At 44.2% G+C, this 288,358-nt stretch overlaps 2 protein-coding genes and 1 long non-coding RNA gene across 7 annotated transcripts in view; 2 read left to right on the top strand and 1 right to left on the bottom strand.

Moving 5' to 3' along the window:
- CCDC180 (coiled-coil domain containing 180) overlaps positions 1-109,760 on the top strand; it is a 161,483-nt gene extending 51,723 nt beyond the window's left edge. For both annotated transcript variants that reach the window (XM_033961663.1, XM_033961664.1), the window contains exons 13-35: positions 6,421-6,543; positions 13,180-13,353; positions 13,613-13,728; positions 18,338-18,464; positions 28,368-28,591; positions 31,222-31,397; positions 52,720-52,900; positions 54,386-54,532; positions 61,436-61,580; positions 62,011-62,127; positions 62,755-62,853; positions 64,031-64,117; positions 65,663-65,850; positions 65,935-65,996; positions 67,443-67,596; positions 77,654-77,720; positions 79,538-79,682; positions 87,455-87,615; positions 90,740-90,877; positions 92,351-92,468; positions 92,696-92,813; positions 100,603-100,747; positions 109,440-109,760. In XM_033961663.1, the coding sequence (XP_033817554.1) occupies positions 6,421-6,543; positions 13,180-13,353; positions 13,613-13,728; positions 18,338-18,464; positions 28,368-28,591; positions 31,222-31,397; positions 52,720-52,900; positions 54,386-54,532; positions 61,436-61,580; positions 62,011-62,127; positions 62,755-62,853; positions 64,031-64,117; positions 65,663-65,850; positions 65,935-65,996; positions 67,443-67,596; positions 77,654-77,720; positions 79,538-79,682; positions 87,455-87,615; positions 90,740-90,877; positions 92,351-92,468; positions 92,696-92,813; positions 100,603-100,747; positions 109,440-109,571 (3,144 nt within the window). In that variant the 3' untranslated portion in view covers positions 109,572-109,760. The remainder of the gene's footprint in view (positions 1-6,420; positions 6,544-13,179; positions 13,354-13,612; positions 13,729-18,337; positions 18,465-28,367; positions 28,592-31,221; positions 31,398-52,719; positions 52,901-54,385; positions 54,533-61,435; positions 61,581-62,010; positions 62,128-62,754; positions 62,854-64,030; positions 64,118-65,662; positions 65,851-65,934; positions 65,997-67,442; positions 67,597-77,653; positions 77,721-79,537; positions 79,683-87,454; positions 87,616-90,739; positions 90,878-92,350; positions 92,469-92,695; positions 92,814-100,602; positions 100,748-109,439) is intronic.
- A 15,448-nt stretch (positions 109,761-125,208) lies between these two features.
- Positions 125,209-287,760, top strand: RALGDS (ral guanine nucleotide dissociation stimulator). 4 transcript variants are annotated; one of them, XM_033961119.1, is made up of 18 exons: positions 125,209-125,829; positions 255,751-255,861; positions 260,935-261,128; positions 262,069-262,143; positions 262,333-262,526; positions 264,225-264,346; positions 265,793-266,008; positions 266,789-266,892; positions 267,912-267,996; positions 271,489-271,566; positions 272,179-272,265; positions 272,421-272,453; positions 272,685-272,806; positions 274,157-274,252; positions 274,729-274,978; positions 277,480-277,731; positions 279,638-279,752; positions 284,820-287,760. In XM_033961119.1, exons 1-18 carry the CDS (start codon positions 125,812-125,814, stop codon positions 284,993-284,995), a joined length of 2,328 nt encoding a protein of 775 aa, XP_033817010.1. In that variant the 5' UTR covers positions 125,209-125,811; the 3' UTR covers positions 284,996-287,760. The 4 variants fall into 4 exon arrangements, with proteins under 4 accessions (XP_033817010.1, XP_033817009.1, XP_033817008.1 ...); XM_033961118.1 differs by lacking the exon at positions 125,209-125,829 and adding an exon at positions 157,355-157,969; XM_033961117.1 differs by lacking the exon at positions 125,209-125,829 and adding an exon at positions 223,435-223,676 and having other exon boundaries at positions 274,729-274,930.
- Positions 187,460-223,310, bottom strand: LOC117367969. Its single transcript, XR_004540888.1, has 3 exons — positions 223,228-223,310; positions 221,298-221,483; positions 187,460-188,218 (listed from the first exon to the last, which is right to left on the bottom strand). It is a non-coding gene; the product is annotated as an uncharacterized LOC117367969 (long non-coding RNA).
- Positions 287,761-288,358: the final 598 nt, after the last annotated feature.

The raw sequence follows: 288,358 nt of genomic DNA, 5'->3' as shown, positions 1-288,358 counted from the left end.
ATTTCTCTTAGGTAACACATTTGCAAATTAATTGTTATAATAAGATGCTAGGTATGTCATTGCTTTCAACTTAGTTATTGTACACTTTCTTAAACGAACTATATGAATTGCAATAGTAAGACATAATTGATATAAGAACATCATTGAGTTTTCCTTATTGAACCACTGCAGTCATCAATTTCAGTATGAGGTCCTATATTTTAGCTCTGATGAATTATATGCTTTTCTCAATAGTATTGTCGTAGTCTACTGTCTCTATCTTTCCTTTATTGTATGCCATTAATCACTTCAATTTGTACTTGCAATCACATATCGTGCAGCACGTTTACAAGGCCTCTCTCTCTATTGTTTATTCAGCTGCTTCTCACTTATTCCTCTGACTTCTATACAAGCCCTGAATAATACTGTATAATAACAATACTGTATAATAATCATTATGATAGATATGTTTCACTCATTCATATTGCATATAGTTAGGTATCGTTTAATTTCTAATTCAGTACTTAATAGTACTCAATGACATAGAGCGTCATTCTCAATTGCTGTGACCTTTGTACCTACATTTTAATTAGTAATTTTCTGCCCATAGACCTATAGCACTTATTGATTAACCAGATTAATCATTCATGCTTTATGAATTCTATCTTTACGCTGCTACTCTTCAAGCCTTGTAGAATTTGTTAGTCTGTGACTCAATATGCCTTGTTTCACACCTCATCAGGCTGTCCTGTTAGGCTTTGATTTGGGCTATACCTCCCCCTTTACTTTACATTACTACATTCCTCTGATGGATATCTCTGCACGTTGCTGAACTGATTTACGTGGCTTATCTGCTCTCTCCCAACGCCTCTCCTGCCATTTGCTGACATGATTGATATTATTCTTGTATTATACAATAATATCTTTGTTCTTAGTTCTGTTCAAAATCATTCAGACTGTTGTGAAATGTGTACTTTTATTGCACCACTGTTATGCACTGTTGTTTGCATATAGTTAAACATATGTTACCTGCTTTGCTAATCTAGGCTATGCTCATATATGAATAACTTACTTGCCTTGCTGGTTCACAGTGTACGCCGTCCTTATGCGTTTTCTTCCCATGGGATGTCACTGCTTTTCGTCTTATTCAAGACGAAGCAGTTCACTTGCACATCTGTATGTACTAAAATTTTATTTACATCACTGGTATTGTCACCATCCTTGTTTCAAAAATCATCAGACTATTCGCCTGATAAGCTACTATTACACATTTAATCCTCTATATATGCAATGGTAAAAATCATATCTTTAAATGTCAAGGGATTTAATAACCCTATTAAACGCAAAAAAAATTCTAGACTACGTCTCCCAAAAAATCCCCTGACATAGTATGCTTCCAAGAAACTCATTTGACTTTGAATGAATCAGCCAAGTTAAAAACCAATTGGTCTCTTCCTGTTATTGCGTCACCTGCAGCAAACAAGAAGAACGGTGTAGCGATTTTACTTAGGAAATGTGATCACATCAAATTAATCTCCCATCACACAGACGCTGACGGCCGGTGGGCCATAATCAAGTTTACCATTCATCAAAAGGAGATGTCAATAATTAATGTATACGCTCCTAATCAAGATAAACCCGAATACTTCGATAGTCTCCTTTCTACAATTTTGGATGATAACTCACAAGCTCATATATTGGTTGGTGATTTCAATCTCGTGTTGGACCCCATAGTTGACAGAAAATCAACTGTTGCCCACAAGCCCACGCGTGCTTGGAAAAGTTTACTCAATGTAATCACACAACTGCGCCTGGTCGATATTTGGAGGCTCATGCATGCTTCGGACAAGCAATATACTTTCTATTCTGCCCCGCATAACTCCTACTCCAGAATAGATTTTTTCTTAATTAGCAACAACCTTATAAATAGTGTAACGCATTCTAATATAAGTGAAATCTCAGTTTCAGACCATGCAGCCATTGAATTATCTTTTGATGACTCCTGTTTAACTAAGAAAGGTTCATCCTGGCATTTCAACAACGCTCTTCTTACAGATTCAGACTTTGTGGAGACAGTACACAAAGTATCAAAGAATACTTTGAGTTTAATACTACTGATGATGTGGATTGGGTGACACTCTGGGATGCGTTCAAGGCCACCATTCGTGGAGTCATTATTTCTTATCAAGCTCGTAAATCAAGTGTCCTGACCAAGCAACTGGCCGACTTTGAGAAGACCATCAAAGATTTAGAGGGACGACATCAAACCAACCCTGCGGATATGGATACCTTGAGGTTATTGCATCAAGAGAGATTACAATATAATTTGTTACTTAGTAAACGTGCGGGGAATGCAAACGGCTCATTACCATTGTGAGGGCAACAAAGCTGGCAGAGCTCTGGCACGATTTTTAAAGGTTCATGAAGAGTGCCTAAACATATCTGCCATTAAGTCTGATGAGGGTTGCCTTACCACTAACCCCTCTCAGATATCACAGGTTTTTCATCAATTCTACGAAAAACTGTACACCTCGGAATTGACAAATACAGACGTATCTGCAATATTATCTGACTCTGACCATCCTACTCTATCCATGGCTGACAACGAGTCGTTGGTGGCAAACATCACTGAGGATGATATTCATTTGGTTCTTCACCAGATGTCCAAACGGAAAGCGCCTGGCCCAGACGGATTTACTTCAGAGTTCTACACCACTTTTCAGGATCTTCTATCCCCTTATTTGGTTTCGCTATTTGATCTCTTCATCAGCACTGGCAAAGTGAGGGGTACATTTACTGAAGCTAGTATAATAGTGCTACCGAAACCTGGCAAAGATCCACTATTGGTCTCCAATTATCGGCCTCTGGACCTTATCAACGTTGATGCCAAAATATACGCAAAGATAATTGCCACCCGACTACAACAGTTATTACCTAAACTGATAGGTCCTGAGCAGAACGGTTTCATGGTTAACAGGCTCTCAAGCGACAACACTCGCATGTTTACAAACATCATACATCATGCCAATACTAACCAATCCCCTCTGCTAGCAACAGCCTTGGACGCTGAGAAAGCATTCGACCGTGTGGAATGGGGTTATTTATTTTCCGCCCTAAAATGGTTTGGTTTCAATGAGTCAGCTATTTCCATGATAAAAGTACTATACTCAGCTCCTAGAACGAATGTTAGAATCAATGGATTTGCTTCTTCTCATTTCCTGCCATCGAGAGGTACAAGACAAGGCTGCCCACTTTCGCCTCTATTGTTTAACTTAGCACTGGAGCCTTTTCTACACTCAATTCGACTTAACAAAAACATACATGGTGTTCGCTGTGGTGATCTTGAAGTCAAACTATCGGCTTACGCAGATGACGTCCTCTTGTATCTTACTCCAGACTCTATTCCTGCTCTACTCAACCTCATTAAAGATTACTCAGAGATATCGGGTTACAAACTCAATACTAGTAAGACGGAAATCATGCCACTAAACTCCTTAGTTCAACAACATATGGTTGTACATCATGGCTTTCAATGGTCTGACTCTAAACTGAAATATTTAGGCATCCGCTTTGGAAACAACATCGACTCAACAATAGAAAATTGCTCGGCTCATTTATTACCGTACAACTTGCTAAGGACCAAATCGCTAAGTGGTCTCCTCTTCATTTGTCCTGGTGGGGTTGTCTGGACTCGATTAAAATGGTTCTTGCTCCTAAACTTCTATACACCTTGAGCATGCTTCCGGTTTTACTACTACCCTCTCTTTACAAGCGATTAGAAACTACCTTGTCCACATTTTTATGGAACAACAAAACTCCTCGGATTGCTCTGCATAAACTGAAGCAAAAGAGACACCAGGGCGGAGTCAATTTCCCCAATTTATTTGATTATCATTGTACTTACCTGCTTCGACAGAGCTCTCGATGGCTGTTCTTAGATACTCCAAGTTCATCCACCAACTCCTGGTTATTCTTTGAAAAAATCAAATATCATCCTATACAGCTACAACTGCTACCATTTATGTGCCCACCGGTGTCAGCGTCTGCACGTGATCATATTTTACTTTCGACAATAACTGCTTTTAAACATGTGGAGCAATTTCTTGACATCAAGTGGTTAGACACCTTACATTCTCCGATTTGGCGCAATAAATTATTTCTTATACAGAATCGACAGATTGACTGGAAACAGTGGCAGAACATTGGTATACATCAGATACGACATTTATTTGATGGTGAAACTGGGTCCTCATATGATCAACTGAAAACTAATTTTGACCTGCCGAACAATCAACAATTTCGCCTCTTACAATTGAAGCATGCTCTGGTCACTCACGTTAAATTCAAGTTTCAAGTTCAAGTTTATTAGGATTTTATATACCGCCTATCAAGGTTATCTATGCGGTCTTTACAATCAGCAGATACGCCTTCAATACTGACAATGGGTTTTTTGATGCTTACTGGGAAGAAAGAGGCGTCTAATTGGTACAAATTCATAAGACACCACAAGGCTACTCAACCAATGGACTTATTAAACAAGTGATCTTCTGAACTTCAGTTGGAGATGGAAGACCAACAATGGGAATACATATGATCCCGTACCTCTACTGCTTGTAAAGTGGCTTCCTTCCTCCAAACTTCTCTATTCCTGCTACATAGAGCATATTGGACACCCAGTCGATTAGCCAAATTCACTCCAGGCATGAATGATAACTGCTGGTCATGTGGCTCAACACAGGGTACATTACGACACATGCTATTCGAGTGTCCGCTACTACAGACCTTCTGGAGCACAGTGTGGGCGGACATCAGCTCAATGTTAAAATTACCTACACTAGTTTCACTATCGTTCAACTTAGTTATTATTGGTGACAATGGCTCTAATCTATCTTTAACCAAAGAACAAGACTGTTTACTGCACCTGCTAATCCTCATAGCCATTAAACATATTCTTTCTAACTGGAAAACATTAGAGAATGTGAATTATCAAACATGGTAGAACACTGTATGCTTAACTGCTAAGTTTGAACGTATATACACTGAAAGAACTGGATCCCTGGTTCGTTTTGAACGGATGTGGGCTCCTCTTATTGACTCCACTGACCTGTCACTTGGCACAAACCAATGAGTTTCTTGCATACACCATGTCCATGTATTATTATATGACCCTTTGCATATTATAGCTATCAGGCTACACTCACTGTTACTGACTGTCCTATCTGTAATCATCTATTGTGTCACGTAACATAGCATACAGATGTTGCTTTAACTTTAATTAGCGTATCAGGTTTTGATCATTTCTCCATATTTCTTTACCCTACTGACCTTTTGATTGTCATATCACTGTGTAACAAATTTGTACTGAATATTTTATTTTTTATGTTTTGTAAAACTTTCAATAAAAACTTTTTGAACTTAAAAAAAGAAATGAATCAAAAACTAAACTTAGACCAGCTTTTCCCACGCTTACATTTTCCACACTGTTTAGACGCCCTCTATTGCCTGACTAGCGTCTATGTGGTGCCCATCCTTAACCACGCCCATGTTACACCCACGTCAACAAACTTAGACGCGACTATTTCCTAAATCTGCGCCTATCTTGCATCTGTGCTCTAAAGATGCCTAAGTCCGACTAAGTTCCAATTAACGCTTGTTAAGACCCTTAAATCGCTCATTATCCACTTAAATTGGACGCCTAAAGTACGCCTAAAGTTAGGTGCACTTTACAGAATCTATGCCACTGTGCACAAACACATTTAAGAAATGGCTATTTTTGAAACAAAAGATAGATATTTTCATGTTTTGAAATACCTGGGACAGTTGTGAAAGACCGTGGTAAGATAGTGTTGATTTAAGGCAAGCAATGACAGAATAGGTGCTATCTCCCACTGAATATCAGCAGTTAGCTGGTTTAACAGTACTTAGCTCCACTCAATCTAATCTATTTTAACAGTATGTAGTAGGTCCTTTCAGCTAGCTTGAAGGGGGTGTTCCTAGGGCCAGGCAGAAGAAGCAGGTGCAAAGCCTCAGGTCATTTTTACTAGTGTAGTGTCAAACGGAGAGTCCTTGCATCCTATTCTTTTGAAAATTAGATACAAAATTTGTGTGGATTTTGCACCTAGGAAAACTTGTCCCCTGTAAAGTACACAATCGTTGTTCAAATTTTATTTCTACTGCTCAGAACTGAACAGTGCCTGAGAAGAGTCGATCAGGCAGGCACCATTATATATTCTATTAATGTAACATATCAATGCTATGTTTTACATGTAAATGCTATCTTCTGATAATTCTAATTTTGGCTGCTCTTTTATAACATGGAGAGCAGAAAAATGAATTATTAGCTTCTTTCTTCTCCATAAGCCACATATTGATCCATATTAAATACTCTAATGCTTAAATGGCAACATCTCTAGATCATTAACTTGTTAATTTGGTCATTAGAAGCAGCTGGTGGAAATGAAAATTTATTGCCTTGAAGAGAGTCAGACGTTCGTGATCACATATCTCTTCCCAATAGTTGGAAAACTCCAAAGAAAGTTTGAAGAAGAGCTGGAGCTCATTGATGCAAGTATCTTAAAGCAACTTTTGTGGTTATGTTGGAAGCAGCGGTGCCTGCAGGATAGTAATGAGCCTATCTGAGGAACATAAGCAGATTATAAAGTAATGAACATTACTGATTTAGACCTGCAAGTTTTATCAGGCCTTCTTAGTCCACTGCCACCCCTGCTGGTAGGATAAGCCAATGGGTCCTGCAGGTGCGTTTTTGTTGGTTGAAGATAGTTGGATCTGTCAAACTTCGCGCTCTCCTTTAACTATAAGACAGGTATCCAAAGAGTACCTTTAAAACAGTAGTCTTAATTCCATGCACCTTGAAATACTAGGGAGGGAATCAGAACATTGAAAGTCTATATTCAAAAATGATAGTGGCTCTTTATCAAAGATTCCCAGTTAAAAAAAAAAAGTACATTTTAACTTTACCAGCTCTCTGTATCAGGCTAGTGCCCAAATGCACAGTCTTTTCTTCTGGATGCCTTTGTCAGCTCTCTTCTCCAGGGAAAAGAGCCCCAGTTTCTCCAGTCTGTCAATGTATGAAAGGTTTTCCATACCCTTTATCAAACGTGTCGCTCTCCTCTGAACCCTCTCGAGTATCGTCATATCCTTCTTAAGGTACGGTGACCAATACTGGACCCAGTACTCCAGATACAGACGCACCATCGCCCGATACAATGGCAGGATAACTTTTTTTGTTCTGGTTGTAATACCCTTCTTAATTATACCCAACATTCTATTTGCTCTCCTAGTGGCCGCCGCGCACTGTACCGACAGCTTCATTGTCTTGTCCACTGTTACCCTCAAGTCCCATTCTTGGGTACTCTCAGTCAATAGCATCCCTCCTATCGTATAGCTGTACCTCGGGTTTCTGCTTCCCACATGCAATACTTTACATTTCTCTACCTTGAACTTCATCTGCCATCTCATCTCCCACTCCCCTAGCTTGTTCAGGTCCCTTTGTAATTCTTCGCAGTCCTCTTTAGTCCGAGCAGCACTAAATGGTTTGGTATCGTCTGCAAATTTTATTATTTCACACTTCGTCTCTGTTTCTATATCATTTATAAATATATTGAATAGCAGCGGTCCGAGCACCGACCCCTGCGGAACACCAGTCGTGACCCTCCTCCAGTCTGAGTAGTGGCCTTTCACTCCTACCCTCTGCTTCCTCCCCGCCAACCAATTTCTGATCCATCTGTGTACGTCTCCTTCCACCCCATGGTTCTTCAGTTTCTGAAGTAGGCGTTCATGGGATACCTTGTCAAAGGCTTTCTGGAAATCTAAGTATACGATGTCTATGGGGTCCCCTTTGTCCATCCATTTGTTAATTCCTTTGAAGAAGTGCAGTAAGTTCATTAGGCACAATCTCTCTTTGCAGAAGCCATGGCTTATGGTTAGAAGTTTATTTCTTTCAAAATGCTCTTCGATGCTGTCTTTTATCAGCGTTTCCACCATTTTCCCCGGAACCGAGGTCAGACTCACCAGTCTGTAGTTCCCTGGGTCACCTCTTGATCCCATTAATATTGTCTTCTGTGGTAACATTTTGTTCTTCCAAAAGTGCAGAGCGTTGCATTAAAATTGCCATCTGCTCTTCTGTATATCCAAAAAAATATTTGTAAGGTTGTACCATGATGAATCTAAATAGAGCTTAAGGCACTCACTATTTATATTCAGTTTCAAATAAGCAAAAAATTATAGTATATATATACACAAACTTTGCTTATGTAAATCGATGATAGACAATGGTAAAGTTTATCAAATACATTTAGTTCAGATATTTTAGGACTTCAGAGGTGACATTCGTTGGACCAAATTGGTTAGATTGATTTCCCACTGTGTCTCTTCACTAGTCCCATTTTTTTATATGCAGTGGTATACTTTCAGAACGTGAACTCGCAGGCTTTGAGCATGCGCAGATACTCAAGGCCCAACAGAAGAGGCCGATCTTCGGGCACCGGCACCAAGCACAGGACGTGCCGGTGCCCAGATGAGGGTAAGAAGCGGCGGGGGGGGTGCCCAATTGCGGTGGGGGCGGGGGGTGCCCAATCGCGGCAGGGGGGGTGCCGGATCGTGGCGGGGGGTGCCGAATCGCAGGGGGGGTGCCGGATCACAGGGGGGGCCTTCGGGGGAAGCAATGCCGGTTCTCGGGGGGGGGGGGGGGGGGAAATGCATCAAAGCGAGTTTCCATTATTTCCTATGGGGAAACTCGTTTTGATAAACGAGCATTTTGGATTACGAGCATGCTCCTGGAATGGATTATGCTCGTAATCCAAGGTACCACTGAATATGAATATCTTTTTCAAAAACCACTCTATTTAAAGTTCAATCAAGTGCTTAAGTGCTCATAATATTTCAAGTAGTTTGTTGCTTTGTAACCACAATGTCAACTGACAAAGTAACTTATTAAACTTAGTAGCATAATCGCTAACTGTAGTCATGTTGGGAAGGGAATGTTACAAAGAACAGATGTGAATCTTTAAACTCAACTCTGTTGAACCTTTTGTTTTAAACAGAGAAGTAGAGTGGATGACATTGGTCTGATTCTCTGACTATTTAAAAAAATTCCTTTGAAGTCACATGACCGCGATGTCTGTCAGTTATAAACGCTGTGACCATTTAAAAATCTTTCTGAGTCTTTAACACATAGTACAGTCAAACCTCGGTTTGCGAGTGTTTTGCAAGACGAGCAAAACATTCTCGCAAAACGTGTCTCGCAAACCGAGTGTTGACTCGATTTGCGAGCACCCCCCGATAACCGGCATCACTCCCCCCACTCGCAAAGGGCCCCCTCCCGTTTGAATCGGCCCCCGCCCGACCAACTTTAACTCACCCCCCCTTTGGCACCGGCACGCAGCCCACAAGTGCCGGTGCCGCTTGAAGATCTTCTTCTTCCCAGTCTCTGCCGACTTTGAGCATGCATCGCCGAGGCGAGAGGGAGAATTAGAAGGGCTTGAGCATGCGCAGATGCATGCTCAAAGCCGGCAGAGACTGAGAAGAAGAAGATCTTCAAGCGGCACCGGCACTTGTGGGCTGCGTGCCGGTGCCAAAGGGGGGGTGAGTTAAAGTTGGTCGGGTGGGGGGTTCCTGTTCTCGCGGGGGGGGGGATTCGAGCGGGGGGGGGGAGCGGTTCTTGTGACGGTGCCAGACGGGGGGGTGAGTTAAAGTTGGTCGAGCGGGGGGTGCCTATTCTCAAGAGGGGGTTCCGGATCACACGGGAGGGGGAACTTTGCGAGTGGGTGGGGGAGCAGCGCCCTGGCCTGGGGGGGTGGGAACGTATCAAAGCGAGTTTCCATTATTTCCTATGGTGAAACTCGCTTTGATAAACGAGCATTTTGGATTACGAGCATGCTCCTGGAACGGATTATGCTCGTAATCCAAGGTACCACTGTATATTGAAAAGTCTTTTTTCTTGACTGACAATTTGGACCTAACAAGCTTTATGTACTTTTCACTCTTCCCTTTTTGAAAAAGCTGCTTTGATGTATTCTATTGTGTATTTCTAGGGGGAGTGTGCCTTGAAACAGCCTTCTCGGCGAAATATGATCGTGTCAGCAGTAACATTCCCTCCCCGATACGACTACAGCTAAATCTCTTAAGCAATTTTGCTACTAAGTTTAATAAGTTACTTTGTTACTTGACAATAAATATGTGGTTACAAAGTAACAAACTACTTGAAATATTATGAGCACTTAAGCACTTGATTGCACTTTAAATAGAGTGGTTTTTGAAAAAGATATTTATATATTAAAAAATGGGACTAGTGAAAAGACACGGTGGGAAATCACTCTAACCAATTTGGTCCAAGTGTCACCTCTGAAGTCCTAAAATATCTAAACTAAATGTACTTGATAAACTTTACCATTGTCTATCATTGATTTACATAAGCAAAGTTTGTGTATATACACCTCATGTTAAATACATTTTAACTTAGTCCCTCATTCAAAATTAAATCACACATTTCAGTTCTAGTCACTTATCTGAATTAGAGCCAGCACTAGCCAAATGTGATGCCTTGTAGCTGGAAGCCATTTTAATCTCTAATAAAAGAGTCATTCTAAGCTTCAGCAAAGATGTCTCCTTCCCCCACCCCCCTATTCATTAAACACCCGATGCTATGGGTTTCATTATCAAAACTTCCTTAGGGACTAGAGTGGAGAATGAAAATTAAATTTGTATGATGGTTCCCAAAAATGTTGGTGACTCTCAAAATGGCTTTTCAACAATATTTTATTGCTCCTGGTGGCTCGGACCTCATGTTTTGGATACCAATAGTTAATTGCCATTCAACCTTAAACTTGGACAAGTTTTCTCACAAACAGAAGGACTGAGTTGGGATCCACTTTCCATTCAAAACAAAGTCACCATGAAATTTTGCTTTAATTTTTCTAGCATTTGTGATTCCCTTTGCATACCTTTACCTCATATAATTTTAGATTTATTAGAAACATAGAAAGATGACGGCAGAAAAGGGCTACAGCCCATCAAGTCTGCCCACTCTACTGACCCACCCCATTAAGTCTGAGTGCTGATGACTTAGTTCCTTAGCTCGACCTTCGTAGGGATCCCACGTGGATGTCCCATTTATTCTTAAAGTCGGGCACGCTGGTGGCCTTGATCACCTGCACCGGAAGTTTGTTCCAATGATCCACCACCCTTTCTGTGAAGAAGTACTTTCTGGTGTCACCACTAAATTTCCCTCCTCTGAGTTTAAGCGGGTGCCCCCTTGTGACCGAGGGTCCCTTGGGAACGAATATGTCGTCTTCCAGCTCGACACGACCTGTGACGTATTTAAATGTCTCAATCATGTCATCCCTTTCCCTGCGTTCCTCTAGAGTATAGAGCTGCAATTTGCCCAGTCTTTCTTCGTATGAGAGACCCTTGAGTCCGGAGACCATTCTAGTGGCCATCCGCTGGACCGACTCGGCTCGAAGCACATCTTTACGGTAATGTGGCCTCCAGAATTGCACACAGTATTCCAGATGAGGTCTCACCATGGCTCTGTAAAGTGGCATTATGACTTCAGGTTTGCGGCTAACGAAGCTTCTCTTGATACATCCCATCATTTGCCTTGCCTTGGATGAGGCCTTCTCTACTTGTTTGGCAGCCTTCATGTCTGCACTGATGATTACTCCCAAGTCCCATTCTTCTGAAGTCCTAGCTAGTGCTTCTCCATTCAAGGTGTATGTTCTGCATGGATTTCTGCTGCCGAGATGCATGACCTTACACTTCTTAGCGTTGAAGCCCAGCTGCCATGTCGAGGACCAGTTTTCCAACGTGATCAGATCCTGCTTCATACTATCCTTGAGATTGCTTTCACTTACTATATTACACAGTTTGGCGTCGTCGGCGAACAGTGCTACTTTACCCTGAAGCCCCCGGGTCAAGTCCCTTATGAATATATTGAAAAGGGATGGTCCCAGGACTGATCCCTGCGGCACTCCGCTAGTCACCTCCGATGTCTCAGAGAGGGTGCCGTTGACCACCACCCTCTGAAGTCTTCCACTCAGCCAATCATTGACCCATGCAGTTAGTTTCTCACCCAACCCCATCGATTTCATCTTGAAGAGATTCACCTGAAGCTGTTTACAATTAATTAAATAGCAATCAGGTATTCTTCCTACTCGTCCCAGCAGGCTCACAATCTAACTGTGGTACCTGGGGCAATGGAGAGTTAAGTGATTTGCCCAGAATCACAGGGAGCAGACAGGCATCAAACTCCCAACCGTAGGGTGCTGAGGCAGCAGGTTTTACTACTAGGCCACCTCCTCTACTTCTTTTCCTCTTGGGAGAAAAGAAGGTGGAGGTTCTGCCTGCTCAGCATCTCAGACTAGAATACTGAGATGAGGGAAATTTTTTCCAACTCTAAATATGATAGAATCGCACCATTTTTCATTAAATTACATTGGTTGCCAGTAAATGCAAGGATTTCTTTTAAGCTTTGTATTATGGTTTTTAACATTCTATATGGCCAGGTGCCATATTATTTAGTGGAATTGATTTCATTACTAGCAGGAAGACCAGGTTATATTGTACAGAAGCAATTCTATCTTCAGTTTCCCTTACCAAAGACAATTAGATCATTTGTTCAATAGAAGGCATCCTTCTTTTATCAGACTCCTTTAATTTGGAATGATCCCCCTGTTTTAATAAGATTAGTAGGTCAATATACCGTTTTTAGAAAACTTTTAAAGACATTCTTAAGAAAAATTTATCTTGAAATGTATCATCTTCCACTGTTAATGTTTTATTTGTCATTGCGTTATGTTTAACTGGGTTTGATCCCAGTAATAGTAATATATTGCTATCCGCCGTGAATTCATAAGGGCTTTGGCGGAATATAAATCAGAATGTAATGTAATGTAATCCTCCCTCTCTGACATTTCCCAAAAATAAGAAATAAAACAAAGTTCAAGTAGAGACAAACAATTCTCACACATTTTCTTTTAGACCCAATGTCCAACTCATCCTTTGCTTTAAGTTCAGAAAAAGTCTCTTTTTCCATCAGGAGCTCCTGCCTATCTTCTTGCTGCTCTGATGAATGCTATTTATGGTGTGTAGTAGATGTCTGTATTTAATATCAGTACTTGCTAACCATACTGATAAGATCTCTTTTTTTGTATCAATTATTTTCCTTTTCTCTTGCTGCTCTAGAGAGCCCTGAAGAAATTGACTAGGCATACCGAAGACAACTGTAAAGACTTATTCAACTATTCCCGGGAAGCTGCCAATCTCTGGGATGTTCTGGAAACTGGCCTCCTCCAACAAGAAAAAGAGCTTCAGAAGAAGCTAGAAGAATGTCGGCAGCAATACGATTCAGAAAATCATGTACAGATGAAAGCCAGAATTGCCTTCTTCTCTCTTTCTGCCTCCCCTTCTCCTTCCTCTCCTCACTTTCTCTGCCCTTCTCCTTGTCTCATGTCTTTTGAATCCATTTCTCCTTTAATCCTTTTCATCTCACTACCTTTCTGTTTCCTTTTTGGCCTCCCTTTCATTCCTTTTTCCTTCCCTGTCTTTCAAAGCTGTCGCTCTCCTCAGGAACAACATTAGTTCTTTAGAGAAATAGAGGTCCTTGTTTATATCATAGGTAAAAGAAGCTCTTCTTGACATCATGTTGGACAAGCTAAGGCAGGAGAGTTTTCAGCAGGAACTAGATAACAACATGCAAAAGACCCTGCAAATTCTTGAAGACAGTCAAAATGGGTATGTACCCAATTGTTCAGTTCACACGTTATTGGGGGTCTAAAGCAAGCATGTTCTGCAGAGCTCCGGTGGACAACTGGCTAAGCTACATGGTTTAAGGACAATCGGTACTAATGTAAAAATTAGTTTTCTCAGAGAAATGCTATATACTGTAATTACGCTTTTGGCTTGTGTGTAAAGGTTTACAAAAGCGCATCCAATATACTTACCAGTCAATATTCAGCCAGTGATGATCAGGCTACCACAGGCTGATTTAATTTAATTTAACATAGACATTTCCATTCTGCTTTACCTCACAGATCAAGGTGGATTAGAACACTGTTCTTCAACCGCCGGTCCGCAGACCGGTGGCGGTCTGCAGAAAATTTCTGCCGGTCCGCACAGGGCAGGCGAAATTGAGTCGGCAGTTCAAGTTCCTGCCGACTGCCGTTCCTCCCAGCCTCGGGCGATCAAGATAGGCTGCCAACATTGGTCCTTCCTTCTGTGAGTCTCGCCTGTTTGGAAACATGAAGTTGAAACAAAATAGGCGGGACTCAGGGAGGAAAGGTCCTGATGTCGGTAGCCTGTCTTGATCGTCCAAGGCTGGGAGGAACCCTCAAACTATCCCTCAAACTATCCCATTACTGTCCCATCATCCCTAAAACTTCCCAAGCCTTTCAAACTATCCTCACCCCAAACTACTTATTTGCAACTACACCCTCCTACTACACCCAAAGAGCTCCACCCCTAAAACTACCAATGCAACTGCCCCACCACTCCCCCAAACTGTTCAACCCCCCAAATTACTCATCCTGCACCTATCACACTAACCCAAATTGTTCAACCTACAAAACACCCCCAGCAATTTCCCCTCACTCCTATAACTAGCCCTCTAACAGCTCAAACCTCTCTCCCACACCACCATCACCCCAAACTCTATCACCCCACAAATCTACTCTTTGCATTTGGTCTACCATCTGCCCCACCCCTAAACTACCCCCTGCAACTAAACCTAGCCCCCAAAACACAGATACACACACACACATTGACAAATAGGATTTATAAATAATTCCCTGTGAGATACATTTAATTCATTCTACAAAGGGTGCTGAAAAGTTCTCACCCCAACCAAGAAGGGAATGACAAGAATATGGTTCAATCAATGATCTGCAGGGAGAGAATTGCAGGTACAAGGGAGATGGTCAGTGTATGCGGGAGAAAGATCCTGGGGAGCCTTCGACGGTGGCTGTCTCCCCTCCCAGCAGCTCTCCTACTTGCTAGGTAGTGATTCACCGGCAACTTCCTCTTTCCTCAGAGGCGGCAACGGACCCAAGTCTGCCTAAGTAAATCATTGCGTCAAGCAAGTACTGAGAACAATTGGAAGGGGTGGAAGCCACTGTAGGAGGCTGGGAAGCCGCTGGATAAAGGGAGAGCTGCTACTGGAGGGAGGTGGAAGGAGAGATGCTGCTGGGAGGGGAGGAGGGAAAGGGATGGGAAGAGAGTTAATGTTGGATAGGGGGAGGAGGGAAGGGAGATGGAAAAAAGGAAGGAAACAGCTGGCAGGGAGATTACAGGAGGAGAAGGAGGTCAGGGTGGAATGGAGAGATCAGATGAGGGAAAGAGGAGAGAGAGGAATGAGAAAGTAAGAGATTGATGCTGGAAAGACGGTCAGCAGAGAAATGAGAGAGGGATAAAGATGCTAGATCTAATGTAGGAGAGATAAAAATGAAGAAAGCAGTGAAGCTGGAATGAATGATGTAAAAAGGAGAGAGAAGGCACAGGGCAGAGGGGCATAGAAAGAAGTCAGATACATATGGAAGGGGGAGAGGGCATACAGTGGATGGAATGGGCAGATGCTGGATTGAAGAGACAGGGCAGACGCTGGAAGGAAAAGAGTGAAAAGAAGATGAAAGCAGAAACCAGAGACAACAAAAGATAGAAAAAAAAATCATTTTATTTCTATTTTGTCATTAGAATATATCAGATTTGAAATATATATCCTGCTAGAGACATAACTGGGGGCTGCAGTATTCTGTTAGCATGATATTTCTGTGTAGCATTCTATAATAACTTGGCTTGTTCAATTTTCTTGATAGTAGAGGGGATATATGTGAAGGGGAGGAGAGACAGGGGTTTTGTTGGTCCGTGCTCTGTATATTTGTATTTCTAAAATCACAATTGTTCAGAATATTGTTTCTTTTTATACTTTAATAAAATACGTTCAATATAAAATCATAACTGTGGCTTGTGCAGATGGGATCAGATGGTTTGCGGGGACCGAGCTTGCGGAGAAGGGGCAGAAATGTTTTTTTTAAATTTCAGTCTTAATAGTTTGCCGGTCCACAGAATAATTCTTTTATTTCTGCCGGTCCACAGGTGTAAAAAGGTTGAAGAATACTGGATTAGAACAGTGTTCTTCAACCTTTTTACACCTAAGGACAGGCAGAAATAAAAGAATTATTTTGTGGACCGGCATCGGTCCGCGGACCGGCGGTTAAAGAACACTGGGCTAAATCATGGGCAAGACCTTGCCCATCTCTACCCAATTTCTACCCCAGACCCCCCATAATAGTACTAATTGTAACGCTATTTATTCCATTCATTTTTCTTAGATACACACAATATAATTTTATTAACAACACATAATGGTTAACCACAAAATTAAACTACACAAAACACACTGATAGAAGATGTAAATTCTCAAAATTGACATAATTCAATCACAAAATTCAAAAATAAAATCATTCCCCCTACCTTTGTTGTCTCCCTCCCTCCATGCTATGCCTTACCTTCTGGCTGCTCCCGCCTGGCCATTTTATGCCGCTCCCGGTGTTATCTTCAGGCCGGCTCCCTCTTCCTCACTGATGCAGTGCACAAAGCTGCGGGCAGCGGCTCCTTGCGTGTCCCTTGCCTCATCTGGAAGCTTTCCCTCTGACGTTGTGATGTCAGAGAGAAGGCTTCCGGTTCAGGCACAGGACGCGCGTAGGAGCCATTGCCCGTGGCTTTATGCACTGAATCAGTGAGGAAAAGGGAGCTGGCTCAAAGATAACTCTGCATTGATTGCACCGTGGACTAGCGGTTGAAGAACACTGTTTTGAGCCTGATGCACGTGCCGGCCCTGTGGACTGGCAGGAAATTTCTGTGGACCAGCACCAGTCCATGGACCGGTGGTTGAAAAACACTGGATTAGAAGACACTGTTAATACAAATCACAATATAGAGAAATCAAGCAGAACAAATTGCAAAATACAAAGATCAGGTATCACAAATCACAAACTGTGCTTTACGGTATCCTGCCTTACCTGAGGAAGGAGATTTGGACTCCGAAAGTTAGTAAAAAATGTATTAAAATTAGTCCAATAAAAAGATTACTTAATTTCCATTTTTTTGTTTATAAACATTTATCAATACAACTACAATACTACATGTATTTTATTGTAAAACAACAAAAAAATCTTTTTCTACCTTTTTGTCATTTCTGCTTTAATTATCTTCTCTTCACTCTCTTCTTCCTATCCAGTGTCTGTCCTCTCGCTCCCTTCCATGCAGCATCTGCCCTCTATTTCTGCCCTTTCTATCCAGCCTCTGCCCCTTCCATCCACTGTCTGCCCTCTGCCATCTCCTCTCCTTCCTTTCCCTTTGTTCAGGCATCTGTCTCTTTCCCTTCCCACCCCCATGCCCTGACATCTCTATCTTCTCCTCTCCTTCCCTTCCATCTCTCCCTGCCCGCATGCTCTGGCATCTCCTCTCCTTCCTTTCCCCTTGATTTGGCATCTCTGTCTTCTTCCCTTCCCTCCATGCCCTGGCATCTCTCCCTCCCCTTCCATGGTCTGGCATCTCCTTTCCTTCCTTCCCTTCCTTCCCCTGCCTCCCTTCTTCTCCTCTCCCTTCCCTGGTATTCCTTCTCCCGCCCTCTTCCCAGTCAGGTACAGCAATTCTCTCCCCCTCCACTTCTCTCTCTCTTTGTCACCCCTCCTAGGTCAGCTGTGCAGTGTTCACAGCTCACTGCTCTTAACAGCTTCGGGCCTTCCTCAATGCCAGGTCCTGCCTTCATGAAAACAGGAAGTAGGTGGGACCTGGCAGAGAGGAAGGCCCGAAGCAGACAAGATCAGCGAATTGTGAACACTGCAGCTGCCGGAAGAAGTTCATAATGCCATCCCTCAGATCACCCCCCTTATGGGCTTCACCTAGGGTGGGACTGCTCTCCCCCTCCCCCCTTGGTATGCCACTGCTGTCCAAAATTCTGAATTGGAAAGGGAGAATTCTGTGTGACTGTGGTATTCTGTGCAAATTCTGTGTTGCGCAGTCATGCAGAATTTCACCAGGAGTAGTTTCAGTTATGTACATTAGGACTTTTAGTTTGTGGCCCTGAATTTGCATAGGGTTCATTGGGTGACCAAGACCAGGTGTTCTGGTAGGAATGAATGTTGAGAAGTGCTATCAGCATCATAGCCCTGAGAAGGAAGATATTTTTTTTGGGGGGGGAGGACACTGTAGGTCTGGGTTGAGAAACCTGGAAAGGAAGGTTATGAAACCTACCATCTAATAAAGTCTGCAGTGCTATAGATGCACCCTAACTTTTATGTCTGTGTATAGTAGTGTTATTTATGTGATACCCTCATGTTTACAGGTATAAGACATTTCACAAAAGGCAGGTGGAGATTGTAGAAACATATCCAGCCTCAGTTCGGCATGAGCTAATTTCTTACAGCTCATCAGTCAGCCAATATTTTGGAGTGAAAGAAGTCTATGGACAGGTATGAATAGGGTTACCATATTTTTTAAATCAAAAAAGAGGACATATGACCCTGACCCTGCCCTGTCCCACCCTGGACCCAACCCCACACAAACCTTGTCTCTTCTCCTTCTCTCCCTCCCCTCCTCCTCTTCCCCCCATGGGATGGATACCTCTCTCTTCCTGTGGGTAGAAGCCATGTCAATCACGGTCCTGCTATACGTACCGGTGGTCCAGCGGTAGGAGCTCCTGTTGTGAGCCACTGGAGGTTCATTTGACCCTGGCTGGAGGTGACAGGAAAGGTCCTGGCTTTGCCTGAGCTCGGGACCTCTTCTGGAGGGCTTCCAAGCATGTGTGGATGCATTGACATCATGTGCATGTGCAGATACCCTCTAGAAGCAGCCCCAAGCTCAGCTAGAGCTGAGGCCTTTGCTGCCATCTCCAGCCAGTGCCAAACAGTGGCTTGCAACATGAGCTCTTGCCCCTGGACCACCAGTACCCATGGCAGAACTGAGATTGATGTGGCTTCCACCTGTGGGTGAACCCTGCTGCCAGCCCAAAGGTAAACAGAAATTTAGGTTGGACTTGGAGAGAATCCAAAACCTGGACAAACTGCTGAGTTTTAGGAAAACGTCTGGACACCTAGACAGTCCTCTAAAACCCTTACAAACTGCCAGGTTTTAGAAAACCGTCCAGACACCTGGACAGTCCTTTAAAAAGAGGACATGTCTGGGTGTATCCAGATGTATGGTATCCCTAAGTATGAGTTATATGTAGTAGACACTGAGAGAGCTGTTAATGAAGACTCACTGGGTATATATGTTTATTTCTTTATAGTGCTACTGTTTCTGTCTAGAAATGCAGCATCCTTATATTCAATACTCTTGGGCCTTAGCTACTGAGCTAGATAACTAAATGAAGTGGAAGTATCCTTCAAATCAGATCTTCCTTTTTAAAGTGGGCTTTAATATGGGCCTTAGGAAAGGAAGATCATGGAAATGAATTCCAGCAGGTGGGGCCTCAGAAATGGAGGAGTGCATAATCTCCCATAAGTCACAAGATGAAATAAGAAACAATTTTTGCAGAGTTAGGAGAAAAACTTAATGTATATACTTGAATATAAGTCGAGACCCCCATTTTCCCCCCAAAATGAGGAAAAACGGTTGGCTCGAATATAAATTGGGCGGCTTAATATTCAAGTACCCTGCCCTGTCAGGCTCTACACCTATTCCCCTCCCTATGCTGGTTGCATTTTGTTTTGTTATTGGTTTATGTGATTTATTGTTTTAGTGCCTATATACAGTAATGTAATTTGTTATCTACCTAGGATTTAGACAAGATAGAAGTGAATAAAATAAATTATTATCTCACAAATCATTTATCTAGCATGAGTCCTGCATACAAACTGAGATATGTGCATATAAATATTAGGAATGGGTTAAAATTGAATCCTGAGAAAACTTAAGTTCTTCTTTGCCACAGCCTCTGATAAGAGGGAGGATAACCTGTGTTGGAAGGGAGTTAGGTATCTTTTGTTATTTACTATTAAAATTTTGGGTATTCAGTTGGCTAGTGGATTAACTATGAAAGGTCAGGTTGCCAATGTAATCTGTAAGGGGTTTAATATGCTTTGGAAGTTCTGCTGCATTTGCTATTATTTTGATAGCCTTGCATTTCAATCTTTGGTTTTAAGCTGTTCTCCTTGAGAATTTTTTTTCCTGAGGTTGAGGTATTGCTATGATTAAGGAGGAATTTGGGCGAGTTTATTTCACATAGCCTTTGTACACAGCTTTATCAAACCCAGAGGGATTGATTCTGGCCAGAAGTGGAAGCAGCGTGCCCCTAAACTTCCTTCTTTTCATCAAGGGAAACCTGAGAATTAGGAATGCTATCATGCAATTCTTTTGTAGAAAGTTAAGGAAAAGTGGTAATTTCATCCTGTTGTCTTCTGCAACTCTCTTTAGAGCTAGGCACTCAGTCAAGGCTGTTCTCTCAGCCAGAATAGCTGCAGATATAAAGGTCAAGCCTCTCCTCCCAAGAACAGAATTGAGTAGAAGCTCTACCCCACCAAAGAACAGATCATTTTCACATGGTGAGATGTCTGCTTTTAAGAAATCTGTTCCCTCTCATCTCTTTTGATGAAATCTCTGATTATAAACAACAAAAAAAGAAACATTAAAGTTTTCTTTCTACAGTGAAAGGGATCTCTCAGAGGAGTCTGACTCCCTTCCTCCCTTTTCGTCCCAGTGCCTTTCCGGACCAATGAAAATGCAGAAAGTTCTCAGCCTCTGTGACATGTAAGGGATACAGACTGAATTCCTCATTTTAAGCTGTCAGCTCCTGACATCACTGGGTAGAGAGGAGAGTATTTTTGCTGTGGTCTGTCTCAGCTAAAGGAGTTTAAGTGAGCAACCATCGGATACTTTTCTGAGGGAGAATCCTTCTAAGCAGGCTGCAGCACCGACACATAAGTCTTGTGAATGGCCGGTGCACCTGACTTAAGTATGGATGAATTCTGAGCAGGTGCCATGGCAGTTAGAATCTATTGCTTTTTGTATGACTAGAATATTTTGAAGTCAGGTGGGGCAACCCTGCCGAAAAGGGAATAGCCCTTGCTGACTGTATGCAGTACTAGGCAACTGCTTCAGTCAGGCCTGTGCGGCTTAGGTTTCCCCATAGCTTCTCCTTTTCTTATGCTTCACATATTCTTTGAGCTCCTTGCTGGCTCGGTGCCTATCAGTAAGAGTTTAGGACTGGGACTCAGGTTTTATATCGCTTCTACTTCCAACAGTAAGCTTAGTGGATACCATATTTATTTATTTCACTGAGAGCAGGAATGCCATTTGGCTTTTAGTGTTGCTTGGTGAGTGCTTCTCTTCAGATGTTCTTGAGGGCTACAAAACAGTTTTCATCATTTTCCTATAGATTCAAATGAGATTTTGGCCTAGATTCACTAAAATCGCCGATCAGATCCGTGGCCAATCTTCCCGAGCGACCGATTCATTACAAATCCTCATGCAAATTAATGCGATTGGAGGCACGCCCTAAAGCGATCCCACGGATTGCTGCAGAACAATCCAGACGCATGTGCAGACCATCTTCTTTGCCTGTAGAAGGGGTCCATGCATGTGCTTGCTCTCCGCACAAGCAAGTTCAAAACAAGGGAGGGGGGGGTTTAATGGAACAGAACACGCTTTAGCCAGAGCTATATGGAAGTGAACCCGCTGCAGCCAGGAACAAAACGCGCTTTTAACCCATGGGTTAAAATCACGGGCTCACACTGCAGGGATAGGACGGCAGAGAGCAGGAGAGTCGGCAGAGCTTGCCTTCATGTTCTTTTTGCACAAAGGAGATGTGCTTAAAAAGTTTTGATACTGGGATTTCAGGGCGGCAGAGAGCAGGACAGTCGGCAAGGACGTGAGCAACTGGTCCTCAGTAATTGCTTCTTTTTGGATCGGCCAGTCCAATCGGTGTTCCTTCTGTTTAGTGAATCACTGCCTTCCTACTTTGCATGCCATTTTCCCTCATTTTCCCTGGATCGGATCGGGTGCGGATCGGATCGGGCAGAAGGTTAATGAGGGGTTGGGGTCGGAGAAGGCTCACAAACTGGTCGAGACACGAACGGTGAGCTTAGTGAATCTAGCCCTTTGTTTTTAGCTCAAATACCAGCTGCCTTGAGTGCTTCTATATTGATGGTGTTACACCTTGAACTATTTCTAAGCAGACCCCCTGCTATTTAGTTCACTTCAGGAGAGCTTGACTATAATCTCTGTGTGTTAATTTGTGATTATGAGCAATATCCTTCTGTTTATGGTATCAATTGCAAGCTCTATATATAGCTCTTTAACGATCAGGAATACTACTCATTATGGATTAAAGCAGATGGATAGGAGAAAGAGGAGCAGAGACATGATTTTCTTCCTACTTTCATTTCTACAATCTTATAGTGTGTGAATTTCATTTCTTAAGCACAGGAGAAAGCTCATAGCTATAGTTAGAGGTTGCTCCAGAGTGAAATAGTCTCAGCAGGCTGAAAAGCAGGAGGTCCTGTTTCAAGTCCCACCGCAGCTCTGGCTGTTCTTTGAGTATTTTTCCATTTGACTGACTTGAAGATAACAATGGCCATGGCGTACTGAGCCACAGCCATTCAATTCTTTTTCTGTGAGGGGGAAAAAGGGTATCTGCTCAGCATTGTTTCTTGTGTGGTAATTGTGTTATTGAGTGTAACCTAGTTCAGTGGAGAACTTCAGCATAGTATCTCACTTTTAAGTAGTGCCCATTCAGGGATTCCGGCTTGTCTTCTTCTTTCGAGGTGGTGGTCAGTATATCTTTCATCGTCTGTATGCCGTCAATGAGGTGAGTATGAGAAAGGAGATGGAGTGAACCCTCCATTGCTCTCAAATGTATGCAGTATGGTTTCGGTTTCTTCTATAGTCAACTTTTCAGATGAAGTATGCTACTGGGAAACTGGAATGACAGGTTAATAATTTTGGAGCTTTAGAGCCCAAGTTACCTGAACTTATCCAATAACTTCTCTTAGTTGTTATATCATGTTTTCAGGTCTGAAGGGTCAGGGGGTTACCACCAGTATAGGTTTTTTCAGCCTTCCTTACCAAGATTCAGAGAAGGTATTAGTGAAAAATCTGAGCCTCAGGAGTTTCAAGTTTCCATGTTGATCACTTAATATACCGCCCATCGTGCACATCTGAGTGGTTTACAAAATCAAAATTAAAAAGAAGATAGTAAGTATTAAATGGGTAAGGAAGTTCTTCTTCACCCAGAGAGTGGTTGAAAACTGGAACGCTCTTCCGGAGGCTGTTATAGGGAAAAACACCTTCCAGGGATTCAAGACAAAGTTAGACAAGTTCCTGCTGAACCAGAACGTACACAGGTAAGGCTAGACTCAGTTAGGGCACTGGTCTTTGACCTAAGGGCCGCCGCATGAACGGACTGCTGGGCACGAAGGACCACTGGTCTGACCAAGCAGCAGCAATTCTTATGTTCTTATGGTAAACTAGAATACGGTAAGAGATGAAGATACAATTATTGATAGAAAAGTAGGAATTAGAGAAAAATTGAATTTGCTGTTCATCCATCATTACAGTCCAACTCTCCTGATCTTAGAGAGCTTAATTTATTTTCAGAGCAGCTGACATCAGTGAGTGCAATGGCTTCCTGTCTGTAATAAGGCAAGGGGGTAAGTAGGAATTTTGTCCTGCATTGGAACCTCCTTCTACTCATGAACTGCTGTACTTTGAATCTACAGTCATCTCTCCAGAAAACCTGCTGCAGTACACAGAAAAGTGTTCCTTCTATTTCCTTGATGGTTCTCTTGATCTTCTTTACTCCAGCTGGTCACTAAAGGGAAGCTTGTTAAATGAATGTTTAAAAATTGAATCCATACCCAGATTTTTAGCTCTGACAGATATTTAGTTGTTTCTGCTATGCTCATGATAAGATTTGAGGTCATTAAACCCCCCTAACACCACCAATGACTGCCCTCCCCGATGCCCCCCCCCCCCGAAGGGACACCGACTCCCTCCTGCCACTGGATGCTCCCCATGCCGTGACGCTCCCCCCATGAAATATCCCCTCCCTTCCCTTTCTTTAAAAAAAAAAAAATCAACAGGAGGGATGCCCCCAGCCCCTTCACACCTCCTGAACCTCTCCCATACCTGTCTCAGAAGACAGTAGGATGAATGCCCAGTCCCTCATACTCCGAAGCCTGCCACTCCAGAATGGCGGGCCTTTCCCTTCCCGGGGATACAGAGGGAGGAGCCTAAGGTTTGATTGGCTCAGACGCCTAAGGCCCTCCCCTTGGCCTTAGTCGTCTGAGCCAATCAGGGTCTGAGCCATTATGCAACAGGAAGGGGAAAGCTCATCATTTTGGAGTGGCAGGCCTCGGAGCAGGAGGGCCAGGGCATCCCTTCTGCTATCAACTTCTGAGACAGGTACGGGAGAAGTTCAGGGGGGATGTGGGGTGGGGCCATGGGGAGCATTGGTGGCAGGAGGGGGTAGGCATCCCTCCTGCCTCAATCCCGGTAAGTTGGGGGGGTCGTCAGGGAGGGCCATCATCAGTAGGGAGGGAGGTGGCACAGCATTTTTTTTTTTTAATGAGGCAAATATTGTATGTGCACAACATCTGTGCTATTAAAAAAAGAAAAAAGCCCCAACAGCTGAGTGGCAGGAGGCTTCTTTGGGGCTTCCCCTGTCACTCAGCTGTTAGGGCAATCCCAGACCAGCTCTGCACATGTGTGAGTCGCTCTTAGAGCAACTGATCAGATGAGACCTCTGTGCAAATAATTTGCATGCAAACTTCTTGGAACATCAATCGCTGTTCAAGAGTCAACCAAAAATCAGCCAACAGTGACCCCTATGGTCTTAATGACTGTGTTTTGTACATCTAGCCCAGCCCAAGTCACTTCAAGTCTATGGATTAGAGATGAGAGAATCTTTTTAACATATGTGTGGCAGTCTTCCTGGTAGTGGCTTTTGAACAGCCTATCTTGGCATCTCTGCCCTCAGAAGCAAAGTTGCAAGTGCTGACTCAGTTTTATTAGAATAACAACAAACATAACTGTTTCTATAGGCAATCACAAAACATTTTGTTCCCATAAATTCAGCACAGAAGATACTTCTTCCTTGTTCAGCATGTTCAATCAAGGATATTGAAGTCCCACCCATATTGAGGAATGCTTTGCTACACCCCACTCTTGGACTGGTCTGGTGAGGACACTAAGGAAGGAGAAAGTAGATCTTACCTGCTAATTTTCTTTCCTTTAGTCTTACCAGACCAGTCCAGATGCCCTCCATGGAATGTCAGTGATGCAGAATGGTACAAAACTGCTTTTGTCAGTGGAAATTGGGCCCACATAGCTTTATAGAGGCCTCCCTAGGCATCCACGGCTTTATTTTTTGGTCTCATATCTGTGTTTCTTATCTGACATGCCCATGTTTACACTGCTTTGTCTTTGAGCCCCCTGCCACAGCTAAAGACCTTCACATTCCCTTATCAATTAATAACTGAGGGAGAGAAACATTCCTTTTTCTGTGCATATTTGATTGTAGTCCATGAGTTACATTATTGAGATCTGTTTTTCTCCACGATTTACCAGTGAATGTGATTACTGCATATTTGTCCCAGTGGTCCTTCTGAAGCAGAATGTTGTTTTTGACATTTTGGGATATTTATAACATCTGTGTCCAAATTAAAGTAGTGAGATGCATATTTGATTGGTCAACCAGGTCAGGTCCTGCCAGACTTGAGCTGGGCAGAACAGTATAACTGCACTAGTATTTTATAGGAGAACTTCTTAGGAGCTTTGGAGCTCTTTTTTTCTTTGGCTTGTTCCTAATATTCCACCTCTGTGAACTGTGATATTCCATTTCTGCAAGCCAGACCCTTCAATGTGTCCTCTCTCCATGCACAGGAGGTTAGAGACTGCCATGAGTACTGTCCATTGCATCATCATCTACTATAATAAAACACTAAGTGCGCATGCGCACTCTTACCTGCGTGATCCATGATCCCTGATCCCTGATCTGTAGGTCCGTGGCCAGCAGGAGTGTGCTTGCGCGCATACAACAGTCCCTCTCTCGCAGACCCCAAGGTGATGTGCGGTCTTGCCGGCTCTCTTACACTTCACGCCCGAAGTTTATTTTTAAGTTCAAAGCTGCCGCCGCGGCTCCTCTCACAAGCCGCACCTGTGTCAGAGAAGGCTTCAGATGCAGGCGGGGATCGTGAGAGGAGCCGCCGCGGCAACTTTAAACTTAAGAGTAAGAGTAAAAAAAAAAAAAAAAGATCAGAAAGGGATAGAAGAAGAGAAGGGAAGGGGAGACATTCAAAAAGAAGGAGTGACTCTCTCTGTTTCTCTGGACAAGCAGGGCAAGTCTCACCACCCAGCCAATCAGAGCAGAGCAAACAGATATCAAAGAAGGGGGTTGGGTGGGCATGCTCCTTCCTCACTCCAAGTGCCACCTGCCAGACCGAGGCTCGCAGAGCTGTCTAAGCTGTTAGAACCGCTGCGTGAGAAGGGAGAGCAAGGGCTGCACGCCGGGGCAGAAGCACAAGCTGGTACGCGAAACTGCAGAGAGCCCACGGCAAAAAATTTTCTTCTTTTTTTCTTCCCAGTTTATGAGGGAAGCAACTGCACGTGCTGCTGCTTTTGGGGAGTTTTGTCCCATTTCCCTTCACTGCGGGGGCGGGAGAAACTGATAGCAGCAGGTGGTGGGAGGAGGAGGAGGAGGCAGCAGAGGGGGAAGCAGTGCCACTTGCTGGACCTGCTGGGAGTTGACAATGGGGATGTATAAGAGAATGAGGCTGGGGGTAGAAAAGGGGACATGTGTGAGAAGGAGGCTGCAAAAGGGACATGCGAGAAAAAGGGGGCTGGGGCTGGAAACTGAAAGGGAAAAGATGGGAGAAGGGGGCTGGGGGAGCTAAAAAGGGGTTTGGATCTAGGGTTGAAAAAAGGGGACATATGAGGGAAGGAGGCTTTAAAGTGTGTGTGTGTGGGGGGGGGGGTTCTTGGGAAAAGAGACCTGGTATAGGAGGCTGTTAAAAGAAGGCAGTTCGGAGAAGAGGGCTGGAGCTTGGGACTGCAAAAGGTGAGTTGTGAGAGAAGGGGCTGAAAAGGAAGACAGGTGTGATAAGGAGGCTGGGCCTAGAACTGAGGGCTGGAAGAATAGGTATGAGAAGGGGGTTAGGTTTGGGGGCTATAAAGGAATGTGTGAGAGAAGGGAGCTGAGGATGAAAAAAGGGGGAGATGGGAGAAGGGGGCTACAAAAGGGGGCATGTGAGAGAAAGGGGCTGAAGATAGGAGCTGGAAGAATAAGTGAAGGGGGAATGGAGATGAGTTCTATGGAGGTGAAGAACAGAGAAAGGGGACAAATTTTTAAGTTGGTGAAAAAAGGTGGAAATAAAGAAGTTAAAAGGGGAAATTGGAGCCTGAATATGGGGGTAAGGCATAAGAAGAATAACCATACTGGATCAGACTAATCTATTCTAGCACCCGTTAATGTAACGGGCTGAAACACTAGTATTAAAGATATTTATCATTTCCTATTTCCTGGATAAATGTTTGAGTTTGTAGGCTATGCACATTTGTCATCTGAAAATGAAACTACAGGTGCAATCAAGATCAGCCAGTCTTACATGTCTTATATAAGTCTAACAGACTGAATGAGTTCTTAAACCAGGGGTCTTTGGTTAATTTACACTTTATCTTCTTCTCAGCATGCAAGGAAATGGTCGCAAGAGGCAAGCAAATGGTAGGGAATACTTTGGAGTCCAAGTCCATTCCCTTTTACTCTTCCTCAATTTTCTCCCCTTATGGGTTTAATTGGGTTTAACATGTGTACCAGGAAAGATTGGGAGAAATACTTGAGTACCTGAATGTAAACCACTTAGGCTATAAACAGTAGATAAATACTAAAAATTAATAAATAACTGATGAGTTATTAGAAAAAAGAAAGCATGTGCTCCATTGCTTTGTCAGTTGAAATACAGATGGTCTCACACTGCACAGTGCACTTATAGAGCAGAGCAAGCAGAGCTTTTTAATTCTCTGTCTCCATCCTCTGGTCGATGGCCACAGCCCCCCTGTTATGGATTGGACTGGTCTGATCGGCTAAAGAAAATAAAATTATCAGGTAAGATCTAATTTCTCCATATTGCACCGCACTTGGGAAGCAAAATTAAACAAAAATTTTAGGCTGCCCATCCCTAATAAATATATTACTTCAGGTCTTGTACATTCAGATCGTAATATTATGGATTACTTCTGTGTATAACCAAAATCAATTTGTTGCATTTTTCTCTCGCTGCATTGAAACCTGATATCGTATCACCACAAGATCTTCAGCTGTGCACATATGATTGCACATGTCCCAAAAACAGGCTGACCTTACCTATTTTATGTCTTTACAGGAGCAAACAGAGGAAGATCTTACTTCAGTACCTTACAGTAACATTTCAGTAGAAGTCTTCACCACTTCTAAGAGGAGCACATACTCTCTCATTTCTTCTCAAGAATTAGCTGGGCCTCCGAAAGAAGAGCTGTTCATAACAGAAGTGACTGTAGAGGAGGACCTCCCTGAGTACCTGCAGCAGATTGTGATTCCTGAAAATATATTTGCTGATATAAAGAAAGAGTTAGTATCCAAATATTTTGGGTCTTAGCAACAGCTGCATTGTGTTATTGCTGAGGAAGTAGTCCCAGAATCTATTTGCATATATTTCAATTGGAGATGACCGTTTTATCCAAAGGAGTATTTCTACATTTGAGATGATCATCATTACAAATTGAGCTCAAGCTGTATGAAGAAAATGAAATAATTTTTGTAAATCTGTTGAAGAAACATGTTGTCTTGCATGTTGCACAATAGTAATACTTTTTTTTTTTAAATAATTTTTGTTGAAATTTTTTTCATACTACTTTTCAATATAGGGCTCCTTTTACGAAGCCTAGCGACTTCAGCGCGCATGACTTTTCATCACGTGCTAACCCCCGCGCTAGCCAAAAAACTACCGCCTGCTCAAGAAGAGGCGGTAGCGGCTAGCGGTTTAGCGCACGCTTTTACGCACGTTAAACCGCTAGTGCTCCTTCGTAAAAGGAGCCCATAGTGTACATTTTACAGTAATGAGAACTTAAATGTTTCTTTAACAAATATAATAAAATAATTTTAAATAGAAACTACTGCTATCAAGAATGTTGGCAAGCAAACAGTTAACAATCATCAAAACTAGGCTTCCCTTTGGTGTCAACTGTTTTTGATGATAAAGCTTCATTATTTGATTTCTTAATATCACTGACTTTGAAGTTGATAGCTCAGCATTGGAAAGATAATTCACAATTATCGATTTTATTTTTTTTTTTAATGTGGTGGAACACATTTTTGTTTTACAGGAAGTATGAAGACATTTGTTTTCAAATCTTTACCTTTAACATGTAAGCATTGAAGGAATATATGTGCCCCTCCTTCAAGCATCACCATAAATAGCAGCAACTACTTATCACAACACCCTCTATGCTTATATCTAATTATATATTATCATAGTAATACTATTTAGACATAATATTGTATCATCAATGGAGTTGATAGTCAAAAGAATTTACTGTTAAAATTGGACTTTAGCCAGTTAAATCTACTAGGTTAAAAATATGCTCCCACTTGTAAATAAATTTCTACTATATAAATGGCAAGGGATATTAACTAACAACCGCCCTCCTTATTAAACTGTGCTATAGGTTTTTAGCATGGGCTAGTGAGATAAGTGCTGTGACACTCACTATGAACATTAGAGCATTTACCGTGCCAGCCCATGCTAAAAACCTCTAGTGCAGCTTGATAAAAGGGGCTGTAAGTGAAAAGATAGCAAGGCAGTTGTTTGCTACCCTGGTGCTGGGAATATATGGTTTTAACTGAGGCAGGTTAATTAACAGGAAGTGGTGGGAGTGGGCTTGGTCTATTACCTGATGTGAAGCCAGTAGATAGAGCTTCTTGCCATATTGATTCACCCCAAACAGCCTATTAGAAGCCAAGGAAGTTTATTTATTTATTCAATTTTCTATACCATTCTCCCAAGGGAGCTCAGAACAGTTTACATGAATTTATTCAGGTACTCAAACATTTTTCCCTGTCTGTCCCGACGGGCTCACAATCTACCTAATGTACCTGGGGCAATGGGGGATTAAGTGACTTGCCCAGGGTCACAAGGAGCAGCCTGGGTTTGAACCCACAACCCCAGGGTGCTGAGGCTGTAGCTTTAACCACTGCGCCATACACTCCCCATTGTTAACTGTTTCATTGTCATGTCTATATTGTAAATTGTCATCTCTGTCCTGTATCGATTATATTGTGGATGTACTTTGTAACCCGTTCTGGGCTCCTTTAGGAGGACGGGCTAAATAATTGAGCAAATAAATAAATAAATAAAAAACATAGTAACATAGTAGATGACGGCAGATAAAGACCCGAATGGTCCATCCAGTCTGCCCAACCTGATTCAATTTAAAAATTTTTTTTTTTTTTTTTCTTCTTAGCTATTTCTGGGCGAGAATCCAAAGCTTTACCCGGTACTGTGCTTGGGTTCCAACTGCCGAAATCTCTGTTAAGACTTACTCCAGCCCATCTACACCCTCCCAGCCATTGAAGCCCTCCCCTGCCCATCCTCCTCCAAACGGCCATACACAGACACAGACCGTACAAGTCTGCCCAGTAACTGGCCTAGTTCAATCTTTAATATTATTTTCTGATTCTAAATCTTCTGTGTTCATCCCACGCTTCTTTGAACTCAGTCACAGTTTTACTCTCCACCACCTCTCTCGGGAGCGCATTCCAGGCATCCACCACCCTCTCCGTAAAGTAGAATTTCCTAACATTGCCCCTGAAAAAAATCGACAAGAGACTGCACCAATCAAAGACTGTGTTGATTGTATCAAGATGGCAGCAATGTGAGGAAACTGCTTCAGCATTGTCATTTAACGCCTACTCCTGTTAATTAAACTTCCTTGGTTCTAACTAACAAAGAAATTATCCAAACTGAATGGTATATGAACTTTGAAGACTATAAAGGCCCCTTCTTCAGTCAACATTTGCGATATGATTTGTCTCAATAATTTTTGTGTTAGTCCTACAAAAAAATGACATCGCTAAAAAGAATAAACATGCAATAAAATTCCCACCTTGGCATTGAAACATTCTAGAACTGTTTGTCTATCTCATTTATGTAATCATTTCTCTCTTTTATTTTTCTGACCTAGTTGTATTATCTATTTCAGCATCCGCCTTGGTTTTTTTGAGCACTTGAAACCGTGGTTTGACCAGACTGTGATTGACTCCCAAAGCATTGTGGTTTCTAAGACTGATGAGCTCACAGCAGAACTCAAGCTGTTTTGCCACTTGCAGGAGCCAAGGGCCCAGCGCATTCAAAAGGATGTGTACCATGTCAGAGCTGGTAACTGGTTGAATTTATCTAACTATAGTACACAATGCCTGCCTTATCAGTACAGCTGAGAGGGTTACAGAAAATAAGAACACTAAAGGAATTAGATACCTAAATCTACACAAATGAAAAATGTTCCCTACTGAGCTTCTAAATTTAGAATTCAAAAAATTGGGCAGGGCCAGGGCATGGAACATAAGTTAGGTGCTTGTTGCTGAATTATACTGCTAAGCAACTACATTTTTGGAAATCTAGATTTAGGAACCTCTGTTTTAGACACTGTAATGCCACGTATCTATTTAACAAGGGTGTGCAATAGTAACATCCAAAGAAAGCATCAGAGGAATATGACATTTTATTGCATAAACATCAGATAAACACCAGATAAAACAGAAACAGATTATATATAAAACAGAAACAGATTATATATATATATATATATATTGAAAACATCACCATGTCTGCCATATCTGTCCCCTCACAGTTGGGAATCTGGTCAATTGATGGATCAGAGACAGTTCACAGGGCTTCCCTTGGCTGCAGCTGGATTATAAATTCTAAGATGTGACTTTCAGTCTTAAATAGCACAGGAAGTGCTGAATTTTGCAAATCTGTCTCACACACACACACACACACGGCTGTTCCTGCAGTAAACAACAGGTGTCCTACCTATCTCGGAGCTCTCAGAGCTGGATTGTTATTCCTTATCACAGTACCATGAGGATCCTTCCTCAGTAGACATGAAACAGTACAGGATGCGCCCACGTATGTTCTCGTTAACAGAGTTGAAACAAAGTTAAAATCAGAGTTGAAGCAGGCATGAAGATTCACACAAATTGTTACGTACACTATACCCTGGCCATAGGCACAACAGACACCCTGAGGCCAACATTCAGCACCATTTAGCCACCAGGAGCAGCTCCCAGATGGCTAAATAGCACATAGCCGGTTATCCCACAATATTCAGCAGGAGATAGACGGCCATCTACTACTTCTTATCATTTCTATAGCGCTGCCAGATGTACACAGCACTGTACATTAACATGTAAGAGACAATCATGTATATGCTCACCAGCCAGCCAGAGTTGCTTAAAAGTCTATCTTTGGCCCTTGAGACTTAGCCAGCTAGATTCTGAATATTGGCCTAGCCAGCTATGTCTCGGCCAGTCAAAAATAGATTGGAAATTCAATACCGGTTGCCAGATATGGCAGATACAGCGCCAGCATTGAATTTCCATGTTTGCTGTATGAATATCGGGTGGCCTTTGTTTATCAAAGTTTTTCAGGCTAAATCTTAATGTAGGAAGCTAACTACAGTTGCTATATTGGGACAGACCGAAGGTCCATCAAGCCCAGTATCCTGTTTCCAACAATGGCCAACCCAGATCACAACTACCTGGCAAGATTCCAAGGAGTAAAATAGATTTTTTTTATTAATTTTTTCAGAATAATAAAAAGAACACATTCAACCGCCCCCCCACGGGGCAATATCAACACTGTCTCAGGTGCACCACAAAAGAAAAATTATATACAGATCAAACAAGTCCATTCCCTTCCCCCCTCTCCAAGCATACAACTTATACATAATCACCTAATGTCCTCTCTCCCTCAATCCCATCCCCCAAGCAAATTCTACACAGTTCAGTACAGGTCAGTAATAACTCTTCATAACATATTTGCTCACAAGTCACCAAATATGGAAAAACATGCCCTTATCTAGCAGGCATCGCCAGCAAACATCAGTAGCAGACAGTAGAAATATAGCCTGAAGATGATCAGGAGTGTAATACCAACGAGTATGAATTTTATATGCATTTTCCTTAATCAGCACACATCTAGATGATTTTGAAACGTCAAGAAACACACTTTTCCATTCGGACCTACACTCATATCATTTTCCCAGGAAACCATACATTTATATTTAGTAAATATACATTTTTTTTTAACCTGTATAACAGAGAAATGGGGCCCTTCAACTTACCCAGTGCCATACATAAATTTTTCAGTTTTTCTGTATCATCAGGGTCATCCCTTAACCACCCTTGGTTAAATATGAAATGCTTAACTTGCAGATATGGGAACATATCCCTTGGAAGCAGCTGATAAAACTCCCTCAATTCCTCAAAGGGAATCATCTCTCCGATATCCAAAAAATGTCAAAACAAATGAGACTTCTTTGCTCCCATCTGGAGAATACCCCACTTCCCACCCAAAAAGTAGGTTCAAATCTAATAGAGGAAAGTGATAAAATTCCCTGAGACCCTCCAAGTTTCTGTTACACCTTATATCAGATTCCCACCAGATGAGAAATATAAGGATTGGCACTCTTCACAGAAGAGTCCCAAGGTGTGAAGCCCAAATAAGATGATGCAAGGGAAACGCAGGGGCACAAGCCTGCTGGAACTATACACTTAGCTTATCTAGAGAGAGCTCCCAATCAAATAATTGCCTTGTTTGTGCCGCCCAATAATACCAGGTCAGATTTGGCATCCCCCTGCCTCCCCACTCAGGGCCCTGCCATAGGTGAGATTTAGCCAATCTGGGAGATCCAGGGCCCCATACAAATCTAGAAGGTTCTCTTGAAAGATCTCCAATGTACCCGTAGAAACTGAAATAGGGAGATATTAAAAAAGAAAAAGTAATCGGGGTAGCACATTCATCTTAAGCACTGCAATTCTCCCACACCAAGACAACCACAGTGAACGCCAGGCATTCAAATCCTTTCTTTTTTCTTTAATTTTTATTCATTTTTATAACTTACATCAAGTGCATCAAATAGTAACCATATTTAAACTTAAATACATCACTTGAAATTCTACAGTTCTACATTCAAATCCTTTCTAATCTGACCTAGTAGGACCTCATAATTGCAAGAATACAACTTGGCTGGATCTTTAGTAGTTTGGACACCAAGATATTTAACCTGGACTGGAAGCCCATTTAAACGGGAAGGCACACCGGAGATCTTCTTCAAGAGACAAGAGTGTAATACCCAGAATTTTTGATTTATCATAATTTACTTAAATCCTACCACTTAGCCATAAAGCTGTAATTCCCACATTATCAACGGAAGAGACTGATGAGGTTGGTGAACATGAAACAAAATATCATCTGCGAACAGAGCCAGCTTATGATTCTGAGTCCCTATTTGATAACCCTGTATATCAACATTATCCCGTATGCTCTGGGCCAAATGCTCGATAGACAAAGCAAAGAGAAGTAGTAAGAGTGAACAACCTTGCCTAGTCCCCCGCTGAATGGAGAAGGCTGATGAGTAACCTCTATTCTCTGGAGTGTGACAGACCCAGCCCCTGCGCTGGTTTGCCCCTAGAGCTGACAAGAAGATCCTGTGCAGAAGAGCTGACCAGATCAGCTCTAGTGAGCAGCTTGAGACTGACCTCCCTTGCACATGCTGTAGGAAGAGTAATAAACATGATCAGGTTTGAAAAGGCACTGCTAACCTTTCCAAAAGAAGTTAGAATGACCTCACATCGACAACCCAATTACTGTATATAATATAGATTTATTAGTAATAAACAAAAGTCAGCTTCTATAAAAAAAAAAAATAGCAGTATCCAAATAGGATATAATATCAGCAAGTTAGGCTAACGGAGGAGCTTACACAGAGTACCAGTATGTCATGTGTTGCCCAATCCATTCTGAAGCATAAGTCACCCAGTATGCTACTTTTATACCCTAGTTTAGTAGCCTCTGGTCAAGAGTGCTACCTAGTTACAAATTAGTGGAATGGATCAGTGGAATTTCTATTGGATTGTCACATTTGTCATTTTTGTTGATTGGATGGTATACATACTGGTCATTGAGTCATATTGAAGCATGATGTCACTTGGTGTCAAATATGACTTCTCTATTTCCCCTGACAATGCATTCTTAATACTAAGATCAATAATTCCTGAGAGTGCCCCCCCCCAGACTTGATTGTAGATCTGTCAGCTCTTTTCACATGTGGCTAGTATGACTTCTGGTAAATCATTTTTACCTAGATTCATGTGGTTTGGTTTTCTTGTGACCGAAGCACTTTCTTGGAAAGTCCCAGAACATCTAATGCGGTCAGTCAGCAGGTGTTTTCTAGCTTCTAGGGCAGAGATGAAGTCCTCTTGCAGTATTATTTGTGCTGATAGGAAAATATGCACTTTTTGCATTGTTCATAAGGCTTGGGTAAGTTCAATTCAGCAACACAGTATCTGTATTAAACATTTCCTCTGGGGTCTCATGGGGGTCTTCACCTTCATTCTCATGAAGGTCTTCCTCCTTATTCACCCTTAGGTTGTTTATGAGCAAACAGAAACACAGCCGCTTTACCCTGTCAGTACATCAGCTAGGACAGCTAAAGCCAAGGTAGCTGTTCCTTTGAGAATAAGGCAGAACAAGCAGGGCAAGCCTGAACTGACATAGCCTACTGTGGAGCCAAAGCCCGTCCCCCTCTATAGGCTGAAGGGGAATGGCTTTAGTCTGGTTAAAGGCAGGCTGAAGGAAGCAGTAAGGAGAGTGGAGAGTGATGTGGCAGATGTACTCAAGCAGGATGAGGAAAGGCAGGAGTCTTGCCCAGACCAGGGATATTCTGGAGTCTCAGACTAGCCCATGGAAGAAGTGGAAGAAAGTTTCGTCACCTAACTTCCAGGTTCCAGAGGTTTTGAAGGGAATGGAAATCCAGGAAGCCTGCCCTAAATCAGAAAACCAAGCAGAGCAAATGGAGATTAGCTAAAGCCGTGAGTAACTGTGAGGCAGCTGGTGATTTTTTTTCCCCAAACAAAGTATGCTTTATGCTTTGTTTCTTGATTTTGAGGTGGGCATTATTTCTGGCTAAGAAGTTTACTTACCTGGATTTTTGCAGTCTGCTAACTTCATGTTTAGTTTGTGCCAAAGAGCACTGGGGCAAAGTGAATGTTTTGAATGCTCGATAAAAACACACTGTGTTTGCCATTTCTGAGAGCAATCACAGAATCTCGTTCAGCTGTGCTGCCTACCAATGTGTGCTACAGTGACTAGAGAGCCTTATATAGAGCTTACCTACTACTACTACAGCATATCTCTTGGTGCCTCAGAGACTGGACAAACTGTCAGCTGCTGAATTATTAAAAACTCTTGTATGCATTATTCTGTGAATATCTTTTTCTGCCTTGAAATTACTGCCATAGAGAAGTAGCTCTGTTTCTTGAGAGCAGCTTTAATTTGAATGCTGAGAACATAAGAACATAAGAAATGCCTCTGCTGGGTCAGACCCGAGGTCCATCGTGCCCAGCAGTCCGCTCACGCGGTGGCCCAGCAGGTCCAGGACCTGTGCAGTAATCTTCTATCTATACCCCTCTATCCTCTTTTCCAGTAGGAATTTGTCTAATCCTTTCTTGAATCCCAGTACCGTACTCTGCCCAATCACGTCCTCTGGAAGCGCATTCCAGGTGTCCACCACACGTTGGGTAAAAAAGAACTTCCTAGTATTTGTTTTGAATCTGTCTCCTATCAACTTTTCCGAGTGCCCTCTTGTTCTTTTATTATTCGAAAGTTTGAAGAATCTGTCCCTCTCTACTCTCTCTATGCCCTTCATGATCTTGTAAGTCTCTATCATATCCCCTCTAAGTCTCCTCTTCTCCAGGGAAAAGAGACCCAGCTTCTCCAATCTCTCAGCATATGACAGGTTTTCCATCCCTTTTATCAGACGCGTCGCTCTCCTCTGAACCCTCTCGACTAACGCCATATCCTTCTTAAGGTACGGCGACCAATATTGGACGCAGTACTCCAAATGCGGGCGCACCATTGCCCGATACAACGGCAGGATAACCTCTTTCGTTCTGGCTGTAATACCCTTTTTGATTATACCAAGCATTCTATTCGCTCTCTTAGCGGCCCCTACACACTGTGCCGTCGGCTTCATTGTCATGTCCACCAATACCCCCAAGTCCCTTTCCTGGGTACTCTTATTCAATAATATCCCTCCCATTGTATAGTTGTACCTCAAGTTTCTGCTCCCCACATGTAATACGTTACATTTCTCAACGTTGAACTTCATCTGCCATCTCGTCGCCCAATCTTCTAGTTTGTTCAAGTCCCTTTGCAATTCTTCACATTCCTCTGTAGTCCGAGCTCCATTAAATAGTTTAGTGTCGTCCGCAAATTTTATTATCTCGCACTTCGTCCCTGTTTCTAGATCATTTATGAAGATATTAAATAGTAGCGGCCCGAGCATCGAGCCCTGCGGGACACCACTCGTGACCCTCCTCCAGTCGGAGTAGTGGCCCTTCACTCCTAACCTTTGTTTTCTACCCTCCAACCAGTTTCTGATCCATCTATGTACGTCTCCTTCCACCCCATGGTTCTTTAGTTTCCGGAATAGACGTTCATGGGGCACCTTGTCAAAGGCTTTTTGGAAATCTAGATATATGATGTCAATGGGGCAGTCAGGGAAGCCAAACTTCAAACAGAGGAAGATCTAGCACGGAACATTAAAAAAGGGGACAAATCCTTCTTTAGGTACATTAGCGACAGGAAGAGAAACAAAAATGGAATAGAACGCCTTAGGCAATCAGATGGAAACTACGCAGAATCTGATACTACCAAGGCAGAACTGCTAAACGAATACTTCTGCTCAGTATTCACCTGTGAAGCGCCAGGAGATGGTCCACAACTACAAATAAGAGACAGCCAAAATGACCTGTTTCGCGATTACGAATTTACACCTAGTAGCGTCTACCACGAACTTTCAAGACTCAAAGTTGACAAAGCCATGGGGCCAGACAATCTACACCCCAGGGTACTCAGAGAGCTGAGTGAAGTTCTGGCTGAACCACTATCTGTACTCTTCAATCTTTCCATGCGCACGGGAAAAGTACCCCTAGACTGGAAAACAGCTAACGTAATTCCACTCCACAAAAAGGGATGCAGAACAGAGACAGGAAATTACAGACCGGTGAGTCTTACATCCATAGTGTGCAAACTCATGGAAACACTGATCAAACAGGAACTTGACAAAATTCTAGACGGAGAAAGTTTACGTGATCCACATCAACACGGATTTACCAGGGGAAGGTCCTGCCAATCTAATCTGATTGACTTCTTTGATTGGGTGACCAGACATCTGGATGCCGGTGAGTCCCTTGACGTGATATATTTGGACTTCAGCAAAGCTTTTGATAGCGTCCCACACCGCAGGCTGTTGAACAAACTAAAATCAATGGGATTAGGGGATACATTCACTACATGGGTAAAGGATTGGCTAGATGGTAGGCTTCAAAGGGTGATGGTAAACGGTACCCCCTCCAAAACGTCAGCAGTGATGAGTGGAGTACCTCAGGGCTCCGTCTTAGGGCCGATTCTATTTAATTTATTCATAGGAGATTTAACCCAAGGACTTAGAGGAAAAGTATCACTGTTTGCCGACGATGCCAAACTATGCAACATAGTTGGCAAAAGCAGTGTGCCTGACTTTATGACGCAGGACCTAAGACAGCTCGAGCAGTGGTCATCAACTTGGCAGCTAAGCTTCAATGCTAAAAAATGTAAAATAATGCATCTAGGCAAAAAAAATCCACACAGAACTTACACACTAAATGGTGAAACCTTGTCCAGGACCACGATGGAACGTGATTTAGGAGTGATCATTAGCGACGATATGAAGGCTGCCAATCAAGTAGAGAAGGCTTCGTCCAAGGCAAGACAAATGATGGGCTGTATCCGTAGGGGTTTTGTCAGCAGAAAACCTGAAGTAATAATGCCACTGTACAGATCCATGGTGAGACCTCATCTCGAGTATTGTGTTCAATTCTGGAGACCACACTACCGAAAAGATGTGTTGAGAATTGAGTCGGTTCAGCGAATGGCTACCAGGATGGTTTTGGGGCTCAGGGATCTCACGTATGAAGAAAGGTTAAAAAAACTGCGGATGTACTCATTGGAGGAGCGAAGACAGAGAGGAGACATGATTGAAACCTTCAAGTATATTACTGGGCGTATAGTGGTGAAAGATGATATCTTCAGTCTTACAGGGCCCTCGGTAACCAGAGGACATTCGCTGAAAATCAGAGGAGGGAAATTTCAGGGTGATGCTAGGAAGTACTTCTTCACCGAGAGGGTGGTCGATCATTGGAACGAGCTGCCTCAGCGGGTGATTGAGGCCAGCAGCGTGTTAGATTTCAAGAGGAAATGGGATATTCATGTGGGATCTCTAGGAGAGTAAGAATCAGGGAGTGGGTCACTGGTATGGGCAGACTCGATGGGCTATGGCCCTTTTCTGCCGTCAATTTCTATGTTTCTATGTTTCCTTTGTCCATCTGTTTGTTAATCCCTTCGAAGAATTACAATAAGTTTGTTTGGCACGATCGTCCCTTGCAGAAACCATGCTGGCTGGCTGGCTATCAGAAGTTCGTGCTTTTCAAAATGTTGATCAATGCTTTCTTTTATCAGTGCTTCTGCCATTTTCCCAGGAACTGAAGTCAGGCTCACTGGCCTATAGTTTCCCGGATCACCTCTTGATCCCTTTTTAAAGATGGGCGTAACAACGTTGGCTATCTTCCAATCCTTCGAGATCTCGCCTGAGCCAGACAGAGTGTATGGTCTCATGCAGGACAAGTTCATTGGTCTTTTGTTTTTCTTCAAAATACTCTTTGTTATAATTACTGCAGCACTGGACTAGTGCTAGCTAAATCTCATAACCACATTTGGGCTGGTTGCCAGAAGTATCTGTTTTCTTTTGCCTTTATTTGTAAAAAACTGATTTTGCATACCGAATGCTATTTTCTTTATGCTATCCATTTTTGACCGCTGGGGTAAAAATAAAAGCCATTCTGATTCATGACTTTATGATTGAGCTTGCATTTGTGAATAAAGCAAATACTTACCTGTGCTCCCATGACCCAGTCAGGCACCTAGGGCCAAGTGAAAATCCTGGAGATACCCCTGGTTGTAGGGGACAGGTCAGATCAGTGGAATTTTATCACTGTTCTTCCCCGCTCTGAGGGGTGTTTGTGACAGGAGACAAGCAGGGGAAATGCAGCCACACTTGCTGGTGAAGTCCCTGGACTGAGCCTGCATGGCAGAACTCTCCCCTAGATGCAGTAGTATTATTATTATTTACTACTGGGCATGTGTGGCCACCTTGCCTCTGGTGCTCCACCCCATAGCCAATCAGTTTTTTCTCTGACTGGGCTCCTGGCAGGTCGCAACTCTCCCTTTCTCCTTGCCTCTTGACAGAAAAAAAAATCCAGAAAGATCTCTAATTTTATTGCAACGGTGTTTCCCTTCATTTAGGAAAAAAAAACAAACCGACTTCTCCTGACTAAAACGTAAAAAAAAGAAATAATAATAAAATAACAAAGCATTAACAAGATCGGCAAAGTTTTCTCAAACAAAGCACTGTGACGTTTTTCTTCTTAATCCAGGACCATGAAGACTGTATGGACGGCGGCTCTACTCTGGCGTTGCTTCGCGCCAACAGTGCTGCAAGCTTGCCGAGGTCGCTCACGTCCTCAACTCCTCCTCCCACTCATGACCCACGAACAGTTCCGCCAGGGGCAGGCACATCTTCCTGCCTACAGCCGTCAGAGAAGAAAAATCAGCTTCAGGGGGAAATCTGTGAAGATCTGCAACGTGACATAATCAAGCTTGAGAAATGGGCATCGACATGGCAAATGAGGTTCAAGGTGGATAAGTGTAAAATGATGCATGTCGGGAACAAAAATCTCATGCACGAATACAGGATGTCCGGGGTGGTACTTAGAGAGACCTCCCAGGAAAGAGACTTTGGAGTTCTGATCGACAAGTCGATGAAGCCGTCTGCACAATGCGCGGCAGCAGCAAAAAGGGCAAACAGAATGCTAGGAATCATTAAGAAGGGGATCACAAACAGATCGGAGAGGGTTATCATGCCGCTGTACCAGGCCATGGTACGCCCTCACCTGGAATACTATGTCCAGCACTGGTCGCAGTACATGAAGAAGGACGCGGTACTACTCGAGAGGGTCCAGAGAAGAGCAACTAAAATGGTTAAGGGGCAGGAGGAGTTGCCGTACAGTGAGAGATTGGAGAAACCGGGCCTCTTCTCCCTTGAAAAGAGGAGACTGAGGGGGGACTTGATCGAAACGTTCAAAATACTGAAGGAAATAGACTTAGTAGAGAAAGACAGACTGTTCACCCTCTCCAAGGTAGGGAGAACGAGAGGGCACTCTCTAAAGTTGAAAGGGGATAGATTCCATACAAACGTAAGGAAATTCTTCACCCAGAGAGTGGTGGAAAGCTGTAACGCTCTTCCAGAGTCTGTTATAGGGGAAAACACCCTCCAGGGTTTCAAGACAAAGTTGGACAAGTTCCTGCTAAACTGGAACGTACGCAGGTGAGGCTGGACTCATTTAGAGAACTGGTCTTTGACCTGAGGGCCGCCGTGTGAGCAAACTGCTGGGCAGGATGGACCACTGGTCTGACCCAGCAGCGGCATTTCTTATGTTCTTATGAAACAGCTGGTGAAGACTGTAATCAGCGCTTCTCCTTCATTGGTTTCCACAGCAGTTCACGGCTCACAAAAACAGCCTGCATCTGCTTCTTTCTGGGGTGAAACGTCAGTGAAACCTCCTTTGGGCTTGGGCTTGGGCTCTGCCTGTGCCCCCAGTCTTTTCATGCCACAAACCGGCTAGTGAGGAGCAGGCAGAAGGCGGAAAGGAAGTAAGGAGACTTCAGGAGCGAGGCAGGAGGCAAAAGGCAGGAGATAGAAGGGAGCCAGAGCAGGGGCAGTGGCGAGAGTTAGCTCTGAACTCCCCCTTGAAAGGGACGGAGCCAACGGCACGCAGCTGTTCGGCGCACAGCGAAGACGAGCAGCAAAGGCGCTCGCCTTAGCGAGAGCACCTTTGCGAGAGCGCCTTTGCGGAGGGCCTCAAGAAGGGCCAGGTCGCTACACCCAGGGACACCAGGGAAGGACAACAAGAGGGCAGAGAGAGAGAGGTCACCAGCAGCAGATAGAAAGAGAGAGAGAGGACACCAGCAGCAGGCAGAGAGAAACAGAGAGAGTTCACTAGCAGCAGATAGAAAGAGAGAGAGAGGACACCAGCAGCAGGCAGAGAGAAAGAGAGGACACCAGCAGCAGGCAGAGAGAAAGAGATAGAGAGGACACCAGCAACGGACAGAAAGAGAGAGAGAGGACACCAGCAGCAGGCAGAGAGAGAGAGAGGACACCAACAGCAGGCAGAGAGAGAGAGAGAGGACACCAGCAGCAGGCAGAGAGAGAGAGAGAGGACACCAGCAGCGGGCAGAGAGAGAGGACACAAAGGGCACTTACAGGTCACAGTTATAAAGGGCACTTACAGGTCACATGTAATCTGTTAACTGTTATCTTAAAGTAGGAACGACAATGGAAGTAGAGGGAAACCAGAAGATGAGCTTTCCAGTGTTCTGCACAGACTGTCATATGTATGCGGTCGGTGTCAGGAGCTGAAAAGTTTGAAGAAAGAAGTCAAGCAACTTGAGGACAAGATACAGGAGCTAGAAGGACTTTACACCACCAAGGATCCAACCGGGACAGCTGAGGACTTCATGAGTGAGAGACACATTGAGGAGGAAGTCAAGGAACTCGAGAAATTCATTGAGGAAGCATACAGGAGAAGGGTGGAAGAGAACGACCTTCAGATGAAAGAAGGAGTTACACCAACACCAAAATGGAAGGGAGAACAAGAAGCAGATGACTTCAAAGAAGACACCCACAGAGGAATACCACATGAGAAGGAGGAACTGGCTAGTCGATGCCCAGAAGAAAGAGCGAAGCACACCGAGGACATTGACCTGAGACCGAAGCGAAAAATGAAGAAGGGAGAGTCAGCGATCCTAGTGGGAGGCTCGATCCTGAGGCATGTGGACAGCCACATAGCTGGAGAAAGAGAGGATCGACTGGTGTCCTGCCTCCCGGGAGCAAGAACAAAGGACATTGTGGACAAAATTGGGAAGATCCTGGAAGGAGCGGAGACAGAAGAGACCGCAGTAATGATCCACATCGGGACGAATGATGTCAGCAGGAGAGACTACAGGAGAAGCACGCTGATAGAACAGTTCAAGATCCTGGGAAGGAAGCTGAAGATGAGAACCCAGAAAATAGCGTTCTCAGAGATCCTACCGGTACCGAGGGCAGATGTGAAAAGGCAGGAGGAACTACAATCAATAAATGCGTGGATGAGGAAATGGTGTGAGGAAGAAGGGTTCCACTTTGTGAGGAACTGGACAACGTTCTGGGGCAAGAGCAAGCTCTATAGGAGAGATGGACTGCACTTGAGCACGGCGGGAACTAGACTTCTAGCAAACAACGTCAGGAGAGGAATAGAACAGACTTTAAACTAAGAAGAAGGGGAAAGCCGACAGTCGACCAAGCGTCGACGATTCGGAAGAAGGTATCCTGTGAAGATACTGAGGGGAAAAAAGACTGGGAAGAAACAAGGGACAAATTACAGGAGTCGACTAACCCAGAAGAGGAGGTTAGGAAGATTGTAACAAAAGAAAAGAAACCAAGGACCGAAACACAGAGAAAGGAAATAAAAATAAGGAAATACCAGGATCTAAATTGCGTATATACTAATGCAAGGAGCCTAAGAAATAAAATGGGGGAATTAGAAGCCATGGCCAATGCAGAGGACATAGACATCATTGGAGTCGCTGAAACATGGTGGAATGAGGAAAACAAATGGGATACAGCACTGCCAGGGTACAAGCTCTATCACCAGGACAGGTCAGGACAGAAAGGAGGTGGAATAGCCCTATACATAAAAGAAAGCATACAATCGACAAGAATGGACACAGCAGAGATGACCAACAAGCTGGAATCACTATGGGTTAAAATACCGGGAAGGAAAGGGCCTGAAATAAAGCTGGGCCTATACTATCGTCCACCCGGGCAAACTGGAGATATCGATGAAGAAATGGAAGCCGAGATAAAGCGAGAATGTAATAGTGGTAACACGGTTATTATGGGAGATTTCAACTACCCCGGGATAGACTGGAGTCTTGGAAGCTCAAGATGCGCTAGGGAGACAGAATTTCTGGAGGCTACACAAGATTGCTTCATGGAGCAGCTTGTTAGAGAACCTACGAGAGGAAATGCCACTCTGGATTTAATCCTAAATGGGTTAAGAGGACCTGCAAAGGAAGTAAAAGTAGTGGGACCGTTGGGAAACAGTGATCACAATATGATCAAGTTCAAGGTTGAGGTTGGAATACCGAAAGGAAAGAGAACCATAGCGACAACCTTTAACTTCAGGAAAGGAAACTACTAAGCAATGAGGGAAATAGTAAGGAAGAAATTTAGGAACACTTCCAGGAACTGGAAAATGGTAGAACATGCCTGGTCTTTTTTCAGGGACACGATGAGCGAGGCGCAAAATCTGTATATCCCCAGATTTAGAAAGGGGTGCAAAAAGAGTCGAACAAAAGACCCAGCGTGGATAACTAAAATAGTGAAGGAAGCAATAGGAAATAAGAAAAATTCATTAAAGAAATGGAAAAAGGACAAAACTGAGGAGAACTGAAAAGAGCACAGGAAGTATCAAAAAGAATGTCACCGTATGGTTCGAAAAGCCAAAAGAGAGTATGAAGAGAGGCTAGCCAGGGAAGCACGAAATTTCAAACCGTTCTTTAGATATGTTAAAGGGAAGCAGCTGGCTAGGGAGGAGGTGGGACCGCTGGACGACGGAGACAGGAAGGGTGTGGTGAAGGAGGAGAAAGAAGTAGCAGAAAGATTTAACATGTTCTTTTCATCTGTATTTACAAATGAAGACACATCCAACATACCGGAACCCGATCAATTCTTCAATGGAGATCAAACAGAAAAGTTAACATCCATGGAAGTGAGCCTTGATGATGTACGCAGTCAGATAGAAAAATTAAAAACTGACAAATCCCCGGGTCCGGATGGAATCCATCCAAGGGTTCTGAAGGAACTAAAGGAGGAAATAGTGGAAGTACTGCAGCAAATTTACAATCTATCCCTGAAAATGGGCGTGATCCCGGAAGAGTGGAAGATAACCAACATTACACCCATCTTTAAAAAGGGATCAAGAGGTGTCCCGGGAAACTACAGACCGGTGAGTCTGACCTCTGTTCCGGGGAAAATGGTGGAAGCACTGATAAAAGAAAACATCGATAAACATTTTGAAAGAAACAAACTTCTGATAACCAGCCAACATGGTTTCTGCAAGGGGAGATTGTGCCTAACGAACTTATTGCACTTCTTCGAAGGAATTAACAAACAGATGGACAAAGGAGACCCCATAGACATCATATATCTAGATTTCCAAAAAGCCTTTGACAAGGTGCCCCATGAACACCTACTCCGGAAACTGAGGAACCATGGGGTGGAAGGAGACGTAAATAGATGGATCAGAAACTGGTTGGCGGGTAGGAAACAGAGGGTAGGAGTGAAGGGCCACTACTCGGACTGGAGCAGGGTAACGAGTGGGGTCCCGCAGGGCTCAGTGCTCAGGCCGCTGCTATTTAATATATTCATAAATGATCTAGAATCAGGGACGAAGTGTGAGATAATAAAATTTGCGGACGACACCAAACTATTTAGTGGAGCTCGGACTAAAGAGGACTACGAAGAATTGCAAAGGGACTTGAACAAACTAGGAGAATGGGCGACGAGATGGCAGATGAAGTTCAATGTTGAGAAATGTAAAGTATTACATGTGGGAAGCAGAAACCCGAGGTACAACTATACGATGGGAGGGATGTTAGTGAAAGAGAGTACCCAAGAAAGGGACTTGGGGGTAATGGTGGACATGACAATGAAGCCGACGGCACAGTGCACAGCGGCTGCTAAGAGAGCGAATAGATTGCTAGGTATAATCAAGAAGGGCATCACTACCAGAACGAAAGAAGTTATCCTGCCGTTGTATCGGGCGATGGTGCGCCCGCATCTTGAGTACTGCGTCCAATATTGGTCGCCATACCTTAAGAAAGACATGGCATTACTAGAGAGGGTTCAGAGGAGAGCGACACGTCTGATAAAAGGGATGGAAAACCTTTCATACGCTGAGAGATTGGAGAAACTGGGACTCTTTTCCCTGGAGAAGAGGAGACTTAGAGGGGATATGATAGAGACTTACAAGATCTTGAAGGGCATAGAGAGAGTAGAGAGGGACAGATTCTTCAAACTTTCAAAAAATAAAAGAACAAGAGGGCATTCGGAGAAGTTGAAAGGGGACAGATTCAAAACAAATGCTAGGAAGTTCTTCTTTACCCAACGTGTGGTAGACACCTGGAATGCGCTTCCAGTGGACGTAATAGGGCAGAGTACGGTACTGGGGTTCAAGAAAAGATTGGATAATTTCCTGCTGGAAAAGGGATAGAAGTGTATAGATAGAAGATTACTGATCAGGTCCTGGACCTGTTGGGCCACCACGTGAGCGGACTGTTGGGCGGATGGACCTCAGGTCTGACCCAGCGGAGGCAGTGCTTATGTTCTTATGTTCAAAATCTCATTCCTCTTCAGCTGCTAGAAAGAGGGGCAATTTCTTCCACTACTCTAGCTGAGGGAATTTATCCCCCTAAACAGGCAGTTCTGCCTCAGATGGTGCCAGTAGGTACTTCTCAACCCCCTAAGAGGACTCTTTTGGATTTCTTCTCACTACTGCAATATTTTATGAGACAGTTCTACTCTTCTTCAGCAAAGCATTCCTTTTCCTGCTCTTTCAGTGGCACTCCAACAATCTCCTCTTCAGATTGACCAGTGTGCTTCCTCAGAAGTTTTTTGTACAGACCTTCTGTCTGACCCATCAAATCTTCTCTGGTCCCCTCGAACATCGCTCTGCCCTTCTCCTCAACAACAGTCTTCTCCTACACATGATTAGGTTGATTCTCCTCATACTGCACCTATAGCTGCAGATCCTGACTCTCCAACTCACTCTACATTACAACCAGATCAGGCGGAGGGATATTCTTATCCAAAGTTTCTCCAAAAGATCTCCAACCTTCTACGCCTTTCTCAGGTGGTCACACCAGCTGATAAAAAGGATTTCCATGTGATCCTACAATCTTGCAAAACTCCTTCAAAAGACATTGCTGCACTTCCAGTGCATCAAATCCTTCAAGACCTACAATTGGCTAATTCGCAAAAACCCCATTCCGTCTCTACTTCCTCCAGACATCTTGATGCGAAATACTGGGTTGAAAAAGCAACTGGACACAACCTACAACAGCTACCGCATCACTCCCTTGGTCACAGAATTGGCCATTCATAAGTCCAAATCTTCAAAAGTCCAATTCAATTCACTCCAGGGAAGGATCACCATTTCCTAGATTCGATTGGATGTAAAGTTTACCAGGGGTCCATCAATTGCAGATTTTACATTTTCAACACTCCATTTTGCAGAAATTCAGAATCTACACCTGGCACTACAAGATTCTACTTATCTAATTAAAACAAATTATGATGCCTATGGCATGAGTTCCAGAACAGCAGCAGTGGCTTTAGCGGCTCACCGGTCAACCTGGCTTAAAGCTTCAGACCTTAGGCTGGATCTTCATGACAGATTAGCAGATGCTCCGTGTTTAGATAATAGTCTGTTTGGTGAGTAGGTTAAGGCTGTGGTCTCGCAGTTCAAAGAGATTTCTACAGCCATGCGAGAACTATCAGCACATGCTCAAGATCACCTTCAACCATATTGCAAGTCTTCCTCTTCTTTGGCATTCCGAAGATCATACCACCAACAATATTACCCTGGGAGGCGTTTTACTCCCTATTCTTGACCTCCTCCTTTGAGGTCTCAATATTTTTCAATCCCACAGAAACAGCGTTCATGGGACCATAAGCAACAACCAACCACCCAGCAACCTTCACTCAAAACTACTCCTAGTTTTTGACCTCTTACCAATAGGGGGGGCGACTAATCCATTTTGTTCTCAACATGGCAAGAAATCACTACAGACAATTGAGTCCTAACTAGACAAGCCTCAAATAGTTTTATACTAAACTTATTTTATTAAAGTATAACAAGAGACCAATATTCTGTACAATTGTCATTTTATAAATCAAAGTTCTGGCTGCTGAACTAGAGAAAGAGATGTTCAGCTTTGTTTATAAATGTTTATCAACACAACTAATATACTACTTTATCCTAAAGCAAAAAAAAGAAAATAAATAGAATTTTTTTTTCTATCTTTGTTATCTGGTTTCTGCTTTCCTCATCTTCTCCTCATTTAATTCTTTCCATCCACTGTCTGCCTTGTCTCTCTCCCTTCCATCTTTCCCTCCACCCCCACCCCCACATTGGTATGGCACTCATCTTCTTCCCTCTGCTTCCCCCATAGTCTGGCATCTCTCTCTTCCCCAGTTCCCTTCAGTGTCTTCTCCCCTCTCTCTCTTTCCCCAGTTCTTTGCGCAATCCAGCAGCTCCCTCCCACCAGCCGGGCATCTCCCTCCCTCCTTTCCCCTTACCTTCGTGGCGATTTCTACAAGGCCATTCTTTCTATTGCAGCCAGAGCCTTGAAGTCACGTTGCATGTGGCTGCCGGAAAGTTCTCCTCTGACACAACCGGAAACAGGAATTTGCATCAGAGGAGAACTTTCCAGCAGCCACACACAACAGGACTTCAAGGCTCCGGCTGCAATAGAAAGAATGGCCTTGTAGAAATCGCCACGAAGGTAAGGGGAAGGGAGGGAGGGAGATGCCCGGACAGCGGGAGGGAGGGAGCTGTTGGACCATGCGCTTGGTGACCGCTCGTGCCCTCTCCCTTAACTGCGGAGACAAGGCCATTCACCGCTCCACGGGGTGGTGAATGGCCTTATCCCCATACTCATGGTGACCTTTTTTTGTTTTTGTTACCGTTTCGGCTAGCCACGGGTTTCGACCACTGTGTCATTTTCTAGTCTTAACAATCATTTCTCAAAGCTATTCACGCAATTTCCTTTCTCGTCATCTCTACTCATCTTCCTCTACCGTTCAACATCCCGCATCATCACATTCCCCAACTTACAGAGGAAATCACTTCATTACCACAGAACAACGCAGTCGAAGTTCCCCAACAAGAACAGTTCCAAGGTTTCTATTCCAAGTTCTTTCTCATTCCCAAGAAAACGCAAGGTCTTCAACCTTTCCTTTTCCTTCATCCATTGAACAACCTTCTCACATCAGAAAAGTTTTGGATTGTTTCTCTTTCAGCAATCCTTCCACTTCTCAGCCAAAATGATTGGTTAGCCACCTTAGATCTCAAAGATGCACATATTCACATCCCAATTAATCCTGCCCACTGGAAATTCCTCATATTCTTGTGTCTCAACAAACATTACCAGTACAAAATCCTGCCTTTCGGCCTATCATCAGCTCCATGTGTGTTCACAAAGTGTTTGGCTGTGGTAGCAGCCGACCTCAGAAAAAGACATTGCATGGTATTTCCTTACCTGGACGACTGGTTCCTAATAGCTCCAAGGAGCAGCTGTTGCTTACCACCTACCTAAAGAAGGATATAACCCTGCTGGAGAGGGTGCAAAGACGAGCCATGAAGCTAGTTAAAGGTATCAAGAACTTGAGCTACAAAGAACGCCTCGGAAAACTGGGATTGTTCACCCTCGAGAAGAGAAGACTGCGAGGGGACATGATAGAGACTTTTAAAATACTAAAAGGATTCGACAAAATAGAACAAGAAACATCGTTATTCACATTGTCCAATGTGACTCGGACAAGAGGCCATGGATTGAAGCTGAGGGGCACCAGGCCCAGGACAAATATCAGGAAATTCTGCTTCGCACAACGAGTGGTGGATGCTTGGAACGCACTCCCAGAGGAGGTCGTGATGGAGACCACCATTCCGGGATTCAAGGGCAAGTTGGATGCACACTTTCTCGCAAATCACATACGAGTAAACAAGGTTTCTCATCAGGGAACACCTGGCTTGGCCTCCGCGGGTGCGTTTCGCCGGACTGGATGGACCTAGGGTCTGATCCGGCGAACCCATTTCTTATGTTCTTATGTTCTTATGTACCATTCAAGCCACAGTGCACTTCCTCCAAGCACTGGGCTTTCTAATCAATTTCGATAACCTGCAGCCTGTGGGTTGCCTCATGTATATAGGTGCACGGCTCGACACTATCACTGCAAGGGCTTATCTACCAGAAGAACGTCATCAGGCAATTATTACTCTGGCAAATTGGATGCAACATTCTTCCGCTCTCCCAGTACGCGAAGTGTTGCGCCTCCTAGGTCACATGGTTGCATCCCTTCCTCTAGTGCCACATGCCAGACTATACATGTGTCCTCTGCAATGGCATCTCAAGCTAAATTGGAATGAGCATTTTCAGTCTCTGGCCACCTTGATTTCTCTTTCAGACAAAGTCAAAGTTCCCCTGTCTTGGTGGATTCACTCTCTGGCCCTCAAACAAGAATGCCCATTCCAGCCTTCCACTACCTCTTCTCACCATTACCACAGATGCCTCCAACAAAGGCTAGGGTGCGTATCTCAATCACCTTCAGACTCAGGGTCTTTGGTCAGCAAGAGAACTCCATTTTCACATCAATCTGCTGGAACTTCATGTAATTTATTATGCGTTCAGAGCATTCAGTCAGTATGTGCGCAACATGCAGGTTCTGATTCAAACAGACAACCAAGTAGCGATGTTCTATATGAACAAACAAGGGGGTTCAGGGTCCTTACCCCTTTGCAGAGAGGCCCATCATCTATGGACTTTTGCTCTCTCTCTCTCTCCACGGATATGCAAGCAGTATATAATCTAGGGAAAATGAATGTCATTGCAGATTCCCTCAGCTGAAAGTGCGATCCTCACGAGTGGACCTTAAACACAGAAGTACTGCAATCCAGGTTTCACCAATGGGGCACTCCCGTGATGGATCTATTTGCTTCCGCAAACAATGCTCAGTGTGGCCATTATTGCTCCCTAAGACCTGCTCCTCATGTAGTGGCCAGGGATGCTTTCTCAATTCCATGGACCTCCAATCTGTTCTACACTTTTCCGCCGAACCCACTGATCTCCAAAGTTCTTCAAAAGACCATCAGAGACAGAGCTCAACTGATTCTCATAGCGCCTCATTGGCCCAGACAGATTTGGTATCCCATCCTTCTGGACCTTCTGGATGCTCATACAATCTCATTGGAGAATCATCCATCTCTTCTTTTCCAGCAGGATACTCACCTACTACGTTCACTAAGCATTATTATTTAGACAAGAGTTCAGGACATTCTGTTCTTTGCAATTTGTTTCCACTTTAAATTTAAAAAAAAAAAAATTATTTTGCCTCCTCCATTTTCTTATTCAAGCTAGGGACTCACCAGCAAGCGTGGTTGCATTTCCCCTGCTTGTCTCTGGAGAAAGCAAAGTTAAGAACATAAGAATTGCCGCTGCTGGGTCAGACCAGTGGTCCATCGTGCCCAGCAGTCCGCTCCCGCGGCGGCCCTTAGGTCAAAGACCAGGCCCTAACTGAGACTAGCCTTACTTGCGGATGTTCTGGTTCAGCAGGAACTTGTCTAACTTTGTCTTGAATCCCTGGAGGGTGTTTTCCCCTATAACAGCCTCCAGAAGAGCGTTCCAGTTTTCTACCACTCTCTGCCCAAGCCTGTTAAGTTGCTCACCTGTAACAGATGTTCTCCGTAGACAGCAGGTGAATGCCCGCTCTCCATCCCCTCTAACCAACTTACTTCCTAAGCTAGAGACATACTGATTAGCTAAGGGGTGGAGCTCCAGAGGCAATGTGGCCACACATGCCCAGTAGTAAAATGAATAAATAAATAATACTACTGTATCTAGGGGAGAGTTTCGCCTTGCAGGCTCAGTCCAGGGACTTACCAACAAGTTTGGCTGCATTCCCCTGCTGTTTACGGAGAATACTTTGCTTTCAACTTCACCTGCACCTGAGGTGCCTCATAAAGTTTTTGAAGCCAAGTAGAGAACCCTCCCTCCTTACTCACCCTCTGCAACACCTGCCAAAGATAGCTAGTCCCAGCGGACCCTATCAAACGTCTTCTCCGCATCTTTAGATAGCAGCAAAAATAAAATATGCACCCCACAATACTTGAAGCGTCCTGAAGTAAAACAGATTTTATACTGCTTATCCTAGGCATAAGCAGTGGATTTCCCCAATCCATCAATAATGGCTTATGGACTTTTGTTTAGGAAATTACATTACATTACATTAAAACCTGCTAAGCTAACTGCTTTCACCACATTCTCCAGCAATGAATTCCAGAGACTAATTACATGTTGAGTGAAGAAATATTTTCTCCAGTTTGTTTTAAATCTATTACTTAGTAACTTCATTGCATGCTCTAGTATTTTTGGAAAGTATAAACAAGTGATTCACATCTGCTTAAAGCTGAAACAGAACCCTCTTTTCTGCTTGTTTCAGCGGAGCTCCTCCTTCACCAGCAGCGGGTGGAATCTCATTCTGCAGGTGTAAAAGAATCTCTGAAAAGGATGAAAAGTGACTTTAACCTGGTGAAGAATAAAATAAAGAATGAGTCCAAGAACTTTGAGCAAACAATTTCTAACATGGAGCCCATCTTCATGAATGCCACTAGATCTGATAAGTAAGAAAGCCAAGCAATCTGACTATGAAATATACATAGTAACATAAGTGCACGCAGTACTCAAGGAGTGCTCTTTAGTATTTGAAAAATTAGTAAATGGTGCACAGATTTCAAACCTAAACATGTTGTACTATTCAAAAAAAAAGAAAATGATTCTATATATTTAAGAAATCAATAAAAAGTCATCAGGTTTTAAAAATCCCATGCTGTTACCATCTGTCCAGCTGATGTCCAGCTAATACCAGCTTCATTTTCTGACTTTCAGGCACTGAGTGGAAGATTCTTAAAACCCACAATGCCTTTAGCGATGGTTGCTAAAACGGTTTCAGCCAGTTTAGCGTGGAAGTAGGGCTCACTCTGGTCTTTTCTGAGCTTCCTGGCAAAATCCAACTCTGCCATGCAAATGTATTAACAATGAGGTCATTAATATTTAAATGAGCACTCTGGGCAATTCTCTATTATCACTGGGTGATTCCATAACCTCGCTATCCTACATTTGTGGGCAAAATTTTCCGGCAGTTCTGAGCTGTCATAGCCTTACTTTCTGATCAGTGCCTGAGCGCTGTGGCTCAAGCATTGACAGGAAAGTAAGGCTTGATAGCTCAGACCTGCCAAAAAATTTTGCCCCGTTCTTCCTGACAACTCCCCCCCCCCAGCAGGAGATATGTCAACTGGTGATTCCCACCCTTGACCTCCCCCCCCCCCCGGCAAGAGGGATGCCCACTCCCTACTGCCGCCAGTGATGTCCACCATCCCACACCCCATTGGCAGGAGGGATGCCCACTCCCTCCTGCCACTGGTGATGCCCCTACCAACACCTCTATACCTTTCAGTCCATGGCTGGCTAGAGGGATGCCTACTGCCTCCGGCCAGCAGACCCACCTCTTCAAAATGGCGGGCCTTCCCCTCCCCGGTTCATCCTGGGATGTGCCAGGAAGGGGCCTAAGGCTCTGTGCCAATCAGAGCCTTAGGCCCCTCCCCAGCACATCCCAGGATGCACCAGGTAGCGTAAGGCCCACCATTTTGAAGAGGTGGGCAAGCCAGAACGAGTAGGCATCCCTCTGGCCGGCCGTGGACTGAAAGATAGGGGGATGTTTTGGAGGGGTGTGGGCATCACTGGCGGCAGGGGGGATACTTGGCATCACCGGGGGTGGGAGGGAGTGGGCATCCTTCTTGCTGTCCTTTAATTTGGGGGTCTTTTTTTATAATGTGCAGGTGTTTTCTGCGCGTGAGCCGATCGCTATCACCAGCGAACCTTATTTGCATGTGTGGGTTTTTAAGAATGACTTGTCTTTTGGAAATCATTATATTTACAGCCATGACAGCAACCTGTTGGATTTTACAGCAAAGTTTTGAGAATCTTCCTTTAAGCTTGTAATCTCAAGATGTAAACTCAAGTTGCTGCCTTTCATTAATGGAGTCATAGCCCTGGCTGAACTAATTGGAGATTCTTTTGTGACTCTGTCCTCTTCCTTCCTTTATTAGACTGGTTTCCCTCTGCAGTTCTTTGTACCCTAGACTGGAAGGTCACATGGAAACGGTCCAAATTGCTATACGCAGTTACCGCCAGCACTTGGAGAACACTCTGGGATTAGTGCGAGATGCTAATGCAGACTGTATCAAATCTTTCAGGTAGTGTGTAAAGCATTATATTTTAATATTCACTTGATAGTTTCTCTTTGAGTCGCTCTCATACCCTTGCATGCTGATCTCTTTGTAAAATCCATTTCTGTTTATCTTACTTTAATACTCTTACAGTACATTTGATTTTTTTTAGAATAATGTTCATCAAATATGATCCAAATGTACTTTGTAAGCATAAGTTCTGAGAAATGTATCTGCAGCCAACTGGATGATTAAAGGCTATACTCCCTAGGTCACTTTCTAGCAGCTTTGATCTGCTCTAGTTCAGTGAGTCACAAATGTTTTACAATGGCAGAACCCATAAACTATTTTTTATTACAATGAGGGGGACCCCCCCAAATCCCATCCAGCTTTTGTTGCCTTTCCTTTCCCCTGCCCTTGATTCCCATCCGTCTTCTCGTCCTTCCCTGTAGTCCAGCATTTAGGGTCTCTCTCTCCTCCCTTCACTCTTGGGTCCAGTGTTTCTCCCTCCCACCACCTCACCCTTGATTTAGCATCTCCTCTTCTCTCTCAGACCGCCCCCATCATACTCTTGATCCAACATCTCCCCCCCTCCCCTGACTACCTTCTGATGCTTTGAAGAGACCAACCTTTGATTCAGTTTAGCTGAATAGGTTTGTGCCCATGCTGCCTGAGCAGTGAGAAAGTTGGCAGGGTGCTTTGGCAGTGGCACTCCTACACATGCTCAGTTCATATTGCTGAGTTGAGCACATGCAGAAGTACTAGTGTTGGCAGCTAAAGCACCCCCATCAACTTCCTCAGTTGTGGAACCCCCCCAATAGAGCTCGTGAAACCCTAGGGATCTGCAGAACCCAGTTTGTAGATCACTGCTCTAGTTAGTAGTTTGCTGCAGTCTTTGCATTTCTAACAGGGAAGGCAGAAGCAGTCCTGGAGTACAGTGGCCATTAGCTCTGTTCGGGGTGCTTCTGTGAATGTTGGTTTGCCACCCTAAATTATAGTGAATTGCCTTGAAGCCAATGATATGATATACGAGATATAGTTTCTTAGCATGAAAAATATGCAAGTGTGTGGGGGTTAATTTTACAACAGAGCATATATGTCAAAGTAGGAAAAGGGTGCCTGTTTTATAAAGGCTAATACAAAAAGTCTCTGATGGAACAGCAATCATAAATCTAAGATTTCTGCTTAATAAAGGCAGTTTAAGTAACTGTATGCTTTAAAAAGATAAACTTGGAGCCAGCCCCAGTAGCACACAGATCCTCACATATAAATGTGTACCTGTTCTAAAGAAGGCATAGATTTGTGCATATGCTTAGGCATACATTGTTTTCTAAAACATGTGCATACATCTCAACTCTACTCCAGGGAATGCCTATTCATGGTCAACATAGAAATAGGTGCTATATGTTGGCAATAAAGATGGTGATGTTTTATGGTTAGTAGTAGTCTATTTTATGATAGATAGGTAGGAGTGATATGGTGAAGTAGGTAGAAGTTTTATTATGGTATCTCCTGCATTTTTGTGTCATTTGTATGTTTTACATATGTTTATGACTGTATGCCACTTTGGTGGGATGTCAGGAAGCATAATTTAAAAAAAAACGAAACCATTTAGATCAGGGATCTCAAAGTCCCTCCTTGAGGGCTGCAATCCAGTTGGGTTTTCAGGATTTCCCCAATGAATATGCATTGAAAGCAGTGCATGCCCATAGATCTCATGCATATTCATTGGGGAAATCCTGAAAACCCGACTGGATTGCGGCCCTCAAGGAGGGACTTTGAGATCCCTGATTTAGATAATTTGTTATTCTACTCTCCATTGATTCTTGCTTTTTGGAAATCAATATGGGGTAAAATAAATTGTTTGTTGGAAAATCCGGTGGCATTATCGTATGACATGTCAATGAGGGCTAAGAGCCAAATATCATCTAATAATAACAGGCTTTTACTTATTATGACTGGGGTTGCCATGCAACAGATTACGAATAACTGGAAAAACTGGGAGAGACTGAATTACAGTTTCTGGTGGAACTCTTTATGTCACATTTATAAAATGGAAAGGACAATAGCCACACAGCAGGGAAATTTTAAAAAAATTCAGGAAATTTGGGAGCCATTAACAAAATATTGTAATGATTGAATATTATTTTTCCCCTTAAATATGTATGTCCAAGGGGAGGAGGGGGTAAGGGTATTTTGGTTTGATTATTAAAGTAAGGTATATAGAAATGGGGATTATTATATGTTTTCTTGAATTTAAAGATTGTTATTGATTAGGGGGTTAAATTCTGATATGAATTTTAACAGAATATTAAGTGTTGTGTCAGAGCCTAAAATGTTATATATGCTGTTACATTTATTGTAAGTTTTTAAAAATGAATAAAGAATTTTAAAAAAAAAACTAAACCAAATCCATATAAAACTGTTTGACATATTCATGTCATTTATAAAATTATCACATTAGTTTCAGAGTGTGTGGGAACTCTACTAGAACATGTTCATAAAACAAAATAGATTTGTAAACATTTGTGCTAAAAAATTTATTTTGTTTTATGGACAAACAATTTCTATTTTCCCAGACATTTCCAGACAAACTCAGATTAGACGTAAGGCTTTCCTCCAGCTAAAGCCTAAGGGGCTCATAATCGAAAGAGAAAAACGTCCAAAAACCGGCCTAAGTCAGCATTTGGATGATCATCAGTCAAAAACGTCCAAGTGCCGATAATAAAACCGGGTTTTGGACGTATTTAAAAATGACATAGGCCTTCACAGTGCCGCTGAGCAACCATAGCTAAATAGGGTGTTTCAGGAGAAGTGTTGAGGGCGAGATTTGGGCAGGATATGGGCAGGCTTAGACTTAGTCGTACTGCATGTATAACCGAAAGATGGAACTTGGACGTTGTGACTTAGACCTTTTAAAACATGGTCTAAGTCACAAAAACCCACCTAAAGTCACTAGATAAGCACTGCAGACACAAACTACAGACCCCCACACACTACCCCAGTGATCACCGATCCCCCCTAACCCCATAAAAATCGTAATTACACCTTTAAAATTCAGCCTCCAGACCATCATCACCTGGCAGCCTGGCATAGGAAAGCCTAGTTGACTTGCACAGAGGCGGCTTAAGTCATCTTGGGGGTGGGTTAGGGACCCATGGAGAGGAGGACCCATGCCCATAAGCCACTGTAATCACTGCATTGCTGGTTAAACATGTGCACTCCCCTAAAAATACCCAAAACCCTTTTGTACTACCCTATAAGTGGTTTCTGCAGCCATAAGGGCTATTGGGGTGGTAGATAGGTGGGTCTAGGAGATTCTGGAGGTGGTTTGGGGGGCTCACCATGACCTATAAGGGAGATGTAGTGAGATGAAGACATGGCAACCTTTTTGTGAAGTTCACAGCAGTGCCCTGTAAGGTATCCCACTGTTTAGGTGCCATGTCTGGTTGTCCAGTCCATCACTTTGTAGATCCCTCCCACGTCCAAAAGGTTTGTTTCTAGGCGTTTTTGCCTTGGACGAAAAGTTTGACGAAAATATGGTATAAAGATGGATGATTTAGCAGCTTGGACGATCAGATCGGCAGGACGTATAGTTAGACGATTTTTGAAACGGAAAATAATTTTGACGTATTTTTCGAAAATGTGTCCTAAGCTGTTTTTTTTACTTTGGACGACTTGCGACTTAGACGAAAACGGACTTAGACGTTCCTTTCGATTATGCCCCTCCACGGTAATAGATGGAGGAGGAACCTTTTTCTTAAAATTTCCCTGCAAATGTCTTGTAATATGGGAAACAAAATCATATGTGTTTTTGGAACCATTACATTTGGAAACTTTTCTTTCTGACAAAACTGCATTTCAAAGTTAAGTTAAGTTGATTGATTAAGATAATCTTCATTCTGTGAGTTAAAATGGGTTTTTGATTACCGTATTTTCACGCATATAACGCGTGCGTTATACACGATTTTTACAAACCGAGTATAACCATGCACGTTATATTCGTGAGCGCGTTATCCCCCTTTTTTTTTTTTACTTAGTTCCCCCCCCCCGACGTCCGATTCACCCCGCAGGACCGCTCGCACCCCCACCCCGAAGGACCGCTCGAACACGCACCCGCACCCCCACCCCGAAGGACCGCTCGCACCCCCACAGCCTCCCCCCCCATCATGTAGAAGCTGCCTACCGTCGTCCTGCTGCTTCCTCTGCCGGCGGTCCTGCCCCTTCTCTTAGCCCTGCGTCTACGCTGCTTCCTCTTCCGGCGGTCTCGCCCTTTCTCTGACGTCTATTTTGTCTCTCTTTAATATAACTTGCCTGCACAGCCACCAGCGTTAATGCAGTGATTCTCTGTGGCGGCCTCGGGGAGTTTGCTAGGCCAGGCCTGCATGCAACTTCCTCAGAGGTAAGCCCAGCCTAGCAAACACTCTGAGGCTGCCACAAGGAATCGCTGCACTAACGCTGACAACTATGCAGGCAAGTTATAATAAACAGAGATGCTGCTACTAGTCAGGTGGGTGGGGGGAAGGGAGAGGAGGTGCTGCTACTAGTTGGGTTACTGTTAAAGGCTGGTGTATACTTTGTGTTCAAGCATATTTTTGAAGTTGGTCGTAATGCCAGTAACCTGTATGGAACACCCCTGAAATTTATGTTCTCCTGCTATCTTTCTAAGCCTCTCTTCTCCATAAAGGAGAGCATTTCTCCATACAATAAAGCCTTTCCTGGCTATGTCCCGGTGCCAATGAGTGAATTAGGAAATTCAGAGTATAACTTTATGGGTAGATGGATTTAAACCACCATTGTTTTTGTACATGAAGGAGTAGAGACAAATAGGTGAGAAAGTATACAGGGGTCTTGATGCTGTTGCATATTTTTAAGGGGATATGAGATGATTTACGTTGTGCAGATGGGTAAGGATGCAGACGCACGTTTGCAGTCAAGAATCTGACGATGCAGGGGAAATGCAGAGGGGTTACCAGAGGTTGAGGATAGGATAGCGTATGTTGGTGAGAAAAATTAGTTTGTATATTCACAAAAGGTAAACAAATGAAATGAATGTTGACTGAATGATGGGACATGTCCAAGCATACTTGTTTATTGTATGTTGTGAGATAAACCTTTTATCTTTACAGGTCCAAGGGATTGCTATGGGTTTCCCTCATCGCTTTCCCATCCTTTTTTTTCCCGTTATTAATGCAGATTTGTTTTCTAGGGCTCTAGATTGCAGGCTTCTGCCCACAGTGGAATCTGCATTCTTTTTACGACTGTGTTTTGGATCCAGTGCACTTTAGGAAATCACTTATTAACCTTCATTTATGAGTACTCAAGAATAAAGAAACACGGAATGTTGCCCCCAATTTGAAATGTACATTTTATCACCTATCATAGTGCCGTTGCTTCTCAGTAATGTCCCTGCTTGAAATGTAGTACTGTTTTAGTTCCTGGAAACTCTATAACTTTGAGACAGTGCCTTAAACATTTCCCAGTTTAGATGTTAAAAGTAAGATTTATTCGGGTACTTAAGTGTAATAAATTAGCCCAAATGGAACGATTAGCAGCTAAACATTTAGGATTTTTTGAACAGCAAGAGCAAACTTCGCATAAAGTGTTCAGTGCCTTTGAGAGTTAGTGAGAACCTGGTGGGTCTTCTGTAGAGCCTAGGAAGGGGTTACTTTATGGGACAATTCTATGCGTAGGGTTGGGAGGGGGCGGGGAAGTTTTGATGTTTGAATAGTGAGATTTGAGAGGGGAGGTAGGGGTAGGGGGTGGAGTTTTCTATAATGGATTTATTTTGATTCTATGTTGAAATGTTTAGAGGGGCACATCAGGTTTTACTTTGTATGTTGTTCTTGAGTGCTCACACAGAGGTGGAGGTAGACAAAACTTGCTTTGGTGTTTTTCTTGAGATGTTTTACCAATGATTGTATTGTTGTTGTTTTCTTATATAAAAAATTTTTTATAATAAACATTTAAAAATATTTTTAAAAAGTAAGATTTATTCCTCTAACACAAGGATGTCAAAGTCCCTCCTCGAGGGCCGTAATCCAGTCGGGTTTTCAGGATTTCCCCAATGAATATGCATTGAAAGCAGTGCATGCACAAAGATCTCATGCATATTCATTGGGGAAATCCTGAAAACCCGACTGGATTCCGGCCCTCGAGGACCGACTTTGACACCTGTGCTCTAACAACTGGGAGGTTCCCTAGCTAATTTAAAGGTTAGTCCTTTATAGTATAAGTAAAAAGACACCAATATATTGAGTCAGAGAAGTCAGGAATGATTAGAAAGAGCAGTTATTACCTAAAATGCATTTGTGTGAGTTGATCCGTTAGCAAGAACATACACTGGAAGCAAAGAAGATAGTGTTTGCTTTGGAATCTGCACAGATAGGAATGTGTGACTTTAACCCTGTAAATACCACAAATCACGTTTTCTATTTTTGACTTGCCCTGGATCAGTTGCATGGATTATTGCTACTCCTTGGATTTTGGCAAGGAACTAATGACCTGGATTGGCCACCAAGTGAATGGGCTACTGGGCTTGGTCTGATCCAGTAAGGCTATCCTTATGTTCTTATGAATTGTTAATAAACTATCCATAATTGGCATTTCTGGAAAAATCAGATTCCTAACTGACCAATGCTACCATTGTGGGTGTCTCTTTGCTGTTCATTCCCTGCTTTTTGGAAGCTAAATTTGAAGAGAGTGATTGCTTAATGAGATACATTTGTATGGCAAGACAGGTGTGTAGTGCTCCATGTGAGCTACCATTAAGACATATTATTTGACCACTAACTCATGCTTTTTTAGCACAGGTCCCATTTTATTCAATAAGAACTAGTTACTATTTACTAATTAACAGTAAAATAACCCTTCTTAGCAGTAGCTTGCATTGATAAAGTTCCCTCCTAACTATTGCTTTTACATTTCTAGATTGTTCTCTGATGGCGGTAACTTTTCCCCAGAAGAGTTTGGTATCCTCCGGAGTAAGCTGCTGAAGGCAGCAAAAGATATTGATTCTGCTGAACGATCTGTTATGGCTGATCTGGAGAAAATGGAATCTAAGTGTTTAGAAAAGGTAAGGGAGAATATTCACATTCACTGGAGCTGGAAAAAAAAATACAGCCCCGTCTGAGCAATACTGACCAGAACAGGGCTAAGGAAAGCAGAACTAAGGGATGATGAAATGTTGGTAACACATTTTTGGCATTTGGGCTTAGAAAGATGAAGAAGGTGGAACAGAGTTCCAGAGAAAAGTGTGCATGTGAAATGTTTTGCACAAAAGTCCACACATAAAGGGCAAAACAAAGGATGAAACCATTGATAATAAGATTTTGGCAAAGTTTTTTAATTGTTCTTAATCTTTTTAGCATAGGTTCAATGCATAAATCCTATAGAGAGGAATAGTGTTTACTTTACTTGGAGAATAAATTTTGCTAAATATGCCCCTGCCTCAGCAACAACTGCACATTGACTGTTGGTTTTTCTCCCCAATTTTTGCTTCTGAGGGTACTGATGTCATCTATAAATTTGAAGAGAAATTTCAAATACTCAAAACAGATATGATCTTTATGGAGAATATCCAGAAACAGCTGACAAAGTTGCAAGTGAAAATCAAAGGAGAGGTGAGAGAGGGCCCAGAACTGGATTCTTGAAATATTAATGGGTGTATTAAAGAGAAGCCTATCTTTCAGCTGTCAGATTTCATGATAAGCTTTGAGCTTATCTGTAGGAAGTAGCTTTTCACAAATCTCTCATACTTTTTCTATCCCAAAGCTGCTATTTTATGGAATCTTTAAGCTACAGAAACAATTCAAAATATTCTTAAAGACTAGATTCAGAACAGAATGGAAAATGTTGAGATAAGACTGACTATGCAAGAATATCTAGACCAGGGTGACAGGGCTTCAGCATACCCATCATGAATATGCATGAGATAAGTTTGCACACACTACCTCTATTGTATGCAAATTCATTGTGAATATCCTGAAAACTTGATTGGCTATGGGTGTCCCAAGGACTGGGTTGAGAACCCCTGATCTAGACAGATTCTTTAAAGACTGGTAGATTTCCTAAATCTGTTTATTATCTTCCATAACAGTCTTCATGACTTGAAAATGCACTGCAGCTTTTAATTAGGTAGCGCATTTGGGTAGTACAGAAGGCAGTTCCCAGCAGTCCAGAGCATGGAACATATTGGATGTGAGTTTTAATATGATCCTGGAAATCTTAATTCCTGTTTCTTCTTATAGGTAGCAACCAGTAACCTACAGACACAGAAACTGCAAGACAGTCTGGAGCAATTCAGCAAGAAGATTGATGCTTGTGCCCGACCAAATATAGAGAAAGAGGTAAATTTGGTGGAGTGTATATGATTTAGCGGGAGAAGTGCATGCAGAGGGATTCTTGTACATATATAAGAAGGATTTCTCACATTAAGCTCAAGGAAGCAGCCATGTTCTTACTCCTATTTATCACTTCCTGTCTGTTTAGCCCAGTCCTTCTTTAAGGCTTGGACAACTATTAAAACAGCTCTATAAACTAACTGTTTGGCATTTTCTCTATGGTGTGATCATTAACAAAAAAACGATTTTGGTCCTGGAGATTAAGATCTACAAAGTCAGCAACTATGAGTCAAACTTGGTTGTTTTTGTTACATAGAACTTTATGGACCCCTACGCGTTTACAAAAAATAGATAGTACTAGATCTAATAGATGCTGGCATTGCATAGTAGAAGTCGGGACATTAGATTACTTAATTTTTTTTTGTCCCTGTATAAATGCATTTTGGAAACTAATTTGGCCCCAAATTAATGAATTACTAGAAAATCATGTAAGACTCTCATATGATACTATACTATTTGGTACAGCAATGAGAACTCAGAGTTCGATTTCAGCAAACAATAACAAACTATTATTAATATTGACAGGGGTCGCCATGCAACAAATAACTCAAAATTGGAAGGACTACACCAAATTAAATTTTACATTTTGGTGGAATTCAGTCTGTCATATATACAAAATGGAAAAAACAATAGCATTACAACAGGGAAATATTCATAATTTTAAGAAAATTTGGGAACCATTGACTCGATATTCCAATGATCAGGTTTCATAGCACATTAGTAATGGATATATTAGATTGGGGAAGGGTGGGAATGTATATTATATGTATTTAAGAAATGAAGAAAGGGGAGGGTTATATTTTATGTGATAAGATGAATTACTTGTAATCACAATTTTTCATGTATTAATTGAAGTTTATGTAAAATTAAATTATTGTAAGAATGAAAAAAATTATAAATAAAATATTTAAAAAAAAACCAAAAAAAACATGTGTATTCAGTTGTTATAAAATACAATTTCATTGAAGGCTTTCAGTTTACAGTATATTCATACATAAATATATAAAACAACTTCCTCTTAGTCCTCCATCCTGCCCCTCAGTTTGATTGTGAACGTGCCTGGTAGAAAATGAGGCATCATTTTGGCTTCTACAGTAACTGCCTGTCTCTTTGATTGTGGTAGGCCATAACAGCTGAAGAGCTGTACAACTTTGCTAAGTCCATGATGAAAGATATGAGGAAAAGGAGCAAATATCTGCACTGCCTGTTGGTAAGTAAGGGTATCTGAGCATCCCTGTCCATGCCTTTTCTTGTACAAATCATTTTTTTTGCCCAGACATAAGGTTTATAAGACATAAAATCAACTACAATTTCCATTTACCAGGATTTTTCATTAGGGGCCCAATGTTCAAAATGTTTTGAATCACCAGTCTGGGGCTAACTGGGCATTTTCAGTGGCACTTAACCAGAGAGTGCGGATGAAAATGCTTAGCGCCCAAGCTGAAATTGACTACTTTGGGGCAATTTTTTGGGCTGCCAGCACTTAACCAGTTAGCACAATGTTTGACACTTAACTGGTTAAAGTTAACTGCATAAATAGGACCGCATAACCTCCCACCCCCTTTTTTTTGTTTTTATAGTTATTGGAATTATTATTATTTTTTTTTTTACAGTTCTTTTCCAAAGCAGAAAATCCTTCAAGACAAAAATTTGCAGCAGACACTGTACTATTAAATAAAGGTTTATAAGTTTCTAGGTGTACTTCCATATCTTTTATGAAAGAAGAGATTATCAACATCTAGAAAAAAAAAAACAGACTCCATCTTTTAGCACAAGATCCTACACATCAGTTATCTAGAGGAGGAAAACATACAGTTCACCATCTCCTGCATGGAAAAACATCTAAAATTTTATGACTAAAGAGCAAGTCTTCCTCTTGAGGCCTGGTTCTAGCAGCATTATAAGGTGTTTCACTAAGCTGAGCAACAATCAACAGTGTAGGAATCAGATAGCAGCTGAATAAAAAGGCAGCTTGCTTGATCTTGAACAATATGGATGTTTGTATTATTCAAATATGTACTTTGACCAAAAGTTGTTCTTTCAACTGGACTTCTTTCTTCCCACAGATTGAGTCATTGGAGTCCTGATAATTTGTGACTGTATAAGCATATGCTCCCACCCCCTTTTTACTAAGCTGCGGTAGGAATTCTATGAGTGTCGGAGCAGCTTTTCAGCATTTGGTGCTCTGATCTGTGAAAGAAACCTCTACCAGGGCTTAGTAAAAGGTTGGGGGGGGGGGAGGAATGCAGTCCTATCTTTATGCCGTTCTTTATAGTCAATTAAGTGCCGCATATCACACTTAATCAGCTATATTATGCCTGGCTACATATACCTGGAAATTCAGTGCCGGAGTCCAGATATTGAATTTCCGGGTATAATGCCAGCGGCAGTCATCAAAATGCTGACCACCAGCAGCTGATTATCAGACTCTAGTTTTTAATTTTCTGTCCATCTGATAAGGAGACAGCCATTTGTTTGAGTAGTTGCTGGCATCGGTGTGTTTCCTACATCAGTATAAATATTGTGAAGCAGCAGTGTGTTATTTAATTATCATCCTTACATTACATTGTTTTCTTTAGAAAGTAAATTTGTTCTGTTGGTGTGACCCATTGAGCTTATGGTGATACAGGACAAAATATATGCTATGAGTGACGTCACTAATCCACAAATTGGATACTGTTTGGTAGCAAAGAACAAATGACAAAGTTTGGTATGCTTAGCATTTTAATCCCATTATTTCTTCCCTTCCATATAGGAGTCTTATGATGTTTCAACAGAGATTCTATTGCAAGGTCCTATTGCAGCAGCAGCAGCCCGATCTGAAACCTTTCGACAGGAGCATAAAGTGACATTTTTAAGCACTGCTAGTTTGCTGCAGCCATGTGAGACAGGAAAGTCAGTGCTTGAAGATGCAGCTGTGCGCATGATCAAGAATATCCTTGAGTAGGTGTTGTTAGAAGCTGAATGAGAATGAAGATTTATAGTTGGCCTCCCTACACCCTTTGTCCTCTTTCATTCACTTTTCAGGTCTCAGCATCCACAAGAAGAGGATAAGGAGCCTGCAGTGAGCCATGAGGTAGTTGAGCCAGGTAGGAAAACATGGCTGCTTGAGTCATTCTCTTCTCTCATTCATACTAGGAAGTATGGCTGAAAGCATGGTTTAGAGCACTGGTTCCCAACATGTGGTACACATACCTCAGGGGGTACATGAATCACTAAGGGATATGCGGCGCCAAGAAGCCCTCCTGACTACTGCATCTGAGCCAGCACCACCTGGCCAGCGATTTTTATAGGCAGACTTGTAACCTTAGGCTAGGCCACACCCTGCCTCCAAGAAAATCGGAAGTTTCATCTAGGAGGCGGGGCGGGGCCTAGACTAAGGTCACAAGTCTGCCTGTAGGAATTGCTGAGCTGTTACTACCAGCAGTGATCCAGGATGGATGAATAGGAGAGGTGTGCTGGCTCGGGGGCAGAAGTCAGGAGGGCTGCTCATCAGCAATCAGTTGGGGGAAAGAAAGGGATGCTGCTGGACCAGAGAGGATGGTTACTAAATTCGGGATGAGATGAGAGAGAAAGGTGCTGCTAGATTGGGAGGGGGAGATGGGGATGGTGCTGCGCTACTGTCCCTGGGGACAGTAGAGAGAGGGGTGTTGCTGATCCTGGAGGCAGAATGAGAGAGAAAGGTGTTGGTGTGGAGAGGTGCTTTTGGAATTGGAGAAGAGAGGGAGAAGTGCTGCTGGAATGGGTTGGGGAGGTGAGAGGGAAATATGCCATTGGCTCTGGGGACAGGAGAAGGAATGGTGCTTCTGGTCCTGAGGGGAGGTGTGAGGGAGGGGGTGCTGCTACAACTGGAGAAGAGAGAGAGAAGTGCTTCCGGGCTTGGGAGGGGAGGGGATTAGAAGGGGTGTTTCTGGATCTGGGAGGAGTGAGAAGGGGGAATGCTGCTGGACCTGGGGAGGAGAATGAGAGGTGCTGATGGACCTAGGTGGGGGGAGCTGAGAGGGAGAAGTGTTGCTGGACTTGAAGTAGGAGAGATTATGCTGCGTTGAGGGAGGTAGAGGTTGTGCTGCTGGTCCGGAGGTGCTACTGGACTTGGGGGATGGAGAAGGAAAGGTGCTGCTGAACTTGATAGGGGGGCTAGAGAGACTGGATCAAGAGGCAGTGGAGAAGGATAGAGAGACTGGATCAGGGGAAGAGAGGGGAAGGGACAAAGGATTGCAGGGGAGAGAAAAGAATAGAGAGGGAAAGATATTAGCCCTAGGGTGCATATTCATTGGGGAAATCCTGAAAACTCGACTGGATTCAGCCCTCAAGGAGGGACTTTGGGGACCCCTGGTTTAGAGCCTGTGTTTGGCCTCAGGCCTACAAAGGTGACCCAGAAAATACCCCTACAGTATCTTCTTTTATCCCTTTTTAATCTTCTTCCATTATCCTTCTCATTTCCTTCCTATGTGTATACTGTCTTCTGTATCTCCTCCAAATTGTAGTAAAAGAGCCTCTTTCTTTTCTTTTATGTTTCTTTTCATTTTATAAAGACCTTCAACAGCTTTTTCCAGGTCTGCCACCTCGCCCTCCAGGCCAGCCTACTGATGGTATCCGCAGCTCTGCTGCCACAGGAACAAAGAAATCGACTCCTCCTCTCCAGAGTCACAAATCTGAGGTCATACTCCCAAAATTGCCATCAATCAGGTAGAGTTACTGAGAAGCAAAGAAATTCTATAGCTATGTATTAGAGAATGACACGGTGGCGGTTTACCCGCGGCCACCGCATTTAGCCGCGGGTAACCCGCCAAAACGGGGAACGAAAACTAGCAGTCGCTGCGGGGACGGGGACAAGGCCATTCACCGTCTAGTGGAGCGGTGAATGGTCTTGTCCCCGCAGTGAGGCATGAAGGATCGCGCGGTCCCCGCAGCCCACACCCGCCTGCCCAATCGATCCTAGTGATTAGCCAGCTCTCTCCCTTCTCCTCACCTTAGTTTGTAGGTTTTCTTTTTCGGCGACCCGCACGCTATCAAAGAGCCGCGCACCCGCTGCTGCTCAGTTTCGATCTTCTGCTCTGACGCAACCGGAAACAGGAAGTTGCAGCAGAGCAGAAGATTGAACACTGAGCAGCTGCGCGTGCACGGCTCTTTGGGAAAGCGTGCAGGTCGCTGAAAAAGAAAGCCTGCAAACTAAGGTGAGGAAAAGGGAGAGAGCTGGCTAATCACTACGATCGATTGGGCAGGCGGGTGGAGGCTGCGAGGACCGTGCGATCGCCCGTGTTCCCGGCTCAAACTGGAAGGAGGTAGTGAAAGGGAAAAGGATTCTGGGCCAAGGGGATGAAAACGGAAAGAAAAACCCACAGCAGGAAAGAAAGTGAAGGACAGGCAGGTGAGCCAGATGCTAAAAGCAGGGGGGGGGGAAAGAAAGAGGGAAAAAAGCTAGATGGGGTTGAAAAGAAGAGACACACTGGTATGGAAGAGGAAGATAGGGGAAATCTGGACACAGGAAGGTAACAGAAAGAGGGGAAATTATGTGCATGGGGCATAGGGACAGAGACATAAAGGGGACATGCCATGGAGATGGTATATGGACACAGGGGGGGGGGGGCAATGGCAGATACATAGGGGAGATATTAGAAATGGGGAAAATAGGAGCACAGAAGCGAGATGATTTGTGGGGATGGGACAGGGACCGAGCTTGCAGGCTCCAGTGGCTTGCACAAATTACATTGTAACGTGCCATGAAAATAAGAGGGAGGAAGGTAGATAGGAGCTGAAGGGTGGTAGAAAGGAACAGATGGTAAAGGAGGGAGGGAAGGGTGGTGGTGGAAAGGAATAGGACAGACATTGAAGGAGGGTGGAGAGGAACAGACCCTGAAGGGAAATGTGGAAGACAGAATGGGAAGAAGACAGATGCCAGACTATGGGGGAGCGGAGGGAAGAAGATGGGTGCTAGACCAATTGGGGGGGGGGGGGTGAAGGGAGAGGCACAGTAACAGCAAATGGAAGACGCAGAGAGAAGACACACAGTGGATGGAAGGAATTGAATGAGAAGATGTGGAAAGCAGAAACCAGACAACAAAGATAGAAAAAAAATTATATTTATTTATTTTTTGCTTTAGGATAAAGTAGTATATTAGTTGTGTTGATAAAAATTTATAAACAAAGCCCTGCCAGCTGAACATCTCTTTCTCTAGTTCAGCAGCAGGAACTTTGATTTATAAGAAAGGAATAAGCTAAATATTACAGTACTAAGGCTTATATGGATGCAGCGGGGACGGTGACAGGGCGGTGAATGGGATGGCAGTGTCGGTGACGGGGCGGTGAAAGGGATGGCGGTGACGGTGATGGGACGGTGAAGGGAATGGCGGTGACGGGGCGGTGCAGAGGATGGTGAGCTGGGGATGGGGCGGTGGCGGGGACAGATTTTTTCCCCGTGTCATTCCCTACTATGTATAACGTGACCATTTATTTTTTTTCATCAAAATGGGACAGCTACTGATTTTCAGTCCCACCCCCAATCCCGCCCTAGCCCCGCCCCCAATTTGTTCCATTCATTTTTCATGTACACACAATATCTTATTAATTCATAATGGTAACCATAAAATAAAAAAAAAACACAAAGCACACTGTATGCAGAGAAAATGTTAATTATCATTTATATGCAGGGGGGTTTCAAAGAGGTCAAGACAGATGACTTTAAAATATGCAATGTCACCTTAGTAACAACTATAGAAAAATAGACAAAAATAGTACAAAATATAGACAGCAGATATAAATTCTCAAAACTGACACTACTTGCCTTCAAAACAAAACATTCCCACCAACCAGCTTTCATTGATAAACTTCTAATTCTGTATGCATCTTGTAGGACTCTTCGATCTAGTAATCAAAATCTATTCACCATCCCTTCAGTAAGAGAACTCTTCTACAACACTACTCGCAAATCCATCTTCTCTGTTACAGCTCCCACCCTGTGGAATGGCTTTCCTGCCGACCTTCGTTTAGAAAACTTTTTAGATAAATTTCAAATCAAACTCAAAACTTTCCTTTTTAAAGACGCCTGTACCTTGTAAACCCTGATTTCCACAGCTATTGTTCCTCTTTTGTAGAACTTCTTTGACAATCAAAATGCTTCTTTTAAGCGACCCCCCCCTACCCAAATGTACTTCCCTTTCCATTTTCCTCCCTTTATTTTTATTTTCCATTTCGATGTATTTAATAATTTTCCTCTCCCCATTGTTTCCTTTTCGTATCATGTATGTCAGTGCATAAGTGCTTCCCTCCTTTTAGCTTGGCCATGTTTTTATTTTATTTTTATATTTTATTTTTTTGTTAACCGTTTAGATACCTGTATGATAAATGGTATATCAAAAATAAAGAAACTTGAACTTGAAACTTGAAAATAAAATAAAATAAAATAATTTTTCCTACCTTTGTTGTCTGGTGAGTTTCTGGTTGCACTTCCTTATAACTGTGCATCCTTTCTTTCTTTCATTTCTTTCTTTCTGTCTCTTTCTCTCTCCCTGCCCCCCTTCTTTCTTTCTCCCTGCCCCCCTTCTTTCTTTCTGTCTTTCTCTCTCCCTGCCCCCCAAGCCACCGCCGCCACACTCCCCTAACTTTTTCTTTCTTTCTCCCTGCCTTCCCCCATGCCACCGCCGATGGCAACAAGTTCTCCATGCTTCCCCACTGACGCAGCAACAGGGCCAGATGAGGCGAGTGCAGCGACTGCACAACGGCTGCCCCAGAAGCCTTCCCCTGACGTCAATTCTAACGTCGGAGAGGAAGTTCCAGGTCAGCCAATCGCTGCCTGGTTGGCCCGGAGCTTCCTCTCCAATGTCAGAATTGATATCGGGGAGAAGGCTTCTGGGCCGGCCGTTGTGCAGTTGCTGCACTCACCTCACCTGGCCCTGTTGTTGCGTCGGTGTCGGCAGCAGAGAAAACAGGGAGAGAGCCAAGGCTATGCGATCACCTGTCCCATTGTCCCCATGCACAGCTTCGGGACGCTTTCTTTGAAAACGGGACATTCTCCTAGGACAAGCAGGATGAGTCAGCCACATATGGGTGTTGTCCCAACAGCTCCCAATTTACGGATAAGCTCTCCAATAGCTCAGAGAGATTTTTTTTTTTTCTCTGAGCACGTGCAGTGCCCGGGCACCACTGGGCATGCCCGAGCCCTACCCATTTCCCCCCTGCTTCCCCCTAATCCCCAGTCTTTAGTTTCCGTCCGTTCCCATCGGTCGGATTTTTCCACAGCTCTCCATTTTTCTACAATCAAAACTTGTTCTACTTACCATCTTGAAGATGCCAGAAACATCAAAGAAATGTCCGGGCTGCAGGAAAAGGATGAGCACACTGGACCCTCACAACCTGTGCGTTCGCTGCTTGGGCACAGCACACGAGGAACAGTGTTGCATGCACTGCGTCCGTCTGTCTCCACGGGCACGCAAGCTAAGGAAGAGGGCACTGAGAGACTTCTTGAAGAGAAGTGAGGCCCGAGAATCTTCCTCCAGCAGCCATCCTCATCGGAGTGTAGCAGCGGGGGATCCACAGAGGAATCCGGTGAGGAGCCTCCAGGACGTCCTGGCTCAGTCAACCCCCCCGACTGCAACTTGCCTGGTCGAGAAATCTCTCCCGGAGGTCCTGCATGCTGTCGCTAGCCGTCGGCCCCTGCAGGAAGCCGATCGGGGTTCGCCCTCCTGCCCCCCCCCTCCCAAAGTCATCGGGAACACCATCGGCCTCTGCCCGAACGGGCACATCGCTGGGGGCGCCTCCCGGACTCGCACTTACCCCCACGTGTGGACCGGAAGAGAAGCCATCTCCCTGCTCCTCCACAGCCCGATCTAGCGTGAAGCCAAGCCCCCCAGCAACGAGGGAGCAGCAAATGGAAAGGGAGCCCGGGGAGAAACCAGCCTGCAGGCAGCCATGCCTCCCACCAATGGAGGAGCAGCCAGCTACCGGCCTAACACGCCCCCTAGCAACGGAGGAGCCAATCCCCGATCGGCCATGCCTCCAAGCAGCAGAAGATCGCCGCCCAGGTCCGCCCCTCCTGCACAACCAGCCAACCAGCAGCCAGACCCGCCTCCCTGAAGAGAGAACGCGTCGGGGAACCCCTCCTGACATCAGCAGGCAGGGAGATTGCAGGGGCACGCCTCCCCGATCAACTCAAGATGCCGGCTCAGCTACAAGCAGCCTGAGAACGGGGCACAACGAGGCACGCTGCAGGGAGAGGAATCGGCACTCCCCCCACCAGCACACTCGGCATAGGGATGTTTCCCGATCTCCCCGGGGGGAGCCCTATCACCGCCACCACCACCAGCGCAGCCGCAGCAAGGGTGACAGAAGGCACAATCACCACTCCCCTGCAGGACACAGATCCAGAGGGAGAGGCAGCAGGCGAACATACAGCACACCATCTCCCTCCAGCCCTTCTGCATCCTCACCAACGACCAAGCGACGCAAGGACTGCACGGAGGGAATGCCCCACCTGGAGCGTCAGACGACCAGCCAGGGGGTCGAGCGTCAGACGACCGGCCAGGGGGTTGACCATCAACAACTGGTCCAGCTCCTGACCCAGCTTCTCGCTCAGCAGGGGACCCCCCAGACACTGCAGCAGCCCAGCACCCAGATGAGCAGCGCCTAAGCTCTACAAGTTAACAGAACCGCTGACATCGACACGGGGGACGAATCCGACGACAGCTTCTTGAGCGCCTACAACTCGGACCGATCCCCTGCGCCATCTCAAACACAGACAACAGCGAAGCCCCCGGCACAAGCACCGGAGGACCTAGCCTATCCCAAGTTTATCCAGAAACTCGCTGCCCTCCTTGGGATCCATGTGGGGGGACCACCAGAACCCACGCCAGAGGATGATGGCCTCCTGCAATCACTGGACTATCCCAAACAGCCAGTAGCGATCCCAGTTCATACGAACCTCCTTGACTGCAGAGACCAGATTTGGCGGACCCCCTCCTCAGGGCCTCCCACATCTAAGAAACTGAGCGCGAAGTACCAGGTCCTCCCAGTCCCAGGATTTGACAAACCGCAGCTGCCACACAACTCCATCGTGGTAGCCTCAGCGCTCAAGAGACACAAGACGGCGCAATCGGCCTCTAACGGTCCGCCTGTGAAGGACCTGAAAACCCTAGATTCCATGGGGAGAAAGACCTTCGAGGGCGCGATGCTTAACGCACGAATTGCCGCACACCAGTTCCAGATGATGCTGTACCAGGAGGCCATACAAAAAAGATAAAACAGGCTCTACAGCTCGCCTCCCAGCCGGTACAGGACTCTCTCTCATCCCTCCTCCATGACCAAGGGGAATGCAACAAGCACCTCTTCAAGGCGGTTTTTGACATCTTCGAGACATCCAGCCGCATCGGGGGAATGGCTATCCTAGCATGGCGCTTGGCCTGGATCCGTGCATCGGCGCTCCGCGAGGACCTCCACGAGCCCCTTGCGGATGCCCCATGCACAGGAGAACACCTGTTTGGCGACAAGGTCAAAGAGACAGTCGACAGCATTAAAAATGACTGCACCACCCTTCAAACCCTCGCTTCTGACGGCCTAGAACGTTGGGTCCCTCCACGAAGACAGCAAAGGAATCGCAAGCCCTTCACTGCCAACAGACGCCACTCCGCAGCACCACGCTGGCAGCAGTCTGGGAACCTACGCTCCCAGCCATATAGAAACTCCTACGTGGACAAGCGTCACCCAAGGGACAGGGGCAATCAAAGGCAGACTGCCCCCCCAAAGCAAAAGCAGAATCTTTGACTACCCCCCGAACCAGCAGGGGCCAGTGGGGGGCAGGATCAGATTGTTTGTGAGTGCCTGGTCCAGAATCACCACCGACCAGTGGGTCCTCAACATCATCAAACGGGGATACCGCTAACGGTTCGACTCCCGCCCTCCAGAAAAACCACCGCAGCGGGCGGGGCACCCAACTTCAGACGAGCCTGTTCTCCTGCGACTAGCAGAGGACCTGCTTCGGGCAGATGCAATAGAGGCGGTGCCACCAGAGGAGATCAACATGGGGTTTTACTCCAGGTATTTTCTCGTGCCAAAGAAGGGCAAGGGCAAACGCCCAATCCTGGACCTCCATCATCTCAACAAGTGCATACACAAAGAACGCTTCCGGATGCACTCCCTGGGCACAGTCCTGCCCCTGATACAGCCCAACGACTGGCTAGCCTCGCTGGACCTACAGGACGCCTACACTCATGTGCCTATCCATCCAGCTCACAGGAAGTATCTTCGCTTCAAGATCAAAGAGAGACACTTCCAGTACAAAGCCCTACCCTTTGGACTCTCGACAGCCCCAAGAGTGTTCACAAAGTGCGTGGCCATAGCAGTGGCACATCTTCGCCTGCAGGGAATATGCGTCCTTCCCTATCTCGACGACTGGCTGATAGTGGCCCGCTCACCAGGGGAGGTCCATGCAGCCCTGACAACCACCATAACCCTCCTCCAAGAACTGGGGTTCCTCATCAACTACAAAAAATCCCACCTGATACCCACCCAGAGGATATCATTCATCGGGGCAGTCATCGATACCACACAGACCAAGGCCTTTCTACCGGACGGCCGGATCGACACCTTGACATCCCTGGCCCAGCGCATCTCTGCCAGCAGCTCATCATCAGCACGCTCCTTTCTGCGTCTCCTGAGCCACATGGCGGCCGCAGTCTTTGTTGTCCAACACACCAAACTACACATGAGACCCCTGCAATGGCACCTCAAACGTCACTGGAACCAGCATACCCAACCACTGACCACCAAGATTCCCATTCGCCGACCCATACACAAGACGCTGTAGTGGTGGATGTCCCGAGAAAATTTAGCGAAGGGGGAACCATTCAGACCACCACCCCACCAGCTGATGGTCACCACGTATGCCTCCAAACATGGATGGGGGGCACACCTTCTCCATCTTCGCACAGGAGACACATGGTCTGCCCAGGTGTCCTCACTCCATATCAACCTACTGGAGCTCAGGGCCATAGGGAATGCCCTCAAAACCTTCAATCAATGGGTGACAGGCAGGACAGTCCTAATCCAAACAGACAACCAGGTGGCCATGTACTACATCAACAAGCAGGGGGGGCACAGGGTCAGCCTCGCTCTGCAAGGGAAGCCTGCCGCATTTGGGAGTTCGCCATCGCCATTCAGTGCCCCATCCAGGCAACCTACCTCCCGGGGGAGCAGAACGACCTGGCCGACAGTCTCAGCCGCCAGCTGGACCCCTACGAGTGGTCTCTCAACCCAGCGGTGACGAAGAAGATCTTCAGCACCTGGGGCACACCGAGCATCGACCTGTTTGCGACAGAACTGAACACAAAATGCACGATCTTTTGCTCAAAGAGACCGACCCAGCGCCGTCTCAGTCCCGACGGCCTGTCCCTGAGTTGGAACCACGGACTCTTATACGCCTATCCACCAACACCTCTCATACCCAAAGTCCTGCAGAAGATCCTCCAGGACAGAGCAACGGTGATCATGATTGCCCCGTTCTGGCCCCAGCAACCATGGTTCCCGTTCCTGCAACGGATAGCGGTTCACCCACCTCTCCGCCTCCTGATCAGCGCAGATCTCATAACACAACACGGGAGCGCCACCCTCCATCACAACCTGCGCTCCCTAGCCCTGACCGCATGGATGTTGAGAGGATGAACCTACCACAAGACGTGGAGCACATTCTCATGGCAGCCAGAAGACCTTCAACCCGAAAATGCTACGGATTGAAATGGAGAAGGTTCCGCCACTGGTGCACGAACACACAGCGAGACCCTTACAACTGCCCCATACCGGACATCCTGCAGTACCTACTAAGCCTATCTCAGATGGGCCTAAAACCTACTTCCATCAAGGTCCACCTAAGCGCGATCGCTGCGTACCACGCTGGCTTGGACAACTCACCGGTATTCGCAAGATTCATGAAGGGACTGTCCAATCTGCACCCACCGGTCAGACCACCACCGCCCGGATGGGACCTGAACTTTGTGCTGCATCAGCTCACCCTCGATCCCTTCGAACCCTTGGGGGAGGCAGACCCCAGATTCCTGGCTTGGAAAACCCTCTTCCTGACCGCCATTGCATTGGCCAGACGTATCAGCGAGATCCAGGCCCTGGTCCATCACCCCCCCTACACACTGCTCCATGAGGACAGGGTGGTGCTCAGAACCCACCCCCGATTCTTGCCGAAGGTGGCGTCAGCGTTCCACATCAACCAGTCTATCATCCTCCCCGCACTCTACATTCACCCACAGGGGGGCTCGCAGCCACTACAGCGACACCCCTTGGACTGTGTACGGACCCTGACCACCTACATTAACAGGACACAACAGACCAGACAAGCCTCACAACTGTTCGTCTCCTACGACCATAACAGGCCAGGACGGCCGGTCACCAAACGCACGCTCTCGCGCTGGATATCCCAGTGCATCTCTTTCACCTACAGAAGAGCGCAGCGTGAACCGCCAGTGGGAGCCCACGCCCACCAGCTCAGAGCCGTAGCCACCACTCTGGCTCATCTACACCATACACCAATAGAGGACATCTGCAATGCAGCCACTTGGTCCTCCTTGCACACCTTTACCAAGCACTACTGCCTCGACATAGCGTTCCACGCCCCGAATGCATTCGGCCAAACAGTCTTGCAAGCGGCCCTCCCCTCCCGGGAGGGACACCAACCACTACCACTGCCTTGACAAGCACTGATCAAGTAGGGGGGCACAGATACTGATTAAGTGCCAGCCAGTACTACATGTCTAGACTAGAGGTTCAATATGCAAGTACTAATTGTTACACGCAATTACGAATTGTTACCGTTTACATGCTATTACGAATTGTTACTGTTGACCAGTTACTTTTTCTCACTGTTCCTTGACGGTTATTGACCAGTTGCACTGTTCGGCAAGTATTATTGCCCAGTTAACACAGCACTTTATTAAAGAAACCTGTTTGCACAACTGAGCCTGCTTTGCCTGATTACCCTGCCCAGCTCGGCCTCCACAGCCAGGCGAGGGATGCACAGAGCGCTAAATCGCAGGTCCATTCAGTACATCCCTCGGCTAGGGAGTCACCCATATGTGGCTGACTCATCCTGCTTGTTCTAGGAGAAAGTGTAGTTACTTACCTGTAACGTAGGTTCTCCGTGGACAGCAGGATAGTCAGCCACACAACCCACCCGCCTCCCCATATGGCCGACCCGGCCACAGCTAGGAACATCCTGGGGATTAGGGGGAAGCAGGGGGGAAATGGGTAGGGCTCGGGCATGCCCAGTGGTGCCCGGGCACTGCACGTGCTCAGAGAAAAAAAAAAAAATCTCTCTGAGCTATTGGAGAGCTTATCCGTAAATTGGGAGCTGTTGGGACAACACCCATTTGTGGCTGACTATCCTGCTGTCCACGGAGAACCTACGTTACAGGTAAGTAACTACACTTTTCAGTGTCCCAAAGCTGTGCATTGGGGACAATGGGACAGGGGATCTAAAAACAGGATGGTCCTGTTCAAAACAGGACATATGGTCACATCTGAAATAGTCTCCTGGTAGAGGTGGTGGAGACAAATCTGTGTCTGAATTCAAGAAAGCATGGGACAGGCACTTGGGCTGTCTTAGGGAGAAGAAGAGACAGTGGTGCTGTGGATGGGCAGACTGAATGGGCCATTTGGCCTTTATCTGCCATCATGTTTTTATGTTTCTCTGTTTCACTTTGGAAAAGAAAGATAATTAAGTTTAAAATCCAAAATATGTTTGGTGTTTCAGACATTTTAGAGGGAAAATCAGTCACATTCTTTGGGACAGTTACTCCCTGTTGCTGGCTATGGCTGAGGTAGGAATGCTTATTTTAACCCAGATCATATCCAACATTAGCTGGACATTAATTTACATAATATTAACTGTGTAAAGTTGTATAGATGAGATGCTGTGTGAGGCAAGAGGAAATTTTGGTGGTAGAACTTGCTAACATGGTAAGAAAAGGCAGGAGAGGTAGGATGCCCTGAATAGCAGGAAAGATTTTTCTTTTTGTTCTTTTCGTTCTAATTGATGCTTTAGCACCCTCAGGGGTGGGGTGGGGGGTTAATGATTGTTTTGAGTTTAATGTTTATAGGTTACCCTGAGCTTGTTTTCATTGTGGCTATTGCCAAGGCTGTTCAAGCCTTGAAAACTTTAATAAAAATGATAATACAAAATAAAAAAGAACTTGCTAAGAATACAAATACTAATAGAGAATGTAATAAAAAAATAAACTAAAGCACATTTCTTTATTATAAACTAAGACAGCATTGGGAATTCCTACTGGATCTCATGGTTTATTTATTAAACGTTTATATTTCACTGATGTCAGTATCCTCAGCGAATTACAACAAACATCAATATTGGCTAAAAATATAACAATATTACAAATAGTATCCTCTTGAGCAGGCGGTAGTTTTTGGCCAGCGCGGGGGTTAACGCTTGATGAAAAGTCATGCGCGGTAACCCCGCTAGTGCGGCTTGATAAAAGGAGCCCATAGTGTTCCTACATTAAAATTTCAGAAACCACAGGCCCTTAATCCATGACGTCAAACTCATGAGACTCTAATTTCATTGATCAGAAACAGAAATAATTTTATAGAGCTTGAACATACAGTACTACATAAAAATAATGAAGGAGCCCTTTTGCTGACCTTGTTAGCCATTACAGCATCACGCAGTAGCTTTTGAATGTGCAGGCGCTAACCACGCACTAAAGAATATTTGAACAAAATTTTGAGGGGTGTATCAGGGGCAGAGAGTGGCCATTCCTGCACTAACCAGTTAGAGCATCTACATTACCGCACACTAACTAGTTAGTGCATGGATAATGAAGGAGTCCTTACCAGCTATAAAATAACCCCCTCCCCTTTTATAAAAGCATAGTGTGGTTTTTAGCACCATCTGCGGCGGTAACAGCTCCCACACTCATAGGCCAGCACTAAAAATCACGCTACGTTTTTGTAAAAAGGGGAATAAGTGTCAATAAGTGCTCCTGTGGTAATTTTAAAAAAATGACTGCACTAATAGCAATATTAGTACACCACCATTAGTGTATAAAATAGAAAATCGGGGTGGGGGAGGGAGTGGATTTTACAGCTGCAGTGAAAACGGCCTTAATGCATACTAAGGCCTAGTTTTACCGTAGCTTAGTAAAAGGACACCTTGTAATCTCCCTGAGAATGCCCAGGTCAACTCTTGTTGTAAACCACCTAGAACTGAAAGGTATTGACAGGATAGAAGACACCAATGTAATGTAATCTTTTCACAAAAGTTCATGAGATCATATTCACATCTAAGTTGGTAGCATGTTGAATCAGTGGAAAAAATAGTGTTTTGTAAATGTAAAATTTAGATTTTCATTACTAATGGTTGAAAGCTGCAATGTAATTGGCTATTTTAGGTTATGGTTTGATGCCATATCCTTGTGATATGGCAAAAATCCAGCACTGGTGTAATGAATGAAAATTATCCCTCTTATAATAGGATGGAGATACTGAGGCATGGAGTTTGGTGCAAGGGATGAGTGTTTGCTGCCCTGTGCCACAGCAAAACTGAGCTGTGTATGAACTCCATGGAGTGTACAGGCTGGCAGATCGTGAGGTGTGATGCCCGCTCTGATTTTTGTCACAGGAATTTTACAGCAAGAAAGAGAAGCGTAATGTTATCAGGCTGGAGTACCTCAAGGAGACATGCGAACAGTGTGTCAACACATTCCTGCAGAAGCTTATGACCTACCAAAAGCAGACTGAAGAATACTACAGTTCCTGCCTTTTGGGTAAATGCATGCAGCCCAGGATGGGTAACAGCCTGCTGACCCAGGGTTACCATATTTTAGTCCGTAAATTCCCTGACACATGATTCCACCCCATTCTACCCCAGCCCCACCCATTCCATCCCCAGCCCCACCCTCACAAAGCCTCCTCTCTTCCCCATGAGCTCTGGCTGCATCTGGAGGGCCTAGAGCAGGGATGTCAAACTCAAATACACAGTGGACCAAAATTAAAAACTTGGACAAAGTCGCTGGCCAACCAAAACAAGTGTTGTGGTCGTAACCATATTTAAGGGCAAGGTTTGGAAAAAGAAACTAAAAGGGTGTAATCATAAAAGTGGCCAAAGAAGCATCGCGGGCACATAGTAAACTAAAACCCAACCCCCAAAAATATAATATAAATAGTGCAAAATAAATAATAATAAAACTTTGCGTGTGGAAAGTTAAAATGCATAAATAAAAAGTCTCTGCTGCAGAGCGTGGAAAAAGTGTAGCTGTCCTGCACTAACAAACGTCGCAGTGTGGCAGTAGACTATAGAAAACATAAAACCCATCAGCTAATATTTTATGGAAACTTAAGATAACTTAAAATAACTATGGGGGCCTTTTACTAAGGCACGCTAAATCAGCTAGCGCACCTTAGTAAAAGACCCCCCTATGTGCATGTTAAAAATAAAAAGGAAGAATGAAATAAAGCCAAGGTGGCTCTGTAGCGCTCTGAGCTGAGCAAACCAAAAGTAAAACCAGATTTTAAAATGCTGGCAATTTAAAAAGGGAGGGCCACATGACAAGTGCTGTAGTCACAAGTGTAACCATAAGCAAAAAATGGCACGAAACCCCCCCCTTCCCCCCAAAAAAAAGATCTGAATAAAAAGTTTGGACACTAAAGAAATCGACGGTCACATGATGAATTAAAACCTGATTAAAAATAATAAATAAAAGTAAAAGGTCTAAAAATAATTGACACACATCGTGAAGATCGTATAGCTGTCCTACACTGACATATCTGGCGGGCCAGCTCTAGTAGACATTTGGTATTTTCTCACCGGCCAAATATAATTACACTGCAGACCAGATTTGGCCTGCAGACCTGAGTTTGACACCCCTGGCCTAGAGCATGCACGGATGTGTGTGATGCCATCTTTGCCTGCTCAGAGGCCTTCCAGATGCAGCTGGAGCTTGTCGGGGATTTCCAAAACCCAAACAAACTGTCAGTTTTTGGAAAGTCCATCCAGGAACCCAGACAGCCTTTGAGATATAGATATAAAGATTACAAATTTTTATCATTTATATTTTTATTAACCTTTCCTTTGAAATTTTGACTCCAGGACTAAGACTATCTGTATACTCTGAATTTCAATTTTTTTTTTCTTTCTTTAATTTATTTCCTCCTATTTCTACCTCTCATCCCATCTGGTTGTATTATCCATATATGTCTTCTCTGTGCTATAATTATTGTACTTCATCCTCCATTTCCATTTTGTATGTCCGTTTGTTATTATATCTATGTATTGTAATGTTTTCCCCATTTTAGAATTGTAATACGCTTTGAAATATTTGACAATGCATGTGCATCAAATTTTAATAAAAACTTGAACTTGAAACTTAACATGCACAGATGGCAAAACTAACATGGCGAACAACACAAAACAGAGACTGCAGTGATGATGTTCAGGGCGCCAAGATTTTATTGAACAATCGTAAAAACATAAAACAGTTTGTTTCCAAAAGGACTGATAAGATCGGACCCAACACGGTCCATGTTTCGAAGAAACACTCCTTCCTCAGGGGTCCTAATGTGAGCAAATTGAAAATAGTGTGAAGAAATGTGTGTCTGAATAACAACGGTGACGGCAAGAGATTATTGATGCTTTGTGTGTTTGAAAATAGGTGTATAGAAAAGATGATGAGGTGAAACATTAGCTTAATGTAAAGCAATTATGTGCAAAGGTTAGAATGTGACGGTGAACATTATATAAGTTTAGTGATTGTTTCAACTTGATATTAAAATAAATTGAATCAAGTGGAATTGGTGGTATATAAGCATTATAGTGAATTAAAGTGAATCTAGTGAAATGTGCTAAAAATGACTCCAAATACACATGGATATAGGGAAAGTGAGAGCCAGAAACTATGTGTGTGATTCAAAGGTAAAAATCTTTATTAGAATACATACATAACGCTTGTCAAAACAAAATAACCTGATAGATAACAACTGAATGAAGACTAGAAGCAGCAAAAATGAATGTGTGAGTTCATCAACAACAAGGAGAATTAATGTATGATAAAATAAACATTAAAAGCATGGTAGATTAAAAAGCCCATTATGAAGTAAGGCATAAACATAAAAACGTGAAAATGTCCAATGCAAGTGTGATAATAAGCCAGAGTATCAAAATGACGATTATAATGCAATTTAAAAAGGAACGGGACTAAGGTGCAGTGATAAGAACATAAGAAACGCCTTCACCGGATCAGACGGAGGTCCATCTAGTCCGACGATCCGCACACGCGGCGGCCCATTTAGGTACTCCTTTATGGAGACCCGGATTTACCGTATCCCTCAATATGATATGCAAGAAGGTATGCATCCAACTTGCGCTTGAATCCCAGTACAGTAGTCTCCTCCACAACCTCCCCCGGGAGTGCATTCCAAGCATCCACCACGTGCTGTGTGAAAGAAAACTTCCTGACATTTGTCCTGAACCTGCTGCCACTCAGTTTCAGGCTATGACCTCTTGTCCGTGTCACATGTGAAAATGTCAGTAATGCTGCTTCTTGGTCTATTTTATCAAATCCTTTTAATATTTTGAAAGTCTCAATCAAGAAACATTGTGCAAAAAGCACGCAAAAAACATATGAAGGACATTGCTGTGCATTTGGGTCATAAGGTAACAGTGAAAAAACCAGCAGACGACTTGGAAGCAGTGAAGTGTGAATTAATGTATTTTTTACAACCACCATGGCAAAAAAAAAAAACGGTAATTGGCCTTATGAACTCTGGTGCGGTGCATGGAAACAAAAAAGAAAATGAAAGTGCATAATTACATGAGGGAACTAGATGAGGACCTGTGATACCCAGCAGAGTTTGTTTGTTTTTTTCCAATTCTTTATTCATTTTTTCATCTTACATCAAGTGTACAATATTACATCAATTGAATCATAGAAACATAGAAAATGACGGTAGAAAAGGGCTATAGCCCACCAAGTCTGCCCTTTCCAATTAGCCTCCCCCCAGAGTTCACTCCCTTAGAGATCCCACATGAGTATCCCATTTCTTCTTAAAATCCGTCACGCTGCTGGCCTCAACCACCTGCAGTGGGAGTCCATTCCAACGATCCACCACTCTCTCGGTGAAAAAGTACTTTCTGGAGTCGCTATGAAATTTCCCTCCTCTGATTTTCAGCGGATGCCCTCTGGTTGTCGAGGGTCCCATGAGACAGAAGATATTATCTTCCGACTCGATACATCCCGTGATGTATTTGTACGTTTCAATCATGTCTCCCCGTTCTCTTCTTTCCTCAAGTGAGTACAGCCGCAATTTTTTTAGTCTTTCTTCGTACGTGAGATCCTTGAGCCCCAGGACCATCCTGGTCGCCATTCGCTGAACTGACTCGATCCTCAGTATGTCCTTACGGTAGTGTGGTCTCCAGAACTGAACACAGTACTCCAAGTGAGGCCTCACCATGGATCTGTATAACGGCATCATGACTTCAGGTCTCCTGCTGACAAATCCTCTACGGATACAACCAGTCTTGCCCTGGAGGAAGCCTTCTCCACTTGATTGGCAGCCTTCATGTCCTCACTAATAATCACCCCTAGATCGCATTCTGCCTTGGTCTCAACTAAGGTCTCACCATTTAGTACATAAGTTCTACACGGATTTTTCTTTCCCATACACATCACTTGAAAATCTTTCTATTATCATCATAAATACATAAATAAACCCCCCTCCCCCACCCACCCTTTCCACAAATACTGTAATCAAAAATATCATACATATGTTATATTCATAAATATTGATTAAACCTATAATATAACTATATATCACATCCCCCCTCCCATTATTATAATTATACTTTCAGTGTAAAAACATGTTATACTTAAAAACGGGCTCATAGCAATGTAATGACATGGGCAACCTAAGCAAGCAACTATAATGCAAAAAGATAGTTTGTAAAAACATTCTGTCCTAAAGAAATTTAAAGGCCAGCAAGACAATTAAAAGAGGAAGTGAAAATGATGGTTAAAAATTAAAAGAAAACAAGGTATGAAATAATGAATGTGTATGTAAACTTATCAGTGAATACCGTCAGTGGTCTTGTGCAGGAAAATGAAAGGAAGAGACGCTGCGGAAAAACGGCATTTAAATCTATGTGAACGTGAGTGCATGGTGACGTCAATCGGAAAAATACTCGATTACAATATGAGCAACAAAAAATGATAAAAACTGAAGGAACCAAAATGGAGAACTGTGAATTTAAAAAGGCGTTGTGCAAGATTTGTCAAAAAGGGGAAATAGCCGAGGGAGTAAAAGTAAATCTGGAAACCGCCAAGGCAAATAAATAGAACATGGCCGAAGGTATAAAAGTAGCCAGACATTAGGCCATTTTTGCTGTGTTAGGCATATGTTAGCATCTTAACTTAGTAAAAGGGTCCTAAGAAAGCACAGAGACATTAGCTTTACCAAGTCTTGGAGGAGGAGATTTATGGTGGGAGGGGGGAAGTCCTTGAGAAGTATAGGAACCCTTTCATGCTGAAATGAACTGAGGTTCTCTGTCAAGCAGGAATTGTATTTTCGTGGTTAATGTAATGTACAGCACTGCAAGCATCTATCAGTGCTATAGAAATGATAACAGCTGGATCTGGAATGGCCCCTCGGTCTCCCCCCACCCCACCCCCCGACCCCAACCACACACACATATATCCCTCAAAAATCACACAACAACAGTTTGGAAAAAACAAGTCGCAGCTCTGTTTATTAGAATAACAAATAACCAATTATACAACAATCAAGCTACAACACAGTACCATAAATAGCTTTTTGGCCCCATGACCCCATCCCTGTCAGCAAGGGTCATGGGGGTGGCAGGTGCCGCCCTGCCCCTTCGGTCGGGTCACCAGCCCACCTGGGACCTGCTTCCGAACCAGCTGCCCCTCTGCCGCTCATCTCCAGATGAGCCCCGGCTTTTTGTAGCTCAGACCCCGCCTGCAACTCGTGAGCTCCCAACCCGGGAACCAATGAAAAACCCAACAAAGAAGGAGGGAGGGTGGGAAAAGCCCCGCAGCCGCGAACCCAGCAAAACCCCGACCTCCGCAGCTGCTTCTACATTAAAAGACTAATCTCGCCCCGCATCCTATTCCCCACCAATCCCCAACTCACAAACTCGAAGGGACAGCCTAGCCCAATCCTAACAGCTAACGCTAGCCTGTCCCTCCTACTTGCCCTCCCAGAGCCAATCCCGATGGGTCGACACGGGAGCCATCCAGCCCCGTGTTACCCACGCTCATCGAGACTCGCTCTTGGTCTAACTTTTAATAGTAGTAAACAACAAACAGATCTGAATAGAAAGTTGTGATACACAAAGAAATAGTAAATGAAAGAAAATCAGGCCCCGATGCACAAAAGTCTGCTGTGTACATAACTGGTTGTAGCCAATCTTACTTGTATAGCAGCTCAGCCTCTGATGCTCAAAAGGGTTCTCAGGAGCTATTACCCATTTGCTGTATTAAATGAGCTCTGCTTATGATGCTTAAAAGGGAATGCCTATATCTTACCAGACAAAATTTTCTGGGAAGTCTGGAGCTGCCAGTAGCTATTTGTGCATCTGTTATGTCCATGTATGTCCTGTGCCTATGGCTAAAATGTAGCTATTAGGCACAGAAGCAAAACAAGAAAACCAACAGAGCCTGCAGTAAAAACAAGAACTAAACTGCAGGACAATGTGCAGGGTGCAGGAATTTATTACGCAAAAATACTGCAGCGATTTCACACAGGAGTTTCTATGCCATTTTCTCTTAGACCCCTGAGGAAGGAGTGTTTCTTCGAAACACGGACCGTGTTGGGTCTGTTCCATTTGCACATTAGGACCAGTCTTTTGGATATGTTTATTTATGTCATGCTATATATGTTTTTAAGTATTTTTGTGTAATAAATTCCTGCATCCTGCACATTGTCCTGCCGTTTTGTTCTTGTTTTTGCTTCGCTGTTAGGCACAGGACACACAGTCGCATAACAGATGCACAACAGCTGTGTCCATACTGGGTGACTAAACCAACAAAAGAAACCCCACATTTTAAAACTGCTCGGGAGCTCCTGTGATCGGGAGCTGCACCTACCGATTTGCTTTTCTGCACAGGCGCCAAGCCTAGTTCCTCCCACTTTTACCAGGCTACTCAGCATAAATAGTGTGCATGTGATTTGCATGTGATTTGTGCTGAGCATAGCCCACTAAAGTAAAATCACTCCCAACCCAGTATTTTTAACCAGGTTGCCAGAGCTTTAGGCATTGGGCCCTCAGACCTTCAGACTTCTGAGCCAGTGAAGGAACCATCTTGCTTCCTGACGCGCTACATTTCCAGTCTGTGGCCTCTATTTAGTAAAACCAACCAACCTAGGCCCAGACGCTCTAAAATTGCTGTTAAAATCCTGTAGGTCACTGTGGGGCCAGTAAATAGTCTGATTTGAAAACGGCGATTGATGTTCAAACAATTATGCGTGCAAATGAGTTTCCCAGGGGTCCATCTAGGTGCACCAGGAAGGGGCCTAAGGCCGTGATTTGCCCAGGTGTCTAAGGCCATTCCTATGGGAATGTGGAGGATCCGGTGGGTGAGACAGGAATGAGTGGACTTCCCTCCTGCCAATTTTTTTTTTAAGTTCTGGGGGTGTGGTCCATCGTGTGGGAGGCAGCACAACTTCTTTTTTTTATTTTTAATGGGGACAGTTATTTTGCATAGAGAATGACATGGTGACAGAATTCATCACCATTCCTGTTCCTGTGGATCATTGCAGGAAATTCTTTCGTGTCTATCTCAACCTCAGCCTTCTACATCAGCATTCTTCAATGCAAGGCTTGAGGGTCAGTGGCTGTGACCATTTATACTCTGATTCTTCCCTCTCGTCTTAAAGAATGGCATGGAGTTGGTTTTACGTGGTTATCCGTGAAGACGGAACAATTATGAATTTTGTCACCGTGCCATTCTCTATTTTTTTGTATGAGGCCACTACAAACCATGGAAAAGACCGCAATTTGCCATTTTATGCATCAATAGTTCAAATACTTTGACGCTAAACTGGTTAAAACTGGTTTAGCGATGATCATTGAACTCATAGAGTTTTGTGCATCTTCCTCAGGGGTCTAAGAGAAAATGGCATAAAAACTCCTGTGTGAAATTGCTGCAGTATTTTTGCATAATAAATTCCTGCACCCTGCACGTTGTCCTGCAGTTTTGTTCTTGTTTTTACTGCAGGCTCTGTTGGTTTTCTTGTTTTACTTCTATGCCTAACAGCTACATTTTAGCCATAGGCACAGGACATACATGGACATAACAGATGCACAAATTGCTACTGGCAGCTCCAGATTTCCCAGAAAATTTTGTCTGGTAAGATATGGGCATTCCCTTTTGTGAAAATGAGGTCACATAGAATGTATTCAGTTCTGTGTGTGTTACTGTAAATCTGGGATGACCAGCTTCTTCCACTGTTTCAACTTCATTTCTGATGCATGCTGAAAGGTTTTTCTCTCTCTTTCTCCTTCCCTCTCTGGTTCTTGGAACAGAGTTCAGGGAGCAGCTGGAACAGTTTGAAAATTTGATAGTTCTTGTTCTTCCCATGCTCATTGATAATCTGCTGAAGGAACACCTTAACCGGCTGCACAGCTCCAGTAATGAGATCCAGCTTCACCTTAAGCAGCAATTACAAATCTGGGAGCATGCTAAGGTATGCTTCCTTAAAACCTGAAACACCTTTCTGGGTATTAAGAACATACAACTAGCCCTAACACCATACGTAAGAACATAAGTGTTGCCATACTGGAACAGACCACAGGTCCAACAGTGGCTAATCCAGTCTGAAGTCACGTGTGTCTGTGGAAGCTTCTCCTCTGACGGAACTGGAAGTTGCGTCAGAGGAAAAGCTTCCACAGATGCACGTGACTTCAAGCTCGGGCTGCTTGAACAAATTAAATTAAAATGCGACATGAAGGTAAGGGGAAGGGAGGAAGATGCATGGACCACACGAGGGGTGCTGAAGGGGGTGGAGAGAGGGAATGGGGTGGAAAGGAGCAGACGCTGAAGAGAAATGGGGAAGAGAGAGAGGGGAGAAGACACTGAAGGGAAATGGGGAAGAGAGAGAGGGGAAAATACCCTGAAGGGAAATGGGGAAGAGAGAGAGGGGAGAAGACACTGAAGGGAAATGGGGAAGAGAGAGTGGGGTGAAGATGCTGAAGGGAAATGGGGAACAGAGAGTGGGGAGAAGATGCTGGAAGGGAAGAAGACAGAGATTCCAGACTATGGGGGGAGCAGAGGGAAGAAGATGGGTGTCAGACCAATTGGGGGGGGGGGAGATGGAGGGAGAGGCACAGTAACGGAGCAAATGGAAGAGGCAGAGAGTAGGCAGGCAAGGGATGGAAGGAATTGAATGAGGAAAGCAGAAACCAGACAACAAAGGTAGAAAAAAATAATTTATTTTTTTTTCCTTTAGGATAAAGTAGTATATTAGTGGTGTTGATAAAAATTTATACACAAAGTCCTGCAAGCTGAACATCTCTTTCTCTAGTTCAGCAGCCAGAACTTTGATTTATAAAATGACAATTGTACAGAATATTGTTTCTTTTTATACTTTAAGAAAATAAGTTCAGTATAAAACTATTCAAGGCTTGTGTGGATGGGATCAGATGGTTTGCGGGGATGGGGCAGGGACGAGGACCGTGCTCACGGGGATGGGACTGAGTTTGTGGGGATGGGACAGGGATGAGCTCATGAGGACAGGGCGGAGACGGGGACAAATTTTTTCCTCGTGTCATTCTCTACTGCAGACTCCAAATAAAACAGGCATGAGTCATACATGCACAGAGGTTGTGGGTCCTCTCTGGTATGTGGGAAGATGTTTTTAATTGGAAAAAAAAGCAAATACAGTACTAGTACATATACTTTTTATGTCTGAGGAGCGATGTCTTTTGTGACCAAGAAAAACATATTTAACGCAGGAGTACATGTTGGGAAAAATATTTATCTTTCTTCCCATCTTTGTTCCTAACAACATCTGTATTATCTACTACTGATAAGTAGATATACCAGAAACACAGGTTTTCTTGTACCAGTTTGGGAGATTCTTTTTAGCCAATATATGCAGAGAGAAGAAAGAGGAAAACAATAAAACAGTAGCCTAACTTTCACTAAAATCATCATTTTTCCAGTTTGCATCACCAGCATGATTAACTGTCCACAGTGCACAAGGTAACCTGCAGCAGGTGACTGTTCTTTAAGCAAGGCAGTAGCGTGTGAGCTAGATCAATTAAAAATGGTTGTTAAGGCTGTGGAGGTCACTGTGAGCTGATTTTTTTTTTGGCCGATTTCTAAACGGCGATTGATGTTCAAACAGCTTCCCATATGAATGAGTTTTGCAGAGGTATGCCATAATTCCATCCAATCAGTCATTTAGAAACCAGCTCTCACACATGTGCAGAACCAGTTTGGGGAAGCCCAAACAACTGAGCGACAGGAGAAACCCCAAAGCAGCTTCCTGCCACTCAGCTGTTCGGAGCTTTTTTTTTTTTTTTAATGGCACAGATGTGTGTGTGTGTGTGTTACACACGCACAATATCTGCCCCATAAAAAAAAGGCAAGTTGAGCCACTCACCCCCTGATGATGGCCCCCACCCACCCCCAACAACCCTCAGAAGAAAAATAAAGAGAGGCAGGATGCCCACTCCCTCCTGCTGCCGTGAATCCCCCACCCACCCATTGAGCTCCCCCCCTCCTCCAGGAAACCCCTTCCGTTTCCCACCCTACTATCCATTCTTAGAAAAAGATTGGCAGGAGAGATGCCCACTCCCTCCTGCCTCTACCCCCCCCCCAGTTCCCCACACCCATACCCACTGAACCAGCCCCGTACCTCTAAGTAAAGATGACAGCAGGAGCTATGCCCAGTCTCTCCTGCCCGCAGACCCACTACTCCAAAATGGATGGCCATCCCCTTCCCAATACATCCTGGGATGCATGGGGAGGGGCCTAAGGCCCTGATTGGCTCAGACACTTTAGGCTCCTTCCAGTGTATCCCAGATGCACTGGGCAGGGGGCCTAAAGCCCGGATTAGCTCAGATGCCCCCGGGAGGGGCCTTAGGCTCCTCCCCATGCATCCCAGGATGCACCGAGAAGGGGAAGACCCTCCATTTTGGAGTGGCGGGCCTGCGGGCAGGAGGGACTGGGCATCCTCCTTGCTGAGATCTTCTCTCAGAGATATGGGGGTGGTTTGGGGGGGTGTTGGGACTGAGGCAGTAGGGAATGGGCATCCATCCTGCTGATTTTTTTTTCTAAGGACAGGGAGGATAGGGGGTTCCGGGGGGGGGCAGATCTGTAGGGTGTTTCGCAGTGGCTAGAGGGAGTGGGCATCCCTCCTGCCTTATTTTTGTTCCGGGTTGTCTGTGGGAAGGGGGGGGTGGCACAGCATTTTTTTTAATGTGGCAGATATTGTACGTATGTTACACACACACAACATATGTGCCCATAGAAAAGAAAAAACATAGCAGACCTGTCAGTTTTTTGGGGTTGGTATTAGCAGTCGCTTATGGCTTTGCAATCTTAGGCCATCGATCAGATGGCTCATTTTAATATTAATGACCTCATTTTAAGAGTAATAAGGTTGTTTGTATGCCAGAGTCAGAGAATGTATGATTGCACAGAAAACCACATGGTGAGCCATTTTGAACATCAGGTTGGCAAATTTGCTCAGTCGCTAAACCAGTCAAACTGGTTTAGCGACCATTAGTACAAGGTCAGAGAGTTTAGTGCATCTAGGCCTATGTCTCCTAATAAATTACTATTTACTGTTTTTTTAATCCAAGGCTGAGAATGAAAAAATGCTGCGGCCCACCTTGGGACATCCAGACAACCTGAAGCAACTACAGGAGCTATGTAAGCAGGAAGAGAACAGGCAACAAGAACATACTAATGGGATCATTTTAAAAACCCAAAACTTGCAGGTACCAACCAAACAGACTAAAGTAATGCTGGGTCTAAATAATGAATGGAGATTGTTCCATCAAAAAGTGGGGTGCTTGGACTCAAAAGCATCTGGATCCAAGCTGTTAGGAGAGCCAGTTTCATTGGGTGGGGAGGAGAACAAGGCTTGAGGCTGAGCTTGACTTTTGGCCAGGTACTAGTGACCTGGATGGGCCACCGTGAAAACAGCTTGATGGACCATTGGTCTGACCCAGTAAGGCTATTCTTATATACTCTTCTATGATACATTCATGTCACCATCACCCTGACTGAGCCAAAACCTTTTAGATCTTAGCCTGGCCCATATACAGATTGGAAACCAACTGGGAGGAATGGGTGCCATGGGCTACAGAAGGCAATAGAGACCACTGCAGTACCCTGCCAAGAACCTCAAGATCGTATGATGGGCCATGATTGCCCCGGCCTGTAAAAACATAAAGATGCACACCACCACCACCTGATACATGCTGCTGCATGTAGTATTTGTTTTAAATGGGAGGCACAGGACTACGGACACAGATAGCACATTGCACTGGGAAGCAGGTTTGAATGATTGGCTAAAAGTCTCTGAATCTCCTGACAGTTCTGCAAGAAAGGGGTCCAACAGCAGAATTTTCTTCATTGAAATGCCTCTGTGTCAGTCCTGCACCATCATTTTTTTTTTTTAATTTTACATTCATTTGACATAAGAGATATAATACTGTATATTGATACTAGTATCATTGTCATATAGTCTGTTTTGGACACCTAGGTCTTCATTGCGAGCGCACCCATTAGGCTGCTTGTATGTGTGTGGTAGTGGGGAAGCGCTGACATCTTGTGGTGAGCTATGTTAATTACAATTTCACCGCAACTTCAAAAAAAAATCACATGCGGTGTATAATTCTAAAGGTTCCAACAAAAATTAATGATAAAAAAACTGGACTATTATATCCAATGATTAATGGTGTGCTCAGGGCTCCAACATAGAAGTCATGAATTGGTACGACTAATATGGAGAGGAACCATCACAGTGCTACAACAGTTCCTTCAATAATAGCAGATCTGTTCTACTTTACAATATTGCTTAAGCATGACATAGTTCTTAGTTTATTAAGAACTAAATCATGCTTAAGCAACATTGTAATGTCATCTGCAACATAGTTATTCTTAAGCAATATAACGGATAAAGTAGCACAGATCTGCTATTATTATATTACAGTTTTTTTATCATTAATTTTTGTTGGAACCTTTTGAATTATACACTGCATGTGCCTTTTTTTAAGTTATAGCTTTATGGATGCAGTATTTTAGTACTATATTTCCCTTGAATAGTGAGAATTAGAATTTCACTACATGGTGCAAAGCTCTTTAGATGTATTGGTCTTGATGTTGTACATCACCATTTGAGACTACATAGGTTCCTTATCTAGAAGTATCTGATTCAGTAATAATTGTTTTCTGTATCTTTACAGAAGCTCTTTGCTACTTGTGCAGAGGATTTTGTGTCTGCGCTCTCCTCTCTGACAGAGAAGCTGCTTCTGGAGTTAGATGAGAGTATCTGTGTAGATGACATTGTAACTGTAGCACAAGGTAAGTCAGCTACTTTCTCACATTTGCTCTCAGCTTCTTACACCCAGTGTCAGTCACCTGTAAAAATGTAAATGGAATATGGATTGCTGGTAAAACTAGAATAGAAAGCAAATCCTTCATTCCACATGCGTGCATGTCTCTGAAATACTGGACTTGGAAATGTGAAAATCAGTCCTCCAAAAGTAAAACTATTATTATTAATACATTTCCTCTGCATTTTGTTCCAGCAATAGAAATGTTTAAGGGGAAGATGACTAAAAAGAAGCTTAAATTACTGCGCCAAAAGCAAGCTGAGCCCCCTTTGGTAGACCAGAAGTTGCAGCCAATAACTGGGCGTGGGAGCAGGTAAATTTTAACAAGCTATAGTACAGCATATCTGAATCATAAATGCAGCAGAGAAGTGCAAGGTTTTACTTTCAGCTGTATGGATGGGTAATGAGAGTTCCAAGCCAGCCATCTCTCTGTGATTATGCCCAGCCATGACAAAACCTTAGCGATGTCTGCTCCCACCCCATTCTAGGTTCAAATCTATTTTTATTGTGGCAACAACAGCAAAACAGTAGCAAATACAATGGCAAAAGAGCACTAATACAACAGCAGACCTACGCAGAGCAAAACACCATTCCAATCCCTGCCTCCGCCCCACCCCACAAACCAGCACAAAAGTATAAACTGATGGGTTATAACTCACCTCAACCAGCAGGTGGAGATTGAGACACAAACCTTTGGCTGTAGTACAAGTGGGCTGTGCAGTCCCAAGTTCAATCAGTCTGCTCTCAGTCTCCAACAGGTGGAGGTGGTAAGCCTTTGCAGTCTTTCCCTGGTTTAGTCTAGGGCTGTTGGATTTTGGTTAGTTGCCTTCTGGTTCCTGGTTGTGGTGTCATATTGAGCTTGGGAGACCCTTTCAGGGGTCTGTCGACCTTGGAGATGCCACACTCGACTGGTCCCTCCCCGCATTTCCCCCACCTCCCCAAATTTTTTTCTTAAGAGGTACCTCAGTTGTAAGCCTTGCCACCAACTACCGGCAAGGAATTATAGCTTAGAGAGCCAGGTTTCTGCTGGGTCTCCTGCCTTGGCAGTGAGTCCTGTTTTGCCGCCAGGGGGGTTTGCCACAGATTTTATTTTGACCATGTACAGGGCATACTTGCAGGCAGCTGGGGGGTCCTGTTTCTTCCCTGGGGGCTTTGGCCTTCCGCATCTACCCCCCGTTCAGCCCTCCTTAGCATTGGCTTGAGCCCAGTCCCCCCCATCTTTGTCCAAGTGGGCACAGATTTTGTTGGATGAGAATTTTTTGTTTGGAGGTGTGTTTCCTCCTGATGAGGACTTGGAACACTTGTTAGACCTGCAAGATCCTCTTGGAGGGGATGGATGACGCTGACTTGTGTTTGTCGGAGACACCGGCTGGTGAGGATGTATCAGTGGTGCACATTTTTCACTGGGAAGAGCTTCAGGAGCTTATTCTTCAGGTTTTGATGTTTTGTGCTTTGAGGAGTTGAGGAGAATGCAAGAGAGCCCCCCCCCCCCACGTATGGTGGACTCTCGGCTTCGGGGGATCCAGGCAGACTCCTTTTCTTTTCCTATGTATCAAGATATTCGGGATGTGGTGCACGCACAGTGGGAGTCGCCGGACGCGCTCTTTCTTTTGGCACGGTCCATGACTTGGCTTTATCCCATTCATGATGGGGATAGGGATACCTTTAAGTCTGTTGTGGATGAGGTGGTTTTGGCTATTGTATGTAGGTATATGGTGCCGGTTGAAGGCGGTTCGGCCTTGCGGGACTTTCAGGATCATAAGTTGGAGTCTCTTCTTAAGCAAAGTTTTGGCAGTCTGGTAGCACGGGCTTGTTTCCGGTGGTCTGAGCGAGTTCTTGACCGTGAGTCTGATGACTGGTGGATCAGGAGGTGGCTAAGATTGAGCTTGGCGCTTCATATCTTTCGGATGCCATATATGATCTGTTATGAGTTTCAGCCAAGTCTATGGCAGAGTGGATTCTTGCCGTACCCTGTAGCTCCTGTGTTGGTCGGCGGATGCAATGTCTAAAGCCAAGCTAAATTTCCTTTTCGAGGCTCTTTCCTGTTTGGTGAGGAGTTGGACAAGCCGGTTGAGGCCTTGACTGACTCTAGGTTGCCCTGTCTTCCTGAGGACTGTCCTTGCTCACCTTTGCGGAGTGGCGTCATCTGGGGCATTTGCGTGATTTTTATCGATACCACCAGTGTTCCCGCTAAGCTGCGTTGACGTGCGCACGCGCACAAAATATTACCTCGCAGCGCACATGTTTCTCGTCACAGCGCACACAGTGTAGAGCACAGTTCTTCAACCGCCGGTCCGCAAACAAAATCTTGCCGGTCCGCGAAGGATTAGGTCCCGCCGCAACGAAAGGCCGGCGTCAGCTGACTTGCAACTTCCTGTTGCAGTCGCTGTGCCGGGACTCCTGCCTTCGCCGGGACTCCTGCCTTCCACCGCGTTTGCCTCCTGCCTTGTCTCCGCACCTCCAGACCAGCAGCGGCAGCTGTGTATGCTTTTAACTTCGGCACAGAGCTGCCCCTAATCAATAGTTTAGCGCGGTTTCATAAGGCAGCCTCGGGGCCTTTGCTAGGCCGGCCCACATCGCATCATCGAAGCGGGCCGGCTATCAAAGGCCCCGAGGCTGCCTCATGAAACCGCGCTAAACTATTGATTAGGGGCAGCTCTGTGCCGAAGTTAAAAGCATACACAGCTGCCGCTGCTGGTCTGGAGGTGCGGAGACAAGGCAGGAGGCAAACGCGGTGGAAGGCAGGAGTCCCGGCAGTTAAAAGCATACAGAGCTGCCGCTGCTGGTCTGAACTCTTGGGCCGCTGAAGGAGGGCAAAAAGCAGCTGTCCTGGAGGTTTCCCTTCCTCTCGCCTTTACAGGTTCCTTTTTTCCACCTTTTTTTTTTTCCTTCAAACGGCAACGGGCCCCAGCATCGACATCAATCAAGTAAGTTCCACTGTCAATCAAGCGGTTCTGCTCGGCCAAAGCTTCCCCTGTGACATGAGCCACCCTCAGGGGAAAGAAAGTGACCCACAAAGGTGAGGGGAAGGGGGGCAGATGATGGAAGTTGGGGGGGGGGGGGGAGAGAGAGAGAGAGAAGGGGCAGATGATGGAATGGAGGAGATGAGAGAGAGAGAGAAGGGGACAGATGATGGAAGTGAGAAGAAGGGAGAGAGAGCAGAAGGCAGATGGATGTCAGTTGAGAAGGGAGAGCAGATGCTGAATGGAAGTGGGGAAAGAACACATACTGGATGGAAGGAGGAGATAAATAAAGGGGGAAGAAAATAGTAAGATAATGGAGGGGTGAGGGAAAGGGGTGACAAGCTGTGTGTAGACACAGTGAAAAGAGGGAAACGGGACTAAATAGTAAGAAAGAATTTAATTTAGATGGAGGCAGAAAATAGAGAAGGAAGACCAGAGAAGAAAAGGGAAGAGAGAGCAGAGAATGATCAGATCTGAGTGGAGGAAATGAGAAGAGAGATATGCTAAAAACCACAGGGGGGAGGGAAGGATAGAGATGCCAGACCATGAGGGGAACAGAAGGAAGATGATGGATGCTAGACCAAATTGGGGGGTGGGGGGGGGCAGGAGGAGAGATGGCAGGGAAAGACAGACAGTGAATGGAAGGGGCAGATGCTGGACTGAAGAGACAGAGAAGGTTATCATGCTGCTGTACCGGGCCATGGTACGCCCTCACCTGGAGTACTGCGTCCAGCACTGGTACTTTAAGAAGGACACGGTACTACTCGAAAGGATCCAGAGAAGAGCAACTAAAATGGTTAAGGGGCTGGAGGAGTTGCCGTACAGCGAAAGATTAGAGAAACTGGGCCTCTTCTCCCTTGAGCAGAGGAGATTGAGAGGGGACATGATAGAAACATTCAAGGTACTGAAGGGAATAGACTTAGTAGCTAAGGCAGGGAGAACGAGAGGGCACTCTCTAAAGTTGAAAGGGGATAGATTCCATACAAACGTAAGGAAGTTCTGTGGTAGAAAGCAACATATTTATTTGGCTCATAACTTGCTGGCGCCCGATATTTTTAGCTCACAGTGAAAAAAGTTTGCTCACAACACCCGCCCGCTTAGAGGGAACACTGGATACCACCCTGGTCGGGGCGGCGGCTTCTTTTCATTCTAGAGGCTGTTTCTTTCAGCACATGCAGTCCTTTCGGGGTGCCTGCTGGGGGGGTCATACCTCCTCCAGAGGCCCCTCTGCTGCCTGCCCAACCCAATTACTCCTTGCGGGCCCTTCCCTTGATGCCGGTGGGAGCCCATTTGCGGGAGTTTTACCAGGGGTGGGCTGAGATCACAACGGATTAGTGGGTCCTGGAAATGATTTGGGCAGTTATGATCTGGAGTTTTCCACGCCCTTGCCAGATCATTTCCTCACTTCTCCTTGTCAGGCTGCTTGGAAGAAGAGGGCTTTTCATCAAACGCTGCAAAGGTTGCTCAACCTGAAAGCAGTGGTCCCAATGCCCCCTCGGAAGGTTCGCACCAGCAGGTACTCCATTTACTTCATGGTGCCCAAGAAAGAGGGGTCTTTTCAGCCCATTTTGGATCTTAAAGGTGTCAACAGGACATTCCAGGTTCTGTCTTTTCGCATGGAGACCCTGAGATCTGTCATTCTGGCAGTCCAGCCTAGGGAGTTTATGACTTCTCTCAATGTGATGGAGACCTACCTGCATGTTCTGATTCGGGCCTCCCACCAGTGTTTCCTTTGATTTGCAATTTTGGGAAAGCATAATTAGTTTTGTGCGCTTCCTTTTGGTCTGGCCACGGTTCCAAGGACTTTCACCAAGATTAGGTGGTGGTGGTGGTGGCGGCCTTATGCAAGGAGGGCATTCTAGTTCATCCCTATCTGGACAACTGGTTGATTTGAACAAAGTGCTTTCAGGAGAGCTCCCGGATTACAACATGGGTTATAGAGTTCCTGCAGTCGCTGAGATGGGTGGTCAACTTGTCCAAAAGCTGGTGGCTCTGTCTCAGTGCCTAGAATATCTTGGAGTTCTCTTCGACATCTACCTGGGAGAGTCTTCCTTCCAGAACCCTGAGTGTGCAAGTTGCAGTTGCAGATTTGCTTCTTGATGGATTGTCGCAGGATTTCTACAGGTCTTGGGGTCGATGGCAGCTTCCCTGGATGTGATCAGGTGAGCTCGGGCTCTCATGCATATTCATTAGGGATATCTGGAAAACCTGACTGGCTGGGGGTCCCCCAGGACAGGTTTGGGAACCACTGCTCTAGACAGACGTGGACAAGATTGCTCTAGAATTTTCAGAATCTCAAAAAAAATGTATTTTTAAAGTAAATGAAGCAGCTACTGATGGAATTTTTGGAAAATTAATAAAGCATACAGTTTTCATTTGTTTGGTTATAATATATTTTTCACTTTTGTTATTATTGCTATGTCATTGACCGCATATATTTACAATATGTTGTGTAATAATATTAGTAATAGGTCACTCACTGTTTTATTTTCAAAATGCTAATAAAAATGATTGAACTAAAAAAAAGAAAAAGCATAGTTTTCTTACATATTAAAAAAAATGATAAAAATAAATGCTGAAAATCTTTATCATGATGTGCTGCTTGATATGCCAAAGTATGGTCAAGATATTTCTTACTTTTGCATCCTTTAACTGAAGGAAAAATGAACAGAGCGTGTGACTTTCTGCTATTCTTATAAGATGTTATAAGAAATCTATCAACTACATATGATGGAGCTAATCCAAAAGCAACTTTATAACACAGACATCCCAACTTGAAAACAACTCGTGCCTCCACTGGGAGCCAATTCAGCTCACGATAAAGTGGAGTCACGTGGGCGTATTTCTTCAGATCATAAATTAGTCTGACCACGGTATTCTGTATCAGTTTGAGTCTGGCCATATTTTTCTTTCTTCTTTTTTTTAAATTTATATTCTTTTACAAGTTGAATAAACAATACTTGAAAGGAAATACATCAATTTAAGAAGAAAACCAAAAATAAAATTATAAAATAATTCCACACTAGTAACCATAATTAAAGTCCACATTAAGGAGAGAGAAAATCAAGCAAATTCCAAGGGAAGTTGGACTTCAAAAAATAACTGAATTAATCAAATTACAGAGTACAACTGGAGTCAATTATTAGCCTGGTTAGGAGATTCCATGGAAGTCTCTGGGCCTCTTGTAGTTGCTTTACCCTCAAGAAAGAATTGTAACTGATCAGGTTCATAAAAGATATATATATTATTCTGATATGTAATGCAACATTTGCATGGGAAATGTAACTGAAAGGTTGCTCCCAAATTCAAAATTAACTGACGATAAGCCAGAAATTTCTTATGTCTGGCTTGTGTCCATTTCGATACATCAGGAAATATTGAAATCTTGAATCCATGAAATTCCACATTATCAGTCCTATAAAATAGACGAAGAATTTTTCTTATCTTGAAGAAAAACAAAAGTTACCAGCAAAATGGCTGTAACTGAAATTTCCTCTTGGGATGTCTCTAACATACCAGTGATATCTAATTCTCCTGGTGATGTTCCTCCTTTTTTTTTCATGCACTTTTGGAAGATTAAGGTACTATAACCTTTGTAACGGTGGCATGTTATTTTCTGGAAATTTCAACTGACTTCAAAAAGGAATAAAATAAATCTCTAGGTGATTGAAACTTGGAGACAGGAAAATTTAAGAGTCTCAAATTCAGATTCCTATTTGCATTCTCCAAATTTTCTATTTTCCTAGTAAGCAAAACTTTTTCCTTCAAATGTAAATTAGTAGATACTTTAACTTCTGCCACAGTTTTTTCTAATTTGTCCATTCTAATAAACTGGCGTTGGAATTTCTCATCAAGGGTTTTAATTTGAGTATTAGAATTTTGAACTGAGGAAACAAACTGGGAACATACCTTATGCAAAGATTCCAAGGCACTCCAGATTGCTTCCATGTCAATCACCGATGGTCTGATCAGAGGAGATGGGAGAGATATTCCTGGAAACTCCACAAAAGAATCTGCCTCTCCAGTCCCTGCTTTACTCTGAATTTCACGTCCTCCGGGTTCAAATGCTGGCGGTAGGGAAGTCAGCAAGCTATGATCCTCCTCCGGGGTCAAAGGCGAAACCTGACATCAACAGAGACATCAACTCCGGCGCTTCCTGGGCTGCTGTAGGCGTCCCCGACATCGTCCCGGGGCACGGAGGAACTCCAGGTCCCAGCGGGCTGAGCGAGACTTCGCCCTCCAAGACCGAGGTCTGCCCACCTCGGTCAGCGGAAACACCCTGTCCGGCTGAAACAGCAAAAGCTGTTATTGCTGTTTGCCGCATCAAAAAGGTGGAAGAGGAGGCAGGAAGAACACTCCTCTGCTTACCTCTGCGTTTGGGCATGTTACAGAGGGAAAAAAAGGTAAGTTCCCAATAGAAATTGAAGAAGTTGCCAACAAAGTGCAGGAGCCACCCGACAGCGTGACTCACTCCGTCGCCATCTTGATTCCCTCTCGGCCATATTTTTCTTGGTGCTTGACAAGTAGATGATATTGTGATAGTCGAGAAGGCTTAACAGTAAGGACTGAACAAGAATTTTAAAGACAGACATTTTAAAGTATGGTCTGATAACACGTAATTTCCACAGAGCGTAATATCCCTTACGAATCACAGCATCAGTCTGATTCTTCATGGCCAGATGTCAATCAAAAACTACGCCTAATATTTTAATTGTTGAATATATGGTATAAGATGATGCATTTATCTTAATTGGTTTTAAATGACATGATAAATTACTGCTCTGTTTATCACCAATTAAAACAATTGTTAGGTGGCGGTAGGGCCTTACTGACCCACGTTACTATTTTCTCAGTAGCTACTTTCATGATTATTATAGAACATCCTAAACCGGGCACTTTGCAGCAAATCTTATAGAGATCCTGAGTCCCTGCCCCAGAGAATTTCCAATCTCAATGGCTACTAGAGGTATTGGAAATAAAATGGCTCATTTAAGGCCATAGCAAATGGCAGAGACAGGATTTGATCCCGGGGTTACTGGCTCTAGCCTTTTATTGTAAGCATGAAGCCATTCACTATTCTGACAGTCAAATGTCACTTAACAGATAAGAAAAAAATTGCTTTGCCTTTTTGTTCCTAAGGAATTGGCCAGGACTTCCTAGGACTGGACTTATTGAAGCAGCTTATGAGGAGGATGACATCCCGGAAGAAACTGCTACAGTGACCACAGCAAAAAGCACCCTGGGCCATATAACTGCTGTGGAAGCCAGGGATGCTGCTTATACGGTGAGCTCTGGACTGTGAGGGGTAGGGAATTTTATTCTCCATCAGCCAGCTCTGCCCACAGAGATTCTGTGACTTGGCATCCTTTAGCCAGTGTTTGCCCAGTGTTCCAAAATTATTTTATGAGTAAGCAAGAGAAAAGCAAGCCCAATGAAAATTAAGTGTTCAAAACCAAGAAGGCGGGCAATTGAGATGTCAAGTCAAGCTTTTATTTTAAAAAGTATTTAAAAAAATGTTATTCTTAAGACATAAAAAGTCCCAACTGGGATCCGAGTTTTGGCAACAAAGGTTGCCTTCTTCAGGGGACAATTATTATAACATTTGTGACATAAAGAATCATACAGTTAAAGCACAAATATATCAGCCAAACAAAATATACAGCACATCGGAACATACATATAATAGAGAAACAAAAATGGTCTAATTCTATGGGCAGATTAAATTCAAATAAATATGTTCTAATATGCACAAGAAACCAAGATAAAACCAATACAAGCCAAGTTGATAACGTGAGCTATACTGTTAAAAAAAAATTCAAGTGATGTAAAAAATTCAAATGATGGTTTTATTATTTGTACACTTGTTGTAAGATTTAAAAATGAATAAAGAATTTAAAAAAAAACCCAAAACAAAGAAAATGTATCAAGACCAAGTAAAATATGGAACTGTAATTGAATCGAGATAAATCATATTTTTTCACTACTCGAAAGAACATCATATTCTGCAATTTGAGTTAGATTGTGTGATTTGAGTTAAAACCAATGTGCAATAGTAAAATGAATCAAGGTAAAGGATGACTCATGAAATGTAGTCGTGAAAAATAGTCTGCTAAATTTGGGTGAGGAATGAGTGAAAATGTGACTTAGTGAAAAAAAACATGCACCAACCAATTGATTGTAGAACACTTTGAATCTAAACAGACAATAGACACCACTGATGATACAGACATTTAAATACTTGAAAGGTATTAATATAGAACCAAATCTTTTCCAGAGAAGAGAAAATGGTAAAAGTAGAGGGCATAATTTGAGGTTTACAAAGCGGTGAGCCAACGAGGTAAATTCTCAGATGCTCATTGAATTCCTATCAACGTCGGAGCATCTACCTCACCAGCCTGATGTAAAATGCTCTAATGCTGCTTGGTAAAAGCCAGTGTATATTAATTTTCCCCTGAAAAAACTCAGATCTCAGTTGGGACTTTTTATGTCTTAAGAATAAATGTTTTAAATACTTTTTTTTAAATAAAAGCTTGACTTGCCATCTCTCTTGCCCTTTTTCCAAAATTATTTTAGAAATCTAGGGTGAAAATAAAAATGTGAGCAAAAATGGGTTAAAAATTATGATGGTAGGAAATGGTCAATAATAATAAGGAGTGATCAGACTTCTGAGAACATATTTTTCCTCCAGATTGATATTCAGGTCCTTTTAAGACTACAAATCCTAAAATGTCTTGCACAGTAAGAGTTGAATAGTTTGGAACGTGGTTAAGTAGAAAGGCAACTGGATGTTTTTACCATTAATGCACCACTCCTTACTGTGCATGTCAGACTAGTCCAAACCAGAAGAGTAGGTTATGCCTAATGTGACCATTTATTTTTTTTCCTCAAAATGGAACATCTACTAATTTTCAGGCCCACCCCCACCCCCAATCCTGCTCCAGCCCCACCCTCAATTTCTTCCATTCATTTTTCATGTGCACACAATATCTTATTAATTCATAATGATAACCATAAAATTAAAAAATACACAAAGCACACTGTATGCAGAGAAAATGTTAATTATCATTTATATTTCGGGGATTTTCAAATAGGTCAAGGCAGATTATTTTAAAATATGCAATGTAACCTCAGTAACAACTATAGAAAAATAGACAAATACAGTCAAACCTCGGTTTACGAGTGCACCGGTTTGGGAGTGTTTTGCAAGACGAGCAAAACATTCACAAAATTGGCGCCCCGGAAACCGAGTTTGACTCGATTTACGAGTGCCAGCCCCCGCGATCCGGCATCCCCCCCTAGCGATCCGGCATCTCCCCCCCACTCATGTCATTTCCCCCCTCCCCCCCGCGATCCTACATCCCCCCGAGCACCGAAATAACATCCCTTACCCCGATTTGGCACCAGCACCAACGCACAGGACATGCCGGTGCCGGTGCCCGAAGATCCTCCCTCTTGGATGTGCTGGGCTGGGCAGTGCATCGGAGATTCTCCCTCTTGCCTGTGCTGGGCTGGACTGGGCCTTGAGCATTTGCGCATGCTCAGGGCCTTCTGGTCTCGCTCTCTCCGAGATTCTCAGATTCTTAGAATCTTGGAAAGAGCGAGACCAGAAGGCCTTGAGCATGCGCAAATGCTCAAGGCCCAGTCCAGCCCAGCACAGGCAAGAGGGAGGATCTCCTATGCACCGCCCAGCCCAGCACAGCCAATAGGGAGGATCTTTGGGCATCGGCGTGTCCTGTGCGTTGGTGTTGATGCCGGTGCCAAATCAGGGTAAGGGATGTTATTTCAGTGCTATGGGGGGATGTAGGATCGCGGGGGGGGGGGGGGGCGACGTGAGCGGGGGGGGAGGATGCCGATTCGCAGGGGTGATGCCGGATTGCAGGGGGGGTATGGAGCAGCGCCAGTGGCCTCAAAGGGGAGGGGAATGAAGCAGCGCCGGTAGCCTCGGGGGGAGGGGGGAGGAGGAGGAGGTGGAACGAATCAAAGCGAGTTTCCCTTACTTTCTGAGAATTTACCTCATTGGCTCACAGTAAATGCTCTATCACCGCTTTGTAAACCTCAAATTATGCCCTCTACTTTTACCATTTTCTCTTCTCTGGAAAAGATCTGGTTCTATATTAATACCTTTCAAGTACTTTCTAGGGGGAAACTCGCTTTGATATACGAGCAATTTGGTTTGCGAGCATACTTCTGGAACGAATTATGCTTGTAAACCAAGGTTCCACTGTATAGTGCAAAATATAGACAGCAGATATAAATTTTCAAAACTGACACATATTGATCACTAAATTGAAAATCAAATCATTTTTCCTACCTTTGATGTCTGCTGAGTTTCTGATTGCACTTCCTTCTGATTTTGCATCCTTTCTTTCTTTCTTTCTCTCTGCCCCCCTTTTTCTCTCTCCCTGCCCCCTTCTTTCTCTCTCTCTCTGCCTCTCTTTCTTTCTTTCTCTCTCCCTCCCTGCCCCCCCAAGCCGCCGCCACAGATTTCTCCAAGCCACCGCCACAGCAATAGACCAGGTGCGTGCAACGACTGCAAAAGCCTTCTCTTCCCCCTCCTTCCTTCCCCTGATGTCAATTCTGACGTCAGAGAGGAAGTTCTGGGCCCAGGACTTTCTCTCCAATGTCAGAATTTATGTTGGGGGGAAGGCTTGTGCAGTTGCTGCATGCACCTGATCTGTTCCTGCGTTGGTGTTGTTCCCGAGTGATCAACTCGCATTGTCTTAGTTTTGGGCACCCCTACACTAGGGAGAACACTGCAGTGGGTTGCTCAAAAATGGGACATTTCGACATCCAACAACGGAACAAGCTAATTAAAAATGAGATGGTTCTGTTCAAAATTGGATGTATGGTCACTTAAGTTATGTCCCTTTCTCTCCTGCCTCTCTCACTCTTCCCTCCCCCCTCCCCCCCCCTGCACATGAACACACCATACAGCAGATGGAGACAGAGGACAAAAGCTCAAAGGTGACTTCATTCCCTTTATAGAGGTCTGGTACTGCCTTTAGCTCCCAGATAATGCAGACCTTTGGCCTGGTTGCAGCAGCTAGGAGTTGGCTGCTTCCAGGAAGACTAAAGGCCCAAGTTCCTGATGGAGCATAGCTCAAGTCCAGGGGATGTTTCAGGGATCATATCCTTTCTCCTTTGGGATCTGATGGGTCAGCATGATTCCGGGTGACTCTATTGTTGGTGTGTTTGACATCAGGAGCTACTGAGAGCACACCTTTCCTCTGTTCTTGGAGAGGGATGGGGAAGCAGTAAAAACCTTGTTCCCCTGACTGCTTTGTGTGTCAGATGGGGGAGGGGGTCTGAAGTGATCACATGGCCCCTCTACTTGCTTTTGGTATGTACGTGGAAAAAGGAGAGACTGTGCCACAGGTAAGTTTCTGTGCATTTAGCTTGACTTAAACGGTACCTTCAGGCTCCTGCTGGAGCCGTCATCTGTGTTTCTGCAAAGAATAAACCCCAGGCTAGCCAGGTCATTAGGGAGTTAGTTAAGTAGGAGAAGCCCGAGGTGCCTGACCTAATCAATGACTTCCTTAGGTAGGAGCCTAAGGAAGTCCCTGATTAGCTGTTGTTTGCATGTGCTCATCGCTGGTTATGCCCAATCTCTCCCGCTGCCAACAAACACCGTTCCCAACCCCTCCTCGGGGTTGCATGCTCTCCCGCTGCCATGCAACCACCCCACCCCCCCACCTCCAATACCTCTGATGACCCCTTCCTTCTCCCCTTATCTTATTTTCAGATGGCTGGCCAGAGGGAAGCTTACTCCCAGCAGGCTACCTGGGATGCACCGGGGAGGGGCCTTAGGCTCTGATTGGCCCAGGTTGTTTAAGATCCGTCCTATGGGTGGGCATCTCTCCCGCTGCCGGAGGCGTGTGTTAGTTGGGCAGGAGACATTGGGCATCTCTCCCGCTGCCAATGGGGGCTATAATACACGTGCTGAAGAAGTGTGCTTTTACTACTCCCACCAAAAATAAAATAGGCAACAATTTATGATTCGTCATGTAATTTTTTTTTCATTAGCCACAGTCAAAACACACACCACAAGATGCTCTTTTAACAGTGCTGTCACTGTACTGGCATCCCTGGACCAGTCGTTGATTTTTGTCGCCAAAAGCCGATGTCGCTCTTGGAGAATGGCTCAGTGATTTTTAAGAATCCACTGGAGTTCTCATTTCAGTATTGAAGAGCCCATTTGTATGGCAGTGTTGGAGACTGCTAGAAAGCTCACTAAAGACCAAGATAAGACGTTTTGATAATCTGCCGCTAAAATGCATGCAGCCTAAACCGTCTGGAAACCAGTTTAGCAACCGCGTTAAAGTTTTGAAAATCTGAGCCTCAGTCTTTCATTTTTTCTTGACTCTTTATAAATTTTAAAGATATTTATTGCTAAATTAAGTCTACTTTCGATGAGAAACATAACCATAGAGGAGCTTACCGGTGCTTGTGTCCAATTTCGGCATAAACCACACCCACTTTAGACATAGAAATCTGGGAACAAGAATGTAATTGCATTAAGAGGGGGGGGAAAAACCCAAAAAGCAAATAAAATGTCTTTCTCAAAAACTAAGCCAACCAAAAGGAAAATAATAATTGTAAGGTAATTAAAGCAACATGCAATAGAGCCAAGGGGACATCACTGTTTGCACTCAAGGCAAACAAATTGCACAGATCGTCATTATGTTTCCTGCCAGAAACAGAGTTTTATGCTCTGATACACTAAGTTTGTAAAATTGTATCAACTTTTCCTTTTAACTGTAACAATCCCTCCCTCTATTGGTCAGCTACAAATAAGGCAACTTTTTCTAGCAAGAAGTTGCGACAAAAAAAAGGGCACCGTTATGACGCCACCTACTGGTATAAAAGGAAAAGGGAAATCACAGCTCAGATCAAAGAATGCGGGAGCTTGTTCCATGCCTCAGGACCAGCAAAGAATATACTCATGCCCTCATCGTCACAAATCTCCTTCCTAGGTGGGACAGATAAGTCCTTATGACCCGAGGAATGCAACTGAGGAAACACAGTATAATGCGAAATACACTCAATGCCGATCTCCGGGGGGGGGGGGGGAAGGGGTGAGTCAGGGGTGTGGTCTGGATTCGGATGGCTGCTGAGATAGGAGGGAATTGGCATCCCGCCTGCCGATCTTCACAGAGGGGAGAGAATGTTGGGGGTATGGGGAAGTCCAGGTGGCCAAGGCAGGAGGGAGTGGGCATGGCTGGATTAATGGGTAGGCCCAGTAGACACCTGCCTAGGGCCCGAAATAGTCAGGGGGGGTCCGATAAAGGGCGACTTACATGCCAATTTTTTTTTTCAGACTGCGACGCCCCCCCTCCCCCATGGCATCGACTACAACAACAACAACACCAGCTGCCCCCCTCCCCCCCGGGCTCGGCATCAATGGACGGCAACGCAGCCGGCTCTGCTCCAAGAAGGTCCTGTGATGAATGCATCTTCTGGTCCATCCCCCTCCGACATCACTTCTTCCGGCAGACACAGTCATCACGGGATCTTACTGGAGCAGAGCCGGCTTTGTTACCATTGATGCCAGGGGGAGGCCGCATTGCTGTCCATCGATGCCAGGGGGGAGGGCCTGTGTTGTTGTTGTTATTGTCATTGCCGGGGAGACCCATTGCCATTGCCGGGGGGGGGGGGGGGCGTTTCTGTTGCCATGTGGGAACAATGGTGGAGGGAGAGAAAGGTGGCAGATGCTGATGGAATTGGTGTGCAGGGAAGGAGGAGAGAGACATAAGGGGAAAGGATACTGGATAGAATTGGGTTGGAGGGAAAGAAAGGGGGCTGATGCTGATGGAAGTGGGGGAAGGGAGAGGAGAGAGTGAAATACCAGGCCATGGGGGTATAGGAGAAGGAAGGGTAGAAGAGGAGAGAGATGCCAGACCATTGGAGGAGGGAATGGAAGAAGATGGATGCCAGACCAATAGGGGTGAAGGGAAAGATGGAAGGGGGAGGCATACAGTTTCTGGAAGTGGCACAAAGAAAGGGCAGACAGTGGATGAAAGGAAGAGAGTGACAAGAAGATGAGGAGAGCAGAAACCAGAGAAGACAAAAGATAGAAAAAATGTATTTATTTATTTTGCTTTAGGGGACATGCATTGCTGTTTCTGTGGTGTTGTATTGTATGCAAAGTCCAGCTTCTTGGTGGTTCAATTTAACATTTGTCTACGTATTTCTATTTTATTCCCCCCCCCTTTTACAAAATTGTAGAGCATTTTTTATCGCCGGCCGTGGTGGTATCAGCTCTAATGCTCTGAATTCTATGAACATCTGAGCTGTTACCACAGTGGCTAAAAACCATACCACAGTTTTGTAAAAGGGGGAGAGATTAGTTTGTGATTATATATTCCATACTAGGCGAAGGTGTTTTCTGTGTTCTGTTTGTATGAAAGACATGGATTTTTGATAGCATTGACTAGCCTTGTTTGATGAAATGCACCGGGCATGGTTCTTAGGAGCACTTTGAATAAACCTGATTTGAATCTCCTTATTTTCTGCCAATCTTCTTTTGTTTCATGTTGGATTCTTCGTTGGACTGCTTGCCTTGTTGTTGCGTTGCAAATTAGCATACATGGAGTGGAATGTACTAGAGGAGTTACAGATTTGGTTGTTTATACATACATATGGGTTACAGTTGGTTGATGTAGAGTGAGGCAGTTGAGAGGTGAGGCAGTTGAGAGGTGTTGCAAACTCGGTTATTAATATAGACATATTTCAGATAGTATTACTGCTTTACAATATATTTGAACACTTTTATATATGCATGGAAAGAGTTCAGAGTTAAAGTTCTGGGTAAGTAGGTGGGAAGGGAAGAAAGGGGAATTTGTTCAGAGATGTTTGGGGGTTGCGTAGAAGAAAAACTGTGCATTGGTATGCTAATCTTTGTTTGTTTTGAATTAAAAAAAAGAAATACAAGTGGAAATAAAGAAGTAAAGAAGAAAACAGATAAATGGAGGCGGGGCATGGCCGGGACAAGGCTAGGGGGCGCAGTGAACTTGTGTGCCTAGAGGCCCTTGAAAAATTAATCCTGTCCTGGGAGTGGGCATCCCTCCTGCCAATATTCATAAGGGGGAGGGGGGCTCTAGGTTTCATACCAATTTTTTTGTTGTTGTTGTTCATGGGCCATCGTTAGGGGGGCAAGACTTTTGTTTTTTTAGTGAGGAAAGGTATTGTATGTGTGTAACACACACACAACTGTACCCATTTAAAAAGAAAAAAAAAGAGTCTTCCTGTCCCTAACAGCTGAGTGGTAGGAGGCTGCTTTAGGCTTCCCCTGCCACTCAGTTGTTCAGGCTTATCCCTGCCAGCTCTGCGAAGATGTCAGTCACTTTGCCAGTGACTGATCAAATGGGATTATGGCAGATCGCCATGAACTTCATTTGCATATGAAATTGTTTCAACATCAATCGATGTTCTGAAATTGGACAATTTGCCGGCATTACAGTGACCTGGCAGATTTTACTGGTGATAATAGAGAATCTGGCCCTGAGTGACCATTGTGACATGACCAGTTCACCTTAAAAACATCCAAAGTCAATCTTGCATGTCATGATTAGTTAGTGGTAGCAGATCAGCCTGAGGTCACTCCACTTCCAAGGGTGAGGTGGAATTTTAGAGGCTGCCATGGTTGTTAGGTTGATCTCACCATGTTTCCGGTCCTCTAGAGCCGGAGCCAGGTCAGGTTTTCAGGATCTCCACAATGAATATGTATGAGATGGATTTGCATGCACTGCCTCCTTGAGATGCAGATTTATCTCATGCATATTTATTGTGGATATCCTGAAAACCTGACCTGGCTCCGGCTCTCGAGGACTGGAATTGCCTATCCCTGCTCTAGTTGAATGGGTGGAGAAAGAAAGAAGAAAGGGATGTGGGAAACTAGTATTTTCTGCAGATTGTGAAGCATTTAGTAAATGAAAGTACGTATGTGTATTGCAATCAAGTCTTCCTTTTTTATGCAGACATATAAACAGCATCTTGCTATGGAGATAGAAAAGACCGAAGAAGAGGGAAAATCTCAGCTAATAGAGGTTAATCGCTGGAAAAATTGGTGGAGGAAGTCTGTGCTCCAGATAAAGAAGCTGTATGCCTGAACCCTACAGAGCATCTGGGGAAACTAGAAACTTATCCATTGGAAATGTGGAGCATGTAGGTGGGAAAAAAGACAGTTGAGAACCTTAACAACTCTAGCACACAAAAATAGCCCATTTGTAGATGTAAAGAATGTTCAGAAAAGCAGGTGGCATTTAATAAACAATATATTACGTATTTATTGAGATTTATTAACCATCTTTACAAAGAGATTCACCCAAAATGGTGTATTACAGCTTGACATAAAACTTACAATTTTGTTAATGGCATATCAGTAGTAAAATGGCCAAATATAAGCATAAATACAATCAATGGGGTAAACTTGGAAATGGTAAATGGAATCTTAGTGATAGGGCTAATATCAAATATAAACATTTAACAGCACTATAAAACAATCATACAACAGAAATATGATATACTATACATTAAATTGGTCTGGATATTTTCCTTTTTCTTTTCTGACCTTGACAATCTCTGTTTGTCTCTTAACCACTCTTCTGTGTATTCATCTGCATTTAGTTACTTAGGTACATCATTGATGTCATTGTTACTGTATGTGACATCACAACCATTACCATGGCACTTTATACCAATTATATACAAATATAGATGATAAGTCCTTGCCACATGGAGCTAGTCTAAATGGGTATGTGACACAATGAAAACCATTCTTTCTGTTATAGGTCTTGACTCCATAATGGATGTTTATGATTGTAGGAAGAATGAGCAGCCAATGAACGGCACAGGTCTGCCAACCCATGTAGAGTTGAGCCATTGAGCACTGCAGGTCATCCGACATTAGAACCTAAAGTGGCAGAACAGTTTTTGTAGCTGAGTCATCCATGTCATGTTGATAAACAAGAGGCAGGTGATTACTTTTGATAAGGATCTTACCAAGTACTATCTGTTATGGCTTTAGATGCAGGTGGTATTGGTTAGGCTGGGTTCATGAGCCTTTGCCAAGAGAAAGGAGTGTGCCCAGATCAGCAATCCTCCATAATGAAAATTCATTTCCTTAACTCACAGGTTCTGAACTGGTCTGTATGCTATGCCAATTGACCAGTAGATGGAGACAGAGAACAAGAGATCTCTGCAGCCTTAGCTCTTCAGTATTTGTCTCCAGCAGATGCTGACAGTCTGACCATTTAGCTTCTAGATTATTCTGTGCTCCTGAACCAGTTGGAATTTTTTTTCAGTTGAGCAGGAGGTAATTTTATTAAGGATTTGTGTTCCAGAAAAAAAGAAAAAGAAGAAGAAGAAATTCTGGAGCAGTAGAGTTCCTCAGAAGAGTCAGGTTTACTTCTGTCCCTCAACCCTCCCTATATCTTTATGACAGCACCTGGCTCTTCCTTTCTGTAGAGAAGACCTTGACAAAAAAAAGAGAGAGAAAAAAAGAAGGAAGACTGAGAACATGTGAAGCACCTTTCCATTTGAGATCCTTGCCTTCCCCTGTACCTTTTTTTTATTTCCCCGGCACAAGGTTGCTGACCACGTCAGCATCAGAACTCTCTCTGATGTCACTTCTGGGACCTGCACCTAGGAAGTGATGTCAAAGGGCAAGCCAACACCGACATGGGCATACTGCTCACACTGGAGAAGTTTAAAAGGGAAAGGGAAGAGGGCGTGCGCACAGCGGGGAAGAGGGTGGGAGAGAGGCGCCACTCGTCCGTACTACTCCACTGATTGAAGCTACTGGTATCTCAGGTGGGAGTTTTCAGTTTCTCTGTCTGGTGGAGTCCCTTGTGCTTCCAGCCTGAGGGAGCTCTGGTTATGATTCTTTTGCCAGCATTCTGACTTTTTATGCCCTCTAGTGCATACAGGCCAAGCACCAAGGTCAATTTTGTTTCCAACCAGCGCATGTGTAGTAATCATCAGCCTGGGTTATGGAGGATCCACCAGAGTGTGTTAAGTGATGCTCCCACTGTGGCAGCTGCCTCTCTTCTTCAGAACATTGTGCCACTTGCTGAGGTTGGGGGACCCAGCAAACATCCACTAGTGGTAGGCAGGCAAATTTGAGGCAGGAACGCACTTATAATTGCAGCCATCTTAGCACCATGCTGCAAGAGAAAGTGCAACAGCAGGAGTAGACTCCCTGGTTACTCCTTCATCTGACACAACTTCTTCTTCAGCAAAACCTCCAGGTAAGCCACCTGCCTAGTGAGATGCCAACAGGGCTGGCTCAAGGGACTGTGGCACCCTGAGCCAACTTTTGCTTTGGCCCCCCTCTTCCCCCCCCTTCAATCTGGTATCTCTCCATCCACCCACCCCCCACCCTCCACTGTTGCCTTTGTTCTTGGTATATCCTTCTCTTTCAAGTCCTCCTCTCCAACTGGACCATGTGAGGCAGTGACTGCTGGAATTAAAGGATGCCAAAATCCCAGTTTGGCATCTATTTCTTTTACAGTCTGAAGGTAGACCAGACTGGGATTTTGGCGCCCTGGACCAGTGCCTCCCCTGGCTCATAGGTTGAGCCATCCCTGGATGCCTTTACAAACATCACATATTTTAGCTTCAGTTTCTTCAGAGGAAAATTCTCCACAGAACAATATTATAGTTTGGAATTGTTTTTTCTCCTGAACTTGTGCTCCTATTGCGTAAGGCTTGTTAGGAACTTGACAACAAGTATTTAAGTATGGATGGTTACCTGCATAGAGTAGCGGGCACAGCTCTGGCCACTTTGCTAGGCAGACTGGATGGATTAAGCGGGTTTTTATCTGCCATTATTTACTATGTTGCTTTAGTGTGATCAAGCCACTTTAAACATGTAAAATTGTTCTGAGCTCCCCTGAGAGAACATTAAATTAAATAAATAAATACTACCTAGGTAGAATCTTAGATTATAAGCCAGTGATATTCACTTCAGGTCCTCAAGGCCTACAAACAGGTTGGCTTTTCAGGATATCTCTAATGAATATGCATCAGATTGATATGCATACAATGGAGATCATTTGCATTCAAATTTATTTCATGTAATATTCATTAGGGATATCCTAAAAACCCATCTCATCTGTGATCCTGAAGGACTGGAAGCAAATATCATTGATTGATTGTAAGTAAAGGAAATACCTACTACACCTGAACGTAACTCACCTTGTGCTCAAATTTGGAACGTAAGTAAAAAATCTAAATTCCAAGTCTAAGTAATATTTACATTGAGGTGTAAATAGTGATACTGCAGCTTTCTCATCAAGTTGGTATATTTGGAGACTGGTTAAACACAGGTCTGCCAGAGTCACAGTAAAACCTGGATGTCTCAATCCGTCCTCCTTTTTTCTGGAGCCGTATGGAAGAGACATCTGCTCTGAGACTGACCCTTTGTGTCTGCTCAGAAGATGGGAGTGTCTTTGCTTAGTGCATTGTAAGGTTTTTGCCCTTAACTGCATGATGCTTGTGAACTTTTCAAAGATCAAAGCCTTTGCCTGTGCTGCAGTTTTGGAACCAGGAAAGCAGATAGATTTCCAGTAGGATATACTAGGGACACAAGAAGGGGGTAACTAATACACCACAGAAAACTGACAGTAGAAATCAGGGTAACCTGAGAGAGTGAAGCTATATGTTGCCATGGAAACTGCAGAAAGCATAATGGAGGGGGTTCCTCTCTCCTTTCATCCTAAAGTATAAATTCCAGAGATAAAGAATATCCAGTACACTATGCATGCACTAATGAGATTAGTGATATAGCCTGGTATAAAGAGTAAGAGCTACAGCCAAAAAGGAGATAATAGGACATCTTCCCATTGAGAGCTAAAAATATCCTCTCCCAGCATCAAACAAGTCGTATGTGCTGAGAATGTTCTCAATGGATCTGTACTCAACAGGGAGCGACCAAAGTTGTTTGCTCCTAAATTCATATGAAAGCTCCTCTTCTTGACAGGTAGCTGCAGCCTCAGGCCTTCATGTCTGTCTCAAAATCGCAGACTGTCATTCTAACTTAAGCTCTTCCTGCATTCCCTGAGTGCCCCCCACCCACCCCATTGCCCCCCTCTCTCCCTCGGCATGTCTTAAAAAACTTAAATAAAAAAGCCTACAAAAATATTTCTATTGTCTCTGGGGAAGCTCTGTGGAAATATGTCAGGACCATATAGGATCACACTCTTGTTTGCAGTAATTAAAGATGGCCATGGCTATGATGTACTTATTAAGCCCACTCCCACCATAACCTGGGCTCATCCTTAAACCCAGTGGTGCTAAAACAGGGGTCTCAAAGTCCCTCCTTGAGGGCCACAATCCAGTCAGGTTTTCCCCATGAATATGCATGAGATCTATGTGCATGCACTGCTTTCAATGCATATTCATTGGGGAAATCCTGAAAACCCGACTGGATTGCGGCCCTCGAAGAGGGACTTTGAGATCCCTGTGCTAAAAGGACAGAACTTCCAAGTAACCCAGGTCCAGGATGGAGATTTTGTGATGCACTATGGGACCACACAGCTTTTGGGATATATGTTTAACGGAATAACTTGGAAACTATGAAAGGAGTACTCATTCCACCTTCTTTCATTTGGCTATTCTCTCCTGTATTACTATATAAGGAAGCAATGAACAGGTTATAGCCCCAAACTTCTTCTCCTGGACATGTACTCTTTTTAGAGGACATGTATGGGCGCCCAGATGGCTTTTCAAAACCTAGCACTTTGTCCCGGTTCCAGCTCGGGACTGTATCAGGAGGGTATCTGCGCATGTGTGTATCCAAAGTGGTGATGTCACGCGCAAGCATAGATGCCCTCCTGACGTGGCTCTGAGCCCAAGAACATGTTGGGGGCGAGGCTGGGTCGAACTGGGCAGGCCTGGGGTGGGGCCATGGGTCCAGATTTTACAATAGTAAAATATCCACAGTAAATATGCATGAGATAGATTCGCATCTCGAGGAAGCAGTGCATGCAAATACATCTCGTACATATTCATTGTGGAGATCCTGAAAACCTGACCTGCCTGTGGCTCTTGTGGACTGGCATTACCTACCCCTGTTCTAGACAGTAGAGTATTCTCCCCATGCTCGCAAGCCGTGCAGAAAGAATCTGTTCCAGGTTTTCAACAATTTCTCCTCCAGAGGGCTCTGCTGACCCCTTCAATTTTTCCTTCTGCACACAAGCCGGAAGGTAAATTTTCAAAAGAGCCAACTGGTTCTGTCCCAATCCCTGGAATACCTCAGAGTACGCTTCAACACAACAGAAGGCCAGGTCTGTCTTCCAGAGGCACACAGACAGAAGCTTTGTGTTCAGATAACAGATTTGAGGGCCAAGCCAGCTCCGTCTGCATGGCACTACCTCCAAGTACTAGGCTCCAGGGCAGCCACTATAGATGTAGTCCTTTAGGTGAAGGCTCACATGCACTCCCTCCAGAATGCACTACTGTCTTAGTGGCCCCCTCAAACAGACTCCCTTCAAATGACTCCTCTGGTCTCTGGATTCCCACTGCAATATGAGTTGGTGGCTCAGTCCACAATCGTTATCACAGGGCATGCCCCTCAGAATAACTTTGTGATTTTTGCAATGGATGCCAGCCTCTTCGGCTGGGGAGGCCATTGCAATGGATGCCCAGGCCAGGGGTGGTGGTCTGCCTCCTAAAGAAAGTGATCCATCAACAGTCTAGAACTTTGGGCCATTCAAATGGCATTAAAGAAGCTGAAGAAGAGTGTGGAAGGACAGGTACTGTAAAACGCGCCGGTCAAAAACATGCTGACAATCGCGTGCCAACAATCCCGCACAGGACTCAGGCACGTGGCCTTAAAATAGTTCCTGTTAGCACTCTGAGGGGGTTTGGGGGGGAACCTCCCAGTAAACTTACAAGTGTTGGCACTTCCGTTGGGGGTGTCCCTCCCACCCTCCCCATTACAGTGGAAACTGCCATTTTCCTTCATTTTTTGGGTATTCAGCAGTTGTTAGTGTAGTGGTGGGGGGGTCCCATGGGAGCGCAAACACTTGTAGGTTTAGTGGGGGGGTCCCCCTCTCCCCCTCAGAGCGCTAACAGGAACTGTTTTAAGGTAGAGCACATAAGTCCTGCGCGGGATTGTTGGCACGTTTTTGTCCAGCGCAGTGTTGATGTATCACCGGAAAGACAAGCGGCCTGAGTCTTCTCAGAAAATGCTATATAGCAGTGCCTTATATCAATTACCAAGGAGGCACCAAAAGTGCACAACTGAACCTGAAAGCCCATTTATTGTTCCGGTGAGCAGAGCAATCTCTGCAGTGGATGTAGCAGGAGTGGGCAATGTCCACGCCGATTTGATCAGCAGACCTGGGAGAATGGACATTTTCTGCGGCAGCATTTCAGTCCATCAGTCGTCGATGGGGGGTCAGTCAACTTTTGATTTGATGGCTATGGCAAGAAACAAGCAGGCGGACTGCTTCTTCAGTGGAAGATCCAGGTCAGGAAGCGAAGGCCTGGATGCCGTAGTCCAGCCATGGTCAAAGAGTGAACTCTTATATGTGTTTCCTCCATGGCCTATGATAGAGCAGATTCTTCACAATAGCAAAACATCCAGGGAGAGTGGCCCTCATAACTCCAGATTGGCCACGCAGGCCATGATATGCAAACCTACTGCATCATCAGAGGGACAAGGGTCTTGGACTACAGGTACGGGGGGGGGGGGGGGTAGTTAGTTTTCCCCAGAAGAACTCAAATTGGGTTACAAGATTACACACATGATACTATCCAGAATGACACACCTATCTAGTAGAAAAGATATTAGCAAGGAAAGAACCTGATCTCTTTATGTGTCAGGTGTTTTTCAAATAATGATGGATGGGGTATGGAGAGTAGAGTGGTCCAGGTTTGTCTTGTTATAATTATGGTGGTAAAATACTGTAGTTTATTATTATTGGGGGGGGGTTATCATAGATATAATGTTGAGTTGTATCCTGGGAAATGTTATTCGTATGTTTTTGATGTTTGTAATTTGTTTTATACGTTGGGCCTTGCTTAGGGTATGTATATAATCAAATGAATAATATGTAAGAGGAATTCAAGGCACGCTAACTGATTTAGTGCACGCTAACCACTGCTGCCCATTATATTCCTATCAACATCATAGCATTTAGTGCACACTAAATCAGTGTCCCTTGATGAATTCCCTCCTAAATGGACAGTGTCATGTTTAGATGTTGGTGCTTCTCCTAGCCATAGAATATTTGAATACTAGAATATTTTGTTTTCTAGTAGCATTGCTTAGAGGTTATTTTTCTACAGGTTTTAAAAGTAAATAACTTTATAAGTACTGGTCTGAGTCTCCACAACAAACAGTGACCTGAAATCTTCCTTCCAGCTGCCGCTGCATTTGCCAAGTTAGTTCTCTGTTTGCCGCTCCCTTGCTCACAGATCTTACGGAAATAAATCCTCAAGGGTTGCCTTTTCCTTGCCTTTCCAGTTTCTATGGATACACAGCTGCCGTCCCAGAGAAGAGGCAGGCTGGAAGCCTCTTCTACTCCTGATTTCTGCAAACATCTGCTTTTCCCAAAAAGCACAGGTCCAATGAAGCAGCTTTGTTCCAACATGCAGTCTGCATCACAGGCAGCAAACTGGGATTCAGCTTTTCCCCATAGGCTGCTTTATTGCACAAAAGCTGTATTATGACAAGCAAAGAATAGTCAGGAAATTAGTGATATTTTTGTGTTTTTCACGGTGATTATAGTGCTGGGGTTCATCAGCCACAAAACAAGGACAGCAGGGGCAGGAGCACTGCAGGTTTCATCCGCCCACACATCCAGCAGGGCTGACTTTAAGATTTCAGTGCCCATATGCAGTACCAGAAGGTAAGGGCAGGGTCCTCCCTTAAAACTAGAAGGCCAGGAGGATCCTCTGGAGTTCAAGAGGAGAGGGGGGTGGGATGTTATGGCAGTGCCTCTTTGACGTGGCACCAGTGGACTGCCCTAACATAAGTGTGAGAAAGTTCCTTTTGTACTTGGATCTTGGCACCCAAATAGTTTCCTCTATTATTTATGCCAGACCACCAAACAGAGAACTGAAACAACACAGATAGTAATAGTGCAACCTGCACCCCCACCACCAAATTAATATGTCTCAAATCCCATGATGAGTCAATTACCTCCAGTTGTAAAGGGAGACTAGAATGTCCAAAGGTATTTGGTCTTTGTGTTCTACATAGTCAAGCGTAGCTTGGATTTGTCATGTTGATATGACAGCATTTTAGCTTTATTTAATTTATTAGATTTTCCTTTAATTTTATGCTGTGAATGATTAACTTTCCCATTATTGAATCGAGTTCCTTTCTTACTAATTTTAACTTTGTACTTTGGCCACCGCTCCGGTCCAAATGTTGGTAATAGCGGTATATCAAATAAACTTAAACCTAGGGACATCTGTATTCTGGAAATTGTCCTAGAACTCCAGCTCATTTCCCGTGGAGGTGGAATAATCAAAAGATACGTCTAAGTCCGTTTTGGGCCTAAATCGCTAGTTCCCCAAAGTCGGCAGTGTCTAAAGTCCATTCCCGAAAAATACGTCCAAAATATTCTTCTTTTTGAAAATCATCTAATTATACGTCCAGCTGTTTGATCAGCCGGACCGCTAAGTCGTCTATATACCCCATTCTCGTCCAAAAATTCATCCAAATCAAAAATACATAGAACAAGACCTTTTGGACATGGGAAGGGCCAACAAAGTGATGGACTGGACACTCAGACATGGCATCACAGTATTGGGGCACCTTACAGGGCACTGCTGCGAATTTCACAAAAAGGGTGCCATATAAACATCTCACCAGAATTCCCTTATAGGTCATGCAAAACACCCCCCACAGCCTACTAGACCCACCTGTCTACAACTCCAATAGTCCCAGACTACTATAATTCCCCTCACACATTTGTAATTCGCTGAATGTCCATCCTTCTTTCGATGTGAACCGCCTAGAAGTCGTCTGACTATGGCGGTATAGAAAAATAAAGTTATTATTATTATTATTAAGCCACCTTTGTGCTGCTCTATTAGGCTTTCCTATGCCAGGTGCTGATGTTCTGGAGGCAGGCATGTACGTTTTTATTCTGATTTTTATGGTGTTGGGGGGGGGGTCAGTGATCACTGGGGGAATGTGTGGGGGTCTGTACTTTGTGTCTGGTCACTTTGGATACCTTCTGGGCACTTAGACCTGCTTTTACATTGCCTAAGTCACAACGTACAAGTTCCGTCCAGGCAGCCTCATTACACTTTCGGTTATACTTGCAGTACGACTAAGTCTAGGTCAGCCCATGTCCCGCCCAGATCCCACCCTGACCACTCCTCCTAAAACACCCTTTTCAGCTCTAGGCATACAGCAGCACTGAAAAGGCCTAAGCTGTTTTTAGATACATCCAAAACCCGTTTCAATTATCGGCACTTGGACGACTTGTCTTATTAATCATCCAAGTGCCGATTTAGACAGGATTTTAGACGTATTTCCATTTTGATTATGAGCCCCTTAGGCTATGGCTACATTACATCAAAATAAGAAAAATAATACAAGCTAAATCCTTAATAATATAGAGAAATAGATATATAATGCATCAGTAGAACATTTGAATCCTGTTTTCAAGGGCAAGGTCAGCACAGCACACCATAACATCACATCACAGAATGCCACATCTTGCTTTCATTTGAGAAACAATCAAAATGTCTGCCATGTTACTAGAAGCATTCCTTCTCTAAATGACCAGACTGTGCAATAAACCCAAGGACTGCTGTTCAAAGTTTCCTAAACTGTCTCACTCAGGCTTGGCTAGGATGCTGCAGTTAATGGAAGGAGAGCAGACTATTAGTTTCCTCTGGGGAAATGAGGGAGGAGGAAGCAGGCTTGGGCATGCAGAGAGCCCTGTGCTTTTAAGAAGTGGGAGCAGAGACTCAGGCAACCTGGCTACCACCTAGGTGACTAACAGCACATAACTTGGCTGGCCACTGCCTTCAGCAGCCTTCCCAGGTAAAGGGGGAGGGGGAGGGGGAGGGGGGGAAGAGGTCAAAATGCCCAATCAGCAGTTGGTACTCCTGGAATATGAAAACATAAGGTGAGGGCAGGGGTCTAGGACCAGGGATACGGGGAGGAGGGAGGCTGGCTGCTTTTTAAAAAAAAAAATATCTAAAGCTAGTAAAGATAGGAAAAGGGGATAGTAAAAATGAAAGACTGAGGCCTAGATTCTCAACAAAACACATCAAAAAAACGATGGGCCGCTATCGCAGCCATTATAGTAGCGATTTTAAAAAAGCGAGTCATTCTCCAAAAATATGCTCATGCAAATGAGGTTGGCAGAGAGTAGCGAAGACTCGCAAAATTTGCATGTGCCCATCGCTGGTGATAGTGATGGGCACATGCACAGGATAAAAGTAAAAACAAATCCAACAGGGGGAGGGATACCCTTTCAGCTGCCTCTGATATCATATCATAGCATAGATCCTCTTTTTTCCATTTTTCTTTTCTCCTGATCTTTCTTTTTTCCATTCTATTTGCTTTCCTTCTCTCAATCCGTTCTTTATACTAATTTGAAAGATTCAATATCTGATCAGACTTATCATATATTCTTGTATGCGAATATTGTGGATTTCTTTTGTTTTCTTATGTTAAACTGAATAATTATTCAATAAAAAATTTGAACTAAAAAAAAAAAAAAGGGAGGGATACCCAATCTCTTCCACCACCAACCAACATACCTCTCCCCCCCCCTCAGCAGTGGGAGAGATGCCCACGCTCTCCTGCTGCCACACAACATTCCCCCCATGCCTCTTACAACCCCCACCCTCTCCCCCTTACCTTACTTTAGATGGCTGACTGGAGGGATGCCTACTCTCTCCAGCCAGCTCGCCCACTTCTTCAAAATGGTGGGCCTTCCCCTCCCTGGTGCATCCTGGGATGCACCAGGAAGGGGGCCTATTGCGGAGAGCTTCCTGAGTGGTGACCAGGAGTTTAACACGGTTTTACCATGGGATAACAAAAGGGTTTCAGTGCTGGTTTTAACTTGCACAGAAAACCCTGACCACATGTTGCATTGAAATGAATGCAAATGTGGTGTATTTGCTATCCCATGGCCTGCAATTTTATTTATTCTTTTATAAAAGCTTTGCCGCATGCAAGTACCACAGGAAAGATTATGCCAGAGCAGCATAGAAGGATTATTTGAGAGAAGTGAGTGTCTACTGGCACTCCCTTTCTTCCCCTCAACTCAACCTCCCTTTCTCAGTCTTCTGACATTAGCCTACCTGGTAATCTAGTGTTCCCCCTCCCTCTTCTCCTGAACCTGACATAATGTGAGCTCCTTTAAAATCATTCCATTGTAGTCTAGTGGCTCACCCACCCTTCAAAAATTGTAGTGTAGTGGGCCTCTTCCTCCCTACCATCCTCCCAACCCAACCCCCTTTGCCCAAGTTTAAAAAAAAAAAATCACTGGTGTATAGTGTAATCCCCTAGACCCCTGACCTCCCCCAAGTTGATCCTCAAAGGAGGAAGGAGTGATGCACACTTGCTGCTGCCCCCAGCACCACTATCCTGATAGATGGCAACGTGGCAACCTTTCCTGCCTGGTGCATTCTGGGGATGCACTGGGTAGGGCCTGTCTGCCATTATTAGGGAATTTTTCCATTTTAAGGCAGACAGGTCTTGCCCAGTGCATCACCAGGATGCATTGGGCAGACAGAATTCTGTCATTTTTCAAGATGACGGCAGCAAAGGCAAGAACAAGCGTGCATCGCTCCAGCCTCCTTTGAGGTATGAACTTGATGGAGGTCAGGAGGCATTAGACACCAGGAAAAGGGGTTTTTTTCATATGGAGAAGGAGGGTCAGGGTCAGACGGTGCCATCACTGACATCACTTTCTGTTTCCTCACTGGTGGGATTCAGTCAGTGGAGGGAAAATCTGCAGGACTACATAGGCAGCAAAAATGAGCTGTTGGGGATGCTGCTGAGGTACACTGGGGAGGGGCAAATACCAGGCTGATGTTGTAAAGTGGTGGTTCCCAAGCCGGTCCGGGAGGACCCCTAGGCCAGTCGGGTTTTCAGGATAGCCCGAATGAATATGCATGAGAGAGATCTGCATATAATGGAGGTGCCAGGCATGCAAATCTGCTCCATGCATATTCATTAGGGCTATCCTGAAAATCCAACTGGCTTGGGGGTCCTCCAGGACAGGGTTGGGAACCACTGTTGTAAAGAAAGACGGGGGGGGGGGGGGGAGTGAGGGACCGCCACTGGATGGGACTGAGTCAAGAATGTCACTTGGCATTCATCAAAATGTATGCTGCCACAATTCTACTGTATAAGAAATGGCACCTAACTCTGCTAGCATATAACTCAGAAAGGGGTGAGGCCATGGCTGTGTCGGGGCATTCTGTAAAGGGACTGGGTAAAACGTGGACCTCGCAGATCTTAACTGCACACCCTTAAAAATCTGCTCACCTCGGGGGTGAGCAGGATCTGTGAGGTCCGTGGAAGTTAAAACAAGGCTCCTTGAAGTGAACGGGATCCGCGAGGTCTGCGGAAGTTAAAATACGAGGATCTCTGAGGACCTCAGGTCAGGCCGCTTTCTTTTTAAGGCTCCGTGGGGCCTCCAGGTAGAAGGCATTTGGGATCCTGGGATGCAGAAAAGCTGGGCACAACAAAAGGGAGAACTGGGGTGAGTCCAGTATTCCGTACCAGCAATCCCAACCACCAATAGCAAAGAAGTCACCAAAGGTATAATGAGGGGTATAAGGCATTTATTATATTTAATATACTGCATATACATGAGTATTAAGCGGTTCACAAAACTAACCCCCTCCTTTACAAAGCCGTGCTAGCATTTTTATTTTTATTTATTTATTTTAAAATTTCTATACCGTTTAGAACTAAACGGTTTACATAATTTACACACATAGGGCCTCTTCTATTAAACTGCGCTAGCAGTTTCTAGCGTGGGGAGCCGCGCTGAATGGCCCGCGCTTCTCCCGACGCTCATAGAGTTCCTATGAGCGTCGGGAGCAGCGCGGGCCATTTAGCGTGGCTCTCTGCGCTAAAAACTGCTAGCGCAGTTTAATAGAAGAGGGGGTTAGTTTTAAAGCACAAAGTTGATAAAATAAACATACAAGCAAACATTAAAAATCATGACTACAAAATAATACCGTAACTTTGCATAATAACGACCATAAAAGGTTCATCAGCTTTACCAGAGAAGAAAATTATTTCTAGAAAAAAAAGCATCTACAAATAGCTGCGTCTTAAGTAATTTTCTAAACATACCCCTTTCACGACAATTCCATATCTTAACTCCTGTGCAACAAAAAGTCATTTTATCAGTCTCAACAAGCCTTGGGTCCACAGTTGTTGGCCGCCGCGGTAACAGCTCTGACGCTCATGGAATTCCTATGAGCACTGGAGCTGTTACTGCGGTGGCCGGCAAACGCTAGCGCAGCTTTGTAGAGGAGGAGGGTAAATGGATGTAGGCACTTTGGACTTTAGTCTCTGTCCCAAAAGGGCTCACAATCTAAACTAAAGTACGCAAGAGAAAAAGAACATAATTCATATACTCACAGATAAAAACAGAATAGGTAGAAGTTTAAAAAAAGTGGATCTCGCAGACCCTCACAGAACTAAAAGTGCATGGACTTAAAAAGAAAGCGGCCCTGGCGTGGGGTCCGCAGGGATCCTCATTTTTTAAACTTCTGTGGATCTCATGGATTCTATTCACTCCATGGACCCTTAACTCCCGCAGACCTCACGGATCCTGCCCAACCCCGAGGTGAGCAGATTTTTAAGGGCGTGCAGTTAAGGTCTGCGCTTTTCCCTGTTCCTTCTGCAAAGCTACATGAGTAATAATAGAATACAGACCCAGCATTTCCTAATTTGAGCACCAGCATTTAAATTAGGGATCAGCAAGCATAAGTCTGGCATCTAAAGTTAGACACAGGAATTGACCCTAGGCATGATTCTGTAAAGGGCAGGTATCTTTTATCGTTTTTTTAAGGCACTGAATTTTGAGAGCTATTTACTGAATCCAGCCTCATGTGGCCGAATGAGGGGTATAAGGTGGGTAATAATGACAGCAATACAGAAACATGGTTACAACTCCTTGGTGGCTGCTCCTGCTTGGGCATAATTGATTATGGTTAAATTGGTTTTATGGTGTCAGGTCAAAAGCGCGCCGGGACAAAGGCGTGAGCAGACAATTGAGCACAGCATGGAGGCGCACGCCGAAGAAAATTACTGTTTTTAGGGGCTCCGATGGGGGCGTGGGGGGGGCGTAACCCCGCGTTATGGGGGCTTAACCCCCCACATTTTACTGAAAACTTCACTTTTTCCCTGTTTTTAGGGAAAAAGTTAAGTTTCCAGTAAAATGTGGAGGGTTACAACCCCCCAAACCCCCCACAATGCCGCCGCGATCTGTATTAAGTAAAGTGGGGGGGGGCTCCCCAACAAAACCCCCCATCGGAGCCCCTAAAAACAGTAATTTTCTTCGGCGCACGCCTCCGTCTTGCGCTCAGTTGTCGGCGCACGCCTTTGTCTTCCGCGATTATGTCTATGAACCGGTTTTATTTGTTAGCTGTGTTCATAATGTGTTGATAAAAGCTGTTTCTTTAAATGAAACTTGTCTGAATTATGATGGGAGGTGCCTCGCGCCGGTGTTATGTTCAGGTGGACTCACCAGACCTTGCATTTCTGAGCAGGCTGCAATGCAAACCCAGTTAGGATGATCTAACCTGTTCCATTTTAGGAAGAAAGTTTAAGACTTTGTATTGCATTTACAGGTTTGGCAGCTTAATATTGTTACTGCCTTTATTTTTCTGTATATCTGATATAAGAATATTAATTCAAAATTTTTTATTTATTTTTTTGTGTGTTATTGCAAAACTGCCTATAACCATTAGTGATTGAAGGGCTATAAATGTTTTTAAATACATGTACATGAAAGGTCCCCCTTCCTTTGTAATAGTCGTTTGGAGGGTGGGCGTTGAGAGAGGGCAGGGTTGCATATGGGAGCTTTGATTCAGGTATCATAAATGTTCTGTTTCCTGGGAGGAGAGAAGTTTTGGACCAAGTAATTAAGAGACTCTCCCATTCCCTCAGAACCTCGGGCAGCTCTATACTGGCGTGTGAAGTTTTGGGTTTTCTTCAATAGCTCTGATCGAAAAGCCACTTAAAAAAAAAACCCAGACCTCCAATTATGCAGATTTTCATAAGGGAAGCACTTTAAAAAAAATCGGCTTATGTACTTTCGCATCAGGTTTGGTTTTTTTTTACTTTTCCCTTTGCCCTGAGTAAATGGCCTTTTATTAGCCTTTCGTACGTATGAGTAAGTGATTCTGTCTCTCCTGAGACATCAGCTGGAAAAAGTGACCTGGAAACCCGGCTTCCTCTCGCCACATCCTGCTACACTGGAACCCAGCTGGATTCCGAGAGCTCTGAATCGGATCGTTCTAGGGAGACGAACGGTTTGGGGGGCGCCTGCTGGAGCCGCTCATTCTCTCCCTTCCGCGCCCATCTTGCGCGCAGTTTGTAGGGCAACAAGGACATCTTAAAATCCTCCCTCCCCCCCCCCCTCTCCGGTCTTCTTTGTTCTATTTTCCTGACACGTGCCCTTTAAATGACTTTTAACAAATAAGAATGGGCTCAAGATTTTAAAGGGTCATGACATCAGACAAAGGAACCGGCGGCGACAGGCAAGAAGTGCACAGTGCATGCTGTCAGCGCCCCTAAAGAGGGAGCTTTTCTTTCTTTCCTGGGAGATCGTCACTGCTTAAAATGCTTTGCAGCTCCAGCGCAATCGATTCCGCCGAAGCCCTGCTGCCTGTCCCAAGGCTCGCTCTCGTCGTCTTGCGGGCTTCTTTCCTAGACACAGCGGCACATTTCGCTCGGCTGCCCTCCGAATCGCCTGCGTTTTCGCTCTGCTTCTGGCGCGTCTGATGGGTGTGTGGACGGCACGTTTCCCAGCGCCGCGCTCTCACGCTTCAATGCCCGGATGCGGATGACAAGTGATGGACTGTAATCTCCCAGAATCCGCGATCGGGGCTCCAGGTGGATCTCCTCGGATTTTTCGCGTTCTTATCGCGAAAGACGGGCAGCAGCGCGGTGGGGAGGTGGATTCCATGATGGGCTTCCCGTTTCCTCTCCGGGGTCTCTGGCTCGCCCTTTCCCACCTGCCTTATTAAAATTACAGAACAAAGGGTTCTCGGGAGTCCCTGGCAGCGGGCGCGTCACGGGATCGATTACAGGATCTGGGGGGGCCCCGGGCCCCCTAGCACACTGCCAGAGCTGGAGCATCTCAGGAACCCCTTTCCCCCTGAAGTCTGGAGACGATGATGTTCGATACTCAGGTAGGCAACCGTGGGACTTAATTTTAGAGTCCATTTTTACATTCCCTCCCCCCCCTCCCCCTTCCTTTCTGGATTTGCAACTTAAGGCTGACGTTATGGTGTCTGCTTTTATTGCCTCCCTGGTATAGGGTTGGTTCCCATATGCTGCTTTGATTACTTTTCAGACCCAGTGTATGAAAGAGACCAGCAGTAACAATCCCTAGCATTAGATGGGTGGGTAAAACACTCTGGGCCAAATTCTATTAATTGCACTTAAGTGTGCCTACATTGGCATGGTTGTCAGTCAGCCACTAGGTGTCCTTTGTAGAATTCCATTTAGTGGCGCCTAGGCGTGTTGCTAGGCATCATAGAAGTAGATGCCCGGTATATTTGGTCTAATTTACCAGTGCCTAACTCAGATGCTTAGTGATGCCTAAGTCAATCATGCTCATTCTCCTCCCCTAACCATGCCTACTTTTCAGATAGGCATCGTTTGGTGTCAGAGGGTGGCTTGACTTAGGCGTTGCTAGGCGTCCTGAGCATTCTGTGTTAGAATTCTTAATTGGTGATTTACATTTTATTTTTGATTGGCTGAAAACTGGCACAGTCAATAACCACACCAATTAAGCCAATTAAAAAAAAAAGGTTGCATGCAGATTTCAAAGTTAGGCATCTAATGTAGGTCTCTCTCTCCCCTCCCCCCACTACTCTGCCTCTGGTCCACTAAAGACTCTTTTTTCTTGGTTGAGCACATGGACACTCTCTCCCCCCCCCCAACCATGTCTACCCTACATCTAGTCCATTAATAATGTCTCAGCCTCAGCAGTTTCGTGTGCGCCAGAGCAAGCAAGATGAATGTTTCTCCTGGAGCAAGGGTAGGGCCACGGCAGTAAAATGTTTAGATTTTTACACTGGCATGGTTGGCTGTGGGCGAGCACGGTGCCCTTCCTAACATGGCCCGATGGGCCCAACCAAAAAAAGTCTTTAGTGGACCAGAGGCAGGGTAGCAGGGGGGAGGGGGAGAGGAGGGGAGAGAGAGTGCACATGTACAGACTCAATGGGCCCAAGAAGAGTTTTTAGTGGACCAGAGACAGCTTAGGGCTGGGGGAAGGGGAAGAGTCGGTCAAAGGGAGAAAGGCCAGACCCACGCAGGGAGGAGGGGACAGGGGCAGAACTTAAGTTATGGAATGGAAAAGAATTGTACCAGGTGCCAGGAGTACGGACCACCAACCGGCTTTCTCAAGTGTAGGGGGGGGGAAGGGTGGCAGGCATGGACTGCGGGAATGCCGCTAATTTCCTTCTACCCCCGGATGTCCTCTATCCTTATGATGCCACTGCACACCGTGGATGCTGAGCACCTTTAATATAGAGCAGCTCTGCTTCCTAGTGATGGAGACATGCAGTGGCGTAGCAAGGGTGGCGGTGGGGTGGAGAAGAGGGCGGGGGAGGGGCACCCCACCCCAGGTGCCACTAGGAAGCTAGGCACGGGACCCGGAAGTGATGTCGGAGAGAGAGCCGACACAGACAGCAAGTTGGTGGCGCTGCTCGTGCCGGGAAAATAAAAGAGGTTCAGGGGTTGGGAAGGAGCAAGGGGGGGTGGTGGTGGAAAGGAGGACATGTGCCGGTGCCCCCACCAAGATGGCGCCTGGCGCAGACCATCCCTCCCACCCCCCTTACTACATCACTGAAGACATGCTAATGACTTTGGTCCCTTAGGTCACAGAATGGGGTGAGACGGTAAGGCCTTGGCCCAGCCAAGCTCTTACCCTGTATTGGGGGGCAGGGATGAAGTTTATTCCCCCACCCCCCAACAAAAAGATGTTCTGCTGATCCTTCCAATAGTCTGCTAGCTGATAGCCTGTACCAGATTCGTGGCATAAGGTGTTTTTATGTGCTAGACCCAGAGTCAAGCAAGGAATAAAGGACATGCTTCATGCCTTGTAGGGGGCCCGCCCCCCAACAGCTTAGAAATCTTCCTTTATATTATGTCGTTGGCTCATCCATTCCAGTAAGCAGGCTGAGTACATACACAGATAGTTAGATAAAATACTGTAAATGCCAGCACGGGGAAGGGAGCTAAAAATGAAAGAGATACCGTGTCTGTCGGTTCATAGACAACGGCGCGAAAGACAAAAGCGCGCGCCGACAATTGAGCGCAGCGCACGCCGCTGCGCCATTGTAAATTACAGTTTTTAGGGGCTCCGATGGGGGGTTTTGTTGGGGAACCCCCCCCAGTTTACTTAATAGACATCGCACCGGCGTTATGGGGGGTTTGGGGGGGTTGTAACCCTCCACATTTTACTGTAAACTGAACTTTTTCCCTAAAAACAGGGAAAAAGTGAAGTTTTCAGTAAAATGTGGGGGGTTACAACCCCCCACCCCCACCCCCACAATGCGGTGCAATGTCTATTAAGTAAAGTGGAGGGGTTCCCCCCCACGCCCCTCGTCGGAGCGCTAAAAACAGTAATTTAGAGCGGCGCAGCGGCGTGCGCTGCGCTCAATTGTCTGGGCGCGCCTTTGTCGCGGCACGCTTTTGACCTGACACCGTGTCTGTCCTTTGGTCACAGACGGAAACAATCCAATGTCTCATTGATCTCATTAACAACTTCATGTCTATGAAAACCTTGGGCAGCAACCTTCACCATTTCTGCTATTTTATGTATCGTGTTTATGTCACTGAGGGCTAGATTCACTAAGGACACCAATCGTGTCCCGACCACTTTGCGACCCGATTTTCCTCCGACCCGATTCACTAGCCTCGTGGCCGATCATCCTCCGATCCAATCCACATTGGCAACGGCATGTAAAGTAGGCAGTTAGCGATTCACTAACAAAAAACGATCAAGACACAAGTGACTGCTGGGGACCAGTCGCTCACGACCTTTCCGACTGCATCTCCTGCTCTCTGCCCTGACTTTCCTGCTCTCTGCCCCAGACTCTCATACTCTCTGCCCCGATCGCCGCTCTGCTTCTGCCCCGACTCTCCTTGCCTTCCTTGCAGTGCGAGCCCATGGTTTTAACCCGTGGGTTTATAACGGGTTAAACCCATGGGATCGCGAAGTATATAAGGTAAAAAAAAAAAGTTTTTTTTAAAAAAAGGTCGCTGCTCTATAAGCATGCGCAGAACATCTACATGCGCAGACCATCTGTGTGTGCATCGGGATTGCTATTCAGCGATCCGTGCTGTCAGTTGGGGGGCGTGATTCCGATTGTTCCCATTTGCATGAGGACGCGTCGTGAATTAGCCCCCCGACCATCCGGATCGGATCGGTAGGGGAGCTTGGTGAATTTGGCCCTGAGTCTTTCTACAATTATGATGTGGAACTTTTTGGAACTTATAATAGTATCATTTTTTTAAATTGTTAGGTCAATATAATAAGGCTGTGTTATTGTGAGTTGGGGTTCCAATAAACATTAGTACATGTGATATCTGTATTTTAGTTGTCTTGTGTTTTAATAGTTGTGATTGATTTTATGGGGGTTTTTTTTTTCCTGTTTATGTTTTTATTTGAATTCACTTATCTATGGCCACTTAGATGATTTCCTTTTCCTCACATTTTTCCTTACGTTTTCCCCCTCAGTTTTGTGGACTGCATGCTATTAATATGTTTTTTCTTTTGATTTAGGTTTGGTTTATCCTTATTTCCTCTTGAATTCTGTACAAGTGTTTTATTGCTTGGAATGATAATGAAAAATTCTAATAAATATAAAGTTACAAAAAAAAAAAAAAAATGAGAATTCATTGTGTATACACTATACTATGTAAAAGAATTTGTATGAGAATAATGTGGTTGCCCCATAGGGATTACATGGTGATGGGAGGAGCTAAAACAATTTGCTCAGGTCAGCAGAGATCGGTAAACTGAAGAACCACACTGCAATAATCACCACGCCATCATCTGGAGGGTTTATGACACTATTCCACAGCTACCATGTGTGGTGCTTCATAAAAATAAGTGTACATTAGTTGGAAAAAACACTGTCCTTTTACCTACCTCCTGAGGTGAGACTGACTGGTGGAAACATTCAGGGCCGGATTCTCAGACATCCACGTTATAAACCAAGGGGGCGCTGTTGCAGTCATTCTTGTAGCGAATTCAAAAACGTGAGTCATTCTAAAAATTACACATGCAAATGAGGTCGGCGGACAGTAGCAAAGATTCGCTAAATTTACATGCGTTGAGTTGCTGGTGATAGCGATCGGCACATGCGCAGAATACACAAAGAAAGAGGCGTGAAGGTGCGCATGTGACGGGTAAAGCAACACAAAGGAATAAGTACGTGCCTTGTTTGAGCATAATATATGCTTACTTCATATGCGCGCGACACACATGGCTGTAGCAGTTGGTTTCCGTGTGGAAATACAGCATTGTTCGTCATCTTGCTTCAAATTTTTTAAATTGGTCAGTATAAAAGCAGGTTTTGCAGGAAGGGAGAAGAGGGGAGAAGCAACGTTGGCTTTTAACAAGCGTGCCTAAAACATGCCATTCTCTCCCCCAAACCACTATAATTCAGGTAAATTTTTAAATTTATTTTTAATGTAAAATTTTATCATGAATCATAGCCAGAAACACATAAGACATGGGTATCATACACGCGCTCAAGAAGCATGCTTTTACTACACCCTTAAAAAAAATAATTTATGTGAATCATGTAAATTTTTTTTTTTTCTTCATTAACCACTGTCAAAACACATGCCACAAGATGCACTTTTAAACATGCTGGCAGTGTACCAGCACTCCCTGACCAGTCGCTGATTTATGTCGCCAAAAGCCCACGCTGCTCTTGGAGAATGGCTGAGTGATTTTTAAGAATCCACCGGTGTGCTCATTTCAGTGTTGAAGAGCCCATTTGCATGGCAGTGTCGGAGCCTGCTAGAAAGCTCATGATAAGCCGTTTTGATAATCCGCCGCTAAAATGCATGCAGGTTAAACCGTCATCCAGAGCAGAACTAGAGGTTGGTGCTTTCTCTGCAAAGTTGAAAACTGCACAGCCCTTCTGACATTGTATTCTTCAGTTCAGTGTATGCCTATATGTGTGGGTAGACATTGTAACAATACATTAGACACAATAAAGCTTTCCGATGCTGTCTTGTCACAGCCTGTACGAACAAAGATTTTTACATACTTGTCTATGATATTTGTGTGCACTTATTAAATGATACTGAAGTGACACTCTATTCACTCAAAAATGGTAACTAAACAAGTTCAAAGTGCATTCAGAACAGTGCTCAGAGTTGGTTCTTAAATTGTCAGACCAAAACACCAGAATACACCGAATGTTTAAAAGGCTGTAACAAAACTGTCAATCATTGTGCATGTTCAATTTTAGGATGGATTTTCAACTTTAAGAACATAAGAATTGCCATCTCCGGATCAGACCCTGGGTCCATCAAGTCCGATGATTCGCACACGCGGAGGCCCCGCCAGGTGTACCCTGGCACAGTTTTAGTCCCCATATCACCGTATGCTTCTCAAGGGAGATGTGCATCTAATTTACCCTTAAATCCTAGAATATTTAATAAAGCACTTATCTGATAGTTGTATGGTGATGAAAAAAATACTTCATGCTGTTGTAGGGCCCATACAACTATCAGATTGAATCAAGTCTTTTATTCAATAAACAACATTGAACACCAGTCAACTTCGTTGTTTTTCTTCTGCTTCGAAGTTTAGAAGCCCAGCAATCAATATTCACTGCACAAGATTGAATTCAGCACTCACTTCTTGAAGGACAAAAATATTATCGGCATAAGAGTAGACAGTTTCACCAGCTTCAAAAAACCAAGAACTTCAATTCCACACAGAGGATTTGCAATAGCGAGCACTAGGAGAGCAGTGGGGAGTGTTATTTCTGTCGGCTCTCCTCACACATTTGCTGTGTACTAATTTTCCTTCAGAACTCTTTGGATGCTTTAGTCATATGGGTACAATGCATGGATGAAGACTGTGAAAGCACTGTGCCACTAGAGGGCAGTCTAGTCTTAATAACAGAGTATGTCACCTATTGTGACACCCAAATATCAAGAGTGTGCATTCCCCTTCCAGTGCACCTTTATTTTATGGACAGTGGCTCTGATGCCCCTTTCAGATGCAGTGATCAGCCCTGCCAGCTGTCTGTTATAAGGAAATCTGAGTGTTTAAATTGATAACTTCTGAAGCCAACTCGGTAGCTGTAAAATTTCACATAAAGAGGAATCTTCAAAGCTGTCAATACTTTTTTTTTTTTTTTAATTCTTTATTCATAATTCCAGGCTTCCATGTGAAAGAGAGGCTGCATGCCTCCACCCACTCAATCAGAGCAGAGTGGTCAACTTCTAGTTAATTCATCATCTGCCACAAATTCACTGGAGAATATCTCTCATAGTAACATTGCCTCCGTTTTACAAAACTACACAAGAGGTTTTTAGCGTACATTTAAACGTCTCTATCATATCTCCCCTCTCCCGACTTTCCGCCAGTGTATAAGTCTTCAGGTCATACATTTTGTGGTGCAGAGCTCATACCATATTTGACTGAACTGCTTCAAGTCTTTTTACGTCCTTAACCAAATATGGCCAACAAAACTTAACACGAAACTCAAAGTGGGGCCTCATTAACAACTTATACCCTTTCTATGTAGCCTAGCATCCTTATGGCCTTGGTCACTGCCTTGTCACATTTGTTTTGTCATCTTGAAATCTTCAGACACCATCACTCCAAGGTCCCTTTCCTGAGATGTGCTCATCAATCTCTTGTCTCTTATACATCTCACCTCTATATTTCTCTCATACTCTTTCAACATTTTTAATGTGTGGTTACACAATCCATCCTTTTATAAGTAAACTAAATGGATTGGTTTCCAACATATTCTGCTAAGTAACCCTGTTGAAAATGCCCTATACCTAATAAGAGAGAGAAATTATTTTTGAGAGAGTCCAGTTAAGAGCACTCTTAAGTTGCTGTATATACAGGTTCTGTCCTCTCTTTCTCCCTTGTGGATTTTCCCCTCTGTCTGTCCTATCTGGTCACCTTCTCGCCTATTAGTTTCTATATGAAGAAGCACTTTTCAGGACCAGAATTACTGCGTCAATGATTTTATAATCAGAATATTCAAAGGAATTCTTAAAAAAAAAATCCACAATGGGACAAGTGTTTCGTTCTCATTGGGAGCCTTTTTGGTTAATTTTGACTCCTAAAGCTCGCAGTCATTTGTTAAATCCCTGAATTCTTGTTACTATGGCACACTGGATTTGGTATTCTTATTATTGCTGGTTATTATGGTAGGGAGGTTGGGTGGGGATTGGGGTAGGATGGGAGGTAATGGATAGATATGTGGATGATACATGTCATTGCTCAGTTAAATACTGTTTCTTGAACTGTTATATTTGTACGTATTGGAAATTTTCAATAAACATAACTTTAAATTAGAAAAAAAAAAATCTACAAAGGTATGACTTCTGGCGTTAAAATGATCTGATACATTGGAGCTGACAAGAAAGGACGTAACAAAGATTTAGATTTTCCAGTGGTATGAGCAATAAAATTCTACTGCCTGCCACATTCTGATAACCCATCCAACTTCTTCTTAAGACTATCATGCAAAAGCTTATGTGTGATTCACTTATATCTTCTGATAGCATCATCTTTTGTTTCTTCTGTCTTTTTTTTTTTTTTTTAAACGTATGTTTATTAACAGTGAAAAATACACCGCCCAACAGGGCACAACATTAATCATCAAAAAGACAAAAATCAGTCCATTACATATGGAAAGCAGGAACATATGGAAAGCAGGAACAGTAGCAATACTTCCCCAAAGTGGCCCCCGCACAGAGATAATATACAAAAATAGAATAAAAACAATGAAAGCAATGGGGGCAGAAGCAGTTAAGTGCAATTGCAAAGTCAAGCCGCCCATCTGGAACAGTGATCTCCCACCTTTTTTTTGTACCATATAGATAGCCCCCAGACACCACACAGAACTCAGGATACCAATCGCACGCTACAACATCCGTCCCATACAAACCTTTCACTCATATCCCCGAGCATCTCCCTCCCTCCCCCACCCCCCACCCCCGTCCCTAAGGCACCAGAGTATAATAGGAAAGAAAAAAAGAATGTAAAAAATCATTTAGGATGTCTTAACCTAATTTTCTTTGACTGGGTGACCAGAGAGTTGGATCGAGGAACAACACTAGATGTGGTGTCTTTAAGATTTCAGCAAAGCCCTTGACATGGTTCCATATAGGAAACTTATAAATAAACTGAGAAGCCTTGTATGAGCCCTAAAATGACTGACTAGGTTAGCAACTGGTTGAGGGGCAGGCAACAAAGACTAGTAAGGAAAGGGAATGGGACTTGTATATTCAAAATGGTTTACATATATACAGGTATTTATTTTGTACCTGGGACAATGGATGATTAAGTGAATTGATCTCATAACCTTAGGGTACTGAAGCAACAGCTATACCACTAGGCCACTCCTCACTCTGAGGGTAAGGGCTGTCCTACTAGTGTGCCATAGAGACTGGTTCTTGGTCCAGGTCTTTTGCATATTTTTGTGAGCAATATTGCAGAAGGGCTGTGCAGAAGGTCTGCACCTATGCTAATGAAACCAAAATCTGCAGCAGAGTAAACACTAGATCTTCAAAAATATATCAACAGGATGGAATCAGTAGGTGTCTACTAAAATGGACAGTGTTTTTCATCATAAAGATATGGGGGCCAGACTTAAAGATTGCACACATGTATACTTTGGAAGAAAAATAGGAAAGAGAAGATGTGGTAGAGACTGCCATCGTATTTTTTTTTTTGTAATTCTTTATTTAAACGCTGCATGTACACCCCAAAGAACAGACATCTAGACATGGCACAATCCAACAGCATAACGTACGAACAAAGGTCATCCTAATACCATCAATAACAGTGTTAACCAATTTTCTAAAAACCCCAAGAAAACACCTCCCCCCCAACCTCTACCCCAGAACCAGAAAGAACCTCCCCCCCAGCTGTTCGTTTCTGAAACTAGTGAAGAAATATATTCAATTACTTACCTTTTTTTACTTTTATTGATACATTTTTAGGGGCATTTTAAAAAAAGAAAGACATCCAAAATATGGCATAAAATGGCATTTGGATGTCCTAATCGCCAGAACATTCGATTTTTGAAACCATATTTCTAGACGTCTTGTGAGTTGTTCTACCCGCTATGTGCCTAAAGGGGCATATTGGAGACGTGCTCTGGGTGGGCTTAGACTGGCACATCTTACAGCGATAACCAAACCTTTCCCAGGTGAGACTGAGCATCAAAATGGCAGATGACGTTTAATGTGAGCAAGTGCAAAGTGATGCATGTGGGAAAGAGGAACCTGAACTATAGCTACGTGATGCAGGATTCCACGTTAGGAGTCACTGTCCAGGAAAAGGATCTAGGTGTCATCGTTAAGGGTATGTTGAAACCCTCAGCTCAATGTGTGGCGGTGGCTAAGAAAGCAAATAGAATGTTAGGAATTATCAGGAAAGGAATGGAAAACAAGGATGAAAATGTTACATATAGTGCCCTTGTATTACTCTATGGTACGGCCAAACCTCGAATGCTTATTGGTCATTTTACTATAGTTTATACTGTTAATATAATTGTAAGTTTTATGTTAAACTATACCTGCTGCACACCGCCTTGGGTGAATCTCTTCATAAAGGTGGTTATTATACCCTAATTAAAAATTGGGACGTCTAGCAGTTTTGCCAGTTTTGAAAATGGCCGTTTGTTCACCTCTGTCTTTGGACGTCTCGAGGGAAATGCCCAAAGTCAGACTTAGACGTCCTATCAAAAACGCCCCTCTTTTCCAGGCCACAGTTCAAAGTCAGAAAACAGTTAATGAGTGTCCATCATAATACGGTCAAAACTTGCCCTATTTGTTGTCTCATTATATTGGTTTATTTATCCTTTCCCTCCAGTAGGGATGGGGCACATTTCCCAGTTGGTTGATACTTGAGTTGAAGACTTTTCTTTCTTTCTTCCAACTTCCAAGTTTTCTTAAAAGTTTGATGAATTGCTAAATTGTAATGCAAAGCGTTGTACAAGTCTAAAAAAACATATAAAAACATTTTGCATTTCAGGGGGATAACCTGATTGATATCCACTAATCAATAAACATGAACAGACCCAGAAGGGAAAATGGGGGAAGAAATACAATATGTAATAGGAAAGAAAGATGAAAAAGGGAAAGAATGATAGGGAAGAGAATGACAACACTAACAGTCAAACTGATATTAACAAGATACTACTGATTGAGAAAAGAGAGGGAAATTAGCAGTTGAATGCATCTTTAAACAGAAAACTTTCTATGATTCATGCTGCTGTGGCCAAAAGATTTTTCAATACTGGAAGAAAATCTCTTGTTAAGGCCAGCTTGGGCAGCTCTGATTGTTACCTGAAATTATGGGTGTTTTTAGTCCTTCAGAAGTTTTTCTCTGTGATTCATTCTTTCTGGATATCAGACCTGTTATTTAAGCCTTAGGCAGTTACATGTGTTTGTGTGACACTGTATGTGAGCTTACAAGAGGGCCTGAAGATTATACTAAGCTGTGGGGCGTATTTTTATTCTTTATTAATAGCATCCTAGGGCCTTCAGTATACCTGAGGGCAAAGGTGGCAGCATACACCAGAAGAGAAGAAAACCAAGATGAAAACCTTGCCGCTTCTCAGTCTAGTGGGCAACCACTAGAGGGAGTAGTGGGGTAATAGGGACTGTGAGGGGGAATAGAAGTGCTGGAGCTGCAAGATAGAGGGCAGAACCGTGAGACAAGGGACAGGAGTGGAGGAATAGCCTAATGGTTAGAGCAGTGTATCGCAAAGTGTGCTGCGGCGAGATGCTGGCGCCGGCTCACTGCCTACAGGATGTGCCCCTCATGGTGGGAGGCACGTCCTGTAGGCAGCCGGCACCCGCGCCTCTTCTCTGTCCCTCTTCTGCTCCAGCATCTGCCCCCCCACTGGCGACTCAGGGCCTTCATGCAAGCACAGACATTGTCGTGATGACGTCACGCATGCGCGTGACATCATCACTTTGACGTCCATGTATTTCCAGGTGCCCTCCAGCCGCAGCCGGGAGTTTACTTTGCCGCCGAGTAAAAAAAAGTGTGCGGAACACCGGGTTAGAGCAATGGCTTGCGATCAAGAAATGGAAGGGAAAAGGGAAAGAGATTGGGACTTGTATACTGCCTTTTTGTAGTTCTACAATCACACTCGAAGCAGTTTACATACAGGTACTGTAGCTCCATGTTCTCTTGCCTCCATCACCTCAGGAACAGTGGCTATAGGCTGTTAAGCCCTCTGAAAGCAGAAAAATATCTACTGTACCCGAATGCACCTTGAGCTACTCTTGAAAAAGCATGCGATAAACTCAGATCAATATCCATGGGGTGGGAAACAGCAAGCCGAGATGGGGATTTCTGAGTTATCAATATTTCAGGCAGGGCCATTTCTAGGTTAACTGCTCCCTTTTGCAAAAATTGAAACTAGGGTCCTCCCATTTCCCCGCCCCATTACATTTCAGGGATCTGTATACTTGGTTGGTGTTATGGGGAGGAAGAGATTATCTAAGTGGAGGTTTGGGGGGAGAATTTATCTGAGAGGAGGGGGAAGGGGGGGGTTAAGATATCTGGATGAATTTTTTGAAAAGCAGGGTTTTGATTTCTTTTTGGAATGTTTTGAGGTCGCCTGTTGCCGTCAGCAGGTTGGAGATGGAGTGGTTGAGTTTTGCTGCTTGCGTCGCCAGAAGGTTGTCAAACATCTTGCACTGAGTGCCCTTGAGTGGAGGGAAGGCAAAAGGTGTTCGGAGTTCTTCTTTGTCTTGAGGTGAGGATCTGGTTTAAGCGGTTGTTTAGGTAGGAGGGGGCAGACCACCATTAGTGGTGGTGGTGACTCCAGCACATTGCTCTTTCTTCCTCTCCTTCTACTAAACATCCCCCTCCTTTAACCAGCACCATTACCCCCCCCCCCACACACACACACCCATGTTCTCTTTTTTCATTGTAGTACCCTCTTAAGCATGATGCCCTCTGGGTCATGAACCAGATCCTTTATGAGAGCAACAGGCTTTCCTGAGTTCTCAGGTAAATGGTGTGCAAATCCCACAGGTAACATCTGAAGCTCCGAGCACATGTGTTATTCCATGAATCAGCAAATTATGTAGCCCAACAGGATTCCAAGAAACCAGTCCACATTGCTGAAGAATGAGTTTGACGTGCTGCTATTTGATCCAGCACCTGTGACATTAATATATTGTAGGAACCGAAAAAAATAATAATCAGGCAACACATGTGAGTGCAGATCTATAGAAAGAGTAGACAGATTTTCTAGGACACATCTATAAGATAGAGGACAGTATGCCCCCTGTGAGTGTGAAAGATGGGACTAACCACATACAGCAAAATGGCATTATCTCCAGGACATTTACCACAGCATTCTGGGTTGTGTAGTTCTCTTGGGGCTGATATGCATGCCCTGGCCCCTCTCCCTGAAAGATGGAAGTATACTATACATCCTTTGAGAAGTTTCTCATCAGAGCTTAGAAAACAGGCAGCCCTTGAATGCAGTCTCAAAGAGCATAATAGTTTTTTAGTTTGAAACCAGAGGAGCATATCAAAATGTTTAACAAAATGAACTGATTACGTTTCCACTTTTATTCAAAGCTAAATGCACTGCTAGTGTTTCAGAGAACAGAAAGAGGCTTCTCTCCAGCTGCAAGAGGAGCCATAGAGGTAAAGCAGTTTCAGTCAGGCGCTTGAGCAGTGAAACACAATGTTGTTATTTCCTAAGATGGTCTGTTTGATTTTGCGATGCCCGCTGTGACATAAAAGTTACTCTGTAAAACTGTTGATATGCAGTTCCAGGAGCCCTATCAATCCCGAAAAAAAAAAAAAGGTTTATTTTTGAGTAATGTTGCCTTTTTATGTTGGTCCTTTAAAAAGTATCATGACCTGCAGACTTTGCAAAACTAATGCCTCCCACAGACAACCCAATGGTTTTTTCTAGGCCATCTCTGTTGGGTGACTGAACTTCCTGCAGTAGATTACCATAGTTATCCCAGGACAAGCAGGCAGCATATTCTTAACACATGGGTGACGTCACCGACGGAGCCCTCGGTACGGACCTTTTAACTAGAAGTTTCTAGTTGGCCGCACCGCGCGTGCGCGAGTGCCTTCCCGCCCGACGGAGGAGTGCGTGGTCCCCAGTTTCTTCGTTTCCGCGGAGCGAAGAAGACGCGTGTATTTTTTCAACGGCCGTTGAAATCACTTTTTGCCTTCCCGCTCGCGCTTTTGTTATATTTTTTTCTTCCTCTACCTCCGGGTTTCCTTTTTCTTTCAATTACAAAAAAAAAAAAAAAAAAAAACTTTGATTTTTATTGTTTCTTTCGTTTTTGCCCCGGCGGGGCCTGTTGCCATTATACAGGCCTCGGACTTCGATTTTGCGGAGGCTATCTTCCCCTTCATGCCCCCGCAGGTCGGTTTTAAGAAGTGCCAGCGGTGTGCACGCCCGATCTCCGTTTCTGACCCACACAATTGGTGTTTGCAGTGCCTGGGTCCGGAGCATCGGGCAGATTCCTGCACCCGCTGTGCCACTTTACAAAAACGTACTCTTAAAAACCGAAGAATCCAGCAAACCCTGCTCTTCGGCTCCGAGTCGGCGATGGATTCATCACCCTCAGCGGCGGTACCGCAGAAATCGGCACCGTCTAGCTCGACACCGACCGATCCCGCATCGGCGCCACTGGCGCCAGGTAAGCCGGCTAAGAAGCCTTCCTCTTCCCTCGAGCGCCCTCCAGCTACGGTGACGACACCGTCCATACCGGCATCGCACCGGTCCCGTAAACGCTCCGCCCCGATAACGGTGAGTGCCTCGTCATCGGCCTCCTCATCGCCGGGGCGTGGAGCGGCATCCAAGGAACCGAAGAAAAAGAAAGCGGTTCCGATGCCACCCCTGGATGACCGTATCTCGGCCATCCTACAAACTCAGCTTCAGGAGCAGTTGAAGAAACAGCTTGAACAACTGCTACCCTCTATCCTGGCACCGCTCCTTCCGGTACCAGACCGGCCCGAGCCCCGCACCGAGCCCCCGGTGTCCACTCCTTCGGTACCGGTAAACACCTCGATGCCGATCCTTTCGGCACAACAACTTCCTGATGATCCTGTGGTTCATTCTCGAACCACAGTGGATCCTGCTCGGCACCAGGCGGTACGGCACTCTTCTCGGGACCGAGAACGACGCCGATCGTCCTCCCCTGGTGCCGTTTCGGTGCGCTCTGGTAAATCTTTGTCCAAAACTCACCACACCGCACCCTCCACCCCGGTGTCCCGACACGCACCAGAGGTCAGGGATCCGGATTTATGGGAGGAGACTCCTCTCGGTACCGAGGAGGATCCCTCCTCATCTGATGAGGAACCATCGGCGCCTGATGCCTCCTCTAAACCTGAGCAGTCCTCTTTTTCTAAATTTCTGAGGGAAATGTCTGCTGCTCTGTCACTTCCCCTTGAATCTGACTCCAAAAAGTCCCAAGCCTTTTTAGAAGCCTTAGACTTTGAGCAACCTCCTAAAGAGTTCCTCAAACTTCCCGTACATGACATCTTACGGGAGACATTCTACAAAAATTTGGAAAATCCCCTCACGGTACCGGGAGCTCCCCGTAAACTGGACAACCTTTACCGTGTCATCCCTATTCCAGGATTCGACAAATCTCAATTGCCCCATGAGTCCCTTCTGGTGGAATCCACCTTAAAAAAGACTCAGGGCTCCAGTGTCTATGCCTCTACCCCTCCTGGCAGAGAAGGTAAGACCATGGACAAGTTTGGCAAGAGGCTTTACCAAAATGCCATGCTTGCCAACAGGGCAAACAACTATTCCTTCCATTTTTCCTTTTATCTCAAACACTTGGTCCAACAGCTGTCTGCCCTCCAGAAGTACCTTCCTGAGCGCAAGGTCCCGCTATTCCAGCAGCACATATCTGGCCTTCTCCAAATGCGCAAGTATATGGTCCGCTCGATCTACGACTCCTTCGAGCTCACCTCTCGGGCCTCTGCCATGGCTGTAGCCATGCGTCGCTTGGCCTGGCTCAGAGTCTCCGACCTGGACATCAACCACCAGGACCGCCTGGCCAACGCCCCCTGTCTCGGGGATGAGCTTTTTGGAGAGTCACTGGATTCCACCACCCAGAAACTCTCCGCCCATGAGACTAGGTGGGACACCCTAATCAAGCCGAAAAAGAAGGCTCCGCCTGCTCGACCCTATCGGCCTCAATCATCCTACCAGCGGAGGTTCTCAGCCAGGCCACTCAATCCGCCTCCCCAACAATCTCGGCGACCCCGTCAACAGCAGCACCATGCCCAGGCTCGGTCTCAGGCCACCCAACCCTCCAAGCCTCCTCAGCCTGCTAAACAATCTCAGCCCTTTTGACTCTTCTCTCCAGGGCATAGCCAGTCATCCACCCTCGCTGCCTCTTCCACAGCCTATCGGGGGTCGTCTCACCATTTTCTCAAGCCGTTGGGAAGTCATCACGTCGGACCAGTGGGTCCTCAACATCATCCGCCACGGCTACTCTCTCAACTTCCAGACTCTGCCTCCGGACAACCTTCCCGTAGAGTCTGCTTCAAACTCATCTCAAACCCCCCTCCTCCTGAGGGAGGTTCAATCCCTCCTCCTTCTCAATGCCATCGAAGAAGTACCTCCAGATCAAAGGGGGCAGGGATTCTACTCCCGCTACTTCCTGGTACCCAAAAAGACGGGAGACCTCCGTCCCATTCTCGATCTCAGGGACCTCAACAAGTGTCTGGTCAAGGAGAAGTTCAGAATGCTCTCCCTTGCCACGCTCTATCCTCTTCTTTCTCAACACGACTGGCTATGTTCCCTGGACCTCAAAGAGGCCTACACTCACATCTCCATCAATCAACATTCTCGCCGCTACCTGCGATTCCAGGTACTGCACCACCACTATCAGTACAAGGTGCTACCGTTCGGCCTCGCCTCCTCACCCAGGGTCTTCACCAAGTGCCTTATAGTGGTAGCGGCCTTCCTCAGGTCTCACAACCTCCAGGTGTTCCCCTATTTGGACGATTGGTTGGTGAAAGCACCTACGTCTCCACTTGTGCTACAGGCTACTCATCACACCATCTCTCTCCTCCACCTCCTGGGGTTCGAGATCAACTACCCCAAGTCGCATCTGCTTCCCACCCAGCGCCTTCAATTCATTGGAGCAGTTCTGGACACCACGCTAATGAGGGCTTTTCTCCCCTCCGATCGCAAGCAGACCCTGCTCCATCTCTGCCGTCAGGTACTCATGCATCCCTCCATTCCTGCTCGACAGATGATGGTCCTCCTGGGTCACATGGCCTCGACAGTGCATGTCCTTCCTCTGGCTCGTCTCCACCTTCGTACACCTCAGTGGACGCTCGCCAACCAGTGGTCACAGACTACGGATCTTCTTTCTCATCCCATCTCTGTGACATCATCTCTTCAGCAATCTCTCCAATGGTGGTTGAACTCCTCAAATCTTTCCAGGGGTCTACTTTTCCATCTGCCCCCCCACTCTATGATCATCACCACAGATGCGTCCCCCTACGCGTGGGGAGCTCACCTGGGAGATCTACGCACCCAGGGACTTTGGACCCCACAGGAGCGTCGTCATCACATCAATTTCCTGGAACTCAGAGCCATATTCTACGCCCTCAAGGCTTTCCAGCATCTTCTCTGTCCTCAAGTCCTCCTCCTGTGCACAGACAATCAAGTCGCCATGTACTACATAAACAAGCAGGGCGGCACCGGATCTCGCCCCCTTTGTCTGGAGGCTCTGCGCATCTGGACCTGGGCCACGGACCGCAATCTCTTTCTCAGGGCGGTCTATATCCAGGGCGAACAGAACTCTCTGGCCGACAATCTCAGCCGCATCCTTCAACCTCACGAGTGGACGTTGGACCCTCCGACTCTACTCTCCATCTTTGCTCGATGGGGCACTCCGCAGGTGGACCTCTTTGCAGCACCTCACAACCATCAGCTGCCCCAATTCTGTTCCAGACTCTTCTCTCCTCACCGTCTGGCCCCGGATGCATTCCTGCTCGACTGGAGGGATCGGTTCCTCTATGCCTTCCCTCCACTTCCTTTGATGTTGCGGACCTTGTCCAAACTCCGCAAGGACAATGCCACCATGATCCTCATCGCCCCTCGGTGGCCTCGTCAACACTGGTTCTCCCTTCTGCTTCAACTCAGCTCCAGGGAGCCCATTCCTCTTCCTGTGTTTCCTACTCTACTTACACAGCAGAATCAGTCTCTACTACATCCCAACCTGTCTTCCCTCCACCTGACAGCTTGGTTTCTCTCGGGCTGACCTCTCCGGAGAATCTATCTCAACCGGTCCGCCTCATTTTGGACGCCTCCAGGAAACCGGCCACTCTTCAATGTTACCATCAGAAGTGGACCAGATTCTCCTCGTGGTGTCTCCGGCATCATCAAGAACCCACCTCTTTGGCGGTGGAATCTGTCTTGGACTATTTGCTCTCGCTGTCCAACGCTGGCCTCAAAACCACTTCCATCAGAGTCCACCTCAGTGCCATCACTGCGTTTCACGAGCCTATTCTCGGAAAACCCCTCACGGCTCATCCTCTGGTTTCAAGATTTATGAGAGGGCTCTTCAACATCAAACCGCCTCTCAAGCCTCCTCCCGTCGTCTGGGACCTGAATGTGGTTCTCTCTGCCCTTATGAAACCTCCGTTTGAGCCTCTTGCCACAACTTCATTCAGGCTTCTTACCTGGAAGGTGCTTTTCCTAATTGCCATCACCTCTGCCAGGAGGGTTAGCGAACTGCATGCACTGGTTGCCGACCCACCGTTCACTGTTTTTCACCATGACAAGGTTGTTCTGCGTACCCACCCTAAATTCCTTCCCAAGGTGGTCTCAGCTTTTCACCTCAACCAGTCCATTGTGCTTCCCGTCTTCTTCCCTAAGCCTCACTCGCATCCTGGAGAACAGGCGTTGCACACGCTGGATTGTAAGCGTGCCCTTGCTTACTACCTTGATCGTACCAGAGCTCACCGAACATCCCCTCAGCTCTTTTTGTCTTTCGATCCCAACCGTTTGGGCCGTCCTGTCTCCAAACGGACACTTTCAAATTGGCTTGCTGCCTGTATTGCCTTCTGTTATGCTCGGGCCGGTCTCTCACTGGAAGGATCTGTCACGGCCCACAGAGTCCGAGCTATGGCTGCTTCTGTGGCTTTCCTCCGTTCCACGCCCATCGAGGAAATCTGCAAGGCGGCCACTTGGTCCTCAGTTCACACGTTCACTACTCACTACTGTCTGGATGCATTCTCCAGACGGGATGGACACTTCGGCCAATCTGTGTTACAAAATTTATTTTCCTAATGGCCAACCATCCCTCCTCCCTCTTTGTTAGCTTGGAGGTCACCCATGTGTTAAGAATATGCTGCCTGCTTGTCCTGGGATAAAGCACAGTTACTTACCGTAACAGGTGTTATCCAGGGACAGCAGGCAGATATTCTTAAGTCCCACCCACCTCCCCGGGTTGGCTTCTTAGCTGGCTTATCCTAACTGGGGACCACGCACTCCTCCGTCGGGCGGGAAGGCACTCGCGCACGCGCGGTGCGGCCAACTAGAAACTTCTAGTTAAAAGGTCCGTACCGAGGGCTCCGTCGGTGACGTCACCCATGTGTTAAGAATATCTGCCTGCTGTCCCTGGATAACACCTGTTACGGTAAGTAACTGTGCTTTTCGCTCACATGCTGCCTATTATGGCATCATTCGTATTCAGCTGATATCTATCGTATTTCTGTTCTATGATTTGTCTTGCAATACAGTTAAATGTTTATATTTCTGACACCATTCATGCTTATTGATCATTTTACGATTGTTTATACTGTTAATATAATTGTAAGTTTTATGTTAAACGACACCCGCTGCCACACTGCCTTGGGTGAATCTCTTCATAAAGGCGGTTATTAAATTCCAATAAATAAATGACTCATAAATAGTTACCCAGCATTGGGACTTAGTATAGAGCTTACAGGAAGTGATATAATTATATCGTGTCATTCAGTTATATAATCGCTTTATTTAGATTGTGCCTTGATACTGTTTGAAGGCATCATTAAGCAGAGGCATCCTCTGACGTCATAGCTCTTGGAAGAATCACCGTGAGTCTTGTGGTGTTTTCTCTGGAGAGTGCAAAGTCCCTTTAAGTCTCATGTGTTTGGCTGCTGGCATGCTACTCACATTCATACAGTTCTCCCTACTAAGGGACTTCATATCCCAGAAGCCTTTTCTCAGAGCATTTTGAGGCTGGCTTTGTTGAAGCTCCCCAGGGGTGAGCTGCCTCTGTGCCAAGACATTTACTGGAAAGCGCTTGTTGCTCAGCAACAGTTGCTAGGCGACATTTTTTTCTGGGATGGCCTCCAGCTTCTTGGTTTGACCTCGCATCGATCCAGAAGAAAGCATAAATCATGCACAGAGGATGCCAAACTCAAAAATTAAAAAGGAGAGAATTTATCAAGCTCTGTTTTTCAGCTTTAGTATCTGTGATCTTTGAGGATTTACCTTGTTCCTGCTTCACTATATCAGCTTCCTTGTGCATTTCCATCCTGTAGGTTGTGCAAAAGTCTTATACTGTACTTTATTACCCATTTTCTGTACAAACCCCAAACTCCAACCCATGCATACTGTACTAGGAAATAAATATCTACTGCCAGCAGAATCTATGCAAGCTATATTAATCCTAGTCCTATGTTCACTCATTAACATGTAGTGCTAACTTTACATTACAGAAACGTGGGCACAGGAGTCAGCCCAATTTTACCACAAAACTCTCTTTTAATAGTATAAAAGTGAATTTCATAATGGCAGATAAGATGTATGAGCTGCAGACACATTTCAGCATTTTTTCATTCATAATATTGTCTTTTGTGACCTCTATCTCCCATAAAATACCATATATACTCAAATATAAACTGATCTGATTATAAACCAAGGTAACCTTTTTTTTCTCCAAAAAAGAGAAAAGAGAAAAGAGGGTTGACTCAAGTATAAACCGAGAGTTTATATTAAAGTACAGTGGAACCTTGGTTTACGAGCATAATTCATTCCAGAAGTATGCTCGTAAACCAAATTGCTCGTATATCAAAGCGAGTTTCCCCATAGGAAGTAAGGGAAACTTGCTTTGATTCGTTCCACCTCCTACTCCCCCCCCCCCCCGAGGCTACCGGTGCTGCTCCATCCCCTCCCCCTTGAGGCCACCGACGCTGCTCCATACCCCCCCCTTGTGATCCTACATCCCCCCCAGCAATCTGGCATATCCCCCCCCGCTCGCATTGTCATCCCCCCGCGATCCTACATCCCCCCCTGAGCACCGCAACGGCATCGCTTACCCTGATTGGGCACCGGCACCAGCACCAATGCCCAGGAGGTGCTGATGCACGAAGATCCTCCCTCTTCTGGCCTGGGCTGGGCGGTGCGACGGAGATCCTCCCTTTTCCCTCTGCTGGGCTGGACTGGGCTTTGAGCATTTGCGCATGCTCAAAGCCTTCTGGTCTCGCTCTCTCCGAGATTCTGAATCTGAGAATCTCGGAGAGAGTGAGACCAGAAGGCTTTGAGCATGCGCAAATGCTCAAAGCCCAGTCCATCCCAGCACAGGGAAGAGGGAGGATCTTTGGGCACCGGCACCTCCTGTGCATTGGTGCCGGTGCCCAATTGGGGTAAGCGATGTCATTGCGGTGCTCGGGGGAGGGATGTAGGATCGCAGGGGGGAGACGTGAGCGGAGGGGATGCCGGATCGCTGGGGGGATGCCGGATCGCGGAGGGGGGGCGGGGGGGGGCGCTCATAAATCGAGTCAAACTCGGTTTCCGAGGCGCCGATTTTGTGAATGTTTTGCTTGTCTTGCAAAACACTCGCAAACTGGTGCACTCGTAAACCGAGGTTTGACTGTATAGGTATTGGTGGTCCAGTGGTGAGTCAGGACAGGAGCAATCCTTCCTTGTCCTGTCCCAGCTAGCTCTGTGCCCTCTGCCCCCTCCCTGACCCATTGCAGGCCTGCCTTCAGCCCTGGTTGTCCAGCGGTGAGCAAGAGCGATCCAGGAACTCGCAAGGTTGCAGCAGAAACTTGCAGCAGTCATTTTCTTTAGCAGTTCTGCGTGGGGCAGGAGCGTAGGAGGATCACTCCTGCCCTCCCCCCCTCCAGTTCACCGCTGGACCACTAGGGTATGTAAGGTAGGCCTTTGCAGGGTCCAGGAGGTGGGAGGGAGATGTGGTGGTGTGGAGCCCGCTGGGACAGGAGATGAGAAAGGTCATTCCTGTCACGGCTCACCGCTGGATCACCAGGGCTCAAGGCAGGCCCAAGGGAGGCCTGCAATGGGTCTGGGAAGGGGCGGGGATGCACTGCTGGATGACTCAAATATAAATCGAGACCCCCAATTTTGGACCTTTTTTTGGCCCCAAAATCTAGGTTTATATTCGAGTATATACAGTAATCCAAAACATAAACTTTAGATAAATAAAGGCTTCAGATCATTCATTGCAATAAATGAATGTCTGACTTCTAGGGACTTTTGTGCTATGATATTGTTCTGTATTACTGTAAGACAGATAAGTGTGTCCTTATTCTATTCTGTGTCTAGAGACCAGGCGAGGAGAAAGAGGTTTTGGATGCAGTGGTTTGCTTCTGAAAGGCTTCCTTGTTTGGCATCAGTGTAAACATTCATTCTGTTATCTCATGTAGTGTTCTCTTATTTACATCTGCCTGTGCCATGAAGGGTTAACTGCTGGCAGAGCTTGTACAGTCCTTCCTTACCAGTGGTTCTCAACTTTTCTTCTGTTGTGATGTTCATGTATGTGACACACTGAACACTAAAACTCACAGCTGAGCAAAGCATGCCTAAATATTTCATTGTTTAATTATAAGTTTAGAATGAATTTGCCTATCCCATATCAAAAAGCTGGAACTGAAGGTAGCAGCTATTTTTGGCAGTAGCGGGGAGGCAGAAATGGGGACAAGTTACACCGGGACTTCAAGAACCTGACTCTCAAGATTGCCGATCTTCCCAGCCTGCAGGTAGTGATGGTTGTAAAGGAAGCACAATCTTAATGTCTACACTAAAATTTTTGTGACACTCCTCCTCAGCTCTTGAGGACACACTGGTTGAGAACCACTGTTCTATATCCAGCATCTGTGCTGTATCATGTCCATCATGAAAGCCGGAAGTCCCTGTGATAAAAACAAACAAACTTTTAAGCACGAAAACTGAAAATTTCACAAAAAGAGGATCTCAGGGAAGGTCACAATCTCTTCATTTTTGTCTTTTCTGGTCACTGGTTCTACTTTGTTCTAGAGGCAAAGGAGGGATAAGTGATATGCCCAAGATCTCATAGAGCAGGGGTCTCAAAGTCCCTCCTTGAGGGCCGCAATCCAGTCGGGTTTTCAGGATTTCCCCAATGACTATGCATGAGATCTATGTGCATGCACTGCTTTCAATGCATAGTCATTGGGGAAATCCTGAAAACCCGACTGGATTGCGGCCCTCAAGGAGGGACTTTGAGATCCCTGTCATAGAGCATCAGTGGGACAGGGGTGGGCAACTCCGATCCTCAAGGGCCGGAATCCAGTCAGGTTTTCAGGATTTCCCCAATGACTATGCATTGAAAGTAGTGCATGCAAATAGATCTCATGCATAGTCGTTGGGGAAATCCTGAAAACCTGACTGGATTCCGGCCCTCAAGGACCAGAGTTGCCCACCCCTGGATTAGAACCTTAGCTTTCCTGGTTCTCAGCCACTGTTCTAATCATAAGGCTGCTAATGTCCTTAGTAGAGTTACCATATGTCTGAGTTGACCTGGACATGCTCTGTTGCTGGAGGGCTATCTGGGTTTTTTAAATTTAGGGAATCTGAGTTTGGCAGGGCCAGCAACTTATACAGAGGGGAGATATGATTGAAGTCTACAAAATCCTGAGTGGAGTAGAACGGGTACAAGTGGATCAATTTTTCACTCCATCAAAAATTACAAAGACTAGGGGACACTCGATTAAATTACAGGGAAATACTTTTAAAACCAATAGGAGGAAATTTTTTTTCACTCAGAGCAGGGGTAGGGAACTCCGGTCCTCGAGAGCCGTATTCCAGTCGGGTTTTCAGGATTTCCCCAATGAATATGCATTGAAAGCAGTGCATGCACATAGATCTCATGCATATTCATTGGAGAAATCCTGAAAACCCGACTGGATTCGGCCCTCAAGGAGGGACTTTGTGGACCCCTGGCGTAGCTGGTTTTAAGAAAGGTTTGGACAATTTCCTGGAGAAAATGTCCATAGTCTGTTATTGAGAAAGACATGGGGCAAGCCACTGCTTGCCCTGGATCAGTAGCATGGAACGTTGCTACTCTCTGGGTTTTGGCCAGGTACTAGTGACCTAGATTGGCCACCATGAGAACGGGCTACTGGGCTTGGGCTGATCCAGTAAGGCTGTTCTTATGTGTTTTTTACAATACATGTAAAAATTGTCAAGCCAAGAAAATGTCTGAGAGAGGTGGAAGCAGAAGTTGGTATGAAAAAGGTAATGAAGGAAGAAGGGAGCTGGCACGATGAAGTCAGTTATAGAGATAAAGTGATAGCCAGATGGAAGAGGACAAAAAGGAAGAAAGACCAAAGTCTTTAAGGGGGTAGAACATGTTGCTATTTATTATCAGAAATCATAGAGGAACTCGAAACTTAGGCAGCTGTTTGTATTCTCAGTTCTCATAGCACTGTCTGGCTAGACTTGATAATTTTAGTATGAGAATATCTAATTGTAACTGATATTCACTTTATCTACTTCAGAAAAATGAAAAGTTGAATTGACTCTTTTTGACTAAGCGATCTGAGAGCTAAAGAAAAGGCCTTTATTCCAACATGTTTTTAGTTCATAACAAATATATAGATTGCCTTATCTGAATAAATCTTAAACAAGAAGTACACCATATATTTACAAATGCTCTAATTACATTTTTAAATCATTACTTTCAATATTTTCATAAGGATTTTTTTACATAAAATGAATGTCAGCATAAATTAATCCGCTGTATTTCCAACCAAATTCAGGAACACTCCCTCCCCAATTATTTTAACAACTGCAAAAAGAGATGTGGATATTCATCAGCTACACACCCAAAATTGCCACTGATTGTGCAGACATAATTTTATGCAGATATAATTACTGTACTTATCCAGGTCTCACTGTATCTGAGCAGGTAGAACCGATGTTTCAGCCATCATGCTGTGGCTTTCTTCAGAGTGTTTTGTGAGGTCTGTAGGTGACTGAAGCGGGAAAGTCTTTTGGTCATAAATTTGAATTTTGGTGGGAAAGTCTGTTGGTCACAAATTTATGACAAATTTATGCAGATAGTTCTTGTTCTTCTGTTGTCTGACTTGGATGAATACATTTATATGGTCATTATCTCCATAACTTTAGGCCCTGCCCAAAATACCCTTCCTCTGAATATATGGATAAACTTATCCATATATATGACCAGTGGCATAGCCATTGGGGGGAGTGAGGAGGAACTTCACCTCCCCACACTTGGATTTGGCCCCTTTCCTCACACTGCAGTTCTCTGAATGGCTGGTGGGAATGCCCAAGCTTTGCCAGCTGAAGAGCTCCACAGCCTGAACCTCCAGGTGTGAGGAAATTGGCGGCATGCTTTCCAGCTGCTGATGCCAGCAATCCTTGTACATGCTCAGTTTACGCATATGAACTGAGCATGTATGAGTAATGCTAACATGAGCAGCCGAAAAGCATGCTGCCGACGTCTTTGCAGTGGGAGGGAGAGATTTGGGCCTTGGAGCACTTCAGATGATGGGGCTTGGGCATTCCCATCAACAAAGGTAGAATTTTTAATGGGGGAGGGAGAGAGAACAGAGAGAAATGGATGGCCCCCCCAGTCCACCTGAAGGCCCTCCATAAATGGGCAGCTGGCTACACTCTATAATGTGACCATCTCTGGGAAATAGTGACTAAAATCACCAAAAATAAAAAATGGTTTTAATGAACTCTGTTAGAACAATTTGTAATACAACAGTCCAAACCTATCCTTTTATGCACATGAAAAAAGTTACAGAAGTTCAAACGTGTAACATTTGCAGACTGCTTATGGGTCCATGAAATGATTTATCAACTGTTCTCAACATTTTTGATCCGAGACTTTAGTCACCTTTTCTTAGAGATGTTCACATATGTGTCAGGGATTTTCAAGCAAAGTTAGAAAACCCCTTATGTAATCAGTATCTGATGATGGATGGATAAGTGGTTTTGAAAATCAGCCCCTGACAGGACTTTCCCTTGATCCTCTGAAGATAGATACGAAAACCTCCAAAGGTAATTCTCATAAATCTCCATTTAATGCATGCCTGCATATCTCTAGCAATTGGCTAGACAGTATCATGTTTTGCCCTGTGCTGTTTTTTCCTAAGTCTCCAGCATTTTTAGCACTTGAGCATTGATCTAGTCTGCAATCTAAAGATCTCCAACAATATTCATTGAAAAAAAAACCAAGTCTGTCCAGATGAGCTTTCAAAGCCTCAGAAGTTATGATAGGAGACTGAAAGATCTATTACTTCTCAATCCAAAATATCAACATTCTATCAGAATGTTATCTTGTCATACTGACTGGAAATATATGGATCAGTGACAGCCTACATTGGCAGTTCTTACTATAAATATATAGATCAAGAGCTCATTCACTCAAAGACGTCGGAACGGGGAAGGCCACAGGGGCATGGCCTCCCAAAAAATTGGCGGTCAGAAGAGTCAGTTATTGCTCTATTCCCCCACCCACCTCTTCCCGGCTGCTGTAATTTTAAATCTGTAAGCATCCACTATGCAGCATCACTGTAGAATGAAGACTCCCGGAGCAGGCCTGTTCGTTGACGCTGCATGGCGGCTGCCCAAAGATTTAGAGTTGCGCCGTGCGCTTACTCAGGTCCGGTACAAAAAGAATACTAAATCCATCAGATTTTAAGGGTGACTTAGCTTTTGTTCTGGCCATAATCTCCGGTATTTGGCTGAATCGGAGCAGTCCGAGCACTATTGGACGTGGATAGCGGGCATTTGCAATCATGTGAGATGGCACCCTTTGTCCTCTATCTTTCTCTAATGCTTTATCAAATTGCATATCTAAGATCTTGGGAATAAAGGACTCCATAAATTTTACCATATCCGATCCTTCCCTCTCTTCTGGTACCCCCCAAAACTTTTATATTATTTCGGCAAGACCTTAAATTAGCCTCTTCCAACTCACGTTTAAGCTGGCTTATTTTCTTTACTTGTGCTTGCAAGGATTTAATGTTTCCTTGATGTGTAATCTGTTTCTCCTCTACTACTTCCATCCGGTGTTGAAATTGGGTAATATCTTCCCTCATATCAGTCAGTTCCGATTTAATTTCGGTCATGTCTACTTTCATACCTGTCAGTATGGAGCGGAGGGCCTGAAGTTCAGCCATGATGTTCTGAGGGCTGTCATCTTCTTTGGATTTATCTGCAGATTTCTTCTGGGAAGGTATGTCTCTTACTAACTTTTGATGTTACCATGATCTTATATAAGATGTTGGTATTCTTTTTAAAGTTGAAAAATGAATATGAACGGCGATTTTATCGATTGATCTAACAAGTCTGCTGGAGCTGTGCAGTTATGCTGCCATTTCTTATCCTGCTCGTTAGCGCCTCCTGCCCAAAGATTTAAAATTAAAGCGACCGGGGAAGGTTGGTGGGGGAGTCATCATGCCACAGGATCCTGCTGGGGCCCCCCCCCAACAAAAATGCATTCCGCTGCCTATGCATTCACCTACTCATGTTCAAGAGTGCTGAACTCTTAAGCCATTCTTAAAATGTTGCAGCTTGTCCTGATATTTCAGCTTTTGCTCCAGGGCACAGTGACAAAGTCGGGCAAGGTTTTAGGCGCCGAGTTGAGATGTCAATCATATGATAGGTGCTGTTTATAGAATCGTGCCTAGCAGCACCTAAAGCAGTCAAGCACTGGTAGGTGTTGAAACTAGGGTTTTCGTGGCCTAAATGAGTGCACCTAAGTTAGGCGCCTACTGGCACCTAAGTCAAAACATGCCCAAGATTTGCCCAGAATCCGCTTCTAACCATGCCTATGTTCTGGTAGGTGCCTTGGAGTAGATGCCTACCCAGTTAGGTGCCTGCCATCTAATTGCTTGTCCTGGATCGGTGGCATGGGCTGCTGCTACTATTTGGGTTTTTGCCAGGTACTTGTGACTTGGATTGGCCTCCGTGAAGATGGAATACTGGGCTAGATGGACCATTGGTCTGACCCAGTAAGGCTATTTTTATGTTCTTAATAGCAATTTTCAATTAATACAACAAAATACAGTGTCTTATATACTGATATTTTCTGCAAGGAATCTGTGTGGTTTACAATAACAGTCAGGTCAAGTTCTTGAGATAAATACCTTCTATAATCACAGCTCAACTTACAATAATATTATATTTAATTAAATATTGTGAAAATCTCAGACCCAAAACCCGTGACTGGTGATAACACCAAACTGGGGTTCATTGGGGGACCATCATCGTTTTTCACTGTCCCCACGACCATCCAACTAGATATTGCATAAAAATCCAGATTGAAAAGACTTATCTGTGGATAGGATGGTATGATCCCAATAATGATCCTCAGCGGTGAATAAATGATCTCGTGCTTATAGTGTGCTAAAAACAACCACTGTTACTCCTCCATAATAGGTCCTTGTCCCCCCGACTCGAGTTTCGAGGACTGAGATAGTTTATTCACCGCTGAAGATCATTATTGGGATCATACCATCCTATCCACAGATAAGTCTTTTCAATCTGGATTTTTATGCAATATCTAGTTGGATGGTCGTGGGGACAGTGAAAAACGATGATGGTCCCCCAATGAACCCCAGTTTGGTGTTATCACCAGTCACGGATTTTGGGTCTGAGATTTTTACAATATTTAATTAAATATAATATTATTGTAAGTTGAGCTGTGATTATAGAAGGTATTTGTTTAAACACAGTATCACAGTGTAGTAATTAATATATCTCTCCATATAAAAGTGACTATCAAGTTCTTGAGATTACATTTTTGAACCCTATCTTGTGGTTGTTAGAAGTGAAGGATAAGAGAATGGCTATAGAGAGAACAGATATGTCTTAAAGTTTCTTCCAGAAGTCAAGGTAAGTTGTCTTAGGTATGTTGACCACTTGTTCCAGATGAGAGGTCCTTGGTATCCAAAGGTAGCCTCAAACATCTTTGTAGGAATGATGCTGCACACACAAGGCTCAGAGTGGGATGAGGCGACCTAAATGGATGGTCTCTCCCTCTTTTATTGAGAATCATAGCTCCATTAATTACTTAGCTAATGCTCTACAAGGTTATAATTTCATAATGCATTTACAGTGAGGATTAGACCAAGGTAATTCATTGTTTACATATTTCATGTGCTTCTCAAAGTTACTATCTCACGTGACAACTGAATACATGTAATGGTTATAATAAAGTGAATCCCAATGTGTACATTTCTGATATTTCTCAAATCTTAATATATCATGTGACAGTCCAAAGGTTATAATGCATGCTCCTTAAGCTCTCTTGATTAGCCTTAAGCTCAGGGTCTGCTTTGGCACATAGGCAAAGTCTGATTGTTGCCCATATAAGGGATGCTTAAACAAGATAAGAGATAAGATAAGGGTAAACCTGTGTTAGGTTAATATGTGGCAAGAGTCTTGTGACAAAGGGGGAGGGAGGACTGCCTCAGAATTCTGTCTCAAGGTACAAACCTTTTTCCTTGCTTTGTCAAGAGGGAAAGAGAAAGGATTCATACTTCTACACAGGGCTTCACAGGGCCTCGATTCGTACACAGGGCCTAGATCAGTGTGCCAACCTGGCCTGGTTCAGAACTGCCTGTGTGCTGACTTTACATGTGTTCTGATGCCTTGGATCAGAACTTATCAGATCTCCATCCCTACACATCTTCTGCTGAACTTGTTGAGGTGTTGGAAAGGATAGTTTGAATCGTTGCAATACTCGTGAATTGAAGGAGTGTGGGACTTTAATATTAGAAGTTAGTCTATCCGAGTTTTCTCCATAGGTCATTTTGTGACCCATGCAGGCTATCTTGAACTGGATTTGCTTTTTCATCGGTAGCCAATGCAGTTATTCTAATAGTGGACTTACCCTCTCATACCGATTCATTCTGAAAATTAGTCTGGCGGCCATGTTTTGTTGTAATTGTAGTCTCTTGTGTTCTTTTTCTGTAACGCCAGAATATAATGAGTTGCAATAGTCCAGGCATGGTATTAGGACAGATTGTGGTACTGTCCCTGGTCTGGGTCAGGACTGGTTTAATTGTCCTTAGTTGTCTCAAATAAATATTTTTTCACTAGAGAGGTGATATGTATGTTGAAGGTTAAGTTCGAGTCTAGTGTAACTCCCAGTACTTTAGAGGAGTTATCTATCTTTAGTCTTTCGCCTGTGGACAGTTCTAGTTCTGTGCTAGGTAGAGAGTTATAGTCTCTGAACCTTAATAGTCTTGTCTTTGATCTGTTTAGTTTGAGGAAGTTTCTCATCATCTGTGTACTTAGGTCGTCGATTGTATTTTTCAAGTGATTTAGGGTGTTATTAAAAGATTTTTTGGCTATAGAGTATGAAGATATCACCTGCGGAAGAGAGGATGTTATCCTGGGTCGAGGGCAGATTATTTCCAATTAAGGCATATTAAATAATTAAGGCTCTCTTTCACTGCGGCCTGTGCTCCGACGTTGTTCCAATGCTTATAGGAATTCTATGAGCATCAGAGCATTTAGCGCTTCGGGCTGCAGTAGAAACCTCTATCGCAGCTTAGTAGAAAGGTGGGGGGGGGGGATAAGTTAGGTGCCTAGATTGTGCTGATTTAGGCACCTATCTTTAGGCATCTTTTATAGAATCAGGGCCTGGGAGATCAAAGCTCTCTTTAGCAAAATGGAGAACAGAAAGATCTGCATCCAGAATGTTTCCTCTGAGTTGGCCAGATGAGGAGGCATCAAAATAGCAGCAGTCACGGTTTGGGTTGTTGTGCTGGACACAAGAAATAGATGTAAGAAATAAACATGTGGACTTAAAGATGTAAATGCAGGGTGACACAGATTTGTTTTGGTCATATCGTAACACTAGTGACTGCACTGAAATAACATTTGCCAAAAGTTGTTATGGCTCACAAACAACTTTATGATGTAAGGAATAATGTAAAACCAAAACAAGCCACTTCAGACCTGACAATTAACCCTAAGCCGTCGGAAGCACTGGAAGCAGTCGTGATTGATTCTCATCTCAGCATTCAGTGAAAGAAATCAATCTCTGGCCCCACCACAAGCTTTCTACGTGCTGATGCTGTGTCAGTCAGGCACATTTTTGGTTGGGCCATGAATCCAGCCCATTTCTCTGGTTATGGAGTTACTTATGTAAACATTTTGGAGAAAAAGCTGATCCAGTTTTGTGTTTTTGCACATCTGGATTTGAAACTACAGGTTCTCTGAAGCAGGGTTTTTCCACACACCTAGGAAGTCAGGTTTTCAGGATATCCTCCATGAATATGCATGAGATATTTTTGCATAAAATGGAGGCCGTTTATGCAAATTTATCTCAGGTATATTCATGGCGAGTACCCTGAAAATCTGACTGGCTAGGTGTATCCCAGGACCGGGATGATAACCCCTGCTCTAAGGCAAAGTAACACTGCATAGTCATGCATACGGTACTGAGTAGGGCCAAAACAAAAGATGCTGTGGAAGCAGGTGTTCCTGGTGCAGACTTTATTTCAATCCACAACTTTAAGCAATGAAGGCAACCCAATGACCCTGTTTTGACCAAAATGTCTTCAGGGGTCCCAATGAGGTCTCTTCAAAAGTTTGGATCTAGTTAGTTGCCTTTGAAGAGACCTCATTGGGACCCCTGAAGAAGACATTTTGGTCAAAACACGACCGTGCTGGGTCTTCTTCATTGCTTAAAGTTGTGGATGATCTTGTTGAAACAATAAAGTCTGCATCAGGAACATCTGCTTCCACAGCGTGTTTTGTTTTGGACTTTAGTCTTTCTGTGGATTCGTCACGTCATCTTTCTGGCACAGTATGAACTGAATTAGCTGTTGGAGTTCACCTCGGTCAGGTGGGCTATCCCGGAGTTTTCTCAAGTGTGTCTGGTGCCCCTAATCAGAGTTAGTTATTAAGTCTGCTTCTTGGTGACTACTTCAGGGCAGGATTAACCAATAGGCCAAGTAGGCACGTGCCTAGGGCCCGAAATGGTCAGGGGGGCCTGATGAAGGAAGGCATCAACATTGTTTTTTCCAAACGGTGATGGGCCTCTCCAGCATCGATCGGCAACGCGCCCCCCCCCCCCCCCCCATCGACGGAAAGTAGACAAGCAAGCAACACTTTAGGTAAGAAAGGCACAGTGACAAAGCTTCCCTCTGACGCAGCTTCCTGTTCGCCTGGTGGCATGGGGGGGCCCAGTGTACTTGTGTGCCTAGGGGCCCTCGACGAATTAATCCTGCCCTGGTGACAACTGCCAGTCCTACCTTTGGAAATGGGAAAAACAGGACTCCAGGCTCAGGAAGGCATGGCCTCGGTAACACACCTCCAGCTGAATCAGTCTGAAGTTTGAGCCCGTCTTAGCAATGCTTTTTGGTCAGGGGCTGCTCGGGCAGTGCAAATAAGGCACTGTGACAGACGGCTACCGCGCCCAATCTTATCAGATTCACGAGAGAGACCGGGAGGGGAACTGGTGCTCGAGCTCAAGGTTTAGGAGGGTGTGTCCAGAGGCTGCCTTGCATGCTGCTAAACCAGGGAGAGGATCTGAGGCGAGCCCGCGCTCGGCCGCAGGTTGTGGCATGCTTCGACTTGTCCACGTGCACACGCCCAGGAAGTCTCCCGCTGGATCTAGAGAAGACGCGAAGTGCCTGGCCGAGGACCATGAGCGTCCAGCGACTGGACCTGGGGCGGTTGCGTCCAGAGGCGGGGGCCGCCGCCGCCCCCCGGCATTAAACGGTTTGGGAAGATGGAGGCTAAGCCGCTCTTTAACCTGCAGAAGGCTCTGATGCAGCCGGTGCGAATGTGCATGCTGGATGTTTCTCTCTCGGCTCAGGAGGAAGATGTGAGTAGAGGGCTGGGGCTTTGGGTTTAAAGATGGCAGATGTGGGACACCCAACAGGTTGCATGGAGCAGGCCAGTATTTCGGTCGGGCTGCTGGGAAGAAGGAAAGAGAGAAGCGAGGAGGGGGGGAAAAAAATTCGCTGATTATTATCTGAGCGGATGAATGTGATTGGGCAGGTGGGGGGCTGGGAGAAGAAACACCGAGGGTTGTCGCCTCTGCTATGTCTGGGTGTGTGCAGCATTTTTCTTCGTGCCTATGTGGCATGGGAACCCATGCTATCTCCGTTGGTTTTTTTTTGGGGGGGTGGAGATTTCTTCTGTGTCTTCATGTGTCGACACTTCTGCCTCTTTTCTGCATGTCTGTCTGTCAGTGTCTTGTGTGATCATCTGTCCCCCTTTCTCTGGACGTTTGTGCGTTTTGCCTGCACGTCTGAGTTGCACGTCTGTCTACTTGTGTGTACTTGTGCCCAAGAGTTTACCTCTCGATGTCTCTGCGAGCACATTTCTGTAGGTGTGGCTTTGCATGTGTGTCTGTAAACATGTGCAATGGTTCTCTGATGTGCAGCTTGGTAGAATATCTCAGGATGCTGCTGCCAAATCTCAGAGAGGGCTCAGTGAGATGGCTGCTTCCTGCATTGTGGTGTCTTTTAAAAGACAGGTTTGAGCTATGTTCTCTGAGCAGAAACCAGGGCAGCCCCTGAGTCTCTAGGGCAGTGTTCTTCAAGGCAAGGGGGGACCTCTGGGGCCACCTGAATCATCATTCTGACTTTTTTTTTTTCTGCTACTCATTGTCTCTAATCAAGCTCATGACTGAAAGGGACAAGTGGGTGGGAGGAAAAAAATCACATGCTTGAAGGACAAAACATTTCTCAGCAGACAAAAAGACTACATTTGGAAATGCTTACCTCTTTGAAGGTGGGTTAGATGTTAGACCCACACTGGTCAGCAATGTTGCAGCATTGCATGGTGGCTCATCTGGATTCAAAATGGCTCCAGCTTAAAAATTAGCGAAGACCACTGCTCTAGGGGCTGGTTCAGAAGGTTCTAGCTAATAGTTCTTAAACATACAGACCCCATTACAGACAAAATTCTCCAGTATAACAGGTGCAAAGAATACGGAGATATACAGGACGGTGTTGCCTGCTTTGCCACTGCCAATGAGAGGAGCCAGTGGGTGGAAACAAAAATGTTGTGCCCTTTCAGGTTTTGCAGCCTCTGCAGCCCTTGGTACAACACTGGTAGGATATATGCATACAGCTGTATGTATGTGTGTGCGTGTCATGGATTCTCTGAAGCCAACAAACTAATGACAACTTTCAAAGGGTTAACTGTGCTACATCTAGAATAGCGAAAATGACAGAGACTGGTGGCACCATAGAGACGAACCAATGTACGTACAGAGGCATGAGATTTTAAGGAAAGATGCGTCGGAGAAAGTGGGCTTGTGTACACTAGACCTCATGCCTCAATAAGCTGTTTTTCATTTATAAAGTGCTTCTAACAACCTAATGAAGATTTACTCTATATAATTACATTTTGATGTATTATGCAAACTTGCTGTATTTCTCTTTTGGAAGGGATCTAGAGCATTCTGCTTGAAAATTACTCCGTCTCACAGCAACTAAAAATTTGTGTGTCGTATAAGCGATAGTGGAGAAAAAATAGTTTCATTATTATTATTGTTATTACATCTAGGACAGGAGAAGATTGCCTGTCATCTCAGGACATGTGTTAACAGAAGATGTCCTCCTGGCTTTTGGAGCAGCAAACCAGAATAATCGGTACTTCCTTTGCTCTCCGAGCTTTATAGAAGCCAGAAACTTGGAGAGAATGTTGGTGATACATTTCCCCCCCCCCCCCCAAACTGACAAATAATGTAAAATCGGGCACCGCTGCTTCTGATTTTGGGCAGGTGGCGGAAAGTTAGCCTCTGGCACGTTTTGCGGTTCGCCAAACCAGACCGTTTCCTCCTCCTTTCTATGGGAAATAAAGATGGGAAGCCCTCTATATAGGGAGATGACCATGTTCTGCACAACTCAGAATGAAAAGGAGCCAGATGTTCTTAAGGCATGGGCAGAAGACGGTGGCCTCGGGTCTTAACTGGAAAGAAAATGGTGTGAATTGTGCCCTCTTGTTTGTGATAGAGGGCATGGCAGTCAGGGTACCGTAACTAAAATGCACGGGACAAAAGTGCACCAACAATCGCACGCTGGCAATCCCGTGCAGAACTTAGGCGCGCTGCATTCAAACAGTTGATGTTAGCACTCTGAGGGTGTGTGTGGGGGAACCCCCCAGTAAACTGACAAGTGTCTGCGCTTCTGTTGGGGGGGGGGCGGTGACCCCCCCCCCCCGACTACATTGAAAACTGCGGAATACCTAAAAAACTAAGGAAAATGAGTTTTAAGTGTAGTGGAGGGTTCCCCCCCCCCCCCCAGCGGGAGCACGAACACTTGCCCTTCCACACACACCCTCAGAGCGGTAACAGCAAGTGTTTGAACGTAGCGCGCATTAGTCCTGTGCGGGATTGTCGGCATATGACTGTTGGCACACTTTAGTCCCACACGGTTTTGATGCGTCATCGGCGGTCTGTGGTTACTGGCCTCCAGGTGAGTTGTGCTGCTGTTTGGGAAGGAGTCCATGTGCAAACGCTGTTTAAAAGCTTCCAGCGATGAGTGGCAAGCAATGGTGTTATAATTAGCCAGACTTAGGCCTAGGGAGGTAATGTGACGTGTTCAAGTATCTAGGATTTGTCCAGGTTCTTAGTCAAATAGATTACACTTATTTTTATACTCCCAGAATGGGTGCAACTCACTAAACTTGTACATGTGGAGGGCCATTTTTGAAAATAACGTCTACGTCTGAGTTGGAAGTTTCCTGCTAAACATCCCAAATCGGAAGCACAGAAACGTCCATTTTCGAAAGCCAAAACACTAAACATCCCCAATTTTTTTTTTTTTTTTAATCGTCTACTTGGATGTACAGGCCAACAGGTTGTCCAACCGTTAGGACATCTAACTTCATACCCCATTTTTGACCAAAGAAACATCCAAATTGAAAACAACCAAATTCAGACCATTTGGGTGTGGGAGTGGCCATCATTGTGATGGACTGGCCAGACAGACATGCCAACAGAGCAGTGGGACACCTAGAGCAGTGGTTCCCAACCCTATCCTGGGGGACCACCAGGCCAATCGGGTTTTCAGGTTAGCCCTAATGAATATGCATGAGAGAGATTTGCTTATAATGGAAGTGACAGGCATGCAAATCTGTTCCATGCATATTTATTAGGGCTAGCCTGAAAACCCGATTGGCCTGATGGTCCTCCAGGACAGGGTTGGGAACCACTGACCTAGAGGGCACTGCTGTAAACTTCACATAAAGAGTGCCAGAAGTACATCTCACCATAATCCCTTATTTATGGTGAGCCCTCCAAAACTCCCCCAAAACCTTCTAGACCCACCTGTCTACCACCCCAATAGCTATCATGGCTGCAGGTGGCACCTGTTTGGCAGTAGGGTAGGATTTATGTGGGTTTTGGTGGACTCTCACTTTCCACCATAAATGTAGTGGTTAGAATGACTTATGGGCCTGGGTCTTCCTCTCTATGGTTCACTAGCCCATCCACTGGGTTACTTACACCTGTGTGATGCTCTATTAGGCTTTCCCGTACCAAGTGCTGCTGTTCTAGAGACAGGTAGAACTCTTTTATTCATATTTATGGGGGATGAGAGGGGGTTAGTAAGCAGTGAGGGGGGCTTAGATGCTTCTAAAACAAGGTCTAGCTCCAAAAACAAAGTCTACCTCCAGACGTCTTAAGTTCCATCCAGGATGTTTTGGGAAAATTCAATTATCACCGCAAGACATCCAAGTTAAGCACGCCCAAAGACTGGCCAAAACATGCCCTCTGGAATTCTGAATGCACAGCAGATGAAACATCCTCTTATACATCCAGGAAAACAGTTTTGATCGGCATTTGGACGTCCCAGAGATTAGGACATTCAAGTACTGACTTAGGCGTTTTTTGGATGTTTTTTGATTATGTGCTTGACTGTATATAGGTCTACATTATTAGTAGAAACACTTTGGTAGTTTTCCAAATATTCTCCAGTAGCACTAAGGATTTACCAGTAATTCATTGATACTTTTCTTTAATATTGTGTTGATGGGAGTGGGGAAAGAAGCTTAGCAAGAGAGCACTAAAACTGGCACTCCCCAACCCCCTACATGTCATGTTTGTTTGTTAAGTAGATTATAAGCTCTTCTGAACAGGGATCGTGTTCTGAATGTTCTAATGTACAGCACTGCATACGTCTAACAGCGCCATAGAATGATAAGTAATAGTAGTGGCAATAAAACGGGTCTCTCTACAGGCCTTAGGAAATGTGTGGCTCTTGGATTTTTTTTTTAACTTCTTCATTTTTGGATCCTGTTTGCAAACCACCGTGATGCCTTGCTAAGGGTGGTATAGAAAGTTGTATGTAGAATAAATAATAAAATATATAAATGGACTCGTGATGGGTCTCTGGAGCTACAAACTCTTTGTAGGACTCGACATTTCAAGTTATTGCAACTCTCCAGATCTCTGGTTACTTAAACACGGGAGGGGGAGGGGGTAATATTTTGTGCTACTGCTACTCCCTTCTCCTCTTCTTTGGACTCTGTCATGTATGCCAAGTAGTGAAGCTAGACCAGGGGTATCGGACTCAGGCCCGCGGGCCAAATCTGGCCCGCAGTGTAATTATATTTGGCCCGCGTGAAAATACCAAATGTCTACTAGAGCTGGCCCGCCAGGAATATCAAAGTAGGACAGCTATACTATCTTCACGATGTGTGTCGGTTGTTTTTAGACCTTTCACTTTTATTTATTTATTATTTTTAATTGGGTTTTCATCATGTGACCATTGATTTCTTTAGCATCCCACCTTTTTATTCAGATCTTTGGGCGTTTTTTTTTTTTCGTACCACTTTTTGCTTATGGTTACGGTTGTGACTACGGCACTTGCCATGTGAACCCCCTTTTTTTAAATTGCCGGTGATTTTTCGATCTGGTTTTACTTTCGGTGTGCTCAGCTCAGAGCGCTACTAAGTAAGAGCCACCATGGCGCTATTTCGTTCTTCCTTTTTATTTTTAGCATGCACATAGTTATTTTAAGTTATCTTAAGTTTCCATAAAATATTAGCTGATGGTTTTTATGTTTTCTATAGTCTATTGCCACACTTCAGTGTTTGTTAGTGCAGGACAGCTACACTTTTTCTACTCTCTGCAGCAGAGACTTTTTATTTATGCATTTTTAAACCTTTTCACACCCAAGGTTTTGTTATTATTTCTTTCACTATTTATATTATATTTTTTTGTTGGGTTTTAGTTTATTATGTGCCTGCAATGCTTCTTTGGCCGCTTTTATGTTTACACTCTTAGTTTCTTTTGCCGAACCTTGTCCTTAAACTTGGTTACGACCACGGCACTTGTTTTGGTTGGCCGCGACTTTGTCCAAGTTTTTAATTTTGGCCCACTGTGTATTTGAGTTTCACACCCCTGAGCTAGACTATTCACCTGACAGTGTGTTCTTGCTTTTGCAGCAGCCCCTGTGTGGATGATAGAGGGTCCTCACACAGTGCCTGTTCTAAGCGAGGTAGCAGTTTGAGCTGAATGTCTGGTGGGCTTCAGGTGAACTCTCTGTGTGTGATCTCCTCTGCAGCCCCTCTCGGGCTAAGACCGTATTAGTGGGCAGTGAAGGAGTAACCAGGAGGCAGTTCTGCAGGATAGGTGGCCCTGCTGGGTGGAAGGAAGGTCTGGATTCAGTTCTGTCACCAGATCCTGGTACTATATCAGGTGCTTAGCCCAATCCTCCTCTAAAGGTATACACTGGAACCTTGGTTTACAAGCATAATTTGTTCCAGAAGCATGCTCCTAAACCAAATTACTTGTATATCAAAGCAAGTTTCCCCATAGGAAGTAAGGGAAACTCGCTTGATACGTTCCCACCCACCCCCACTCCCCGAGGCAGTGGCGCTGCTCCCTCCCCCGTGAACCGGCATCGCCTCCCCCCACCCAAACAGCATTCAGCCTTACCCCCCATCTGGCACTGGCACTGGCACGCAGCCTACAGGACGTGCCAGAGCTGGTGAAAGAAATTCCTGCCTCTTGCCTGGGCCTTGAGCATCTGCGCATGCTTAAGGCCTTCTGGTTCTCGTTCTCTCCGATGGGGGGGGGGGGGGGTAAGGCTGAATGCTGTTCGTGCAGGGGCGTTTGCAAGCGTGGGGGAGCGATGCCGGGGGGGAGGGGGGTGCTTGCAAATTGAGTCAATGCTCGGTTTGCGAGACAAGATTTGCGAGAATGTTTTGCTCGTCTTGCAAAACACTCACAAACCGCATTACTCGCAAACCGAGGTGTGACTGTATTTTAAAGGGGGAACATTGATAAACAGAAAAGGGATGTCACAAGGATGTAGGAAGCCTGCCAGGATCCTTGTTTATGCTGTTTCAGTAGGGGGATCCTGTGCCAGGGGTGAGTCACAGATCACATCCATTTAGTCTACTCCTACTCTTTTCTCAGAAATTGTAAGCTTTTGGTCAAGTCTGGTCTCTTAACCACATAATTTTCTATCACTTGTTCTATTGCCTCCCCACAATTCCCTTGGGATGTCTAATTATACAGGAAGCTGTTTTCACTAATGAATGAGGTCACCACACTGGACCTTCTCTGTAGGGAGGGAGAAGGAATAGAAGGGGCTTCTGTCATTATGCGGAGAACAAGGGATGCATTTGAAGCTGAGAACACTGAGCTTTCTGCCTATGTGAGAGCTTCACTCACGAATGTCATGGTGACCTATAGAACCCTGAAAGAAGGAGCAAGATGGAGAGAGGAGAGAGTTGTAGAGCAAAAGCAGATAGAGGAGGAGGAAGAGAAGATGGAAACAAGGTGGGAAAAGGAGGACCGAGGCAGGAGGGGAGAAAATGGATGACAAGGAAAGGATTAGACATTACTTATAAAGCAATATATAAAATCTGTGAACTAAACTAATGAGGTCAGAAGAAGGCAAAAAAAAAAAAAGAAGCTTATATTCTCAGCAACAAGATAGGATAAGACAACACCTTTATATTTATATTTCAGATTACATCGGCTTCTTTTTGAAGCAAGGGGCATTTTTTAATTATGTACATTCGTTTTTTTGATCTTCCATGGAGAAATCCTGGACTATATGATGAATTTCGTAGAACTATAACTTGATTAGCAATCATCTGAGGTTAAGATTTTTGAATCCTAGAGGTAATAAATATAGTGGCGTACCAAGGGTGCACACTCTAAGTGGGTGCATAGCCAGCCCACTGGGTCCAGAACCTCCCATCCTCCTCAGCCGATGCTGCTTTCCTGAACCAGCAGCAGCGGTAGTAAACTTTAAATTCAGTCATCACGAGACCTTCCTGCACCTCATCATGGCTGCCGGTCCACCTCCTTCAATGTCACTTCATGAGGTGTAGCAAGGTCCCACGATGACTTTGTTTAAGTTTACAGCTGCTGCTGCTGGTTTGAGAAGCACACAACATGTGTGGAGATGAGGGGGCAAGATACTGGATGACCTGGAAGCTTTCTCTCTGCTGCTGCTGCTTCCTGTCACCTGTCCTTTCAAAGACAGGAAGCAATAGCAGAAGGAAAGCTTACGGGCCGCCGAAGGCAGCGTTTTCACTCACTGTACCGGCTGCCCAAAGGATGAAAGGGCGGCTGCCTTACCAGATTCCATGGAGGGGAGGACTGTAGGGGGTCGCGAGGTGGAGGGGTGGGCATTAGAGAAATGCTGGACCGAGGGGATGGAGAGGGAAAAAAAGAAAGATACTAGATCTCTGGGGAAGGGAAGAGGAGGACAGAAATGCCAGACCATGGTAGGGAATAAGAGGAGGAGGAGGGAAGAGAAGAGGAGATACCAGATCACAGGAAGGAGAGAGATGGACTACTGGAGGGAGAGGGAAGGCGAGAGAGAGATTCCAGACTAGGGTAGGGAAGCAGAAGGAAAAGAAGGAGAGAAATACCAGGTCAAGAAGGGGGAAAGGTAAGGAAAGAGATGGACTACTGGAAGGGGAGGGAAGGAGAGAGAGATTCTAGACCAGGGAAGGGAAGGAGGAGAGAGAGGTAGGGGAGAGAGATAAGAGAAGGACAAAGAGATGCCAGACCACAAAGGGGGAGGAGGGAAGGAAAGGAGGGGAGAGTGATTGTTGCCAGACTGGGGGAAGGAGAAGAGAAAGTTATCAGCCCACTAGAGGTGAAAGAGAGAGGGAAGAGATGCTGCACAGGAATGGAGAGGAAGGGGAGAGAGAGGAAGGAGATGCTGCACAGGGATGGAGAGGAAGGAGAGAGAGAGGAGGAAATGGTTCACAGGGATGGAGAGTAAGGGGAGAGAGAGGGAGGAAATGGTGCACATGGAATGGGATGGGTGGGGAAGAGAAGAGAGATGGAAAAAATGCTGTTTAAGAAAAGATGGGAATAGGAGAGAAGAAAAAGAGTTAATATGGTAGACATGGATGGAGGAGAGGGGAAGGGCAGAGAGAGGGTTGAGATGGTGCACATGGATAGATGGGAAGGGAAGATATGGAATAGTAGATAGAATTAAGAAGGAAGAAGAAAAAATGAAGAAGGTTGAATATTGAAAGTTAATACCAAAGATGGATGTAGGGCAGAATGTGAAGGAGAGAGAAACAGTAAATCAATAAGAAGGCCTTGGAAATAGAGTTAAGGGCACAGAACGAAGGAAGTGCAACCAGAGACTGGGAAAAGATGATTAGAAAAATAAAATCACCAGACAACAAAAGTAGAAAAGTGATTTTATTTTATTTAAAATGTTTTATACCGCATAAAACCTATGCGGTTTACATAAAAGGTGTTTTTTATGTTTTGTGTGTACGAAAGACATGGTTTGCTGTTAGCATTGACTGTGCAGGATCAATCTGTGCTAGTCTGGCTTGTTTAGTTCTACAATGTATGTGTTGGTGTTCTAGTGCTCACTGCAGTATGTAAGATGTTGCCTTTTCCTAGGTACACTCTTCTTGTGCGATGTGTGGATTGTTAACTGAAAATCATGTTTTTCATATAGATGAGGGGGGTGTCAAAAATGATGGGCCCCGGGTGTTACATATGCTAGGTAAACCACTGATTAAATATTAAAAAATACACTCTACACTTCCCCCTCCTGACTCGCGGTTTTAGGACTCGTGATTTTGATTATTCGCGATTTCCTAAAACCGGAATCACCCCATCTCCCTCCCGCCTCCCAGACCTCCCCAGACCTTACCTGGTGATCTAGCCGGCTTTTGGGGCAGGAATGATCTTCCTACACTCCTGCCCCATGCAGATCACTCATATAAAATGGCTGCCATGAGTTCCCATTGTAGTCTCGAGAGACTACGGGAACTCACATCAGCCGTTTTGTATGAGTGATCTGCAAGGGCAGGAGCATAGGAAGATCGCTCCTGCCCGAAAGACCGCTAGACCACCAGGTAAGATCCGGGATGCCAGGGTTAAAGCGATAGGGAGGCGGGGGTGGGTCAGAGCCGGCCCAAAATTTATTCGCAAATTTTCAATATTCATGGACTGGCTCTGCCCCTAACCCCTGTGAATATTGAGGGAGGAGTGTATATATTTTCCATATTTGGCAGCAAAATGGTGGAACTCCCTTCCAATAAAATTAAGAACTATCCCCTCTTATGAGAGTTTCCTTAAAGGCCTGAAGACCTATTTGTCTACAAGATATCTCATTTGCTTTAACAGATGAGCAGATCTTTTAAGTGTTTATGTTTTGATTTTTAATGTATGATTGTAATTCTTGGTGATGGCGAGTTTCTTATAACTTGGAAATCACATTGAACTCCTATTGGGGTATATTAACGATTCATAAATATTTAAGTAATGTAATGTAATTTGTGAGGAAGAGAGAGACATTAGGAAAACAAGTGCATTATCTTAGTGTGAGAGAGAAAGAGTAGCCATTCCATGTATGATGCAGCCTTCCATTTTCTCATGCTTTTAGAGACTACAGTCAGTGGCATAGTAAAGATGGCAGGGGGGCAGACTGCCCCGGGCATCATCTTGGCACCAGCACCTCTCCGCCTCCCCCCCCACGCCATGCTGCTCATGCTGTCCTGGCTCCTTCTGAAATCACTTCTGGGTCACCAGGAAGTGCCATTAGAGGGAAAGCCGACGCCGATGTGAGCAGCAAGCCGGAGAAGCTGCTCGCTCTGTTGAAGATTTAAAGAGGTGGGAAGGGAGGGTGCGAGTGTGGTGTGAGGGGCATGGAAGGAGCGGGGATGTGGCACAGAAGGTGTGGAGGAGCAGAGAGGAGGGTGCAGGGGCCCCCGGGCCACTGACTACAGTATGAGCAAAATATTCTAAACCTGATTGGTTGTGTGTTGATGCCAGTAGCTTGGGATGTGTTTACGATGTTGCAGTGTAAAGTATTAGTGACATTTAGAGAAGTGTGTGGAAATTTCCAGTCATAAATCAGACAAGGGAAAGAGAAAAGAATGAGATTCTGTATTTAGCTCAAGATAAGTTTACATTCAGGTACAGCAGTAAAAATGACAGAGGCAGGTTATGTGTATAGATTAACCAATTTATTGAGGCATGAGATGTCCTTCCTCAGATGCATGAAGTGTAGTTTGGGAGGTGGGAGTTGAGGGATACTGAAAATACAGAAGACTAATAGCAAAGCCAGGATTGCCTAAGTCTAGTCACACAGACTAACACAGTTACAACTTTGAAAGTTTATATCCGGTACAGTAGGTTATTTCCATGTCCCCAGACATTACAATCTAATGGGGCAAGTCTATAAAGTAGCAACTGACTTCAGGTGTCCCAGTGCCAAGCACATAGCGCCAATCCTATAATGGCATCTTGGAGAAAAGATGCTGTTTTATAGACTAGTAGTATATGAGGGGCCGCTGAAAAGTTAGCCCAACTAACAAAGCTGGGGCAGTCTCCATCGAAGGCTAGTCACCTAGACCAGCGATTTTCCACTTTTTTTATTCCATGTTTTTCCGATGGGATGGAAAAAAATGGAAAATCGCTGGACTAAGTATTTAGCCCTTGATGGAGACTGCCCCAACTTTGTTGGTTGGACTGAGGAATTTACAGCGGCCCCTCATAAGCTGGTATTGGGCACCCATATTTAGGCGTGGAAGGCATGAATTGGCATGCCTGGGTACACCAAGTGACACATGTAATTTATAATATTCTATAACCTAAACACAGAACTGGGAGTTATACCCAAGGCCCACCCACATGTATAACCCCTTGAAGTTAGGCATTATGGTACATAGGTACTACCTTATAGAATAGCACCCAGTACACATAGGTTCCAAACTGTTGATTTAATGGCACCTTTTATGTGCCTAAGTGGTGCCTACCTCTAGATGCCAGTTTATAGATGCCTCATATATTTGTAGCCGAGGCAGTGGAGGATTAAGTGACTCCTCAACAGGGCCAGCTCAACCTATGAACCAGGCAAAGCCCTGGCCCAGGGTGCCAGCGATAAAGGGCACCAAAAATCCCAGTCTGGCCTACTTTCAAGCTTCTACAAGGATAGATTAAAGACTGAGATTTTATTTATTCCCCCCTCCCCCCCTTTTTTACAAAACCGGTTTTTAGCACCGGCTGTGGCGGTAACAGCTCCAACACTCATAGGAATTCTATGAGCATCAGAGCTGATACCGCCATGGCTGGTTTTGTAAAAGGAGGGGTTATTTGTTTATTTAATTCATTTTCTGTCCTTTTTCTCCCCAAAGAGCTCAGAATGGGTTATAAGTTGACAGTTAACAGCTGACAATTTGCCATGGTTACAGTACAAGTTTTTTCTTTTTGGATATAATTTTTATCCTATTTGACACGTACTAGGGATCTAATACCAACATACAGTTTACATGTTAAATTTGACATAGTTACAGTGCAAGATTTATCAATATAAGTTTTCATGCTAATGTGATTCATACCGAGAATCTACACTTCTCACTCCGAATCCGCGGTTTCAGTATCCGCGGATTCGGTTATTTGTAATTTTTTTTTTTGGGGGGGGGGGGAAAAGAAAAGAAATGCTTCTCCCGGACCTTACCTGGTGGTCTAGCGGGCTTTCGGGGCAGGAGTGATCTTCCTATGCTCCTGCCCTGTGCAGATCACTCATACAAAATGGCTGCCATGGGTTCCTGTAGTCCAGGGGTGTCCAATGTCGGTCCTCGAGGGCCGCAATCCAGTGGGGTTTTCAGGATTTCCCCAATGAATATGCATGAGATCTATTTGCATGCACTGCTTTCATTGTATGCTAATAGATCTCATACATATTCATTGGGGAAATCCTGAAAACCCGACTGGATTGCGGCCCTCGAGGACCGACATTGGACACCCCTGCTGTAGTCTCTTAAGACTACGACGGGAACTCCCCGCAGCCATTTTGTATGAGTGATCTGCACGGGGCAGAAGTGTAGGAAGATCCCTCCTGCTCCGAAAGCCCACTAGACCACCAGGTAAGGTCCGGGAAGGCGGGGGGTGGGTCAGAGCCAGCCCAAATGTTGTTCACGAATTTTCAATATTCGTAGGCTGGCTCTGCTCCTAACCCCCACAAATATTGAGAGAGAAGTGTAGTACCAATATACATTTATATTTCTTTGTAATCTTTTGGCCTTATGCAGGGTAGTTAGCTGTCAAGGTATGTTCTTATTTCTTTCCTAAAAAGTTGAGGAGTCCTTTAAGGGATCTGATCTTTGGAAGCAGTTGATTCCAGTGGCTTGGTATGAAGTGGGTGTAGGAACGTCATTTGGCAGTTTGCATTTAACCCTTTCAGGACCATAAGGATCGTAGGCCAATTTTTGTGGTTTTGACGACATTTTTATGGTAAAAAGGGCTTGCAGATGCCAAAAAATTGATTTTTTTTGTGAAATATCATTATTTTTTTTAAAAAAAATCACACTTCTGGCTTATGGACAGTGTGGCAAGTGAATCTTCTCGTCAATCTGGCAACGACGCTAATGAATGAATGTCGGAACCAGTTTGTTTACATAAAGGCAGTATCATATGGAATCCGTACATATCAAATTTAGAACTGTAGACTATCCCAATCAAAATTTATAGGATTTTAAAGTTATGGGACAAATATGTCCCTTGGTCCTGAAAGGGCTAAAGGGCATGAACAGGGGGTGTTTTGAGGCATATTTCATCCTGGGAGCAGAGGGACTTCTTTGGCACGTATGGAGAAACGTTGGATGTCGTGTAGCCTGGCACCATGTCGTGTAAGGTTTTGAACACTAGCATCAGGTCCTGGAAGACACAACATTTGGCTATGGGTAGCCAGTGAGCTGATAGAGCCTGGGAAACAGGATTACAGCCATGGAGATTTTTTAGAAGTCTGATTGCTGCATTTTGTACACGCTGAAGACGTTGATTGTTCTTTGCTGTGAGACCGTTGAATAGCGCATTGCAGTAGTCTATGCAGGAGATGACTGGCATAGAGTAGTTGGGTGAAGTCAAACTCAGAAAAGTAGTTTCTTATTTTTCGGAATTGTCATAGGCATTAAAATGAGGAAGATACCACCTGAGAGATATGGTTGGAAAGTGATAGGTTGGAATCGAGGTGTATTTCTAGGCTGTGTACTTGGTCCTTTGCAGTTATGGTGGTTGAGTCCCAGTGTAGTGAGGGATGGTTGCAGTGTTCTTTTTATCAAGGCTCTGACCCAGTGCCTCACCTGGTCCAGCAGGAGGGGGAGACTTGAGAGGGGGAGATACTGGGTTACAGGTAGGGGAGAGGGACGAGAGAGATACCAGATTATGGGGGTAGAGGGACACCAATGCAAAGCTGGCTCAGGGTGCCACAGTCCTTTGAGCCAGTCCTGCTTCCCAAGATCACAAGGACCAGCACTGGGATTTGATCCCAGTTTCCCACTACTCTATTAGACTACTCCTAATGTCTCACATAGAACTACCAGTAGATGCTTGGGGGTGGGGGGAGGTCTCCTAGTGAAATTGAATCAGCCACATGTTATAAAACGCACAATGGGTCTATCAGGAGTATTACTTAAGTGCCAGGGCAGACCTACTCTGCCTGTTAGGAAATTTGTCCTGTACTGTTATGAAAGAGCAGTGCTTACTGAATGTAAAATAATACAGATATATCATAGGAAACCTCACAACAAGACCCTCCAGAAATGTACTGTGTTAAAGGCTCTCTGTTTGGCATAGCCTTTTGTAAAATACAAGGGGAATGGATAAAACTTGTACTGGAAAACTTTCACTGTAAGGATAACTATGGCAAATTGTAACCTGTAAACTGTATATTATGTATATTAGTATTAGACCCTCTGGTATGTGTCAAGTTAGGAGAAAAATGTGTATCATAAACTTCTACTGAAATTATGGCAAATCCAATACAAATCATAACCCGTGAATTGTATATTATGCAAGTTTAACCCATTCTGAGCTCTTTGGTGAAAACAAATTATATAAATAAATAATCATGTACAGTGGTGCCTCACACAACGAACTTAATTCGTTCCAGGAGCAAGTTTGTTATGCGAAAAGTTCGTTATGTGAAACGCGTTTTCCCATAACAATACATGTTAAAAAAAATAATTCGTTCTGTAGCATAAAATATGCTAAGATGACATAAAAAAAGATAAATTTTTGGTTATTATTTTTATTTAGATACATCTAAAAACATAATTGTTTTTTAAAACAACACACATTTTTTAAATTTAAAGACAGACTAAGTAGAGTCTAATTTTACAGTGAGAGAGGGCAGAGTCTCAGCGGCAAAAACTGGGACTGTTCATTTTTTTTTTTTTTTCTACCGTGTTTCCCCGATGATAAGGCAGGGCCATCAAATAAGACAGCCCCCCCTTTTTAGAAAAAAATGTAAAATAAGGCACCCCCCCGCAAATAAGCCACCCACCGATACCTGCGCTTACCCGAATCGGGTGGTACGGTGGGTGACTCCGTGTGGTCCCTGGCACCCCCGACACGATCGGGGCAAGAGGGAGCTCAAGCCCTCTTGCCCCCCCGACTCCCCGACACGATCGGGGCAAGAGGGAGCTCAAGCCCTCTTGCCCCCCCGACTCCCCGACACGATCGGGGCAAAAGGGAGCTCAAGCCCTCTTGCCCCCCCGACTCCCCGACACGATCGGGGCAAAAGGGAGCCCAAGCACTCTTGCCCCGCCGATTCCCCAACTCCCCGACAATATCGGGCCAGGAGGGAGCCCAAGTCCTCCTGGCCACGGCGACCCCCTAACCCCACCCTGCACTACATTACGGGCAGGAGGGATCCCAGGCCCTCCTGCCCTCGACGCAAACCCCCCCTCCCCCCAACGACCACCCCCCCACAAGAACCTCCGACCGCCCCCCCAGCCGACCCGCGACCCCCCTGGCCAACCCCCACGACACCCCCAACCCCCTTCCCCGTACCTTTCTGTAGTTGGCCGGACAGACGGGAGCCAAACCCGCCTGTCCGTCAGGCAGCCATCGACGGAATGAGGCCGGATTGGCCCATCCGTCCCAAAGCTCCGCCTACTGGTGGGGCCTAAGGCGCCTGGGCCAATCAGAATAGGCCCGGGAGCCTTAGGTCCCTCCTGGGGGCAGGGCCTGAGGCACATGGTCGGGTTGGGCCCATGTGCCTCAGGCCCCGCCCCCAGGAGGGACCTAAGGCTCCCGGGCCTATTCTGATTGGCCCATGCGCCTTAGACCCCACCAGTAGGCGGAGCTTTGGGACGGATGGGCCAATCCGGCCTCATTCCGTCGTTGGCTGCCTGCCGGACAGGCGGGTTTGGCTCCCGTCTGTCCGGCCAACTACAGAAAGGTACGGGGAAGGGGGTTGGGGGTGTCGTGGGGGTCGGCCAGGGGGGTCGCGGGTCGGCTGGGGGGGCGGTCGGAGGTTCTTGGGGGGGCGGTCGTTGGGGGATGGGGGGGTTTGCGTCGAGGGCAGGAGGGCCTGGGATCCCTCCTGCCCGTAATGTAGTGCAGGGTGGGGTTAGGGGGTCGCCGTGGCCAGGAGGACTTGGGCTCCCTCCTGGCCCGATATTGTCGGGGAGTTGGGGAATCGGCGGGGCAAGAGGGCTTGGGCTCCTTTTTGCCCCGATCGTGTCGGGGAGTCGGGGGGGCAAGAGGGAGCCAGGCGGAGAGAGGGCAGTTAAGCGCAGTGCCTGCGCGGAAGGGACTTCGTTGTGTGAAACGAAGTTCGTTGTATGAATCAAGACATAAAGTTCGTTGTGCGCAGCGTGCGCTGTGCGAGGCGTCCGTTGTGTGAGGCACCACTGTATCTAATATTTCTAAAAATTAATAGTTTATAAATTAGTATCTAAATAGGAAAGGGGGTAGAAATATACATAAACATTCAAAACACACACACACAAAAAAAAAAAAACCCAACACTACTACCATAGGCCTGAAGAAGCTGAAGATGGTGAACCCAAAAATGTTTGTCCAAAATGTTATGTTTTGTATTCTGCCTTTACCTAGTCGGTTCAAGATCGGATTATATTACAAGAGGTTGGGTCAGTTACTCAGAAAGTTACAATGGACAGTTTGACACAGACATTCAATATCAGTACATTACATTACATGCATGAATTTAAATTATAACTCAATAAAGATAAGACAACACTTTTCTATGCAACTCCTTGCTAAAAGACATCTGATCAAAGCGTACTGTTAAGATGGAATTTCCTATCCGTTAAGTTCGACGACTAAGATCTTAGGAATTACATTAGATCAAGATCTATCAATGAAAAAACACACTAATCAATTAGTTTGGAAATGCTTTTATACACTTTGGAAGTTACGTTCAATACGTTCCTATTTTGACCACTCTGCTTTCAGATTATTGGTGCAGTCCCTGATTCTCAGTTCCCTTGCCTACTGTAACATAGTTTATTATGCTGGTCTTAAGAGCAATATGTGCAGATTGCAATTGATTCAGAATACAGCTGTTAGGTTAATTTTCAATCTGAAAAAAAATTGGATCGTGTTAATCCTTTTTATCGGAAACTCCACTGGCTTCCGATTGAAGCCAGAGTTGTTTTCAAATTTGGATCATTATGTTATAAAGCGTTGTTTGGCCTTACTGCAAATAATATGAAGGAACATTTTGAACTGGCTGTATCTAAACGGTCTCAACACCTCTTAACATACTTCACTTTCCCTTCTGTTAAGAAATGTCAATATAAGAAATACTTTGATAGGTTATTCTCGTTTCAGGCAGCAGTTAGAGACAAGGAACTTGGTTGACAGCCAATGCTATGTCGTATAAACATTTCAGAAAACTCTTGAAAACTTATCTATTCGATAAATTTTTGTAATGTAAGATCAGGATTTAACAATCTGTTGTTTTGTTGTAATTCCTGAGATTGTCTCAGGTTCTTAAGATGTGAACTGCATAGAACTAAATAAGGTTATGTGGTATACAAATAATAATGTAAAGATCAGTACAATTATTAATACAGTTAGGTCATAGTTACAAATGCATGGGGCCTTTTTCAATTGCATAAGTGATTTTTTTAAGGTGAATATCCAGGGGTTTATGATTCCAGAAGCACTGGGGCCATTACATTAAAACAGGAATTCTTAGTGTGATCAAATTTGTCATTCTTAATTTCTTATGTATTTCTCCTCCACCATTATGTCCAGTTTTCTTGCATCTAGCCTGGGAATATTCCAAGTGATCATTACTTGTTTGTTCTCCATAATTCTCTTTGAGTCTTGAACCCCAGTTCTTTTCCAGTACAGCAGTGTTATGTTGTTTACAAAGTTATCGCCGACAATCTTGCGCCGGACATATGCACGCCGCCGCTTCAGCCACTTTTAAGCCTTTCCATTAGCGGTGTGAGGGAGGGTGTGGGGAAGTCCTTGTGCTCCCGTTGGGGAGGTTTGGGGGAAAATCCCAAAGTACATTGAAATTCCCGTTTTCTGTTTTTGCTGTTTGGGAGTTTTCAGTGTAGTGGGGGGTTCCCCCCCACCCCAATGGGAGCGTGAGGACTTGTAAATGTAGTGGGGGAGTTCACACCCCACACCCCCTTCACAGTGCTAACGGAAAGGCTTGGAAGCAGCGGGATTGTCCTTCATGCAAAGCAGCGGGATTGTCAGCGCGCCAAAGTCTGGCGTGCTTTTTGATGGGTCAACAAGTTATCAGTGGATGAGATATGCCATCTTTTTGTACCTTTGTGCATGGACATTTTGGCCCGGATTCTGCAAATGGCGCCGTTATCAATGGCTGCCTTAAAACTGGATGCAATTGCATGTCATTCATATAGCGGTGCTGTTTACAGAATCACAGCTACGTGGAAGATAAGCATCAGAAATGTAGGCCAGGGTTTTAAAACCTACATTTACGGCACCTACCTTCCACGAGAATCGCATCCATGTTGTAGATGCTTTATGATGCCTAATGCCACTTCTGGCATTAATCATGCCTACAGTGGTGTTAGGCGTCATAAAGTGCCTACGTAGATGCAATTATTTTTTTTTTAATTGCAGTTTAATTAGTTTTGGGGGTTTTAAAAAAATTTTTTAATTTATAACATTTTATTGAAGAAATCCAGTAAATATACAATAATATGATACAATAAAAGTCATTACATTAAAATTCATCATATTAATTTCCATCAAATGTCTTTCATTTCTTCAAAATATATTTCCAAATTACCCATTACATCTCTCAATACCCTCCCCTATTTCCTCCCCCCTTCCCCTATTCACCTCTCCCCTCTCTCCCCCCATAATTTTTAATTATAACATTGTAATAAATGAATTAAACAAAATACAATTCAAATAATTCCACATATATTATCATCCCCCTATTACCACCCCGACCCTAGAATGAAAGGTGACATCAATAACCAAATACTAAAAATGCAAAGAATGATTCCAAAGCTTCAATGTAAAGTATTAAGAATAATACTTCTTGCTCTAGAGCAGTGGTTCTTAACCTTGTTGGAGGTACTAAACCCCACCAGTTTCACCGAACCCTTCTTTATTGGAAAAATAAAATATGATTTTTACAAATTCAAAACATAGGTATACAGTGAGGGAAAAAATAATATCAATTTTGAAAACAAAAATGTTCTCCTATATTTTGAATAATAATAACATAATAATGAAATTTACTGCAAATCGCCTCTCAGAGACCAGTTCAGAAATGCGCGGCTTTACCTTGGCAAGTGCCACTCTCATGTCATTTTCGCAACAAAGTCTGTTCCTTTTCTTCATTTTTATGATTGAACATGACCGAAGCGCTATATGAGTCGGAGGTGTGTTTTCACCTCCGCCGAACCCGTGAGACTGACTCACCGAACCCCTGGGGTTCGGTCAAACCCAGGTTAAGAACCACTGCTCTAGAGGATAATTTTTGTATATAAGGGACCCAAATTTTCAAAAATAACCGAGTTCTAGGAAATTTATGAACCGCCCAAACCTCAAATAAAACTAAACGATGAAATTGATTCCTCCAATGCCAATAACTAAGCGAATCTTTCTGTAACCAATATTGCAAAATGCATTTATGACCAATCATCTATGCCTTTTGAAATAGAATACTTCTTCCCTGACCAAGAACCCCACAAGCCGCAGCTTTACCAAATATCACCCCCCTTGGAGAGTCTACCAATTGACAATTCCATAATGAACCTAAAAATAATAATTAGTTTTTAATCAGTGCAACCAATTAGTGTGCTGATTAAGACATTAAGCCAGTTAAAACCAATTAAGTTAGGTGGTGGTAGGGTGTTTATTGCTACCTACCTAACTTACGGTGCAATATTGATTATTTTAGTCCTTTCTGCTATCAGAGCTTGGCAGCTAGCTATGAGATGACTAATCATTTCCAATCTTTCTTATGGAATCTACAGATATCTGTTATATCAGTTTTATTTATGCTTGCTGTGAACCACCTCATCAGTAATCTACTGTCCTAGTCATCTGTAGGCTTCAGTTTACATATTCTTAACCTTCACATGTCTGGCTGTGATTAATGAATGGTTCCTAGAGTAACATTTTGTATTTCCTACTATTAACATGCATTTGTCACTTTTTTTCTTTGTTTGCTGGTCTAATCTTTTGAAGAGGGTTGTTTTGTTTTTTCTTTCTTTTGTTTATAAATTATAGATTCTGTTGCTTCCATCCCTATATATATATACTATGAATTCACATTTATTCCTAACTGGCCTGGGAATGCTTGTCCAAATTTAACAATGGAGACAGATTCCGGCAATTCACTGTCATATGTCAACACCTTTTTGTACATACGGATCTAATGATGCTGTTAATAATAATGCTAGGAATTATTTAAAAAGGGATGGTTAACAAGACTAAGAATGTTTATAATACCCCTGTATCACTCCATGGTGCGACCTCATCTGGAGTATTGCGCTCAATTCTGGTCTCCTTATCTCAAGAAAGATATAGTGGTGCTAGAAAAGGTTCAAAAAAGAGCGACCAAGATGGTTAAGGGGATGGAACTCCTCTCATATGAGGAAAGACTAAAACAGTTAGGGCTCTTCAGCTTGGAAAAGAGACGGCTAAGGGGGAGATATGATTGAAGTCTACAAAATCCTGAGTGGAGTAGAATGGGTACCAGTGGATCAAATTTTCACTCCATCAAAAATTACAAATAGGAGGAATTTTTTTTCACTCAGAGAATAGTTAAGGTCTGGAATGCATTGCCAGAGGATGTGGTAAGAGCAGATAGCGCATCTGGTTTTAAGGAAGGTTTGGACAAGTTCTTGGAGGAAACTTCCATAGTCTGTTATTGAGAAAGACATGGGGGAAGCCACTGCTTGCCCTGTAACGGTAGCTTGGAATATTGCTACTCCTTTGGTTTTGGCCAGGTACTAATGACCTGGCTTGGCAACCATGAGAACAAGCTACTGGACTTGATGGACCATTGATCTGACCCAGTAAGGCTATTCTTATGTTCTTAAATAGGTTATGATAGTAGCTAACTATACGTCTGTCTTTGAGGCTGATTCTTCCTTCACTTCAGAACTGTAAAGTCTCAGAATACACTTATAAAATTACCATTTAGCCATAGAAGAGTTTTCTTGTTTTCACATCCAGCTTTTCAAGATGATTAAGAGACCAATCTTCAGTTCCAGAGCTACATAAGAGTATGGGAATTGCCAGTTGATTAATGGTTTAACTCTTATTCTGTGATGTTAATGTACTTTTCAATATTGATTTTAATCTCCTGTAACATTCTTTTCTGATTTTTTTTTTTCTCTCAGTGATTTGTGCTGAATTGTGGCTCCTTCCTCTGCTCTAGGTATTTATATACACATTATTATTCAAGTTCCTTTATGTCACAGTCATCACTCAGAGAGATGTTTTGTTAAAGTTTTGCTCAATTTTCCTCTAAGAAAGGTTGCTTTAGCACATTTATCCAGACCAAAAGTTATTCCAATGTTATCCAAGAAACCTTTCAGTACTCGACATTCTGTGATGTCGCCTATGGATTGTTACCCTCTTTAGGATTAAAATTAAATCCAAAACCTAAGGAATTAAATGAGTATTCAATATAAGTGCCATACAATACAAGAACTGTGACTGGGAGCTTCTGTGAAATATCCCTTACTGGCTTTTGATGTTAAGGATCACAAATTGTTCAGCTTCAGATGGAATGTGGTTTGCTACCTCTAATGGTGAACTTGATGTACTCAATCTGTTCAGGGTTTATTTTCTGCTTTGCAAGGCACTTTATTATCCAGCTAGAAAATAATTTTTTTTTTTTAAAGTCAATCCATGCTATACTGAGATTTATGCTTTTCTTAGGACTGGTCATCATGGAATTATTTAGCATTAACTTATCTTTGGTTCCATTTGCCTTGACAATCTTCAATGGTGATTCCAGAAAGAGGATCTGATCTCTCTGCATTCTGCTCGTCTGCTGCTGCTTTCCTGCCAGCTGGTGGAGGTGATTAATGATGCCTAAATTCTGTGCCAAAGGAAAGATTGCCCTGACATACGTTTCCTGCTTGACTCACTCTTGCCAGGTCCTGAGTAATGAACTTGGTGCCTCCTGCCAGGTAGAGCATGAAGGATGGTCCTTTTTATCACAGAAAAAGAGGACCACAGGCCCATCTCGCTAAGATCATCATGGGAATGGACCTTAGCAAATCTTGGAGTAATTACAAATAATAAATTTAGTTAAGAATATTAAAGAATTTCAATTTGCCTGCTAAATTATGCAGCTAATGAAACTGGCTCAGTTGGCTGGAATGAAGGTTTGGGGGAGCCATTGAGTGGAAGAGATGCTTCTGAATGTCATGCTTTGTAGTGGGCAGTTAAAGTCTGAAGAAAGTATGGGTTCTTCCTGAAATGCTGCTGTTGGAAATTCTCCTTTTAGCTTAAGCTCTGAAGTTTCTGTTTCTCCTATCTGTTCGAGATATTTGCTGATAGCAGCAGGATCCAAATATGTATTAGATTCAGTGTAGCCAATGACCTCAGCCTCTTCCTCTTTCTGAAGAATCCATTAGATGAGCTTTATGAAGGGGTAACATGGAAAACGGGCTGCACTAGAGAGAGGAGATAAAACTGGCAATTCTACTGGAATAAGGAATGTCAAATAAAAAAAACCAACCCTCCAACTTAAAGCCCAATAAATTTATAAGCAGCCAAGCCTTCACATCTCCATTCTGTGCCCTAAAATTAAGGCTGCCAACTGGATCCAGATTCACAGAATAGGACTGATCCAGTCCTGGGTTTACCCCAGTGCATACTGGGACTTGTAGTCCTGCTTTTCTTAGGGAATTCAATGGGGAAAAATCAGAACTTCAAGTCTCTGCATGCAATGAGGATTTTTATCTCCTTAGCATGCCCTGATGTTACATTTAACAAGTCAATATCAGGATAGTTAAAATCACCCATTCTTATTCTATAGGGAGAGGTATAACCAGTAAGGGGTGTGTGTGGAAAAAAGAGATGACAGTACCTTTTACAGATGATGGACAGATGATGGAGACCTTACCTGCTGTACTATACCTAATCCAAATAGTGCAAAGTATGAACCAAAGGTCTTATGAAAGGATGCTTAATGACCTACTGTATGTGTAGCCTAGAGGAGAGGAGAGGCAAGATAAATATTATAGACATTTGAATGCCTCAAAGGAATTTCTGGGTCAAGAGAATCAACCCAGTCCTTAGGTCGCATCAAGCCAGTTAGGCTGTCGGGATATCCACAATGATAGGGTCCGGATTTCCCTGGACATGTCCAGGGGTCTGGATGGCTTTTCAAAACCCGGCCCTTTGTCGGGGTTTTGAATAGCTTTCCTTCATGTAGGAGGGCATCAGCACATGTGCGGATATGACATGACATCACGCGCATGCGCGGATGTCCTGTCCGAGAGAAGGCAGCAGGGGACGTGGCGGGGCAGAATTGGGGTATGACGGGGCAGGGATGAGTGGGACTGGGTGGGCCTGGGGGGTAGGTCTAGGGGTCCGGATTTTCCAGATGGAAAATCTGGTAACTTTACACAAAGAGTAAGTATGAGATTGATTTACTTACAGGGGAGGTGCTGCGTGCTAATTTGTCTCATGCATATTCATTGTAGATATCCTAAAAATCTGTCTGTGTGTGTCCTGAGGACTGAGTTGAGAACCCCTGTGGGGTTACCATATGGCTCAAGAAAAATAATAATAATAATAATAAGGAGGACAGATTGAGATATCCAGGTTTTACTTCCATTGAAAGCAATGGAAGTGAAACCCGGATGTCTCAATCTGTCCTCTTTTTCTGAAGTCACATGGTAACCCTAAACCGCTGTTTTAGATAAATTACTTCTTCACAAAGAGGGTTGTGGGTATATGAAGTGGCCTTCCAGGAAGGTACTGGGGGAGGGGGGCGAAGTAACAGAATTCCAGAAAGCCTGGGATAGGCACAGAGAATCCTTAGCAGCAAAGAAGTTGGGGGGGGGGGGGGGGGTGTGAACCAAAGATCAACTGCGGTCTGTAGAATTGCACAAGAAATGAAATTGGGCAGATTTGATGGACTGTAGGGTCCCTGTCAGCTGTCTTCATGTAAAATATTGAGCACTTCAGTGAGTATGCGGAGTGTGTATAATACACACCCACTCATGTGATATCTGTGCAGTGGTGCATAATCTGTCTTTCTGCTCTTTGACGCTTTGAGTTTGTCGACGTGCCAGGAAGATTTTGGGTCCTTCCTCCGTTTGCTGTCATGTGACAGTTTCTGAGGTGTGACAAGGAAACGAATGTTCTGACACTGACAGTATCTGTGTTAGGTAGCAACAGGGTAAACAATAACATACAGTGCCATTTGGTTTTATATCCCGTCCTCCCAGGGGAGCTTAGAACAGGTTACAAGTTTACATGCACGGCAAAGCATGGTAAAACATAACATGACATAGCATGACGAGCACTGTATGACAAAACAGGCTGGCAGCTTAGCATGACAAACAGTCTTATATATACGAGCTTAGCATTAACCCATCCACATGGCACCACCTCATCCATTTTGCTCTTTCCAAGTTTCACTCTCATTCTTCTTTTTTTAATCATCTCTTTCTTTCTTCTTCTCTTTATAATTATTATCCCTAGGGTCTTTATTTTACATTTATAATCATGCTTTAATCCTCCCGCCCTGTATTCCAAAGGGTTCACATTTCACTTTTATTTAATATACTACAAATCAAGAAATATCTAGGCGGTTTACAAAAGGGCAATAACTGAAATAAAAATTGGGGAGGAAGGCAACAGGAAGAGTCCTAGGTTACAATTCAATTACTTGTAAAGTATACAGTATAGGCCAGTGAAAGCAAAGGACAGATAAATAAAATTATTTATTTATTTTTAGTATTTATATGCCACTTATAGCCTAAGTGGTTTACATTCAGGTACTCAAGCATTTTTCCCTGTCTGTCCTGCCAGTCTCACAATCTATCTAATGTGCCTGGGGCAGTGGGGGGATTAAGTGACTTGCCCAAGGTCACAAGGAGCAGTGCGGGTTTGAACTCACAACTTCAATATGCTGAGGCTGTAGCTTTAACTCAAATAAATCAAAATGTAATAAAAGTGAGCCAAGTATAGGACAGTGAAGCCATTGTGACATCACTGATTTGGTTGGCTCTTAGGCATTGGTGAAATGAGGCATTATGATGTCACAATACCAGCTCTGGTTATCAGAGGCTGAAACTTTTCACACTATCTATTTATTTAATTTTCTATGCTGTTCTCCCAGGGGATCTCAAAACAGTTTACATGAATTTATTCAGGTACTCAAGCATTTATCCCTGATTGTCCTGGTAGGCTCACAATCTATCTGATGTGCCTGGGGCAATGGGGGGGATTAAGTGACTTGCCCAGGGTCACAAGGAGAGTAGAATGGGATATGAGGAGTAGTAGAGTGCTGAGGCTGTAGCTCTAACCACTGTGCCATACACTCCCCTGGTGATATTACTCTATAAATATAAATATTACTCTAAGCCACTTAAGGAGGGTCCGTTGTGAACAAAGTAGGCGAATACTCCATTACTGGAGATCACAAAATGTTATATTATCTTGCAGACAATTGGCAGAGGGGAAAGCTCTGGAGAAATATCGGTCTTAAACTTTATAAGTTAAGTCTCAAGTTGCAAGTCAAAGGAGATATAGTTCCAAAATGAGGGCGCTACAACACCAAAACATGAAGTGCATTCTGAAGGGGAATGGACATGAAGGTAGGATGGTGCAACAAGTTAAGTTTGGCTGAAATGAGCGAAAACGTCCTAGATGGACAGAAAGGGATAAAAGGATCTGTGAAGGAATTGTGGTATACCCAAACGGAGAATTTGAGAAGCGAGAACAAGATCCTTATAGTCAATCGGGTAAGAAATAGGAACCCGGTGTCATTGCTAAAAAGAGGGTAACACTGTCAAATCTCGATATACTATGAATCAGTTTCACTACAGTATTTTGAACCAATCTTAGGGTTAGATACACTAAAGTCAGCGATCATCGCTAAACCTGTTTCCACAGGTTTAGCAACAATCGCTGCTACCCTCCCGATTCACTAAATGGCCTATCGCGTGTTGTCCGATCTGATCCAACCCATGCAAATTAGTAAAACTCCATGCAAAATAGCCAAGCGATTGATTCACTAATATTTGCATAGCTATTTTGAATCAGGTTTTACTATCCTAAAACCCAACTGCTGCTGTCTTTTTTTTTTTTTAATTCATTTTTTTTCCATGGCACAGATATTTTGTATGTGTTACACATGCAAAATATCTGCCCCATTAAAAAAAAGAATAAAAGACAGACGGAGACCTGTCAAAAAACCGCCCCCCCCCCAAGCGACCCACAAATAGCAGGCAGGATGCCCGGTTCCTCTTGCCATCGGTACCATCGGCCCCCCCCTCCTCTCCCGCCCATGGCCGGCCAAACACACCGGCCCGCCGAACACCCAATCCACGCTTAAAAATATGGCAGGAGGGATGCCCACTCCCTCCTGCCATCCGCCCCGTTCCTCCCCCCTCAAACAAATGTCAGGAGGGATGCCTACTTTCTCGTGCCAGTGGACACCCCCTCCCCTCCCTGTACCTTTAAAGTTGGGAGCTGGAGGGGGCACAGTCCCTCCTGCTCCTCCGTCCTCCTGCACTGCAATGTGGGCCTTAGGCCCTGCCCCATCATGTGATGCACAGGGAGGGGCCTAAGGCTCTGAGTGGCTCGGGTTCCTCTGCAAATCATTTGCATGCAAAAAAGATAGTGAATCAATCGCTGTTTCAAAATCGGCCAGAGAATCGGCCAACAGCGATTGAATCGCTATCTTTAGTGAATCTGGGCCTTAATTAGTAAACTTGTAATTGGGGAACATCTAAGAGAATGGAGCTACAGTAATCTAGTCATGATATGACCGGTGAGTGAACCAGTTGCTGGAAAAGAAAGAAAACAGACCAGTGGGGTTGAGTGGCAGGGTGTTAACCCTCGATCCAGCCCTACAAGCTCTTAGTCCAAGCCAAAAAGCAAGTCATCAAATTCAGATCTCCACACCGCATCATGCAACGCTGCCACTGAGCCCTCCTCAGCCCAGCCCCCTTGTTATCTGAAAAGGAACGGAAGTGAAAAAAAAAAAATCTTGTTGAATCCTAGTGGAATCACAAAACAACCACCTCTTTTTAATTGTATGAAAAAGAAAAGAATAGAATATCGGTGCAGGTCACTGGAGAGCAACAAAGCAGCCTTTCATTCACTGAGCTCAAGACTGTGTGGCAGAAGAAGCACCAATCCAACACAGATGCCCTGAGGGTACACGGGTCCTCTTCTCATGACTGGCAACACTTCAGATGACGTGCTTTCCTGAAAACAAGTGTGTATGCTATGTGATGACTACTCTGGTTCTGTGCCATTGTGTAGTAATGCAGCCCCAGGCTGGTATTGTCTGACATCTTTATCCTGAATCTTAGTTTTGACCTTGAGGGTGATGGTCTTGCCTTCACAAAGATCTGCATTCTGTAGCCAAATCCAGCTACAGTGGACCGGAAGAAGTGCTTTGTAACTCTCAGGGCCTGATTTACTAAGCTTCTGTACCATGAACACAGAAGAGGGGAAAAAAGGCCCTGATAAATCAAGCTCTTAATCCTTGAAAGTTCAGTTGACTAATGTCACCCTGCCACAGATAGTAATACCTTTTGCTGAATGTTGGGTCTCTTCTCTGCTATCATAAGAACAGCCTTACTGGGTCAGACCCAGCAGCCCATTCTCACGGTGGCCAACCCAGGTCACTAGTACCTGGCCAAAACCTAAGGAGTAGCAACATTCCGTGCTACTGATCCAGGGCAAGCAGTGGCTTCCCCCATGTCTTTCTCAATAATAAAACTATGGACTTTTTCTCCAGGAAATTGTCCAAACCTTTCTTAAAACCAGCTAAGCTAGCTGCTCTTTCATCAACCTCTGCCATTATATGCAAGTTGAATATCTGAGGGATCAGCTAAGTTCTTCCCAGATATCTGCTATGAATCTTGGTCGCATATATTTTCTATACCCTTGCTCTGTCTTCTCATCTGGATAGCTGTTGATCCTTGTGCTGTCATAGCCTGAACCACTGTTTTCATAGCAGCACCTGATCAAGCAGTGGTATAGCTCAATGTGATTGATAAGAGGGAACTGAGTCCATTTCGGGGGTTTTGTTTGGGGGGGAGCTGTTTATGCAGACTTTGTGAAACATTTTTACTTATTTGAGTTTAGCTAAGAACAGTTAAATTCAGGTAATTCTCCTCCCCAAAGGGCTTACAATCTAAGGCTCTTTTTACTAAGCAGCGTAAGAGCATTTTACCACATTCTGGTGAGGTAAATGTTCCGGCGTTCATTGAATTCCTATAAGTGTCTGGGCATTGACCTCACTATCCCATGGTAAAATGCTCATTTGCTGCTTAGTAAAACCCAGCATAAATTTGTACCCGAGACAATGGAGGATTAAGTAATTTGCCCAAGTCCGCAAGTGGTGGGATTTGAATCCCGACTGTCCTTGTCCTCAGGCTATAGTTTTAACCACAAGGCTATTTCCCTGTTCCTCCATCCCTGAAACTTTCTCACTGCTTTGCAGGGCATAGGAGACAACACTGCATATGCAGCTATTTGGGTGACCTGAGTTAGGGTTACCAGATTTTGCGAAGTAAAAACCTGGACATTTGGCCCCCCACCCCCAGCGCTCCGTTCCGCCCCCAACTCCGCCCCCACACAAGCCTCCTCTTAAGCTTGCGGCTGTGTCTGGGAGGGCCTCTGAGCACATCCACGCATACTCAGAGGACCTCCCAGACACAGCCCCAAATCGAAAACCTGGATAAACTCTTTACAAGTTAGAAAGATCTCCAGACACCCAGACAGTCCTCTAAAAAGAGGACATGTCCAGGAAAATCTAGATGACTGGTAACCCTAACCTGGGTAACAACCTTTCTAACCTGTAGCTTGTCTTTACCAGTGTGACTGCCAGTGAAAATCCTTATCTGTTAAACACACAGTACAAAGTGTATTCCTTCCAAGGGTGCATGGGATAATGAGGAACAAATGCTCCCAATCGCAAGCAATGTCTCCCTCCTCCCTCCCTCCTTTATTTTCCAATCTCTACCCTACTTCCCTAATACTGTATAGCCAAGATGAAGATAGGTGGTAATGAAAGCATACCCTTCAGACCCACTCCCCCACGCCAGTCCGTCTGCTGATGCCCTTCTATGTAACACTTAGCACTGATTAAACACAAACTTGTACATTCAGTTGCTTTTGTACATTTGTAAATTATAACACTGGTTAACAAAAAAAAAAAGTTTTTCTTTGCTATTGAAAACTTAAGAAGTGCTCATAGTTAATTTAATGATCTGTAATTGAAATTCAGCTAGCACGTTGGGTTTCTGCGATACACGTTACTGATTTTTTAGACAGTTTGCCATATCGGCACAATATTGTGCGCATGAACTGTGTTAAGGAGTTTACTCTGAAAACAAACACGAAGACAATGAGCCATGTTACAGCATATATTTAACACCTCTCAACTCACACAAAAGCAATGTCAGCATATTCAGAAATGTTTGAGACACTTGCTTTTACGTTTGTACTGTACATTTGTCTCTCTTTGCAAGAACCAACAATAGTCTCCCATCATACTGGGAGTGAACTTTCCCTGATAACTGCTTTCCATCACCTTGATATCTTGATGAAATCTTTCCCCATGCTCATCGCTGACATCACCAGGATTGGGTAGGAAGAAATTGAGGTGAGAATGTAAGAAGTGCATTTTAAGTGACATTCTGGCACCCATTAGCTAATATGCTGTCAGCATGTTCTCCACAAGCTCAGCATAATTCTCTGATCTGTGATTGCCCATAAAATTCTGAACAGCCAGCATGAATGCTTTCCATACTTCTGATTCAGCTGGGTTCAGCTTCTGTTTGAACGCATCGTCAAGGATCACTTCACAGATTTCGGGTCCAACAAAAACACCTTCTTTGATTTTGGCTTCACTTTTCTCAAAACCAAGCGTACTTCTTAAGTGCTAAAACGCATCACCATTTCTGTCCTTCCCCTTGACAAAATTTTTCGGCAGACCCAGTTTTATGTGAAGTGCTGGAAGATAGATTTTCTCATGATGTACTAACGGCAGGTGCTTCACATTGTATCTGCCAGGTACGGATTCATCTCGGTTTGGCCAATGTTTCTGCCTGTAGTGGTTAGAATCATCACGACTGTTCCAGAGACACAATAAGCACATGTATTTGGTGTACCCCAGTTGCAGATCCAGAAGGAGTGACTCAACTTAGACAAAAACAAACAAAATATAAAAATTCACAGGTAGAAAAAGCAGCACAATCACTTTTTAGTATAAACTTTCAAATTACTGGTATATGTGATCAATGAGCTGGCTTAAAATGCAATATTGTGTACCGGTGACAGAACTCCAGTAGCAAAATGTTTGTTGACCAGTATAAATAATTTTGTTTAAATCTTATTTAAATAGTTTTCAAAAAACAGGATAGCAATTTACCAAACGTCTCATAAAAATTCTAATCCAAAAAAATGTGTCCTATCCATTGATCTAAATTTTACATAAGGTAACTCAGAATGAATCATAACTGGAAGAGAATTTCACAGGAGAAGAACTGCTGCAAAAAGGCAGACTTTTGCGAAGATGCCAAAAACACCAAATGAACAGCAGGCAAAGCCAGTTGATGAGCAGTCGATGAACGCAGGCTATTACATGTATATAATATGTAAACTGCTTTGATTGTAACCACAGAAAGGTATACAAACACAAGAGAAGCTCCCACTCGCACTTCGTTTCTCCCCCGGTTAGAGGATGCAAACTAAAAAAGCACCATGAGCATCTTCTCTCACATCAGGCTGCTCTATGGGGTAAAGACCTAGAACAACTCCTATTGCCCACCACTTATGAGGTATTCAGGAAACGCCTCAAAACTCACCTATTCCTGAAATACCTAGACAGCTGACCCACTTCCCTCCTTCCCCTCTCTTGCCCTTTCTCCCCATTGTTCCCACATCCCTTAAGTTAACTCAACTTGTACGTCAACTCAACTTGTATTCCACTAATATTCTGTAAACCGCATAGAACTTAACGGTATTGCGGTATATAAACTGTTATTATTATTATTATATATCAAGTAGTATTCTTCCGCAACCCCTTCTGTTTCTTTGGTTGGTGTACTGTAGGCAGAGTCCGGCTTTTTGGGGTTTCTAGTTCAATTTTAAGGGATAGGAACAGATTGTAGATGGAATGGATAGGCAGACTAGATAGGCCATATGGTCTTTATCCGCCTTCAATTTTCTATGGTAATAGAATCTGACAGCCAAAAACTCCATCAGTGGAGGGCGAACAAATTTTAAATCACTTGTTCGCAAAGAGGAAGAAGCAAAGGGGATCCCCACAAGTCCACATCCATGAAATACAACACGCTGGAGATGACCAAACAAATAACGAAAGAGGAACCTGGTTTGCAGAAATTTTCTTTATTAAAATGAAAACACATGAATCTCAAAAAAGCAAGGGCTTAACTAACACAGGCCGTGTTCCTTAATCAGGAATCCATAGCTTCTCTGATCTAGTTGACTTGTATGTTTACATATTTAACATATTTGTGAAGGGTTGGTAGGAAAAGTTTGCCTATTTGCAGATGACACCAAGAGTGGACACCCCATTGGGTGTGTTGTGGACAATACGAGAAGGGATTTACAAAAATTAGAAGGATGGTCTGTTTGGCAGCTAAGATTTCATGCAAAAAAGTGCCAAGTGATGCACTTGGGGGTGCAGAAATCCAATAGAGCTAGGGGGTGAGAGACTGGCATGCACAGATCAAGAGGGAAAACCTTAGAGTGATGGTGTCTGTGTGTCCTGAGGACCGATTTCAAGGTGGCAAAACAATGTGACAAGGCGATGGCTGTTACCTGAAGAATGCTAGGCTGCATAGAGAGAGGCATAACAAGCAGAAGAAAGGAGGTGTTGGAATCCTTCTACAAGTTGTTAGCGAGGCACCACTTGGAGTACTGTGTCCAATTTTGGAGGCTCTATCTCTACGAGGATGTAAAAAGACTTGAGGCAGTTCAGAAGAAGGTGACGAAAATGGTGCAGAGTTTATACCATAAGATGTATGAGAAGAGACTGGAGAACTTGAATTTGTATACACTGGAAAAAAGAGAGAAGTGATATGATACAGACCTTTAAGTACTTGAAAGGTATTAATATTCAAACAAACCCTTTTCAGAGATATAGAAGTGGTAGGACTGGAGGACGTGAATGGAGGTTGCAGAGAGGTAGACTCAGGAGTAATGTCAGGAAGTACTTTTTCACAGAGATACTTGGAACACCCTTCCGAGAGAGGTGGTAGAGTTCAAAACTGTGAACGAATTAAAAAATGCATGGGTATCTTTTATCTTTGGATGCTGCTACTTTGAATGAAGACAAGGCGGACCTGGTGTGTGAGACCTTGACTTTGTCCAGATTGACCTGGATCAGTTTATCCTTCCATCAAGTCAGTTTGGGTAGCTTTAATACCCCCTTGGTACTATGAGGTTGTGGCTGCTGTGTGAAAACAGGATCTTTCCCCTTCTGAACAGGTTACAGGGGATGGTATTCGTCTTCTTATGAAACATCTTCCTCAGCTGACCCGTTCTATAGTGCTGCAGGAGCAGCACTTTAAATTTCTTCTGCGGCTACATGTGTCTCCTTACCGGGCATACATTTCTGGGTATGCCTCTCATGCCCGGTGTCCTAAGTGCCAGTCCACCCCTGCTGGTTTACTTCACATGTTTTGGTCTTGTGACCGTATCCAGACATTCTGGTCTTTTGTTGTGCTATATTTACAAACTGTATTGGGTGAGCGGATTCCATTGAGGGTGGATGTTCTGCTTTTTTCTCTGGTTGTCACCCTGGGTTTGTCAAAAGGGGGAAATTTGTTACTGCAGAAAGCCTCTTTACTGGCCCGGAAATGTATTCTATTGTTGTGGCGTCAAGCTGAGGCGCCCACTGTTACCATGTGGAGAAATGAAGTGTTTACTTTGTTAAATTTGAATATATGGATATTCGACAGGGTGGTCCTGGTCCCTGGAGGAAGTTTCGCAGAATTTGGACTCCTGTTTGGAAGGGACTGTCCCATAGAGCTAGAAGTTCGCTATTAAACTTTTGACACGGGGGGGGGGGGGGTCTTTGGTGCAGGGTTTGGATCATTTAGGTCTTCATGAAGGATCAACATGTAAGACCTTTCTGGTTCTGCTGTTATGATGTTGAATGAATACCTAAAAATTTAATAAAATATTTAAAAAAAAAAAAAAATGCATGGGATAGACACAAGGGATGCTTAAATATAAAGAAGATGGTGTTACCTTGGGCGAGCAGATGCCAGACCTGAGCCAGATGCCAGAAAGACTTGTACAATCTGTGTCCCATATGAGGTAAGAGACGAAGAAAATCCAGAATGGAGGAATGAAGCCCAATGCCTAGGGTTACCAGATGTCTGGATTTCCCCGGACATGTCCGAATGTCCGGATGGCTTTTCAAAACCCGGCACTTTGTTTGGGTTTTGCTTTGTAGCAAGTTCATACAGAGACCTCTGGTCAGCGATTACCTTTGATTTATACAGGCTCATGTTTATTTTTGTTTGTGGTTTAATTTGATACCTTGTCAACTAGGGACCCCTGATGAAGGCGTGTTAACCGAAACACGGACCGTGTTGGGTCCCTTGGTTTGTAAAAAGGTGGTAATATTAACTGCAATTAATAATTAATACAATAAACATAGCCTGCATCTTGTACGCTTGTCTGCAGTTTTTCTTTGGTTTTGTTTGTGCTTTTTTTTAATTTTTTTTATGAAGGACATGAGGTTCTGTGCTACAATGTAGTGTGAACTTGCACAATCTCATGGCACAGAGGGAAAGTTTGTGGCAGTAGAGCAGCAGAGATGAGACTATGCTATTTTTAGTGAAGAAATTAAACCAGCCTAAATAGTTTATGGGTGTTTCATCCACATAATACAGCAGGAGCCCTCATTACAAGCATTCTTCCTTAGTGTAAAGTCAGGCAGTGCCACCCAATGGGAATCTTTGAGTGGCATTAGATGGAGTGTTTTTCCCTTAATACTTCATCTCTCTTTGAGGGAGCACACACATCCATCAGTAAGTCTGAGGTCAGGGTAACAGGAGTTTAGGATAGACACATATGTACCTGTCTGCAAGAAGGGGATAGGGAAAGGGATTGGGACTTTTATACCACCTTTTTGTAATTACACAACCACACTCAAAGTGGTTTACATATATACAGGTACTTATTTTGTACCTGGGGCAATGGAGGATTAAGTGACTTGCCCAGGATCACAAGAAACAGCCCTGGGAATCAATCTCACTACCTTGGGGTGCAGAGGCCGCAATTCTACCACTAGACTTTAACATAAATATTGCCATATTGGTTTATACCTATGGGCCATAAAACCCAATATCCTGTTTCCAACTGTGGCTAATCCAGGTCACAAATATCTGGTAAGATTCTAAGAGTAAAAATAGATTTTGTAATGCTTATTCCAGGAATAAACAGTGGATTTTTCCCAATTCCATGTGGCTTATGGACTTTTCATTCTAGAACTTGCCTTAACTTTTTAAACCCTGCTAAGCTAACTGATTTTTTTTTTTTTTTTACCACATTCTCTAGCAATGAACTCCAGAGTCTAATTATACATTGAGTGGAAAAAAATATTTCTTCAATTTTGTTTTAAATGTACTACTTTGTAGCTTTAATGTGTGCCTCCAAGTCCTTGTATTTTTAGACTAGACAGACTAGTCCAAGAGCAAGAGACCTGCCCAGGTCCTTTCACAGAAAGAGAAATGAATACATGGCATGGCCTGCCAATGAAAGTGCTGCAGACAAAACTAGAAACAGAATTCAAGAAAGCCTGAGATGTGCACAGTAGGATCATCATTCATTAGGAAGTGATTTGAGTAGCATTTGCAGTAAACAGAGAGATAGGAGAACCCGGTTATGGAAAGCAGTGCCCTGTGTTGTTGCTTGGCAGAGACATAAGAAGCTCCAGACTAGTAGCAAGAAATAGAGGGGCAGTGTTAAACAGACACATTCTGGAATTTTATAAACACAATTGTCCTTCCCTGCTTTTACCCTGATTTGTATTTAATAACTGAGGAGATATTAAAAAGTTTTTTTAAAACTTCTCTGGTATACCTATAGTCATGAATCAAAATCGATTGAGATCAGTTTAAATCTAGACAGCAGGTCCATAATGTTATTCCCCAAATATGAAAAAATAACAGAAGCCAAATCCAGTAGAACAATAAAAAGAGACCAAGGAAGAGGACTGATAAAAGACATAGAGACAAATAACTCTTCTCTCCTAGAATTGCCATATTGGAACAGATTAAAAGTCCATCAATACATAGGCATCAGAACTGGGGAGGCCACAGGGGTAGGGTTGCCAGAAGTCCAGGACATGTCCTCCTTTTGAGAACATGTCCAGGGGTCCAGATGGCTTTTCAAAACCTGGCACTTTGTCCAGGTTTTGAAAAGCCTCCTCAAATCGCATCAGGCAGGGAGGAAACCCGTGCATACGTGGATTTCCTCTCTGCCCAACAAGAGCAGACAGCGGGGGAGGGGGGGGGAGCTAGGGTGGGACTGGGAGCGGGATTAGGTTGCTACAGGGCGGGGGTGGGTGAAACTGGGTGGGCCTTGGGGCGGGTCTAGGGGTCTGGATTTTCCGATTGGAAAATCTGGCAACCCTACACAGGGGTCATTGCCTCACCCAAAATTGGCAATTAGTCAGTTATGGCTCTACTCCCCCCACCCATCTCCTGCCGCTCACTGTAATTTTAAATCTTCTGGCAGCCGCTGCACAGCATCCAGGGCAGGCCTGCTCGTTGACGCTGCGCGAATGGCTGCCGGAAGATTTAAAATTACAGTGACCGGAGTCGGTAGGTGGGGGAGTCGGGAGCTGGAGAGAGGTCATACCAAAGGATCCTGCTGGGGCTAGGACAGAGCCTTTGCCCCCCCCCCCCATACGAAAAAGCATTCCACTGCCTATGCATCAAGCCAAGTGTCTTGTTTTTAACAGTGGCCAAACCAGATCACAAGTACCTAGCAGAATCCGAAAACTAAGAGGACTCCTTGCTGCTGACATCCAGGGATAAGAAATGGATTTTCCCGAGCCCACCCTAATAAGCTTATGCACTTTTCCCACAGAACCTGTCAAAACGTTTTCTAAACCCAGTTACATTTGTAGCACATCCTCTAGCAATGAATTCTGGAACTTTAATTATATGTTGAGAAGAAAAAATATTTTCTCCAACTTGTAAATGGTATCACTTAGCAGCTTCCCTTTAAACCATATTGCTGTTCAGATTCATTTCATTTCAGTATTGGACTACTTTCTTATTTAAGTGACGGCCTCTAATCTCATCAGAGATGCAATCGGCTCCCTTCTCTCTCCTTTCAGATACCTGGCTGAAAATGGCATCCGTTTGAGAATCCACTTAATTCTGAAAGCAATCTCTGCATATGGTTTTTCCAAATCAAAGCAATGTTCTAGTCTTTTGTTTAGTATGACAGGGCTGAGCTGCACTTCCGTTTTCAAATGGCTTTTCATTCCATCCCATTTCAAATTGCTTTAGCGCTCTAAGAAAGAATTCAGTTGTGTGATCAATGCACACTTTGTAATCATCTTAGACGGTTTCAATTCATACATATATTCAGTGGAGCTGTCTGTTCAAGTAGTGCCACTGAATATACATATATATGGAATAAACACAGTGGATCTCTAGCAGTGGTGTAACAAGGGTGAGTGGCGCACCTCCCACACACTCTTCACTGCCCCTCGCTCCTTCCCTCCCCCTGCCACACTTGCTCCCCCCTTCCCGGAACGAGCAGCCTCATGTACGTGCTGCCTGCTTCGTGTCGGCTATCCCTCTGACAACACTTCTTAGGGGCGGGGCGGGGCCCGGAAGTGATGACAGAGAGAGAGAGAGGCGACACCAATGTGGGCAGCAAGTTCATAATGCTGTTTGTGCAGGGAAAATTAAAGACTTACAAGGGAGGGGAAGTGGTCCATGTGTGTGGCGGGGGGGGGGGGGTCAGAAAGGAGCAAGGGACGGAGAGGAGGAAGGGTGAGGGCACCCCTACTAAGACCATGCCCAGGGTAGACCGCCTCCGACCCAGCATCCTTACTAATGATCTCTAGTTAGAAAATTAATGAATGTAACAAAACTTAAATAGTTGGATATGTATTTGCTGTGTCGAGTGGTGCTTGAATGGCAACTCTGGCTCTGAAGAATTAGGGCTGGTACTTACTGGTTGGACTTGCACGGTCTGTGTTCTGAATGTGGCAATTCATAAGACCATAAGAATAGCCTTACTGGGTCAGACCAATGGTCCATTTAGCCCAGTAGCCCATCCTCAAAAGTGGCCAATCCAGGTCACAAGTTCCTGGCAAAAACCCAAATGCTAGCAACATTCCATGCTACCGATCCAGGACAAGCAGTGGCTTCCCCAGTGTCTGTCTCAATAGCAGACTATGACCCTCTCCTCCAGGAACTTGTCCAAACCTCTCTTAAAACCAGCTATGCTATTCGCTCTTACCACATCCTCTGGCAAATATTCAAAATACTGAAGGGAATAGACTTAGTAGAGAAAGACAGACTGTTCACCCTCTCCAAGGTAGGGAAAACGAGAGGATACTCTCTAAAGTTGAAAGGGGATAGATTCCGTACAAACGTAAGGAAATTCTTCTTCACCCAGAGAGTGGTAGAAAACTGGAACGCTCTTCCGGAGTCTGTTATAGGGAAAAATACCCTCCAGGGTTTCAAGACAAAGTTGGTGAGACTGGACTCATTTGGAGCACTGGTCTTGACCTTGGGGCCACCGCGTGAGTGGACTGCTGGGCACGATGGACCATTGGTCTGACCCAGCAGCGGCAATTCTTATGGTCTTATGTTAATGCGTTCCAGAGCTTAACTATTCTCAGTGAAAAAATATTTCCTCCTATTGGTTTTAAAAGTATTTTCCTGTAACTTCATCAAGTGTCCCCTTGTTTTTGTAATTTTTGACGGAGTGAAAAATCAACCCATTCAGGATTTTATAGACTTCAATCATATCTCCCCTTTGGCTCCTCTGGTTATACCATGGAATGATACAGAAGCATTATAACATTCTTAGTCTTGTTTACCATCTCTTTTCTAATAATTCCTAGCATCTTGTTTGCTTTATTGGCCACCACCACACATTGGGTGGAAGGTTTCAGTGTATTATCTACAATGGCACCCTGATTTTTTTTGGGGGGGCACTAACCCCCAAGGTGGACCCTAGCATCTGGTAACTATGATTTGGGTTATTCTTCCCGATGTGCATCACTTTGCATTTGTCCACATTAAATTTCCTCTGCCATTTCGATACCCAGTCTTCCAATTTTTCACAGTCTTCATATATTTTAACAACTTTGAACAGTTTAGTGACATCTGCAAATTTAATCACCTCACTTGTTGTTCCAATTTCCAGATCATTTATACATAAGTTAAATAGCACTGGTACCAGAACAGATCCAAGTAGAATTCCACTGTTTATCCTCCTCCATTGAGAAAAATGACCATTTAACCCTACTGTCTGTTTTCTGTCCGATAGTCAATTCCTAAACCACAACTGAACATTGCATCCCATCCCATGACTCTTTAATTTTCTCAGGAGCCTCTCATGAGGAATTTTGATGTAGTGTATCTAGATTTTCAGAAAGCTTTTAACAATCAGCTCACTTTTATCCACATGTTTAGTTACACCTTCAAAGAAGTCAAGCAAATTGGTGAGGGAAGACCTCCCTTGGCTGAACCCATACTGACTCTGTCCCATTAAATCATGTTTGTCTACATGTTCCACAATTTTATTTTTTATAATAGTTTCCACTATTTTACCCAACACTGAAGTCAGGCTTACCTACTGTAATTTCTCAGATCTCCCCCGGAACCCTTTTTAAAAATCAGCATAACATTGGCCACCCTCCAATCTTCAGGTACTACAGACAATTTTAGCAACAGGCTACAGATCACTAACAGCAGGTCAGCAATTTCATGTTTGAGTTCTTTCAGATATATACCATCCGGTCTAGGTGATGTATCACTCTTTAATTTGTCAATTTGGCTTAGTATGTCTTCCAGATTCACCAAGATTTCTTTCAGTTCCTCTGCAGCATCACTCTTGAACACCATTTCCAGTTCAGGTAGATCTCTCACAGCTTCTTCCATAAAGACTGAAGCAAAGAATTCATTCAGGCTCTCCACTATGGCCTTAACCTCCCTGAGCACCCATTTTTGCTCCTTGATTATCCAACAGTCCCACAGATTCTTACATAGGTTTTCTGCTTCTGATGTGCCCAAAAAAATTGTTACTATGAGGTTTTTCCTCTTTGACAAGTTTGCCTTCATATTCTTTCTTAGCTTTCTTTATCAATGCTTTGCCAGTTGCTTATGTCTCTTCTTATTTTCTTCTTTTGAATCCTTTTTCCATCTTTAAAGGATGTTTTTTGGCTCTAATAGCCTCTTTCACATCACCTTTTAGCCATGCCGGTTCAAATGTCCTCTTCTTTCCACCTTTGTTAATACGTGAAATATATCTGGTCTGGGCTTTCACTATGGTATTTTTTAAATAATGTTCACGCCTCGTTTACGTTCCTAACCTTTGCCCTCCCAATCCTTTTAGCTTCTTTTTAAACATTTTCCTCATTTTATCGTAGTCACCATTTCGAGAATTAAGTGCTGCTATAGTAGATTTCTTTAGCGATGTCACTCTAAATATCAGCTCAAATTTAATCACGTTATGATAACTGCTTCCCAACGGACTAACACAGTTACCTCCCATACTGTGCCCTACATTCTACTAAGCACCAAATCTAAAACAGCTCCCCCTCAGTGTAGGATGGGCTGGAGAGGGTCTTGATGGAAATGCCAGTAATTTGGAACATGAGCACATGGCCAGGCAGTCTGTGTCCTACAAATGACAAGATGGTTTGAATAGGCTACAGTGGACTTTGATGGCAACTCCAGTCGTTGGAACCTAAGGACAGTACTAGGCGGACCTGTTACGATCTATGTCCCAGAAATGCCAAAGAAAGACAATTTAATCATGAATTGATAATAAGTGTGACTGTTGGGCAGACTGGATGAACTGCTCAGGTGTTCATCTGGCTAGCTAATTTATTTAATTTCCCATAACCAGCAGGCACATAACATAGGAAAAATGCCCTGTACAGGTTACTGCCCAGGCCAGTCAGGTTTTCAGGATATCCACAATAAATATGTATGAGATTGATTTGCATACACTGTCTCCTTGGTGTGCATGTTCATTGTGGATATCCTGATAACCTGCCAACAGACACAATAGAAGCTCTCATTCCTACTTCGTTTCCCCCCCAGTTAGAGGTGTAAACTGAAAAAACACTATGAACACCTTCTTTCACATCAAGCAGCATTGTGGGGTAAAGACCTAGATCAACTGCTTTCGCCCACTACTTATGAGGAATTCAGAAAACGTCTAAAAACTCAACTGTTCCTAAAGTATCAGGACAACTGACCCACTCATCTTCTTTCTCCTCCATAGTGATTCCTCTGTCCTATTAATCTCTTTCTCCTCAACAACGCATTTCCGGTCCTATTAACTCTCCTCTTCCCCCCTCTTAAATTCATTCAATATGTACCTCACTTAATCTATTGTAAACCGCATAGAACTTCACGGTATTGCGGTATATAAACTGTTATTATTATTATTATTATCTGCCATTGGAAGATGGCAGAACTTGAAACAGACCTTCTTAGTACTGAACTCCCCTTATAAATGACAAACTTGGTCTGATTCAAGCTTTTGAATGTTGTAATACAATGCATGCCCAGGTATGTTTCTGAGAGGGGAAAAGAGAATCTGTCCTGGCTTGTTTGTGCATTGTAATATGTTTTGTATACACCTCAATTATAACACTTCTGTTATGATGTAACGTTAACTACTATGTTATTTTTACTTCAAAATTAGAGGGTAGAGCAAACTGGGAGGGTTTAGCATAATTTAGTGCTCTGTCTTTAAATCTCTGCAGACCTGGGTGTATTACCTCAGATGAAACACATCGGAAAGAAACAGGGTTTCATAGCCTCTTCGCTATTGTCAATCCGCTTGAGACAGGGCACATTTTCCATGTGCACTTTGCATGGATATTGATTTTACAGGTGATAGAATCTGTTGCAGTTGTAAAAACGGTACACCGTCAGCACGCAGGACAACTGCGCACCAACAAGTGCACGCATGAAGGGAGTGGGGTTTTCGGAGCGCAATTGTACGTGTAGGGGGGGGGGGTTTAGCGGCAATCTTCAATGTCTGCATCCCCCTGAATGAGAGCGGGATTGCACTGGGGAAGGGGTTCTCACCCCCCCTCCTCAGAGCAGAAGAGCAGGAATGGGAAGGCTTTGGGAGGAGAGCGGCAGTTTTATATGTAGTGTGTGTGGGGGGGGTCCCCCCACCCCCCCTCAGAGCGCTAATGGGAAGACATAGTACCTCGCAAAAACCCAACATTCCATGCTACTGATCCAGGGCAGGCAGTGGCTTCCCCCCTTCTTTCTCAATAACAGACTATAGACTTTTCCTCCAGGAAATTGTCCAAACCTTTCTTAAAACCAGCTACGCTATCCGCTGTTACCACAACCTCTGGCAACGCGTTCCAGAGCTTAACTATTCTCTGAGTGAAAAAATATTTCCTCCTATTGGTTTTAAAATTATTTCCCTGTAACCTCATTGAGTGTCCCCTAATCTTTGTAATTTTTGATGGAGTGAAAAATTGATTCACTTGAACCCGTTCTACACCACTCAGGATTTTGTAGACTTCAGTCATATCTCCCCTCAGTCATCTCTTTTCCAAGCTGAAGAGCCCTAACCTTTTTAGCCTTTCCTCATACGAGAGGCGGGACCATCTCTTGTATCTTTAATGTACAGTGAGTGCGGTGTGTGCCTGGTAGCGCTATAGAAATAATAAATAGTAGTGATGGTAGAACCCAGCAGAAATCTAAGACAGAGAACTGCACCTCTGTCAGAAATTTCTAATGGGACAGAACCTCCAGTTCTAAACCCAAATACAGCACCCGACATAATACAGTAGAGAGAAAAGGGGTGTATGCTCTGAGATATGCAAAGGATTTGGAAACAGTAAGGTTGACTACAATGCTGTTTTTGTTACTGGGTTGAATGCTTATTAAAATTCTTTATTATACTGCATAAACTGATGCATAGACCAAAGTGGAGTACAATCATAAAAATTCAAAATAAAATGGAAAGGAATGCCATTTGTGGACAGGAGAGATATTCATATTATAAGACTGTAGTAAAGAACTCGTATTGCAATTACAGAAGATATTAAAACATCCAGACTTAATCTGTCCTTCTTACATTCCTATCTTGTGTTCTGTTGATAACTCAGAGACATTCCACACCCACATGCTGCAAACCAAAGGCAATGCTAATGTACAGTGTTTTGAGCAGTGATCTGCATTTCTTTTAACACTGGTTTTGGTCGATTCTGATCCAAAGCTTCAGCAAAAAGAAGAAAAATGCTTAATCCCTGGTAGATTCATAGTGTGTTTTTCTGGGAGCTGGTAAAACAAGTTGATGTGAATCAAGTGATCTGAGAGGGCGAGATGGGGTATAAGTAATGATCAGACTAGCGAGGTAACTGGGTTTGCCAGAATGGTAGGATATGGAGCTCATTTTCAAAAAAGACAGATGTCCAAAAAGTGGCATAAAGAGGCAGATAGACATTTTTGTCACCAAACCCTTCAAATTCACTATTTTCAAAACCTATTTTCTAGATGGATATCCAATGCTGTTCATCTGCAGTTCATCTAAATCTCAAGGGGGCATGATAGAGGCATAATCAAACATTTTAAGAATATGTCTAGGACACAATTTAGACATCTGGGGCTAAATCTGTTTTAACAACAAGTGTCAAAACAGTACCCAAATGGAACAGATGACCACTGGAGGGATATAAGCATAACCCCCATGCTCCCCCAGTGGTCATTGATGTGAATGGAACAGAACCTATCTGCCTGTATGACAGCTTCAGATGTTATGGCCAGTCCTAGAACAGCAAGCAGGTTCCTGGAGTATCTTGGTGGGATATAGTGATCGAGACAAGCCTGTACTCCACTCTAACCACTACTCTTGTAGTTGAACATATAACCTTCCAAACCCCATCCTAATTCCACTGTACCCATATATAGGTGTCAACTACTAGTACTTATCACTTATTTCCTCAGCAACAGCAGCAGATGAATCCAGAGACTAGTGGGATAGTACATATCTACCAGCAGGTGGAGATAGAGAACTGATTAACAGGTGGTCTTATTGGTTGGCACCCTCCCTGTAGCCTCAGTATTCTCTATCTCCCAGCAGGTGATGGTCGCTGTTCCAAGAGCTCCTGAATTCTGGCTGGATTCTTGTTTATTCTTCTGTTGAGAGTTTTTGTCTTCAGATAGATTGGGGTGTTTGGCTGAGCGGTGCCAACTTTGGGAGTCACACCTGGGCCCCCCCAGATCCCTGCTCCACCCTCCTTTCCAGTGGATTGAAGTTTATTCCTGGTCCTCTGTTTTCTTCTTTCCCAGCAAAAAAAAACCCAAAACAACAACCCTATTAAGAGGCCAGTGTGCTGTTGCTGAACAGTGTGCTTTGCTGTCAGTCCCAGTCTGATACTACCAGCCTTAACAACGGTGGACTTGGGTGAGAGTGCTATTTCTTTCTCTTTGTTGGTGTTTCTTGGGTCTGCCAGTTTGGTCGCTGGGGTTTTTTGCCACGTGCTTTGTTTGGGCGGCTGCAGTGCTCGGCGGTTGTTAGTTATGGCAGCAGAGGCAGTTAAGAGGTGTTCTCGCTGTGGGAAGCGGCGAGCACCATCGGGCCTCTGTTCGGCGGGGTGTTCAGATGCTGTGGGGGATGACGTACAGCTCACGCCTGATGTGGCGGCTGTTTCCCATGCAGTTGATGTCAGCCCTGCTTCTCCCGTGCTCGCGGCAGCTTCCATTCCGCTTCGGTGCACGTCGGCGGCTGCACCGGCTGCCGACTGTTTTTCTTCATCTTCCTTTGTGGGTCTGATTTTTGAACAGGAGAAGACTTTTTCAATGCAGGCTCAATCGAATCCGGTGGCGTTTTCCCTGGAGTTCGTCATGTTGATGCACAGGGCCTTTTTGATGCAAACCTCTCACCCTGCTCAAAGCCAGGACTGTATCTTGAACCAGGGGTCGGTTCTTTCTACTAGTGAACCTCCTCTGGAGTCTCAAGCCGCTAAGAGGCACAGGGTGGTGCCTATGGCGGCGGGGACCCTCCATCCGAATTCGCATTCCCCCTGTCTCATCCAGATTCTCTGGAAGATGGTGAGGTGGTAGATGTCAAGCTTGAGGATGCGCTGGCTATGGAAGTGGATGATCCTTCCGCGTTCCGGCTTTTTCATAGAGAGGAATTGCCCATACTTTATTACCAAGGTGCTGCAGGGCCTTAATATTTCTCAGCAGGATACGCAGGCGTCTGGATCTGCTAATCCTCTTATGGCGAGCACAAAAAATCCGGCTAAAGTGTTTCCGGTGCACAAAGCGATGCTTGAGCTTATTTCTGCGCAGTGGGACTCGCCGGAGGCTGGTCTCCGGGTGGCGAAGGCTATGTGCCAGTTGTATCCCATATCTCAGGACGAGCTGGACAGATTTAGGAACCCCAGGGTGGACGCTTTGGTGGCTGCGGTTGCCAAAAGGACTACCTTGCCGGTGGAGGGTGGTATAGCCCTCAAAGACATCCAGGCTAGGAAAATTAAATCTTCCCTTAAGCTGTCCTTTGAGGTAGTGGCGGTTACCTTGCAAGCGGTGGTGTGCAGTTCCTATGCAGCACGGGCTTGCCTGCAATGGGCTCAAGGTATGGCGGATAAAATGATGGAGACCGGGGTGCCTGTGCCGGCCGACTTTCCAGATTTGCAAACGGGTCTAGCATATATGGTGGACACCCTCTATGATATTATTCGGGCTTCGGCAAAACAAATGGCTCTTTCTGTTGTTTCTCGACGATCCTTGTGGCTCCGTCACTGGGCGGCGGATGCGGCTTCCAAGCTTAGGCTCGTGCGGCTTCTTTTTAAGGGTCGGCTGCTATTCGGTGATGACTTGGACAAATTGGTTAAAGATTTTGGGGATACCAAAATGCAAAGGTTACCGGAAGATAAACCAAAAGCTCCTTTGCGAGCGTTGTCTGCCAGAAATCGTTTCAGGGATGTTAGGAGATATAGGCCTGGCAAGCCGTCCTTTCCCTGTCTTCCGGGTCTTCCTATACTTCTAGGCCTAGGTTTCCACCGAAAAATTCCTTTCGTCCTGCAAAGCCCCAACCTGCCCCGCCAGCCCGACCTTGCATAATTCCCAATGACGGGAGGTCGGCTCCCTCCGTCGTGCCCATTGGGGGGCAGCTGTCTTGCTTTCTGGCGGAGTGGGCCCAGATCACGTCCGATCAGTGGGTTACAAGTTAGAATTTTCCTCTCCCGTTGCAGATTCTTTCTTGGTCTCCCCTTGTATGGGGGGCTGCCAAGAGAGATTTGGTGCAGTGCACTCTTCAAGTTCTTTTGGAGATTGTGGCGGTTATTCCTGTCCCTCCGGCAGAGAGGGGGCAGGGGAGGTATTCCATTTACTTCATCGTGCCCAAAAATGGGGGTTTGGTCAGGCCTGTGTTGGATCTCAAGAAGGTCAATCGCTTTCTGCGGGTCCAGCATTTCCGGATGGAAACGGTGAGGTCGGTCATTGAGGCGGTTCAGCCGGGGGAATTCCTGACGTTGCTCGACCTCAAGGAGGCTTATCTGCATATCCCCATATGGCCACTACATCAGAAGTATCTTCGCTTTGCAATAGCCACAGCTCCACGGACGTTCTTGAAGGTCATGGTCGTGGTGGCAGCTTTCCTTCACCAGGAGGGAATTCAAGTACATCCTTACTTGGACGACTGGTTGATCTGGGCGTCGTCCAGACAGGAAAGTTTGTCGGCGACCCAGAGGGTGTTTTCTCTTCTTCAATCGTTGGGATGGGTGATCAACTTTCCAAAGAGCTCTCTTACTCCATCCCAGACATTGGAACATCTGGGGGTGTTGTTCGACACGGAGATGGGGAAAGTGTTTCTTCCCTGCGACCGGGGAGAGAAGTTACGCTCACAGGTTCTCCTACTTCTACAGTCGCCCAGGCCGAGAATGTGGGATTATGTGCAAGTTCTTGGCTCAATGGTAGCTACGCTGGAAGTGGTGCCGTGGGCGCGCTTTCATATGAGACCGCTGCAACAGTCCCTTCTCTCTCGGTGGTCCCCAGTGTCTCAGGATTACAATCGTCGTCTGCAATGGACACGTCAGGCGTCACTCAGCATGTCTTGGTGGCTCAGCTATCTCAATCTGTTCAGAGGCATGCCTCTGGCGACTCCGGATTGGGTGATCGTGACGACGGATGACAGTCTGTTGGGCTGGGGAGCTCACTGCCTTCAGTCCGCAGCACAGGGAGTCTGGTCTCCGGTGGAGGCTCAGTGGCCCATCAATCTTCTGGAATTGAGAGCGACCAGGCTAGCCCTTCAAGCATTCCTGCATATGATTCGGGACCGCTGACGAGGGTTTTTTCAGACAGTGTCACGGCGGTTGCATATATCAACAGGCAGGGTGGTACCCGCAGTCCTCAGTTGGCGAAAGAGGCAATGCTTCTCCTTCAATGGGCGGAACTTCATCTTCCTCTACTGTCAGTGGCTCACATTGCAGGTCAAGCCAACATTCAGGCAGACTTTCTCAGCAGAAAACTTCTAGATCCCGGAGAATGGGGACTCTCCGCTCAGGTGTTCAACCTCATTGTGCGACGGTGGGATCTCCTGGAAATAGATCTCATGGCCTCGTCCAAAAATGCAAAGCTTCCTCGGTTCTTCAGGAGACACAGGGAGCAGGGATCAGAAGCAGTAGATTGGTTGGCTCTTGCTTGGCCTCTGGGTTGTCTCCTTTATGCGTTTTCCCCTTGGCCGATGATAGGGCGTGTGTTGCAATGCATGACTCGCTTTTCAGGAATGGTGATCCTGGTAGCTCCGGATTGGCTGCGTCATCCTTGGTATGCGGACCTGGTACGTCTGTCGACGGGCGATCGGTTGCCCTTTCCGGTGACTCCGGACTTATTGACTCAGGGTCCCATCAACATAGAAAATCTATCCCACTTTGGTCTTACGGCCTGGCTCTTGAAAGGTCGCGGCTAAGATGTAGGGGTTATTCCGAACTGGTTATTTCCACTCTTCTTCAAGCAAAAAAGAGATCAACCTCTGCCTCCTATGCTAGAGTCCTGCGTGCTTGTACGTGGTGAGCGTGTTGTCGGGGCAGCGGCTGACTTAGGAGAGGAGAGAGGTGAAGTCGTGCATGCTCATTCAGGATGGCGGCCAATTTAGATGGGAGCCGGGAGAGCGCTGACAGACGGCAGAAGCATTGCCAAAGCAGGAGGGCAGCCGTATGGGGACCCCGAGGCAAGGAAGGCACCACTTTCGAATTGCTGTGAAGCACCCGCAGGCAGGTACTCACCCCTGGGCCACCATTGCAAACTTCGGTTTTGGAACGAATCTTCTGAGTTTGCATTAAAGCCTATGGGGAACTTTACTTTGCAAAACGAGCATTTTGGATTACGAGCATGATCCTGGAACGGATTATGCTCGTAAACCAAGGTACCACTGTATTGCAATAATCCAGAACAGATAAAATGGAAGATTGTATTAATAATCTGAATGATACACTGTCAAAAAAATTTTTATCGTTTGAAGTTTCCACAAAATTGTGAAACATTTTTTTGTCAATAGATTTGTGTGATCATCCAAAGTTAAGTGGCAGTCCAATATAACACCCAAGATTTTAATAGAGGTAGAAATTAAGAAAGTTTGACCATTAAGTTGTAGTACCTTTTCTTTTATATTCAAGTTTCAAGTTTATTGACTTTTAATATACCGACCATCAACAAGTATCTGGCCGGTTTGCAATAAAAATTTTAAAAGAGATAAATAATTAAAAAATAATGAAAGTGCACACCAAGGACATTAACTGGACAGACTTGAAAGTGAGGGAAAAAGGGAAGGGGGGAAAGTTACATGTTAGAAGGAGAACGAGGGAAGAGGATGAAACATATGGGGTGGGATCGCTTTATAAAAGCGGTTGGTTGAATAAGAAAAGAAGGAAAAAGAGAAAAAAGAGAGAGAAAAAAAAATGTTCTAAGCACAGGAAAAGGCGTCGCTAAATAAAAAAGTCTTCAGGCTTATCTTAAATTTATCAAGTTGTTGTTCGAATTGGAGTTGCTATGGCAGAGCATTCCACAAAGTTGGAGCTACTACTGCGAAATTTATTTTTCTAGTGTAAAAGAAATATTTTATGGAAAGAATTAACAAGAGTTTCTGATCTACTGACCTCAGTATACGTGTTGGGGCATTGAGGGATGAGAAGCTTATCGAGATATAAAGGCTGGTGGGAAAGTTTTATTTTAAAGGTCAGCAGAATGGTTTTATAGATGATACGGTGTGTAATAGGGAGCCATGATACGGTGTGTAATAGGGAGCCAGTGTGCTTCCTTCAAAAGTGGAGTAACATGGTCAAATTATCAGAAGGACTAGCCAAAAAGAATTTTGATTTTTCTGGATTAAGTTTGAGTTTGGCCCTCGTTGTCCATTGCTCAATATGAATTAGTAAAGAAGAAATTTGGTTTTTTATCTCCCCTGAAAAAGATGTAAGTGGACGCACTATAGTAATATCATCTGCATAGATGAAGAACTTAACTCTCAATGGGAAGCCAATGAAGTGACTTTAGGAGAGGAGTAATGTGAGTAAAGCAGCTCTCTCGGAATGAGTCGTACAGCCGAATTCTGGATGGCTTGGAGGGGAGCAAGATGGCTAAGTGGAAGACCTGATAGTAGTGAGTTGCAGTAGTCTAAGCGCAAGGTGATGAGGGCATGGATAAAAGTGTTTTGGTAGTATGCTCAAAGAGGAATGGTTGGATTTTGGCAATATTATAGAGGAAGAAGGCAGGTTTTAGCAATATGTTGTATCTGGGCAGTGAAGGAGAGAGAGGAGTCAAAGATGACCCCAAGATTACGAGCAGACAAAACAGGAAGGATGATAGAGGTCCACAGAGACAGGGAATGAGGGAAGCGGAGAGGTGGGTTTAGGCGGGAAGATGAGCAATTCTGTTTTAGCTCAATTTTAGATGGCAGTGAGACATCCAGGTGACAATGTCAGACAGGCAGGCTGAGACTGATCAATTTGGAGCAGAGAAATGGATCTGGGAGTGGCAGTATAAGGGCTATTGTTGTGTTGGGTACAGTGGCTTTGAGTGGGTTTTGGAGGCCTCACTGTATAATATAAGGAGGTTATGGTGAGAATTTTTATGTGAAGTTCACTGTAGTACTCCCTAGGGTGCCCCACAGCTCCACTGGGATATCTATGTGGCCAATCTACTAAGAATGCTGACCCCCTCCTACATCCTAATGACTTGTTCTGTGTGTTTTTATTTTGGCCGTGGGTTTTTTGTTTGTTTTTTTAATGGTTCAAAAAGACAGACGCACTGAGCACAAACATCCATATTTTTTAAAACAAGATAGATGTTTTGCAGTTTTAAAAATGGGCATGTTTGGTACTAGATTTTTCTGTGTGCATTCTGCAAAACGTCTAAACTTGGGATTTAGATATATAAAAAAATGCCCCTCCATATGGACAAGATACAGAATTTTTAAAATTAAGTTTGATGCTGCTATTTGACTTCTTTGTCGTGTTGAAAACAACGAACAGACTGCAGTTAATGTACAAGATGCAGGAGTTGCTTATTAATAAATGCAGTAACATACCTTATAGCCAATCAAGGGACCCGACACGGTCCGTGTTTCGGATAACACACCTTCCTCAGGGGTTCATGGTGGTTAAGGTATAAAGCAAACTGCATAAAAGATAACAACCACATGCCAATCACGATCAAATGGGGCCAAGCAAGTCTTGCACAATGGCTTTATACCTTAACCACCATGGACCCCTGAGGAAGGTGTGTTATCCGAAACACGGACCGTGTCGGGTCCCTTGGTTGGCTATAAGGTTGTATATGTTACTGCATTTATTAATAAACAACGCCTGCATCTTGTACATTATCTGCAGTCTGTTCGTTGTTTTCTGCTTGCTGTTGTTTACTGCAGACTACGTTGGATTTTCTTTCTCCCTTTTGTGCATTCTTTGTCGTGTTAACAGATATACCTACGTGATGCCACTTATTAAAGAACAAAAATCTAAAACCCTCCCTCACCCCAAGAAGGCAAAATGATTAAGGGAAGGAGATGAAGTCTACAAATTACTAGAACTGTGCTTTAATTTATAATATTTAACGGGAGACCCTCAGTCACACAGCAACCCCTGGAACATCCAGGGACAAGCTGCCGCGGGTTTACACTCAGAAAAGTGTTAACTGCGAAACATCCCTGGGCTCTCTCCGTGTGAACAACTAATGTGCACAACAAAAAGTGCTATGTGTGAAAAACAATAATTGAAAAAACACACATCAAATATAAATAAAGATAGAGTTCATCTCTTTCCCCTAATCTGGGGGCCAAAAGGAAAATTAGTGTCCAAATCTAACCGAGCAAAAAAACACAACTGGAAGGACTTAGCTTCTCCGTGTGTATGCAGTCAGCAGGCAGTGTCTTCGTCCAACGGGACTCCGTTTCGGGGGTGTACACCCCCTTCCTCAGGAACTGGACTGCGCTGGATATTTCAAATTTGTTGATAAAGCTGGTAAAGCAAGGAGGAAATGGCACTAAACCGGAGAGGACGCCTCCGATTTAAACTGCAGACTCAAAAATGATAGGTGGAAAAAATCAGCTGACGCCGTCAGCTGGTCAGAGATCATCGGAAAAAACAATCATGAACATCATGATGTAAATATAAACTGCACTTGCTTCCAAAGTCAGTAAGTATGTTGCCATTCAATATAATCGTTCAGACCTTTTGGAGACAAAGTTTGGAGTTCAAAAATCCAAAATTGTTCCCTGCGCTGGAGCCAGATTAGTTTGTCCCCCTGGAAGTCCTCAAACGCCTGCTCTATAATGAACCAGCGTAAGTCTTGAAAGGAGTGATTGACCAATATACAATGAGGCACTATAGGAGCATTCATAGATTGAGTATGAATGCGTAATCGATGTTCTATTAAGCGGGTCCTAACTGCTCTCTGTGTTTGTCCTACGTACATCAGGTCGCAGGGACATATTATAACATACACGACCCACTTGGACCTGCAGGTAGTGACTGATTTAAGTTTATAACATCTATTAGTGCTGGGATGTTGCCAGCTCCGTCCCTCGATGGTAAATTTGCAAATGTCACATGCTTCATTGCACTTAGTGTGCTTGCCTGAATGACTAGATGTCACTACACTGCTGGAGTAATTTGAGTGAACCAAGTGGTCCGCTAAATTCCTGGCTCGGGAAAATGCAATCCGGGGAAAGTCATAAAAAATGGGGTGTAACTGGAGAATGTGCCAATGTCTGCGAATGCTCCAGGCAACCCTCTTAGCATGTTCCGAAAATCCCAGAACACAAGTAATCCCAGAATCACCTTGAGTGGGGGTATTGGTGGAAAGTAACAGGTCCCTGTTGGCATATAGGGCCCGATGATAAGCCTTTTGTAGGACCCGATAAGGGTATCCCCTCTCTTGAAATCTGGAGAATAGCTTCCGTGCCTGTTTACGAAATTCGTTTATATTAGTGCATATCCTCCTGACCCTTAAAAACTGGCTCGTAGGAAGTGACTGTTTCAGTTTGGTCGGATGACAACTGGTGTAGTCCAGATAATTATTAAATCGGAGGCGTCCTCTCCGGTTTAGTGCCATTTCCTCCTTGCTTTACCAGCTTTATCAACAAATTTGAAATATCCAGCGCAGTCCAGTTCCTGAGGAAGGGGGTGTACATCCCCGAAACGGAGTCCCGTTGGACGAAGACACTGCCTGCTGACTGCATACACACGGAGAAGCTAAGTCCTTCCAGTTGTGTTTTTTTGCTCGGTTAGATTTGGACACTAATTTTCCTTTTGGCCCCCAGATTAGGGGAAAGAGATGAACTCTATCTTTATTTATATTTGATGTGTGTTTTTTCAATTATTGTTTTTCACACATAGCACTTTTTGTTGTGCACATTAGTTGTTCACACGGAGAGAACCCAGGGATGTTTCGCAGTTAACACTTTTCTGAGTGTAAACACGCGGCAGCTTGTCCCTGGATGTTCCAGGGGTTGCTGTGTGACTGAGGGGTCTCCCATTAAATATTATAAATTAAAGCACAGTTCTAGTAATTTGTAGACTTCATCTCCTTCCCTTAATCATTTTGCCTTCTTGGGGTGAGGGAGGGTTTTAGATTTTTGTATACTTATACCTCCACTCTTTAAAGGGTTCTATTTTTTGTTCTGAGAGACTTATTAAAGAACAACATTGGCTCCTTATTGAATATAGGATTAACCCCCTCTTTTACAAAGCCACGCTAGCATTTTTAGCACCAGCCGTGGATATAACAGCTCGGACACTCATTGGAATTCTATGAGCGTCTGAGCTGTTACCGCGGCTGCCGGCGCTAAAAACGCTAGCACAGCTTTGTAAAGGACAGGATAAATGCAAAATTCTATTCCTTAATTTTAAGACATTTAGACGAGGACATCTTGTTTATCTTAATTCCCTAACTTTAGCACGCACTCAATCTTGAGTCCTCCACTCCATAAATGATCACTGGCTAGTCCTCCCTCATAGAAACATAGAAAGATGACGGCAGATAAGGGCTATAGCCCATCAAGTCTGCCCACTCTCTAGACCCACCCCTTGGAGTCAACTGACCCCTTTAATTATACTGCCACTTTACTTTACCCTAGTGACCCTATTCCTGGACTTGACCCCCGTAGGGATCCCACATAGGTATCTCATTTATTCTTAAAGTCAGGGATACTGCTGGCCTTGATCACCTGCACTGGAAGCTTGTTCCACTGCTCAATCACTCTTTCTGTAAAGAAGTATTTCCTTGCGTCTCCATGAAACTTCCCCCCCCCCCCCTGAGTTTGAGCGGATGCCCTCTTGTGGTCGAGGGTCCTTTGAGAAGAAAGATGTCGTCTTCCACCTCGACGCGTCCCGTAATGTACTTAAATGTCTCAATCGTGTCTCCCCTCTCCCTACGTTCTTCGAGAGTGTAGAGCCGCAATTTGTTCAGTCTTTCCTCGTACGAGAAACCCCCGAGCCCTGAGACCATCCTGGTGGCCATCCGCTGAACTGATTCCATTCTGAGCACATCTTTACGGTAATGTGGTCTCCAGAATTGCACACAGTATTCCAGATGAGGTCTGACCATGGCTCTGTACAATGGCATTATGACTTCAGCCTTCCTGTTGACGAAGCCTCTCTTGATACAACCTATCATCTGTCGTGCCTTAGATGAAGCCTTCTCCACTTGAGTGGCAGATTTCATGTCTGCACTGATGATCACTCCTAAGTCTCGTTCTGCTGTAGTCCTGGTTAAAGTTTCTCCATTCAAGATGTAAGCTCTGCATGGATTACCGCTTCCGAGGTGCATGACCTTACATTTTTTGGCGTTGAAGCCCAGTTGCCAGGTTGAGGACCATCCTTCTAATGTACGCAGGTCCTGCACCATCGTATCCTGAAGATTGCTGTCGCTTACTATGTTGCATAGTTTGGCGTCATCAGCGAATATTACCTTGAACTCCTTGAGTCAGATCCCCAATGAATATGTTGAAGAGGAGCGGGCCCAGGACTGAGCCCTGCGGCACTCCGCTGGTCACCTCTGATGTTTCAGAGAGGGTACCGTTAACCACCACCCTCTGAAGTCTGCCACTTAGCCAATCATTAACCCATGCAGTTAGTGTCTTTCCTAACCCCATCGATTCCATCTTGTTCAGCAGTCTGCGGTGTGGGACATCTAAAATCTACCTGACAATCTGCCTCTTTTCTGTAGAGCTCCAGCCCTAGGGAACTTTGTGCCTTTAACAGTCCATAGTGAACCACAGCCTTAAAACCTTCAAAACTTCAATCAAAACCTGGCTTTTTGAGCAAGCCTTTCATGAACCTCAGGAAAATTGATCTCGGCTTTTCTCAGGAGCATCTGGTATTTTTTCCTTTTTAAAAAAAAAAAAAAAAAGACTTTATTCCCCCCCTTCTATAAAGCTGAGTTAGGCTTTTTTATTGCCAGCAGTGGCGGCATTAGCTCCGACGCTCATAGGAATTCTATGAGTGTTGGAGCTTTTACTGCCGCTGCCAGCAATAATAAAGACTAACGTGGCTTAATAAAAGGGGGTATATATTATGATTGCATTCTATTTTTGTATGATAGTGCCTTTCCTATATGAAAATTGTATTTCGTTTCTCTTTTAAATTGTAAACTGCTATGCTAAGGTATTTATTTAATTTTAGTATTTGTATACAACTTATAGTCTAAGTAGATTATAGTCAGGTACTCAATCATTTTTCCCCATCTGTCCTGGTGGGCTCACACCATATCTAATGTACCTGTGATTCATGACATGGTGGGTGTAATAGAGGAGCACCGAAGGATCCGTGGACTGGCAGATGAAGTCGTGTGGAGGGTACTCTAGCTGCTGTGTTACTACGCTGGATTGAGACATATCTGATGGACTTTAGCAGCTAAGTGGTTTTTTTGGCCTAATGCTATGATTTCGGATCACTGTGCCTTTGGGCCCTGTTGCCACATTTTTTTCACGTGTGGGGTTATGTACCCCTGGTGCTTTTGAACATTGACTTTGCAAGCTATTACAGTGCTTTCTTCATCCTACCGGTTTGTTTGTGTAGGAGTGTATGTGAAGTGGAGTTTTTTGCCAAATGAAGCTGAACTGACGCTTTTTCTCCACTTCTTTTTTTGTTTTCTGTTTGATTGAGTGTTTCTCCTGCTGTGGATGGTTGGGTGTATGTATGTTTAAGCCTTGTAGCGTTGCTGAGCAGGTTCGTTTGTTCTGTGTGGGGTTGTGTTTGAGATATTTATGAGATTTAAATCGCCCTTCTTTCCTTAGTTTACATAATGCAATGCAATGGAGATTACCCCAGGGTAACAAGGAGCAGCATGGGATTTGAACCCACAACTTCAGGATGCTGAGGCTGTAGCTATAACCACTGCGGTAACAGAAAAAGGAGTGGGGTAGGGACATAGGTCAAACCACTGTAAGGACAATCAGTTTATTAAAATATCAACAAATTTCAAATTAAAAGTACATATATATAACATATGCATAAAATGTGACAGGCATAAAAAAAGTCCTTTGTAATGAAATGTATACTGGACCCCAACCCGGTCCGTGTTTCGGCCAAATGAGCCTTTTTCAGGGGTGTAAAGAGTAGCCTTAGCGTGGCTTCTACTTCATTGCAAAAGCTCTAACCACTTCACCATACACTCTCCACATATAAATAGCAGTATAGTAAGTACAGAATAAATAAAATAAATACTGAATAGGCAGCCATATTCTAATCAAGAGAGGGAAAACAGATTCATATTTATGCACTGAACATAAAAGATGGATGGCTGTAATCTTTTTAGTTGAAGTTAACTCACACCTACATAGATCATATTGCAGTAATCATTTCACGACATCAGGATGTGTAATGTAGAAAAGTTCAAAAGATTCTGGAGAGCGGATTTTACACAAGGCTAGACCAAGGGTAGGCAATTCCGGTCCTCGAGAGCCGGAGCCAGGTCAGGTTTTCAGGATAGCCACAATGAATATGTATGAGATGGATTTGCATGCACTGCCTCCTTGAGATGCAAATCTATCGCATGCATATTTATTGCGGCTATCCTGAAAACCTGACCTGGCTCTGGCTCTCGAGGACTGGAATTGCCTACCCATGGGCTAGACAACCCATTCTAAGAACATGAGAGAGATGTTTGTGGCGTGATAATTTGAAATCGAGCATCACCCTGAAGTAACAAAAGAATCAACAGGCACGCATTGCCTTTTGAAGAGAAACAGTTGTAGGGTGGGCTGGGGATGACTTCCTGTAATCCAGCTGCTGGATTCCAGCAAGAGGCTGTTTTCTCTGGGTTCAGAATCAGTTTGTGAAGATCAAGCCAGGATGCCACTGCTGTCGGTCAGCATTGCAATGGAAGCATGACAAAGCCTGGATTTGTTTTCTTTTAAGAAACACAAGGATTGTAATCTCAAAGTGACCAGTCAAAAAGGAAGGTGAGAGTGGAATGGAATGGAATATACAGAAAGGGAACCTAAGCGAGCCATACTGCAACTCAAATGAAGCATTAGACACTGTAATTTAAAAAGGCATGAATTACATAACAGCTTACATAAGCATTTACATACCAAATAGATGCACTGAATATTTATACTGTTAGCAGTCCCTTTCCCAACATCAGATAAAGCCCAGTTATAAAAAGAAACCAGAGCATCACTAGAGAATGTGTCCACTTGGTCCTCTCTGCTGTGTAATTTTAGCAAATATGTCATAGGGAGGCTAGGTTAATAAAGGTTTAACTTACAGACTGAAGCCTTTGCTAACCAACCACCCATGAAGCTTTGCAAAGCCTGGTGAAACTGTAAGGAATTCTGTGTGCTGAAGTATCACAAGATTCAACCATGTCATCTTACGGTTGTCCAGAAAAGCCTAGGGGTCCTTTTACTAAGGCGCGCTAAAGATTAGAATATAATGGGCGTGTTAGCATTTAGGGCATACTAAACTGGTTAGTGCGCCTTAGTTAAAGGACCCCCTAAAGTTGGATTGAAGTGAATTGAAGTTTATCCCATGAATTTGATTGTGGTTGATTGGAAAATAATTTAATCTTTTTTAAAGCCCATATTGAGGTCCCTCAAAGCCAGTGATTACATAAAGCTCCATTTTTCTTAAAATTTGCTATTATTTTTGCTTAATCAAGCAAATTTCTTGGTATTATAGTTATCACTTTTTTATGTTTTCACACTCGGCAATGATACATTGATAAAAAAGACATTTTATGCAAAGTCTTTTATTGAAAGTGGGGTATAAAAGGTGGTTGAATTCCTTAGAACCCCACTAATACAGTGCTACAATCACAAAAGAATAGGAAAACAATTCTCCTGTGATCACATAAAGATAGACATTTTATGCAAAAAAAATCTAGCTGTATTTTATTAAATGAACCTTTAATATCTGTACTGTATTGTGGAAAATAACAGAAATTTAACATACTTCGCTAATAGTTAAAAATGTACATTTTGGTGTAATCAACTACCAATGGCGTTCCAAACACTCAAGCATTCAATATCTTCTTACATGGTAACATAGTAGATGACAGCAGATAAAGACCCGAATGATCCATCTAGTCTGCCCAACCTAATTCAATCTAAAAATTGGGGGGGTTTTATTTTTTTTTTTTTGTTCTTCTCCTTAGCTATTTCTGGGCAAGAATCTAAAGCTCTGCCTGGTACTGTTCTTAGGTTCCAACTACTGAAGTCTCCGTCAATGCTCACTCCAGTCCATCTACACCCTCCCAGCCATTGAAGCCCTCCCCAGTCCATTCTCCCCCCAACGGCCATATACAGACACAGACCGTGCAAGTCTGCCCAGTACTGGCCTTAGTTCTTCAATATTTACTATTATTTTCTGATTCTAGATCCTGTGTTCATCCCACACTTTTTTGAACTCCGTCACCGTCTTCCTCTCCACCACATCTCTTTGGAGCGCTTTCCAGGCATCCACCACCCTCTCCGTAAAGAAGAATTTCCTTACATTGCTCTTGAGTCTACCACCCCTCAACCTCAAATTATGTCCTTTAGTTTTACTATTTTCCTTTCTCTTTAAAGATTTTGTTCTACGTTAATACCTTTCAAGTATTTGAACGTCTGAATCATATCTCCCCTGTCCCTCCTTTCCTCTAAGGTATACATATTCAGGGCTTCCAGTCTCTCCTCATACGTCTTCTTGTCACAAGCCTCCTATCATTTTCGTCGCCCTCTTCTATTAACTTCAAGCCTTTTTGTGCCCTTTACCAGATATGGTCTCCAAAACTGAACACAATACTCCCAAGTGGGACCTCACCAATGACCTGTACAGGGGCATCAACACCTCCTTTCTACTGGTTACGCCTCTCTTTATACAGCCCAGCATCCTTCTGGCAGCAGCCACCGCCTTGTCGCACTGTTTTTTCACCTTTAGATCTTCGGACACTATCACCCCAAGGTCCCTCTCCCCATCCGTACATATCAGCCTCTCCCCTCTGCATTTCTTTGCATTGAATTTTAGTTGCCAGATTTTAGACTATTCCTCTAACTTTTGTAGATCTTTTTTCACGTTTTCCACTCCCTCCTCGGTGTCTACTCTGTTACAAATCTTGGGGCTCCTTTTACAAAGCCGCGCTAGCAGTTTTAGCACACGCACCGGATTAGCGCGAGCGCTAGCTGAAAATCTACCGCCTGCTCAAAAGGAGGCGGTAGCGGCTAGTGCGTGTGGCAATTTAGCATGGGCTATTCCACGCGTTAAGGCCCTAGCGCGGCTTTGTAAAAGGAGCCCTTGGTATCATCCGCAAAAAGGCAAACTTTTCCTTCTAACAAACCCTTCAGCAATGTCACTCACAAACATATTGAACAGGATTGGCCCCAGCACCGAGGTTGCGAGGAGTTGAACAGCATTGCAAGCTTTATCTTGACTATCTCAAGAAGACATTGAGGCCTGCATTCTCTAACTGGTGCTGATTTTTTAGACTCTGGTAGGTACCCAAACTCAGTAAAAAAAAAAAAAATGCCACTGAAACAATGTTTTTTGACTGAGTTTCAAGGCGCCTAGCAGTGCCTTAAAAATTGGACCCAGAATCGCTCCTCCGTAGGCACTTTAGGCCACCTAATGCCACTGTGTGTATGGAGTGGTATTAGTCGGCCAAAGCACCTATGGAGGTGTGATTTACATTATTGGTAGGTACCAGAAATGTAGGCCAGGAAAACTCTGGCCTATATTTCTGGCACCTACTTTTGCCGGAAGTGCGATTCTGTACTTGGAGCAGCCGCATGATTGAAATGCGATCAGTGTCCGCTTTTAAGGCAGCCAGTTAACAACGATGCTTGTTACATAATCTGGGCCCGAATGCTTGAGTGTATGGAACGCCATTGGAAGATGACTACACCTATATGTATGTGTTTATCTATTAGTGAAGTTTGATAAATTTCTGTTATTTTCCACAATAAAGTGCAGATCTTGAAGGTTTATTAAATAAAATACAGGCAGTCCCTGAGTTACAATTGTCCAACTTAAGTATGACTCGTACTTAAGAACACGGTTGCAGCTTCATTTGATTTCACTGAGCAGTATTTCCAGTGGCATAGACTCCTACACTTCTCCTGCAACAGATTCAGGAATGATGCATGGCCACATAAAGAACAGTGTGTGGTTGTGCATGCTGTACCTTAGAGGGAACACTGGGAAGTTGGCCCTTTTATCAGCTGGGAGCAGAGGTGAGCAGCAAGAATCTGAAAATGTACAAGTTCTGAGTTGCAAACAAATCAGACTTAAGAACAGCTTTAAAGAAAATAACTCATACTTAACCCAGGGACTGCCTGTATAGGAATAATCAAGCCATTGTGATATCACTGATGAAGTTGGCTCTTAGGCATTGGCGGAATGAGGCATTATGACATCACAAGCTTTGGAATGTTGCTACTTAAGAGTGTGGTTGTGGCTTCATTTGATTTCACTGAGCAGTATTTCCAGTGGCATAGACTCCTACACTTCTCCTGCAGTAGATTCAGGAATGATGCATGACCACATTAAGAACAGTGTGTGGTAGTGCATGCTGTACCTTAGAGGGAACACTGGTAGGGGAAGTTGGCCCTTTTATCAGCTGGGAGCAGAGGTGAGCAGCAAGAATCTGAAAATCTGCAAGTTCTGAATTACATACAAATCCGACTTAAGAACAGCTTTAAAAACATAACTTGTTCTTAAGTTTCAAGTTTTTATTCAAATTTGATCACTTATCCAATTTCTAAGCAAATTTACAAGGTAAAATGTAAAAGAGAAACAAAAAACATAATAAAGATAAAAACAATGCCAATTGTCAATTTTTTAATCAAATATAACCCCTAGAATTAACCTGGGGACTGCCTGTACCGCTAGGTATTTTTGCATAAAAGTTATTTTTATCATTATTTGATCACAGGAGAATGTTAGCCTATTCTGTTGTGGTTGTAAAACTGTATTAGGAAACCAACCCCACTTATTATAATAAGAATATTGAAGAGTTTATAGCATTTCTGTACAGATTTATTGTTCTTTTTCAATAAAACAGGCTTGATATAAAATGTCATTTTATCAATGAATCACTGCTGAGTGTGAAAACAAAGTTATAGCTATAATATCAAGAAATTTGCTCCATTAAGCAAAAATAAAAGCAAATTTTAAGAAAACAGAACTTTATGTAATCAGTGGCTATGAGGGACCCCAGGATAGCTTTAAAAAATTGTTTTAATTATTTTCTGATCAAGCACAGTCAGATTCATGGGAAAAACTTCATTTCGCACGGTTTTTCCAACTTTAGTTTTTTTTTTTCTGGACAACCCTAATGCCACCTGTTCCAGAAATAAATACAGAGTAGTGATTGAACTCAATGCACAAGTGCTGGCAAGGAAGGAAGGAAGGAAATCCATGGCACTCAGTATCCCCCAGGAAGTCCTGCATTGTCCCATTTCCACCCATTAAGAAATTGTAGAGGACAGGAGTGGGAGCAAACTCTTCAAGGACTGTCAGGGATCTGGCAAACACGCTGCTTCTAAAATGTTTTCTGCAGGCTCAGATCTTTAATGGGCTATGCTGAATACAAAATGCATAGGATAAAAATTCAGGTGACATAAAGGGTATGAAGAAAGGAAGGGGTAGAGAGTAAGTACCGGTAATCCTTCATTAAAGAATTAAGAAATCCGCAAATGGTGCCAAAAATAAGTTCTCATTTGTACAGGAAGGCAACCAACTTTTTGTAAAATAGTCTCTCCTTTGCCCTGGGGCACATTTCATGCACTAGTACAATCACTGTGATTTTGTCCCAGAGGCTCTTGGGAAAGTTAATTTGCATAAATTATTATTATTATTTTTTTTTTTTTTAAATAAGTCTTACAGCATGCTTTTCTGTGGGTAAAAGGTTGTCCCTTTCCTCCTCCTCTTCCCTCTGGATGTTTTCTGACATCACCATCATTTCTATAGCAACACCAAAGCCCAGAGCATGAAAGTGGAGCTTAGTCCGGTCTTATCTACTTGGGGGTTTTCATGGGACGAGCACAGATGTGCAGCTTAGGGTCACAAAGTTCAGTGCCAATGGCCTTTCCAAAAGAGGACATGAATGCAAAGATAGTTTGTGCTAGGATCTGCTTTTTCATTTGTCAGTTATGTCAGTCAATTGCTGGTTACACAGGGAAGATTTAAATAAAGATCTCTGTGATTCATATAAATTCCCTGAGCAGGAGAAAGTGGGAATATGCCTGGGCTTCCCCGACCTCCTCTCATTCCTGCCTTTTGTGTCTGCATTAGTTGATCAGAAAATAGGGTGGGTCACCTGAAAACTTTGACCTTTATTTTAAATTACACCCACCTAGCCCCCTGAACGGAGTGGCCACAGTTCAAAGAAGGGAGGGCTGTCATTCTCAGGGCTGCTGTCTGGAAGAATATGCTGTGAGATGTGCCTTCATTTCCAATCACCAAGTGCCCTTCCATTATTCCTTTAAAAAAAATCTCATCTTCTTATGCTGCAAACAGAGGGATCCTCCAAGTTCGAACTACCCTGAACTTTACCCTGCTGACTTAAGGATTGGCAGCTGCACAGAATATGACAAAGGAAAGTCCCAGGTCTGTATCAAGGACTGGCATTACTCTTAGGTCACTGGGGAGGCAGAGAGAAGGAAAATCCGTTTCTGAAAATTGTTTAGTATGATTTATTCTTTACTGAGAAAGGATAGCATGTATATGACAAAACAAGCATCCTGTACTAACAGAACAGGATGAAATGGAGCAGATGAACTTGATATATATCAGGTTTCATTGGAACTGGTAATAAAATTAGCGAGGAAGCAATACATAAACCGCAAAATACAGTAACCACAAATGATTCTCAAAGAGTCTCTGGTTAGGTGCTGGTCATGAAACCAATATCCCTAATGTCTCTCAATACAATGGGCCCAAATTGGCGTATTTGTAGATGTAGTATAGATCCAGTATTACTGTATATCTCTGGCTATAGATGTGTATTTGGATAGTTCTTTATGCTTGTATGTATGCATATTTGTTAAATGTTGATATTCTGGCTATTTCTCTTGGCACTTGTGTGCCACTGTTTATGCATATATATACCCTGTAAAATATTTAGCAGACTTGATTTGGTGGGCTCCAAGCACTGGGACAGTCTTCTTGATAAATACTTCTTTTAGGCATGATTTTTTTTTTTTTTTTAATCTATTTCAGCTCAGTAGGATTTTAGGCCTGATTCTGGTATGGATAGCTTAGAGAAGGGTGCCAAATTCAAATGCACAGTGAGCCAAAATTAAAAACTTGGACAAAGTCACGGGCCAACCAAAACAAGTGCCGTGATCATAACCATGTTTAAGGACTGCCATTGGAGAATTAGAGCTGTAATCCTGCAGCCATGTTTAATTGAGATATGATCCTGAGAGAGGTCTGAAAGTCTTAAATCAGTGTCTGGAAGCAGCATTGCTCCACTTTTATTAGGGTTTCCAAATGAATCCAGAAAAAGGAGGATGGATTGAGACATCCGGGTTTTACTTCCACTGAAAGCAATGGAAGTAGTGGCATAGCAAGGGGGAGGGGTGGACCGGCACCTCTTCGCCCCCCCACCTCGCTTGTGCCCTCTTTAAATCTTCACTAGCATGAATTCCTATGAGCTGTTACTGCCGTGGCTGGCGCTAAAAACCACACTAAGTTTTTGTAAAAGGAGTGTGTGTGTGTGTGTGGGGGGGGGTAATTTCTCAAATCTGTCCTCCTTTTTCTGGAGCCATATGGTAACCCTAACTTTTATGGAATTTCCTGTTAGAAGAAACTTCTTAGATATTAGGTGGATGTTAGATGTTAAATCGAGATTAAATGTATCAAAGCCTGACAACTCCCTGTATCAAGGAATCACTCAAAAAGAAATGATTACAAATTATTCAAAACACAGCGGCAAAACTAATCCATAATGCCAAAAAAAAATAAAAATCGACCATGTTACCCCTCTCCTTATTAAATCACACTGGCTCCCGATTACACATTGAATTACATATAAAATTTTACTGCTTATCTACAAAACCAAACTAACACACATACCTGCATTTATAGACGGACTTCTTATCCCGCACGGTCCAACTAGAACACTTCGATCAGGTAACCAGCATCTTCTGGTTATTCCTTCCCCACGACACCTATTCTACGATACCACCAGAAAGAAGATTTTCTCCCATACAGCACCTACAGTGTGGAACTTCTTGCCCTCACATCTCCGGGAGGAAATACCTAAGGATAGATTTAGCACAAACTTAAAGACCTTCCTTTTTTAAGGACGCTTATGATAAGTAGAAGCTAGACCTTTGGGAAGAATCCAACCTGGTTCATAGTCAGTGGCGCGCAAGATGCCAGCGCGCTGACAATCCAGCACTGACAATTCGGCGCAAGACAGAAGTACGCAAAGGAAAAAGTAATTTTTAAAGAGCTCCAATGGGGGGTTTGGGGTGGCAACCCCCCCCCCCACTTTATTGGTTAGTGTTCGCACTGCTGTTGGAGGGGGACTCGGGGGGTTGGAAACCTCCATTATAGCGAAAACGGAACTTTTTCTGATTTTTTTTGGGAAAAGTTCAGTTTTCTCTATAATGTCCACAAACCCGCAACGGCAGCGCGAACACTAACCAATAAAGTGGAGGGGTTGCCACCCCAAACCCCAGTCGGAGCTATTTAAAAATTATTTTTTCCCCTGCGTGCTTCTGTCTTGTGCTGAATTGTCGGCGCGCTGGCATCTGGCGCATGATTATCCCGTTACCATCCAACCTTGAACGATGTAAATCAAATCTAAAGTCTTTTCTATTCAAAGATGCATTTGATCTATAACATCAGATAATCCACTTTCATCCTCTATCACAGACGCTAATTCCCCTGCCTATTTGTATTGCCTTTCCACGTCTTCCTATCCTCTTCAAAAATGTATTTCTCCCCTCCTACCTCCTGTAATCATGTCAGTCCATAGTGTCCATGTAAATACATGTATTGTTTTTGCACAATGACAAATGTTTGTATATCCCCCCCCCTTTTTTTATTGTAAAACCACTTAGAAATCTGATAAGCAGGATAACAAATTTTAATAAAACTTGGAAACTTTGACCTCAAGAAGAAGGAAGTGCTTATCCCCCTCTTCCTGTGCTGACCTTTTTTCTCTCTCTCTCCTATTACAAATTGTACTTCTCTTGTCTCTCTATATGTCACCTAAGTCTTATTGTTCTAATGTCTTCCCCTTTGATTTTTAAGTGGTATATCAAATTTTAAATAACACTCTGAAAAAATCTGTTATTGTAATTCTATAACTGGTATAAAGTTTGTGGAAGGTGCTGAGATTTTCCCTCAGCTGGCCACACACAAGCAGAGACTGAATCAGCTGTGCATTTGAATGAAAATGTAAAAGGTGAAACACACTGGTAAAGAGCAATCTCGTGCAGTGAAAATGCATTTGGGCCATCTGGGATTTTAAGATTTGAATATGCGCTTTCTGAGGTCAGGTGGCAATGTTTTTAAAGCTCACCATCCTTCTGTCAGACATTCGTCTCTTGCCTTCAGCATGCATCGGTCTTTCCCTAGCACCTCACTTACTTAAAAAAATTAAAATAATTGATTTCCCAGCAATGTGGGAAGGCAAGAGCGAGCCCGGAACGCTTCTGATGGCGGTTCGCTTTTTTTTTTTTAAATTCTTTATTCATTTTCAATCTTACATCAAGTGTACAAACAAAACAATACACTTAAACACATCACTTGACAATCTTACTAATTTATCTTACAATACATAAAATTACCACCCTCCCCTCCCATCATTCCTCCATTATTTTCCCAATATGAATAATAAAAAATATACTCCCCCCCCCCAACATTAGGTGGTGTAAATTTCGCTTTTTGGGGCTTCCAATTTAATTGGAACCTCCCATGGCAGGAACAAGATAGGCTTTAATTTAACATAAGACATAAGCAACACGATTATTATAAAACAATACACACGTACAAGTCTTATTCCGATTGCCTCGAGAAACAATCCCTAGCGCAGAAGTGACTGCTGGTCCCAATGCTCAGCAGAGGCTCTCGGGGGAGCTCCGGATCCGCCCCGAACTTCCATAGCGTGTTTTGGAAGCCGCCTGGGTGCTGACGTATGCGTGGGCGGGGCCAGCGTGCTGGGGAATCCCGCCCCGCCCCCCTGTTGCTGCTGCTGCAGGAGCCGAGTGAGTGGAACCGAGGCCGAGATGCGCTCTAATGCTCGGACAGTATCTGCCGCTGCAGCCGCTGGCCCACCCCCGTCGCCGCCATGAGCAGCCGCACAGCCCGCCGAAGATGTTCGAGAGCTCACGCAGGATGAGGAACCTTTGGGACGAGGTGAGGCTGGAAGTGGCTGGAGATCTCAGCCCGGTGCTGCTGAACAGCTTCACCCAGCTGGATCCCGACCTTCCAACGCTGGAGGTAAGAGCCGGGGCACTGATCGTAGGGATTTTTTTTTGAGAGAGATGAAGGGGTGGGGGAGCGGGAGGTTCGGGTTTGTCTGTGGGGAAGGGGGGTTGTAACTTCGAGGTTGTTTCTCTTCCTGCTGTGGACGTGGTAATGCATCTCTGGACTTGGATCACTAGTGATATGAATTTGGCGTTCTCAGCGGAACGTGGAGTTGATTAGATTCTTGAAGAATGCCCTGTGGATCATAAAGGTAGTGTTTTCTTAATCTAAACAAGGGTGAGGGATGAAGTATACTCGGGATTCAGTTCCTATAACAAAGGAAATAAGGTGATACTTTTTATTGGATTAACTCAATGCATTATATGATGAGCTTCCCAAGGTAACTCTTCTTCAGATCAGAAAAAAGTAAATGTTGACAAATAGCTGTATATATATATATAAGGAAAACATGAAAGCATTTCAGGTTTAGGAAGTGGGTGGGCAGGAGACAGAAAGGTGGCAGAGTAGTTTTAAATATCTTTGTTGTGGGGAAAAAGCCCAGATCTCTGTTAAGTCCTGTTGGTAGGTATCAAAATACCTTATTTTGATTTCAAAGGTTTTACCTTCTTGGATTGTTTTAAAGATCACTTTTAGTATTCTCACCATAAAATCATGGGTGCAGTGGTCAGTTTTTCCAAAGTGTTGTCTGACAGAGGTGACATCCTGGTTGGTATTGCAATTCTTATGATATTTATGTAGGTTGATTCTGGTCTTTAGCATTTGGCTTGTTTCACCAATGTAACATTTATGCTGAATGTTTTTCCCTTAAGAGTGACTCTGGGATCCTTTGAGATGTGCTTGTACAGTTTGCAGTTTATCACACCACAAGGATGTGTGCCATTCTGTTCTTCATGGGTTTGTGTGGGAGTTTGCATTTTACCAAGTTTTGTTTCAAATTACTGTTTCCCCACTGTCTTATTAATTTTGGGTCCAAAACACATACTAGGGCTTATTTTCGAGGATGTCTCTTTTTTTTTTTGTACAGTGGTCATCTCTCACCCATCCCCTTGTGCAGCATCTTTCTATCCCTTCCTCCCATCTCCCTCATGCAGCAGAAACCTGAAAGCAATTTCATTGTGTTGTGTTAGATCTAATCTAAGCTTTGTTCTTGTATGCCACATCTTCCCTGTAAATTACAGATCATCCTTAAACAAACTGAATTTCAAATGTCTTAACATTTCTGAAATAAAAAAAGTCTTGAGATCTTTGTGGAACAGATAATATGAAGCCATTCCCCCCTGTGCAGCAGAACCCCGACGACCCGCCAATCCATCCCCCTGCACAGCATTTTTCCATCTCTCCCTTCCATCCCCTTGTTCAGCAGAACCCCGCCAACCCATCCCCCTGTGCAGCATCTTTCCATCTCTCCCTTCCATCCCCTTGTTCAACAGAACCCCAACGACCCCGCCAACCCATCCCCTTGGCGCAGCATCTTTCCATTGCTCCCTCCCATCCCCCTGTGCAGAAGAATCCCGATGATCCCACCAACCCATCCCCCTGCACAGCATCTTTCCATCTCTCCCTTCCATCCCCTTGCTCAACAGAACCCCAACGACCCCGCCAACCCATCCCCTTGGCACAGCATCTTTCCATTGCTCCCTCCCATCCCCCTGTGCAGCAGAATCCCAATGATCTCACCAACCCATCCCCCTGTGCAGCATCTTTCCATCTCTCCCTCCCATCCCCACGTGCAGCAGAACCCCGACAATCCTTCCACCTTGAGGTCAACATACCTCCATTCTAAACAACAGCGACAGCAGCACTGAACAGACTTCGCTGATGGCATCATGTTGCACAGGGAAAGCCCCGGCGGAGAAGGCCACGAAGCAGCCTGTTCAGTGCTGCTGCCGCTGCTGTTTGGAACAGAGGTATGTTGGCTTCATGGTGGGAGGGTCGGTGGGGGTTCTGCTGCGCAGGATGGGAAGGAGGGATGGAAAGATGCTGCACATTGAGGTGGGGGGGAGAAAGCACAATTGGGGAGTGTCGGGAACATTCAGGAGGGGCTTTGGGGGTTGCAACAACTATATTAGGACCTACCCCGAAAATCATGCTAGGGCTTATTTTCTGGGAAACACGCTAGGTGGCTGATGGAAGGCCAGCACAGGTGGAGGTGGGAATATTTCTTTTAGTAATTCATCTTCCTGGAGTAGTGGTTGTAGATCTCTTATAACTTTTCTTAGTTTTTCCAGCTCTGGATTTTATGTCACTATCAAGTGGGTCCTGTCTGTGGTTTTCTTGTCCTTGTAATGTAGTAAGTTTTCTCTGGGTGTTTTAAGGGATGAGGCAATATTCTTGGAGACTATTTTAGGGTTGCATCCTTTTTGTTTAAAGGATTCCGTCAGGGTCTTTAGGTGTTTATCTCTGCCTTTGGAGTCGGAGCAGATGCGGTGGTATTGTGTGGCTGGGCTGTGTACTATATATTGGATTTTTTTTTTATATGTGAAGGATGAAAGCTGGAATAATGATGATTATAATTCAGACTGAAACTTGTTTTCACATGGGTTTTATATGTGTTTGGTACAGAAACAGTGGATGCTATACTTTGGAATTTTTTTATTTGTCAGATAGGCTTTTTCTAGCTTGTGCTATATATTGAATTTAAACAATACATTTAGGAGCCGATATCTAATAGCATGGTGAAAGGCTTAATGTAAATACCAGCAGCAATATTTAAATTGGTACTATATTTGGCATCACTGAATGAATGAGCAACATAAAATATGCAAGTGTGAATCAAAAATTAAAGGCAATTGTTAAATTACACAACAGATCTAGTGAAATGCAACATATGTACTCGTACATTGCGTGTTGGATAATTCGTCTGTTCACAGTGCAGCGCTCGGCCACTAGTCGTGTGGCAGCCATGAGGTCAGAAACATGGATGCTCCATTGCAAAATTGCACCATCGAAGAACAACATGCAGTAGAGCGCCCTCTTTAGGCAGAGGGAGGGAAACCTGTGGAAATTCACCATCGGATATTGACTCAGTGAATCAACAAAAGGTTTATGAATGGGTAAAAAGGTTTAAAGTGGGAAGAGCAGGTTTAACCGACGAAGGTCATTCTGGTCACCCATCAATGTTGCGCATACAAGAGCACATTGATAGGGTGGATGCCTTGATTAGATAAGACCAATGGATATCAGCAATGGATCTGCATTTGCCATAATGCGTGATGACATGGGATACAGGAAAGTCTGCGTACAATAGGTTCGCAAGCAGCTTATTGATCTGTGTGGAGGTTGCGACCCGGTTCCTGAGATGGTATGAAGAAGAGCCAAGTATTCTGAAGAGAGCTGTCACCAGTGTCGAGACATGGGTGCATCACTGCGACTCGGAGAGCAAAATAACAAAGCATGATGAAGTAAAGGAAGCGGTGATCACCTGGATTCGGAAACAGACGAAAAACCTTTACAGTACGGTTGCTACCAAAGCTACAGTATTTGTTTAGTTTGGGCATCTTCAGCAGGCCTAGGCTAATTTAATAGCTTATCCAGACAGAGGTGAAAATTGCTGCTTTGGAGATGCTCAGTCTCTTTACAGATAATGTTGGCTGTTTATAGGGATTTTTGGCTTGACGCTGTCTGTAGAGTGTATCTCATTTTGTGTTTGCTAACCACTAGTGAAGTTGTAATTTCTTTTGAATATTGGTCCTTAGAATTTCTTTTTATTGGTTCGTGAAGACAGACAAGATTTTCACCAGAACTCTGTTTTTGATAGGGTTATTTTTGTGCAAATTTACTATAGAATTACTGACAAGAAATGTATTTATTGTATTGTCTCGCCATCTCCCTGATCACACTTCTAGATGGCTTTATGTTGTCCAGGTGCTAGAAATATGATGCTCCCTAGAGGTGACTACATTTCCATTTCTGAAGTACTGTCTTATGGTAGTAGATACTGTCTGGATGAAAGGTCTCCCTATAAACAAATTATTGTGACTCTTACATTTAGAAGGACAGAAGTAGATAGGTCCATGGAAAAGCCATCTGAGGCCATGCACCAGAAGTGACAGCCGAGCCTTATCGAGGGCATGCACCTGAGTGATCCCTACAATCGATGGATACAGACTGACTTTGCCTATAAACTACAAATCTCATCTAATTTAGTTGATTTTTCTACCCTTGCCTATATCTTATGTGCTTGCCCCATTACTCAAATTATGGCTAGATGGCTTAGGTATGAAGTAGATATGTCTGGTGCCTGTGTTTGCTTTTGGTGCCTTCCTCCTGACCAAGATCACCAGTTCCTCGATGTACTGGTAGGTCTCATTCTCCAGTCAGAAAGAGTTGAGGCTTTACCATGTTATCAGTATATGGAACAAAGAAGAGAGGGATGGGAGGGGTAGCATTCAGTGTTTGAGGGATCTAGGCAGAAACCCTTCATCCAGTGGCATAGCGAGGCTGGGCGGCGCCCCTGCGCCCTCCTTTCTGTCCCTCCTTCTCCTTCTGCACTCCCACACCACAGTCATGCACTCCCTTCCCACTCCTGTACCTCTTTAAATCTTTGGCAGTGCAAGCAGCTTTTCAGCATTAACTTTCCCTCTGATGTCACTTCCTGGCCCCGCGACCTGGAAGTGATTTCAGTAGGAACCAGGCCGGCGTGAGCAGCAAGATTTTAAAGAGGTATGGGGGTGGGGAAGGGAGGGCATGAGCATGGCATGTGAGGGGGAGGGTGGAGAGGTGCCGGTGCCCTCACCAAGATGGCACCCAGGGTGGTCTGACCCCCTCTTACTATGCCTTTTCCTTCATCTCAGGAAACTGGAAATCAAACCCAGTTCACTTGCTAAATGAAATAGGATAAATATTCAGAGCTATGTGTCTGTGGGTCTTTACTGGATTAGGGGGGAGGGGTGCTGCAGAACCTGAAGGAGGTGCATGGCAGAGCTGTAAGTGAAATTCTCAGTATTAGAGTAGGAGGGATTTTTCTAGGGTAGGTACACTGGCAGAGGTGTGAGTGAGGGTCTTGGTACTGGAGTAGGAGATGCTTCTGTAGGACAGGAATGAGGTGCACTGACATAGCTGTGTCTTAAGGTCTTTGTATTGGAGTAGGTGGAGCTTCTGTAGGGCAAGTGCACTGGCAGAGCTGTGTAGGACTGGAGTAGGAAGGATTCCACTAGGGCAGGTGCAGAGCTGTGAGTGAGGGTTTCAGTACAAGAGTAGAAGGTTTCTATAGGGCTGGAACGCTGGCAGAGCTGTGTTGGGCAGTTTCAGTACTGGAACAAGAGGTTCTGCTTTGAGCAGAACCGAAGGAATTGTCTGAGATGAGTAATGACTGAGCTCAGTCCCTGCTGCGTCCAGAGTTTCTTGATTCAAGTAGCAGTACTGCTCTTACTGTAAACACCACTTCTGGCTACTGTAAACAAACACATTTAACAGATGGCAATTTTCTTTCCAGATTTTGGTTCAGTCTTGTAGCCACAAAAGTGTTTGGAGCATTGGAAATCTTACAGTACATAATCATTTTTACATGATTTTGGGGGGGGGGGGGGTGTATGTCACTATGGTGGTGTTCACTATCAAACATACCTTGGCATTAACAGCTGACACGTGGCATTAATATGAAAAGTTAGAGACAGCTGGTAGCAATAAACCAATATTTAAAGAACAGCTTGCTCGGAATAAAAAGTAGATCTTATCAAAGCTGCAACACATTTCATAGGCTTTAGTCCAGTTGTTTCTCGATGTATCTCTTTGATGGTTTGTACTTTTGCACTAATTCATGTGTTTCTGTTGTTTATTTCGTTACTGTTTTGTCACTAGTTTGTACTACTTCTTAGAATATGTAAACAGATTGCTGTATTCTTTGAAAGGTGTGAAGGTTTTTTTGTTTTTTGTTTTTTTTTTTAAACCCCCAATGTGCAGTGTTGGTGAATAATGGAACATTTTTCACATATGCCTGATTAGATTATGGTGCACGCTCCTGTCCAAAGTCTGAAATTGTCTCTCTGGTCCCATCTGATTAGCACAAATAGAAAATCACCCTTCAGATGGGAGGTTGTTTTCAGTGAGCCTAGGACTCCACCACAGAGTTTCAAACAGGCCTCATCCTAAATCTTTCTGGAGGGGAAAGGGTGTAGGGTCGTCTGCTTCTCATCCCGTTTGGCATAGAACAAAGGTCTGGATTTCACTTTTGAAGTATGTAGTTGTGTCTTTTTCCTTTCTACACAGATTACATGGGGACAGTGTGGAAGTGAATCCCTCTGACTTCTTTTTTTAAGATACTGTTTGAAGTTTTCATGAAAAGGGGTTTGAATGGACAGATGAACAATCGGGGGTTTACATGTTCCAGTCCCAGCTCATTTTTCTGTAATTCTTTTGGTCCAACACTTTTCTTCTGCTCCTTTTGGAGTATGAATTCTGCCTCCGTGGCCTCTCCAGCCCAGGACAACCCGGGGAAGGAAAGACTGACTCAAGGCCTTGCTAGCTCTTACTGGATTTTTTTTTGTTGTTAATCTTGAGTAAATTTGATCTCACTGTGTCCTAGTATGTTCAGCTGTAATTGAGTAGAAATAATAATGGTCTCTCAGACTTCATTCCCCTCAGAATGTCTGGCAGAGATTGTTTGTACCATGCCCCAGAAATGGCTGCTGCTGTTGCAGTTGGGGATCTTGAAACTTTCAAAGGGGTAACTGACTGTATTTAAATAGACACATGTAAATAGATTAAATCCTAGAATTCAAGAAGCTCTTGGGCTTCTTGCATGATATCTGAAAATTCTTCTGGCTGTGGACATAAGACAGACTTTTTCCTCTGTCTTTTCTTCTTGTTCTTTCTACAGTCTGCACTGGCCCTTCTCCAAATCACCCCTTGCTGCTGGTGAAAGATTACTGCAGGGAACCAGGAGGCAGAGTCTTGCATTGTTCAGACAAGGGATCTTCCTCTCACTTTAATGACTATCCCTGGACGTATAATTGAAAGAGCAGTCAGTTCTGCCCCACTTTAAAGGCACAGTGACAATTACTTTGTGCATGGGTGAGGGGCACAGTCCTCATATGTTTTTTTACACAGGTTTATGATGTTTTGGCTCGATTCCTTCCCCGCCCCCCACACTCTCCCGATTGGTTGCCTGGGAGCAGAGCTTTGCTCTCTACCAGTGAATGGGCTGCAGCAGGGGCCTTTTATTTACAAGTGCTGTGTGCTAGAGGGGAGCATACCGTCTTGCCTTTACATAATGGGATGTGTGGTTAAGAAAAATCATTTGGAAGACACCAAAGAATTTTCCAATGAATACATCACTGCTTTAAGCACCAGGCTTTTAACTGTTTGGTGCCTGAAGATAAATTTATCTTTTCTCCTTCCCAGCCAACATTTTGCAATTCGGGAAAAAAGTATGAATGCCCTGAAGAATTTCCCAATACACTGATTACCAAATAGCCTTTGACTGGTTATTTTAAATAAACACTCTGAAGCTGCTTCTTTTGTCTGTGTTTTCACTAGATTGTATGGATCATGGAGCAGGCACTGTTCTCTTATCTGTGCCTGTATCTATGTGTCTGGTAGCAATATAACTGTGATAAGGGGTCCTAGTAGAAAACCCTGATTTGGGCTACAGTAAAATTGGAGCAGGAGAGGTGAAAGGCTCTCTTTTTCCCCCTTGCCAGTCCACTGAGCCATTCAGGGGCTCAAGGGAAAGGTAGAGAAAAGAGGGTGGGAGACAGAAGGAGAGCAAAGAGCCTTGATTTTCTTTTAATGAATAACTCAGTTCTATATGATAAACATTTTTTTTCAATAGCAAGAGTTCATGTATTTTTCCTTGGCTGGAAGATAAGGGGGGGCTGTAAGAGGTACAGATGTGATCTATGAAAGTAGCAAACAGATGTTGCCAGAGGTTGTGATAAAAGCGGATACCATAGTTGGTTTTAAGAAAGGTTTGGGCAAATTCCTGGAGGAAAAGTCCATAGTCTGTTATTAAGACATGGGGGAAGTCTCTGCTTGCCCTGGATCGGTAGCATGGAATGTTGCTACTGTTTGGGTTTTGGCCAGGTACTAGTGACTTGGATTGGCCACCGTGAGAACGGGCTACTGGGCTTGACTGACCATTGGCCTGACCCAGTAAGGCTATTCTTATGTTCTTAAGCAAAAGCAATCTGTTTGTATGGACCAGAAATCAGGACTCCAATTCTTATGTGCTAAAAGCAGTGTAGCAGCTTTGTTAATCCACTTTAAAGGTTAATAAATAAAAATGAAAAATAAGGCAGTACATTTTTATTGGACTAACTGAATACATTTTTGGGGCTAGCTTTCTAAGCTCCAAACCACCTACTGACCTGAGGAATGTGTTTTTGGCTTCCAAAACTAGTAAAAAATGTATTTGTTAGTCCAATAAAAAGTATTAACATTATTTTTCTGTGGGTCAGCTGTGTTTCTCAATACTGACCTGCCAAAAAGTGTCAATGAGAGCAGAGGGATTGTCTTTCCCTGGGAGCTGACCTTGTGTAACTTAAAGTTGCAGCCAGGAGGTTGTGGCTGAAAGGGAATTGGATGCTCTCCATTCCTGAGACATTCTTACAGAGTTTCAGGCCCTCTGGGGATCATGCCACAGCTAGACACGTCAGTTCCTTTCTCCTCTGTTTCCTCAGGAGTCTTCTTACGTTCTTTAAGAGTCATAGAAATGTGTTCACAAAGGCCAAACTAACCAAGCTTTGTGAAGACCAGCAACAATTTTAATTGCTTCTTGTATAACATTTTCATCTAAGAGTACAAGTTTATCGCGAGGTAAAAAAAAAGTACTGCAGTACTGTGGAGCCTTATCTCACTTCAAGCTTGTCTTTTTGCTTTCAGCTCGCCTCCTCTTCTCCCCCACCCTTGGGTTTCATTTTCTCTACTCTGAAGAGAAGTTGCTAGTGCTCTGCCCACTTTAGAAATGATGTGCAGTGGTCCTGGCCTCTGACCCAGCTCTGTTGCATCTGCCTATCTTTAGGGTAATTTGTCACTTTCCCCCACCCCAAACTGCAGCTTCATTTATTTTGTGGTAACTGTCTGGGATGTGTGATTATGCCATCACAAGCTGTGCAGTTGAAGCTATCCCAGTCCCTCTAAGCCAGTGGTCTCAAACTTGTGGCCCGGGAACCACATGCGGCCCGCCAGGTACTATTTTGAGGCCCTCGCTATGTTTATTATAATCACAAATGTAAAATAAAACAGTTTCTTGATTATATGTCTCTTTAGCTATAAATTGCAATATTATTATTAAGGCTTAACCAAAAGGAAAGATTTATAAACTATAAAGAGATTTACCTCATGCAAAATTGTCATTAACTATTTTTTTCTGAGGCCCTCCAAGTAACTACAAATCCAAAATGTGGCCCTGTAAAGGGTTTGAGTTTGAGACCACTGCTTAGAGCAGTGGTTTGTAGTCTTTCTGTTGCAGCTGAACTGGAAGGTGGAACCTCCTGCAGACCTTCTCTTCCCTTTCTTTGGGAGAGGCATTTTAAAATATAAAACAGGAGGAAACCCTCAGACTGTTTTCTAGTAGCGCTACAGAAATATATTGGAAGCAGAGACTAATGTGGTCCCTGAGAGATGGAGTAGTAAAAATATGTGTCACCCTTTACCACCAATCACAGCTAAACTTTCTGGAGCCCATGGAATGGTAAGAGAGGACAGGCATGATCAAAAGGAAAAGTGTTATGCGAGACCCAGCAACCCAAGCACATGGCGAACCAGAGTAACCTGAGCAGCTGTTCAAATCCTGACAGATCCATCTGTAAGTGTCTGGGGCAGGCGCGCTCCTTCCCTTTCCCCGAACCTTTTTAACTTTTCCTGTGTGAGCAGGAAAGCAAGGGGTGCGAAGCAATGAGAGGAGCGGGGGTGGGGGGTTGAGAGCAGGAGGGGTGCTATGCCCTTAGGAAGACTGTGCCCGGGGTGGACTGCAACCCCTCCCCCCACACCTCCCTTACACCACTGGCCTGGGGTAAAGCAGGACCACTGAAAAACATATAAACACGTGAAAAAGACACATGCCCAAAGATATATGGTGCCACACACATATAGGAACTGAAATAAAGTACTGTAAATATACAAACTAGATTTCAAAAAGATAGAGGACTGTATCTTTGTAATTCTGGATGTTGTTGAAACAAACAAAAAAAAAAAACCCACCTTATTTTGGAACGGGATATTGAGATTGTCCAGAAAAACCTAAACTTGGAAAAACTGTACGAATTGATGTTTTGCCCATGAATTTGAGCTGGATCAGAAAATAATTTTTTTTAAAATGTTAAAGCCCATCCTAGGATCACTCAAAGCCACTGATTACATAAAGCTCTGTTTTTTTCTTAAAATTTGCTGCTATTTTGCTTAATGGAGCAAATTTAGAAACATGACGGCAGATAAAGACCAAATGGCCCATCCACAGCAACCATTATCTCTTTCTCTCTCTGAGAGATTCCCCATGACTATCCCAGGCCCTCTTGAATTCAGACACAGTCTCTGTTTCCACCACATCTTCTGGAAGACTGTTCCATGCATCTACCACCCTTTTCATATAGGTATGTTTTCACACTCGGCAATGATCTTATATAATAAAACCCTAGCCGCTCATGCGTACTTACCTGCGTGCTTCCGTGATCTCTGATCTGAGATCAGTAGGTCCGTGGCCAGAAGGAGTGCGTATGCGGCGGCCAGACAAATCGGAAAGCGGAGAAACGCAGCACAGCCGGCGACTACCCCTCCCACCCTCACTCACTGCCAAAGCCTCCTCCTTCTCGCCGGCTCACCCACATTTAAATTCAGAGAAAAGTGCTGCACCACGGTAACGCTGGCCTCGCCATCTTCTGTCCACTGCGACCCGCCCTTTCTGACTACTTCCTGTTTCCGCTAGGGTTGGTCGCAGTGGATAGAAGACACGGTAGCGCAGTGCAGCGCTTTTCTCTGAATTTAAACGTGGCGGCTGGGAAGGGGGCGGCGGGAAATGCTGCTGCTGCACAGGGAAGGCCGGGAAATGCTGCTGCTGCACAGGGAAGTGTGTGTGTCTGTGGGGGGGGGAAATGCTGCTGCTGCACAGGGAAGGGTGGGAAATGCTGCTGCTGCACAGGGAAGTGTGTGTGTGGGGGGAAATGCTGCTTCTGCATAGGGAAGGCCGGGAAATGCTGCTGCTGCACAGGGAACTGTGTGTGTGGGGGGGGAAATGCTGCTGCTGCACAGGGAAGTGGAGGGGACGGAGAGGGAAAGGGCGCCTGGGAGCAATCTTGGTTTGCTTTGGGGGAAGGGAGACAGAAGGGGGCCATGGAGAGACAGAAAGGCAGGCAGCGCATTAGAACGAAAGACAGACACACAGAAAGACAGCAGGCAGGGAGAGAGACAGAAAGAAAGACAGACAGACAGGGTGCCAGAGAGAGAACCAGAAAGAAAGAAGGACAGACAGCGGGAGGGAGGGAGAAAGACAGAAAGAAAGGAAGAGAGAGACAGGGGCAGGGAGAGACACAGAAAGTAAGAAAGAAAGACAGACATATATTCTAGCACCCGTTAATGTAACGGGCTTAAACACTAGTACATTGATAAAAAAAACATTTTATTCAAAAAATCTAGCAGTATTTTATTAAATGAACCATCAATATCTGTATTTTATTGTGGAAAATAACAGAAATTTAACATACTTCGCTAATTGCTGAACATGTACACTTTGGTGTAGTCATCTACCAATGGCGTTCCAAACATTCAAACCACGAAAACTAGGTAAACCTACCCCACGTAGAACAGAACAAAAGGACATTATATTTATATATGTGTTCAGTTGTTAATTGAGTTCACATGAATTAACTTGTTGATTCCAAGGTTGATGTGCACAGTCCCACTCCCCACATGGTTTTCTTTTCTTGTTCATAACACTCAAGCATTCAATGTCTTCTTGAGATGGACAGCATACCAGGCTTTATCCTGACTAACTCTTTGCAACAACAGCATCACAGGCTTTATCCCTCCCATGCCAATTTGTTAATGTTTATTGAATGTGTGATTTTGTTGCATTCCATGTCGCAGCTCAGGGGGGTACTCAAGGGAACTGTCAAAGGCGGCCCTTTGAACAAGACCCTAACCATTCCGTGTGGAAAAGATTGGGCCTAAGTTTTTTTTTTTTTAACTCAGTCTTGGAAGTCCTGGACTATCACTCTTAAGCTTGTATCCCACTCAAAACATATCCAGACCACATTCCCTTGCCATAAGGACATACTGCTGTTTTTAGAAATCCATATCCTAGCTTTATAAAATCAGGATTTGGATATCCTTGTAATATCAATGACTAAATGCTGGTTTTCAGTTTCACTGTCCGCAAGTATTTTGTGCAGCTGCTGGATTAGAGGATTCACGCGCCTTACAGGCTTTATTTGGTTTGTCAGATTCTCTGGTTAGTCACATCACATTTCGGACTCCTGAGGAAGGAGTGTTTTCCGAAACACGGACCATGTTGGGTACTGTGGACTCATACCTGAGGACCATTTTTTATATTTTTATTTGTTTTTATTTATTTATATTTTATTTTTTTGAATGCTACATTGAATCTTTCTTAATAAAGATTAATTTTACACCTTGTACATCATATCTGCAGTTTTTTCTTTTGTTTTGGTTTTTCAGGCATCTCAAATGTGAATAATGCTACTAAGATAAGGGCTATGTTTTAATGTCTTATAAGAGCAAAGCAACAGTGGAGATATCTAAAGTTTCTCCCTGTGGTGTTTTGCCTTAATTTCATATGAGCCGTTTTGGGGAGTGAAAAGGTGAGGCAGAAGTGTAAGATTGGATTAGATAAACGTCCTGCAAACTTTTTGGCACCGTAGCACACTATACCTGGTGCTGCGACCGGAAGGTATCCAGAAGTGCGTGGACGTCAATGTGATGATGTCATTCGCATGATGTCAACACCCATGCATGTGTGTAGGCCCTCTGGCCGCAACCCTGAACCTGTCACTCTGCTGGTGGGGGATTCTGGAGAAGGGGAAGTGCGGGGAGAAGAGGAGAGTCTTCGGCGCTGGCTGACTGCCTACAGGATAAGCCTCTTGCCATGAGAAACACGTCCTGTAAGCAGCTGGTGTTTCTCTTCCTTGCCGGCGTCTTGCGGAGTTTGCGATACATTGGATTAGATCAAATAAATCTTCAGGTTCTCATCTCCAGACATACTTTGTGCTGCTGTGACTGCAAAAGGTGGCACCTGGGCAGAATGCAGAAATTTTCAGTAACTTCCTGACTTTACTGCAGAAGTGATTTGAGAAGAGGCCGGCACGCCCGCTCTTCTACAGCTGATGGGGAACACCCACAGAACTTGATCTGGCCACTAGTGATAATTCTCTACAGAGGAGTGGTATGGTCTGATCACAGCCTCTCCGACTCATCTCTTCTCTCTGAACAGGTGAAGGATTTCCATCATAGTTGCTCTCTGGCTGGGACTTATCATCAGCTATAAATAAACTGAAATAAGTTGTGTGTTTGCATGTTGAGAAGTAGGAGTTCTGATTCTCAGCACAGTTCTGTGTAGTGGATTGTGTCTTCTGACTGGGTCTGATAAAGATGTAATAAATGTTTGGGTTTTTTTCTTGCTGATCTGCATGGGGGCTGTCTTTATTGTTGAGAGGCGATTTTAGAGAACGACACGGGCTCTGTCCTCATTTGCACAAGCCTCAAACACTTAAGATTTTATATTGAAATCTTTTTATTAAAGTATAAAGAGGGACAGTATTCATAGAAACATAGAATATGACGGCAGAAAAGGGCTTTTGGCCCAACAAGTCTACCTACTCAAATAACCCTCCCCCCTAAGTTCTTCTTTGAAGTGAACCCACATGTTGATCCCATTTGTTCTTAAAGTCAGTCACATTATTGACCTCAACTATCTGAAGTGGAAGATCATTCCAACAGTCAACCACCCTTTCGGTGAAGAAGTACTTCCTAGTGTCACCGTGAAATCTCCCACCCCTGATTTTTAGCGGATGCCCTCTTGTCGCCGTAGGTCCTTTAAGGAAAAAGATGTCTTCTTCCACTTCAATACGGCCAGTAACATATTTGAACGTCTCTATCATGTCACCCCTCTCTCTGCGTTCCTCGAGAGACTATAGCTGCAACTTACCTAGACGTTCTTCATATGGGATATCCTTGAGTCCTAAGACCATCCTGGTGGCCAACCGTTGAACCGATTCTATTCTCAGCACATCCTTCTGATAATATGGCCTCTAAAATTGTACACAGTATTCCAGATGTGGTCTCACTATGGAACTGTATAGCGGCATTTCCACTTCGGGCTTTCGGCTGACAAAACTTCTCCAGATGCAACCCAGCATTTGTCTAGCCTTGGATGAGGCTTTCTCCACTTGATTGGCTGTCTTCATATCTTCACTAATGATTACTCCCAGGTCCCGTTCTGCAACAGTTCTAGTTATAAATCACAAATAGAGCCTTCCATTTTGATCTGATTTTGGTGCAACCTTCCCAAAGATTCGGTTGCCTATGTTTTTACATCATTTGGGAAGGTGATTGGATTGTCTTTTAGGTATGGGTGTAGTAGATAAACAGGAAAATAAGTGTCTGTTAAATATTGGAAATGCTCCTTTTTGCCAGCAATGATGGATGAATCTTTTTTTTTTTTTAGTTCAATCATCTTTATTGAAAATTTTATAATATACAATGCTGCTGTGTGCATGATGGGAGGATCTTGCAGATCGTAGGAGACATGAATCTTGTTGCCACAGATTTTTAGAGAATGACACAGGGACAAAGTTTGCTCCCGCAGTTAACAGCAGGTACCCATCTCGTCATTCTCTAGTGATAATGTTAAGAGCAAATCATCTAAAATCTGACCCCATTCTTGAATCCCCTGTATCCTGCCCACACATTGAAGTAAGGAGTATAATGCCCCCCCCCCCAATTGATGAACATATCATAGTTTGCTGATGCCATATATAACTGATATTGTGTGATCAAGAATGAATGAATTATTCTAAAATGCAGAAATACCATTCGTATGCCTTTGAATAAGCTCATTGGGTCCTTCTCCATTTTATATGGTAATTGAAGAAGAGGTCCATATATAAAACTTCCAAACTTGTGGCCCTTCTCTGTAAAAGCTCCTCAGCTCAAAACAGAAGGCTCCTTTTTCTCTGGGTTTAAAGCCCCCATTGATTTTTCTCGCCAAAGAAAGAGCAAAACTGTATTAAGAAGTGGTGAGCTCTGTTTCCAAGAAAAAGGCTTAGTTTTTAATTCCACCTCAGCTGCTGACTCGCTAGTGGGGCAAGTCACAAGACTGCTGGTGATCCTGCTGAGGATGTGCAAGTCTGAGGTCTTTGCTGACAGGTCCAGGACTTGCCAGTAGTCCACTGTTGTCAGCATTTTGTTCTGCCATGTGCTGCTTCTATAGATATGGTTCTGCCCTGCCCCCCCTTCCCTCTAAGCCCTGAATTTGCCCTGCAGATGGAACTGCCTGCTTGGAGACCTTGTACAGTTTAGCTGAAGCCTTTTGTTAAATTTTTGATGCCACAAGGCAAAATAGTATCTTCAGGAGAGATGGAATGTTTTAAGAATAATTTTTAGTAATGTTTCAGGTTATTCTAGAGGACTCATGTGTAGCCCACTTCTGTTTAGGTTATTCTGTTTAGGTGCATCAGGGTGGTATACCGAGCCAGTAACTCATCAGCAGTAAGAGTAGATATTAGAAATGTAGATAGGTGATATTTTATAATAAACTTTACTGTAGACATTTATTAAATATAAAATCATAAGTAAAAAAAAGTCAGGCATTAGCAGCATGTTCCTTAAGCTGTGAACTTTAGTGAATGGTGTTTAAACAGTGAAAGGACTGTTGAGGCTTTTACCAATTTGGCTGACTCCATGAATGAGAGAACTGAAAGCATAGTGGCTGCCTCAGAAAGACAATATATCCGGCATGTCCCATTGCAACTGGGATCCACAGTGTCTCCGAGGTTAAGTGCTTCTTCAACACGGAGACCACATGGTATCAACTTCTCCTGTATAGACCCCAGAAGTACCAGTCTAGTACAGGCAGCCTGGTTTATGGAATAAGAGTCTCACCGGAAAGAGATTTTAGATTAACTGGAGCCTCTTCAAATCTGAACTCAAGGTATCTTCCAAAGATGACGGTCTGAGTTGGTAGCTCCCAAACTGAGTTGCGAATTATGTGATCTCGTATGGTATTGAATCGTAGGGTCATAACCTTGTCTGTAACAGATATATTTATTTATTTTTACCTCGGGCTAGCAGCACTGCCAGGAACTAACTACACCTGCATGAGGTCACCAGGAGGCTGGGACCAGCCTGCTGGAGCAGAGCCACAGCAAGGGGGAAACCTGTAGCCAATATGGAGGTAGGGGTTAGAGTCATGTGACATTTTTTTCTATTGAAAGGGCTCATGTTTGAAAAAAGTTTGGGACATTGATTTAAGTTTTACTTGAGGGAAATAAGAGGGTGAAATGACTTGGCCAAGGTCACATGGAACATCGGTAAGATTTAAATCCTGGCTTCCCCAGTTTTATGATTATTCTAAATAAACCTTTTGATTTTAAGTTCTAGTAAGTTTTGACCCCAATGGAACTTTCATTGCCATGACCAAAAGCTGCAGTATTTTAAAAACTAAATTTAAATAACAAAAGCGTAACAGGTACCTGTGGTTGATACGCTGTGTGAAATAGGAGTGGTAGGTAACTTATATAAAAAGGTCGGAATTGAGATGTTTAGAATGGAATGTGTCAATTTCCTTGAGTATTTTAAAAAAGCATCTGCCAACATAGAGCCTTTCCCAAAATACAGGCAGAAATGAGAGTGTAGACAATGGCAGCAGCTATTTTGCATTTGGACATTTGACATGTGTATGTTGGTATTTCATGTTTGTTTGACTTATTAGGAACATAAACGTCTTGTTTCCCCATGCTGTCACAGCGCGTAATATCATATGCCAGTTTCGCTTTTGGGAGATGAAGGCTCCAGCAGCGCACCTTTTCTATAACCCAGGCATCTCTGGGAACAGATATAAATTCCAGCATTTATTTCGGGAAGAACAAATATTTTAGCTGAGCTGAGGGTGTCAGTCCATGAGAGTCATTAACCTAATCTATTCTTTAAATTTATGGGTCGCACTACACAGGTTCAAGGCGATTTACGATATAAAGAGCCCATGTAGTTCATACTACTTTACTATTTAATTTTTGTGCATTCACTGGACCAGGGATAGGCGATTCCAGTCCTAGAGAGTCGGAGCCAGGTCAGGTTTTCAAGATATCCACAATAAATATGCATGAAATAGATCTGCATCTCAAGGAGGTAGTGAATGCAGATCCATCTCATACATATTCATTGTGGATATCCTGAAAATCTGACCTGGCTACGGCTCTTGAGGACCGGAATTGCCTACCCCTGCACTGGACTAATAGAGTAACCGCTCGACTACGTCCATTGCTTGATGAGACCTTCTGGTGTGTCTGCATCTGATTAGAAGACCTTCTATGGCAACCTGTGAAATGCTCAGCAAACTTTGCAACTAATCTGTTTATACAGTTCATTTTAATCCTCAGTGTCGCAATCAGTTCTTTCTCAATTGATATGAATTTCCAGCACATTGAGCACCAAAATAAATCAGGTCTTATTCAAACCATTTGTTCCATAAACAAACACTCCATAAACAAAATACTGGGTTAGAGAGGAGGAACCCTGTGTAAAGAGGCTTCAAGTGCAGCAGGAATCATTGCATTTAAGAGGATTTAACCCATTCAGCTGCATACCAAGAGAGCTTGTGAAGAGTTCATTCTACATGCCAAGGCATTGTCCGCTGGACAGCCTCCTAGATTTGATAGAGAAATCAGCACATATTCAAAATATGTCAGCTGTTTGTACCTGAGGGTGGGCATAAGGAGTGGGGTTGTGATCTGGATATGAGCATTGAGCTGGGATCATTTGATATTTGGTAGAGTTGCCAAGTTGCCACATTTCAGTGGCATGGACTGATTACCGGTCTTACGGCTAACATCAGGTGTAAGGAGGTGTAATCTGGAGTGTGTAGCGCAGGTGTTTAAATCCCTCGCTGCTCCTTGTGACCCTGGGCAAGTCACTTAATCCCCTCATTGCCCCAGGTACACTAGGGACAGTTAGGGAAATATGATAAAGTACCCGAATGTAAACCACTTAGGATATAAGTGGTATATAAATAAAAATAACATTAGCTAAGCTGAACAGGTGGAATTTGTGTAAATGGGTTGGGGTGGGGGAGGAATAAAGTGAGGTGGGCAGTGCATATGGAAAAGATAGCAAGATTAGAAGTAGAGATGTAACAGAATTCTGGATTGGTGGAGCTAAATAAAGAAACAGTGGGATTAGTGGAAACTTTTGGCGGGCTTGAGGAATTAGTCTCTGAGGAATGGGGAAGGAGAGGGTTAGATGGCACCTGTTGTAATTTTCCCACCAGTATTTGAACATCTGAATCATATCTTCCCTTTCCTCTAGGGTATACATATTCAGGGCTTCCAGTCTCTCCTCATACATCTTCTGGCGCAAGCCTCCTATTATTTTCGGTCCAGAGGAGGGCGACGAAAATGATAGGAGGCTTGTGCCAGAAGACGTATGAGGAGAGACTGGAAGCCCTGAATATGTATACCCTAGAGGAAAGGAGAGACAGGGGAGATATGATTCAGACGTTCAAATACTTGAAGGGTATTAACGTAGAACAAAATCTTTTCCAGAGAAAGGAAAATGGTAAAACCAGAGGACATAATTTGAGGTTGAGGGGTGGTAAATTCAGGGGCAATGTTAGGAAATTCTACTTTACGGAGAGGGTGGTGGATGCCTGGAATGCGCTCCCGAGAGAGGTGGTGGAGAGTAAAACTGTGACTGAGTTCAAAGAAGCGTGGGATGAACACAGAAGATTTAGAATCAGAAAATAATATTAAATATTGAACTAGGCCAGTTACTGGGCAGACTTGCACGGTCTGTGTCTGTGTATGGCCGTTTGGTGGAGGATGGGCAGGGGAGGGCTTCAATGGCTGGGAGGGTGTAGATGGGCTGGAGTAAGTCTTAACAGAGATTTTGGCAGTTGGAACCCAAGCACAGTACCGGGTAAAGCTTTGGATTCTTGCCCAGAAATAGCTAAGAAGAAAAATTACAAATAATAAAATTAAAAAAAAAAAAATTTAAATTGAATCAGGTTGGGCAGACTGGATGGACCATTCGGGACTTTATCTGCCGTCATCTACTATGTTACTATGTATGAGATCTATGTGCATGCACTGCTTTCAGTGCATATTCATTGGGGAAATCCTGAAAACCTGACTGGATTGTGGCCCTCAAGGAGGGACTTTGAGATCCCTGGTATAGATGGACTGGAGTGAGCGTTGACGGAGACTTCAGTTGTTGGAACCTAAGAACAGTACCAGGCAGAGCTTTAGATCCTTACCCAGAAATAGCTAAGGAGAAGAACAAAAAAAAACAAAACCAACAAACGAATTTTTAGATTAAGAGCATAAGAAGATGCCTCCGCTGAGGCAGACCAGAGGTCCATCTCGCCCAGCGGAGGCAGATTAGATGGACCATTGGGGTCGTTATCTGCCGTCATCTACTATGTTACTATGAAATATTGTAATAGACTCCTTTCTAGCTGCTCTGAAGATGTACCTGTAGCTGTTTATAAACTATGTTCATGCCTCTGGCTTTTGGTGTAGCTTGTCCAGAACTTAGAAGTAGAATGACCTGTTGATCTAACTCAAGGGTAGGGAACTCCGGTCCTCGAGAGCCGTAGTCCAGTCGGGTTTTCAGGATTTCCCCAAGGAATATGCATTGAAAGCAGTGCATGCAAATAGATCTCATGCATATTCCTTGGGGAAATCCTAAAAACCCGACTAGAATACCGCTCTCGAGGACCGGAATTCCCTACCCCTGATCTAACTAATTATCTTGAATATTGTATTAGTTATGTGTTGTCTACTGTATTTTTTTTTTCTGTAAACCTTAAAACTATGTAAAAGGTGGTATATCAAATTATTAAATCAAAGCAAATGGCATTCACGTTTACTACCATGTCGCATGTATTGCTGTAGTAATAGTTTGAATCGAATTGAATTGAATTGAAGGGTCTGAATTGAAGGGTCTATAGTGTTTTGAGACTTTGGTCTGGAATAGAGAATGACATGGGGACAAATTTTTCCTCGTCCCTTCCCTGTGAATTTTCTCGCTGTTCTTGTCCCTGCCCCATTCCTGTAAGCTCTTCCTTAACCGCACAAGCCTCGAACACTTATGATTTTAAAGTGTTTGAGGCTTGTGCAAATGAGGATGGAGCTTGTAGGAATGGAGTAGGGACAGGAAAAGAACTTGCGGGGATGGGAATATGAGTTCCCGCAGGGACGGGGGAAAATTTGTCCCCATGTCATTCTCTACTTGAAAGAACGATATAGAAAATTGAATAAATAAATAATGTGAAAAGTTTCAGCCTCTGATAACCAGACCAGAGCTGGTATTGTGACATCATAATGCCTCATTCCACCAGTGCCTAAGAGCCAGCCTCATCAGTGATGTCACAATTGCTTGATTGTCCTTTACTTGGCTCACTTTTACTACATTTTAATTTCTAGAGCGGTGCAGTGTAGAGAGAATGGCACTGGGACATATTTTTCTCCATCCCCACAGGAACTCAATTTTCCTGTCCCTGTGAGTTTTGTCCCTGTCCCCACCCATTCCTGTAAGCTCTGCCTTAACCGCACAAGCCTCAAACATTTATGATTTTAAAGTGTGCAGATGAGGATGGAGCTTGTAAGAATGAGGCACGGACAGAAAAAGAACTTGCCAGGACGGAACGGGAAAATGAGTTCCCGCTGGGACAGAGAAAAATTCATCCCTGTGTCATTCTGTAGTCTGGAACCTTCAGCTATCCTTTCTTATATGGATCCTAGACCCACAGCAACATGGCATGCGCTGTTTGACTTTTGGGTTGGCATGGCCAGTGGTAGCCTGTCCATGCCCATCTTTCAAGCACTCTTAGCCGTTTCCAGGGCACCAAAATAAGCTTACACTGTAGGGAAGAAGTGGGTGGACAGAATGTGTCACTGTACCCCAGGCTCTCACTTTCCGTACATAGTGGAAATTTCCCCACAGTGTAAGTATTATCAGCTACCAGGCAGTGTGATGGTGGGTTTTTCTTTCTTTTGAAAAAAACTTCCGCCTTGTGGTTTCTGCATAACTCAGGATTGGAGAAGACGTCCTGTTATTGGGGGAAGGTTTACATTCAAAGCAGGTGACTCACTTCATTCACGTGCAATTGGAACATGAAGCTTTCTGCAATTCCATAAATGTTGGAAATTTTCTGTTTCCAGTAAGAACCCTGTCAAATTACCCATTTTTTTACATGTATGGCTGCTTGCCTGCCACTACAAAAGATTCTTGGACAGAACTCTTGCCTTCCAGGCAGGCAAATGGAACGATTAGCTTAGTAACGTTATCACACTCTCCTCATCCTACTTTAATTTTAGAAAACTGGTAAAAACGAGTTTGTTCAATCGAATTGTAAACTAAGAATCTATACAGCTCTGCTTATTCAACCAGTAACCCTAAGAACTATATAGCTTTCCAATTCTTTCATTATGTAAGATTGTATTGTTGACTTTGATTGTACCCGCTTCTTGCTGTAAACCTCCTCGAACTTCCATGGCTTTGGCGGTATATAAGAATAAAATTTTATTATTATTATTATGCCTCTTTGTCTGTCTTTCATCAGTGAGCCACCAGACCAGATCTCATTGTTTTATCGTTTTTACATACCACCTGTCCAAGTGCCTTTAAATTCATAATAACATTAAAAATATGCATTTATCCCAATATCATCTTCAAGAAATCATCATTCCCAGTTTCCTATACTGCTTTGCTGCTCTCACCCGGAATCTAGCAGATCATCTTGCTTCATCTGTCTCTCCTCTGGGAATCATTTAGGGCCTTTTTCTCTTTCCCATCAAGTTCCCATCCTATGCATAAGAACATAAGAATAGCCTTACTGGGCCAGACCAATGGTCCATCAAGCCCAGTAGCCCATTCTCATGGTGGCCAATCCAGGTCACTAGTACCTGGCCAAAACCCAAGGAGTAGCAACATTCCATGCTACTGATCCAGGGCAAGCAGTGGCTTCCCCCATGTCTTTCTCAATAACAGACTTTAAGAACATAAGTCCCTTTCATACTCTGTGCTTCTTTCCACTGCAGTCTTGCAGGGGTATAGTCAAAAGGTTATTTTGAGGGGGACCTGAGAGTGGACTGGAGGGGCCAAGAATTTCCTTTCTGTTCCCCCCCACCCCACACTGCTGCTATTGCTTCCTCCATTGCCGAAACCCCTCCCCCTATCAGACTTTTGCTGGTAGGGATGCTCAAGTCCATCCAGTCAAAGAGTTTTCCTGCCGAAGCAGCAAAAGTCATCATAATCAAAAAAGGGGGGTATTTTGGATAATAAAGAAATTTTTGAAAAAATTTTTGTTTACACACTATAACCGACTCAAATTAATGTATACCTCCTATTTTATTCAAGACCGTTCATACGGCACCCCGGTTTATAAATAAACTCTCCCAAGTGATAAATAAACTAGGAGGTTGAAATATCATATAAAGGCTGTAAACTCAGTACTTAGAACCTCTTATAACATATAAAATAATAATAATTTTATTTTTATATACCGCCAAAGCCATGATAGTAAGAGGCGGTTTACAACAAGAGGTGCTGGACAATCAGCAAAGTGGTTACAATACAAAGTCATCAAAAGGTCCTTATCCTGATTTGATAAAGTACCATATAATCATTTACGTCAAACCTCCGTCCCACTCTTAACAGGTTTGACGTAAATGATTATCAATCTGGGATAAGGACCTGAAATAACATACGTTATAAGAGGTTCTATGTACTTAGGGCTCCTTTTACGAAGCCGCGTTAGCGGTTTAATGCGCGTAATAGCGTGCGCTAGCCCTGAGTTTACAGCCTTTATATGTTACTTCAACCTCCTAGTTTATCACGCGTGAGAGTTTATTTATAAACCGGGGTGCCGTATGAACGGTCTTGAATAAAGTAGGAGTTATACATTACATTGAATCAATTATAAATCTTGACACTAGTGTGTAAACAAACTTTTGCAAAATTTCTTTATTATCCAAATTACCCCCTTTTTTGATTATGTTATCTTATTGTGGGTTGGATATATTGTGAAGTGATCCCTGTGTTTTTCCTCTGAAGCAGCAAAAGTCGTCAGGCTGCTCCAAACTCTTAACGTGCAGCACTTCCTCGCGTGCTCAGTTTATATGTGAACTGAGCATGTGCAGAAGTGCTGCATCAGCCACTGACTTCTTGCTGCTCAGGCAGTACAGCTGGACTCCGGCGAGGGAACTCTGACCGGCAGGTCTTCAGGCACCCTCACCTCATATTATTGGAAGGTCCCAGGAGCCCCCATGACTACTCCGCTGCATCAGATGGCTATCATATCTTTACTTTTCCTTCATTGAGGCCTATATGTCTCAGATAATCAGACCGGCACAGAATTAAAATCCTGCATCCCTCTTTCTCAGGAAATGACTGTGGCTGGAACCTTGTAAGTTTTTGGCCAAATTGGACAAATAAATTTCCTCCTCCTTTACAAAGCTGCACTAGTGTTTTTAGCGCTGGCTGTGGGAGTAAGAACTCCAATGCTCACAGAATTCCTATAAGCATTTGAGTTCTTACCGCTGTAGCCAGTGCTAAAAACGCTAGCACGGCTTTGTAAAGGAGGGGGTTTGTGTTGTATATTCTCCTTAAATTGTACACTTCATTGTCTAATTTAATTTTAATGAATGTTGTAGAGTGTATTTATTTGTGTTATGTATGTTGTGTTGTGAGCCATTAAGTAGTTTATTGATGAGTGGATTATAAATTAAGTGAAATAAGTGGTATATTTATATGGAATAACTATTGTTATTACACCATGACTTGCTCTCTGAGTGTTCCCTGTAACCCCTTCCCCCAGCACACTGCAAAAATAAACTTGATCCAGCTTTCCATGCTATTTCATAGCCCTGCCTTTCCCTTCTCAGATTTCCACAATTTCCACAGAGTGAGATAAACTACAGCCAAAGGAGGACCACAGAGGAATTTGGATCTTTTGTGCTTAGTAACTTTCCTGCTGATGTTTTCCCCACATCTGGGAAACATTTCTTCATATCTCTGCTTTCCTCTCCTTTCCCCTGTTCTCATTAAAGTAGCTACCTAAGTGCAGTGTTGCCATATTTTGGAGGTTCGTGTTGTGTTGTGTGGTATCTACATGCCCCTCATTCACTTTGCTTGTAATTACCAAAAAAGCTAAACATGCAAAGCGTTTCTTCATGCTCAGCAACAAAAACAGAAATAAAAGAAGGACCTTGCTAAAAATAACTGTCACTAAATAAGAAACTCAGCAAGTAGCAGGGTTACCATGGAGAAGAAATCTGGTTTGCTGTAAGTTTTGTAATGAGGAGACTCCAAGGCTCTGTAACCACGGGGCCTTTGAATCAGGAAGGAAGCGTAGCTGTGCCCTTCTGTCAATGAGCAGTGAAAATCGGGGCATTCCCCCCTCTGGCACATGACAGGAGGCTTTCTGAGGTCATTTGGTCAAGTAGTCTCATGCCTGTGGCTCACTGCTTCTGAAAGGAAGAAGCTTATATTTCTTTTTTCCCAAATGCAAGAGTTGCTAATATCAGCAGAGGCACCTCAATAGTGAGGTTTGTTGAGGGCCAGCAGTGACTAGACATGCCAAAATTTAAAGTGACTTGGTTAAGTCACTTACTATTGTCCCTGGTTCCAAATAAATGCTGCCCAACTCTGAACCTACAGAAAACCCTAGTGACATACAGTTCGGAAAACGAGTTGTGATCAGAAAATATCTTCTTCCGCCTGTTTTGCACTGGTAATTTTTCCTCTTAATACACATTGCTCTGCCATTTCTAGGTCATCAAATCACCCCTTTATAGTGAACCTGCTTATAGAAATGTGTTGTTTTTTTTTTTTAATAATTGTGTGTGCTGTGGTGTGAATGTGATTTGTTTTCCTATTAAAATAATATGGCGTTCCTTTCCAGTTATTTTTTTGTGAAGTACTCGTAAAATTATTTTTAAAAATAAACATAAAACACAAAAAGCAATAATTATGTGCATTTCATGCATGGCTTTATTTCATTGTAGAAAAATAAAGCAGACCAGTGAAATAAAAACTTGTATATAATTTGAAAAAATATTTAAAAATGTATAACACTTTCTTAAAAGTGTTGGATATAATTTATTGAAAAAAAATATATGTTTTTATAATATCAATCTGCTTTTATTTTTCTGGACTGGATCTCACAGATCTTGCAGATAGTTTGCCTACCTGTTTCTTGTGGCTTATTTCAGTACAAGGAGGCCTAGTACCAATTAAATTGCTTTGGCTCAGCTCAGTAAGGGAGACATAGATCGCAGTGGCACTGTGCTATCTCTTGCAAAGCATGTACTGTATTAGGAAAAGAAAGGCCCCTTTTTATTAAGCTGTGTTAGGGTTTTTTTTTATCGCCGGCTACTGCAGTAAAAGCTCCGACCCTCATTGAGTTTCTATGACGTCGGAGCTTTTATCACAGCAGCCGATGATTTAAAAAAAAAAAACTATCGCGGCTTGGTAAAAGGCACCAGAGTTAGATAGACACAAGGGCATAACCAAACACCCAATTTTGGGTGGTTCTGAACCCAAGCTGGGTAGGCAAATCTCTTCCTCTCCTGGGCAATCAATCCCCCTCCCCCTCCACCCCCTGCACTCCAGTGTCTCAAGCCGCCCCCTCCTTCCGCCTGGCACTCCGGTGTATCAAGCTGTCACCGTATACCTTTTTAGAGAGCAGATCTTTGCCAGCAACATGACCGATTCCTACTGTTTGCTGCCAGAGAAAATCTGCTGTTTAAGGGTAGGTAGGAATGAGAGAGGTATCTCATAGGTGTGCTGCTACTGGGTGGGCCTGGACCCACCTGTGGCTACACCACTGGATAGACAATTAGCATCACTGGACCTGTGTGTCCCTCAGTTCTGGATGAACGCTGCCTTTAACAAGTGGGAAATGAATTACTTTAGGGTATTTGGTGACTGTTATTCATGCAAGGTGTCTAAAGTACCAAGTACAGTAAAACCTTGGATTGCGAGTAACTTGGTATGTGAGTGTTTCGCACGGTGAGCAAAACATTTTATAAAATTTTAACTTGATCAACGAGCATTGTCTTGCAATACGAGCACGTCGATGCGCGCCATGTACAAGTGTGCACAACATACGCCTGTTGCATCGCTAAGCGCAGCTGAACGCAGCACAAGCATCGCAACTTGAGAACAATATAAGCGCGACACTAGCACGCACAACATACGTGCGCCGCATCGCTGAGTGCAGCTGAATGCAGCACAAGCATCGCAACTTGAGAACAATATAAGCGCGACAGAAGCACGCACAACAGTACAGTATTTTGTATTAAAGTTTTTGGGTTATGGAACAAATCGCCTGAGTTTCCATTATTTCATATGGGGAAATTTGCTTTGATATACAATTGCTTTGGATTAGAAGCTTCCGGAACGAATTATGCTTGCAAACCAAGGTTTTACTGTACTTTAGCTTTGGCTATGAGTGTCCGTGTTCAACCAAATCTACTTTTGTATCTGATTTACCGACTTGTTTTTTGTTTCATTTCAATCCCAATGTCACAATTAGCTTTTCATGTCCAAACCCTGCTCCCATGTTTTCCTTCCGCACTCCAAAATGGTTTTAGGTGATGAGGGAACTTTTATGTCGGAAAGAGATGCATGAGATCCTGTTTGGAATCTGCGCTTGCCCCCAGTAAGCCCTTGATATTAGGACAAAGTGTGTATAGAAAAGGGACTCCTTTTCAAATGATTGATCCCACTGCAGATCCCACTGCAGATGTTTATGATCTTGGATAAGTCGTTTAACCCAAATTCGTACCTGAGGCAATGGAGGATTGTGATCTCTCCAGGGGCAGAAAAATACAGAGAATGGCCACCCGGATGGTCTCGGGACTCAAGGATCTCCCATACGAGGAACGGCTGGATAAGTTGCAGCTGTACTCACTCGAGGAACGCAGAGAGAGGGCTGACATGATCGAGACATTCAAGTATCTCACGGGCCGCATCGAGGTGGAAGAAGATATCTTCTTTTTCAAGGGTCCCGTGGCAACAAGGGGGCATCCGTGGAAAATCAGGGGCGGGAAACTGCACGGGGACACCAGGAAATTCTTTTTCACTGAAAGGGTGGTTGATCGCTAGAATAGTCTTCCACTTCAGGTTATTGAGGCCAGCAGCGTGCCTGATTTTAAGGCCAAATGGGATAGACACGTGGGATCTATTCACAGAGAAAGGTAGGGGAGGGTCATTGGGGTGGGCAGACTAGATGGGCCGTGGCCCTTATCTGCCGTCTATTTCTATGTTTCTATGTTATCTGCTTCAATAGCTTGTGGGCTTATAGGCAGAATATAGGAAATTTCAATAAATAGACCTATCTGATAAAGATTAAGCTATTGCCCATAGATAATTTTATCTCTTAGCCTTTGGCTAACTGGTAATGCAGGAGAAATGAGTCGGGATGATATTGGGGCCTTTTCATCGCTGTATGGTTCTGTTTTATCCTTTATGATCATTTGCTTTTCTTGTCATTTATCAAAACTTTAGTAAATATTAAAATGGGGTGGGAATCCTCCAAAGGTGGACCCACTGCATGTAACATGCAGGCTGAAGCTTCTTTTTGGACCCCTTTGTTTTCCTTACTCTGATTCTGGGGGTTTTTTTGAGTAGAGGATACAGGTACCCCTATTACTTGCTGTCAGGAGTGTGAGCTCTCTGTCCATGGAAATAGCAGGTCTGCTTTCCAAAGCTCATGCAAAGAAAATTGTATGGTTCCAGGTCATTGGTCCAAGATGTCATTTTAGATTTTGCTTCATAATGAAGGCAGTCGTGTGCATTTATTTATTTATTCATTCATTTTTCTGTACCATTCTCCCAGGGGAGCTCAGAATGGTTTACATGAATGTATTTTCCCTATCCCAGTGGGCTCACAATCTATATAATGTACCTGGGGCAAGGGAGGGATTGGGTGACCTGCCCAGGGTCACAGGGAACAGTGTGGTTTTGAACCCACAACATCAGGGTGCTGAGGTTATATATTTAAATACTGCGCCACATTTCCCCCCAAGAGAAGTGAGATCAAAAGTCCCAAAATAGAGTGGGACTTGCATGTTGGATCTCTTAGAGAGAGAAGGAGATAGTGGATGTTGTGTATGGGTAGGCTGGATGTGTCATTTGGCCTTTATCTGCCACCATGTTTTTATGTAATGTTACAAACCCAGAATTGGACTTTACCTTTCCCTACTGCTGCTATTAATCACTTCTATGATGCCACAAAATGTACACATCGCTATTCAGATATTTAAAGGCACAGTGCCTATTCAGGGCCAGCTCAGCCTATTGACCAGGTGAGGCACTAACCCAGCGCTTTCGTGATAAAAGGCATCCAGTGAGATCATCAAGTTTGCAGACGACACAAAGCTATGCCGGGCAATCAGATCGCAGAAGGATAGCGAGGAACTCCAGAGCGACTTGTGTCAGAGAAATGGGCGGAGAAATGGCAGATGAAGTTTAATGTGGAGAATTGCAAAGTAATGCACTTAGGCAGTAAGAATAAGGAACACGAATATAGAATGTCAGGTGCAATTCTGGGTAAGAGCGAACAAGAAAAGGACCTGGGTGTACTGATAGATAGGACCCTGAAACCGTCAGCACAATGTGCGGCAGCAACAAAGAAAGCAAATAGAATGTTGGGCATGATAAAGAAGGGAATCACGAGTAGATCGGAGAGGGTCATAATGCTGCTTGGAATACTGCGTCCAACATTGGTCTCCCAACCTAAAGAAGGATATAAAACTGCAGGAAGGGTGCAGAGACGAGCAACGAAGCTAGTAAAAGGTATGGAGAACCTGGAATACGAGGATCGACTTAAGAGACTGGGATTGTTCTCCCTTGAAAAAAGGAGACTGCGAGGGAATATGATCGAGACCTTCAAAATACTGAAAGGAATCGACAAAATAGAGCAGAAAAAAGTATTTACATTGTCCAATTTGACACGGACAAGAGGACACGGAATGAAGCTAAGGGGGGACAAGTTCAGGACAAATATCAGGAAGTTCTGCTTCACGCAGAGAGTGGTTGACACCTGGAATGCTCTCCCAGAGGAGGAGGTTATTGCGGAATCGACGGTCCTAGGATTCAAAAGCAAACTAGATGCACATCTCCTTACGAGAGGCATAGAAGGATATGGGTGACTAAAAATTACGCCAGGTGTACACCTGACAGGGCCTCCGCGTGTGCGGATCGCCAGACTTGATGGACCGAAGGTCTGATCCGGAGATGGCGCTTCTTATGTTCTTTGTTCAGACTCCTAGAGGACTGGATTATGGCACCTTTTATCACCAGTGCCTGATCAGCAGAAAGGGGGATTTGAGAGCAAGGTGCAGTTACTGGATCACAGGAGTGTGTGTGTGTGGGGTGGGGGGGGGGCAGAGAACAGGCACAGATACCAGATTGCGGGTGGGGTGAGGGTTCCTATGAAAAAGCTGGCTCAGGGCAGCACAATCCCTTAATCCAGCTCTGCCTCTGCCCCTGTTCCATAAAGCATCCAATTCCTAAGATACTTTTTTTTTTTTTTTATAAATGTTTACAATATTCAGAACAAGCAAAAACAAAACTCTTGCTCACGCAAATCAGGGAAAGATTTATAATATATAGGAAATCAAAGACAAACAACATTAAATAAGAAAAGTCCTAATAGATCAATACATTTCCCTGCTATTTAACCCTCCTTGTAGAAATGGTTAAATCAAGAAGGCTGTGTTCGGGGGAACCAGGATTTTAAGCTTTAATGGTGTCCTTGGAAAAAGTGAGTTTTTCAGCCAGGATTTGAATATGGTAAAAGGGAGCGTGAGGTACCAGCCATTCTGTGCCTGCAGACAGGTTAAAAGTGCAGAGTGTGGAGGGGGATGGAGAGATGGTGATTACAAAATGGTAAGGCTTGTATTAATGTTTTATGCCATTTGTGTTTTTAGTTTGTAACTGTAGTCTGAACACTTGCTTATAAGGTGAGAGCGAGATGCAAATTATCTTGCCTGATGAATGAAGTTTGGGAGGAGGAATTGTGTTATAGGAAAAGAAATAATGAAGCCTTGCAGAGTGAATGTGTGTATAAGTGAGCAGAGGAAGTGTGAACTGTGCGTGGATGGGAAGTTAATGCCCCAATTCTCCTGTGCTGCTTCAGCAGTATTGGGATCTGTGGGTAGTAGTGGTTTGAGCTACAGCCTCAGCTCCCTGATATTGTAGGTTCAAACCCCATGTGACCCTGGGCAAGTCACTTAATCCTCCACTGCCCCAGCTGATAGACAGAAAATGCTTGAAGTACCTGTATGTAAACCACTTTGATTGTGGTCGTAAAACTGCAAAAAGGTGGTATACAAATCCCATTCACCTTTCCCTAACACTCCTGATGGACTTGTCTTCTCCACTGCAAAGAGGGTGTCTGAGCCGGTGGCATTTCTGATGCTCTGAAAATCCACCCATGTACAGTACAGAACACATGCAGATTTAAGTTGGATGTTCAGATTGCATCCACAGCAAAGAAAGCCAGAGACTGGAAGCCAGAGTTGTCGATTGCTCTCCATCCTGCTATGAGAGCTCATTTTCTGCAACGAAATGTCAGGTGGCATAACCAAGTTGTAACCTAATAATTGTACAGGCACCTGGTTACTCTAGCGAGGAAGTGGTAGGTCTACACTCTTCCTCTTCTGAGGATAGTAGAACTTTTGCTTTCCATGCCAGGTCTGTCATTCTTTTCCTTTGTTTCTTCCTGTGCAAGCCTACAGGGAGCCCCGAGAGGAAGGGATACCCCAAGGATGCAGAGAGCTGCAATGCCAGCCTTATTCTGGTCTCAGTTTACAGAGAGAGGGCTGGCATCCGCCTCTGTGCTGGTTGCCGTGGGAACAGGTAACAGACTCTCTGGGACTCACCCTGGCTGTTTGCTCAGCACACACCTTACCTGAAAGCTGCCAGCAGCAACCCAGGTGTGCCTCTCTTTCCTGTTTTCCCTGTCATCTCACAGGCCCTGCTGGAGAAGGATGGCCTTGGTAATATAGGAATGACCACCAAATCCATCTCCTTTCCTCTGAATTCCTCTTTTTCTCTGTTGCCTGAACTCGGGGCTGAAAACTGACTGTGGGAAATGTCGGAGATGGGCAGGACCTGCATGGTGCTGGGATGTGGTGCTTTAGTTCATCGGGTTGAGCGGCCAAAGAGCTGACTGCTAGGCCCATTCTCACACCTTTAGTGGCCAAGGCTCGTGAGATGACGGAACACTGGGCAATGCTGGAGCTGTAGTAAGCATTATGCATACATTTCTGCAGGGCTGCCTCGGATTGCACTGCTGCTATAGTTAATGAAGAAAGAGGAATGTGTACCTTTGCTGACCTGGGGAGGGACAGGATCGGTTTGTATAACTGTATATGCCGTATGTGATTATGATAATGTCTGTGGTCTGTTTACAAATGCAGCCCTGAAATCTCACATTTAGAATGTAAGGTACAACTAATCCCTTAACGGATTATGGTAGTAATAATCTCTTACTTTGACATATGGCAAGTGACAGCTTTCTGGAGATTATAGACTGAATTTCCCAGGGCTGGGCACTGTGATGTCGTTCTTCGGAGGCTGCATCGGTCAAGGTTTTCAATTTCAGGCAATCTAATTATGCTTCAAACTCTGATGCTTTAAACAAGTTCTCTAGGTCTGCATAGAATCCAGAAACTCGATTATCCTTTGCCTAAGGATAGTTTGTCTACTGAACTCCTATTCCCTCTCCCCCCCCCCCCAACACCAAAGGACTCTCTTCCTTTCTTCAGTACTGCACAGGTGTGGTGCAGTTAAGGCCACTGGTCCCTCAAAAAAGTGTTAAAGCCCTGGGTGAGCAGCTTTTGCTAAGTTATTACTGGGATCTGAAAAGTGAGCTGTGTTCACAGTGGCTATGTGTGATTTTTTTCAGAGCTCCACGCAGGAGATTGGAGAAGAGGTGGAAGAAGGCGTGATCTATAGCATATCACTGCGCAAAGTACAGCTCCACCACACAGCCAATAAGGGACAGAGATGGCTGGGGGTGAGTAAGTAGGTTACCATGTTCCCTAGACGCTAGGGTGTGTGACTGGTATTGGTAGAATCATTTCGTAGCCCATGTAGAAAAATTCTCCCTGGTAGTCTAGTGGCCTCCTCCCTCTTCCCAACTCAACCAGATCCTAATCCTCATCCTCCCACAGCAAAGCTTAAAAATACCTGGTCGTCAAGTGCTTCCCCCCAAAAAAAAAAACAAAACCCCAAAAAACAAACTCCTCAATGGGGCCTGCCTGTATGGTAAACTAGCATCACCTGGTGAAACCAAGAATGCACAGTGAGGGACAGGATTGCCACCATTTTGAAGATACCTGCTCGCTCTTGCCTCCTGCATAGCTATTGCTCCTGCCTTCAGGCATGAGGGTCATGGAGGCTTGAAAAGAGGGTCAAGGGGTTAAAGGGTGCCACTAGACACCATGGTGGGTTCTTTTAACATGCTGTGGTGAGCAGATTTGGGTGGGGGACAGGAAGGGGTCCTATTAGACCACCAAGGATTTGGGGGCAAATTTGGTGGGGGAAGGTACTATTAGGTTTTTTTAAGCTTTACTTTGTGGGGAAGGGAGGGATTGGGTTGGGTCGGGAAGAGTGTAGGAGGCCGCTGGACTACCAGTGACAGGGGCCATGCAGAAATCCAAGTCAGGGTACCGGCAGTTTGGTGTTTTTTTTGGTTTTGTTCAGTGTCATCCTTCCTGTCAGTTCCTGAGCCAATCAAAGGTGACATTTAGCAGTGAGCTATGGATTACTGCTGTGATTTTAAGGTAATGAGACTTGTATACCACTTTTTGTAGTTAACACATTCAAAGTGGTGGGCAATGGAAGACTAAGTGACTTGCCCAGGATCCCATAACCTTAGGGTGCTGAGGCAACAATTCTACCACTAGGCCACTCCTCACCTTTAACACAATAGTAATTTGCATGTTCATTGATTTTAGCACGCCTTAGTACTTTTTTTTGTAATTTACAGGGAGGCTTTCTGCTCGAGCTCAAGTATACCACCATCCACATATACTCCTTTGCTTCCCTACTCTTTGTTTAGGGTGACCTGTAAAATGAGCACAGGACAATTGCGCTCCGACAAAAGCACCCCAACAATTGTGTGCAGGGACAAGGATGTGCAGGACAATTGTGGCACTGGATTCCTCTTTTTTTGAGGGGGTGAGGAGACCCCCTCCCCCCACCACACTTTAAAAATTCACTTGCTATCTAGTGTTAGGGTAAGGTGTATATCATGATTATGGGAACTCTAATCATGATATAAACCTTACCCTAACACGAAGGCCCTGATTTGCTGACACTCCTCAGGCCCCGTCCCTTGGGAGGGGCTTGAGGCACCTGAAGCCCCTCCCAAGGGACGGGGCCTGAGGAGTCGTCCTGCACGCAATTGTCCCTGCACGCAATTGTCGGAGCGCTTTTGTCGGAGCGCAATTGTCCTGCGCTCATTTTTCGGTGTACCTTGTTTAGAGATGGTAGCTACATGTTCTGGAAGGAGAAGACAAATATTTTTTTCTTGCATGGTCAAGTGTTAGAAACAAATAAAACTGTTGTCAGTACACCTAAGTCTCACTTTTTCCAGCTCTGTCTATACCTCAGTCTGCTCTACAGCACCCCCTGCTAGTCCAGCACGAGACCACTATGCAGCTCCGTCGGTGCACCTCAGTAGACCCTATTGTCTTAAAAGAAGCCAGAAGAGGGAATTAACTTCCACTCTGAAAACATTTGGAAAAGGGATTATAAATGAAATGTCTTCCAGGAGCTGTGCATGGTGAGATCTCCTGTCTCTGAAATCAATTCTTTCCCACAACAGCTTAAAAGAGGTACAGAAGCAGCCTTTTTAAAAAAAAAAAAAATCTATGTCCTGTTCTGTGCTGGAACCTTTTGTTAGACAAATGCTGAGCCCTGGAGACAAAGTCAGGATAAAGAGGAGACAGGGAAGGGAAACTTCTGCAAATGTATTTTCCATTTCTGCTGTTTTGTCTGCCTTTATCATGTGATGGCAGCTGTGGAGCCTTAGGACCTGCTTAAGTAGATTTCAACAGGAGCAGAGACAGAAGAAAAGTGGAAGGCATGATTACTAGATGGTCCATGTTCAATCTCCAGTGCTGGCTTTGAGTTGACCTTCTTAGGCCATCTTGAAGGAGCTGCGCAGGGTGGTGAACTCCTGAAACTGTTTTTCTACTAGTGCTATTTTTACAGATACGTGTCTAATGTCCCTTGTTCTGTGCACAGCTGGGCTTATGATAATATTCAACCCTTTATTCACCAAAGCGTAATTGCCAGTTCCTGATAGGGCAGCCTTGCAGAGTGTGAGTCCAAATGTAGGCCCTTGCTAAAAAAAATAAATAAAAAATTACTGGCATGAAATGATCTTTGCTGCTGCATCAGTTTGTTTATTTTTTTCGGTTTGTCTTGTTTCCTTTTTTTGTTTTACTATTGTGACCACGAAGGCGTGCGTGGTTTAGTGAAAGGGAAAGAGCTGGGATGGGTGCCTTGAGCTGGAAGCAGCTGTTCCAAATCTGGCTGACCTCCCAGTTCTTATTTTCATTGCGCTTTCTCTCTCTCTCTTCCTCCCCTCCCTTTTTTTTCCCCCCCTTGCTTCCTCTTTAATTATTGGAATAAATATTTGCATTGGGAGCATTCACTGTTCAGGGAGAGGAGACACTTGTATAGATGAGATGCAATCAAGGGCTGGTAGAGGTGGAGGGCGGGAAGGAGTGTTGAACGCATGAAGCTGCCCCTCTCCCCATGGGACTGATAGGAATTTCTTCACTTTTTGGACAGGAAAGGAAAGTAATTTAAACACATATGTGTGTTTCTCCTAGGCAGGCTATTATTTAAAGGGGAGGGGGTAGGCAGAGGGAGTGGTGATGAAAGGGTGGGATTGGAGTGCTGGTCGCCTACTCTCCCATAGGGTTACCAGATTTTTACTGGACAGAAAAGAAGACCCGTGGCCCTGCCCCATTCTACCCACAACCCTGGCCCCACACAAACCTCATCTCTTTGGGCTGCGCTGGAGGGCATCGGCACATGTGCAGATGTGACATGGTGATGTTGCACACATGCGCGCATGCGGGCGACATCGCCGCGTTGCCTCCGCCCATGCGCAGATGCCCTCCAGCTGCGGCCCCCGAGCGCAAAGCTTTTCAAAACCTGGACAAAGTGCCAGGTTTTGAAATGCCATCCGGACGTTTGGACAATCCTCTAAAAAGAGGACGTGTCCGGGTAAATCCAGACGTTTGGTAACCCTACCATCACAGATGCTTTGGGATCGTTATCTGATGCCCATATGAAGAACACAGCTTGAATGCACGGATTCTGGGTTGGTATGATTGATAATGTAGAGGGGCTGCTATCCTCGTCAAAGAGGAGCTGCTACTTTTCTCAGGTGGATAGTCATGGTTGCTCTGAAAAGCATTCTCTCAATTGGTTGGAGGTGGAAGCTCCTGATTTTTCCCTTTGGAGGTGCCATCTGATTACATTACTGATGTGGGAAAGAAGAGACATTTTGGATTTTTCTTCCTTACCTGGGCGCTCTTTCCAGCGAATCTGGGAGCCCTTCTGGAATACCATGACTCCCTTAGCTCGGAGTCGCCTCTTGAACTGCTGATCTAATCTAATCTAATCTAAACCTTAAGTTTATATACCGCATCATCTCCATGAGAATGGAGCTCGACACGGTTTACAAGAACTTAAAATAGTGGGTAGAGAAGAAGAAAAAGGATTACATGAACTTATGTGTAGAAGGGGGGAGAGAAAGGGGGGAAGGATAGAGCTACAATTTGCTGAAAAGCCAGGTTTTCAGTTGTTTGCGGAATAACTGAAGGGAGCTCAGGTTCCGCAGCGGGGTGGTGAGGTCGTTCCAAAGACCTGTGATTTTGAAGAGAAGGGATTTTCCCAGTTTGCCTGAATAGTGGATGCCGCGTGGAGAGGGGAAGGCTAGTTTAAGCCTTTGGGCAGTTCTGGAGGAGTCGGGACTGGAGTAGTTGAAAGACAGTGGGATAAGAGGAGGCAGGATTCCGTGAATGATCTTGAAAGCCAGGCAGGAACATTTGAAATGGATTCTGGAGATTATTGGGAGCCAATGAAGTTTGGCAAGGAGTGGGGAGGCATGGTCAGACTTGCGTTTTGAGAAGATCATTCCTTTGGTTTCCCATGAGTTCTTGTGTGTAATTTAGCTTACGTTTTCCATTATAGTTATCAGCTTGAAGGAGGACTGGGGGGGTAGGAGGGGTTGGGGGGTTGAATTGGGTGGGGTTATTTTGTGTTTGTTGAAACTTGAGCTCCTCTGTATAAGGTTGTGATTTCTGTATTTCCTTCATGTTGAGCTCAATACAAACTATTTGGCAATAATTTAGAGGGGCCTGAGTGTCCAGTTGGAACCCACCCTGGCCTTACTTTCATTTCTGAGTGTGTGGAGTCATGGGCTGTCATGCCAGCCACCTCTGTGTCCTAGCCTTTGCATCTAGAGTCCATGACTGGCAGCTGCAGGCTATAGTTCCTCTGCTGACGGAAATCTGCACACATTGCTGTGGGCATAAGAAGCAGCTCTGGCCCATTACTTTTAGGGGGTGTGGATAAATTTTGATGTCTCTCTAGACATGCTGATAGTTGTGAACCTTTTGGACATCAAAGCTCCTTCACCAAGGCCTGCACGGTCTGTGTTCCATATATGGTGATTCAGTGTAGGATGAATTGGGGTGGGCATCAATATGAAACAAGAGGATGTTACTGGCCAGACTTTACGGTAGATATCCTGCAAACAACAGGATGGTTGGATAGGCTGGAGTGAGCTTGGGTGGCAACTTCAGCATTTGGAACCTAGGACAATACCAGACTTTACAGTCTACAGCCCAGAAATATAAAGAAGAGACAAGTTAATCTAATCATGTATTTTTTAATGAGTATAACTTACGGGCAGACTGGATGGACCATCATTTACTATGTTACTATATAACTTCTGATCCCCAAGGGTATCTTGCATAACCTCAGTGCCAGATTCTATTCTCCTGGAACTTCGATGATTATCAATAATTTCTCTGCCCTTCCCCTTTTTTTGTTTTTTCAGCTCGAGACGGAATCTGCCTTAAGTCTGTATGAGACGTGTAAAGTGCGCACGATAAAGGCGGGAACGTTGGAGAAGCTAGTGGAATATCTGGTCTCGGCCTTCAAGGGCAATGACTCTACCTATGTCACCATCTTTCTGTGCACGTACCGAGCCTTTGCCAGTACCAAACAAGTCCTAGACCTGCTGCTTAACAGGTGAGGGTTGTTGGACAGGATGGTGGGTGACAACTCTGGGGTCCATGGCTCACTAGAGGCCCAGGTTGAAGATGGCAGCACCACAAGAGGGATTTTTGTGGTGGAAAAGGACTTGCGAATCAGGGGATCTTGGTACAAGGCTTGGTGAATAGAATAAGAAAGCATTTCTTCAGTGATTTTATGGAACAGTTTCTAAGGGAAGGGGCAAAAACTGAGAAACTCAGACAGAAGATCCTGGGGGTAAAACCAGTGACAATGTAGGGCAGTTTAGTGAAGAAGCTCACACTGCACCAGTAACACCAAACTGTACTAACTTAGCGTTGTCCTGATAAATGATCCTTTTAGTATACAAACTCTGTGAATATCTGATGATGGAGTGGTACATCCTCCTGACCATGCCCCTAGCTGGATTTCTCTCTGCCTCTGAATTAAGATACTATCTCGGTGCTAGGAGGAAGCCCTGTAGCTCTGCCTTGTGCACTCTGATTTTAAAGTGGGACTTCAGTGGGCAGCATGTGTGAAACGAGGAGCTTCAGGTTCCAAACCTGCTGATTACTCCCATCTTCTTCCCTGTCTTTAGTAAAATAAAAAAAAGAGAGATTCCAGGCAAAGAGAATCAGAGCTGCTTCTGAGCCCTCGTGCTCAGCTCATGCTGTGGCGCTGATTACCAGCTCCTTTCCTATTTCAGCAGATACTGGCTTTGAGCGACACCCATTGATTTAAGTCATTTTTAAAAAATCTCAATCCCTTCCCTCCCCCTCCAGTCGCATCATTGGTTTACCCCAATTCCTCTGAGCCAGAGACTCCTTACTCTGTGCACATGGTTGCAGCAAGCTGTGGCCAGGAATGCGAACCCATAACCTCTCTGACCTCCAGCCAGTTTTAGCGGGCAAGAGACCTTCCCTATCATTCTCTTTGTAACCCTTGTGTGTCTCGGCAGATACGGCAGACTCCACACCCAGGTGAACGGGGACCACTCCCGGCATGTGGTAGACGACAGACTGGAATTAAAGAAGTGAGTGGAACCTTTTGATGTTTGATCATAAATTGAGTTCTGGTTCTAATGGCCGGAGCTCGGTGCCCTGTATCCTGGTTTCTGAATATGGCAGGGCACTGTTCGTTTTTCTGTCACCTGCTTTGCAGGCAGCTATTGCTCAGGGTTCCCTTTGTTGGCTGCTGTCTGACTGGAGGCTTTCTCTCTTAGCACGATCTCTTCTATCCTGGGAGCATGGCTGGACCAGTATTCGGAAGACTTCCGCAGACCCCCCGAGTTCCTGTGCCTGAAGCAGCTCATCTCTTATGTACGCCACAACATCCCTGGCTCTGATTTGGAGCGACGGGCCTGTAATCTTCTGGTGCAATTCCAGCGGCAGCAGAACAGTGAGGATGATAAGGAAGGTAAGAGTCGCAGAATAACCTCAGGGCAATTAGAAATCTTGGAGGGGGGAGGAGGCAAATGAACACACTCACACTGTTGGGGGATTAGGAGAAGGTTATCCATCTTCCTTGTACTGGATTGCAAGATCGGAGCCTTGCTGATGAGAGGTTTATGAGAGCCTCGCATAAATGCTTCTGATATGTAAAATGCGGATTTCTGAGTGAAATGAACTGCTCTGGGATGAGGATGAGGAGCTCAAGATTGTCTCTGGACATTTAGAAATGTGCATTTTTGTACATAAGTAGACTTTTCAGCACTATAGAAATGATAAATAGTAATAGTAGCAATAAGTGGTGATAATTAAGTGCTAGCATTGGAGCACAGTGTGTATAGCAGTACAGCTCTTCCCCCATATTTGTGGTTTTGGGATTTGCAAATTTGGTTATTCACTGGTCTAAACAAGCCTCCTGCCTCCACCACTTACCTTTTAAAGCCCTGGTTGTGTAGTGGTGAAGCGGGGCAGGAGTGATATTCTTATGCTCCTGCCCTATGCAAATCCGCTATTAAAAATGGCTGCCTCAAGTTCCTGCATCAGTCTTGTGAGTTCCCGCTGTCTCGTGAGACCAGTGCAGGAACTCGAGGCAGCCATTTTATGTAGGAAGATCGCCCTCTACCCCACTTTACCGCTAGACCACTAGGGCTTTAAAGGTAAGCTGTGGAGGGGTCTGGGAGGCAGGAGGGAGCCAGGGTGGGGACCCTAAAGTTATTCGCAAGTTTTTTAATACAGTATTTGCGGGGAGCTGTGCCCCTAACCCCTGTAAATATGAAGGGAGACCTGTAATTGTCCTTTGATTATTATCACTGGGCAAAATTATCCACAGAGATTTCTGCCGCCTTTTTTTTTTTTTTTTTTTTTTTTTGTCTGTGGATAATTTTCCCATGAGAAACGCAGTTTGGATTATAAAAGAATTCAAGAGTGAGTAGACGGCAGATTAAGCATCACAGAATGCCTCCAAGCAGTATGGGCAAAGATACTCCATGCTGTAGGACTGTGTGTTGCAAACTTTTTAAGCTGCTGGCACACTAATCTCAGGGCTGCGGCTGGAGAGCAGCCGGAAAGCGTGACATCATCACGTCGATATCCGCGCTTGCACGGATGTCTTCCACGGCCCTGAGCTTCCTATTATCGCTGGGGGTAGAGGGGGTGCTGCAGAAGGACAGGTGAGGAGAAGGAGCAGATGCGCCGGCGAGGAGGAAAGGCACAGGCACTAGTTGACTGTCTACAGGACGTGCCTCTCACAGTGAGAGGCATGTCCTGTAAGCAGCCAGCTCCAGGGTCTCTCCTCCTTGCCAGCATATCGGGGCACCTGGAATCCGCACACAGTTTGCAAGACACTGCTGTGGGCAGTTTTCATTACAGTACTTTCTCACCTAGGTAAAAAGGTCCCAACTGAGGGGAGTAAAGTATTGCAACAAGTTACTTGCAGCTGATGGTGGTAGTCTGTGTCGCTGGAGGATTTTAAGAGTAGATTAGAGCTCTCCCTGGGTTTCTTTCAGTACTGAGGATCCAACTAGAGGCTAGGATGGACTGAAAGGGGCTCGAGGTATTTTGTCTTTGAGGGAGAGGTCTTTAATAATAGACCTGTGTGAGGCTGGGGCACTAAGCCAAGAATTTTGGATTTCTGAGCAAGCCCAGATTTTCTGCCCCTCTCTTGCAGTGATTGACCATTCCAGCTGCACTTTTCGGCTGCTGGAGGAGAATGGCGTGGGTGAGGGGAAGGCAGAATTCCTCTCCTTCTCTTCAGAAATGGTGGCAGAACAGTTGACAGTGATGGATGCGGTGAGTGTATGCAGCCAGCTCCTCCCTGTCCTCACCTTTCACCAGGACTTGGGTCATTTATTTGTCAAATCACTGCTTTTCTTTCCTCACCGATTTTGGTTTTCTGCTGCTAATTTTCTGCTTATGCTAGTTTCCAGTTCCAGCAAGAAAGAGAATTGCATAAGCAAACGCTCTGCTGTAAATGATTCATTAACAAGTTCTTTTCAGGTTCTGAATTTTAGACCTGGTCTCATTGTCAGCTACAGAACATGAATAGATGCTAAGGCTTCGATTCTATGCTCAAATAATTTTTATTGAGCTAAAGAAAGGAAAAACAAAGCTTCAACAAACACATATGTCCGTTACATAGCTCAACTTTTAACAAACCAAAAAGAAACCAGGCTTCAATTCTATGGTGGGTGGCTAAGGAAATGGTGCTTTCCGCATGTTGATCAAATTCAGGCACCGTTTGTAGAATTATGCCTAAATTGAGTTAGGCACCAGTAGGCGTCCACAACTTAGGTGCCGATATATTAGGCCAGGGTTTTCCTGGCCTAAAATACCAGTGCCTAACACTTTCCATGCTCAAACTCTGCCCCTAGCCATGCCTACTTTTCATATAGGTGCCACTAGGCGCCTTGCCGATTTTGGTGTGGAACTTAATTGGGTTTTTAATCGGCTTTTTTTTTATGCTTAAATCTTTTATTAATTTTCAATTTAAATTCCAAGTATTACACTTGTACAGAGAGCAATAATAGAATAGATATCAGATACAATCCAAATATAACTCATAGATTAACAAATATACTATTTATGCTCAAGTCCTCAAATTAAGATCCAAGAGTTAAAGAAAAATGGCGAAATAATAAAGAAAAAATAATAATAATACATAAGAAACTGAGAGCTATAGCAGTGAAGTGAGGTCATCAATAACCAAGTTATAGGGCTCAAAGATTATTTGCATTTAGACGAGACATTGCCACGAAATTTGTCAATTGAGATGGTTCAAAAAACATATATTTGAAAGTACGGTAACACACAATACATTTACACGGATGTCTCAAATAAAAAGTTGCCCCCAGAGATAAAACCCCAGGTTTCAAAAGAAGAAAATCACGGCGGCGCCTTTGCGTCTCCCGTGCCAAATCTGGAAACATTTGTATTTTGTGACCAAGAAAACTTTTTTGTCTATTTTTAAAGTAAAGTTTTAACAACCATGTTTTATCAATTGGCAAAGCTAAGGTAATAATCATAGTAGCTGATGATGCTTAATCCTTCTCAGATGTCTCTAAAATTTGTGAGATGTTTTTAATCGGCTTTTAATGGCATTTTCAAATATTGCGCCAATTAAAAAATTTTGAGTTCCGCACCGAAATCGGCTAGCCTAGGCACCGTTTTATGGAATCAGGCCCTAAATGTTTCTCTCGAACAACGGCGGTAAGACTGTGGCATTCTCTTTCTTTGCAGGACCTCTTTAAGAAAGTGGTTCCCTATCATTGCTTGGGCTGCATCTGGTCCCAGCGGGACAAGAAGGGTAAAGAGCACCTAGCACCTACCATCCGTGCCACTGTCTCGCAGTTCAACAGTGTCACCAATTGTGTCATCGCTACGTGCCTTGGTGACAGGGCCCTGAAACCCCAACAGAGGGCAAAGGTGGTGGAGCGATGGATTGACATTGCACGGGTAAGGAGATTCCTATTTCCCTGAGAACCTTAATTTGATGATCTCTTCCCCCTCAAACACCCAACCTGCCAGCTGTGGATCTCTCTCACAGTCTAAAGGCTCTAATGTGATTGAAAAGGAGATCACAAGCTAGGGCAGTTGAGCCACCCCTGCTATTGTTAAGTTTGAGATCTAGGCACTTGGGATCTGGGTTGGTCACTGTTGGAAACAGGATACTGGGCTTGAAGGACCTTTAGTCTGTCCTAGTATGGCAATTCTTAGGTTCTTATGTGAGCCAAGTATAGGACAATCAAGTCACTGTGACATCACTGATGAGGTTGTCTCTTAGGCACTGGTGGAATGAGGCATTATGACATCACAATCTCAGCTCTGGAATGGGTTTCTGTGGGTTGGCCACTGTTGGAAACAGGATACTGGGCTTGATGGACCTTTAGTCTGGAAATTCTTAGGTTCTTATATGATTCATGTCCCTGCTGCTTTAGGGAAATCTTGGGTCCAAAACCCCAGATGGCAACTGGATGAGAACTAGACCACACAGTCCTAGTAACATTGTAAGATCATGCAAGAGTAAGTTTGAATGGAACAGGGAAAATCCAGGAGAGCTAAACCGAAGCATTCCCGTATTTTGTCTTAAGTGCACTCCACTTTCTCAGGAGAGCACGCGTGTGTCAGCAGAGGTAGGGATATGAGTGCACATGACAGAAAAGGTCACATTGTTTGTATATTGCTTTCTGAGCATTCTTCGGTTGGTGACTCACTCTTTTTGTGGTTTCTGCTTAGGAGTGTCGGATGCTGAAGAATTTCTCCTCTCTGCGTGCCATCCTTTCCGCCCTGCAATGTAATGCCATTCACCGGCTCAAGAAAACCTGGGATGAGGTGTCCAGGTAGTTAACTGCTCCTACTCCAGATCATCCCTCCCCCCCCCACCATCTCCTTCTTCACTCTTTCCTCTCTGTATCCCATAAGCTAGGGATCAGCTCCAGAGCTGAAGAATGTGGCCGGCTTACAGCCACTGCAGAGGTAACTAAGCACAGCTGAACATGCAACTGATTTATTAGGTGCCAACCTGCAAGACAAGCTGCATGCCATTTAAGTAGCCACACCAAGTGGAGACGGTGGCGTAGTAAGGGGGAGGCAGAGAGGAGGATGGGTGCTGGTGCCCTCTCACAACTGCGTGTGTGCCCCCCTTCCCCGTACCTCTTTAATGTTCTTGGCCCTAGGAAGGGACGGCAGAGGAAGAGTCGACGCTGGCGTGAGCAGCAGTTTAGGGCTGCTGCTTGCGCCGGAAATGTTAGAAGTATGGGGGAAGGGAAGGGGCACGCACGCATGGCAGGAAGGGGGTGGGGAAGGAGCGAATGGGGGTGGGGGCGAAGAAAAGGGTGGGGGAGGGGGTGCCTCTCATCCTCACTGCGCCACTGGAGAGGAGAGGCGAGGCCTCTTGAGACAGGGGACAAGAGTCATGAATTTGAGATACCACCAAAGCGGTTTACATTTATTATATACAGGTAACTTTCTGTGTCCCTAGTGGGTTCACAATCTTGTTTTTGTACCTGGGGTAACGGAAAGTTACGGGACTTGCCTGGAGTCACAAGGAGCTGCAGTGGGAATCGAACCCAATTCCCCAGGTTCTCAGTCCACTGCACTAACCATTAAACTACTCTACTCACCAGTGTATGGTTTATCATGATATAAGGTAGTACAAGCTGGCTCTGGGGCTCACTTACGTTGCAAATCTGAGTAGTGGGCTCAGCTGCAAACTAGCCATCAGCAGACGTTCACACATACTTGATGGAGAGATGTCATGTTGTTAAGATTTACTGCACAAAGGCAAGTTGCTTCTCCTATGTACTCCCCACGCCACGTACCCAGGTAATTAGCTACAATTTCCTTCTGTTTTGAATAGGGAGAGTTTCCGGATCTTCATGGAGTTATCGGAAATATTTTCAGATGAAAACAACCATTCCCTGAGCCGGGAGCTGCTTATTAAGGTAGGGGGAACTCCTCAGAGCCCTAAGTGGGCAGGGTACTGGTAAAAGCCAGGCACTGCCTGGCATATACAGCCTGTTACGAGCACACAGCAAACTGCCTCATGCTGTGCCCTAACCTGCCTATGCTTGGCAGATGCATTGACTTTTTAAAGGTGGTGATTCTGGAAATTATGACTTCTCTTCTTCCCGACATTGCTTTAGGTGAAATAAAATGTTAGCACTGAGAGGGTGGGGAAGGTGGAAGGGGAGTGTTATCAGCCTAAGGGTTCAACATACAAACCTGGGAGGGACCTGGTAATGGTGAGGGATTCCCCTGTGGGAGTCCCAGATAAGACAAACACCCCAGGAGCGGGAGGGATGCGTCAGCACAGAGGAATTCCTTACTCTGTTATCTCTTACTTCTAAGTTCGTTCTGCATGACACAGCTAAGGTTAGACAGAAAACCTGAACCAGATTTTCGTGCTTATTTTGAATGAATTGAAACAGTTGCTAGTACTCCTACTAATTTCTATAGACACCATGGTTTTTGTTGTAAAGGGGCTTCCACCAGGCACTGAATCTAGGGGTGTGAAAACTTTTTATGCAGTCAAGACGTTTAGGCTCCTTTGTCAAATAGTAACTAAGGCCCAGATTCACTAAAGATAGGGAGTCAATCGCTGTTGACCGATTCCTGGCCGATTTTAAAACAGCAATTGATTCACTATCTTCTTTGCATGCAAATCATTTGCATGCAAACTCCCAACTCAAAGCGATTGAGTCGGGGCAGAGCCCTGACAGTAGTGACAGAAAAAGCAGCCTCCTGTTACTGTTGTCAGGGCTTCTGCCGGCTTAAATTTTTTTTTTTTAAATCGGGCAGATATTTTGCATGTATTACTCCTTAAAGAAGTCCCTGATTAGCTGAGGCACCTCAGGCCCATCCCAAGGGAGGAACCTGAGGCGCCTGAGCCAATCAGGGCCATAGGCCCCTCCCTGTGCTGGAGCCATAGGAGCAGGGTAGTGAGCACCCCTCCTGCTCCCTTATGGGGAGGGGAGAATGGAACGGGGAGGGGTGTCTGGTAGCAGGAGGGAGTCGTCGTCCCTACTGCCATTTTTGGGGTTTTTTTGCGTGGAGAGTTGGCCCGATGGCAGGAGGGCGTGGGAATCCCTCATGCCATAATTTTGAAGCTACGACGGCAGTGGGCATTGGCACGAGGGGGAGGCATTTTTTTGGGTTCAGGGAGGGGGGGCACTTTTGTCAGGTTAAAACCACAAGCTCGCAATGCGCTTTTTGCGAGCCTGTGGTTTTAAAGATATTTTACAGTTTTATTTTTTATTTTGATGGTTGTTTTATATGGGGTTGTAAGGGCAGAAGAGGGCAGGAGAGTCGGCAAGGATAGTAAGCGACAGGTCCTCAGCATTGCTTCACTTCAGATCGGCAAACCCAATCAGTCTTTCTTTTTCTGCTTAGTGAATTTTGATGGCTTTCTATTTTTGCATTGAAATAAACACTTTCACCAAAGCAATATGATGGATGTCACAAAAATCAGTGCTGCTGCGGTTTCAATAAAGGAAGTTTCAAATGAATGGAGGAAAAAGCCTCAGACTGGAACCCTTCCACCACCACAATGGTGGTCCAAGGTGGTTGGGCGAACACCTCACTGGCAAAAAAACCTCCAAACTGACTCCCAATAATTGTAAACTTAAAGCAGGGCTCATGATCATGAGATGCGGTTTGCGTCCAGTTTAAAGTTTGATCGGATCGCTTTACACCCTGAGGCAGCAGATATGTGAAACGCTGGCCATCGTTGGTGTACCGATCAACCGACTAGATAAGTGGATATTTCCTCTATCTTTTTGCACAATACAGCCCTGCTTTAAGTTTACAATTATTGGGAGTCAGTTTGGAGGTTTTTTTGCCAGTGAGGTGTTCGCCCAACCACCTTGGACCACCACTGTGGTGGTGGAAGGGTTCCAGTCTGAGGCTTTTTCCTCCATTCATTTGAAACTTCCTTTATTGAAACCGCAGCAGCACTGATTTTTGTGACATCCATCATATTGCTTTGGTGAAAGTGTTTATTTCAACGTTATTGACTTTTCACATATCCGAGTTGTTTTTTCTATTTTTGCATGCCATTTCCCCTCATTTGCATGGGTGGATCGGATCGGGTAGGAGATTTGATCACCAGCAGTTTAGTGAATCGGGTCGGGGGGGGACGATTGCAAAACCAGTAAAACTGGTTTTGCAATCATTGGAACAGGATCGGAGGGTTTAGTGAATCTAGCCCTAAGAATATTCCTATAAAGGATCTCTACTGGGAAAATGAGATGTGGAATCTGGGGGGATCAGGTTTGCTGTAAATGCTTACCTGAAGCAGTAACGATGACTTGTTACGATGAAATGTTAGAGTCAGAAACAGGATCTGAATGATGGCTTTTCTGGTTCATAGCCCATTGCTCCAACCACTAGGTCACTCCCCTCCCAATAGCAGGTATACATTAAGACTGCCAGTGTGGTGACCACATTTTCTGTTTGTTTAGTGCTGCTAGATATATGGATAATGGCACTGGATATACAGTATAATCCCGTTATAACGGACTTCAAGGGACCTGGAAAAACAGTCCGTTATATCCAGAGTCAATTATATCCAGAGTTGCATTTTTTAAAAACTTTATTTAGGGCAACTTGAAACAATGTAAATCGATGAACAGTAGACACTGCATAAGCATATCAGCAACATCAATAACAAAACTTGGCAAAATATTGGTATGGCACTAAATGATTGCAAACCAGAATACTGTACCGGAAAGAAAAATACTCTTTCATTTTTTTTCTGGGCTGCATTTTGATGCTATATCACCGGCATGCCATATGCCTTGTAGGTGGAGCCTGCATGTCCATTATAGCCGAATAAAACTACAGCTAAAAGCGGCTCTGGGGACCAAAATAGTTGTCCGGTATATCCGGAAGTCCGTTATATGTGAGTCTGCTATATCCGATGATTTTCTGTATGTTTATAATGGCGCTCGGCCGGGACCAGCGGACTTTGACCGCTATATGCGAGGTTCCATTATAAATGAGTCCGGTATAACGGGATTAAACTGTACAGATTGTTAAACGTCATTTGTTCCAGTCACCCTGCAGACTGAAAATTAGGTCCAATATGTAATGGGAGATAGCTTAGAAAAGTGCATGGGCTAAGGCTGCTCTCTGGTGGTGCTGTACCAGTACTGCATACAGCCAGAACATGAATACTGTTATTTCATAAACCCCAGGAAATTATTGCTTTCCTTGGGTTTTTGCATTTCAGAACTCATGTGGACAAGTGAAGGGTAGCAGTTGTTTGCTAGTAGCTCTTTAAATCAGCCTTCTCTGTTCTTTTTCTTTCAGGACCTAGAATCCCCTTAGTTAAAAGAGAATAGAGAGAGGCTTTATAATTCAAAATACATTGGACTGGGACACTTCTAAGCACCCCTCACGCTGACCTGCATTACCTTCTTGTGTTTTCTACCCAGGAAGGGACTTCCAAATTCGCAACCCTGGAAATCAACCCAAAGCGGGTGCAGAAACGGCAGCAACAGCAGCGGGAAATGGTAGGTAGGGAAATGGGTGTGACTTGGGCAGACTGGAACCACCAATGCTAATCCAATGTTGAAATATGCAGAGATCAGTGCCATCCATTATGTTGGGGTTTCCCCCCTAATTTTGCTTTGTTTGTGTTTGCAAAATAAGTCATATGTCCCTTTTCCGGTGAGTTTTTATATTTTGAACACAGACTGCCCAATATTCACAGCAATTTTAAATGACTAGGATTCTCCTTTGGATGGGCTAATCATGGCACTTAACTGGTTAATGCTGATGAATGTCTGCAGTTTCCCTTAAGTCAGACCCAACTAATTCATGTGCAGTCCAGGGCAGTGTCAGCATTATATGGTTATGTGCCGATATTCAATGTTTAATTGCATAAGGTAACTGCGTAAATAGGAACACATGAAACACAGTCTCATCTTTATGCAGTTCACCTTATGTGGTTAAGTGCTGAATATTACACGCCTATGATCTATGTTGCTGAACATCGCTCAGTAACAGAGAAGATTTTTGTGTGCTTCACAATACTGAACTATGGTCTCCGAGTCAGATCGCAAATTATGGTTTCTTGCCACTGAAGTGACTGTAAAGAGCTCTCTTATTTCTGTGCTTTTCAGGGGGTTATGCAGGGAACTATCCCATACCTTGGCACTTTCCTTACAGACCTGGTGATGCTAGACACAGCTATGAAGGATTACTTGGATGTGAGTGGTTTTCATGATTTTCTCTTCTCCAGTTTCTAAATCGGCTTCTAATCTGTTTGGGTGTTGTGGGAAGGCAGGGGTGAGAGACTCCTGAGCATTTGTGATCTCTGCTTTATTGCTGATTTTTTTAAATTTTTGATCTTCTCTTTCTGCAGGGTGGTTTGATCAATTTTGAGAAGAGAAGGAAAGTGAGTAGAATGCCCCTGGGCTTGTCTTACTTTAAACAGTTTTCTGTGGCTGGGAATGAATGGGGTACTAAGATGAGGAGAGGAGGAGCAGAAGTGTGGTGTGTTTTTTTTTATTTTTTATTTTAATATCGGTAATCCTAGCACAGAGTATCTGAGGGGGAGCTTAACTGCAGTCTTGCAAAGAGAGGACAGAAACATCTCATATTCTCATGTCTTCCTTTGCTGCTGTAGGAATTTGAGGTCATTGCCCAAATAAAGCTTCTGCAATCTGCCTGTAACAATTATAGCTTCATCCAGGAGGACATGGTTGTGGAGTGGTTTCACAGCGTGGAGAGACTGAGTGAGGCTGAAAGGTGAGATGATCTGGGGGTTCCTGCACCCCATGTGACAACCAACCCATACTGTACATATGCATAAACATACATGCACAGTGTAATAAGGATGCAAATTTATTATCTTAACATTTGGATCATTAACACACCTTTGAAAATTTGTGGGTGCAAAATAAACTTAGTGCTTATTAGCCTACAGATTAAAATGCATGAAGTAAATTTGCATATGTTAAAACTAGGGCTGCACATTTAACTCAATAATTTAATAGTGTTAAATTTTTTTAACGCAAGTTAACTGCTCCTCCCTGCCTCCCATTTTCTCTCAGTATGTCTCCTCTTACCTCTCCAGGTATGCCAGCAGCCTCCTCTCTTCTATTGCGCCTTCTCCCTGGCAGTGAAAGCAGGCTGTTTTTCACCCAGCCCAAAGCCTCTGTAGTGCTGGGAAACAGGACTTTACTCAGCCCGAAGCCTCTCTCTGTAGCGTTGGGAAACAGGACTTGTGTTTCCCGACACTACAGAGAGATGCTTCGGGCTGGGTGAAAAACAGCCTGCTTTCAGTGCCTCAATTGAATTCAGGGCTGCAAGGGGCATGGAGAAAGTGCAGCAGAGGAGAGGAGGCTGCTGGCATACCTGGAGAGGTAAGATGAGGTGCCGAGAGAAAAAAATGTGGACTAGTGCTGAAAGAGGGAGAGAGAAGTGTGTGTGTGTGTGGAGGGGGGATGTTCTCTGAAGACAAACTCTGTGTCAGATTTATCCTGAGGTAAAGGAGAGGGAGTAGAGGTGAGGCAAGGGGTGTTCTTCAGAGACAGTAAACTTTGTCAGATTTATCCTGAAGTGGGGGGAGGAGAGGGAAGAGAATCGGAGAAGTGGTTCCTGGGAGGCAAGGCAAAGGGGAGAGAGAAGGGAGCTAGGAGGAAATGGTGCCCATGGAGAGAAGGGGAGAGAAGGAGAGAAGATGGTGCTTAGGGAGCAGAGGAGAAGGGAAGGAAAGATGATTATAAAAATAAAATGAACAAATTGTATTTTTAGTAGGGCTGTACGTGCTAAATTTCTTTCAACTCGTTTTTACATTTGGGTCATGCAATTTAATTGCATGATTAAAAATTTTAATTGTGATTTAAAAAATGTTATCAACGTACAGCCCTAGTTAAAACAAATTTTAATTTACACAAATGTATAAAAAGAATTCAGAAAAAATCCCAAAATTGAGAAATATGGCCAAATATTTTTTCCTGTGCACATCACTATTTACATGTATAATCACACACTTTGAAATTTAAATATAGGCATGTCCTAACAGAGGGAAGCCGGTTGCTAGCCAGCAAATTCACTTTGAAAGCCAAACCTCAAGTCTTTGCCTCTTTTTTCCAGCTATAGTCTCTCTTGTGAAATTGAACCTCTGTCTGAGTCAGCCAGCAACACACTGAAGGCAAAGAAGAACACTGGCATTATTAAACGATGGAGCGAGTAAGTGACTTGACAGCCTGACACACGTTGTTACTGACTGTTGGCATTCATCCATGGGAGCTGAGTTCTGCAGTGACCCAAGGGGCATCACTTTTTAGTATAGGGGTCACAATAGCAGAAAGAGGGAGGATGTAAACATGCTTAGGAGTAAACTAAGAAGAGCAAGACCTGTGGTTTTTACTCTGTTGCAACATGAAATATAATTCCTGAAGCTCTGTAAGTTATTTGTGACCAATTGTGCTTCAGTAGAAATGTAGTTTACCCTGTTCAGGGGAGAGACTGTTTGGCCAGTCCCTGATATTGAACTCACATCCTAATGCAGTGTGGTATTTATTGTCCCTGATTCTACCCCTTTGAAATTGGCACTGCAGGTCCCATAATGCATCAGGACTAACCTAAAATTTCACTTCTGGACCCAGTAGCCTAACAGCTCTGGTAATGCTGGATGTAACAGATTTCTGCTTTTTGTTTGGCAGTCGGCAAGCGCCAAACCCTGAGCTGTGTGCTAGTGGCAGCTCACACTCCAAATCCTTTGAGCAGCTAAAGTGCGGTCAGTACTTGTGCAGCGGAGATACGGCAGACTCACTTAGTGTCACTTCTGCTGGCTCCAGCAGCTCAGATGTGGAGGAGATCAACATCAGCTTTATCCCCGAGTCCCCGGACTGCCAGGAGAAGAAGGTACGCAGGGGCTCGACGCCACAGAGGCAACCTGCCACACACGACGGGGTCAGTGTGCCACCCTTCCCCCTCCCCTGCACCATGAGTTCAGTGGCTGTTGAAAAGAGGCATGGCTGGATACTGATCATCTGTGTGTGAGAAGGTTGTACTGTAAAGGCCCCTATCTTGGGCGGGGTGTGTGCGTGTGTGTGTGTGCATGTGCGTGCAGGGCTACTTTAACCAGTTAAGTTTTGGGGCCCTCTTTGTGGATCGATCCCATTTTTTTATTGACCTCAAATACATGATGCAAGATCTGTGAAGTGGGCTGATCACATGTGGGATTTGATAATTTCAATGTGCCAGTAGGTGACCAAACTTGACAAGAGCTGTGCTTTCTTTTAAATGTGTATTAAAGTAGAGAATGACACGGTGAAAAAATTGGTCCCCGTCACCGCCCCGTCCCCGTCTCACCATCCTCTGCACCGCCCCGTCACCGCCATTCCCTTCACCGCCCCGTCACCGCCACTGCCACCCCATTCACGTCACCGCCACTGCAACCCCATTCACTGCCCCGTCACCGTCACCGCTGCATACATAAAAGTCTCAAACGGGTACGATTTTATATACTTTTCTTTATTTACGTATAAAGGAAACATTCTTTAAAACTTTAAAACTTAGTTAAATATTAGTTAATAACTATACAAAAACAAAACACGCAGAGAAAAAATTAATTAATATAAATTCTCAAAACTGACACATTTTGATCACTAAATGCTTACAATGTTAGCCTACATGGTAAGTAGACGCGGCCGCTGTACCTAATCGCGGCAAAGATCTCCCTGCCGTGATTAGCATAGTGACCGCGGCTACGGCTGCAAGTCTCCCCTCCCCCCAGCGATCACGGCAGGAGGGCACCCAACCCCTCCTGTAGACCCCCCCCAACGGCCCTCCCGACAATCGCAGCAGAAGGGTACCCAACCCCTCCTGCCGGTCCTCCCAATGGCCTCCCCTAAGATCGCCGGCAGGAGGGTACCCAACCCCTCCTGCTGGACCCCCCCCCCCCCAACGAACCCTCCCATCCCGGAACCCCCTTAGTCTTAATTTCCAAGTTGGACCGGACGGCTCCTCACACGTATGGCCATCAGGCTTGCCTCCGTCCAAATGAGGCGGGCCCGCCCCTACCCTGCCCAACCCACAGGATCCTAGGGCCTGATTGGTCTAGGCACCTAAAGCCACTCCCGCTATAGGAGGGGCCTTAGGTGCTTGGGCCAATCAGGCCCTAGGATCCTGTGGGTTAGGCAGGGGAGGGGAGGGGCGGGCCCGCCTCATTTGGACGGAGGCAGGCCTGCTGGCCAGACGAGCGAGGAGCTGTCCGGTCCAACTTGGAAAGTAAGACTAAGGGTGGTGTTTCGGGATGGCGGGGTTTGTTGGGGGAGGGTCCGGCAGGAGGGGTTGGGCACCCTCCTATTGGCGATATAGGGGGCCGTTGGGGGTGCCGGCAGGAGGGGTTGGGCACCCTCCTACCAGTGATCATAGGGGGGCTGTTGGGGAGCTGGCAGGAGGGGTTGGATATCCTCCTGCTGCGATCGTCGGGGGGGCTGTTGGGGTAGGCAGGAGGGGATGGGTACCCTCCTGCCGCGATCGTTGGGGAGGGCTGGTTCTGTCGGCATGAAGGGCTGAGGGCGATCGTCGGGGGGGGGGGCGGGTTCTATTGGCAGGAAGGGTTGATCTGACAAATGAGGAGCACGGTGAAACACAGGTAAATAGCGGTTCCTAGAAGGGGGGACATTGGCCTGCGGGGACAAATCTATTCACCGTTTTTGCGGGCGGTGAAAGGATTTGTCCCCGCGTCTGCGGCGATTTGCTAATGAGGTCACCATAACCCGCAGCCAAACCGCAGCCACGCAGCGGTTCGCTGCGGGGATCGCTCCCCGTGTCATTCTCTATATTAAAGTTCCTTTTTATGGCCTGTAGGCAAAAGTAGTATGTGGCATAGTATATTCATTGATATTTCACATATCCGAGTTTCTTTTGCTGTAGGCAAAAGTAGACCATATGTGTCATTCACATTGCAATTGTGTGTGTATAAAGGAGGCTTATACTGGCGCTGTCTTCACCATCCTACTCTGGGGTGAAAACCAGCATTAAACAAATCCCTGTATATTGGGCTTGTAAACTACCAGCTCTCACTATTGGCCAGTATCCACATTAATAGTCTTAATAAGAAAAGTATTTAAATGTGGAAAGCCCTCAGAACATTTAAGGGTGAGGCAGGGTGCACAATGTGTTCTGCTGGGCGAACAGAGTTACCTGGATGGATTTTACTAATTAAAAACATAAAAAATGTGGTGGCCCTTCAATATCTGTCAGACATCCAAACTCCCAGCTCTGAAGATCACTTGAATTTTGCTAGCTCTGATAGAAACTTTACTGTAATTTGTACCTTTTTGTCATCATACCCAGCCGTTCTGACAGCCCCGGTTCTGCCAGGAAGACTGCGGATAGGTCCAAGTCTGCTTCAAGGTAAATCTATCTCTATGCCCTGCCACTTATCTCTCTTCTCTCCATAGCTCCAGTTCTGGGAGTCTAGCTCCCTTTCTTCTCTGGACACCTCGGGCATTGGATCTGGTTCCAGCAGCGCTTCCTCATCCTCTGTTTCTTCCACGCCTGTGACAGTCTCTCGCACCCATAAGCGATCGGTCTCTGGCATCTCCAGCTACTCCTCCCTCTCATTGCCTCTCTACAACCAACAGATTGATGACTGCTGTATCATCCGGGTCAGCCTCGACGTGGACAACGGGAACATGTACAAGAGTATCTTGGTAAGGAGCAACTTGAGGGAAGAGACACTTAAGAACATAAGAATTGCCGCTGCTGGGTCAGACCAGTGGTCTATCGTGCCCAGCAGTCCGCTCACACGGCGGCCCTCTGGTCAAAGACCAACACCCTAAATGAGACTAGCCCTACCTGTTTACGCTCTTGTTCACCAGGAACTTGTCTAACTTTGTCTTGAATTCCTGGAGGGTGTTTTCCCCTATGACAGACTCCGGAAGCGCATTCCAGTTTTCTACCACTTTCTTGGTGAAGAAGAACTTATGTTTGACCATTTTTTATTCTAATCCTAAACTCTCTAACATACCATTCCTTCAGAAAATCACTAAAAACCCACTTATTCGACAAATTTATCTGCTCCTTCAATTTTGCTCAACACCTACCTCATCTTACATGTTCCTTCCTCCTACCCTATATCACCCCGTCACATAACTGTCTATCTACCCTTCCCAAATCTAACTGATGTTACCTCGTCGTCTTGAACTGAAAAGATAAGACGGGATATAAATAAATGCAATATATAGAACCACCCATATAAACCAAAATTACACTGAAGGTGATTGTTTTTCTTTTTTCTTTCTCTATTTCTCTCTTTATATAAATGGGAACAAGCCTCAAATTATTGCATTTTCACCCATTCAGGGTTCTTTCAAAGAGAAAGACAATTCTTTTCTCTTACTCATATTAACATCACTGGCTTGAACCCATCCTCCCTACCTTAATTCTAACAATAGACTTAGGGCTCCTTTTACTAAGCTGCGGTAGTGTTTTTAGCGCATGCTAACCCCCGTGCTATGCGGAGAAACTAACGCCAGCTCAATGGAGGCGCTAAAACCGCTAGCACATTTTAGTAAAAGGAGCCCTTAATCTTTATTTCTTCAATTAATTTATACTAAAACGTACATAACTAGGTTATTATTTACTTTATAATAAACTCGATTATTTTAAATACTTAATTCTTAAAAAAACTTTATAATTCATTAATACTTAGAACTATTTAAACCTCACAGTTCATTTCAGAAACTCAGAACTGACAGAAAGTGCACTAGTGCAAAAAAGTGTACTAGTGTTTCAAAGTGCTGTATCAAAAGTGTATTTGTGCTATAAATTTTTTTGTTTCCATTCAAGCTTTTGGAACTCTTAGAACTTAAAGAAAAATAATCACCTTCAGTGTCATTTTGGTTTACAGTATATTAGTGGTTCTATATATTGCATTTAATTGATAGGTAACCATCAGGTTTTCTTTATTTTACTGGGATATAAATAAAGCCGTTATTATTATTAAAAGAGCACTCTTCCTATGTATGATGGAGAAGAGTGTTTACTTTTCTGCTTGGATGAGGGGCCGTGGAAAAATTCTCAGCCCAACCAACAAAGTTGGGGCAGTCTCCATTGAGGGCTATACACTTAGTTCAGCGATTTTTCTACTTTTTTTTTGTTCTGCATTTTTCCAACTGAATGAAAAAAAGTGGAAAATCACTGGACTAAGTGCATAGACCTCAATGGAGACTGCCCCAACTTTGTTGGTTGGGCTGAGAACTTTTCCGCAGCCCCTTGTATTGATATCATTCCTCATTCTGTTTTATTTTTGTACAGAATGTTCCATTTGTCCTATAGTTTGACGTTCATTTCCTTTGTTTTTATTGTAAACCATTCTGATAATGAATTCTTGAAAAGTGGTATATCATAATGAATGAATGAATGAAAGAAAGGATGGTTTAACTTTATCTTGAGGCTAGAGATTGTATCTTTCCATTCAAACCAGTTTGATTTTTTTTTTTAAAACGTCTCTTAATGCAACGTCATTCTTCAGACTGCGCCCATGATCTTCTCTAAGACCTGCGTCCCTATCTTCAGGCCCCCTGGTTGATCATGTTTCTTGGGACTCTTTTACAGGTGACTAGCCAGGATAAGACCCCGGTGGTGATCCGCAAAGCAATGGCCAAACATAACCTGGACGGGGAGAGGCCGGAAGACTATGAGCTGGTCCAGATTCTCTCTGAAGAGAGAGGTACGCACAGGGCACAGTTTGGGGATAGGGACAAGGTGCAGAGAGTAAAAAGCCTGGTGTACTCTCCAAGTAATAGCTTTAGCGTGAGCGGCAGCATACCATCAGACTCGCCTCAGACATACAGAGACTGTATTTTCTAGTGCTCTGAATTCCACTGGTCTTGAAGGCTCTGCAGTCTTTAAGAAGCTTGGATCTGAAGGGACGTTGCCCCTCAAACAGAGAGAGCTGCCAAGGCAGAGGGAGTGTTACCTCCTCATTTGAACATTTTCAGGCATAGAAAGTTCTAAGGAAATTAAGGATAATTCAGAATACAGCTGTTCGATTGATTTTTGGTTTAAAAAAGATCGACCATATTGCTCCATATTACACTGCACAACAATTTTTTGGTTAAGTCTTGATTCCTGAAAAGTTTTTGGTGATTATGACAGGTACCAACTTGGTATGCTCAAATATGGTTTTGGTTTTACTGCATCACGTAAGAACTATGAGAAATAGACATTTTTATGTTTACTGACAATAAAATATATAGTCAAGTTTACGTTTCGCACAAGCGACTAAATGAAACAGAATTAAAAGTGTTTTGCTCCCGAGTTTCTTTTATATTCAGTGTCTGGTGCATCACGTTGTAGCATCCAACAATAGTCGGCAAGCATTGACGGATTCCAATTGCCCTGGTATCGTTTCTCCATCGTAGCTATGTCTTGATGAAACCTTTCACCGTGCTCGTCACTCACAGCACCGAGATTTGCGGGGAAGAAGTCCAAGTGTGAATGGAGGAAATGAATCTTGAGTGACATATTGCACTTCATTCTCTTGTATGCTTTGAGAAGTTTGTCTACCAGCTGAATGTAGTTTGGGGCTCTGTAATTGCCCAGAAAATTGTCAACAACGTCTTTCAAGGCTTTCCAGCCAATTTTTTCCGGCCCAACTAACAGATCTTCAAATCGCTTGTCACTCATAACATGTCTGATCTGGGGGCCAACAAAAATACCCTCTTTGATCTTGGCATCAGTTATTCTTGGGAACATCTGTCTTAAATAACGAAAACCTTCCCCTTCCTTGTTCATTGCTTTCACAAAATTCTTCATGAGTCCCAGTTTAATGTGAAGAGGAGGCAAAAATATCTTTGTCGGGTCAACAAGCGATTCATGTGCTACATTTTTCTGTCCTGGAACTAACTTTTTACGGAGTGGCCAGTTCTTTCTAGAATAGTGCGACTCTCTGTCTCGGCTGTCCCATTCGCAGATGAAACAGCAGTACTTTGTATAGCCAAGCTGCAGTCCTAGTAACAGAGCAACGACTTTGAGGTCTCCACAGATATTCCAGTTATACCTGGTATACTGGACATACTTTAGTAACATTTCCATATTCTCATATGTTTCTTTCATATGTGCTGCATAGCCAACAGGTACTGAAGGATAAACGTTGCCATTGTGCAACAGAACAGCTTTCAGGCTTAACATTGACGAATCAATGAAAAGACGCCACTCTTCCGGGTTGTGATCACAACCAAAGACCGAGAACAATCCTTCAATGTCACAACAGAAACAGAGACTGTCGACTTGTGCAAAAAATTTGGTTATATCATGATGCCGGTCTCGAAACACAGAAATTTTCGTACCTGGTGATAGCAAACACCATTCCTGCAGTCTCGAACCTAGCAGCTCAGCTTTTGCTTTTGACAGACCCAAATCTCTGACCAAATCGTTCAATTCGGACTGTGTTATCAGATGTGGATCGCCTGATGAGGATGGTTCAAAATCCGGGTCAATGTCACTGTTAGAACCCTGCACTGCAGTTTCTTCATCTGGTTCGTCTAAGGTCCAATCCTCTGGTGGTTTCGGAACTGGAAGACTGTCATCATGTGGCATGGGTCTCATTGCTGAAGGCAGATTAGGATATTCAATTGACTTCTTGTTTTTGGCAGAGAAACCAGACACATTAGTCAAACAGAAATAACAGTCCGTCACATGGTCTTTCTGTTCTCGCCATATCATCGGAACAGCAAATGGCATCGTCTTTCGAGTACCTCTGAGCCAGGCTCTCAGACTAACAGCACATGTCGCACAGCAAATGTGAGGCGCCCATTGCTTGTCTTGATCACCTATTTTGCAGCCAAAATACAGATGATAGGCTTTCTTTACAAGGGCAGTCATCGAACGTCTCTGAGGCGTAAGTGTATATTCCCCACAGATATAGCAGAATGTGTCGCGGCTGTTACGACACCGACGAGACATATTGCCCGACACCAAAACGTCTATAGCATCAAGCTTACTTACTGTTATATTGCTACAGCTACTATACTACTATACTTTACTATACTGATACTATATACACACACAGACTATCTATATTAACCAAATGAGCAGAATCGGTGTATGGAAGCCACCATTATAGCATGATGAGACAGCGCAAGCTCGTTCAGACCTGCCCAGACATGCCCAGGATGTCATCTTCCATAAAACAGCTTCCAACCTGGCTAGATTTTATGCATGGACATACCCAGGCGGCACAAACCGTTGTTGATAAGACACTTATGGGAGAAAAAATTGTTTGCATCCAAATATAAGAAAAAATCACGACAAAATTGAAGATTTCTCTGAAATGGTACGTGATGGGTAATTTTTGATGTAATATTCATGATCAGCACCCAAAATTCTATAAGAAACACCCAGCAGTGTTCAGGAAGCAAAAACTTTGTTGTGCAGTGTTATCGTTTACTACATTGGCTGCCTTTGGAGGCAAGAGTATTATTCAAATTTTCCTTTATCTGCTTTAAGCTGATATTGGGATTGTCTCCAGCTTACCTTTTTCCTCATTTTGTGTTGCATAGATCATCAAGAGAAACTAAAAACTTCTACTTATTTGCTTATCCAAAAATTAATGAGTGTAGATATAAGACCTTCTTAGATAGAACCCTAGCATTTCAAGCTGGTAGGCAACAATCTTGGTTAGGTAAATGTATTCAGCAAGCTATGTTATCCTATTGCTGTTTTTGGAAATTAATTAAGACCACTTTATTCAATAAGTTTATTACTTAATGAGAGTTTTATTATTGAAATTCTATTTTACAAATATTTGTATCTTTTACTGTATTATTGTATTTTGCTGATCTTCCAGCTCTTTTTAGTGTAAACCACCTAGAACTTTTGGTTATGGCGGTATAAAAGAATAAAGCTATTATTATTATTATTACACATAGAAACATAGAAATTGACGGCAGAAAAGGGCCGCGGCCCATCAAGTATGCCCATACCAATGACCCACTCCCTGACTTTTACTCCCCTAGAGATCCCACGTGGATATCCCATTTTCTCTTAAAATCTGACACGTTGTTGGCCTCAATCACTATCTGAGGTAGCTCGTTCCAATGATCGACCACCCTTTCGGTGAAGAAGTACTTCCTGGCATCACCATGAAATTTCCCTCCCTTGACTTTCAGCGAGTGCCCTCTGGTGACCGAGGGCCCTGTAAGACAGAAGATATCATTTTTCACCTCTATACGTCCTGTAATATACTTAAAGGTCTCAATCATGTCTCCCCTCTCTCTTCGTTCCTCCAGTGAGGAGGAAGCTGTGATATGGTCATGAACACCTAAACTGTTTTCACATGAATTTATAAAAACATAAGAATAACCTTACTGGGTCAGACCAATGGTCCATCTGGCCCAGTATCCCATCTTCATGGTGTCCAATCCAGGTCACAAGTACCTGGCAAAAAAAAACAAATAGTAGCAGCATTCCATGCTACTGATCCAGGGCAAGCAGTAGCTTCCCCCATGTCTGTCTCAACAGCAGACTATGGATTTTTCCTCCAGGAACTTATCTAAACCTTTTTGAAAACCAGCTGTATTTAACTGCTCTTACCACATCCTCTGGCAATGCGTTCCAGAGCTTAACTATGTTCTGAGTGAAAAAATATTTCCTCCTATTGGTTTTAAAAGTATCTTCCTGTAACTTCGAGTGTCCCCTAGTCACTTGTACCCGTCCTACACCACTCAGAATTTTGTAGACTTCAATCATATCTCCCCTCAACCGTCACTTTTCAAAGCTGACGAGCCCTAACCTCTTTAGTTTTTCCCCATATAAGAGGAATTCCATCCCCTTTATCATCTTGGTCGCTCTTCTTTGAACCTTTCATAGCTCCGCTGATAAGGCGACCAGAATTGAACGCAATGCTTTTTTGCCCCCCACCACACATTGGGCAAAAGGTTTCAGCACATTGTCTACAATGACGCCCAGATCTTTTTCTTGGGCGCTGACCCCCAAGGTGGACCCTGGCCTCTGGTAACTATGATTTGGGTTGTTATTCCCAAGGTGCATCACTTTGCATTTGTCCACACTAAATTTCATCTGCCATTGGAGCTGACTTTCCTTCCCCTCCTTGCCGTATGCCCTTCAGTTTTCAAAAAAAGGTACTAATGATACTATTTTACTCCATTTCTCAGTAGTCCTCCTTTGAACTGGTGGCTCTCTTCCAATGGGGAATCGAGTTTCTAAGAGCCTGGCAATTTAACTCTACTTGTTTGGGATTCCTGCTCAATTAGATCAGGGTGGTTGGTTATCTGGTGTCATGAGCCTTTTTTTTTTCCCACACACCTGCCCAGGAATGTTTTTCTCCTCAGCTTAGCCATGATAGCAACAGTCATCTGCCATAACTATAGCTCCCTTTAGAACTCAGCTAACAGAGGCACTGAGTCTATTCACCAGATGTTGTTGCTGTGTAGTGTTGTTGTCTCACTTTCCCCTGACCCAGCAGCTATGTTCTCACCCTAAGCCATCCTGAAACATGTAAGAACTAAGTTTGTTGTATGTGACCATGCACAGAACTGGCACTGGGCCAATCCCCAGTGTGGATTCTGATGCTATGGCATTCATCATACAAATAAATGGTAGAACTGTTGCTTCTTATGTCTCGCCACACTGGGACTACCCAGCCTTTCTTCCTTTAGGGGTGTTTGCCAAATGTAGAATAGCTCTGTCAAGTGATACCACCCCAATTCTATCTGTAAGAGAATGGTTTGCAGGCAGATTATTAACACCAGCTCTCCTTCTTTTTACATCTCAGAACTGAAGATTCCTGACAATGCCAACGTGTTTTATGCCATGAACTCTGCGGCCAACTATGACTTCATGCTGAAAAGACGGGGTTTCTGTAAGGGTGCAAAGGTCAAGCATGGCTCCAGCTCCACCCTACCCCGCATGAAACAGAAGGGCCTAAAGATTGCCAAGGGTATATTTTAATTTTCCCCAGGCCATGGAGAGGAAAAGCAAGGACTGCAGAAATGGATTACTCTGGGCTTATGGTGTTCTGTCCTTTGTAGCTGGGATATGTGTGATTTGTCACTCTGGCAGATGCTTGGAATACCCAGTAGCACTTTCAGTTCCCAGCGGCAGAAGGAGATTGGGGCATTCTGGAAAAGCTGGAGAAGACCAGTAGCTCTGGTACAATGGAGCAGAAACGTGGCATTTATGATCATCCTGGTTCGGGACTTTCCTGTGCTGGCAGCATCCAAAGTTTTTTTTTAGGAAGGTTAATGTAAGCAAACTGTTAACATTGAACTGGACCTTTTCTACAAGAACATGGGCAGCTTTCCCTGTCTCGGATGAAGTTTACTTCCTTTTGTATTTGTAAGGTTGCTGGATCTGCTCTTCACCACCATAGGTGCCTTTAGCGGGTTTCTGTTGGAGACCAGAAGACTGGCTGATAAAGGACAGTAGGACTGTGCGCCTGGGTCTAGACACATCTCCCCATCCCACCCAACTGAATGAGGAGTGTTGCAGAAATACTAGCGCCAGCAACAGGGTTTAGGGGTAGTAGCCAAAAGTAAAGCAAGCGACTTCTGCTGAGCCTCTTCTAGCCTGTGGGAAGGTCAATGATGTGGAACTGGAGCCAGGGGGATGTCATAGCTCTTAGATGTCATCAGTATTACTGTTCAGGTCTGGGATGTAGGACACCCTTACAAAGTTCCCGCAAGCCCTTCACGCAGTCATGCCATGGATCTCGTGGACAGGCATATGATGGCAGCTGTTCAAGGCATCCTGTTGGGTCACAATATCCCCTTCTCCCTCCCCTGTTCTCTGACAGGGTGAGTAGAAAGATGGATCTAGCTATCTTAGCAGATAAGTGCTACCTCTCTTGACTTCTACTAACCTCCATTTCTAAGTCTGGCACTTCTCCCTGTAGCAACATAGTCCTTAATAACATCAATATAAATAAACCTGGAAAAATCAAAAGGAATATCTAGAGGTACAATTTAAAAAGCTGGCCGCTAAATGCCTTTTCTTCCATTTAGCTGAGAACACACAGTATTACACTGGCTGCATCCCCTGTCGTAGGCCAGGAGTCTGGTGCTGCTTGAGAGCAGATGACACTGCTAATGGATCATGATGAGAGAACCTCTGAGACGAAGGAGTGTTACTGACAGTGTTGTTTTAAACACTGTTCACACTCCAGGAACAAAGCATATGGCATAACTGAGCAGACATGCCTGCATGAGCAATGACGTTTGATGCTTTGAGTGCTGCACTCTTTCAGGGTACATATGTACACGATGCAGATTCCATACTGCTTTCCATTAGAGATTCTTTTCAAAGCTTTATTCACTGGGTAGAACAGTACACGAGGAAGGTACCTTATAATCAGATATCATGCATTCACTGTTTACCCAGCCAGTGGCATTAGCTCAAAGGGCCTAGGATGTGCCGTCAATAGCGCACGGGACTATTGCGCCCTGACAATTCCATTCCGTCAAATGCGCACACTGACAGTGCGCATGAAGGGAGCGGGGTTTTCGGGGCGCAATTGTAAGTGTAGTGTGGGGGTAGGGGGCTGCGGCAATGTTCAAATTGACAGCGCGTTGGCATCCCCTGAACAAGATCGCGATTGTAGTGGTGGTGGGGGTTCCCTCCCACACACCCCATCAGAGCGGAAGAGTGGAAACAGGAAGGCTTCGGGAGGAGAGCGCGACTTTAAGTGTAGGGAAGGGGTTCCTCCCCCAACCCCCCTCAGAGCGCAAACGGGAAGGCATAAGGGGGCGCCGCGCATTTGTCCACGGAAATGTCGGCATGCCAATATCTGCACATTTGACAGATCAAGGCTATGGTACACCGTCAATAACGCATTTGTCGGGGTGGAAATGTCGGCACGCCAATGTCCTGTGTGCATTTGACGGATCACCGCTATAACACAGGTAGATTTTTCACTTATCCAAGATTAAAGGTGCTACTTTTCATGAAACAGTTCTGCAGCAGTTGGTGAAATGCCAGTAGATTTGCAGAATGTTAACCTGTGCGTCCTCCCTCTCCCCCACCCCCGGTTGCCTTATGATGCAGTGAAAAGCTGGATAGGAGCATTCCAACAACTCCCATCAAAGCAGTACCAAATCACAGCTGACAGTTGCAAGCGAACCCTACAATGCACTCCCCCCCCCCACCCGAGCCAGGGAACTAACTGGAACCAAGACACAGATGCAGCATCTGTTCTCCATCCTTGTTTACAACCTCCCTAAAGTGTTTAAGGTTTTACAGACCTTGCATGCTTTACATTTTTTGATTTTTTTTTTTTTTTTTTATATAATCATTTGTGAAAAACCAATGGGCCCCACTGTGGACCCAGCATTTTGGAACTGCACCAAAGATTCACAAACAAAATGTACAAATAGACTTGAGACAGCACAAGTCATTCTTTTGTTTCCCTGTGAGACAGACGAGCCATGAAAGACTTAAAATACAAGGATGTTTTCTTGTAAAAATAAGACATTTGTAAATATGTGAGACTGAGACTTTTAGCAGAAGGAAAAAAACTAAAGAAAACAAAAACAGGAACCTGATGAGGGAAAAGCAGTCCAAACTCATGCAATTCAGCTTTAAAGAGAAGAAGCTGTTACCCAGACTGAAAACTGCGTTTTCCAACTCCTACAGGGTTTGAGTGGTTTTATTTTACTGACTTGGTTTTACAATATTTATTGGTTGTAAATAAACAAACTGTGTATATTTGCTTGAATGAATGGGATGGTCTCCTGCACTTTTTCTTTCTGCCTTTTCTTTTTTTTCCTTTTTTTCCTTACCATTGTGATGACACTCCCAAGTCCTCAGGAGCAGAAGTCTTTTTGTACCAGGAATTTTTACTGCAAGGGGCCACTGAAAAGTTCTCAACCCAACCAACAAAATTGGGGCAGTCTCCATCGAGAGCTATATACTTAGACCAGCAATTTCCCACTTTTTTCATTCTGTATTTTTCCTACAGAACGATAAAAAGTGGAAAATCACTGGACTAAGGGCTCCTTTTTCTAAGCCGCGTTAGGGCTTTAACGCGCGGAATATCGCACGCTAGACCTTAACGCCAGCATTGAGCTGGCGTTAGTTCTAGAAGCATAGTGCACGGTAATTTCCTGCGTGCGCTAAAAACAGTAGCGGCACCTTAGTAAAAGGAACCCTAAGTGTATAGCCCTCGCTGGAGACTGCCCCAACTTTGTTGGTTGGGCTGAGAACTTTTCAGCAGAACCTTCGTATTGCAGATGGTAATAGGGTTGCCTATAAGGGACCTTAGGCAAATGCTATAAATTGCCATCTCATTCCTCAGTTAAGAATGACCCTTGGAATGAT

Source organism: Geotrypetes seraphini, chromosome 10, assembly GCF_902459505.1.
Source record: "Geotrypetes seraphini chromosome 10, aGeoSer1.1, whole genome shotgun sequence".
NCBI classification, from domain to species: domain Eukaryota; kingdom Metazoa; phylum Chordata; class Amphibia; order Gymnophiona; family Dermophiidae; genus Geotrypetes; species Geotrypetes seraphini.
The sequence above is the reverse complement of the archived record's forward strand: the minus strand, read 5'-3'. Positions and strand labels throughout refer to the sequence as shown.

Coding starts and splice junctions, on each gene's coding strand:
- RALGDS (XM_033961116.1), top strand. CDS start 223,473: ATGCTCGGACAGTATCTGCCGCTGCAGCCGCTGGCCCACCCCCGTCGC. Junction 255,862..260,934: donor AGGGACAGAGATGGCTGGGG/GTGAGTAAGTAG, acceptor TTGTTTTTTCAG/CTCGAGACGGAATCTGCCTT. Junction 261,129..262,068: donor CTAGACCTGCTGCTTAACAG/GTGAGGGTTGTT, acceptor GTGTCTCGGCAG/ATACGGCAGACTCCACACCC.